At 47.6% G+C, this 288358-nt stretch overlaps 1 protein-coding gene and 1 pseudogene across 1 annotated transcript; both read right to left on the bottom strand.

Moving 5' to 3' along the window:
• Positions 1 to 4126: 4126 nt before the first annotated feature.
• LOC116951873 (uncharacterized) lies at positions 4127 to 10353 on the bottom strand. The gene has a single exon (XM_076073988.1). The coding sequence runs from the start codon at positions 10322 to 10324 to the stop codon at positions 7034 to 7036; it is 3291 nt and encodes a 1096-aa protein (XP_075930103.1). The 5' UTR covers positions 10325 to 10353; the 3' UTR covers positions 4127 to 7033.
• A 272971-nt stretch (positions 10354 to 283324) lies between these two features.
• On the bottom strand, positions 283325 to 283417 carry LOC116952013 (U6 spliceosomal RNA; annotated as a pseudogene).
• Between the last annotated feature and the right edge of the window lie 4941 nt (positions 283418 to 288358).

The raw sequence follows: 288358 nt of genomic DNA on the forward strand, positions 1-288358 counted from the left end.
GGAGTGAGTGGAGTGAGTGAGTGGAGAGAAATGAGCAGCTCTGAAAGTTTGGGATACCACTTCTTGAAAAAATGTACTGTACCATTGAAATTAATTTAATGTTTGGTTTGATTTAGAACATCTTTCCAATGATTGCTTAATTTGAAACCATCCTCTCGGTTGAAATTGTGTTTGTAAATCTGAATTGCCTCTTGGACAAATCTCTGATAAAAAAACCCGTGGGTTTGCAGAGAATCTTGGTATCAGAGAAAACTATTTCGTGATCACCCACAGCGTTGTAACAGTGGTCAGCTACGGCAGAAGAATTCGTTCTGCCGTGTTTCAAATCTGATTTGTGCTCGCGAATTCGGTCAGAGACATGTTGCTTCGTCTCCCCGATATAGCAATCACCACAAGTGCAGCTCAATTTGTAAACCCCGGGGTACTGTAAGTCAGGAACGACATCCTTCACGGATGGGATCAGGTCACGGATTTTGTGTACTGTATTGAACCGGACCAGGATCTTGTATTTGTTTAAAATTTTGGAGATCTTTTTAGTAACGCCTGCTATATATGGTAGTGTGATGGTTTTGACCGGAGTATCAAGTGGTTGTTTCTGTATGGAGGGAGAAACAGCTTGGCGGATGGTACGGTTAGAGTATCCGTTTCTCTTCAGGGCCAGGTGTACATGTTTTAATTCACTGGTCAGGTGGTGTTGGTCCGAAATGCAATGTGCCCTGTGGTATAACGTTTTGATGAGATCATTCTTTTGAGCTGGGTGGTGGTGGGAATCATGTTTCAAGTAGGAATCTGTGTGGGTGGGTTTCCTGTAGACAGAATGCCCCAGTGAGCCATCAGGTCTCTTCTCAAACAGAACATCCAAGAATGGTAGCTTGCCATCTTTCTCCACTTCCATGGTGAATTTGATGGCGGGATGTCTAGAATTGATGTGGTGTAGGAAAAGGTTCAAAGCTGGGAGGCCATGTGGCCAAATGACGAAAGTGTCATCCACATATCTCTTCCACAGGGAAGGTCTGAGGGTGGAAGTCTGGATGGCGTCTGATTCAAATTTCTCCATGAAAACATTGGCTATCACTGGTGATAAGGGAGAACCCATGGGGGTACCCTCATTTTGTTTGTAAAAGGTGCCATTCCAAGTAAAGTAGGTATTGGTGAGGCAGTGTCTAATCAGCACAGGTGTATCGGGGTCTAGTCCATGTTGTACCAAATTGTCAATTATTTCAATGGTAACAGGTACCGGGACCTTGGTGAACAGGGAGACCACATCGAAGCTGACAAGGGTATCGTCAGGGGATGGTACAACGTCTTTGACCATAGAGACCAAATGAGCTGAGTTAAGTACTGCTGAGGAGGTCTTGCCAATGAAAGGTAGCAAGGTATCTGACAGAAAACGTGATAGCTTATAGGTAGGGGAGTTGATCGTGGATACGATGGGTCGTAGTGGAGTGCCTTCTTTATGAATCTTGGGGAGACCATAAAATCTAGGGGGTCTTGCAGCAGAAGGTTTTAAGGAGGGACGTTTAGTTGGTTCGATTAGATGAGATAATTCTTTTGAGCTGAGTGGTGGTGGGAATCAGGTTTCAAGTAGGAATCTGTGTGGGTGGGTTTCCTGTAGACAGAATGCCCCAGTGAGCCATCAGGTCTCCTCTCAAACAGAACATCCAAGAATGGTAGCTTGCCATCTTTCTCCACTTCCATGGTGAATTTGATGGCGGGATGTCTAGAATTGATGTGGTGTAGGAAAAGGTTCAAAATCCAGAACCTACTCAACGATGGAAGTTACTCAAAAATTAAAAATGACCCTAAAATAGCCTAACTATAAAAACCAACAAGATCACACAAGTTCAACCTCCCTAATCGAACCAGCTAAACGTCCCTCCTTAAAACCGTTTGCTGCAAGACCCCCTAGATTCTATGGTCTCCCCAAGATTCATAAAGAAGGTACTCCACTACGACCCATCGTATCCACGATCAACTCACCTACCTATAAGCTAGCACGTTTTCTGTCAGATACCTTGCTACCTTTCATTGGCAAGACCTCCTCAGCAGTACTTAACTCTGCTCATTTGGTCTCTATGGTCAAAGACGTTGTACTGTCCCCTGACGATATCCTTGTCAGCTTCGATGTGGTCTCCCTGTTCACCAAGATCCCGGTACCTGATACCATTGAAATAATTGAAAATTTGGTACAACATGGACTAGACCCCGATACACCTGCGCTGAATAGACACTGCCTCACCAATACCTACTTTACTTGGAATGGCACCTTCTACAAACAAAATGAGGGTACCCCCATGGGTTCTCCCTTATCACCAGTGATAGCCAATGTTTTCATGGAGAAATTTGAATCAGACGCTATCCAGACTTCCACCCTCACACATTCCCTGTGGAAGAGATATGTGGATGACACTTTCGTCATTTGGCCACATGGCCTCCCAGCTTTGAACCTTTTCCTACACCACATCAATTCTAGACATCCCACCATCAAATTCACCATGGAAGTGGAGAAAGATGGCAAGCTACCATTCTTGGATGTTCTGTTTGAGAGGAGACCTGATGGCTCACTGGGGCATTCTGTCTACAGGAAACCCACCCACAAAGATTCATACTTGAAACCTGATTCCCACCACCACCCAGCTCAAAAGAATGATCTCATCAAAACGTTATACCACAGGGCACATTGCATTTCGGACCAACACCACCTGACCAGTGAATTAAAACATGTATACCTGGCCCTCAAGAGAAACGGATACTCTGACCATACCATCCGCCAAGCTGTTTCTCCCTCCATACAGAAACAACCACTTGATACTGCGGTCAAAACCATCACACTACCATATATAGCAGGCGTTACTAAAAAGATCTCCAAAAGTCTAAACAAACACAAGATCCTGGTCCGGTGCAATACAGTACACAAAATCCGTGACCTGATCCCATCCGTGAAGGATGTCGTTCCTGACATACCGTACCCTGGGGTTTACAAATTGAGCTGCACTTGTGGTGATTGCTATATCGGGGAGACGAAGCGACATGTCTCTGACCGAATTCGCGAGCACAAATCAGATTTGAAACACGGCAGAACGAATTCTTCTGCCGTAGCTGACCACTGTTACAACGCTGTGGGTGATCACGAAATAGTTTTCTCTGATACCAAGGTTCTCTGCAAACCCACGGGTTTTTTTTATCAAAGATTTGTCCACGAGGCAATTCAGATTTACAAACACAGACACAATTTCAACCGAGAGGATGGTTTCAAATTAAGCAATCATTGGAAAGATGTTCTAAATCAAACCAAACATTAAATAAATTTCAATGGTACAGTAATTTTTTTCAAGTAGTGGTATCCCAAACTTTCACAGCTGCTTATTTCTCTACACCCACTCACTCCACTCATTCACTCTACTCACTCCACTCACTCACTCCACTCACTCACTCCACTCACTCACTCCACTCACTCACTCACTCCACTCACTCACTCACTCCACTCACTCACTCCACTCACTCACTCACTCCACTCACTCACTCACTCCACTCACTCACTCACTCCACTCACTCCACCTACTCACTCCACTCACTTACTCCACTCACTCACTCCACTTACTCCACTCACTCACTCCACTCACTCACTCCACTCACTCACTCCACTCACTCCACTCACTCACTCCACTTACTAACTCTACTCCCCCCCCCCCCCCGCTGGTCCGTCATGGTCCCCACCCGCTCCTGGTCCATCATGGCCCATGCACCTCCTACGTACATCATGCTCATTTTTATGCTAATTCCTTTGTCAAAGCGTTTTGCTTCCTCCCACACAGCTTACAGGACGCGACCTGGGCTTGGCTGTTTTCACTCCAACGCTGTCCTCATGACAGCACGGTCCCTTCACCTGATGAAGGCCACTTGTGTTGTGGCCGAAACGTCGTGATTTTTGTTGTTTTATTTTTTACCTACGTGACTTTACCGAATAGAACCAAACAGTATAGAACGTGTTTATATTTAAAGTTGCGAATTTTGATGTCACGTCGCATTTCTCAACCCCCCCCCCCTCGTCACACAACGTCACAAATGTCTGACCCCCCCCCCCCAGGTACGTGACGTCATTTATGGACGGCCCCTTATCGACCTAGCCACAAATAATAGTCCAGTGAAGTGGCTTCTCATATGGAAATGTATAGCAGCCAAATATTATAAATGAATGTTTCTAAATGTGGAGCGAAAAATCGGAGGACCCGGGGGAAAATCCACGCAACCACGGGGAGATAGAGACACGCAGACTCCAAATATAGAGCAGGCGTCAGGGTCGGGATCAAACCCACAAACTCCTGTATACAAGGCGAGGTATTTAACATCTCCTAGCCACCAAGGCACCCTTTTTTATTAGTTGTCTTCATGAAATGTTTACCGCCTGCATTATTAGAGCTATTACCGATACCCCAACGAAGCCCTCATATTGCTTGTAGGAAATAAATTACTCGGTGGTTAACGCATCCCCATATATACAATGGTTATAATGACCCCTTTTTGCCCCGATTCGATTAGCGCCGCTCGCTTAACACACCTTGAGCGCTAAGCATGGTTATGCCTGTATTGCGGTCACTTGTGAAGAAGCCTATAGCTCTTACTGGCCGACAGCGTGGCCAGTGGTCTCTCTCACCGTTACGTGCCGACGTTTGACAACATAGTCATTAGGTGGCAATGTTCAGCCGATGGTTTTTGTTGTTGCAGAAAACAACTTAGAAATGTATGCAAATTTCACAAAGGGCTTGCCAAACTCTCAAATGACCCGATGGGGAAGACGTTCGGCTGGAGACGGAGCGATGAGACCGATGACCGACCTTTGCACAAACGCGAACATGGGAGAGAAAATTGGGGGGCCGATATGTCAGTGGGTAAAACAATGAAATCCACGCTCGGGTCATAAAATCGTATTATTTAAGAAATGTGGTGGTCCATGATACACAACACATTTACAAAGCGTTTCATTGCCCTGTGGTCTGCAATGCAATACGGTACAGCACTGTGGCGGTCGTGGTGACACTCCTGCCCCGCAGCAAGAAGGGCCTGGGAGCGATTCCTGACTCGGCCCCATTTCTGCGTGCAGTTTGCATGTTTTCTTCCTGTTCTGCAGAGTGTGAGTGTGTGAGAGCGAGTGTGTGTGGAGTCTATGTTTTCTGGGTTCTTCGGTTTTCTGGCGCTGATGTTGGCGACGCGCGTTGCCCGAGCGTCTTCAGAGCACGCGCCGATCGAGCAGTGCCCATCGTCCCAGCAAGCGTCTCGTCCGCTGTGAGTCGCGGTGGCTAGGAGATGTTAACTCCCTCGACAGGTACGCAGGAGGTCGTGCGTTTTTATCCCGACCCTGACGCCTGCTGTATATTTGGAGTTTGCGTCTCTCTCTCTCTCCCTACCCACTGTCGCGTGGATTTTTTCCTCCGGATCCTCCGGTTACTCCCTCCCACATTTTACAATCAGCATCACGCGTTTCAGAGTATTTGGCTGCTCGAAATGTCCTCGTGATGACGCGAGGACATGGCCAGGTCACTTCTTCCAAAAAAGAGCTACATAGCTCAGTGGGGCCTTTACCTGGTAAAATAAGTACAAAAATGAAAACAGTCTCGGCCACCGTGATGGTGATCACTTGCTCATCATTTCACCGGCTCGATGGCCTCGCTTCCTGCCATCTCCCCGCTCGCTCTTCGACAGCGTGCGGCCGAAGAAAGGGCGGCGATCTGAGATTCGGGTTCTCCATAGAGCAATAATGATGATGACGATGACAATGACGACCATGCAAATGATACCTAACGCGCGCACGTTTTTTGCTAACGGAAATCGAGAACTCGGGGAGGCGCGAGGCAGTTGAGAGCCACTCAATTGCTCTGTCCGGGAGTTGGTGAAAATTGCAGGTACACCACACTCACTCATCCACTTACTCATCCACTTACTCGCTCACTCATCCATGCCCATTTATTCGCTCACCCGTCCACTCACTCGCCTTACTCACGCACCCACATATTCACTCATCTACCCACTAACTCACCGACCCATTTATTCACCTACTCGTTCACTCGTCCACTCACTCACCGACCCATTTATTCACCTACTCGTTCACTCGTCCACTCACTCACCGACCCATTTATTCACCTACTCGTTCACTCGTCCACTCACTCACCGACCCATTTATTCACCTACTCGTTCACTCGTCCACTCACTCACCGACCCATTTATTCACCTACTCGCTCACTCATCCACTAACTCACCGACCCATTTATTCACCTACTCGTTCGCTCATCCACTCACTCACCGACCCATTTATTCACCTACTCGCTCACTCATCCACTAACTCACCGACCCATTTATTCACCTACTCGTTCACTCGTCCACTCACTCACCGACCCATTTATTCACCTATTTGTTCACTCATCCACTCACTCACCGACCCATTTATTCACCTACTCGTTCACTCGTCCACTCACTCACCGACCCATTTATTCACCTACCCGTTCACTCGTCCACTCACTCACCGACCCATTTATTCACCTACCCGTTCACTCATCCACTCACTCACCGACCCATTTATTCACCTACTCGTTCACTCATCCACTCACTCACCGACCCATTTATTCACCTACTCGTTCGCTCATCCACTCACTCACCGACCCATTTATTCACCTACTCGCTCACTCATCCACTAACTCACCGACCCATTTATTCACCTACTCGTTCGCTCATCCACTCACTCACCGACCCATTTATTCACCTACTCGCTCACTCATCCACTAACTCACCGACCCATTTATTCACCTACTCGTTCACTCGTCCACTCACTCACCGACCCATTTATTCACCTATTTGTTCACTCATCCACTCACTCACCGACCCATTTATTCACCTACTCGTTCACTCATCCACTCACTCACCGACCCATTTATTCACCTACCCGTTCGCTCATCCACTCACTCACCGACCCATTTATTCACCTACCCGTTCGCTCATCCACTCACTCACCGCCCACCCATCCCCCCCTCCCCGTACGTCCTCACGCCACGCTCGCGCTCCCCCGCCACGGCCCGGCGGCGGGGGAGCTGGCTCCCGCGCCGCCCATGGGGCTCATCGAGTCGCTGTACGATCGGCTGTACATGGCTCCGGACTGCCGCCCCCTCGGCCCGCGTCCCCCGTCGTCGCCGGCGCTGCTGCCGCCGACGCCGTCTCCGCCGGCCGCGGCGCCTCCGGCCCCTCCGCCGCCTTCGTCCTCGCCGCCGTCGTCCCGGCAGCGGCACCGCCGCCGCCACCAGCGCCGCCGCCAGCAGCGCCGCCACCGGCGCCAGCAGCGATGCCGCCGGCGCCGGCCGAGCAGCGGCGTCGCCTCGAGCAGCCGCAGCAGGGCCCGCCGCAGCTCGCGGCTGCCCAGGGCGCACACCGCGGGGTTGAGCGCCGACTGCAGCAGCGCCGGCAGCAGGAACCAGCGCTCCTTGAGCAGCAGCGGGCAGCGCTGGGCGCTCCCGCACGCCGCGTCCATCACGAAGAGCACGAAGAGCGGCGCCCAGCACGCCGTGAAGACGCACAGCACCGCCGAGACGGTGCGCAGCAGGGACAGCGAGCGCAGGCCCGACGAGCGTCGGTGCCGCTGCTGCTGCTGCTGCAGGTGCTGCTGCTGCTGCTGGTGCTGCTGGTGCTGCTGCTGGTGCTGTTGCTGCTGGTGCTGCTGCTGGTGCTGCTGGTGCTGCTGCAGGTGCTGCTGCTGCTGGTGCTGTTGCTGCTGGTGCTGCTGGTGCTGGTGCTGCTGTTGCTGCTGCTGGTGCTGCTGCTGCTGTTGCTGCTGTTGGTGCTGTTGCTGCTGCTGCTGCTGGTGCTGCAGCTGTTGCTGCAGGTGCTGCTGCAGGTGCTGCTCGTGCTGCTGCTGGCGCTGCTGGTGCTGCTTAAGGCGCTGCTGGTGCCGCTGCTGCTGCAGGTGTTGATGGTGCTGAGGAGCGGGAGGAGATGGCGGTGAAGGTGGAGGAATGGTGGAGAAGTCGCCAGCCGCTGGTTGAGGAGGTGGCGATGGTTGTGGTGTCGTCGTCCGGACTGTGAGTGCACGCGGTGTATCCTCAGCATATCGCAGAAGTTTTGTGGTGCCCTCCCGTGCTGTCCTAGAACGTCTGGAGCCACGACCACCACCACCAGCGGCACCATCCCCAACACGACCATCACCACCACCAGCGCCACAACCACCAGCACGACCACCACCACCACCAGCGCTACAACCACCAGCACGACCACCACCAGCATCAGCGCCACAACCACCAGCACGACCACCACCAGCATCAGCATCAGCATAACAACCACCACGACTTGCCCAACCTCCAGCACGGCCAACACCAGCAGTAGCGGCATAGCGACCACCAGCGCGACCACAACCGCCACCGCCAGCACCACCAACACGACCACCACCACCACCACTATCACCACCAACACGACCACCACCAACACCACCACTATCACTAGCAGCACGACCAGTAACACCACTATCACTAGCAGCACGACCACCACCAACACCACCACGACCACCACCACTATCACCACCAGCACGACCACCACCGCCAGCACCACCAATACGACCCCCACCAACACCACCACCACTATCACCACCAGCACGACCAGTACCACCACTATCACTAGCAGCCCGACCACCACCAACACCAGCACGACCACCACCAACACCACCACCACAACCACCACCACTATCACTAGCAGCACGACCACCACCACTATCACTAGCAGCACGACCACCACCAATACCAGCACGACCACCACCAACACCATCACGACCACCACCACTATCACTATCAGCACGACCACCACCAACACCACAACCACAACCACCACCACTATCACTAGCAGCACGACCACCACCGCTATCACTACCAGCACGACCACCACCAATACCATCACGACCACCACTGCTATCACTATCAGCACGACCACCACCAACACCAGCACGACCACCACCGACACCACCGCTATCACTAGCAGCACGACCACCACCAACACCAGCACGACCACCACCAACACCAGCACGACCACCACCGCTATCACTAGCAGCACGACCACCACCAGCACGACCACCACCGACACCACCGCTATCACTAGCAGCATGATCATCAGCAGCAGCAGCGGCGGCAGAATTGGCTGCAGCAGGAGTCGTAGACGATGACGCGGCAACGTCGCTGCATTTCCGCCAGCGCCTGAGCTCAGGCTGCTCCTTCAGCGAGGCGTTCCGGACGCGGTGGAGCAGCGGAGGAAGAGGAGCAGCAGCAGCAGTAGCAGCAGCCAGTGCCGGCACAGGAGCTTGGTGGTGGTGTCCCCTCGGGGAAGGAGTCCCTGGCCCGCTCACCCCGTTGGCGGCGCCCCAGCGAGCCGCCGCGCGCCTCCCAGAGGACCTCTCGGCATCGCAGCTCCTGGTGGAGGCGCGGGCGCTGCCCTCCCTCATCAACATCCCCCGCCAGCGCTCCACGCCCCCTCCGCCTACCTCCCTCACCGCCGCGGCCACCGCCGCTGCTGCCGTTCCTCCGATACCGCCTCGTCCACCGCCGCCGCCGCCGCCTCGTCCGTCACTTCCCAGTCCTGACCTGGGGTGGACCTCTCTCCTGGTGGCCCGCCGCGTCAGCCGGGCCCTCACCCTGCAGTAGATGCGCGCGTACAGCCCCGCGATGGCCACGAGCGCCACGGTGAGCAGCGAGCCGCAGAACAGCAGGTAGGAGCGCGCGTGCAGGGGCAGCACGGCGGAGCACGAGGGCAGCGCTCCCAGGCAGTTCCACCCCATCGAGGGCAGCGCGCCGAGCAGCAGCGCCAGGGTCCAGCACGCGGCCGGGGCCACGAGCGACGCGGGCCTGCCGGTGGCCTTGCCGCCGGAGGCCGCGGGCAGGGCGGACGAGGGCCTGAGGCGCACCATGGTCACGTGCCTCTCGAGCGCGATGGCGAGCAGCGTGAAGACGGAGGCGGCCAGCGCCACGAGGACGCTGCCCTCGCGCACGAACCACAGCGCCGGCGTGAGGCCCCGGGGCGTCGCGCCCCCCGACAGGAGCACGTTGGCGCAGAAGGTGGCGCCGGCGAGCAGGTCGCAGAGGGCGAGGTTGGCGAGGAGGGCAAAGGCCGGCGTGTGGAGGCGGCGGCGCGACGCGATCGACGCCAGCACCAGCGAGTTGGCGGCGACCACGAGGCCGCAGACGGTGAGCAGCAGGGCCCCGGCCGCGCCGAGGCCCCGCGAGGAGGCCGGCCGGCCCAGCTTGCCTGTGTAGTTGTAGTGCACGCGCACCAGGCCCGCATCCCAGTAGGGGCCCGCGTCCGTCATTTTTGTGAGTCTGCGCGGAATAAGGGTGGGGGAGGTGGGGGGGGGGGCAGTTTTGAGAAGTTTCGGTCACTGGTGTGATTTCACGGTGGCAGTGGTTGGTGGTGTCAGTGGTAGTGGTGTCAGTGGTGGTGGTGGTGTCAGTGTCTGGCAAAAAACAACCCCATATCTCCTCGGTGGTCCCGGACAGGAACGCTGTGGTGGATGTGAGCAATGCCATGGGAGGAAAGGCCAATTCGAATTGGCTATACCCCTCATGGTGCTTATAGCCACCGTAGTGGCCAAATGGCGGCTCTGGATGGGTGCGAGGGGCTGGTAACCCCTCCACCGTCAAGTTAACTACCTCTAAACTACGTGGACATAAATTTAAGTTTGTGCCGGTGGCACCGGGGTGACAGGCTTCTATGACGTCTCCTGGCCAAACCCCATTGGGCGAAGCCAGGAGACTGAATCCTTACCTTCGGGGCTCCTTCAGAAATGATAAAATGCCACTGTGAGTGGCCACGTGGAATGTTCGAATGCTTACTTCGGAGGAGAGGCTGCCACTCCTTTGTCGGGAGCTGGACTGGTACCGTTTGGATATCTGCTAGATCCAGGAGGTCTGGTGGACTGATGACGATTGGTGGTTGCTTATGGCCCCAGGAATACAGGCAAGGCCGATGAGTTAGATGCCTTCTATGACCTGTCACAGGTGCTAGCTAAAGTGGCCCCTCGGGATAGAGTTGTCCTGTTGGGTGACTTTAATTCTCGAGTGGGTTATGATGCTGGCACCTGGACTGGAGTGATTGGAAGGCATGGGGCAGATCAGCTCAATAACGGTAGGAGGCTGCTAGACTTATGTGCAACCTATGGGCTTGTAGTCACCAACACGCTATTCCATCATCGGCGCATCCACACAACATCATGAATGCACGCCGGGTCCAAGTAAGAACATCTGCTGGATTATATAGTGATGGATCAGCGGATGCGGGCCCATGTCTTTGACAGCAGAATCTACCATAGAGCTTATCTGCCCACTGACCATCGGCTTGTCATCTGTAAGATGTACCTGCCATTCTTTCACTTCGGTGGTGGGTGTCCATCTAGGACCCCAATTCAAATCCACAGTGGCATGGTCTCAGCTGATGAAAGTTTCAATCGAGAATTTAATTACCACTTGCAGCTGGTGTTGACATTGTACCTCCCTCCTCCTGATGCCAAAGAGAGATGGGCAAGGTTTAGGATTGTGGCTCATTCAGCTCCAATGGCTACTTTGGGTACACAGTCCAGACCTCCCCAGAGACCCTGGTTAATGGAGGAGGTGTTCAGGCTGGCTGAGAAAAAGCAACAGGCCCACTCTCATAGTTTACAGCACCCCACGTCAGAGAATGAGGAGGATTACCGCAGCCTTCGCTCGGAGGTTCGGAGAGCCTTGCAGCACTGCAAGAACAAGTGGTGGTCGGCTGAGGAGATGGAGACTTCCTCAGTAGCCCGCGATCGCAATTCACTCGTTAACTCCATCAAAAAGTAACTTGCAGGGCCACACATATCACCATCCTTAGTGGAATTAAAGGTGAGCCGATCTCCAACTCTCAGGAACAGATTTGTAAATTTGCTGAGCATTTCTGTGAGGTCTTGTAGGAGGGGAAATCCCTCAGCCTGGAAAACATCACGGGGCACAGTGGAGATGACCCTGCTGAGGCTGCCATGCCTCAAATATTTGAAAAAGTAGTCACCCTCCGTGAGTGGCTGGCTGAAGTACCATCTGTTGAGGAAGTACGGAAGGCGATCCAGTCTTAGACCAGGAAAAGCGCTGGACAGAGATGATCTCTAAACAAAATGCTGAGGGAGGGTGGCATTTGTGTGCAGAATGCCCTATACGACATCATAACTGTCTGGACCACTGGATGGAATTCGCAGAAGGGGGGGGGGGCATACAGACTGTAACAACTACAGGGCCATCTCCCTCCTCAGTGTGCCGGGAAAGGTCCTGGCAAGGATTATTCAGCATGGCCTTGCCAGGCATGCTGAGGAGAGGCTTGTGGAGCCCCAATGTGGTTTCGACCAGGGCAAATGGTGGTTGTTGTTGGTGTCAGTGGTGAGGATGTTGGTGGTGGTCATGTCGCAGCTGGTGGTGGTGGCGACGGTGGTGGTGCCATTGATGTTGAAGGTTGCAGTGGTGGTGTTGGTGGTTTCAGCTAATGGTGGGGGTGATTTTGACATTCGTGGTAATTTTGGTGGTATATTTGGAAGGGAACAAATTATTTGGCGATGCTTGCGTTGACAGTGGGGTCGTTTCCTGTAACCTGCTTATTATATATTTACATTTTTTTCCTTTTAAGGACACAATGCTGTTATCTAAATCTCTCATCTCACTACATCTCCATATAACTACATCTCAAACTCACTACACCTCTATCTCACTACATCTCACTACCTCTCTATCTCACTACATCTCACTACATCTCTATCTCACTACATCTCTAACTCACTACATCTCTATCTCACTACATCTCACTAAATCTCTATCTCACTACATCTCACTATATCTCTATCTCACTACATCTCTATCTCACTATATCTCCATCTCACTACATCTCTAACTCACTACATCTCTATCTCACTACATCTCCATCTCACCACATCGCTATCTCACTACATCTCTATCTCACTACATCTCTATATCACTACATCTCTATCTCACTACATCTCCATCTAACTACATCTCAAACTCACTACACCTCTATCTCACTACATCTCACTACCTCTCTATCTCACTACATCTCACTACATCTCTATCTCACTACATTTCCATCTCACTACATCTCTAACTCACTACATCTCTATCTCACTACATCTCACTAAATCTCTATCTCACTACATCTCACTATATCTCTATCTCACTACATCTCCATCTCACTACATCTCTAACTCACTACATCTCTATCTCACTACATCTCCATCTCACCACATCGCTATCTCACTACATCTCTATCTCACTACATCTCTATATCACTACATCTCTATCTCACTACATCTCTATCTCACTACATTTCTATCTCACTACATCTCTATCTCAATACATCTCTATCTCACTACATCTCCATCTCACTACATCTCTATCTCACTACATCTCTATCTCACTACATCTCTATCTCACTACATCTCCATCTCACTACATCTCTAAATCACTACATCTCTATCTTACTACATCTCTATCTCACTACATCTCTATCTCACTACATCTCTATCTCACTACATCTCTATCTCACTACATCTCTATCTCACTACATCTCCATCTCACTACATCTCTATCTCACTACATCTCTATCTCACTACATCTCACTACATCTCTATCTCACTACATCTCTATCTCACTACATCTCTATCTCACTACATCTCTATCTCACTACATCTCTATCTCACTACATCAATATCTCACTACATCTCTCATCTCACTCCATCTCACTACATCTCTATCTCACTACATCTCTATCTGACTACATCTATATCTCATTACATCTCCATCTCACTACATTTCTATCTCACATCTCTCATCTCACTACATCTGCATATCACTACATCTCCATCTCACTACATCTCACTACATCTCCATCTCACTACATCTCTATCTCACGACATCTCTATCTCACTACATATCTAACTAACTACATGTCACTACATCTCAGCACATCTCACTACATCTCAATACATCTCACTACATCTCTATCTCACTACATCTCTATCTCACTATATCTCTATCTCACTACATCTTTATCTCACTACATCTCCATCTCACTATATCCCTATGTCACTACATCTCTATCTCACTACATCTCACTACATTTCTATCTCACTACATCTCTATTTCACTACATCTCTATCTCACTACATATGTATCTCACTCTATCTCTATCTCACTACATCTCTATCTCACTACATCTCTATCTCACTACCTCTCTATCTCACTACATCTTTATCTCACTACATCTCCATCTCACTATATCTCTATCTCACTACATCTCTATCTCACTACATCTCTATCTCACTACATCTCTATCTCACTACATCTCCATCTCACTACATCTCACTACATCTCCATTTCACCACATCTTCATCTCACCACATCTCCATCTCACTACATCTCTATCTCACTACATCTCTATCTCACTACATCTCTATCTCACTACATCTCTATCTCACTACATCTCACTAAATCTCCATCTCACTACATCTCTATCTGACTACAGCTCACTACATCTCACTACATCTCTATCTCACTACATCTCCATCTCACTACATCTCACTACATCTCCATCTCACTAAATCTCCATCTCACTACATCTCTATCTCACTACATCTCACTACATCTCCATCTCACTACATCTCCATCTCACTAAATCTCCATCTCACTACATCTATATCTCACTACATCTCACTACATCTCCATCTCACTAATCTCCATCTCACTACATCTCTATCTCACTACATCTCACTACATCTCTACCTCACTACATCTCCATCTCACTACATCTCTTTCTCACTACATCTCTATCTCACTACATCTCCATCTCACTACATCTCCATCTCACTACATCTCTATCTCACTACATCTCTATCTCACTACATCTCACTGCATCTCTATCTCACTACATCTCTATCTCACCACATCTCCATCTCACTACATCTCCATCTCACTACATCTCTATCTCACTACATCTCTATCTCACTACATCTCTATCTCACTACATCTCCATCTCACTACATCTCCATCTCACTACATCTCTATCTCACTACATCTCCATCTCACTACATCTCCATCTCACTACATCTCTATCTCACTACATATCTAACTAACTACATTTCTATCTCACTACATCTCTATCTCACTACATCTCTATCTCACTACATCTCTTTCTCACTACATCTCCATCTCACTACATCTCCATCTCACTACATCTCTATCTCACTACATCTCTATCTCACTACATCTTTATCTCACCACATCTCTATCTCACTACATCTCTATCTCACCACATCTCTATCTCACTACATCTCCATCTCACTACATCTCTATCTCACTACATCTCCATCTCACTACATCTCCATCTCACTACATCTCCATCTCACTACATCTCCATCTCACTACATCTCTATCTCACTACATCTCCATCTCACTACATCTCTATCTCACTACATCTCTATCTCACTACATATCTAACTTACTACATCTCACTACATCTCTATCGCACTACATCTCTATCTCACCACATCTCTCTCACTACATCTCTATCTCACTACATCTCTATCTCACTACATCTCTTTCTCACTACATCTCCATCTCACTACATCTCCATCTCACTACATCTCTATCTCACTACATCTCTATCTCACTACATCTTTATCTCACTACATCTTCATCTCACTATATCTCTATCTCACTACATCTCTATCTCACTACATCTCTATCTCACTACATCTCCATCTCACTACATCTCACTACATCTCCATCTCACTAAATCTCCATCTCACTACATCTCTATCTCACTACATCTCACTACATCTCCATCTCACTACATCTCCATCTCACTAAATCTCCATCTCACTACATCTATATCTCACTACATCTCACTACATCTCCATCTCACTAATCTCCATCTCACTACATCTCTATCTCACTACATCTCACTACATCTCTACCTCACTACATCTCCATCTCACTACATCTCTTTCTCACTACATCTCTATCTCACTACATCTCCATCTCACTACATCTCCATCTCACTACATCTCTATCTCACTACATCTCTATCTCACTACATCTCACTGCATCTCTATCTCACTACATCTCTATCTCACCACATCTCCATCTCACTACATCTCCATCTCACTACATCTCTATCTCACTACATCTCTATCTCACTACATCTCTATCTCACTACATCTCCATCTCACTACATCTCCATCTCACTACATCTCTATCTCACTACATCTCCATCTCACTACATCTCTATCTCACTACATATCTAACTAACTACATTTCTATCTCACTACATCTCTATCTCACTACATCTCTATCTCACTACATCTCTTTCTCACTACATCTCCATCTCACTACATCTCCATCTCACTACATCTCTATCTCACTACATCTCTATCTCACTACATCTTTATCTCACCACATCTCTATCTCACTACATCTCTATCTCACCACATCTCTATCTCACTACATCTCCATCTCACTACATCTCTATCTCACTACATCTCCATCTCACTACATCTCCATCTCACTACATCTCCATCTCACTACATCTCCATCTCACTACATCTCTATCTCACTACATCTCCATCTCACTACATCTCTATCTCACTACATCTCTATCTCACTACATATCTAACTTACTACATCTCACTACATCTCTATCGCACTACATCTCTATCTCACCACATCTCTCTCACTACATCTCTATCTCACTACATCTCTATCTCACTACATCTCTTTCTCACTACATCTCCATCTCACTACATCTCCATCTCACTACATCTCTATCTCACTACATCTCTATCTCACTACATCTTTATCTCACTACATCTTCATCTCACTATATCTCTATCTCACTACATCTCTATCTCACTACATCTCTATCTCACTACATCTCTATCTCACTACATCTCTATCTCACTACATCTCACTACATCTCTATCTCACTACATCTCTCTCAGTACATTTCACTACATCTCTATCTCACTACATCTCTATCTCACTACATCTCTATCTCACTACATCTCCATCTCACTACATCTCACTACATCTCTATCTCACTACATCTCTATCTCACTACATCTCTATCTCACTACATCTCACTACATCTCCATCTCACTACATCTCACTACATCTCTAACTCACTACATCTCTATCTCACTACATCTCTATCTCACTACATCTCTATCTCACCACATCTCTATCTCACTACATCTCCATCTCACTACATCTCCATCTCACTACATCTCTATCTCACTACATCTCTATCTCACTACATCTCACTACATCTCTATCTCACTACATCTCCATCTCACTACATCTCCATCTCACTACATCTCACTACATCTCTATCTCACTACATCTCTATCTCACTACATCTCACTACATCTCTATCTCACTACATCTCTATCTTACTACATCTCCATCTCACTACATCTCCATCTCACTACATCTCACTACATCTCCATCTCACTACATCTCCATCTCACTACATCTCTATCTCACTACATCTCACTACATCTCCATCTCACTACATCTCTATCTCACTACATCTCTATCTCACTACATCTCACTACATCTCTATCTCACTACATCTCTATCTCACTACATCTCTATCTCACTACATCTCTATCTCACTACATCTCCATCTCACTACATCTCCATCTCACTACATCTCACTACATCTCCATCTCACTACATCTCCATCTCACTACATCTCTATCTCACTACATCTCACTACATCTCCATCTCACTACATCTCTATCTCACTACATCTCTATCTCACTACATCTCACTACATCTCTATCTCACTACATCTCTATCTCACTACATCTCTATCTCACTACATCTCTATCTCACTACATCTCCATCTCACTACATCTCCATCTCACTACATCTCACTACATCTCCATCTCACTACATCTCCATCTCACTACATCTCCATCTCACTACATCTCACTACATCTCCATCTCACTACATCTCCATCTCACTACATCTCTATCTCACTACATCTCACTACATCTCCATCTCCCTACATCTCTATCTCTTGTTTACATCTCTCAACTCACTACATCTTCTCTGCCCATCTCCTAGTAATTTCTACATTTAAAGTCTTCCCTGCTCCCTGTAAATAAAACTTCCGCTCACGCCCCCAGTGACCGACCCACCACCACTGGGCATAGGGGACCCGTACAAAGATAAAGACGCCCCGTATAGTCCACATATACTGTCGGGGCAAGTGCTCTTTGCGAGCACCTATTAAGTCTAGCACGGCGCCACACAACCACGCCCGGCCGCCTTTGTCTCCCCCAATTCTCACACACCGCACCCGGTGCTCGACCTCGGAAAGGCCCTCGAACCGGTTCGGATAATTGTCACGAACGTTGACCGTGTGCGGGAATCGAACTCGGGTCGCCGGGTTCGTAGCTCAGTGCCCCAACCACTGCACAACCACTCCCCGAGACCGTAGATTCCGCCCCGGATAGCCCTCGGACTGTTGGGGCAAGCGCTGTCAGCGAGCCACTCTGAAGGCCGGCAGAAAACACGAGAGGGTGGCTGGCCAGAACCATGCCCCGGCCGCCTTTGTCCCCTCGGTGGCGATGTTTCCGCACCGCAGCAGGAAATCAACGGCATCCTGAATTGACCTAAAGATGAGCGAGGCCCACGACCGCTTTTAGATAATCGTCGGTGGTGGTCGTTGGTGGTTGCCGTCGTGAGCAGGAATCGAACTCGGTCGACCGGGTGACTCTCGCTCGCAGATATCGTTGTCCGTGCAGAACCACGTTTCAGTTTCATTTGTTTGGTATAGCCCTGTGAGCCATTCGGCTCTTGAATCGGGCACAACCGCAACAAACACAAAAAACATGAACAAGAAAACATCTTAAAGTGACTACGCGCAAACAGAAAACTCCAGGAAAAAAACAGCAAAATATTCCTGAAAAAGCACCGTACACCAACGCTGTGTGCAAAAATCGCAGTGGGATGCAAGTCAAACAACAACAACAACAACCACAAGACAACTTAGATGAAGGCCATCAGTCTAACTCCGTGCTACAACAAACAAACATGGCCAAACCAAAAAACGTTTTCGACATCACCAAAATAAATCCATAAAAGCAATGTAACAGTGATCATAGGAACTGTGACCGAATTTTCACAATCAACGACATGAACAACACGTACCACCAAACCCTAGAGCTGCATGAGTCACTCCACAACAACGCTCGCAATGCGGTAAGTCCTTGTTTAACGCGGGAGTAGCATGGATGCGTTCCTGACAAAATACCGCGTGCAGAGAGAAGAAAAAAAAATACACGCATTAAGCGAAAACAATTTCGCCACGAATAACGTAACAATGAAGTTTTGGCGAGATACGACGTGGTGCTCCGACTACTACGCACGCACGCACACGCCGTGAGAGTGCGAGACAAGTTACTGAGGGTAAGCCGACGCGTTACCGTATCATTCCGCGTTGCTGTACTCGTACTGCTCAGCGCGGCTCAAGAAAGTAGTTCCTTGACGACCGCTCAGACACCGCGTAGTGACGGGGCACGTGTTCCGCGTTGTTCCCCCGTCGGAGAACCGCGTTATAGCGAAAACGCATTGCAGCGTGAACACCGCCACGCGTTTTACAAGCGTGCCCTCGCCGTAACAACAGTCAAACTATATTCTTGGTTCTTTCGGAAAAGACACGTAGAAGGGAAACAATAAAATAATAAAAATGTAAAACGGTCAAATTCTCTCGACGTTTCGACGGCAACACAAGCAATCATCATCAGGTGTGAAAACCACAGCAAGAAATTTTGAAAAAAGTGGCGGTTATTTTTAACGTTAGCACCACGGAGAGCGATTTGGCAGTTTGTTCAGATGGACGAGTCCATCTATGTTCGGAAAATAGGAGGGGGGAGACGAAAATAATGGATGCGGTCTGAAAGCCACCGTAAGCGTGAACAATCATTTAAGAGCCGAAATGGTTTATCCAATCCTTCCAATGATTGCTAAGCCAGAATCCATCTTCTCGGTTGAAATTGTCTCTGTGTTTGTAAATGTGGATAGCCTCATGAACGAATCTCTCATGGTAGCCAGATGGCTTGCAAAGAACCTCTGTCTACGTGACTTTACCGAAAGAACCAAGAATATAAATCCCTGCAGTCACGAAAGCTTTAAATCGAAACAGTCAAACTGTCTATGGAACTGATCCGTGCATTGTTGAAGGATCCTTTCCGTTTGATCCTTTGTGAATGAAAACAAAAAAAAGGCCGCATCGTCTCCACCGGAGACGATGCGGAGTTTCGCCAAGACGATGTTTCCGACCGTTTCATTTTCTCAAGGATGTGAAATAATATACGGTAAATCCTTGGATTGCGAGTAACTTGGTCTGCGAGTAATAATAGCGGTTTTCCCCCTTTTTTCTGGCAACAAAACTGAAACCTTTTTTTACGAGGATTCATGTTTGCATTAACCACAATACCTGCAGTCAAAATTCAAACAAAAAACATACTATGATAATATATGCATTGTCCTTGAAACTGATTGGTCCACACCAAGGGACGGCTTTCTTTTGAGCCTCGACCCAATTGGTGCTGGACCAGATGACGCCAAAAGGCGTCACACAGCTCAAAGACAATGCACTATCAAAGTAATGAGGGCTCGGGGTGAGCATCTACATCATTAGACCCTTGGTGTAGACCAATCAGTTTCAAGGACAATGTATATATTATCATAGTATGTTTTTTTGTTTCCATTTTGACTGCAGGTATTGTGGTTAATGCATACATGAATCCTCGTTAAAAGGTTTCAGGTTTGTTGCCAGAAAAAAGGGGAAAAACCCTGTTATTACATTTTGGTACTGGCAAAGGAGGTCTAATGATGTAGTTGGTCTGCGAGTGTTTGCAAGACGAGCAAAAATGTTAAATAAATATTAATTTGATAAACGAGCGAGGATCTTGCAATACGAGTAGTGTACGTATACGCTTTGTCTGCCGAGCGTCATGTGATCACAACCGATATACTACGAGTGCTTTGATATACGAGTGCTTCGGATGACAAGCACGTTTCCGGAACGAATTATGCTCGCATTCCAAGGTTTTACTGTATATCTTTTTTTTTGCGGAGTCTCCCGATCCGGCGACCGGGTCACTGTGGCAGAGCAGAGCGAACAGAGCAGCCTCCAGGAAGCCCACCTTGGAGTCGGGAAAGAAGAAGAAGAAGATCAAGGACAGGGGGCTAGCGAATGACGATACCGCCGCTGCTGCCGCTGCTGCCGCCGCCGCTGCTGCCGTTAAAGCAGTGCGAACTGGGCGGCAAGGGCGTAGGATGAGAACAGCTGATGAGGGACGAGAGACGAAACTCACTGCGGACGTGGAGAACCCTGGGAGCAAGAGGGCAGGTGGAAGGCAGAGGGGGAGACAGCGAGAGAGAGAGAGGGCAGCAGCAGGATAGGGACGACATCGCAGAGGTCGGAGGCCGTGCCCGGATAGGAGCGGCTGGGGGAACGGAGGGAATGGAAGAAAATCCGGGAGGCTTTTGCCCAGCAGTGGGAAGTTGCAGCCTGTCAACAACAACGAGATATGGCCATCAGTGGGAGGATGCAGACTGTCAACAACAACAACGAGATCTGACCATCAGTGGGAAGATCCAGACTGTCAACAACAACGGGATCTGGGCATCAGTGGGAAGTTGCAGACTCTCAACAACAACAACGAGATCTGACCCTGAGAGAGTCTCCCGGTTGGGGAATTCATCATCACCGGCGGCCCTGAGCCAAGTGTGGAATTTCCACATTTCTATGGCAAGGGGTGGTGGTGGTGGGTGCTTACTTAGTTTCTCCATAGCACCACCACCGCCAACAACCTCAACACAACCAACCGACATTCGTCCGGACCGCGAGACGCAGCTTACCTGGGATCAAGGCGAGTTTCCGAGCGGGTCCCGAGGAAGGCCGATAATCTTCATGGGCAAAAGCGTGCTGCGTGATGCTGCTGCTGCGTTGGTGGTGAGTGGATGGTTGGTGATGGTGGTACAGAAGCGCGAACAGCAACAAATTCCCACACACGACACATTCGTCGTCAATGAAAAAAGGAAACAGGATTTTTAAGAGAGGCGACGTTTCGGGGCAAAATGGTCCCCGGTTCAGAATTTTGTTTAGCAAAGATGCCTTTGTAGTGACGGAGCGGACGGACACTTGATGCGTGCGTTAAAGGCTGCTGCTTAGAAGGGCGTTGGGAATGGTTGGCGGAGTTGCTTGGTGGCGAAAGTGTGTGTGTGTGACTCTGCGTGTGTCTGTGTGTGGGCGGTAAGGGAAGTGGGTGGAGAATGACAGAGCGAGAGAGCGGCAGTGTAGCGCTTAGCACGCGCTGCGCTGCGAACCCTTTCACCCGAGTTCGACATCCTGTTCACCGCCGCTAACATCGGTGACGACGATCTGAACCGGTCCTGGACATTCACCTAGGTCGACTCAGCCTTAAATGAGTACCTGGCGCGATGCGTAATCATGATCACTGGGGAGACAAAGGCGGCCGGGCGTGGTTCTGGCCACCCTCCCCGTGCATGCCTTCTTCATAGGTGCTCGCCAACAGACATTTGCCCCCAAAAGTCTGTGAAGGCTTCACGGAGGGGAGGGAGGGGGGAGAATCGTTGTGTTTATTTTTTCCCGGGAGGAGAAGGCGCGTCCCATGGCTTCACGCGGCAAAGTCACGTGTCTCGCAAATAAATACATCGAAACGCTTCGGGGATTTTTTCCCCTGGAGCCTCGAGCGATGTAAATTGCACACACACACACACGGCTTGGTAATTAAATTGCTTAGAAGTTATTTTCAAGGGGCGGGAGGGGCGAGTACTTACGTTTGAGTACGGTCACTACGTGATTAAAAATGAGAATTAATTCCATGCCCATTTTTGCCAGATCATATTAATTCAATCACCCCCCCCACCCACCACCATCACCACTAATGAACACTTTAACAACATGCATTACTGCTTCAGTGCACGCAGCGAGGAATATTGGTAGCATCTACAACCTACGTACATACTATCGAACAATTTTTTACATTTAATTTTACCAGGTAAAGCCCAATGAGCTATAAAGCTCTTCAAATTAAAGTTCAACGAAGTGGCTTGAGATCACATGGAATTGTTTACAGCAGGCAAATACTCTAAACACGCGTTTCTAAACGTGGAGGGAAAAAAAACCTGAGGACCTGGAGAAAAAAATCCACGCGACCACGTGGAGAGACACACGCAAACTCCAAATATCCAGCAGGCGTCAGGGTCAGGATCGAACCCACGACCTCCTGCATACCAGGCGAGGTAGTTAACATCTCCTAGCCACCGTGGCACCCATACGATGGGTTGCATGGTTAAAGGGGCAAACGCGAAGCCCCTGTAGTCGGTAAAAAAATATATATTCATCAGCATTTCTCACAATGGCACTTCAGGGATGAGTAATTTATCCAACGCCAAGTCATTTTTGTAGCCAAACGGAGATTCCACTGTCACAGTGTTGAAGAATGGTTAGACGACCGGCTTGGTGAAGTATGGTCAAAAACACACAGCTGCATTGAAGATGACGTGGTTCATTTTTCATTTCTGGCCTTCGTTCTGCGACCTCATAACGATGTTTTATTAACCTGAAATTGGTTGCATAATTTCACAAAAGCAATAAACTTGTGTTTTTTTTTATTAACGTGATTAAAAAATAAAAACCAATATAAATACAAACATACACTAATCCACGCTTGACATTCATAATAAAGTAATGAAGAATAATAATGTATACTAATTTACATTTGTAAGGCGCATTACATCCGTAGATCCAAATGCATCACTGTGTATGGTGACGTATGTTGAACTTCTTTCGCACCGTACGTAGCCGACAATGCCCGTCGGAGGTGTAGGGGGGAAAGGACAACACACGAAACGCAAACAGCAGTTCTAAACAAATGAGTTTTCAATCTAAGTAGGAAATGAACAGAACCTGCAGGGTGCACAGCCATGAAGGTCAGTTTAGAGAAGGCGAGTTTCTCAAGGCAGACTTCACCATAGCTAACGACTCCGCCTTATTACAAAAGTCGCAGAGCTTTCCAATGGCTTGGCTAATTCCCGATCAGCCCAGGAAATTAGCCTTGACCTCGGACTGCGTTTAGCACAAAGTGGTACGAATTTTATACACTCGTGGAATGATGGGCCGAGAGTCAAGCCCCCCCCCCCTACTGCGAAACCAGGGCTGGAATTCGCGACCTTTCGATTACGAGCAACTCGCGCGACGCCTTGACCCGGCAAAATGTGGGACGTTCCAACTACTCACTACCCGATCAACGTTGGCCCAAAGTTTGCGTGTTTACTGGAGAGCCACCTGGCATAGTTTAGAGACTGGGGGTTTACAGAAAGGCAAATAGACCGTGGCGTTGGAGACACAATGTGGTCTAATGGTGAGCGCATGTTCCTTTTTCTTTGCTGACTCTAAAACTATTTAAAACTAAACTATTTATTTTACCATTGTAAGGCCCACTGTGCTATATAGCGCTTTTTTTTTCAGAAGTGCCCTGGCCACAAATGATTGCTCGACGAAGCGGCTTATCATCACGTGGAAATTTATCGTAGCCAAATACTCTAAACAGCTGCCAAATACACGATTATTAATGTGGAGGGAAAAAAAAACCTGAATACCCAGATAAAAATCCACGCGGCCACAGGGAGAGAGGACACGCAAACCCCAAATATACAGCAGGCGTCAGGGTTGGGATGGAACCCACGACTCCAGGGGCAGAGCCAGGATTTTCAACCCCGGGTGACATTCAACAAATTTTAATTTCAAGAATGATTAGAGAGTCAGGCTGTTGAACCAGACGCCATCGGTTGGTGACACACTCTGACAACGCAGTTGCACGGAGTCCGCCAGACCGAGTGTCGTACACTTATACGCAGAATGTTTCAGATTTTCAATTTTTTATTTTTTTTTCGGGGGTGACAATTGCCTACCCTGCCACCCCCCTGGCTCCGCCCCTGCACGACTCCCTGTGTACCAGGCGAGGTCGTAAACATCTCGCCACCGTGGCGCCCAACGGAGCCAATGGACATTCTCAGGATGAGATTGGCATCGTAATTGCAGGAGGCACGTGACCGACCTCCCTTGGGATGATGTTCAGAGACTGGCCTCGAAGCCTCCCCTCCCTCCCTCCCACATTCTTAGCTCTGTTAACACACACTTTGGTTTGTGTGAGTGCGATTAAGTGGGGCAGCAGCGAAGTGCATGGTCAGTGGTGCGCCGTGCTACGAGACCGGCTACCTGGAGTTTAATTTCCAACTCGCAGCCAATGTCTTTCACGTTTCACGCGTCCCAATGGGTTTACTTAACTCCCCCCTAGTTAAACGAATAGGCCGTTGTTTTCCCTGCACCGCCGATTAGCACGGTTGGCTACATACGGAAGGAAATATGTTCAACATGCGTACGTCAAAGAAACCGACTCATTGACTTGTCGTGCTTGTCATCGAGGGTGCAGTCAGCTCGCTACACCTAGAAACCTGGGTGGAGATCATAGTGGTGCCGGCCCTGTGTCTGACAGAATCATTTGGGCCCCGCGATGGCGAGATATTATCTCTCTCGCCTGATACACAGGAGGTCGTGGGTCCGATCCAGACCCAGACGACTGTATATTTGGTGTTTGCATGTCTATTCCCCCCCTCCCCCCCCCCGTGATTGCGTGGATTTTTCTCTGGGTCCTCTGGTTTCCCCCTCCACGTTTAGAGTATTTGGCTGCTATGTATGTCCACGTGATGATAAGCCGCTTCGTTGAGCTGTCATGTGCGATAGCCAGGCGAGTTTCTGACAAAAGCAACTCACAGCTCAGTGGACCTTACCTGGTCAAATAAGAAAAAAAAATGTTCATAGTGGCCCTCTTAGTCAGCTGGCTCACCTCGTGCCAAAGTCGCAGGGTGGCGCAGTGGTCGTTAAAACTCGCGCCGCACCGCAAGAAATGGCATTGCTCTTCGATGTCCCCCCACTTGCGCGGCACCATTCTGCGTGGAGTGTTGGTGTCTCTCTCTCTCTCTCTCGTTCTGTGTGAGTTTCCCCCGAAGGTTCCACGGGTTTTCCTCCTCCCATAGCAAAGCTTTAAAGAAGAAAACAAAGTCGCACGGGCGTAACCGCCGATTGGACCGAAAGCCATCCCGATGCCCGCAAAAAATCCACGCGATTGGGGGACCACACGCAGCAAACAGCGGCAGCAGCAGCGGTAGTGACATCGCTCCCGACTGGGCAGGACCCTCCTGGAAAAAAAAAAGAGCATCAGCATCTCGGCCACACTCGTGCGTCCGGTGCGTGATTCGCACCGCCAGCCCGTCCGCCTGCCAACCCGCGGGAAGTCCTCGTGCGGGGTTTACGATCGCCGGCTGCCACCGCGGCGAGCAAAGCGCAAGAAGCTTGGAGGAGGGGAAAGGGGATCGTTACGAGACAACAGCCCTGTGCGCGAACTCGCCACTGCGGTGGCGTGGCCGCACGGGTGCAGACAATTACGAGCGGAGTTAAACAGCACGTAATGACGGGCTTGTATAAACACACACATATTCCACTCTACTAGAATATGACAATAATAAAAAAATTTTGTCGCAAATAATAATTTTTTTAAAGGCCTCTTGTCAAGCCACTGTTGGATGATGGCCTCCTCCTTTCCGATGCCAGGTCGGTCAAGGGGATCGTTCGATCATAACTCACCGTGCTGGTCAATGCAGGGTGTCGGAGGTTCGCAGCGCACTGCGCTAACCACTGCGCCACCACTCTACCCCAAATTAAACATCTTTTTCATGTATATCGTGCATGTTTATTTATTTACAATGCATTTTAAAGCAACAGTTGAGTGGGGCGGGGGGAGGGATGCATCTTAGAATCTAGATAATGCGTTGTGTCCTCCGGAAGAAGTGTTCTCATCTTAACGTATATTCACAGAGTGCCTGAGCTGTTGCTTAATCATCCTCAACACGTGAGTACGCAGGGCATAGGAGACAGCCTCTTGGGCCGGTCAGAAACACGTTCCGGAAGACATCTCTCTCTCCTCGCTCTACGTCTGCCTGCCCATGTTCAAACGGCGCGTGCACAATCATCGCGTGGAAGATGGCTGTCCGTAGCATCGTATTCACCCGATAACATTCGCTATGATCCGATCGGGAGTTTTTTGTTTGTTTGTTACGCGATGAGCTGCATTGGCTACCTACTAAATTACAGGATTTGCGTATAAACGATGCCTACTCATCTTCAAGAGGCTCCATCACTCTGCTGCGTCCCATCTCGCCGTATCGGTGCGTAGCAGCTTCGTTTAGACCCAAATCGACTCGCGGCTACCTGCTGCCGTGAACCCGCGTGTAAACCTCTTGCGCCGCGCTACGACCAGAGCAGTTTCGGGGTCTCCGGTCCAAAGAGCTTTGAACACGGCTCCCAGCTCACGTTCGGGATCCATCCACGAGTCTTGGGCCAGGTCCACGACGGACTCGAAACGGCGTCGTCGTTGTTGATCGATGCGCGTTCGTGATGGTCTGGACTCTTAAGAGTGCTCAGGAACAAATGTTCTTACTCTGAAAACAAACAGACACAGTCAAGATGCGCCTTAACGTTTTGGGTGCGTCTTAACTTTCTGGAGATACTCGTAATCCAGAGCAGTGTTGTTCACGAATTTTCAGAGTGGGGCGGGGTGGGCGCTATCACCGATCAGACATCATCACTGTGAAGACCGCCACACATTGGTGGGTTTGACAGCAGCACGATGATGATGGGGGGGGGGGGGGGTTGTTTTAACATTTGTGTCTTGTCGGGGGAGTGCACGTCAGGGGCCGCACGAAGGGCCACCAGTGGCCCGCGGGCCTTGCAATGGAGAACGCTGAACCAGACAATGCGATACATGCGGCATTTAAACTCGGTTGGAAGAGTCTGGAACGCCGTTATGCTGGCACGCGACATCCAACTGAACCTGCTTTTCGGCTTATAGGAATATAGCGTCCAATAATGCAGGATTATTATGGATGAACGTAGCTTGTACTCTCGTGGTAGTGCCTTACGCCGTTCATGGCTACTCAAAGGCAGCGTATAGCAGCGTTCTGGAAAACATTGAGTGAGGATGTAATGCCCGTGTGTGTGTGTAGCGGTAAGCGTGCTGCAATACGAACCTGGTGACGATCAACATCAGTGATGATTACGTCAACCTCAAATGAGTATCTGGTGTGATGTTTAAACATTGCCACTATGGAGACAAAGGCGGCCGGGCTAGGTGCTGGCCACTAAACGCCTCGTGCGCCATGCCGGTCTTAATAGGTGCTCGCTAACAGCACTTGCCCCAACAGTCTGTTCAATGCTACACGGGGGATCTTTGTCTTTGTATGTATTTCTTCATATATATACACATATGACTGATGGTGCTGTAGTAGCAGCTCGCTGGAACAGAAAGTACAAAGCCTTTCTTCTCTCCACTACAAACCGGAGGCTCTGCTCTTATCTTGGCGTGGCTCAGGAAGTGGACGCTTAGTCTGCTGGGTCCCTGTGATGTGGGAGGCTCTGGGACGCAAAGCCAAACAAGGGTCTTTCTGCAATAAGCGTTGGGTTTAACATATACACAGTGATGTATAAATATGCTGTAATTTTTACTTGTCCCAATATTTAACCTTTAGCTGCTATCGGCGCTGCGACGTCACGAGACAAGGAATCCCATAGATCTCTCGCCCTTCCCCATGCTCAGGAACGGCCCGCGGAAGTGTATGTCGCAGAGCTACCTCTGAGATGCCTTCAATTAAACTCTAATTTTATTTTTTATCAGATAAGGCCCCACTGAGCTATATGCTTTTGCAGAAGCGACATGGCCACAAATGAAAGCTCAACCAAGTGGCTTATTGTGTGGAAATCTAGAGCAGCCAAATACTCCAAAACGTACCTTTCTAAATGCGGAGGGAAAAAAACCGGAGAACCAGGAGAAAACTCCACGGTGAAATAGACAAGCAAACTCCAAATATACAGCAGGCGTCAGGGTCGGGATGGAACCCACAACCTCCTCCATACCTCGGCGAGGTATTTAACATCTCGCCACCGTGGGCTTTTGACCCCTTGGGTGCACGCGGTTTGAGAGCCCTGGCGAGAGCGTCGGCGCTTTTAAAGAGCACAGACGGACGCAGCGAGCGGGAGCTGTCACGGTTTTTTTTTTAAGTGACGTGAGACATATATGATGAGCTGGCGAGTTTGTGTCAAACAAGTGCAAACCTGCACTATGAACCCGGCCTACCTGAGTTCGATTCCCAGCCGCGGTGAAGTATCGGCAAGTGTGTGATATCTGAACAAGTCCCCATCGTCACCAGCCCCCGCCCCCACAGCCCCAAAGTCTGACACGGCATGGAGAGGCTTCCATCCAGCAGTGTATTGAGCTAGGCCTGTAGTAATAATTGTTATGAATGTGGTAAGATAACAAAGGTGAGAGTTGGCGAAAGAGGTTCGCACACTGGACTATGAAGCCAGCCATCAGTTCATTCCCAGCCAAGCATAATAAAGGCGGTGTGGGGAGGCCTTTATCCAACAGTGGACTGGACAACTTCCATAGTAAATTTTTACTCTTAATTTCAGACGGAAATGAACAATACAAAAATTAGAAGGTTGAATTATTATGATAATAATTTATCATTCCCTCTTCCCCGTGAGAAACAGAATTAGTATTAAGGCACTTTGCATGAAGTTCTTGCATATGAGAATGTTTGGCCAATTTTCATTTTGATTGTTTGGGGATCCAAAATTCCCCGGACAAAACCCAGAGTTCCTGGAAAAAACCCAGAATTCCCAGAGAAAACCCACAATTCACAGATACAAATTCAGAATTCCCAGAGAAAACCCAGAGGTCCCGGAGAAAGCCCAGAATTCCAGGAAAACCCCAGAATTCCCAGAGAAACCCCAGGGTTCCCGGAGAAAACCCATTCTCGGAGAAAATCCATAGTTCCAGAGAAAACTCAGAATTCACAGAGAAAACCCCAGAATTGCCAGATAAAACACAGAATTCCCCGAGAAAACCCAGAGATCCCTGATAAACCCCAGAATTCCTTGGATCAAACCTAAAATTCCCGGAGAATACCCAGAATTCCAGGAGAAAACCCAGAATTCCCAGAGAATCCCTACAGTTCATTGAGTTCCCGGAGAAAACCCATCATTTTCGGAGAAAATCAATAGTTCCTGGAGAAACCCCAGAGTTCCCGGAGAAAACCCAGAACTCACGGGGAATATACATAGTTCCCAAAGAAAGCCCATAATTCCCAGACAAAAAAACCCACAACTCCCGGAGAAAACGCTTGAGTTCCTGGAGAAAATCCAGAATTCTCGGAGAAAATCATAGTTTCCAGAGAAAATAATTCCCGGACACTCCCGAGTTCCTGCAGAAAAGCCAGAATTCCCAGAGAAGTCAGAGAGAGAGAGCAATCCCAGAGTTCCTGGAGAAACCCCAGAATTCCCAGAGAAAATCTAGAATTCAGAGACAAAACCCAGAATTCCCAGAGAAAATCTAGAATTCAGAGACAAAACCCAGAATTCCCAAAGAAAATCTAGAATTCAGAGACAAAACCCAGAGATTCCTGGAGAAAACCCAGAATTCCCAGACAAAAACCCCAGAATTCCTCGTGAAAACCCAGAGTTCATGGATTAAACCCAGAATTATGGGAAGAAATCCATAGTTCCCAGCGAAAACGCAGATTTCCCAGAGACACCCCAGAGTTCCAGGAGAAAACCCAGAATCCCCGGAAAAAACCCAGAATTCCTGGAGAAACCCCAGTGTTCACGGATTAAACCCTGCATTCCCGGAGACAACCCAGAATTCGCAGAGAAAAGCCGCAATTCCAAGAGAAATCCAGTTCCTGGAGAAAAAACAATAATTCCCAGAGAAAATCCGACATTCCCATAAAAAAAATCCAAGATTACCATAAAAAACCCATAATTCCCAGAGAAAGCCAAAAATTCGCAGAGAAAACCCAGAATTCCCAGATCAAACCCAAAGTTCCTGGAGAAAACCCAAAATTCTCATAGAAAACCCAGAATTCCCATAAAAAACTCAGAGTTCTCAGATAAAACCCAGAGTTCCTTTGGAAAACTTCACGGACGGGAGGAATAACACTCAAAACGGCCAGCAGCTCTACCCACCACACTGCTTACCCTGTCTCTCCACCTTTGCGCGATCCACCAACCATCGAGTATAACGACGATTTTGTTCGGGAGCAACCGTTGCATGACTCCGCTGCCGTGACCCTTCCAGAGGGCCGGGGGCGTTTTGAATTCTCGGCAATCTCAACCATTTCCTTGTTTGTTTATTAACATTTTCAAGCTGAGGTGGGAGGGGGGGAATGTACGTGGGCCAAATCGTTTGCAGTCCCCGTCGCGTGCAGTCTGTTCCACGGCCGTTTTGACAAAGCAAGGACAACAACGGGGCCCCCCCTTTGTTGGTCCACCATGAACTGTGTCAAGGCCAGCGGAGCGGTGGCGCAGTGGTCAGCGCACGAAGCCGTTAACTCGGCGGCAATCGAGTGAATTGGATTTTCCAACCGAGGCCAAAGTCAGTGACGATAAAAATCTCCGAATCTGTGCTGGGGACCCTCCACTTCACCAACCTCCCCCCACCCCTTCCCCACCTCACGTACTGACCAGAGTGAAGTATGGTCAAGCAACCCGCATTACCAACAATCCCAAGTTATATTTCCGAGAGCGGCTACCATCAGTGGGCGAGTAATAGCTGAACCGGTCCTCATTCGCCAACCCACACTCCGCTTTTGGCTGCCACTCAATCGTCAGTCGGCTTTGGTAGGACTTCATCCAGCAGTGGATTGACAAGAGCGTGGTCAATTTCATGGCGTTCCTTCAGGCACCATGGCCTTGCGGGCACAGTCAGCGATAGAACGTCAGATGTATCAACCTGTAAACATAAACTAGTTTTTATTTTATTATACCAGGAAAGGTCTGCTGAGCTATATAGCTACTTCTCAGAAGCCACCTGACCACACATGATAGCTCAACGAAGTGGCTTATCACGTGAAAATGTGGATTGAAAAACCAGAGGGCCTGGTGAAAAATCCAAGCGATCACGGGGAGAGGGAGAGAGGCACGCGAACTCCAAATATACAGCAGCAGCAGGCGTCAGGTTCGGGATCGAACCCACGAACTCCTTCATACCAGGCGAGGTAGTTAACATCTCGCCACCGTGGAACGCCCCAGGGCATCAATTATATCAGTACCCCTTGCGCATCTATGAGAGGCTAGGAAACTTAGAGGCCCAGGCACTCTGTATACACCCTGCAGTTGGTATGCGTGAACAAGCACAAAGACAAATTATCCCTCGTATAGCCTCAACAGACTGTAGGGGCAAGTGCTGTTAGCGAGCACCTTCCAAATGCCGGCATGGCATGCGAGGCGATGGTGTGGCCGGAATCACGGCCAATGCTGATGTGTACACACTGATGCGGAGTCGGAGAGCCCGGCACGAACAATTGTCCAACCTATGCAGTCTCCTATCTGTTGAGGTCACAGGCGGAGTTTGACTTCTATATTTGTGGGGGGTGGGCGGGGGGACGGAGGCTCGCTTTGTCCCTCAAATTAGGAATCGCGGGTGCATGAAATGAATGTAATCATTTTAAATCTAAATTCTAAACTACTGTAGGTAAATTAATGCAGGTGTCAAATGTGGCAGGGCGTTGCCCCCCCACCCCCATGCCCCCCCCCAAACTCCGCCCATGGTTAATGTGTAATCGGTCAATGAATGAGTGTTTATAAATGGGAGGAAACCGGAGTGCCCGGTGGAAACCCATGTGTGCGAGGGAGAAACGCTCTATTCCATACAGACGGAACAAAATGAGTCCACATTTTTTCTGTACCGCCGTTTCCTGACGAGCCAGGGCACGGCTTCTCGACGGCACGAGGGACTCACTGCGTCCGTGACGGTGTTCTTCACTCATTTTCAGTCAGAGGGGGCCACGTTCGCCGGTAAGACGCCATCAGTGTGAGGGCCGCCACGCATCTGAAACCTGTGGGGGTTTGACAGCAGCACGATGATGATGGGGGGGGGGGGGGTGTTTTCACTCTTTGTGTATTAAATTTTGATTTAAAGCTTTCGTGACTGCAGTAATTCATATTCTTAGCTCTTTCGGTAAAGTCACGTTGAAGGGAAACAATAAAATAATAAAATATATAAAACAATAAAAATTGTCACGACGTTTCGACCATAACACAAACCGTCAACATCAGGTGCGAAAAACCAACGGCAAGAATCAATTATATCTTGCCGTTGGTTTTTCACACCTGATGATGACCGTTTGTGTTATGGTCGAAACGTCGTGAGAATTTTTATTGTTTTATATATATTTTATTATTTTATTGTTTCCCTTCTTTGTGTATTGTCAGGGGCCGCACTAAAGGCCAACAGGGGCCGCCAGTGGCCCGCCGGACTTGCGATGTAGAACGCCGAACTGTGCTGCTGCTAAAACACCGATCTGTGCTGCTACAACACCGATCTGTGCTGCTAGAACACCGATCTGTGTTGCAATGCAAGCGGTGAAGACGAGACGGCGGTGTGACGTCACGAGACGGCGGTGTGACGTCACGAGACAGTGGTTATTATTATTATAAAATAATAATTTTGTTTTATTGTTTCCCTTCTACGTGACTTTACCGAAAGAACCAAGAATATGAATCCCTGCAGTCACGAAAGCTTTAAATCAAAAGTTCTTCATCAGTCGCACGTGGCTTCGGAGTCACAGGCTGCCGACCCCTGCCCATGGTGAACTGGACTTCCATGGTAAACTGGACTTCCATAGTGAACTGGACTTTCAAGGTGAACTGGACTTCCATGGTAAACTGGACTTCCATGGTAAACTGGACTTCCATGGTAAACTGGACTTCCATGGTAAACTGGACTTCCATAGTGAACTGGACTTTCAAGGTGAACTGGACTTCCATGGAAAACTGGACTTCCATCGATGAACTGGACTTCCATGGTAAACTGGACTTCCATAAAAAACTGGACTTCCATAGTGAACTTGACTTCCATGGTAAACTGGACTTCCATAGTGAACTGGACTTCCATGGTAAACTGGACTTCCATCGATGAACTGGACTTCCATGGTAAACTGGCTTTCCATGATCCAGCGGTCGGCAACCAAAATAACAAGAAAAGCCATTTTTTCTAATTTCAAGAGCCGCCACTGCAGTCCTTCTAGAGCCGCATGCGGCTTCGGAGCCGCAGGTTGCCGAGCCTAGGGGGACTCTAATCTCAGCTCTGATGCAGAGGCGAGTTGTGACCGGCAGGCGGCGATATGACCACGTCTGATGACGGAATAGGGTACACGCCCTGCCACGTCTCAAGCAAGACGAGCACACGTGTGTGTGTGTGAACAAACAAACCACACGGGCATTTGTGGCATATTCAACATTAATAAATCTACGAGTATTTCCTGAAGAAGTCCATTGTGGTCCCCTTGTTGTAGATCAACCATCGGGCACATTTGAGCGAATGCCACCGACCAACTGACAGCAGTGACTGACAATTGTGGACAGGTTTCATCTCCATTAGGACTTATTAGCACAGTATAGTCACCGATGCCCACTGCTGCTCAGAGTCTTCGTCTGAGAACCATATATGCTGCGTCGCCACATCCACCACTATAGGTGGGGCTCATATTCTATGGAACCTAGAACAAGCTCGGCTAATGTCAATGCAAATCAAATATGTAAATGATGAGAGTTATGGTTCAGGGTGGAAATCCGTGAGACTAGTTTGCATATGCACACAAATGGCTGTGTGATTATTACGTGGTTAAAAAAAACCCCGCAGTTGCGTGGATTTTTTTTCACAGGGTCCTCCGGTTTTTCATTGCACAATTAGAATACGTTTATTATAGCAGCGCACAACTTTATCGGTCTGTGATGAACGCTGAACTTTCCGTCGTTTTCATGCAGGAGGCGCTGCAAACCTACACGCATCCCCTGCATGAACGACGGAGGCGCAGGGAAAGACGTTCAAACACGTTGGAATCGATCTGCAGACGGCGGTCTTCTTGCACGGCCAACTCTGTGTCGCCTTATCTCGATCCCGCAATCACAAACAGGTGACAGTCCGCATAAAACCGAACCCCCAGAAATGCCATCTACTTAACAACGAGAGAAAATTCACACGAAATGTCCTTTTCAATTAAGTCTTCCAGGTGTACAATGATATAAGCTTTTAATGATAAAATACAATTATCTAATTATAAAACATAATGCAATTCAAAGATGTTTCATTTTAAAACTTCAAAGCGGAGCATCGGGTGCTTCCGTGAATGCGTCGTTCGTGACATTTATTTGAGTGACTTTCCTGTTCGAAGGCCGTAAATGGTTGTGAAGGGCAACACAGGCGCTCCCGAACAACCCCTAGTCAATCAATTCAGTATGCGTTTAGAGTATGTGGGTTGCTATAATGTATGTATGTTGAACTTATTTCGCACCGTACTTAGCCGACCGTGCTCATCGCAGGCGGAAATGTTAAATCACTACATCATGTTGTGATTCAAAATGTAAATCATGATATGATAAGCCATACTATAAATTTCCACATCGTGATAAGCCACTTCGTTGAGCTATCATTTGTGGCCAGGTCGCTTCTGAAAAAGAGCTTTATAGCTCAGTGTGCCTTTCCTGATCTAATAAAAATGTTGCGTTCTATTCCGTTGATGGAATTGTTTCATTATTTACAGATTTAATTTTTGCTATGTTTACCAATCTCCACTTCGTAATCTCACCCAAGTCCCGTGCTAAAATGTATTGTGGATCTACAGTGGCCACGTGTTGATTCAAATATATTGTTTTGTTCCTTATCCTCAGTACTCTAAGTGCTCTAATTCGAACATTCGACTTACCAACTTTCAGAGATACGAACAAACCTGTCCGTATGTCCAGTTGCCTCTTCGGACCGAGAGTCGTAAGTTCAACCACTGTGCAATAGATGGCGGTGGGGGCATCTACATCTGCAGAACGTGAAGAACCAGTGGCATCTACATCTACAGGAAATTATACAACTTTTAAAGCCATTCCCCGTGTTTAGTGTACATGCCGTACAACATGTTTGGGATAAACAGGAGTAAAGTTGGACTTATGAACAAATCGACTTATGAACAGATCTCAGGAACCGAACTTGTTCGTAAATAGAGGAGTCTTTGTACTCTCATTAGCTTGTGGCGTTCGTCTCGGCTGTGTTAATTGTCTCGTTTGTAAGTATGGCTTTTCCCAAACGCAAAAATACATAAACCGATCTCTCTGCCTAGCACAACGTAATTATTAGCGTCGTTCTTGAGAATATAGGTAACAAAACAAATATGCAGACAATCACTACGGCTCCTTCACATACAGTGAGGGAAAAAAAGTATGTGATCCCTGCTGATTTTGTACATTTGCCCACTGACAAAGAAATGATCAGTCTATAATTTTAATGGTAGGTTTATTTGAACAGTGAGAGACAGAATAACAACAAAAAATATCCAGAAAAACGCATGTCAAAAAATGTATAAATTGATTTGCATTTTAATGAGGGAAATAAGTATTTGACCCCTCTGCAAAACGTGACTTAGTACTTGGTGGCAAACCCCTTGTTGGCAATCACAGAGGTCAGACGTTTCTTGTAGTTGGCCACCAGGTTTGCACACATCTCAGGAGGGATTTTGTCCCACTCCTCTTTGCAGATCTTCTCCAAGTCATTAAGGTTTCGCGGCTGACGGTTTGGCAACTCGAACCTTCAGCTCCCTCCACAGATTTTCTATGGGATAAAGGTCTGGAGACTGGCTAGGCCACTCCAGGACCTTAATGTGCTTCTTCTTGAGCCACTCCTTTGTTGCCTTGGCCGTGTGTTTTGGGTCATTGTCATGCTGGAATACCCATCCACGACCCATTTTCAATGCCCTGGCTGAGGGAAGGAGGTTTTCACCCAAGATTTGACGGTACATGACTCCGTCCATCGTCCCTTTGATGCGGTGAAATTGTCCTGTCCCCTTAGCAGAAAAACACCCCCAAAGCATAATGTTTCCACCTCCATGTTTGACGGTGGTGATGGTGTTCTTGGGGTCATAGGCAGCATTCCTCCTCCTCCAAACACGGCGAGTTGAGTTGATGCCAAAGAGCTCCATTTTGGTCTCATCTGACCACAACACTTTCACCCAGTTGTCCTCTGAATCATTCAGATGTTCATTGGCAAACTTCAGACAGGCATGTATATGTGCTTTCTTGAGCAAGGGGACCTTGCGGGCGCTGCAGGATTTCAGTCCTTCACGGCGTAGTGTGTTACCAATTGTTTTTTTGGTGACTATGGTCTCAGCTGCCTTGAGATCATTGACAAGATCGTCCCGTGTAGTTCTGGGCTGATTCCTCACCGTTCTCATGATCATTGCAACTCCATGAGGTGAGATCTTGCATGGAGCCCTAGGCTGAGGGAGATTGACAGTTCTTTTATGTTTCTTCCATTTGCGAATAATCGCACCAACTGTTGTCACCTTCTCACCAAGCTGCTTGGCAATGGTCTTGGAGCCAATTCCAGCCTTGTGTAGGTCTACAATCTTGTCCCTGACATTTTTGGACAGCTCTTTGGTCTTGGCCATGGTGGAGAGTTTGGAATCTGATTGATTGATTGCTTCTGTGGACAGGTGTCTTTTATACAGGTAACAAGCTGAGATTAGGAGCACTCCCTTTAAAAGTGTGCTCCTAATCTCAGCTCGTTACCTGTATAAAAGACACCTGGGAGCCAAAAATCTTTCTGATTGAGAGGTGGTAAAATACTTATTTCCTTCATTAAAATGCAAATCAATTTCTAACATTTCTACATGCGTTTTTCTGGATGTTTTTGTTGTTATTCTGTCTCTCACTGTTCAAATAAACCTATCATTAAAATTATAGACTGATCATTTTTTTGTCAGTGGGCAAACGTACAAAATCAGCAGGGGATCAAATACTTTTTTCCCTCACTGTATCTATCTGTACCTCCACGTAAACAAATATTCAAAACTTTGAGTGAAACATCCTTTCAGCCACATAGTTTTGCTTCAAAGAGTGCAGCATTGATGCATTACAAACAAACTCTAGATCGGTTTCGACATTCAGTGTTTCATCAGCAGCGTTAGGCTCGCTTTTACATCTGTGTCGGTGATGAAATTCCACATTTCTATGGTGGGCAACAGCCCATCTATAGGACTACTGTTGGCTACGCCACAAAGTGGTACCTACTTTATTGACCCAAGAGCGACAACGATGATGATGATGAGCTGGGTCAACTGCCACAACCAGGATCTGAATACACAACCTTTGGATTTCGAGTCGCTCATTCTTCCGCTGAGCCATCGTATAAAGGGTTAAATTGATGGGGGGGGGTGGTAGGATGTGGGGGGGTGGATTGGGGGGGGGGCACAAACAGGTTGGGTGAGGGCGGAGGCGGTTAGCTGTCCGTGTAATGTTTTGCTCACATGGAGTTTGATGGGACAGAGTGGGTGGTGCATTTCATCAGAATGGACGGGGAGCAGAAATTCGGCCGTTTTCCCAAGTGATGGATCGCCAACGCCGGCAAGGCGTCCGTCACTAGCGCAGCGTCTACAGTTGCTGCACCGTCGGCGAATGTTCGTCCTTGTTGCAGGAGAATTAAAGGTGCCATCAATGAGGCGAGATGGTTTATGCTCCTTGACGAGATCAGGGTGTGTGTGTGTAGTCGTGGAGTGGGGAGCGCTCGGTGGAGCGGTTAGCGCGCTGCGCTACGAAACCTGGCAACCGGGTTTGATTCTCGCTCACGGCCAACATCAGTGGCGAATATATGAACCGGTCGTGGGCCTCCCCTAGGTGGACTCAGCCTCAACCGAGTACTTGGTGCGATGTGCAAACTTCGCCACTGGGGAGACAAAGGCGGTCGAGCGTGGTGCTGGCCACCCACGCCCTCGTGTACCGCGCCGGCCTTTATTAGTGCTAGCTAACAGCATTTGCCCCTACAGTCTGTTCAGGCTATACGGGGGATCTTTGTCTGTGTACCGGCACATCAGATTGGTATAGGCACTTACATTAGTGTCTATACCAATCTTCTTTCGCAAACGTACGTAGCCAATCGTGCTAATCAGAGTTGCAGGGGAAGGACAACGAACTAAAACACCAAAAGCAATGTGTTCATTCTTGATTTGAAGCTTTCGTGACTGCAGGAATCCATACTGTTTGGTTCTTTCGGTAAAGTCACGTAGGCATGAAATAAAATAAAATAAATCACAACGTTTCGGGCGCAACACAAGCGTCCGAAGCGTCGTGATTTATTTTATTTTATACCTACGTGACTTTACCGAAAGAGCCAAAGAGTAATGTGTTCATTGTCCGATATTGGCTGCGGCCGGGAATTCAACCCAGGTGACCGGGGAGAGGGGTGGAGGGGCACTCGGCACACCGCCTCGTGTCTGGTTACATGGGCAGGGGAAACAATGCGACTTTGTCACGTGAAGGGCAGTTCCACAATTTCGGAGGCATGCGGGTAATTATTTGTATAATCATGAAGTGTCATGGGGCTGATACCATCGCCTCACAGCCGTTTTGAACCCAGTTGAATCAAAGTCTGTGTCAGTCTGTGGGTCTGTGGGAGTGTAGTCGGTCTCTATGCGAGTCAATGGGTCTCTTGGCGAGTCACCGATGACCAAGGCCGAGACCATCGACTCACTGCATTTGAGAACTTAGTTTAACCACAGGCTGGATTGAAACCGAGTGATCATCAGCGGTGCCGGCGCTTAAACCTCGGCGCCAATTCCGATTAAGCGTCTAACGTTTGAATGACTTCTTTAGGATGTCCCCTTTCACAAAAGAAACCCCAATTTGTGTTTCACATCGTTAACACTGACGCAGAAAATCTCTCATTCCCTCTAGGTGCTCGATCCTTCGTTTAAACACTCGCAGACACGGCGCATTCAGAATAATATATTTTAAAGGCCATATATTACGTTGAACGTGGGAGTGATTACGATAAGATGTTTTAAATGTAGTCATGTAAAGGGGGGAGGTAATAATATAAATCTTGATCCTCATCCGCGCTTCTGCGGTGTTCCACTACATTTGACAATAATTCCCCACGGTGGCGAGGTGTTAACTGCCTCGCCTGGTACACAGGAGGTCGTGGCTTTGACCCAGACCCTAACGTCTGCTGTGTATTTGGAGTTTGCATGTCGCTCTCTCTCTCTCTCGCTCTCCATGGTCGCGTGGATTTTTCTCCGGGTCATCCGGTTGTTCACTCAACATTTAGAATCAACGGACGTTCAGAGTATTTGGCCGCTATAAATTTCCACGCGATAAGCCGCTTCATTGAGCTATCATTTGTGGCCAGGCCGCTTCTGAAAAAGAGCTATATAGCTCAGCAGGCCTTACCTGGTAAAAAAAGAGTTACTTGTTTCGTTTTTAAAAAAATATAGTTTATAATGTTTTCTTTTTGTCGGGAAACTAAGCTCGTCCCTAACGCTTGGGAGTTGTCAACCGCTTACGCCTCATGCCCTATCCCCAAGAGTAATCAAAGATTTAACTGCACACCCCCCACTCCCCCGTGAAAAATAAGGATAAAAAAAAGCTGAAAGATGTGTGTCATTTTAGGCACGAATATTCTCTAAGAATGAACATTCGGGCCAAGGTCATTTTAATGGCAGTAAATAAAAATAATTTGTGAATGCACACTCTAACGGTAAATTTATATATATAAAAAAAATCTCATTCAATAGCTGTCCTCCCAAAATGAATCTGTACAAATTGGCCGTGTTCTAATGGTATTTCAATGGCTAATTAGGCCATTTTTGATCAATGGGCTATGCCTTCCATTTGGCAGGATGAATGGCTTAAATTAATGGTACGAGTTGGTGACTCACAACCCCAGCCTTCTGGCTGCAGCCCCGTGTGCTTACAGGTACGGGGTTGGTGGGTCTCTTGCGGATCTCCAACACACGCTCACGGAAACAATGAGGGCCCTGTTCAAAGTCCGGAGCTCAGCTCTCTGGCATGGCCTCCAACGCGGTTTGGCCTATCTCAGGCTTGAGCCGCGTGGCTGGCACGTGAGCGGCTCATCCAAGGATCCGTGGCTTCTGTGCAAGTGCCAGAGCCAAACTTCAGGCCAGCCGCGACTGAGAACAACAACAACAACCACCACCGCACGGGCCCATGTGTGTTGTGCAACAACGCTTTGGGCCAATGGTTATAAGGGCAGGGACACAACCACACTTCGGAAACTGGGGTTGCCCGACTTAGTCGAAGGCTGCCCCGTGGTTCTCGGTTACATTTGGAGACGCACAGCGACCACTTGTATATTTGCGAATGCCATCGCTAACAGCTGATTGCCACACCGCGTGTCGTACGCTTCTGCTAATCCCTATTGAACGTGTCTGAAGGAAACTGAACTAATACTGCCGACAGTGACTATAGCACACGCAGGCCTCGCTTAGCGCTCAAGATGCGCTGCCGGAGAAGTGAGCGCTGATCGGATCAGCGCAAAAAGGGGTCGTTACACCGTTAACCACGGTGTAAGGGGTCGTCCATAAATGACGTCACGCGATTTGGGACGATTTTTGACCCCCGCCCCCCTTCGTCACACGGCGCCACAAAAAGTCAGCCCCCCCCTCAAATGTGACGTCACAAAGCTCTGCTCCCCCCCCCAAAAAATATAAAACATGCTTAAAATCGCTTTAAACTATTGTCATTGTAGTGCGTATTTAACGTGGCGCTGCACTCTGATGTTGTAGGAGAAAACATGAATGAAATAAAGTCTATTTAATTTAGTAGAACGTGTTGTCTATATTTATTTAAAGTTGCGCATTTTGATGTGACGTCACATTTCTCAAACCCCCCCCCCCCCCATCGTCACACATCGTCACAAATGTCTGACCGCCACCCCCCCCTAGGTGCGTGACGTCATTTATGGACGGCCCCTAATCACGTCACCACAATCACAGCCATCATCAAGCAACAATAGCAGCAGCAGGGGACTCGTCGTCTTGCAGGTGTGTATTTGACGAACAGGTATTCGCGTTTCCCATTCACGACGTTGACTCACGGGAGAATGATCTGTCCCTGACAGGATATGAAGGCAAAGGCAATTTAAGTGACGCTCCTCATTTGGCCCTGACACATAAAGACAAACACACACACACACGCGCGTGCATGCGCACATCAAGACAAAGATCCCCCGTGTAGCCTTAACAGACTGTTGGGGCAAGTGCTGTTAGCGAGCACCTATGAAGGCCGGCACGGCACACGAGGGGGTGGTTGGGCCAGCACCACGCCCGGCCGCCTTTGTCTCCCCAGTGGCGATGTATACGCACCGTACCGGGTACTCATTTGAGGCTGAGTCGACCTAGGGGAGGCCCAGGATCGGTTCAAATAGTCGTCACTGGTGTTGCGGTGGCCGTGAGCGGGAATCAAACTCGGGTCGCCGGGCATGTAGCGCACCGTGCTAACCACGACACTAACGCCGCCGCCCACTCAGCATATATACATACACACAACAAAGACAAAGATCTCCCGTATAGCATGAACATACTGCTGGGGAATGTGTTGTTAGCATGCACCTATGTAGGTCGGCACGGCACACGAGGGGGTGGGTGGCCAGCACAACGCCCAACCGCCTTTGTCTCCCTAGTGACGATATTTAGAACACACCGCACTAGGTACTCATTTGAGGCTGAGTCGACCTAGGGGAGGCCCCTTACCGCTTCAGATAATCGTCACTGGTGTTGGCCGTGATCGGGAATCGGACTCATGCCGCCGGGTTCATAGCGCAGCGCGCTAATCGTTTTACCACCGCTCCCCACACACACACACACATCAACACACACATCAACACACACACACATCGACACACACACACATCAACACACACACACATCGACACACATACACACATCGACACACATACAAATCAACACACACACCCATCGACACACACACACATCTACACACACACATCGACACACACACACATCTACACACACACATCGACACACACACACATCTACACACACATACATCGACACACACATACACATCGACACACACATCGACACACACACACATATACATCGACACACACACACATCAACACACACACATACACATCTACACACACACATATACATCGACACACACACACATCAACACACACACATACACATCTACACACACATATATACATCGACACACACACACATCAACACACACATACACATCTACACACACACATACACATCTACACACACACATCGACACACACACATCGAGACACACACACACACGTGCACAGTTACGATGTCACGACCCCGAGGACACAAGTCACGTGGCTCGCGCACCGTGACACGGGATTGTGTCGGACCGTTTTTCTTTCCCCCTTCGTTTTGATCATCGGTGCCGAGGGGTTAAGGGTTTCAAAACCCCGACGAACGGTCGACTCGAAGGTGACGACAGTCCTCGCCCGCAGGCACTCGCTTGGAAACACGACGTTATCATTACTGCTGATTATTTGGTGATGCTGCTGCTGCTGCTAATGCGTTTTGGCTGTTGTGCACCAAGCAGGATTAACACACACACACACAGCCACCACACTCGACACGCGTTCGTCAAAAAAGACACCTTGTCCCAGCACAAAATAATCACACACAACGGGTAACGTTTTGGGTCATGGCCCATCTTCACGGAGAAGGGCCATTGCCCGAAACGTCGCCGTTTGGGCATTTTTTTATTATTATTTAAGGGCCACAGTGTCATTGGCGAGAGTGTCGTGATTATTGCGCGCGGCCGGGTCGATGGGATAAATGAATGTTTAAATGTAACAAAAGAGAAGGGAAGTGAACAATAAGCGAATCGATTGGCGTGTCGATGTAATACAGAGGAGGGACAACGCTGCTCTGATGGTCTAACACACGGAGGTTTGCAGCACAGCCTCCTGGCCAACGTGGTGAAGTATGGTCAAACAAACGCCCACGCAGCCCCCCCCCGCACCCCCAGAGATAAAACTAAATTAAAACATTTTTTTTTTACCAGGTAAGGCTCCAACTGAGCCATGTAGCTCTTTTTTCAGAAGCGACCTGGCTATCACAAAGGCAAGCTCAACGAAGTTGCTCATCGCGTGGAGATATACAGCAGCGTAAATACTATCAACGCATGTTTCTAAAATGTGGCGAGAAAACAAATCGGGGGAACAGGAGAAAAATCCACGCGACCACGGGGAGAGAAACATGCAAACTCCAAATATACAGCAGCAGCAGCAGGCTTCAGGGTCGGGATCGAACCCACGACCTCCTGCATGCCAGGCGAGGTAGTTAACATCTCATAGCCACCGTGATGATGATGATGCGAGAGAGAGAGAGACACGCAAACTCCAAATATACAGCAGCAGCAGCAGGCGTCAGGGTCGGGATCGAGCCCACGTCCTCCTGTACACCAGGAGAAGAAGTTAACATCTCGTCACCGTGGTACCCTGGGGAGGCCCGCATCTAGCAGCGGATTGATAAAATGGGCTGTACATGCGCAAACTAATGAAGCGCTGTACAGGAAGTATAACCGAGCGCCATAACAGGAGACAAACAAAGCATGGAAAGGCACAACATCGTATCGTGCCCTGCCTTTGATTGTTCGTGCCCCGTACATTTTCATAAGCCGGGGCAATCTCTGCAACAGTGATTTTGTGAACGGTGGAAAAGTTGAACAAATGATAGACCGAACGGCCAAAAGTGCAGGATGACCTTCACTTTCATGTGTGTGTGTGTGTGTCCCTTTCCCCAGAAAGTTTATTTGCATAGCCGGTGTCAACTCAACAGCGGCGTTTGTGTGTTGCAATTACTTCGGTGCGAGACGCCGAGACGTTTTTCGGTAACGTGCCGTCTCTCAAGGCGTCGACTATACGAAGGTTGAATGACAACGTGCGCGTGTGTGTAGAGAAAGAGAGAGGAGGGGGAGAGAGCGGTGGTGTAGCGGTTAGCGCTACGCTGCGCTATGAACCTGGCGACCCGAGTTCGATTCCCGCTCACGGCCAACAGCAGTGACGATTATTTCAACCGGTCATGGGCCTCCCATATGTCGATTCAGCCACAAAAGAGTACCTGCTGTGGTGTGTAAACATCGCCGCTGGGGGAGACAAAGGCGGTCGGGCGTGGTGCTGGCCACCCACCCCCTCGTGTGCCGCTTCGGCCTTCATAAGTGCTTGCTGACAGCACTTGTCCCCACAGTCTGCTAAAGGTTATACGGGGGATCTTTGTCTTTGTCGAGAAAAAGGAGTGGATTGATCAAAGGGTCTGCAAGCACTGTGGGAAGGCAGGTGCGATGCTAAATGAGGACTGCGGAGTGGGCGCCGAGATGACTGCCCGGGCAGCATTGAGTGGAGAAAGACGAACAACAGCAGGACGGCTGACCCCACGTCAGTTGGGGAAGATGCCAAGGAGAGGAGGAGGAGGTGGTGTAGGGTTTTTTTTTGGTGAGCGCTGATGCAATTAGGGTAATGCTGTCTTGGTGTTTACATTTGGTGTGTGCATGATTAACGCACTTGATTTTTGCTTCATGCTCGATGCGTTCGCGCCGTCTTGTGTGCTTTTTCACCCGATTAATCAAAGCGTCAACAAATGCACGGCGTGTAATTATAATGACCAGGAGGTGACATTTTTAAGTAAAATGACAATTGCTGGCGCACATTTTTCTCACATTAATTTTGATAGTGATTGAAGACAAGGGCCCAGCCTTGGCACCTCTTCGTGGAACTGCAGATGTTTTTTTTTCTGTGCACATTATTGTTTGCATAATGCGCAGAGGCTTTGTGCTCTTTATACGGTTTTGCGTGGTTGTTTTAAACTTAAGATTCCAAACCAGGATCTCAACATCGCTGGCTCAGTGGTTTACCGCTGAAACACCCAGTCTAAAACGAAACTTTTATTCATTTATTTTACCAAGTAAGACCCACTGAGCTATATAGCTCTTTTTCAGAAGCGACCTGGCCACAAATGATAGCTCAACGAAGTGGCTTACCACATGTATATTTATAGCAGCCCAATACTCTAAACGCACGTCGATTCTAAATGTGGAGGGTAAAACACCGGAGGCCGCGGAGAAAAATCCACACGACTATGAGAAGAGAGAGAGAGAGACACGCAGACTCCAAATATACAGCAGGCGTCAGGGTCGGGAACGAACCCGCGGCCTCCTGTATACCAGGCGAGGTAGCTAACATCTCGCCAACGTGGCGCCAGTCACCACACATTCCCTTGCGTCATTAAAATACTTTTTCTTGGGGCATAGTAGATAAGTCCTTGGATTTCTCGTCGCATATTCACGGCCGGATTAAAGTTGATGAGGGCCCAGGGCGGTTATCATTGTGGAGAGGGGGTTGGAGGGTGGAGGGGGGGGATGGAGGGTGGAGGGGGGTGGATGGTGGGGGGTGGAGGGGGGAGGGTGGGCCCTCTTTGTATTTTCAGTACACTCTCCCTTGACTATTTCACGACCACCACCCTTTGCCGGACGACGCCAATACGCTCCATGGTTATTCACCTTGGTTTGTCAATTCACTTCTGGTTGTTATTTTCTTTTTATAACGTGATGTACGGATTTGCAAGATCGAGACGATTGCAATTGTGGCACGTAACTTGTGGTAACACGCACGCACCGCATGGCCATGCAATGGCTCTAATGACCACATTACACTCGAGGAACGATTATAGCGCTCCAGCACTGCATTTCAGCTGTTCTTTATTAATCTGTATATTATATATTATATTTTCAGACCCCCCCCCCACTAAATTCAAGGGTCCAGGGTTCGTCCAGCCCCCTGTCGGGCCCCGTGCTAATCTTGGCCTCCGTACACTCGTACGAGCAGCGACAGAGAGATCCACGGGCCCGGTTGACTTGGAAAATGTGTCGGGGGGAATGAGGCGGGGGGGTGGGGGACCTCGGGCTCAACGGCTCATCATCACCATCGGAAAGACGGATGGCGTGGGTGTGGGGGTGGGTGCTGAGGGCGAGAGGGATGAATGAAAAATAAGCAAATTAGCGGATGAAACTAACGGCGTTAATTTCGCTCAGCGGCTGTCGATGCGACAATATTCGGAAAAGTGCGTTACGAATGTGGGGGGGCGTGGGGTAGAGAGGGTTGTGGAGAAGTTTTCAGATCAGAGGTGCCCCTCGGGTACATGTATAAGTGTAGGCGCAGCTTTCCTGAACCAAAAAAATAAGCTACGCCTTAACTTGTGGGAGCAAAAAGCCTGACGCGTGTTTGAGAGTGTCTTAAATCAAACTGTTTCTTTATTTCTTAGTTGCACAAAAACGAGCGTTTTCTAAAGTTATATCATCGCCTGTTCACGTACTGTATCATCCCGTCGCACGGTCAAAAAAAATTACATCCACTCGCTCCCCGTCGGCTAATCTCGTAGCCCCCCGTTTATACTGTGAAAACCGGAAGTGACGTCATGGGTTCAACCAATGGAGCGTCTAACCACAGGGGGGGTTTCTACACAGTTGGGATATTCCAAATCAAATATAACCAGTCCGTCAACAAATGTATGACGGATGTACATCAAATCTATATACAGAAATAATACACTCACTTTCTGTCTTATGGCTCTTACAATAAGTAATAAATACATGTTCATTTTTATTCATATTTTTTTTCTGACTTTATGTGAACGAAAAGACACATTCGCCCGTTTTCTCATTGAAAATCGGTAAATTTCAAAATACCAATATCCTGGGCACAAAAGCAAAGTGTGTGTAGAATAATAGCCATTTTTAAAATATTTTTTAGGCATAACCAATTAGGAAATAACACGTACTGCTCAGGAACAAAAATTGTGTTACGTAGTGTTATCTGGCAATATGGTTTCAGTCCGATCTAAAACTTTGCTGTTGCCCACGTACAATCCCTGTCGATGAGATCATTGCTGACGTGGAATCAGCAGTTAGACATCTCCCCCATGATCAAGCTGAGATGACTAGACATGAGGTTGCCAAAATCATTGAGAACAGCAAATTGCCAAAAACAAATATTAACTTCAGTGAAGCAAACGCTTGAAGAGAATTCAGAGCAAATAAAGATAGTTTAACACTTTCACGACCAATATCATCCATAATAGAGGTTGTTTCGTGTTAGATCGCGTAAATATATAAATGTGTCGTTATTCCCGCCACCACCCGACACAGCCAATTAGTAAGGGTTGTCACGTAAACAGAACATGCCAATTCGTCACTAGTACAGCACACCGGTGTGTTGGAGAGCCAAGCCACAATATTTACAAACTGAGTACGACGTTTTGCCAGTTGTAATTACTGGCCGAACATTGCAGGAGTAACTGATAAACTAGCCAGATGTTTGGAAAAACAAAACATCTGAGTCAGATTTGGCATGGTACATGAAATACAGAAATTAATATCTGGTACGAAAGATGCATTACCGAAGCTATCAACAGAAGTTGTGTACCGGATTAACTGCACTTGTGGCAAATGCTATGTTGGGCAAACAGGACGAATGATCAGCACGAGACTAAAATAACAGCAAAGAAATATAAAATACTCCCAAATACAACTGTCAGCAGTAGCAGAACACGCGTGGCATCAAGGACACTCAATTGATTTTGATAATGTTGAAGTTCTGTGCAAATCTAGCTGCTAATTAGAGAATTTATCGAAATCAAAAGGAATCAAAATAATTGTAACCGTTCGGATAGCTAAAGAATTAGTGCTGCGTTGAAGCGAATCACCAAATAATACACTGTTTAAATACATTCCTATACAGGCCACCATACTTCAATAGGGGTTACCGTTGGTACGGTTATTTTAATACACACGATGGACAGGAAGGACAAGATCAATGGGCTCGCATAATTCACAAGCATCATGTTCGTTGACTCATTTATTCCCCCTCTCACACTTTGCACAAGAGTGCAAAAGTGTGGTCACCACATCTACGCCTCTATATAAGAAACGAAACTTCTCCACAAATCTGGCTGTCGCCTGATGAGGCTAGCTGTAATTACTGGCGAAACGTCGTACTCAGATTGTAAATGTTGTGGCATGGCTCTCCAACACAGAGGTTAGTGCTGTACTAGTGACGAATTGGCCACGTTCTGTTTACGTGACGAACCTTACTAGTTGGCTGTGTCGGGTGGTGGTGGGGTTTAACGACACATTTATATATTAACGATCTAACCCAAACAACCTCTATTATGGATGATATTGGTCGTGAAAGCCTACGTGTTAAACTAGTAAATGTTAGTTAAAAAAACGATTATTAATTAGTCAAAATTAGTTAAAAGCACGATCATCAACGAGTCAATTTGAGTAAAAACACGTTTATTATTCAGTAACATTTAGTTAAAACATGATTATTGATTAGTAAAATGAAGTTAGAAATACGATTACCAATCAGTAACAAATTAGTTAAAACGCAATTATTAGTTGGTAAAATGTAGTTAAAACACGAATATTAATTCGTAAAAATTTGTTAAAAACACGAATAGAACCACGATGGGCTGGACCTGGACCGTTTAAATGAAATTTTGAATTGTCACGCGAGATGAAAATTTCAGCTCGTTAGGCTTCGTAGATCCGGAGATATTAAGCCTCAAAGATTCCAAATAATAAAATCAGACGCCATGGCAAGTTCAACGACATTGTGTAATAAAAGTGTTTAATAATAATAACAAAAGTGTGTCATAATAAGTATGTACAAAAAACCAGTCTCACCACACAGGAATAGTCCCTCAATCAAATGGCACATTTGCATTGAACTATCTATATACAGGTGAGGATGAACGTTTTGATTACTATAATTATTATTGTATAGATAGATAAAGGTGCGTTTTTTCCTTCTACTGTATCGTTTAGCGAGCGGGTTTGGCACAATCAACTCACTACACCGGGGAACTTTGCTTTGTCATGAGCGGCTGCCTGGAGTCGAACCCAGGTCTTCAAACCTGCTGGCATCTAAAAGGGCTCTAACAGTAATTATAAGTCCCCAGAGCTGAAAGTCCAACTTGAGCCGATTTTCTCTGTAAGTGCCCCCATCATGTGATGTTACGTAAAAAAAGAAGTTTTTTTTTCTAAATAATCACCGGAAAGTACTTCAGTGCAAGGGCCTGGCAAATTAATTTAAATATTGTCATTAGTAAGAGAGGTAATTAAAGTCAGCACGGGGCCAAAGGCTTTTCAAATTTAGTTAAAGAAGAATCAAATTAACTTGGACACGCAGAAAGGGGCCTTGTCGGTTGGATAGAAGTAGATGAAGCAAGACTTGCAAAGCACACACAAAAAACAACACATTTGTCAAAAACACTGGGTCTTAAAAAAAAATAGGCGACGTTTCATGCAATGGCCCTTCTTCGGAGTACACAGAGAGGCGTTTCTGGCCTCTCTTGTGCAGATGAACGTTTAAAAAATTTATATTTATTTGTGCTTGCGCGCAAACTGGCAAACGCACCAGTATCACCAGATAATACTCTTTGGTTCTTTCGGTAAAGTCACGTAGAAAATAAAATATTAATCGAATACGACGTTTCGGTTGCAACACAAGCAACCATCATCAGGTAAGAATGAATGTTTTGGTTTGTTTCTCGCTCGACATGTCTTTGTGTGTGTGTCTCTCTCTCTGCATGTGTGTCTGCCTATGCTGTTCCCGTGTCTGTGTTTTATCATTCATTCTTACCTGATGATGGTTGCTTGTGTTGCAACCGAAGCGTCGTATTATATTATTATTTGATTTTATTTTCTACGTAACTTTACCGAAAGAACCAAGAGTAATTCCTGTAGTCACGAAAGCTTCGAATCTAGTTCATCACCAAAGACTTTATATTCTTGGTTCTTTCGGTAAAGTCACGTAGAAGGGAAACAATAAAAAAAATCAACACGTTAATAATCGTTTTATATTTTATCATTTTATTGTTTCCCTTCTACGTGACTTTACCGAAAGAACCACGAATATGAATGAATTTCTATTTAAAGCTTTCGTGACTGCAAGGATTCATCTTTTTTGGTTCTTTCGATAAAGTCACGTAGAATGAGAATAAAAGTGAGAATTTTATTGTGCAATTTTATTTTATTATTTTATTATTTTATTCTCATTCTACGTGACTTTACCGAAAGAACCAAAGAATATGAATGAATCCCTGCAGTCACAAAGCATTAAACCAGAGACTTTCTTTAATTTTGCCTGGCAACTCATAGGTCAGAGGGCTGATCTGGCACTGCGAAAGATCCTGGGTTTTTCTCTTCCAGATTTCAGCCGCTATACATTTTCCGCGTTCTCAAGTGTTTCGTGAGTTGATGGTATCGGCACTGTCACCTATGACAGCACAAAACCAATCGCGACTTGAAATTCGATTTTTAGGATTCATTTGGTTAAATTCCAGCTCCGAGAAGTCAAACATCAGTTTTGACCGTCATGCGCCGAACGTCACTCTCATTATATTGCAGAGCGGGTGGGGGGGCGGGGGGGATCGCTCTCCTCTCCTGCGTCGTCTCCCGGCGTCACTCCCCCTTTCGTACGGCTGCTGATGTAGACGCAGAGCAAGGACGACAATTTCACATCCAGGTGGTCGAGGCCAGACAACCGCATCGGGAGCAGCGGAATGCTATCGCTGTGATGTTGTCTCCTTCGTATCGGTGGATCGGTCATTACGTGGATGACCACAGTCGCACACCACTGGAGACTTTTAAATTTTCCATTTTGTTCATCAGGTATCCGCACCTGCCATGATTTGTGCGGATGCGGTTTAGGGTAGAACATGACCTTTGCGTAGATCTTAGGGTTAGGTTGGTTTAATCAGGGTGGTTTACCAGACTTCATTTATTTTAATTAAAATATCATGAATAAAACTAGTCATTAACGCCGGAAACAAGAGGTATAATAAACCTTGTCATTATTGTCTGGATCAACTCGCGTTTGCCTAACAGCCACGGCAGACCACCTGGAGAACCATCGCAGACCGCCTGGTGGTCGCGGGGACCAAACTCTGAGAACCACTGGACTAGAGAAGCACTGGAATAGAGAATCACTGGACTAGAGAACCACTGGACTAGAGAATCACTGAGTTAGAGAACCACTGGATTAGAGAACCACTGGGCTAGAGAATCACTGGACTAGAGAACCACTGGACTAGAGAATCACTGGACTAGAGAACCACTGGACTAGAGAATCACTGGACTAGAGAACCACTGGACTAGAGAACCACTGGACTAGAGAACCAATGGACTAGAAAACCACTGGACTAGAGAACCACTGGACTAGAGAATCACTGTACTAGAGAACTACTGGACTAGAGAACCACTGGACTCTCTCTCGAGAGATGTTTTTTGAGTTGCGACTTGAATGCAGAGCGATGGAGTCGATCCCTCTTGGTCTCTCCGTGTCCACCGCCGGGCGTCCGCCTTTTCGTGGACAGCGGCCAGGGCAGGCAACAATCCGTCGCGGTTTAACCTCCGCCTGTCTCAACTTCTCCGAAGGCTCAAATAAATGATGAGCGCGGAGCCGCGCTCTGAATGCGTAATGGAGTTAATTGACCTAACACGTGTTGGGCCCCCCGTGCTATGGCATTTCATGAAGCGCCACCAATTATTTTAATTATGACGGCAGGACGGCGGAAGGAACCTCACGGAAGCCCGGGCGACTTTGGACCTAACGAATGAATCACGCCACGCGGACGACGCTTCGATTGAACGGGCTGTAACATCATTCCTTGTCAATCCACTGCCGAATGAGCTCCCCCTACATACTGTTCCGGATCTTGGGGGGGGGATGTGGGGGGTTATTTCACCATACTTCACTACGATGGGCGGTGGTGGATTGGTGATGGTCGAGGAGCAGAGGCACAAGAGTGTAGAAGTACTGTACAACCATGGATTTTTTTTCTGCAATGCCCTCTCCACTGCCTACAGTGAGGGAAAAATGTATTTGATCCCCTGCTGATTTTGTACGTTTGCCCACTGACAAAGAAATGATCAGTCTAAAATTTTAATGGTAGGTTCATTTGAACAGTGAGAGACAGAATAACAACAAAAAAATCCAGAAAAACGCATGTCAAAAATGTTATAAATTGATTTGTATTTTAATGAGGGAAATAAGTATTTGACCCCTCTGCAATACATGACTTAGTACTTGGTGGCAAAACCCTTGTTGGCAATCACAGAGGTCAGACGTTTCTTGTAGTTAGCCACCAGGTTTGCACACATCTCAGTAAGCATTTTGTCCCACTCCTCTTTGCAGATCTTCTCCAAGTCATTAAGGTTTCGAGGCTGACGTTTGGCAACTCGAACCTTCAGCTACCTCCACAGATTTTCTATGGGATTAAGGTCTGGAGACTGGCTAGGCCACTCCAGGACCTTAATGTGCTTCTTCTTGAGCCACTCCTTTGTTGCCTTGGCCGTGTGTTTTGGGTCATTGTCATGCTGGAATACCCATCCACGACCCATTTTCAATGCCCTGGCTGAGGGAAGGAGGTTCTCACCCAAGATTTGACGGTACATGGCCCCGTCCATCGTCCCTTTGATGCGGTGAAGTTGTCTTGTCCCCTTAGCAGAAAAACACCCCCAAAGCATAATGTTTCCATCTCCATGTTTGACGATGGGGATGGTGTTCTTGGGGTCATAGGCAGCATTCCTCCTCCTCCAAACACGGCGAGTTGAGTTGATGCCAAAGAGCTCCATTTTGGTCTCATCTGACCACAACACTTTCACCCAGTTGTCCTCTGAATCATTCAGATGTTCATTGGCAAACTTCAGACGGGCATGTATATGTGCTTTCTTGAGCAGGGGGACCTTGCTGGCGCTGCAAGATTTCAGTCCTTCACGGCGTAGTGTGTTTCCAATTGTTTTCTTGGTGACTATGATCCCAGCTGCCTTGAGATCATTGACAAGATCCTCCCGTGTAGTTCTGGGCTGATTCCTCACCGTTCTCATGATCATTGCAACTCCACGAGGTGAGATCTTGAATGTAGCCCCAGGCCGAGGGAGATTGACTGTTCTTTTGTGTTTCTTCTATTTGCGAATAATCGCACCAACTGTTGTCACCTTCTTTGGTTCTTTCGCTAAAGTCACGTAGAATGAGAATAAAATGATAAAATAACACAATAAAATTCTCACGACGTTTCGGCCACAACGCAAGCGGCCGTCTTCAGGTGAAAGGTACAGACCTGTCGGGACGACAGATCTTCAATGAACGATGTTAAGATTCGTAGCGACTTTTAAGCTGGTTGGGAGAAGTGAGGCACCTTGACAAAGGGGTTTACATATCAAATAGCTGAGGGATTAGCTTGTGACTGGTCACAGGAATGGCTATGTTAAAGTCAAAATCTGCACATCCACAGAGGCAACTAGTAATTTAGCATTGAAATAGCTAAGGGATTAGCTTGTGCAAATAGCTAAGAGATTACCTTGTGACTGTTCACAGAAATGGCTATGTTAATGTCAAAACCTACACATCCACAGAGGCAACTAGTAATTTAGCATTGAAATAGCTAAGGGATTAGCTTGTGACTTGTCACAGAAATAGATGTTAAAGTAAAGGCCTACACATCCACAGAGCTTCAATGAACGCTGTTAAGATTCGTCGCGACTTTAAGCTGGTTGGGAGAAGTGAGGCCCTTGACAAAAGGGGGTTTGCATATCAAATAGCTGAGGGATTAGCTTGTGACTGGTCACGGAAATGGCTATGTTAAAGTCAAAACCTACACATCCACAGAGGCACCTCGTACATGGACACCAAAGGGGGCTGCAACAACTCAACTGTCATACAGTAAAGCAATGTGAAAAACCTAATTCTAAATTACATTAATATAATAAATGTACTCAATATATTCTTCAATAAGCTGAGCTATTAACATTAACTGGGTATACACTACACTATATAATGAATACCATATAGTAAACCAATAAAAACTAGAATATAAATAACCTCAATGTTATATCACAATGTTATATGGTGAAAAAACGGGTGGATTCTTACCTTCCACTTCAGTACCACGGACAGCTAAGAGCCCCGTTCAGACGGACGAGTCCATCCATGGTTGGAGCGGAGGAGGAAGGAGGGGAGAAACAGCTGCGAGGCGCTGTTATACTCCATGTTATAAACCATACCATTAACCGTGGTGTGAGAGGTATTAAGAATCAGTGCCAGCGAAAGAGCTGCGGTCTGAAGGTCCTCGTAAAATACAATTAATTAAGAACCGAAATGGTTTAAAACATCTTTCCAATGGTTACTAAGCCAGAATCCATTTTCTCGGTTGAAATTGTCTCTGTGTTTGTATATGTGGATGGTCTCATGAACGAATCTCTCATGGTAGCCGGTTGGTTTGCAAAGAACCTCTGTCTTGGAGAAGTCAATGTCATGTGAGCCCACTGAATTATAACAGTGATCTGCCACGGCAGAGGAGTTCGTTCTACCATGTTTCAAGTCTGCTTTATGTTCGCGGATGCAGTCCGAGATATGTCGTTTGGTTTCTCCAATGTAGCTACTGCCACAGAGGCACTTTAGTTTATAAACGCCCAGGTACTGTATGTCTGGAACAGCATCTTTTACAGATGGAACCAGATCACGGATTTTATGTACTGTGTTGAATCGGACCTGGATCTTGTGTTCATTTAGGATTTTGGAGATCTTTTTAGTGACCCCTGCAATGTAGAGTAAGGTGATGGTTTTGAGTGGCTCCACAAGACGATCCTTCTTCCTGACTGGAGTTATGGCTTTGCGGATTGTGTAGTCGGAGAAACCATTAGCTCTGAGAGCCTTAATAGCTTGGTGTACGTGCTTGAGTTCACTGGTAATGTGTTCCTGGTCGGAAATGCATTGGGCTCTATGGTATAGAGTCTTGATGAGGGAGTTCTTCTGGGATAGATGGTGGTGGGAATCCGGTTTCAAGTAAGCATCTGTATGGGTAGCTTTCCTGTAGACAGAGTGGCTCATTGAACCATCAGGTCTCCTTTAAATTAAGACATCCAAAAAGGGTAGTTTGCCATCTTTTTCGACCTCCATGGTAAACCTGATGGCTGGGTGTATGGAATTGATGTGGTCGCGGAATTGGTCTAGAGCAGGCTGGCCATGTGGCCAGATGACAAAAGTGTCATCCACGTACCTCTTCCATAAGGTCGGGCGGAGAGTGGCAGTCTGGATGGCGTCAGTTTCAAATTTTTCCATGAATAGGTTGGCTACAACCGGAGATAGAGGGGAGCCCATTTGGGTGCCCTCAGTTTTTTTGTAGAAAGTTCCATTCCAGGTGAAGTATGTGTTGTATAAGCAATGTCTCACTAGGGGGGGGTGGGGAACATCAGTGTGCAGTCCTTGATGAACCAGGTCTTCAATGATAGCGATGGTGTCAGGTACCGGAACTTTGGTGAACAAGAACACCACATCAAAACTGACAAGCAGGTCGTCTGGGGACATGGAAATGCCTTTGATTGTCGATACCAGGTGAGTGGAATTTAGTACCGCAGAGGTGTTTTTTCAGTGAAAGGTCGTAGTATATCAGCAAGAAAACGTGCCAGTTTATAGGTGGGGGAGTTGATAGTAGAGACGATGGGACGAAGGGGTGTATCTTCTTTGTGTATCTTTGGGAGGCCATATAATCTTGGTGGTCTGGCAGCAGAGGGTTTCAACGAGAACTGTTTGGTCTGATCAATTAATGCTGTTGAATCAGAGATGATTTTGTTCGTTTTGGTAACCAGGCTGTTGGTGGGATCACCTTCTCACCAAGCTGCTTGGCAATGGTCTTGTAGCCCATTCAGGCCTTGTGTAGGTCTACAATCTTGTCCCTGATATCCTTGGAGAGCTCTTTGGTCTTGGGCATGGTGGAGAGTTTGGAATCTGATTGATTGATTGCTTCTGTGGACAGGTGTCTTTTATACAGGTAACAAGCTGAGATTAGGAGCACTCCGTTTAAGAGTGTGCTCCGAATCTCAGCTCATTACCTGTATAAAAGACACCTGGGAGCCAGAAATCTTTCTGATTGAGAGGGGGTTAAATACTTATTTCCCTCATTAAAATGCAAATCAATTTATAACATTTTTGACATGCGTTTTTCTGGATTTTGTTGTTGTTATTATGTCTCTCACTGTTCAAATAAACCTACCGTTAAAATTATAGACTGATCATTTCTTTGTCAGTGCGCAAACGTATAAAATCAGCAGGGGATCAAATACTTTTTTCCCTCACTGTACCATATAAGCCCTACAGCAGCAGCCTACAACACCTGTCGTGTGCCAGGTTCCTTATTACGAATTATAGCGCATTCACGATAGCCATCACAATTTTGGCCACTTTATTAAACGCTGTCATGCGTATTGCCTTTGATGCTGTCCATTTAATACACACGTGCGGATTATTATTTTGATCACCGGGCGTAAAGTGGCGTTGCTTTATAAAGACCCAGTCCAGTGGTTGTGCGACTTGGTCAATTACTGTCTAGAATAGAGGATTTTAAGGAATAGACGCGTCAAAAAAATACGGCATGCAAAAAATGCCTACTTTTCCTCCACTCTCCTGGAATCACATGGAAATGCCAGGATTTTTTCGGAAAACAATCAAATGTATCGAAAAGGCATCCAAAACAGATAATCTGACCGTTGAGCTTAACCGAAATAGGGAATATTTTTCAGATCGCAAAAAAATTGTTCACAATTTTAACCATCACTTTTCTGAAGCTGGTGACCTTTTTGATAATGTATTGGGAGTCACCTCTGCTCATGCAATTTCCTACACCCCTGTCCAAACATTAAACGAATGTAGTTTCCAGCCTATTCACGAAAGTAATGTTCTGAAACAATTGTGCTACCTCAAAGAGTCGTCCTCTACCGGAGCAGATAGTATTCCGGTCTTTGCTCTACTAACTGTAGGTCACCTAATATACAAACCTATAGCCCATATTTTCAACCTGTCCATCAAAGAAGCATCAGTTCCTCTAGAATGGAAATATTCCTATGTCCGCCCACTTCACAAAGGGGGCCCTAAAGATGATCCAAATAACTACCGACCTATCTCAATTTTGTCACCGTTGATGAAAATTTTTGAAAAATTATTGAACTACCAAATTATCAGTTTCCTGTCCGCCAACAATCTACTAAAACTAAAACAATCTGGGTTCCGAAAAAAATACAGCACCACATCTGCTGCATTAGACTCTCTGAATCACATTTAAAGTAGCCTTGATAATAAGCAGTATTGTGCCTGTCTTTTTCTTGACTTGTCCAAAGCCTTTGATACAGTAGACCACAACACCCTGCTTAGTAAACTAAGTTGCCTCGGTTTTTCCGAAAACGCAGTAAAATGGTTAAAAAATTACCTCTTTTCTCGCACCCAAACTGTATTCACAGATGGTTGGAGGTCAAACAGTGTTAAGATAACAAAATGGGTTCCACAGGGTTCCATCCTCGGCCCCCTCTTGTTATCTCTTCATGTCAATGACTTGGGCACTGACCTGGATCATTCCAGGGTAAATCTGTTTGCAGATGACACGATACTTATTAATGTTGGCCACTCTCCGGATGACGTGATTGCTAAGCCTCCAGGGTGATTTCAACAAACTAAAACATCAGCTAGTTGCTCCAAAACCAAGGTGCTATGCTTCTCACCAGGACTAAAGCAGGAAGTTATTTTTCCCCAATTACATTCCTTAAATAATGATCAAATACAGCAAGTCAAGATCTATAAGTATCTTGGGGTCATCCTGGATTCAAAACTTAATTTTGAAGATCACATTGATTATATTGGTAAAAATAAAAAAATAAAAATTGGTTTTCTGTACCGACACAAGCACTGCTTCCCCCCTATGTTCCGTTTGGAATTGATAAAAGCTACCGTACTGCCACTACTTGATTACTGTGACATCGTGTATAAATCAGCCCCAAGTACTGTACTGAAGAAGCTTGATTCCATTTATAACTCGGCCTTTAGATTTGCATTGAACTGCCCATATAGAACTCACCACTGTGATCTCTACATTGGGTCAAACGTAACATCTCTTAATGTTAGACGGCTTGTGCACCAGATCTCATATATTCACGATGTACTTACAAAAATATCCGCAGACTACCTGCTGGATCTCCTCTCTGTTTCAAAGAACAAATTTGGCCTCAGGTCTTCGCTCATCTACCAGCTTCACATTCCCTATTGCCGTACAAAAACTGGAGGAAGGGCCTTTGCTATTGATGCCCCCAGGGTCTGGAATGCTATTGCCAATAAACTGCAACTTGAATCACTACTTATGAGATATTCACTCAAAACTGCTCTAGTGGAGTTGTTCATCCCTAGCTGCCACTGCTATTCAGTGGTCTTAAATAAAATAAAATGTTTCGCTCCGGATGACCGCTGCAAAGTATTATCTGTATTTTGATTTAGTGTGCTGATCTTAAAGGTGCATTGAAACATTTGATACTCCGACTGATACTCCTGCTGTTGTGGAGTGACTCATGCAGCCAGCTATGGCTCAGGGTTTGGTGTTACATGTTGTTTATGTCGTTTATTGTGAAAATTCGGTCACAGTTCCTATGATCACTGTTACATTGGTTTTATGGCTTCATTTTGGTGATTTCGAAAAGTTTTTTGGTTTGGCCATGTTTGTTTGTTGTAGTACGGAGTTAGTTTGATGGCCTTAATCTGAGTTGTCTTGTGGTTGTTGTTTGACCTGCATCCCACTGGGATTTTTGCACACAGCCTTGGCGTACGGTGCTTTTCTGGAATATTTTGTTGTTTTTTTCCTGGATTTTCTGTTTGCGCAGTCACATAGTCACTTTAAGATGTTTTTCTTGTTCATGTTTTTGTTTTTTGTTTGTTGCGGTTGCACCCGATTCAAGAGCCGAATGGCTCACAGGGCTATACCAAATAAATAAAGCTGAAACTGAAGTTCAGCCACGCGACCACATGAACGAACGCCCACTTAAACCTCTAAACTGTTTTTATTTTACCAGGTAAGGCCCCACCGAGCTATGTAGCTCTTATTTCAGCAGCGACCTGGCTTTCACAAATGGTAGCTCACCGAAGTGGCTTATCACGTGGAAATGTATAGCAGGAGCCGAATACTCCAAACGCGTGTTGAGTCTAAATTTGGAGGGGAAAACCCACCCGGAGAAAGAATGGACGCGACTATGGGGAGAGAGAGAGGGCGAGATACATGGACACTCCAAATACAGAGCAGGCGGCAGGGTCTGGATCGAACCCACGACCACCTGTATACCTGGCGAGGTAGTTAACATCTCACCACTCTGGCTTGCTGTACGGCACTCCGACGGCTTGTTGGGAATTGTGTCTCCGCGGGTGGGTCCGCATATCATAAATAAATTAATTAATTGATTGGCAGGGGGGGGGGGCTAAGGGGGGGGGGCGCATCAAGGTTAAGCTCGTGGTAAATGAACGTGGAGGTGCAATCACGGGGGCGCCCGCGTGCTCTTCATCTCGTAACAAAACACACGCCGAGCTGCGGGTCAGCTCCTCGGCAATCAGTCATCTGCCTTTAATTGAACTGCCTGGGTAATTAATTACTTCTGAGCGGCCGCATGTGGGTCGAGCGGGGGAGACTGGGAGGGTTAGGGGGGGAGGGGTTGGAGTGGGGGGGGGGGACGGTCGAGGATGGTGGGTGGGGGGGCACGTGTAGTTTGTCTTCGTGGAGCCTATTGGTATTCTTTGGTTCTTTTCGGTAAAGTCACGGAGATAGAAAAAAATAATCATAAAAAAATATAGGTGAGCCTATTGGTGTACACCTTATCCTTGCCCCGCCCGCACCCATAGCCACAACGTTGCGGTCACGTGAGTGAACGTGCAACGCGTAAATGTCCACGCTCTACGCGCTCGAGGAGATCCACCGCCAGGATCGACGTCACTCGCGTTGAGGCTTTGCGGCAAACAAAGACTTAGAGGCGTCCCTCCACGCCGGCATGCCAAACCAATGGGCCCCCACTCTGCTCACCCGGGGCTCGAGACGAGATGTTCTCACTCTGGACTATTCCTTTTTTTGTAACGTCCTACTTAAATTGTTATTTTTTTTAACCAGGTAAAGACCCACCGAGTTATATAGCGACTTGGTCACCACAAATTATTGCTCGACCAAAGTGGCGTATCATCACGTTGAAATGGATAGCAGACAGATATTCCAAACGCACGTTGATTGTACATGTGCAGGGGGAAAAAAATAAACCCGAGGAGCCGGATAAAAATCCAAGCGGCCACGGGGAAAACAGGCAAATTACAAATATGCAGGAGTCAGGGTCAGGATCGAACCCACGACTGCCTGCATATGTTTTAACCAGGTAAAGACCCACCGAGTTATATAGCGACTTGGTCACCACAAATTATTGCTCGACCAAAGTGGCGTATCATCACGTTGAAATGGATAGCAGACAGATATTCCAAACGCACGTTGATTGTACATGTGCAGGGGGAAAAAAATAAACCCGAGGAGCCGGATAAAAATCCAAGCGGCCACGGGGAAAACAGGCAAATTACAAATATGCAGGCGTCAGGGTCAGGATCGAACCCACGACTGCCTGCATACCAGGCGAGGTAGTTAACAGCTCGCACCGTTGCACCCATACAATGGGTTAAAGGGGCAAACACGAAGCCGCTACAGTGGTATACATTTTTGTATTAATCAGCATTTCTCACAATGGCACTTCAGGGATGAGTAATGTATCCAACGCAAAGTCATTTTTGTAACCAAACGGAGATTTCCACACAGTGCCGCGGTGATAGAGCATGGTCAGACGACCGTCCTGGTGAAGTATGGTCAAAGGATCATCACGACCGATATGTGAATCTAACAACTACCGGCTTTTGCGACCAATACTGTACCATGATTCATAATCGATTTTTTGGGGCTTTTTCGGGGTCAGATCCAGGCGAGGCACTTTCCGTCTCGCCTCCGTGGCGTTGACGATAACGGGAAGTGAATAGCCATGGGCAGCATGCGACGCTGGCGTGCGGATGACGTACGCACGTTGAACTTCTTTCACACCGTACGCAGCCAACCGTGCTTGAGTATCTGCAGAGGGCCCAGGTGAAGATTCGATGCCAGACGGACGGAGATTGATGATGGGAGTGGCAGCCAAAAGGGGAGAACGCGTCCGGAAGGACGGTCGCAATGGACAGGGAGCAATGAAATCAGTTGATGTGCAGCAGCAGCAGCAGGAGTGAGTGACAAGGAGGGGTAGCTAGCCCTGGGACTGTGAAGGATGGTGAAGGTGTCAGTCACTATACTCTCTGGGTTCTTTCAGTAAAGTCACGTAGCTATAAAATAAAATAAAAATAAATCACGACGTTTCGATTGCAACATAAGCAATTATCATCAAGTGGGAAAACCACAACAATATTTTTTTGCTGAAGTGGGAGAGAGATGCCTTGGCAAGAGGTTATATAGGTCAGAGAGGGGGGAGGGGCAAGGGGGGTTAGGGGGAGGGGAGCGTTGCGTGGACGCTAGGAGAGGGACGTGAAGCTGGAGGGGGGGAGTGGACGGAGCTGAAAGTGGGAAGCTGAGAGAACTGGGGATGCGCGGGGGGAAGATGCAACAACAACAAAGCCACTGCAGCAACAACAAAGCCACTGCAGCAACAACAAAGCCACTGCAGCAACAACGCCGATGAAGCAACAATGCTGCGGTTTTCCCACCAGATGATGATTGCTTGTATTGCAATCGAAACGTCGTGACTTATTATTTTTTTATTTATATCTACGCGACTTGACCGAAAGAACCAGAGAGCATGGATTCATGCAGTCACTAAAGCTTCAAATCTAGAGTGTCATTCACGATGTCGCCAAAAACCTCATGCAACCAAAATAAAGAACACTTCCTTGGTCTTGTATTGTAATAGGTTTCACCCTTTTAACTGGCACAAAAAACTGACACCTTTATTCAAGGCATCATGTTTGCTCATCGTGGTCCAGCGTATTCAGAGGGCTTTACAGTTTGGGCCATTAACATGCGGGGGGACGCTCTTTGCCCAGCTCGAAGTGCCTCTCAAAGCGTCGGGTTCGAGGCCGGTCGTGCTTGAAGCCAAGATGCTGCTCGGTGGTGGTCATCATTCTGGCGCCCACTGCCTCTCACATTGAGGCAAAACAGCTCCGCCGGCTGGGAGGCTTCTCGCGAGCGAGAAGTCGTGCGTCTCATTATGCCACGCCGAGATCACAGTCTGTACAAAACGGGGCTGTGAGATATTATGCAACCGCAACATCCACGAACCCAACCCACGACCCCGCGTAAGTCTCCACAGACCTTTGCGGAAAGTTGCTGTTAGCAAGCACTTACTAAGGCCGGCACGGGTGCACGAGCGGGCTGGGTCTTGCACCAGCAACACGCCCGCTCCGCCTTTGTCTCCCCATTGCCGATGTTGCGGCTGACTCGCCCTAGAAAAGACCCAGGAACGGTGGGTCACTCAATTTTGGCTGTGAATAAACACTCAGAGGGCCTGGTTTGTGATAACCACTGTGCTAACAAAGACAAACGTCGCCTGTATATCCTTAAGAGACTGTTGGAGCACGTGCTTTGAGCGAGCACCTATAAAGGCTGGGCACGGCCTACGAGGGGGTAGGTGGACAGCACCACGCCCGGCCGCCTCTATCTCCCCAGTGAAAATGCTTAAACACATCACACCAGGTACTCATTTGAGGCTGCGTCGACCTAGGGGAGACCCAAGAACGGTTCATTAGATCGTCACTGGTGTCAGTGGCCAAGAGCTGGACTCAAACTTAGTTCAACGGGTTCGATCTGTAGCGCGCTAACCACTACAATACAAACACTGCGCTAAACACAAACACCCCCCCATACAGCCTTAACAGACTGTTGGGACAAGTGCTGTTAGTAGGCACCCATGAAGACCGGCATGGCACACGAGGGGGTGGGTGGCCAGCATCACGCCCGGCCGCCTTTGTCTCCGCAGTAGCGACGTTTCTTACGAAACAGACGCACGCATTGGGCGCAAACATGCCACAGCTTCCCAAAGCACCCTACAAACACAGCTAACCAATCCCACGAAACATCACCGGGGCAAAAGCAGTTAAATGACAGAGGTCGGGGGATGGGGGCGGAGGGGGTTGTGGGGGTGAACCACAAATATTAAAGATGTGGAGAGAGAAAGTGAGGGACGTCACAAACACAGGAGCGAGGTACAACGTTGGGCCCAAGCACGGGGGAGCCGCTACCAAACCTCAAAACCCGAGAGATGACAGAGAGTCCCGGGGGGAAGATCTGGCAACACGACGGAGGCTGGCTGGGCCGGCACAGATTTCATGCGATGGGTTTTTATTTGCCCATAATAGAGTTGTTGTTTTTTTGGAGCTAGTATGTGCCAATGTACAGTGAGGGAAAAAAAGTATTTGAGGCCCTGCTGATTTTGTACGCTTGCCCACTGACAAAGAAATGATCAGTCTATAATTTTAATGGTAGGTTTATTTGAACAGTGAGAGACAGAATAACAACAAAACATCCAGAAAAACGCACGTCAAAAATGTTATAAATTGATTTGCATTTTAATGAGGAAAATAAGCATTTAACCCCCGCTCAATCAGAAAGATTTCTGGCTCCCAGGTGTCTTTTATACAGGTAACGAACTGAGATTAGGAGCACACTCTTAAAGGGAGTGCTCCTCATCTAAGCTTGTTACCTGTATAAAAGGCACCTGTCCACAGAAGCAATCAATCAATCAGATTCCAAACTCTCCACCATGGCCAAGACCAAAGAGCTCTCCAAGGATGTCAGGGACAAGATTGTAGACCTAGACAAGGCTGGAATGGGCTACAAGACCATTGCCAAGCAGCTTGGTGAGAAGGTGACAACAGTTGGTGCGATTATTCGCAAATGGAAGAAACACAAAATAACTGTCAATCTCCCTCAGCCTGGGGCTCCATGCAAGATCTCACCGCATGGAGTTGCAATGATCATGAGAACGGTGAGGAATCAGCCCAGAACTACACGGGAGGATCTTGTCAATGATCTCAAAGCAGCTGGGACCATAGTCACCAAGAAAACAATTGGTAACACACTACGCCGTGAAGGACTGAAATCCTGCAGCGCCCGCAAGGTCCCCCAGCTCAAGAAAGCACATATACATGCCCTTCTGAAGTTTTCCAATGAACATCTGAATTATTCAGAGGACAACTGGGTGAAAGTGTTGTGGTCAGATGAGACCAAAATGGAGCTCTTTGGCATCATCTCAACTCGCCTTATTTGGAGGAGGAGGAATGCTGCCTATTACCCCAAGAACACCATCCCCACCGTCAAATATGGAGGTGGAAACATTTTGCTTTGGGGGTGTATTTCTGCTAAGGGGACAGGACAACTTCACCGCATCGAAGGGACGATGGACGGGGCCATGTACCGTCAAATCTTGGGTGAGAACCTCCTTCCCTCAGCCAGGGCATTGAAAATGGGTCGTGGATGGGTATTCCAGCATGACAATGACCCAAAACACACGGCCAAGGCAACAAAGGAGTGGCTCAAGAAGAAGCACATTAAGGTCCTGGAGTGGTCTTGCCAGTCTCCAGACCTTAATCCCATAAAAAATCTGTGAAGGTAACTGAAGGTTCGAGTTGCCAAACGTCAGCCTCGAAACCTTAATGACTTGGAGAAGATCTGCAAAGAGGAGTGGGACAAAATCCCTCCTGAGATGTGTGCAAACCTGGTGGCCAACTACAAGAAACGTCTGACCTGTGTGATTGCCACCAAGTACTAAGTCATGTTTTGCAGAGGGGTCAAATACTTATTTCCCTCGTTAAAATGCAAATCAATTTATAACATTTTTGACATGCGTTTTTCAGGATTTTGTTGTTGTTATTCTGTCTCTCACTGTTCAAATAAACCTACCATTAAAATTATAGACTGATCATTTCTTTGTCAGTAGGCAAACGTACACAATCAGCAGGGGATCAAATACATATTCCCCTCACTGTGAATGTTGCGTCGTTAAACCTGCCACCGCCTGACACAGCCAATTAGTGAGGTTTTGTCACGTCAACAAAACGTGCACATTCGTTACTTCTACAGCACATCAGTGTGTTGGAGAGTAAACCCACAGCGTTTACAATGCGAGTACGACGTTTTGCCGGCAATCACAACTAGCGTTATCAGGCAACAGCCAGATTTGTGGAGCATCATCAGCTCACTGCATTTAGACGACCCTGGTGGAGTAACGGGCCTCTGCTGAAACCTGGATTCGAACCCAGGTTCTCAGAGGTTGCCAGCTCAGCCTTTTCTGACCTCTGAGTCACCCGGAGGCGCTGTTTTCCTCCTGAAATATTTAATAACACAAAATAAACTCCCCTAATTTATTTTCCACGAAGCCATTACAAACACCGGAATCACTTTGCAAAGGGCTGACAAAGAGGGCATTATTTTTTTCCGTGGAGGTTGTTCGCCTAATTAAAAGGACACTGTGACGAATTACGGCACGAAAATATTGCCAGGTTGGCAAATTATTTCCCCTCTGTCCGTCTCTGGGATCAAGAAGCCTCCATCAACAACAACAACAGCAAGCCACTATTTGCCGCTAAGTGGCGGTTATGTCACCACGGCGCTTGTGCCAGGCTAGGGGCACTTTGAGGCCACGTGAAGTGTTGAAGCCTCCCAGGCTGAAGGTCACAAAACAGACCCAAGTGCCACGGGTTGACTGACTGAGATGACTTGCAAATGCACCAACTGTGCCCCCTACTGTGCCAACTTGCTGCATTTTACCCGCCCAGCGCTCCACTCGTTGTTGTGAGCGTCGCTCCTCTACCCTCTGTAGTTGTTGGAGGGCAACTTCCTCCAACTGACCAGTAGTAGCGTCCTTCACTGAGTCTCCTCCAGACCCAAGTGCCACGGGTTGACTGACTGAGATGACTGGCAGCTGCACTGCATGTGCTCCCCACTGTGCCTCTCAATCTGTCACCATCACTCATGATCCCTGCACCCTGATCCTGCTACTTGTGTAGTGGGTTCACTGAGAGACACACACTAACTCAGGAGGTAGCACGTTTATTCTATGGACCACAATGGGATAACTACATAAATCGGGTCAGGATAGTCGGCACACTGCCTGACCCACGATGCCGAGCACGAAGACCGAAGACCCAAGACGTAGCACGGAGGACTCCATTCCAGCAGATAGCCCCGACCCAGCCTCGGGACCTCCCTTTTATGCCCCCCAGCGTGGTCTGGCTCCGCCTTCGGCCACGCCCCCTTCTGAAACCTACCAAAAGGTTCTGGGCCATACCCCACGTGTCCCTTCTGTCACCTTTGGCCCACATCCTTACCCTGGCCTATCACGTGCCCTTGCCAGCCAACCGGTCTGCTACATCCTCAGATGCCCCCTCTCTGCCAGCCACCAGCACTACGCCCCCTAGGGACCCGTTCCATGACATTGCATGCCCTACTGGCAGAGAGGGCTACTACACTCCCAGTCCCCCTCTCTATCAGTAACTGGCGCTCGGCGCTGTAGTGACCCATTCTATGTCACTACACTTGCGTACCATTTGTGCCACTGAGCAGCAGATTTATCGTGCAATTAAATAGAGCAGTGCCTTGGCACACCTGCAAATTGGAAGGGCAGCAGACAAGCAATACCTCGTTTGGGTCCTCTAAATTAAATTCATATAATAGGTTGCAGATTGTTTCAAATATATATATATACTTTTAATAATAATAATTTGCATTTATAAAGTGCCCTCAAACAATAATTTTCAGGGTGCAAACAACAAAACACCCTCCTCACATCTCACGAAATGTCCTTGCAAAAAAAAAAAACATTTGTTTTTCACATTCGTAAAGTATTTACATGGATGAAGATGTGATGGCAGGTGCAGAACACTGCTACTGCTTGGAAGCACAGGAGATACAGAACGGGGTGGGGGAATCGGGAGGTACGATATATTTTTGCAGATCTATCTCTATCGGCCACGGGTTCCAAATTTCAGTCAGTGAAACTTCCGATCGACATAGCGGCTACGTGCAATAGCAAGTCCGCAAGAACCGTGGTCATGTTTCCTGGTGTCAGGAGTGGTCATGAGCCCATGCGAGGAGAGTTTAATGGATTTAGTTTGAACTTTAATCACCACAAAGCCTCGGCCCAAAATAATCTTTGCTCACTCCCACTGTTGGCGGAAGTGCCTCCTTGAGAATGAGCTCTCTCTCTCTACCAGAAGGTGGATGGCCTATTCTTCTGCACTCGCCTAACGTCTTGGAAGAGGTGGGAGTATCCACGATTTAACCCACCACACGCACTGGGGGTGGTTGGGCGAATTTAATAAACTTGCTCCATTGGTTCAGCTGCCGTACCGGGAGATCGAGTCGAAGGGCAGAAGATCATCTGGCATTGCGAAGAAAACTATTTTTTTATTTTTTCTATTTTACTAGGTTAGACCCCACCGAGCTCTATAGCTCTATTTCAGAAGCGACCTGGCATATTACAAATGATAGCTCAACAAGGCGGCTTATCGCGTGCAAAAAATTGGAAAGCAGCCAAATAGCTCCAAACGCGTGATGTTGATCTTAAATGTGGAGGGGAAAAACCGGAGAACCTGGAGAAAAATCCAGAGAGAGAGAGAGAGACATGCGAACTCCAAATATACAGGCGTCAGCGTCAGAATAAAAAATCCAGAGAGAGAGAGAGACATGCGAACTCCAAATATACAGGCGTCAGGGTCAGAATCAAAAATCCAGAGAGAGAGAGAGAGACATGCGAACTCCAAATATACAGGCGTCAGGGTCAGAATCGAAACGACGACCTCCTGCATATCAGGCGAGGGAGTTAACATCTCGCCACCGAGGCTTCGTGTACTGTAACCATTACGCAACATCATTAAGTGCAATACATTTGAAGATACCAACTTATTGACGTACAGTTAAACGAATATTTACAAAACGGATCATGTATCTTGCAAGTCCTGTAAAAGACAACTTACTGCCCGAATGCAATGTATTGCATACATTACGAAAAACTTAAATTTCTCCTTCATGTCCAACTTTCAGTATTCGTGATCCCTTCACATTCTCCCCGCAGGTATTTGTTGCTGGCTTTGATGAAACATATATAAATGTCTGTGTAAACACAACCCGAAATTAATAACTGATCGCCCTGTTCATCTTGTTAATAAGTGCTCACAGGAGCTTTGAAAAACTTCCTTAATCTGCCTCATCCCCCATCGAATCTTTCTCCTGAATTATCATAACCTTGCCAAGTTCAGCAAACGCATTAACTCTTATCTCCCATTACAACTTTAATATAGTGCCGCGTGATTCTGGTCTCTTGGCGTTTTACACTCCTTGTGTCTGAGTGCAGCTAACCACGATCTAAAACAAATAAAGAACAATGACAAGACCACCACTTGTTTCCACAGCCATGCCGATCATCACCCCAGCTCTTTCAAATTATCTGGTGCTGCTGCTGCTGCGGAGTTGGCAGGGGTGCACAAGCAGAATTTACCCGTTCCCGTTCCGATGACGTCTGCATGTTGCTGGGTGGGTGTCCCGTTCACCGCCGAATCTCGGAATGCGCAAGCGGGTTCAGCGATAATTTTGAAGACATTGTTACTCACCACAGAGAAGTGTAGCGACACGACCGCACTCTGCGATAGCTGGCACCAAACGGTACCGCACGCCCTCCTACATGGGTTTGTGGGAAACTCAGAACCGATAAAGGTATTTTATTTTTCTTCCGGTTCCATTCCGATAACGTACACATCCATCATCGGAACACGTACGTTGACGGAACGGAATCGGAAGAAAATTGGAATGGGAAAGGGTTAACAATACACTCGACACGTTCATAAATAACACTGTGTGGCCTTGAAAGGAGGCGTGTAAAATAGGTGACGTTTTTGACAATGGCCCTTCTTCATAGCACGTGGATAGAGAGGCCAGAGAGATATCGAGTGGGATAACCAGAGACTGCACTTAATTACACCATAGGGCCAGATGAGAATTACATTTTAAAACAACGTGCCCATTCAGCCCGATTTTTAAATAGACCAGCAATCATCATGCAGGTTGATATAACTGGTCCTTTTTATATCACCATCATCATTATCATCATCACCACCACCTATGATCTATCCACTGCTGGACGCAACGATTGCGTCGCTCCATCCCCATGGAGCGACGTCCTCTGGGGGAGCGTTCTCCGCTCTGGTCGCCGCTCCCGTCGCGATTCTCCACCACCGGCCGCCATCTCGTCCTGCGCAAGCCCACCGACAAGTCGGCAGGATGTTCCCGACGGCGCCGCGGTGGCTAGGAGATGTTAACTGCCTCGCCTGGTATACAGGAGGCCGTCGGATGCATCTCGATCCTCACGCTCGAGTTTGCGGTGTCTCTCTCCACCGTGGCTGCGTTCATTTCTCGTGGGGTCCTCCGGTTTCAACCCTCCGCATTTAGAATCAACATGCGTTCAGAGTATGTGGCTGGTAAAAACAAAGCTATATAGCACAGTGGGTCTTACTTGGTATTTGTTTTTTTATATACAGCGAGGGAAAAAAGTATTTGATCCCCTGCTGATTTTGTACATTTACTCACTGACAAAGAAATGATCAGTCTATCATTTTAATGGTAGGTTTATTTGAACAGTGAGAGACAGAATAACAACAACAAAATCCTGAAAAACACATGTGAAAATGTTATTAATTGATTTGCATTTTAATGAGGGAAATAAGTATTTGACCCCTCTGCAAAACATGACTTAGTACTTGGTGGCAAAACCCTTGTTGGCAATCACAGAGGTCAGACGTTTCTTGTAGTTGGCCACCAGGTTTGCACACATCTCAGGAGGGATTTTGTCCCACTCTTCTTTGCAGATCTTCTCCAAGTGATTAAGGTTTCGAGGCTGACGTTTGGCAACTCGAACCTTCAGCTCCCTCCACAGATTTTCTATGTGACTAAGGTCTGGAGACTGGCTAGGCCACTCCAGGACCTTAATGTGCTTCTTCTTGAGCCACTCCTTAGTTGCCTTGGCTGTGTGTTTTGGGTCATTTTTATGCTGGAATACCCATCCACGACCCATTTTCAATGCCCTGGCTGAGGGAAGGAGGTTCTCACCCAAGATTTGACGGTACATGGCCCCGTCCATCGTCCCTTTGATGCGGTGAAGTTGTCCTGTCCCCTTAGCAGAAAAACGCCCGCAAAGTATAATGTTTCCACCTCCATGTTTGACGGTGGGGATGGTGTTCAATTTTGGTCTCATCTGACCACAACACTTTCACCCAGTTGTCCTCTGAATCATTCAGATGTTCATTGGCAAACTTCAGATGGGCATGTATATGTGCTTTCTTGAGCAGGGGGACCTTGCTGGCGATGCAGGATTTCAGTCCTTTACGGCATAGTGTGTTACCACTTGTTTTCTTGGTGACTATGGTCCCAGCTGCCTTGAAATCATTGCCAAGATTCTCCCGTGCAGTTCTGGGCTGATTCCTCACCGTTCTTATGATCATTGCAACTCCACGAGGTGAGATCTTGCATGGAGCCCTAGACCGAGGGAGATTGACAGTTCCTTTGTGTTTTTTCCATTTGCGAATAATCGCACCAACTGTTGTCACCTTCTCATCAAGGTGCTTGGCAATGGTCTTGTAGCCCATTCAGGCCTTGTGTAGGTCTACAATCTTGTCCCTGACATCTTTGGAGAGCTCTTAGGTCTTGGCCATGGTGGAGAGTTTGGAATCTGATTGATTGATTGCTTCTGTGGACAGGTGCCTTTTATACAGGTAACAAGCTGAGATTAGGAGCACTCCCTTTAAGACTGTGCTCCTAATCTCAGCTCGTTACCTGTATAAAAGACATCTGGGAGCCATAAGTCTTTCTGATTGAGAGGGGGTCAAATACTTATTTCCCTCATTAAAATGCAAATCAATTTATAACATTTTTGACATGCGTTCTTCTGGATTTTGTTGTTGTTATTCTGTCTCTCACTGTTCAAATAAACCTACCTTTAAAATTATAGACTGATCATTTCTTCGTCAGTGAGCAAACGCACAAAATCAGCAGGGGATCAAATACTTTTTTCCCTCACTGTACGTTTAGTTGAACGAGCTGCCAACGTTGTCGACTCCACGCGTTCCTCTTCCTCTCTCTGAGTGTAATCCAGAGCATGCATCTCTTTGTGCTTCTCTATTTAGAGTTATCGATGGTCCTGTCCTGATGTTCCCTAAGCACTCTTCTCACGTTAACACACCACCACACAAAGACAAAGGTCCCCCAGTATAGCCTGTAACGGACTGTTGGGGCAAGTGCTGTTAGCGAGCACCTATAAACGTCAGCACGGCACACGAGGGGTTGGGTGTCCAACATCACGCCCGGCCGCCTTTGTCTCCCTAGTGGCGATGTGTAGGTACTCGCTTGAGGCTGAGTCGACCTAGCGGAGGCCCAGGACGAGTTCAGATAATCGTCACCGGTGTTGGCCGTGAGCGGGAATCGAACTCGAGTCGCCGAGTTCCCCGCAGAGCGTAGCGCTAACCGCTACACTACCGCGTCCCACACACACGCACACTACCACACACACACACACACTACCCCGCACACCACCGCAGTGCCTTGACATGGATGTGGCCGTGTGCCAAAATGATTCCCGAAACAGTATTAGTCCGGACTGGAATTAAACACTGCCCAAAAGCAAATTAAAGTCATCTCGAAGCAGGCAATCTCCCGTCCGTTGATTCTGCGCTTATCCCTGCAGCAGACTACGAGGACGTTTGAAGGAGCTTTGTTGAAGTCTCCTATTAATAGAAGACTTAACCTGCTGTCGCTGCTCTCGATCGATGTTACTTCGCCACTGAAATTAAAAAAGCACCCAATTGGGGTGCTTTGTCTTTGTTCCTGTTCCTCTTGTGTTACGTCGTCTTTTGCCGACAGTGACTTGGCGATGGGGTTGGTGGATCACGCAAAAGGTGGGACTCGCGCACAGCAGCACCGTTTGTCGCACTCGCCGCAAGACGGTCACAAACCATATTAGGAATTCTCAGCGCTGGATATTGTAGACAAAATAAATGCAAAATGAAATATATGAATACGTTTTAAAGATAAACTATGCGGCCGTTATTCGTGTAAATTGCATATTGCAATTGCTGAAGGTGGCCCAGACAGTGAGCTGGCGCTTACAAAATATGGCGAAGGTATGAAATCCCATGAATATTTAGATGTTTTCCGCCAATTAAAGAGTGTTCATGAATGTGGGAGGACACCAGAACACGAGCGTGCGACCGGGCAACACTGCAGTAAGCAGAGAAGGAACAGATGGAGATTAGTCCGCATTTCGTGCTGCACTGCTATCAAGTTTATGTGCTGTTTGTTGTTGCAACGCTTTTACCCACCCCTTAGTGGACATCTGTGAAAAAGAGATTTATAGCTCATCGGATTCCTCCAGTATAAATAAATATGCTGATTCTGATATTTGCGTTTTTACCACAATTTGTGAATTTAAATAGCGTGCTACCAGCGCTGCTAATAGAGAGGCGTCTATTGCCTAAAAATAAATGACCCGGTGACCTGTTCCGATGATGGTATTGCTCACGTCACTATTATTTTATGTGAGCGAAATTGCCACCGCATTTCATCGGCGAGTTGCTGCAATAAAAAAAAAACAAAAAGCATTTCTGCTTTTTGTAAATTCCAAACGCTGCTGAAAATTTATTTTCTATATTCTAAAGAGCAGCGCTTTATTGAATCCACTTAAAGCCATCATAATAATTACATCCCGCCCCCCTGCCTTGCCAGGCAAACGGTTCATTGACGTGCACAGGTGCATTAATTGCGTAGCCCGCGTGAAATTTTGCGGGAATAACGACGAACGATATTTTTCACATGATTATTTTTGTTCACTTATTTTCCGCAGGGGGGTGGGAAGTGTGGGGGGGGCAGCTGGTGGGGTATTGTGAGGGGGGGGGGGTGGAAGCCCGTTCGTGTTTCTCAGAGGCTGGCGAATGTGTTCACGCCTCGGAATCTGCACGCGGAGCAAAGGTGAAGTGACAAATGATGGCTTTTAATGGAAATGGAATTAATGAGAACTGCACGGCATGTGATGAACACTCGTTTAACAAGCAACGCCGAAAATATGTGTATATATGCCCTACAAAATATCGCAATCGTCTTCACGGGCATCCATCAAACATTTCCATGAAGCGCATTCTGGCTCTGAGAAATCACAGCCCAACAAAACCTCGAAGACAAAATTGAACTATTTAAAACGAAGCAATGTTTTACTTTTGCCAGGTAAGGCCCTACTTAGCTGCATCGCTCTTTTCAGAAGAAACCTGGACACAAAATGATAGCCCGATGAAGTGGCTCATCATCATGTGGAAATGTATAGCAGCCAAATACTATACACGCATGATTCTGAATGTGTAGGGAAAAACCGGAGGACCCGGAGAACAATCCAGGCGACCACGAGGAGAGAGACACGCAAGCTCCAAATATACAGGCGTCAGTCAGGCTTGAACACACGACCTCCTGTATACCAGGCGAGGTAGTTAACATCTTGCCACCGTGGCACCCTTAAAAAAAAACCCAGTGTACTGGATGCGCTGTCATTCAGTTCGATGTAAATTACAGCTGCGGCAAACACATTTTTTTTTTACAATTGTTTTGAGTGTGATCAGACTGCACTCTAATCGTCCAGTCAGACAGCGATGCTTTAACTCTGTTACCGTCGAGGAATATAAACCATCATCGCGCGAACTCCGGCGGCGGCTTTTGGCATTCAGATGCACTTCTGCGGCCGTCTGGAACGTTCTTCCTTCCGATATTAGCAAGCCACTGGAGCTATGCACTTTTAATTCAAGATTGAAAACTAATTTGTTTAGAACTGCTTTTTGTGTCTAGTTTGTCGTCCTTCTCCCGCACCTCCGATGAGCACGGTGGGTGGCGCACGACGCGAAAGAAGTTTAACATATGTACGTACAGGCACGTGGCCTGTAAGCCAGCACATTGTGTGGCGAGGGTTGGTGGATCGCGCACAGATCGTTCAAACTCCCTCCCTACCCACGGGCATCGAGTTTGTCATCTCCTGAGTACGGCAGTGCAGCAAGTGGGTCCATTTACATCTGTCAGGGGGATCGAGTGTTGCTCCCTCTCCCGCTCTCACGCGGGGCTATTTCCCAGGTTCTCCCGCTTTCCTCCCACAAATATAAGCACTCTCCTATGCAGTTGTCTTAAAATAGCAATACTAATGATGATTTGTTTTTTACCCTTTTATCTGGCAACAAAACTGACGCCTTTTGGCGTCATCTGGTCCAACACCATGTGAGACTAGGCTCTAAGTAAAGCTGTCTCGGGTGTGGACCAATCAATTTTAAGGACAGTGCTTACATTACATTATCAGAGTTTTGTTTTTTGTTTGCATTCCGACCGCAGGTATTGTGGTCAATGCAAACATGACTCCTTGTAAAAAAAGGTGTCAGTTTTGTTGCCAGATAAAAGGGTTTAAAAAACAATAATCATATTTTGCTACTGGCAAAGGAGGTTCCAATGGTGAAGTCAAAATTGCGATAGCGCGTGTTGTTTTCGTAACGAGCATTGGCTATAACGCCATGCATGTATTTATAGGGGACACATTTTTGTTTCATAACGCGGATGCCAATTGGATGTAACACGATCGAGTGAACGGAACTACGTGGGGCAATAGGAATAGGCGGTTGTACGGTTTGCCCCGGCGCGTAGCATCGCAACAACGCATCGGGATGCTGCTGGATGCTTCTAGACGCGACTCAGTGTTTGCTCAGCCTGCGTATGCATCTCACGTGTTATCGCGGACTGCGCTTCAGCCTACGTTACTTATTACAACGAAATTTTTCCACAGCGCGATGTTCTATTCAGGAACGCTTCCGAGAGCACCGCGGAAGGCTCCGAGCCGCGACGAAACCACGCACAAGTGGGAAGGCAGCCAAGCGGTGAACCGGCTCCAGCAATTGGCCAAGCTCCATGGTCCTCTGTATACGTGAAGGTGTGTATTGGCCAATTAACAAGCATTTACGTGCGGGAGGAAATCGGAACACCTGGAAAAAAACCCCCACGCGTGCGAGGGGGAAACACTCTATCCCCCCCCATACAGACGGGGCAGGCGGAGTCCACATTACTGCTGTGTACCGCCACTCTCCCGGCGTGCCAAGGGCATGACTCCTCGACGGCCCGCCCACGGGAAGGGGAGTTTCGCGACATTTTGGTGTGCGATCCACCAATCTACGTGTGGGAGGGGGAAACACTCTCTACCATACAGACGGAACACGAGGAGTCCACATTACTGCTGTGTACAGCATTCTCTCAGCGTGGCAGGGGTTTGGCTCCTCCTCCTCCTCCTCGGCCCGCCCACGGACAGGGGAGTTTCACGACATTCCGTGCGGTGATGCACCAACTCTCGACGCTGTCTCCCCCCCCCCTTCCCCCACAGTGCTGGATTACAACAAGCGCGCACCATCACCACGCTAAACATCCCCAATATAGGACGACAGAGCTGAGGCAAATGTTGGCACTGCTTCTGTCCGCCTTCCCCACTTTGTCTGTTGGTTCCCACACCCCCGGGGAGTGATGAGTGTTATTATTATGATGATGGTTGGACGAGTGTTGTTAATATTATAATATCGGCACGATATTCATCACCAGTGGCAATTAAGCGATTGGAGTCGCACAGGTACACACAAGTCTTTCCTCGGGCACACGCAGATAACGGGGGGAGCCAGAGCAGGATGCACGACGGGCAAAGGTCGGATTGCACGGGCTGCTCGTTGGGCGTCGTGAATCCGAAGACGTTAACGGCAACGATTTGCACGAACACAAGCAGACAATGGGGCATGCCCGATGAAAGCGTGTGAACAATAAAAATTTCACGTGCGACGTTCCGACCGACGGCGTTTCTTCGCAGCGCGCTGCGGGGCAGCGTTCGCCACCGAGCTTGGAGAGAGACAGAGAGGCTCAGGCCGCAGGACGTCTATGCGCGTTCCGGCGTCTCGTTCACGAAAACTTCTGCTCACCTTCGGTGTGGACTCGGCACTCGAAGACCCAGGTGCGATAGAGATTGAAGCGCAGGAACCAATTTGCGACGGGCGTTATCTGCAGCCACCGAGTGACTCGGGATGTTAACCACCTCGCCTGGTATGCAGGAGGATCGTGCGTTCGATCGCGGTTGTAAATCATCGACACACAAATTAAGCACAGGCACGTAAGTACAGCTGCTTTGTTTAATCGAACCTATGTATTTATTGACATTATACTTTGTTTTACGATTGAGACTCAAAGCGTTGCAAGGCTGTGGTAAAGGTTAAGAACCACTTGCTTTAGAATATTGGCTGCTATTCATTTCCACGCTTACAAGCCACGTCACTGAGCAATCATTCGTGGCCAGGTCGCTTCTGAAAAAAAGAGCTATATAGCTCAGTGGGCCTTACCTGGTAAAATAAAAAAAAAAAACGTTTATGATTTTATAAACTGTGCTGATCCAGTCAAAGTCCCTGGACATGAGAATAGCCACCCCTCTCGCCTCTTTATCCCCTGAGCGACGGCCAGGGTGTGAACTCAGGTTCCTAACACAAGCCAGCTGTGTGCCACGATTTGGCCTAACCAGCCCTGTGGGACCAAAAAAAAAATATCGTGGATATATATTTTTTTGGGGTGATGTCACATCCACGTAAATGATCTGACCAAACGTACACAAACAAAATGTTGGGAGTGGCCCACACTTTACTCTGCGCACACACACGAGCGCGACCTTCCAATAAGTATCCTGCGTGTGTGTAATATATTATGCCAAATAGGGTCGTTTCGTAGTGAGACGCTGTGCAAGAAGTGCACTTTCCCGCTGAAGCATGAATCCAAATTTACCACGACATTGACCTTGACTAAAGTGGTATGCCCGCATTCCTTCGTGGGATTAAAATGGGTTCTTAAAGGTGGCATTGATGTCGTGTTTTAATGTTTTTTTTTAAGTCCTCTCGTTTTCTGCCGACGTTTTAATAGAGTGATTAAGAAGCCAGGATTTCACTGCCGCCCCAGATTGTGTGTATGAGAGAGAGAGGGAGGGAGAGAACTGCGGTAATTGGTAAACTTAAAAAGGCGACCGTAACAACGCAAACTTTCTCACGCCCCGGCGTCTGGCGGGCACAATGTGCAGTGTTTAAACAGAAACATATCCACTTTAAATAATCATCATACATGCTCATCAGCAACTTAGCAGTCAAAGCGAGCGCTGCACATTGAAATTAAATTTAGACCATTAAACGTTTTGCTAATATTTCATTAAAAAAAACTGTAATAAAAAAACATATTAATACAATGAAATTAAGTTGCCCTTTTAAGTCAGGGTTCTCACTATCATCAGCCATGATCAATCTACTGCTGGATGAAGGCTCTACTCTCCAAGCTGCCGCTGCTGTCTCTCCCTTATCCCGCTACGTAACAACCCATGCGAGTGCCTGCTCACGACCTAATTCCGTGGCTCCGTCTCCACAATTCAGGCGGACGTCCTCCGGAACGCGTTCCACCACCACCACCACCACCACCCGCTCACCCCCAACCGTTGCCTGCAACTTTGTTGTGGGCCTCGACCGCGGGCCATGGGCCCTGCCTGGCCACGGCACCGCCCGCGCATGGCCCACTTCACTCGTCTCTGTGAGTGCGACAAGCCGTGGTACGTCGCAATGACAATGATAGTCGTCAATGTTGCTGATGCGTTTCAGTAAACAACAACAATGACAATAAATGATGCTCGTCAATGTTGTTAGTGTGTTTCAGTAAACAACAACAACAACAACAAAGGATACTCGTCAATGTTACTCGTGTGTTTCAGTAAACAACAACAAATGATACTCGTCAATGTTGCTAGTGTGTTTCAGTAAACAATAACAACAAACGTTTAAAGAAAAATTGATTTGTGCTGTAAGGGTAGATTTTATGTTCCGTAAAATGTATTTCCTTTATACAGTGAGGGAAAAAAAGTATTTGATCCCCTGCTGATTTTGTACGTTTGCCCACTGACAAAGAAATGATCAGTCTATAATTTTAATGGTAGGTTTATTTGAACAGTGAGAGACAGAATAACAACAACAAACTCCTGAAAAACGCATGTCAAAAATGTTATAAATTGATTTGCATTTTAATGAGGAAAATAAGTATTTGACCCCTCTGCAAAACATGACTTAGCACTTGGTGGCAAAACCCTTGTTGGCAATCACAGAGGTCAGACGTTTCTTGTAGTTGGCCACCACGTTTGCACACATCTCAGGAGGGATTTTGTCCCACTCCTCTTTGCAGATCTTCTCCAAGTCATTAAGGTTTCGAGGCTGACGTTTGGCAACTCGAACCTTCAGCTCCCTCCACAGATTTTCTATGGGATTAAGGTCTAGAGACTGGCTAGGCCACTCCAGGACCTTAATGTGCTTCTTCTTGAGCCACTCCTTTGTTGCCTTGGCCGTGTGTTTTGGGTCATTGTCATGCTGGAATACCCATCCACGACCCATTTTCAATGCCATGGCTGAGGGAAGGAGGTTCTCACCCAAGATTTGACGGTACATGGCCCTGTCCATCGTCCCTTTGATGCGGTGAAATTGTCCTGTCCCCTTAGCAGAAAAACACCCCCAAAGCATAATGTTTCCATCTCCATGTTTGACGGTGGGGATGGTGTTCTTGGGGTCATAGGCAGCATTCCTCCTCCTCCAAACACGGCGAGTTGAGTTGATGCCAAAGAGCTCCATTTTGGTCTCATCTGACCACAATACTTTCACCCAGTTGTCCTCTGATTCATTCAGATGTTCATTGGCAAACTTCAGACAAGCATGTATATGTGCTTTCTTGAGCAGGGGGACCTTGCGGGCGCTGCAGGATTTCAGTCCTTCACGGCGTAGTGTGTTACCAATTGTTTTATTGGTGACTATGGCCCCAGCTGCCTTGAGATCATTGACAAGATCCTCCCGTGTAGTTCTGGGCTGATTTCTCACCGTTCTCATGATCATTGAAACTCCACGAAGTGAGATCTTGCATGGAGCCCCAGGCCGAGGGAGTTTGACAGTTCTTTTGTGTTTCTTCCATTTGCGAATAATCGCACCAACTGTTGTCACCTTTTCAACAAGCTGCTTGGCAATGGTCTTGTATCCCATTCCAGCCTTGTGCAGGTCTACAATCTCGTCCCTGACATCCTTGGAAAGGTCTTTGGTCTTGGCCATGGTGGAGATTTTGGTATCTGATTGATTTATTGCTTTTGTGGACAAGTGTCTTATACAGGTAACAAGCTGAGATTAGGAGCACTCCCTTTAAGAGTGTGCTCCTAATCTCAGCTCGTTACCTGTATAAAAGACACCTGGGAGCCAGAAATCTTTCTGATTGAGAGGGGGTCAACTACTTATTCCCCTCATTAAAATGCAAATCAATTCATAACATTTTTGACATGCGTTTTTTCTGGATTTTCTTGTTGTTATTCTGTCTCTCACTGTTCAAATAAACCTTCCATTAAAATTTTAGACTGATCATTTTTTGTCAGTGGGCAAACGTACAAAATCAGCAGGGGATCAAATACCTTTTCCCTCACTATATATATAAAAAAATAAAAATTGAAATGCAATCTGGGCGTTGAATTACGTGATAAATATCTTATAGTAAATGCTGCGGGTTTCGGTTGAACTTTTTGAACCGATAGATTTTAAAAGGGAATAAGTGGATAGATTAAAAGTTTTAAACTATAAACTGATTTCCCAAGTAATTGTTTTAATACTTTACTCATACCATCACATGCAAAATACACACGTAGCATTCTGAACCTTTTTGTCAAGATCTGAAAATGCATTTGCATTGCATATTCCATTAGGCAAAGTAATTGCACCAAATGGAAATCCACACTCCCACCTACGTACACACTTACCTCCCTTCCCATCCACTGACTGGCCTGACAACCTACTTGCTGACCTACCTTCTTGCCTACCCATTAACTCATCCACTGAACTACCCATCCACTGACTGGACTGCCCATCCACCCATCCAGTGACTGACCTGCCCATCCACCCATCCAGTGACAGAACTACCCATCCACTGCTGAACTACCCATCCACTGACCTGCCCATCCACTCATCCAGTGACTGAACTACCCATCCACTGACTGGCCTGCCCATCCACCCATCCACTGACTGACCTCCCCATCCACTGCTAAACTACCCATTCACTGACCTGCGCATCCACCCGTCCAATGATTTACCGACCCTCCCACCCACCTGTACATATATACATACACACCTGTACATATATACATACACACCTGCACATATATACACATCCACATGGATGCTTGCTGACCTTCCGACTTACCTAAACCAATTCCACAAAAGCTTGGGAGTTGTCTAAGAGGGCCCGTAGGTCCTCCAGGACGTGTGTGGACGAACAGTCAATTCCACCCCTGTTCCCCTCCACTTTGGCACCCGCTGACCCTGAAATGCACACAAAGGCCTCCCTTAAACTGGCACATTACTCCCTGTGATTGTGATGAACGATGCAGAACACGGCGGCATGGGTTGTGGGTTTTCGCAATTCCACGTGCGTGCCGCGTTAATATTCCACACGTGCCCGGTCTGTTTCTCTTACAAACTGGTAAAAGCGAGAGAGAGAGACACGGAAAAAAATGATGCCGCTCGAATACGAACAATGCTGGCTGGGCAAGCCGGTGCAATAAGTGAGGCTCCTTTGGGGTTTTGGTGTAAGAATAGAAATCGCACAGCATCTCTGACTGCGATTGAATTAATGTTTGGTAACCATCGCAATTAACTGGAAAACAACAGTGACAGCTCTATTGTTACGGTAAATGGTCAAGGTGCAGCCTCGCAGTTACTCACGACACTGCTGACAAGAAGCCCTCCACTGGGAGGGAGCTCTCGACAGCACCTCTCCAGACTGTTTAGGCCTACTCTTCTTGCTGACCCGGTGTTTCGGAAGAGGTGGCAGTAACCACAATACACACCACCACCACACACACACTTCCGATTGGCACCGTTGGCCACATACGGTGCGAAAGTCGTTCAACATACATACATGCTATCCTCACCCCCCCCACCCCCCCCAGAATGGATAAATTCATAAATAAATATTTCTCCACTCTGGAGCAAACAAAAACAAACCCCACCACCACCCCCCCCAGTTATTATTTCTAATTAAATGTTACTAATTGTGAACGATCCCAGGCACGGCAAAATGATTTACCTTATTCTCGCATTGTAATTAATTTGCAGTGATTGTTGCAATGACTGCCGAAGTAGGTGTTTCACGATGAGTGTTTTGCCCGGTGGGGAACGTGCCCTTGCGGCTACAGCTGTGTGCGAAACGAGGGGATATCCGCTGAGCACCTAGCGAGCAGCGCACTGGACTTACAATCCAGAGGTCACCCGTTCCAATCCATCTCCTGGCGCCGCTGTTGAAAGCGATTGGGAGAGTTTGTTGACTCCCTTAGCCCCCCTCCCCGTCGCCTCCGTCCACCCGAATGAGGACACCGCTGAAGATGCCCTGGGGTTTGAGCTCTCCCACGAAGCGCACGGTCTCACCCTGAGCCCGCGTCCACTGCGCAAACCATGGCAGTAGATGCGGACTCCTGACGCACTGTGGTTAGCCAGAACAGGACCGTTACAATGTAGACAGGACGCAAAATGCCCCCATCCACAAATACGACCGAGACATCACGGCGGCGGTGTTCCGCTCCGCTGCCCCTCACGCGGTTATCACGGCTTGACCACCTGAATGTGAATTCGTAGCTGTTGCCTCTGCATCTACATCAGCCGTAGGGGGGAGGGGGATGAATAAAAAGAAGGAACTGGGTCGATCCGATCTCGCGGCGCGGCAGTTGTGACACATTTTTGTTACACCCCCCCCCTCCATGGCTATCCCCAACCCCTGTGCCCAACCCCCGCCAACCTACTCCAGCAGTAGAAATTGTTCTGTCACAGTGAGTCGCTCGGTAGGTCGTGTGTGGTAGGGCACAGTGTGGGTCTTCCCACCTCTTCCCTCAAGACATCTTAGAGGGGGGCCCTCTTCAGAGCGAGTGGGGGAAGGGGGCGGGGGGCTCTTCCGCCAGAGGTGGCGTGAGAGTGAGAAATTGCAGGCCTGCGCCTTTAACCGTACAAGTCCCGTGCGCATCGGAGTATAAAAGGACAAATAGGGACGTGACAGATACTTTGAAAGAGCAAGATCGCAAATAAGCTTGCAGACGAATGTAATAGTCGAACGTGAATAATGTATATTCTAAAATTATATTGAGCATTATGTATGCCAGTCTTGACATTAAAGTGTTCGACTTTTTTAGCCTTTTACAAAAATAAAAAAACATTCGTAGAGATATTCAGAAGTCGAGTCAGATAGTCAAAGCACTTTGCCCATCACACACTCTTATAAACAACGGTCTGAAATTCCCCCCTATTGCAAGTAACCTTTTGAAATATTCATACGCTCATTTCAGTCGCATTTTAATGATCTTTTAAAGTGAGAGAGAGAAAAAAATGAAAATCTCAATACATTCGTCAATAACACCATCCTAGCAAGTAAAACGAATAAAAGTTAAAGCCACTTTTCTAATGGAGGGGGGGGGGTACGGGTGGGTCAGCCTCAGCTCATGATCCTCACTCGGGTGAACGCAACAGTGGATGATACCACGATGGTTGAACTCGCCCCCGGCCATATGAATGTGGAATTTCCACCACTGGCTCAGGGTTGTAAACCCGACGATGAACACCGCCGCAATGTTCACCTGAGCAGGAAATCACTTTGCATGCACTGCACGCTGAACTTCTTTCGTACCGTACGTAGCCAACCGTGCTAATCGGAGGTGCGGGATTGGCACGGTTGGATGAGCACGGTGAACTCGCTTGTCCACGTGACATTATGACGCGTTCTTTCAACAATACAAAAACAGTTGCTACCACGTTGCAGGGATCCAGCCACGTGCGCATGGGTTAGGGCAGTGGTTCTCAATATTTTATTGGCTACTGTGACCACCTCCACCCCCCTTTGTTGAATTGAGTTTCCCGCTTGCCGGACCCCAGCATGGTTCTGAGAAATAAATGTATGAAGAATGAACGTCAATGTTTGCATACATTTTCCATTTTTTGTGAGGTCATCCTAACTCGCTCGCAACTGCAAACGAATATAACAAACAAATGACGTCACGAATGCTCTGCATGCGTGACGTCATTTGTTCGGGCTCGCAAAGAGCACTTGGCTCCTATAGTCTGCTAAGGCTACACGGGGGATCTTTGTATTTGGGTTTGTGAGTGTGGTGGCTGTGTTTGTGAGTGTGGTGGCTGTGTTTGTGAGTGTGGTGGCTGTGTTTGTGAGTGTGGTGGCTGTGTTTGTGAGTGTGGTGGCTGTGTTTGTGAGTGTGGTGGCTGTGTTTGTGAGTGTGGTGGCTGTGTTTGTGAGTGTGGTGGCTGTGTTTGTGAGTGTGGTGGCTGTGTTTGTGAGTGTGGTGGCTGTGTTTGTGAGTGTGGTGACTGTGTTTGTGAGTGTGGTGGCTGTGTTTGTGATTGTGGGTGGCTGTGTTTGTGAGTGTGGTGGCTGTGTTTGTGAGTGTGGTGGCTGTGTTTGTGAGTGTGGTGGCTGTGTTTGTGATTGTAGGTGGCTGTGTTTGTGAGTGTGGTGGCTGAGTTTGTGAGTGTGGTGGCTGTGTTTGTGAGTGTGGTGGCTGTGTATGTGAGTGTGGTGGCTGTGTTTGTCAGTGTGGCGGCTGTGTATGTGAGTGTGGTGGCTGTGTATGTGAGTGTGGCGGCTGTGTTTTTGAGTGTGGGGGCTCGGCTGTTGACGGAGACGATGTTGCAAAAGTCCACGAGTCACTTAAACCACTCTCGTAAAATACGAATCTGTCCAACCACCAATGTGGACCCCCCGCACGCGCTTAAGGTTTTTGCGAAAATCACACGATCTTAATGTTCATGATGATCACAATATAATTGACAGCCCTTTGTCGATCCACTGCTGGCTGTAGGCCTTCCATCACGTTGTGTGAACCGTGGGAGCGTCGTTTCGCCACCATTGCTTCACCGTGTTGGTCAGCGCCAGTTTGGTCGAATTTTTGCGTGACTAGGCGCAGCTTCAGAGATCACTCGGCTCTGATGTTCGCAAGAAGCAGACCGATTCGCTGCCATCTCAGGAATGTGAGGGATGCAGGCGACGTGAAGTTATCTTCATCTAGCTGTGGATAGAGAGTGGATGATGATGATGATGGGATAATGCGGCTGGTCACTTGCTGGCAGGTCAAAAAGTTGAAGGTCACGGAAAGATAGGTTCGTGCTGAGGGAAGCTGCCTGGTTAGATATGTGTTATAGGCACATACTTTTAATATGTTAATGCTTTAATATAGTTCAGCTATTCAAGTGAATGCTTAAAACAGATTCCATGTATCCATAATGTGGGAAAAGATGATTAATAAGTGGTAATGACATTGCAATTGCAAGTTGAAAGAGGAAAAAAACCTAACAATTATTTGGTACATTACTTACAATAACTCTAATATTTCACGGATTATTTTTGTCACGTTTAAATAAATTTTGTTTTATACCCTCCCCCTATTTCCCTCATATCCTTTTTAGCTTAAACACTTTCCCTTTCACTAAAAAAAATATATCAGAAAAAAGATAACTGTGCATTCGCGAATTATTTTATCTTCTGGCAGATTAAGAAAGCGTGCGATTAATGAACACACTCTCTCTCTCTCTTTGGGTGGGAGAGAGAGCGAGAGAGAGAGAGAGAGCCGGAGCCGTGATTTAAATTACAGCGGGCTCACACGTTTTTGATTTCGCAAACTAATCCACCTCCGCTCACTTTTTCATTGACATCGGAGGACAAAAGGGAGTGAAGATTGAGCCACTTCGAAAGGATTCTACGGCGACGGCGCTGATTGTAAAATCGCAAAACTTACAACGGGCGGACATGTGTCGCCGCATTTTCCCACTTACCATTGCTTCTGCCTAATTTAATTGAATAACGCACACGTATATGCTGGAAATGAAGGCCAGTTATTGATTGGTAAGAATGTAAATGCGCCCTCAATTATCTCGTCTGCCGTTACATTTTTGTTTTATTTTTTTTGGACAACGTAATTGGCTTCATAAAAAAAAGTAACAAAAAAAAAACCGTGCAAATGCATTTCTATCGCAGCCAATGGGTTTAACTTTGCAAACACTTCAATTCATTTACTTTTAATTAAACATTATCACTTGATATACAAATTACTCTTCAATACTAAACCTCTGTCACGTGTAAAGCCCCCATTGTAATTCCACTGTTGGTTGTTGGAGTTGTTCAGGCATACTTCACCGTTCTGGTCAGCGCTGGTTGGTGGAGGGGTAAGTGGCCAACACCGGTTCAAATATAACCCGTCACTGCTGTCCAGGGATGAGGCTCAGGTCGCTGTTGTGCGCATATGCGGGGACGATACTCTTATGCGGCGACGGAAGCTCATTCCGTGCTAAGCTCTCTCTCTCCCTAATCTCTCTCTCCCTAATCTCCCCCATTAACACAACTGACGTGCCTGCGTCCGGGGATGGAATTCCTTTTCAGCTCAGACCCCGTCTGCTTGCGCTTCACCACATAAATAACCTCCTTGTTGTAACGGCGGTAGATTAACCATCGACATTATAATCAACAGCAGTGTTCATGGGAGATTGTTGTAACAGATCTCTCGCTGGTTCAGCGATTTCCACTGCTGGATTATTTTTTCCGCCTGAGGACGGCCGCTTGTGTTGCGATCGAAACGTCGTGATATATTTTTATTTTTTATTTTGTTAAATTTTTCTACCTACGTGACTTTACCGAAAGAACCAAAGAGTATGGATTCCTGCAGTCACGAAAGCTTCAAATCGAGAATTATTATATCTACGTACACTTTACAATCTGTGTTGGGTGGTGGAGGGGTTTATGGCAACAATTCTGGCAAAAAAACTACCACCATGTGGCCAAATCCAAAAGCCAAATATGGGTCAGGAAGAATGAAAAACAGCAGCCCAATATCCAAGCGTTCCATGAAGACGTAAATATACAGCGTGCTTCAAAATAATGTTAACACTTAAATGGGACTATCGTTTTTCATGGTGAAAGAACGAATAATACACTGCAACATGATAACAAATGTGATGTTCATTGTCAACACATCGCTGGAATCTTCTCAAGGTGGTCTCCAGCGCCCGGAGTCAGCACATTTCTCGTGGTATTGTTGCAAATTCTCCGAAGTGTTAACATTTTTTTGAAGCAACCCTTTATTACACCACTCACAGGCATGTTCAGAGCAAATACATCTTGCAAATGTGTGTGTGTGTAGAGGATGCGTGGTGAAGGAGATGACAGCCTGACGCCACGTACGTTTGACAGTACCCAGTTGTTCGTACAGTGACACTTTCGCGCACCGCAGAGGTGCGTATGTGTCAATGTGCGGTTCTTAGCAAGGGCTCAGCTTGCACGAATCAGTAGAATGCGCCTCGATTAGGCAGAGCCGCTTTGATCGACTCGTGTGCCGCGGCTGACAAAGAGGTTAAAAAGAAAATAAACTTGAAAAGGTGATCATTCCACGACGCACAATGACAAGTTCGTTTAAATCCCCTTATCGGCCTACCGCAGGCTTTGAGCCGTGAGAGAATGTATAATTAAATTTTGATTTAAAGCTTCTTTCAAATGTTCTTGCCGTTGGTTTTCACACCTGATGATGACTGTTTGTGTTGGAGTCGAAACGTCGTGAGAATTTTATTGCTTTATATATATATTTTATTTTTTTATTGTTTCCCTTCAACGTGACTTTACCGAAAGAACCAAGAATATAGAATGTATATTATTTTCGCCTCTCGCGTCGGGGATTTTTCAACATTGTTGCAGCACAATTGGCATCAGCGTTTAATCCCGCTCGCATAAAAAAAACTGTGTAAAATAAACGTGACACTTGGGAATGCGTAGTTCGCGGGGTTTTTCGTTTCAGGAGAATATTGAAAGGGGTTTAAATTTTTTGTCCGACCAAAGCTTTTGTGAAGTTGCAAAGAAACTCATGAATTATTTTCCCAGTCGAAGATAACAGAACGGCTCTTAGCATGTAACTGACATATCTTTAATTTATTTAAGAAGGAACGCAGCAATATGCGCTTTCATCAAGGATTCAGTGTTTGGCAGGAGGTCAGTCAACGATTTAAAATGTATGAAAATCTGTAACTTTTGAAAGCATCACGCAGAAGTGTATGACTCCCAAAAACCTGACAAGCTGAGATTGAGCTAAGGTAGCCAGAAGTTGGTGCCACGGTGGCTAGGAGATGTTAACTACCTTGCCTGATATGCAGGAGGTCGCGGGTTCGATCCCGACCCTGACGCCTGTTGTATATTTGGAGTTTGTGAGCCTCTCTCCCTGTGGCCGCGTGGATTTTTCTCTGGTTTTCCCCTCCACATTTTGGAATCGACGTGCCTACAGAGTATTTGGCTGCGATATATGCCCACGTGATAAGCCGCTTCATTGAGCTATCATTCGTGTTAGCCAGGTCGCTTCTTAAAAATGTCTATATAATTCGGTGGGCCGTTCCTGGTTGCAATAAAATGTTCAACTTTGTTTAAGTGAAGCTGTCCTTTTTCAACCTCATGAGTGCTATTCCCTCAAGTGCGTGGCTGTTTTTTTCTCAAAGTACACCGTTTTAACCCTACCTTTGTAAAAAAAAACCTCCTTAAAACTGAATTGTCACGAGTCAGTGCGGGTTTGTAAAGGGAGGCGGGCGGGTGTGAGTTTGGGGGGCGAGGCCAGGACCGGTTCCGATATATATCGCTCATCGCCACTGATGTTAGCCCGTGGCACCAGGGAATCCAAATCAAGATCGCTGTGTCCAGAGTGTGCTAACCTGAGCCACGCGCTCTTCACACGGCACTGCAATTATTACTTTTCTCCCCTTATCCCGCGAAATGTGCAATTTTATCGTTTTTTCTCTCTTTAATTTAAAAAAAAATTCCCCACGCAATTTATGATTGTGATTTCCTCCCTTCAGTCGCTGGTAATTGCTTTGCTGAGCAGCTCTTAGTTCTAATGAGAAGGAACTCCTTCCCTGCTGTGACACCCAACACTTCAGATAACAAGGCTATTTCTCAGCAGTCAACAAAGGGCCTATAAACAGACCATCTAATTAATTTACCAGAGAGGGCCTTGCTACGTCTGTCCTTAATTCCTGCGGCTATGTGATGTATACGTGCTAAGGCACAAGACATGCTGTTTTTGTGAAGATATCGAAGCGGCACCATATTTTTCCCCCCCGTGTTACATTTCTTAAAGTCAGGAAGTTTACAAGAAAATAAATCGAGGTAAACTCAGGTCACTCTTGCAAATGCAACTCATCATGGTTTCTCGAGTTCTCACCTGGTCAAACAAAATAAACTAAATATACTTGAAATTATATTATGGCGTGAAGTGGTGACAGAGTGGTTAGCGCACTGCACTATGAACCGGACAACCCAAGTTTGATTCCCGGCCACGGAAAATATCAATGGCCAAGGTGATATCTGAACTTATCCTGGGGAACCCCCCCCCCCCCACCCCCTTCACTATCCCGCAGTAACCTGCGGGGTGGTGAATTATGGTCAAACAACCACTGGGACCAACTTGGCATGGGAAGGCTTTTGTGTAGCATTGGATCGGCAAAGCGCTGTACATTATAAGTAACTGTTAAACAATTGTCCTATTTACTCTTCAGGTGCAAGAATAATAATTCTTATTGGCAGTATTTATGTTTAACTTTTTTAGAACCGTACGTAGCCAACCGTGCTAATCGGAGGTGCGGCAGTTTCAACAGTCCCAGCAATGTGTCATAACAAAGGCAGTCCTTGCAAAACCACTGAATAATAATTCACAAGCATCTGCAGTATTGGGCCTTTTTGACCCCTTGAGACAAATTTTTACCCCTTGGCACACCGCGGGAAGGGAAGTGGAGTCAGCTGTGCAAAAGGGCAGATGAAGGGCGGCGAGGTGACGGGGAAAAAACGGGAAAAGATGCCGGGACGGAAGCTCCCAAGAGGGCATGGCTCAAGATGAGCGGCAGGAAGAAGGAAGGAGCGGGAGCAGGAATGAGTGGGCCAAGATGTCCAGGGATGAGACGGTGAAGATAATGACGATGATGACGAGGGGAGCAAAGAGAGGGAGAAGAGAGAAGGAGCGAGTAGAAACTATTTATTTTACTATTTTTTTTATTTTACCAGGCAAGGCCCACTGAGCTGTATAGCGCTTTTTTTTCCAGATGCGACCTGGCCACAAATGATAGGCCCAACGAAGTTGGCTTATCAACGTGCAAAAGGGCATACGCATGGAGCGGCGTCTGTTTTCACAGGGGGCGGGGCGGCGGGTAGAGAGGAGGGGTTCAGAGTGGGGGTGGCCATACACACAGCACGTCATTGCCAGGTGGCTTGAGCTGAATTATTTAAAGATGGAATTAATCTTCGCACCCTCTACAGGTGATATTATGTCACTTAGCATTTCAAGAATGGATGCTTTGCTTTTAAACATTGTAGCCCTAAGAACTGAGGAAGATGGTTTAAATTGCGAAAGATGCACGCTTTTGGATAGTACATAGTAGTGAAACAAGTCAACTATACTTAGCCATGAGAAGTTCTAATTCCCAAGAGAGGCCTCCTCAAACCCATCCAGCCTCCCATGGTGGCCGCTGGCTCCATGAAATTATGGCAGCAGCAGTGATCCACTATTGGCGATCATCATCATCATGTCCTCAAGATGTTTGACAATGTTTATAACGAAAACGTCGAACCTAATTGCCACATTTGGTTTCGAGGATTGTGTAATGCTAGGCTGTGTCTGGTGGTGGGGGCCGCTCCACAATGCGGATTATCTCTTTGTTGCTTAACACAAAAGTAAAATACATTGTGACTCATATTTCATGTGTGGCTAATGTCACTCCTCTCTGTTCTCATGCATCTACCTCCACCACTCCACCACTCCATCGTTCTTCTCAATCGTCCTACAATGCCTGTTTCATTCTGCTAGCGTTGCTATTGATTTTGACGGATTGCTGTTTGGTGGTATTCAGTGCCTGTCCGCCAATGAGTTCCATGATTCCTCGTTCCAACTTTGCGTTCTTCCTGATTTCTTAATTTCGTTCCCTCTACAACTTTGTTATTCAAGTATGTTTTTTTATATATAAGTCTAGTGGGTTCCGGAGACACTTCGGATAGGTAACTTCTTTATTATATACAGCACTCCAACAGTTCTCCTCATACACCGTTCAGCCTAGGGACACAGCCGACTCCTAGCGTGCCGTGACACTGGCTACGCTCTGGGGTCCTCCGCTATAATTACCCTAGGGGAGGCTACCCCTGACCCCACCCAGCCAAGGTGCGGGTCTAGACTCTGGCTTCCTCGGACATCGCCCTCACAAAGGCGCGGGGCCGGGAGTCCCAGAGTCCCACCACTGGCCCAGAGTCTCACCACCGGCCCAGAGTCCCACCACTGGCCCAGAGTCCCACCACTGGCCCAGAGTCCCACCACTGGCCCAGAGTCTCACCACTGGCCCAGAGTCCCACCACTGACCCAGAGTCCCACCAACTGGCCCAGAATCCCACCACTGGCCCAGAGTCCCACCACTGGCCCAGAGTCCCACCACTGGCCCAGAGTCTCACCACTGGCCCAGAGTCCCACCACTGGCCCAGAGTCCCACCACTGGCCCAGAGTCTCACCACTGGCCCAGAGTCCCACCACCGGCCCAGAGTCCCACCACTGGCCCAGAGTCCCACCACCGGCCCAGAGTCCCACCACCGGCCCAGAGTCCTACCACTGGCCCAGAGTCCCACCACTGGCCCAGAGTCTCACCACTGGCCCAGAGTCCCACCACTGGCCCAGAGTCCCACCACTGGCCCAGAGTCTCACCACTGGCCCAGAGTCCCACCACTGGCCTAGAGTCCCACCACTGGCCCAGAGTCCCACCACTGGCCCAGAGTCCCACCACTGGCCCAGAGTCCCACCACTGGCCGAGAGTCCCACCACTGGCCCAGAGTCTCACCACTGGCCCAGAGTCCCACCACTGGCTCAGAGTCCCACCACTGGCCCAGAGTCCCACCACTGGCCCAGAGTCTCACCACTGGCCCAGAGTCTCACCACTGGCCCAGAGTCTCACCATTGGCCCAGAGTCTCACCACTGGCCTAGAGTCCCACCACTGGCCCAGAGTCCCACCACTGGCCCAGAGTCCCACCACTGGCCCAGAGTCCCACCACTGGCCGAGAGTCCCACCACTGGCCCAGAGTCCCACCACTGGCCGAGAGTCCCACCACTGGCTCAGAGTCCCACCACTGGCCCAGAGTCCCACCACTGGCCCAGAGTCTCACCACTGGCCCAGAGTCTCACCACTGGCCCAGAGTCTCACCATTGGCCCAGAGTCTCACCACTGGCCTAGAGTCCCACCACTGGCCCAGAGTCCCACCACTGGCCCAGAGTCCCACTACTGGCCCAGAGTCCCACCACTGGCCGAGAGTCCCACCACTGGCCCAGAGTCTCACCACTGGCCCAGAGTCCCACCACTGGCCTAGAGTCCCACCACTGGCCCAGAGTCCCACCACTGGCCCAGAGTCCCACCACTGGCCCAGAGTCCCACCACTGGCCCAGAGTTCCACCACTGGCCCAGAGTCCCACCAACTGGTCCAGAGTCCCACCACTGGCCCAGAGTCTCACCACTGGCCCAGAGTTCCACCACTGGCCCAGAGTCCCACCAACTGGTCCAGAGTCCCACCACTGGCCCAGAGTCCCACCACTGGCCCAGAGTCCCACCACTGGCCCAGAGTCCCACCACTGGCCCAGAGTCCCACCACTGGCCCAGAGTCCCACCACTGGCCCAGAGTCTCACCACTGGCCCAGAGTCCCACCACTGGCCCAGAGTCCCACCACCGGCCCAGAGTCCCACCACTGGCCCGCACAGCGTCCCAGCCCTGACAAGGACAGCGGGTCGAGGGGGTCCAGGGTCCTATCTAGCTGCTGGTCTTCGGCTTCGGTCTTCAACTGGTCCCAGATCGGCTGTGGAGGTCCCCTTTTATGCCCCTTGCCTATTGAGGGGTGTGGCTGCGAGGGATCGTAGACCCCCCCCCCCTCCGCAGCCCCCCCCCCCCCTTCGTTGGGGGCACCAAGGGGCTTAGCTGTCTGGGGATCCAGAGCCCCCAGCAGCCCCCAGCAGCCCCTCCCCTCTTGGGCTGGCGCAGCAGCCCCCTCCCCTGACGGTACGAGGTACCATTCCATCTATGGTGCTACACAAGCAACGTTGGGCAAACGTTGGTTCAATGCTGCTCCAGCGTTTGTATGCTTATTGCGATCTCATTTCCACAGCTAATTCACATGGGTGACCTGGATTAAATTGTAGGCTTGATAAACAATAAACCGTACAACGTTAAACAGAAGCATCAAAAACACAAATAATCTGAACGTACAAAAAATCCTCCTTGAAGCTCAGGTTAAATTACACATTAAATACTGGGTAAGTTCAAACCAAGAACAGGCACACGTGGTGTTGCCGTGGTGATGTATGTTTTTTAAGGTGGCGATGGTACAGATGGCAGAGGGAGCCTTCAGAATGTATTCCCCGGTGCAGGAGCGTGTGACCGACAGGTCCAATTTAGAGACACGAGGCAACCCTAATCACCTGCTGTTTACTTATTGGTGTTCTCGCCATTGAAATGCAATGGCGAAAATACCGTTCTGGCAGTTTGCATTCAAGCTTAGCTTAATCTGGTGTCACGTGTGTATGGTCAAAGTACATAAGCAGACAATGTGTCTCATTCATATATCTGTCTCCATGTTAAACATGCAAAGGTTCATTACACATCTCATTAGCTACATGGGCTTATGACAGCATTGGTTCAACGCAAGCAAATTATGAACTGGTTTTGACATCCAGTGTCTCATCAACAGTCAGGCTTGCTTGACCCAATGCTCGTGAACTGCCAGATGTTCATAGGCAACGACCCTTCCCTGATATGGCTCCAGGTTTGACGTAAACCAATATATTGTTAAACGCAAAATAACAAAAATAGCGTTAATTGGTAGAATATAAGTAACAATAACAAAGAAGGCAATACGTCTCCTTCACATCTCGGTTCCTCTGCAAATGAACATGTTCTTTACACGTCCCAGCAGCCACACAACCTTTTGGGTGTACATAATATATTCAGCAGGCTTCATTATTCACGGAAGGTCTTATTTCCTGGCTGTCCAACGAGTGACTTGTAAGTCAAAAACATTCAAACGAGCCAATTAAAATAGGTCATCTTGTCATCAGGGACATTCGGTTTTAATTACTCAAAATGGAAATTCTTTGTCCCAGTTGTATTTTATTTAAAACATACCTGACAGCAATGGTCAAGGCTGGTTATTTTGTTCATGAGCATATCCGGCAGAAAAACAAAAATCCGCGATCCAATAATCTGCGAATCCCTGTAATTGTTGAACTCTTGACGGTTCCCAACTGCTCCTGTGATCCGCGGAAAACACCACGGCGGATTGAGAATGCTTCTTCGGATCACAAACTGTGATTCAAAGAACTGAGTGCCCCTAATACAGAACTGCAGGAGTGGAGCTGTGGGGAAACATGGAGGTGAGGTTTTTTTTTTCGTAAAAAATGTTTGCATCTGCAAAGACTAGCTGTGCTGATGTGATTTGTTGAGTATAAAAGGATGTTTTAAATTAACTTGGATATCAAGTCTATCACGTCCAGTCAGGGGTCAGGGCGCTGAGTCCACCGTCTCAGAGTCCAGTCAGGGTCAGGGCCCTGAGTCCACCGTCTCAGAGTCCAGTCAGGGTCAGGGCCCTGAGTCCACCGTCTTAGAGTCCAGTCAGGGTTAGGGCCCTGAGTCCACCGTCTTAGAGTCCAGTCAGGGTCAGGGCCCTGAGTCCACCGTCTCAGAGTCCAGTCAGGGTTAGGGCCCTGAGTCCACCGTCTCAGAGTCTCATCAGGGTTAGGGCCCTGAGTTCACCGTCTCAGAGTCCAGTCAGGGTTAGGGCCCTGAGTCCACCGTCTCAGAGTCCAGTCAGGGTCAGGGCCCTGAGTCCACCGCCTCAGAGTCCAGTCAGGGTTAGGGCCATGAGTCCACTGTCTCAGAGTCCAGTCAGGGTCAGGGCCCTGAGTCCACCGTCTCAGAGTCCAGTCAGGGTCAGGGCCCTGAGTCCACCGTCTCAGAGTCCAGTCAGGGTTAGGGCCCTGAGTCCACCGTCTTAGAGTCTCATCAGGGTCAGGGCCCTGAGTCCACCGTCTCAGAGTCCAGTCAGGGTCAGGGCCCTGAGTCCACCGTCTTAGAGTCCAATCAGGGTCAGGGCCCTGAGTCCACCGTCTCAGAGTCCAGTCAGGGTCAGGGCCCTGAGTCCACCGTCTCAGAGTCCAGTCAGGGTCAGGGCCCTGAGTCCACCGTCTCAGAGTCCGGTCAGTGGCCACTCGCTGACAATGTGCCACACGATCTGTCGCCGTCCACGTCCACAGAGCGGGTTCTTGTGGTCACGCTGGCCTCGGGTGTGGAGATTTGGCTGCACGCGAACCGTGGCCGTTAAGGAACCTATTGAGCAAGGGCCTGTGACGGGACATGGCAGCTCGAAGCCAGGAGGACAAACGTTGGCCAAGATTGAGACTTCATTCAAATGCTGCTCCACTAAAAGCTGACTGGCGTATGTCAATACAGCTAATTATTCACTGGGAAGCGGTGAATAGAATTCGTTGTCATTCCCAGACGTGCTTTGATCGATGACACGTTTAACTTTCGCGATGTTTCAGCAATCGTTGTTGCCGTGGTAAGCGGTCGAGCGAATGAGCAACATTGGCGTCAGTACACGTGAACAACACAACGCGCAGAGATGTGCAAACAAAGAAACGCACCACAACACCTGTGCTTATGCAACACAAAGGAACAATCAGCATCGTCCCCCACCCCTCCCTCTCCGCCCCCTCCCCCCTCCTCTCACCACAACCCATATTATGTTCATTAAAATAAAAGGATTGGTCAACCCTGTCAAATTCCAACAATGAGTTCTGTGATGTTGAGCACTGTGTTTATTATTGGAACTGTGCCATGCTTTACCACGCTTGGCTACGTACGGTGCAAACGAAGTTCAACATACATACACACGAGTATTGGTGAAAAGAGATAAGAGAACAACATTTCTTTAGAACCGCTTTTTGTGTTTAGTTTATTGTCCTTTCCCCCGCACCTCCGATCAGCAACGGTTAGTTACGTACGGTCCGAAAGAAGTTCAACATACATACATCATATATATACACAAAATGGCATTTGCTGAAAAAGTGCTATGCAGTCCTTTCGTCTTCGGTGAGCATCAATAGAATTTTTTTTTAGCAAAACGTGACCTCAGACCGACGGCAACCATCGATGCAGTGATTCGGCGGCAGATTGACGGTAACGCTGCTCAAGCCGAATTGGCGGCAGGTGTTGAGGTTTACAAGAAAACACAAGCCCAATTATGTTGGACGTCGTCCCACACACATGAACTCTGCATCGCAAGCTTTCGAATGACCCCGTCATCCATCGGAATTAAAACTAAACTGTAAATATTTTTGTTTTGTTTTGTTTAACCAGGTAAGGTCAACTGAGCAGTGTAGCTCTTTTCCCGAAGCGACCTGACCATCACAAATGATAGCTCAACGAAGTGGCTGATCACGTGGACATTTATAGCCGAAAGCCAAATGCTCTAAACGCGTGGATGTTGATTCTAAAAGTAGAGGGAAAAACCGAAGGACCCGGAGAAAAATCCACACGACCACTCTAGGAGAGAGAGAGAGAGACAGAGAGAGAGAGACGCGTTAACTCCAAATATACCGCGGGCGTCAGGGTCGGGATCGAACCCATAACCCTCCCGTCAACCAGGCGAGGTAGTTAACATCTTCTAGTTACCGTGACACCCCTAATCACGGCGCAATGATTAGCGTCGCGGGAAAAATAAACCTCGAACTACCCCCCCCCCCCCGCGTTTATTGTCGGAGAGCTGCAAAAAAAATCACTCTGTAGTATTCAATTTAAAAGTGTGATTGTAAAACTCCCAAGATAAACACACGAAGGTTATATACAGTATCCTCATTAAATTCTAACATATTTCAGAAAAAAAAAACAGTATACATTTTTATACGCCGCTAAAATTGCACGTTTTATAGTTTCGTTTTTTTTGGGCGCTTTCGCAGTGGGCTAATGTAAAAAAAGCAGTATGAGACATCTTTTATTTTATAGTCGCAGTGCACATTGGCACTTTGAATGGGTACTTTGTGCGTGTGCTCACAGACTCCTTCCTGGCTTCTCTATGTGCTGTGAAGAATGACCATTGCCTGAAACGTCACCCTTTTGTACACGCGTGTTTATTTTGAAGACAGTTTTATTGACAACGGCGATGATTTCTGGTTGCCGAACGAATACATTAGAAGGTCGCCACTCGCTGCACGCAAAGTGCTTTCCATAAATGAACCACACAATACCTCGCTGATCTCGTCAAGGACAAGAAACCATCACGTGAACTCCAAGAAACCATCACGTGAACTTCGGTCATCCTCGCAGCAGCGGCTTTTGGCTGGCCGTTGGACAAAGACGGCGGTCACTGTATCGCGCGCTTTCGACCGCGCTTCTGCGGCCGTCTGGAACGCTCTTCCTTCCGATATTCGGAAGCCACTGGAGCTATGCACTTTTACATTATGAAAACGGATTTCTTTAGAACTGCTCTTTGTGTTTAGTTGGTTGTCCCTCCCACCACATCCGAGTAGCACAGTTGGCTACGTACGGTGCGAAAGAAGTTCAACGTACACACATACAAAGCAATGATACAATAACAGCGTGACTACATTCCTGCCCAGTGTTCATACAGTTTTTTTCACTTTCAGTTTAATTCATTTGGTATAGCCCTGTGAGCCATTCGGCTCTTGAATCGGGTGCAACCGCAACAAACAAAAAACTAAAATATGAACAAGAAAACATCTTAAAGTGACTATGTGACTGTGCAAACAGAAAATCTAGGAAAAAACAACAAAAAACAGCCAAAACTTCCAGAAAAAACACTGTATACCAACGCTGTGTGCAAAAATCCCAGTGGGATGCAAGTCAAACAACAACAACAACCACAAGACAACTTAGATTAAAGCCATCAGTCGAACTCCGTACTACAACAAACAAACATGGCCAAACCAAAAAACTTTTTGAAATCACCAAAATAAAGCCATAAAAGCAATGTAACAGTGATCATAGGAACTATGAGCGAAATTTCACAATAAACGACATAAACAACATGTACCACCAAACCCTGTAGCCATAGCTGGCTGCATAATTCACTCCACAACAGCAGGAGCATCATTCGGAGTATCAAAATTTTCAACGCACCTTTAAAGATCAGCACACTATAATAAAAACACAGATAATACTTTGCAGCGGTCATCCGGAGCGAAACATTCGATTTTTAGGCCACTGAATAGCAGTGGCAGCTAGGTGTGTACAACTCCTCTAGAGCAGTTTTGAGTGAAGATCTCACAAGTTGCAGTTTATTGGCAATAGCATTCCAGACCCTGGGGGCATCAATAGCAAAGGCCCTTCCTCCAGTATTTGTACGGCAATAAGGAATGTTGAAGCTGGTAAATGAGCGAAGACCTTAGGTCACATTTGTTCTTCGAAAAAGAGAGGAGGTCCAGCGGGTAGCCTGCAGATTTTTTTTTTGTACAGAGCCCTCTGTTATCACTCGACTTTCATTGCTGAGGCAGTGGCGTTCACACCGTTTGCCGCGACCAATTCCATGTTTCCTCCCTTCCAGTAAATCGCGCAGTGACTGGAATTGGTTGGAGGGAAACAACTTTGATTCATGTACAGTTAACGCACGTTGGGGTTTTTATTTATTTTATCGCCGCAACAGAGGTGGAAATTTGCGGCCTCACGTTTCACTCGTCCCAGTCCGCTGTGTTTGCGCTGTAAAGAAGTTCAACGTACATACCACCACCGTTTGACGCGTCAGAGAATCCTTTTTTTTTATTCTTTTCCAAAAGTCATTCCCTCGTTCCAATGGGCATGGAAGCGTGGCGCATCTCCTGTCGGCAGTCCTTAGTCGGTGTTTTCAAATTCACTCTTTCTATGCAGGGAGAAAGCCCATCCTTGGGGAGTTGATGGGGAGAGGTTCGTGGTTGGAATCCCACGGCAGCCCTGGTTAATACGGCCGCGCTTGCAAACCGTGAGCGTGCGTTGCGCCATCTGCTTTGCAGAGGAGCACAGTCTGTTGTTCGATAATGCGTGTCGTCATCGCAACGCGAATTGGACATAACGCGATCGTTGCATTGTCGGGAACACATTTTTTTTTACAACGCGGATGCGAATTGGATATAACGCGATCCGAGTAGGAGTAGGCGGTTGCACGGCTGCCTCGGCGTAGCATCGCACAAGGTGGGATGCTGCTGGATGCTTCTAGACACTACCCACGCGCCTCAGCCTTTGCTCGGCCTACGTACGCATCTCACGCGTTATCGCGACCTGGGCTCCATCCCAAATGTTGCGTAATTTATTTTATTATTATAACGTGTTTTATAACGTGCAAGAGCGCAATTAGCACCGCGTCATAGGGGAGCATTCTGTACCTGCACAGGCCGTGTGTGCTGTCCTCGCCGTGTCAAGCTGAATTGGAAAAAAATACTGCACTCGCAAATGAAAGGGGTGTTGGTGTTACTGTTGTTCGGAAGAATGGAAGGAACCGAAGAGAGAGGAAGACCGAACCGAGGATGGCTTGACTACGGCGACATGGGAGATTGGCCCCAGAAAGATGTTGAGAGAGAGAGAGAGAGTTTGGCGCTGTTACGTGCAGCGGCAGTGCGGCGCTCCGGCATGTGAACACAGACGCACTGTCAGCTTAAACACGTAGGCTTTCGCGACCAATATTGGGTGAGATCGCGTTATGTATGCATTGTGTTGCCTCTCCGTTATCTGTTTGTTGTTGTTGTTGCTGGATCCATCCCTGAAACAGACTCAAAAACGGCGTTGGTGTTTCAGAGAGCCGTCTTCGATGCGCGATGACTCTGCCACTCGTGGTGAACTGGACTCATGAGAGTGCCCGAGAACAAATGTTCTCACTGACGTTGCACTACTTGAGCATCTTGGTTGCCGGGTTAGAGGGAAGTGGAAACGAAGGACGAAATGTCCAATGGACACCGACGGAGCTCTCTGCCCCCATGGATCGTGATGATGATGATGATTCGCAAATTTCGAAATTTGGAAGAAGAAAAAAACGCAACGTCGGCCCCCTCTGGAGGGAAAAAAAACAAAAACCCCATACAAAATATCGAATCTTTGTGATAAGGGGCCGTCCATAAATGACGTCACGCGATTTTGGACGATTTTTGACCTCCCCCACCCTTCGTTACACGGCGTCACGAAAAGTCAGACCCCCCCCCCTCCTCAAATATGGCGTCACAAAGCTCTGCCCCCCCCCCCCAAAAAAATATAAAACATGCTTCAAATCGCTTTAAACTATTGTCATTGTAGTGCGTATTAAATGTGGCGCTGCACTCTGGTGTTGTAGGAGAAAACATTTATAAAAAAAAGTCTATCTAATTAAATTTTTTTTTTAAAGTTGCGCATTTTGATGTGACGTCACATTTCTCACCCCGCCGCCCTCGTCACACATCGTCACAAATGTCTGACCCCCCCCGCCGCCCCCCTAGGTGCGTGACGTCATTTACGGACGGCCCCTAATATTGCGCTGTGAAATAAATGTAAATATCGAAGGCAGTAATTGTTTGATTTCATGCTTATTGAATTCGTTTCAATCAAGGGGCCGCAAAGAGGGAAACAAAACTTTAACGACATCGAGAGCCGCCCCTCTCGCGATGCCACTCTGGCCTACTCTTTCACGCGGCGCAGTGAATTTATATAGAGAAAAAAACCTTTGAGACGTACATCAAAAGGGAGGTTTTAAATTCATTTTTTTATCTAGCAAGCCCACGAACGAAGATAACCACGAACACTGATCTATGGCCACACACAAAGAAATAACTTTTTTTAATAATAGGGGTTTTTCCCCCTTTTTTCTGGCAACAAAACTGAAACCTTTTTTTTACTAGGATTCATGTTACTGCATTAACCACAATACCTGCAGTCAAAATGCAACACAAAAAAAACATACTATGATAATATATAGTGCATTGTCCTTGAAACTGATTGGTCCACACCAAGGGACGGCTTTCTTTTGAGCCTCGACCCAATTGGTGCTCGACCAGATGACGCCAAAAGGCGTCACACAGCTCAGAGACAATGCACTATCAAAGTAATGAGGGCTCGGGGTGAGCATCTACATCATTAGACCTCCTTTGCCAGTACCAAAATGTAATAACACGGTTTTTCCCCTTTTTTCTGTCAACAAAACTCAAACCTTATTACAAGGATTCATGTATGCATTAACCACAATACCTGCAGTCAAAATGCAAACAAAAAATATACTATGATGATATATGCATTGTCCTTTGATGTATGTTTTTTTAAGTTTTCCAAGCTTTCGTTATGGCAATGAACTCAGTAAGAGATCGCAAAGATGTTAGAGCAACGAGCACAAATGAAGCCGATGTGCAGTGGCTATCTGAATAATTACAACTGATGGGTTTTTGTTCCCTTTTGTACTGAATTTTAAAGTGTGGGGTTTTCTTACCGTAATTAAAATCAGAACTGGACAACAAAGGGCCAACACACACAGCAGACACATATCCCCCGTATAGCCTTAACAGACTGTTGCATAAAGTGATATTAGTGAGCACCTATGAAGGCTGGCACGGCACACGAGGGTTGAATGGCTAGCACCACACCCGCCTGCCTTTATCTTCCTAATGGCGATGTTTACTCATCACACCAGGCACTCATTTGAGGCTGAGTCGATCTAAGGGAGGCCCAGGACTTGTTCAGATAATCGTCACTGGTGTTGTTGGCCGTGAGTGGAAATTGAACTTGGGTCGCCGGGTTCATAGCGCAGCGCTCAAATAATACGACACAGCTCACCACACACACATACACCCCAATTTTCCTTGGGTTAACAAGAAAATTCTTATTCTGAAGACGGAAAAAAATGTGAAGGTTAGGGTATCAAAATTGCTGTTTCATTCATTTAGATCTGGGACAATAAGTCGATTAAGTTGGATTAATTTGTAAAAAATATATAATATTTTTTGTGGTCGTTTACTCGGGCGACGAAGGTGGGAAACCCCTGACTACACGCCACGCCCAGGTTGATTATACCAATGACGTCACCAAGCCCTGCCCATAACCTCCCGTCCAGCGGCACGCATTGGAGCAAGTGAGATTTGTTTTTTTCTCATGTCAACTACGCTCGTGTTTCCAGATTAGTCGAGGGATCAAAGCGACAATCGGTAGAGTCATCGACTACTTAAGTAATCGAACAACCCACCTCTAACTTTATTGATACCTTCGTATAATTAATTATTTCGTGTATATTTAGCGTTTTACGTTCACGTACAGGAGCAAAAGTATATTGTTACATCCGAGGATTTGCAAGAGGTGGCGGCGGCAGCCTGTACAGGGCCTTCATCCAGCAGTAGGTTGATCATGGTAGATGACATATGACGATGATTTTAATATTTTGTAAAAAAAAAATTGCATTGTGTTAAAAAAAGGTTCAATTGACACAATTTCACCTCTACTTTTAAGAACAACAACAACAACAACAACCCACCTACTCCATAACAATCCAACTGAAAGAGCAAATTGGACAGAACCTCCTCCCCCGAAATGTTAGGGCACTGTGCGTGTGTGCGTGTGTGTGCGTGTGTGTGTGCGTGTGTGCGTGTTTGTGCGTGTGTGTGTGCGTGTGTGTGTGCGTGTGTGCGTGTGTGTGTGCGTGCGTGTGTGTGCGTGTGTGTGTGCGTGTGTGCGTGTGTGTGTGTGTGCGTGTGTGCGTGTGTGTGTGTGTGCGTGTGTGCGTGTGTGCACGCAGCTTATTGAAGACGTCGTTGCACTCCGCGACAATATCGATCATCTTCCGCCACCGTTTGCACGGCGCGACATCACAACATTGCCGCCTTACGTGGGTGGCACCGGGCGGAGGGGCGGGGGGGGGGGGCTCTCCCACCGGGCGGAGTCTCCGAATCCGATGGCACAAAAAGTTTGACAATTACGCACGAGAGGCCGCTGGAATTGTACCCGCCTGTTCAGTTCATTTATTAGGTAAAGCCCTGTGACGCATGCGGCTATTGAACCGGGTGCAACCGCAACAAACAAAAACATGAACAAGAAATATCTTAAAGTGACTACGCATAACAGAAAAATCGAGGGAAAAAACAGCAAAGTCTTCCAGAAAAAGCACCGTATATCAATGCTGTGTGCAAAAATCCCAGTGGGATGCAAGTCAAACAATAACCTGTCCCCCGCACCTCCGATTGGCGCAAGCGTTGACCATGAAGTTCAACAAGAATACATTGTATTTAAATATATATAAAGGAAACCATGTGATTAAACATAAACATCTGGTCACTGCAGTGTCAGCTCGTTTGTCTTCGTTTTGAATCTTTACTTTCATGCGCAATCTGTTAATCGTTATGATATCGTGTACACACGCAAACTTGCTCCAGTTTTACATGTTCCAAATTACGTTTTTGTTATTTGATCATTTACCGTTTTGGAAATAAAATAGCAGAAACACTCTGGACGATTTTAGTCTCAAACTAATCTACTGTCTTAAATATAATAACTATATATTATTCAAAAGTATTTATTGTTTATAGAAAAAAAATACGATCCAGGCATGGGGTGCATTTTAAGACGTATTAACTCGTACTAAAAAAAAATACAAATTCTGTTTTTACACTTTTAAAATACACTGTGGGGGCAGGGGGAGTTTAACTTTTGCCATTTTTGTTACATACACGTTGAATGTTTGGGCTCATTAACTTCAAACGCAAACGCCCATGCTGTTAATAACCAACTATATTAACTCAAATGTACAAATTCAAATCGCGCAGTTTGAAGCCATCACAGACATACATTAGAGGCAGTCGATGCCGCTTGCAATATCCCTCCTCCAGGCCCTCTCTTTGGCAGATTTCTTCTCAACAGGCTGACTTAGTTTGGCTAGGTCCTCTCACACTGGATACAAGTTGATTTAGTTTCAGTCAGATGGTTCGTGCTAGGGCTTGAACTTCTTTCGTACCGTACGTAGCCAACCGTGCTAATCGGCAGGCGAGGGGGGGGAAGTACAACAAACTAAACGCAAAAAAAGCAGCTCTAAAGAAATGAGCTTTCCAATCTAGGTGATTTAAAGGTGCACCAATCCGGTGGCTTCCTAACATCGGAAGGTAGAGCGTTCCAGACGGCTACAGATGTGCACCTGAAAGCGCGCGATGCGGTGGCCGTCTGATGGCCAGCAGCAAAAAAAAACCGCTGCGTGGATGCCTGGAGTTCACGTGACGGTGGTTTCTCCTCTTCGACGAGATCAGCGAGGTGTTGTGGTTCATTCATTACGATGATCGAGTCTGCTGAGAACAAAAGACGACTCTTTGGCAAGGCACACCTTTTCTATAAATGTCTGCGTTATACGAGTAAGTTATGTAACAGAGTTATGCTTATTGTTATACTCTGAAACACGCGATGCTGCCCACAATGGTGTAATATAATATTCAGCAAACGTGACTCACAATACAGAGGCTGCTGTTCGATTCAATCTCCCGTCTTCGCAGTTGAAACGATGATCCGTCCACACGGCAGCATAAATGGTTGCACAGCGATTAGTTGATCGGCACATCGATCGCCTGCGGCATGGGTAAATCGTGGACACTCTCACCCCTTGCAAGAGGTCTGGACCACTGTGGAAGAATAGGCCAACACGCTCTCTAAGAGGGGATCGCCGTAGCTACCTTCGGTCGATGCTCTTCTGCCAGCAGTGGCATGAGCAGGAAATTGCAGGGCTGTGCCCTTTTCCTGTTAGACACGTTTGTTGTTGTTTATGTATTATAATCTTAAATCATATTTATCACTTGCAAACTGCGAACACACTTACTGTATAGATGCACGCATCGCTTTATAAAATTGTCATTTCGGGAGTTAACAATCCTGACAGATAATGTGTGAGCTGTGGTTGCTGTGGTTAACTCACTTTTTACGAACGACCCGAGTTTAATGTTCGGCCACGGCTAACATCAGTGGCGCGTGATATCTCAACTGGCTCCTTTCACCAACCCACGGTGTCCAATGCAGTGAAGTGTGGTCAAACGAGCCCTTGCTGAAATGAAGTCGCCACGGCGGCGAGATGTTAACTACCTCGCCTGGTATGGAGGAGGTCGTGGGTTCAATGCCGACCCTGGCACCTGCTGCGTATTTGGAGTTTTCATTTCTCTCTGCCCGTGATTTTTCTCGAGGGCCTTCAGTTTTTCCTTCCACATTTAGAATGAATATGTATTTCGAGTTTTGATTTAAAGCTTTCATGACTGCAGGGATTCATATTCTTGGTTCTTTCGGTAAAGTCACGTAGAAGGGAAACAATAAAATAATACAAATATGAAACGATACAATTTTCACGACGTTTCGACTGCAACACAAGCAATCATCATCAGGTGTGAAAACCACAGCACCACAGAGAGCGATTTGGCAGTTATTAAGATGGACGAGTCCATCTATGTTCGGAAAAGAGGAGGGGGGAGACGAAAATAATGGATGCGGTCTGAAAGCCACCGTAAGCGTGAACAATCAATTAAGACCCGAAATGGTTTATCAAATCTTTCCAATGATTGCTAAGCCAGAATCCATCTTCTCGGTTGAAATTGTCTCTGTGTTTGTATATGTGGATAGCCTCATGAACGAATCTCTTATGGTAGCCAGATGGCTTGCAGAGAACCTCTGTCTTGGAGAAGTCAATGTCATGTGAGCCTACTAAATTATAATAGTGATCTGCCACGGCCGAGGTGTTGGTCCGACCGTGTTTCAGGTCTGCTTTGTGTTCACGAATGCGGTCCGAGACATGTTGTTTGGTTTCTCTAATGTAACTACTACCACAGAGGCAACTTAGTTTGTAGACGCCAGGGTACTGTATGTCCGGAATCACATTTTTTACAGACGGAACCAGATCACGGATTTTATGTAATGTGTTGAATGGGACCTGGATCTTGTGTTTATTCAAGATTTTGGAGATCTTTTTGTGATCCCCGCAATGTAGGGTAAAGTGATGGTTTTGAAAGGCTCCTCAAGAGGGTCCTTCTTCATGGTTGGAGTGATAGCTTTGCAGACTGTGTAGCCGGAGTAACCAATAGCCTTAAGAGCTTGGTGTACGTGCTTGAGTTCACTGGCTATGTGTTCCTGGTCGGATATGCATTGGGCTCTATGGTGCAGAGTCTTGATGAGGGAATTCTTCTGGGATGGATGGTGGTGGGAATCCGGTTTCAGGTAAGCATCCGTATGGGTAGCTTTCCTGTAGACAGAGTGGCTCATTGAACCATCAGGTCTCTTTTTTATTAGGTAGCTTGTCATCTTTTTAAACTTCCATGGTAAATCTGATGGCTGGGTGTATGGAATTGATGTGGTCGAGGAATTGGTCTAGAGCAGGCCGGCCATGTGGCCGGCCTGCTCTATCCACGTGCCTCTTCCATAAGGTTGGGCGCAGAGTAGCAGTCTGGATGGCGTCAGTCTCAAATTTCTCCATGAAAATGTTGGCTACAACCGGAGATAGGGGGAGCCCATTGGGGTGCCCTCAGTTTGTTTGTAGAAAATTCCATTCCAAGTGAAGTATGTATTGGTTAAGCAGTGTCTCACCAGGTGGGGTAGCTCAGTGTTTAGTCCTTGATGAACCAAGTCTTCAATGATTGCGATGGTGTCAGGTACAGGAACTTTGGTGAATAAGGAAACTACATCAAAACTGACAAGCAGGTCGTCTGGGGACAGTGAAATACCCGTGATTGTTGATGCCAGGTGAGTAGAATTTTGTACCGCAGAGGTGGTTTTTCCAGTGATAGGCCGCAGGATCTCAGACATAAAACGAACTAGTTTGTCGGTGGGAGAGTTGATAGTAGACGATGGGACGAAGGGGTGTATCTAGTTTATGTATTTTTGGTAAGCCGTATAATCTTCGTGGCCTGGCAGCAGAAGGTTTTAACGAGAACTGTTTTGTTTGATCAATTAATTTGGTTGAATTAGAAATGATTTTGTTGGTTTGTATGACGAGGCTGTTGGTGGTATCTCTTTATATTTTTGTATAGCTGCCATCGTTGATTAATTCTTGAATTTTTTTGTTATATTTTTATTCAAAACGCTCATCTTTGCTGAGGTTGCTAGCTGGCATCTTAGCGTTTTTGAGGGTTGCAGCGATTTCAGATTTTGCTACGTCTGCAGCGGTTTGACCCAGGCCCATGAGAACCACGTCTACTTGGGCAATGATATAATTGACTGGTATGTGTTTAGTTGTGACTGCAAAGTCTAGCCCTTTAGCTTAAACGGATTTCAGACCATCGGAAATAGACTGTTACTGCGATTAATTACGACTTTGTTACGTCTAGCTTTTTGGTGTGTGGGTCTGGTCTTTTGTTGGAGAGGAGGTTAAATTTGGAAATCAGGTTGTCCTTACATTTGGTCGACATAGTGGCAGCTGAAGAGGCAGTCATATTGTCTATATGTTCCCAATCCGATGTGGACATTTTTGCCGTCAATGATAAGTGTGATCTGAAGAGTGTCTTGTCTAACTGATATAGTTCGTTTAACACGTAGGCTTTCGCGACCAATATTATTCATATGAATGATATAGTTCGGTGCGTATAAGTCTGATTTTCTCTGAGATAAGAGCTATGCTAGTTCTGGAAAGAATTCGTTTCGCATTAGAAGAAGTTAAAGCAGCAGAGGTCAGTGTAAATGCGATTTGTATTACCCCAGAGTCGCAGCATCTCTTCAGAAAGGTGAGAGACTCGATCAGCTGAGCCTTCTTATCCCGGAGTTTGTTGAAGGATCTCAAAGTTAAGTGGAATCCCTCCCCGTAGAGGCGGTAAAATTTTGACTTAAAGCTTTCGTGACTGCAGGTATTCATATTCTTTACCGAAAGAACCCAGAATATGTGTTTCGAGTATTTGGCTGATATTAATGTACCTGCAATAAACCTCGTTGTTCAGTTATCATTTGTGGCCAGGTTGCTTCTGAAAATATATATATATACCTTAGTGGGCCTTACCTAGTAAAATACATTTATTTTTAAATAGTTGTAGTTTAAAGTGGGATTGGGAAGGACACTTCGAGATTATGGGGCGTGGTTGAGACTAACGGTGGAATGACAGCCAAACGTGTGAACACACCACGTGCTCATTCAAATTTCAACCAAAAATGAATTGCTAAAACCGTAAACGTCCCGTCTAGCCAGTTATGCAGTTCGTTTTCAAGGGAGATCCGTGGTGGTGTCAGCACAGAACAAGGACAACAGCGCCACCGGAGTGATTCGTACGGAGGGAACCGACAACAACAACAACAACAGCATTGGAACGGAACGCGTCAAAAGGTGCCGGCAAAGAATAATGAGCAGAGAGCGACAATTTACGATATTGACGAAATAAACAGTGGGCCCGTCGCACCAAAACACTAAGGACGTGGTAATGAATGGCTGTCGAGGAGACTAGGTCGAGGGTAGAATGCACACGGTCGAGCAAATTGTTGCTAATTGCATCGCGAGGCTGAGAGAGGTGGTGATGGGTGGAGGGGCAGACGGGGGAGGGGAGATGAGGGAGGAGACGTGGGGGGGGTGGGGGGTGCTTTCTCCAGCAGGGCATTGACGAAGCTCTGGCGTTCACGATTACGTCTAAGAAAGTGTTTCACGTCAATTTTAAAAGCTAACGCAATACGGCGAACGCCTCCTCGGTGTGTTTTAAAAGACAAAACGAAAAATGACAACGGTTTCATTTCCCCGAAGGTTAAACAGCAACATGTTGAACCCTCGGTTATTTGAGAACGGCCTTCAGCAGAGTGAGGGAGGAGGAGACAGAGCCTCGGAGGCACTGAACAATGAAGGTTGACAGGGGCTGGCCTTCATCCAGCAGGGGATTGGCAAAGCAGCGCGAAAGGGCAAAGAGACGGCGGCTTGTTGTCAAGTAGGACAGGGGTCCCCAACCCCCGGGCCGCGGACCGGTACCGGTCCGTGGCCTGTTAGGAACCGGGCCGCACAGCAGGAGGTGAGAGCGGTGAGTCCGGGCATGGCCCGCCCATTATTTTATTATTTACCACTCGTGTCCGCGCCTCTTTCCCGCACTGCGCACTTGTCTCAGTCACAGTGTTGGTAAGCCCACAAGCTCTAACCCCTAGTAGCCACAAGGAGTAAGCCCACAAGGTAACCCCTAGTAGCCACAAAGAGTAAGCCCACAAGCTGACAACCCCTAGTAGCCACAAGGAGTAAGCCCACAAGCTAACCCCCTAGTAGCCACAAGGAGTAAGCCCACAAACTGACCCCTAGCAGCCACAAGGAGTAAGCCCACAAGCTGACCCCTAGTAGCCACAAGGAGTAAGCCCACAAGCTAACCCCTAGCAGCCACAAGGAGTAAGCCCACAAGCTAACCCCCTAGTAGCCACAAGGAGTAAGCCCACAAGCTAACCCCTAGTAGCCACAAGGAGTAAGCCCACAAACTCTAACCCCTAGTAGCCACAAGGAGTAAGCCCACAAGCTAACCCCTAGTAGCCACAAGGAGTAAGCCCACAAGCTCTAACCCCTAGTAGCCACAAGGAGTAAGCCCACAAGCTAACCCCTAGTAGCCACAAAGAGTAAGCCCACAAGCTGACAACCCCTAGTAGCCACAAGGAGTATGGCCACAAGCTAACCCCCTAGTAGCCACAAGGAGTATGCCCACAAACTGACCCCTAGCAGCCACAAGGAGTAAGCCCACAAGCTGACCCCTAGTAGCCACAAGGAGTAAGCCCACAAGCTAACCCCTAGCAGCCACAAGGAGTAAGCCCACAAGCTAACCCCCTAGTAGCCACAAGGAGTAAGCCCACAAGCTGACCCCTAGCAGCCACAAGGAGTAAGCCCACAAGCTAACCCCTAGTAGCCACAAGGAGTAAGCCCAAAAGCTGACCCCTAGTAGCCAAAATTAGTTAAAAACAAACGTCGCTGGAGAGCTACTTTGAAAAGGGGGAAAGACCCAATGATGACCACCCCCCCCCCCGGTCCGTAAAAAAATTGTCTTCCATGAAACCGGTCCCTGGTGCCAAAAAGGTTGGGGACCGCTCAAGTAGGGGACGACGGAGAGTTTTAGTTCACGACACGCGGGACACTTAGCGATCGCTACGGTGGAAACAACACCGAGTGAAGTGCCGGGGGGGGGGGGGGGGGGGTGTGGGGAGTTGTGCGGATTTATAGACACATTTCCCCATTTGTTGTTGTTTATATTTATTTAACGGTGCCATGATCGCCAACGTGTAAAACAAAAACCTGAGCGGACTTTTTTTTAACCAAGTGCCGTTCCCTCCGCCCCCCCCCCAATCCCACGCTTCTCAATAAGTCTTCCCACGCGCCAGCGGCCGTCCTTTGGTTTGGGGGTGGTTGGGGATTGGAGTGGCGGGGGGGGGGGGCGGTCGGAGCTGTGCGGCGATCAAAGGCGAAGCCTGAGACCGGAGCGGATTTTCAGTCGGCCTCCTCCCTCACGAAATTCAGCCTGTGGGAGGGCCAGGTGGCATTAGGGCACCGTGAATGATGCCCTCTGAAACGGTGCCAGCAGTGGCCAGGCGACGTTCGGCTTTCGTCCCGGTCCCCTGAGCAGCCGTTTTGCTTTCAAGTCTGCCAGAAGGCAGTCAAGGTTGCACGGTGTGGCGGCGAGGTGAGAGCGCTGAGCTGACCGATGCGAAGATCCTTTGGGTTCGATTCCGGGCAGCAGCAGCAGCAGTAGCCGTCGCCCGCGATAGAACCGAATCCTCAAGTGGATTCTTGCCTGCGTTACCATTGACTACGAAAGGGGATGGGGGGAAAAAAAAAACACCCCATCACTTTAAACTAGTTTCTGCACTTAATTTGGCTTAAGGTCATTTCTGAAAAGTAATAATGTCGTGCAATGAATGTCAGCGAGTGTGAAAGTGCTGCCCTCTAATGGGTAGAGCAGACGTCACTTGCATGAATGTCAGATCGCAGTTCTGCGATATCCACTTCTCCTCACGTGATGAAGGGCCGTGAGTTGCCATGCGAGAGATCCCAGTGGTGGATGCTTCGTCTTGTGACGCGATGGTCGATGGCACAATCGAGATAAAATTGTGGGGATTCTTTTAACAATAATAATAAATAATCCTACCATGTGGTGCAGTGCTGGCTGGTGAAAAAAAAAACATCCAAACAAAGCCCAGCGGAAATTAAACTTATTTTTATTTTGTCTCTTCCACTCCAACAGCCGGTACAATGAACTGTTGGCGCATGTGTCTTTTAAAGGTGTTATAAAATTCTACGGTAAAAAAAGAAATATATATACAGCTGGTATATAAAGATAAGGGTGATGAGATGAGATTTTTTTATTGGATCCCCTTTATGGGTTAAAAAAAAGAAGAATACAATTATTGTTACCACAGCGCGATGTTAAAGAACTCCCGCAGATTGTGAGGACGAGGCTTTTTCACGTTGAAAAAGTATTTCGAGGCTGGGCAAAAATAAGGAGATAACGAAACAATTAAGAGTAAATGTCAGGGAAGGGGAAAAAAATCACACTATGGTATTATTTTTTTGGGCAAATCCCATTAAGTCTATATCACTGGTTACATTTGTATTTTGAATTTCAAAGACCGTCTTTATCCTAAAAGTGCATGTGTTTTTTACGCTGTCATTATTTATTGGAGTGTCATAGTTCTGAACTATACCTCTTTCCCAACTGATCAAGTCTCCTACCCTATCATCTCTCCTATTGATGCTTTTTTTTCCCATTCCCCAGGAATGCATCCTGGGGAATGGGGAAAAACATACTAAAATATAACCCACGAAATCTCAATGTACAAAGTTAATAATAATCGTAAAACAATTCATAATGCAGACAAATTTCGCGAAATGGACAAATCGTTGTTGGATCGTGGGGCGCCGCTGTGGTGAGATGTTAATTACCTCGCCAGGTACGCTGGAGGTCGTGGGTTCGATCCCGACTCTGACTCCTGCTGTATATTTTGAGTTTGCATGTGTCTCTCTCCCCGTGGTCGCGTCGATATTTCTCAGGGTCCTTCGGTTTTACCCTCCATATTTAGAATCAACATGCTTTTTGAATGTTTGGCTACTATACATTTTCACGTGATAAGCCGCTTCGTTGAGCTATCATTTGTTGCCAGGTCGCTTCTGAAAAGGAGCCGTATAGCTCAGTGAGCCTTACCTGGCAAATAAATAAATAAATGTTTCAATAATTTTAGCTGAATCCTGAAGGTAGAGGGACTTTGAATGCTTCGTATGTGGAGCTGGAGAGAGTTCCAGATGACAGAAGCAGCCAAATCACTATATAACAGCGGTGGCTAGCGATATCTGAGCCAGCCCTGGGCCCAATCTCCCGCTTTCACCGTCACACACTGAGAAGATTGGGGGGTGTGGGAGAGCGGTGGGTAGATGGGGGGGGGGGTCTATCAGAATTGTTTTTTTTTATGCTGGAGGAATCCGATGAGCTGTAAAGTTATTTTTCACAGATGTCCAATACAGGGTCGGGGCAGAACGCCACAACAACAAACACTACGAAAACACGATAAGGAGTGCAAAGTATAGGGAAGGTAAACTAATCACTTAAAAAAAATACAAGAATAAAACTAAATGTATATACTGTATATATTATCTTACCAGGTAAAGCCCACGAAGCTATTAGCTTATTTTTCAGCAGCGACCTGCCCACCAATGGTAGCCCCAACAAATGGCTATTTAACGGGGGCATTTGCAGCAGCCAAAATAATCTAAATAACACGTGTGGATTCTACATGTGGAGAGGCCAGCCGATGTTGCGATGTCGCCGTTCGAACGTGCTCGCTCGCTCATCCAAGCGCTCGCTCATCCAAGGGATCGCTCATCCAAGGGATTGCTCATCCAAGGGATCGCTCATCCAAGGGATCGCTCAGCCTTCCTGGAAGCAGGTTGCCGTCCGTCTCTTCCGTGCCGTCCTCAAACGCCCGGAGGAGGCGATTTTTTCCTCTCTTCAGTTTTGCCTCCCATCATCATCATCGCGGACGACTCTCTGATGGATCGCATGAGCACGTGTCGCTTCCCGCGTATCTCGCGGTGTGTTTTTTTTGTATTCGTTATTTGTTTCACCTAGGGCTACGAGATGGGTGACGGGTGGCACTCAGCCGTCTCGTGGGGATAAATGAAAAAAAAAATCAAACAACAAATCAACGAACAATTTACCCCGTTCGTCAAGAGCCGCCGCGCAAAGCAGGGGCGCCTCTGGCGAGGCGCTCCCAACAAACGCAACCTTTCCACCCCCCGCACATTTTTCGAGCCCTTTCATCGTACCGTGTTATAAATGAACGATGAATAAATACCGCGCGCAACGTTCCGGTACGCGTTGCGGCGCCACCACCCCCACCCCCCCGCGCGCCCTCTCGAACCCGCCCATCCCAACGCGGCACTCTGCTTCTCGCCATTGAAACGGAATTCATCTTTCCCAACCCGACCCTAACATGAAGCCTCCTCCTCCTCCTCCTCATCCGTTGTCTCCCCCCGTAATTACAACCAGCGTCCTCTCCCAGCCCGTCTGCGCGTGGCAGCGCTATTACGTTCCCATTTGGGCTCTGCCTCCCTTCATCTTCTGACCCTTGTGAGACACACAGACAAAGCTCCCCTGTGCAGCCTACACGGGTTGCTGGTGGGGGGGGGGGGGGAGGCAAGTGGTGAGAGAAAAAAAATCATCGACAAAGACTCCCTTAATGTGGCCTAACACAGAGTGTTGGGGCGAGGTGTTGCTGTTTGGCGAACACCTGTGAATGCCGGCACGTAGGCCTCGGCAAGGTAAGGTAATTTACCCTTTTAACCGGGTTAAAGGGTAAAGGTAAAGATGTCGACATGCCAAGGGATACGGTAAAGGGTAGGGTAAAGGTAGCGCGAAGTATTACCCGGTAAATATCTTGTTCACCGCTCGCTAAAAGCTCCGTGGCGTAGTCCGTGGCCTCCATTTAAAATTGAAATCACCGAGAGTATTCTACGTGAGCAAAGCGCTCTACCTAGCATTTACCTGTTAGAAACCTTTTTCACGTGTAGCAGTACCCCAGCAATTGCCCTGTAATCGGGTCATTTGTATGGGGTAAGGGTAAAAGGTATGGTAAAGGTTGGCTCGTTGTTTTGACCTTTTACCTTACCTTGGCGAGGCGTACCGGCACGGCGCGCGAGGGGGTGGGTGTTGCTGGCGGTTGTGCTTGCTGCACGTGGCCCGTATTCGAGCACTGTGGAGGCAGCAGCGGTGGCCGCATCGCGCTGCGCTTTTCAGATGCGCTGTCTGCGGCCGTCTGGAACGCTCCTCCTTCCGATGCGAGGAAGCCACTGGAGCCACGTAAGTTTAAATCTCAATTGGAAAACTCATTTCTTTACGTGTCTAGGTTTGTTGTCCCATCCGCCCGGCAACCTCACGATGAGCACGGTTGGCTACGTACGGCGTGAAAGAAGTTCAACGTACACACGTGCCAAATGTTGCGAAACTCCCTTTTCTGGTTTGGGTTTCAATGAGGTGGCACACCCTGACGTGCCAGCAGAGGGCGGTATCGTGAACCGATGCCATATGTCCCATCTGCATGGTGATATAGAGCATTGCACCCTCGCACGCATGGGGTTTTTCCGGCTGCTCCGGATTCACCCCGGCTTCACCCCACGTGCGTGAACACTCAATAATTGACTGAAAATATCTTCATGTGAAAACCAACATAGGACCTTCCTGATATGCCTCCAAAGTCAACCGAGGGGACGTCCAGGACCTATTCGGATATTCGTCATTGATGTTGGACGTGAGCGGGAATCAAACTCAGGTCGGAGTAAGACAGTGCACTAACCACTGTGGGTAGGTTGCGCATGTGCTCCCCACGGGAAGACAAAAGGCACCAAGGTCATAGCCTGAACGGACTGTTGGGGCAATTGCTGTTAGCGAGCACCTATGAAGGCCTGCATGGCACACGAGGGGATGGGTGGCCAGCACCATGCCCGGCCACCTTTGTCTCCCCACACACACGCACACGCACCATCCCAATATAACCAGAGCACCGTTTAAAAAAAGATGAAAAGTGCTGTGTGGCAATGATTATAGAAACCAATTTTAAGGGGTTCAGTCAGCCTTACGTGAGTCATCAGAACCAAATGGCAGCCGAAAGTTTTCCACATTTTTCTTTCATTTCCAGGAATGAGGCAACCTTCTGCCTCAGACCGGTGGCAGCCTTTGATGTTGACCGTCCATTTCATCCTTACAATTTTCCAACAATCAACTTCACCTCTCGTAATTTCCTTTTGTAGACTCTGAGCCTCCCTCGCCGCAAACAAGTCCCAACTATCTCGGCGCAGTGGTTAACACTCGTGCTCTCGCAAATGGAGGAGCGCCTGGGTTCGAACCCTGACCTTGGTGAACTTTCCGTGTTGACTTTGCACGTTCAGTCTCCCACTGTTCCCCGTGAGTTTCCTCCAGGTTATCAGGTTTTCCTACTGTAGATAAAAAACACACACACACACACTCCATGCACTGTAACGCATGTTGGTCACAAACATCCAAATGCGAACAAAATAAAAAATACCAGCAAGTCATTCATTTGGGATTCGACGTCTTGCAACGTCACCCACTACTGCGAAAACTTGGCTGGACCCTCCTGAGCCGGGGTCTTGAGGCTCTTTCTATCCTAAGTAAAGGGAGCATAAGAATTATAATAAGTTGTGTTTTTGTAGGTTAAGCCATCCATTCACGAGCCCCGTATCTTAGCTTCCGTTGCTGTTAATTGGTCACCGGTTCCCCTTTTAATGTCTGTGCCCCAAGAGGTGATAACAAGCTTGAGCAACATTTGAAATGAAAGAAACCTTTATTATTTTACAATAAGATTACAGTAGTATGATCGTGATAATTTTACTTCATGGTGAATCGGTGGTCGAGTGTGTGGTGCCACCACAGCAGAGCTGCTCGGCTGGCGCTACCCTCTCCTCTCACCCCCCCCCCCCCCCACGAACGCACGCACGCCCCACTCAACACTCGCATGCACCCCCCGTAGGGTCTCGAGGAGGGATCACGTGGTACGATGGGTTTTCACCCGAGGACCCCGCTAGCAGGGACGTTCCACGGTTTCCCCGGACCAGGAAATTGGCTGAGCCCCCCAGACCGGATTACATGGCGGCCCCCCCCCAAAAAGGGGGCGTAGAGCTTTCCAGGCCGGCCGCGATGAAGCACACACAACACGGGGGGGTGGGACCTTCAGCCAGCACCCAGCAGCAGGGTAAACAGTGGGGTATGAGGGAAAAGCCCCTAGGCAGATAAGAGTTGATTTAAGTTGGAGGGAGCGAGGGGATTATCGGTGAGTCAACAGCGAGGAACGCAGGTACAGAGACAATGGGAAGGGGGGGGGGATGACGCGACCCCCACCCCCCCCAACGGCCAGAGCGCTCAAAACGGCCGCGAAGAGGATTCGATTGGATGCGCAGGATGACGTCACATGACCCGGGGGTTAAGGGGCTTTGAGGACATAAGGGGGCCGGAGGGGCGCATTGAATCAGAGTTCTTCTGGAGCGGTGGAAGAGACCAGCCGTCCTCAGCGTCCGTTCGACGCATGCAGGGTGGAGCTGGAAACGATCGGCCAGAAAAAGTCCCCAAGGCGAGCATCTTCCCCAGCCCCCATCGGGCAGCTGAAGAGGTGAGTAGGTACGGGAAGGGGGGGGCAATTCAGTCAGCTCGAGCTTGGAGGATAGACGCACTCTGCGACGGCTAGGTGATAGGAGGTTAGGCGCTGTCCAAAGGGTGCTGGCTGGAGGGGGCCATAAACAGGGGTTCACTATTCGCTCCGGGAAATAAATCTTAGCACAGACTAACGTTGTGACGCGTGGTGCAGGTGTGCGTGTGCAGAGCGGTGGGACAGCGATCGGCGTACGACGGTGTGTGGGTGACTATAAATCAGTGTTTTATGTGACGCGCACGCATATTAAAATATCAACGGTGGCCCGTGCCGGCACGTGTCTGTGCGTGCACCGCAGTGTTAACGGTGAGACACACGCGAGTGTCACGTGTGTCTGTGTGTGCCTCACCACAGTGTTAACGGTGAGACACACGTGAGTGTCACTAGTGTCTATGTGTGCACCACAGTGTTAACGGTGAGACACACGCTAGTGTCACTAGTGTCTGTGTGTGCACCACAGTGTTAACGGTGAGACACGCGCGAGTGTCACTGGTGTCTGTGCGTGTCTCACCGCAGTGTTAACGGTGAGACACACGCGAGTGTCACGTGTGTCTGTGTGTGCACCACAGTGTTCACGGTGAGACACACGTGAGTGTCACTAGTGTCTGTGCGTGTCTCACCGCAGTGTTAACGGTGAGACACACGCGAGTGTCACGTGTGTCTGTGCGTGCACCGCAGTGTTAACTGTGAGACACACGTGTCACTAGTGTCTGTGCGTGCACCACAGTGTTAACGGTGAGACACACGTGTCACTAGTGTCTGTGTGTGCACCGCGGTGTTAACGGTGAGACACACGCGAGTGTCACGTGAGTGTCACGTGTGTCTGTGTGTGCACCGCAGTGTTAACTGTGAGACACACGTGTCACTAGTGTCTGTGCGTGCACCACAGTGTTAACGGTGAGACACACGTGTCACTAGTGTCTGTGTGTGCACCGCGGTGTTAACGGTGAGACACACGCGAGTGTCACGTGAGTGTCACGTGTGTCTGTGTGTGCACCACAGTGTTCACGGTGAGACACACGTTGGTGGATGGGGGGGCCGCGTGAACGCCGATTAATTTATTAATATCCGGACCGCGTGGGAGCGGTCGCCTTGTTGACACAACGGCTTAGTGGAAATTATTAATTAAACCCCACACAACGGCGAGTTAAACAATTATGTAATCCGCGCAATTAGGACGCATCAGTGGGGGGAAGGGCACGCGCTTAATCAACCCCTAGGCGGGGTCGGCCAGCGGTGCGGGGGGGGGGGTCACCCGATCGATGGGGCGGGGGGGGCACGAGCGACACAAACGCGGAGGGGACGGGGGGGCAAACGCCACCCCCCCCCGCGCGAGGAGGGGGAGGAGGTGAGTGACCCCCCCCCCCCCATGGCAGGTGGGTGGAGGGCATCAGCCCCCACCAATTAGAAGTGGCGCCCCTCCCACCCGTGGTGGGTGAGGGGGAGGTCGGCCCCCACCTAATGGGGAGTAAAGGGGGGGGCATCAGCCCCCACCAAGTAGACGTGGCGCCCCCCCCCCCGCTCGTGGGGAGGGATGGAGGGGGGGATCGGCCCTCACATAGTGGGGAGTGGGGGGGGCATTAGCCCCCACCAGTGGTTGTACTTTTTGTAACGTTCTGGCAACGTGCCCCGACTGAAGGTCTGTGAAAAAAGCGTTCTATCTAAGATTGGATTCCTCCTCCAGTATAAATAATCAAGATTGTGATCCTGATTATTCATAGCCACGACTAACATCATTGGAGGGTGACATATGAATCGGTCCTGAGCCCCCCTCCCCATCCAATGACCTGCGAATAGCCACAATTTCCACTCTTCACTTGTTGGCCTACTCCGACCAATTAGTCTATGTGCGTTAAGCAAGGTATTATCTGTATTTTGATTTAGCGTGCTGATCTTAAAGGTGCATTGAAAAATTTGATACTCCGACTGATGCTTCTGTTGTTGTGGAGTAACTCATGCAGCCAGCTGTGGCTCTAGGATTTGGTGTTACATATTATTCATGTAGTTTATTGTAAAAATTCGGTCACAGTCCCTGTGATCGAAAAGTTTTTTTGGTTTGGACATGTTTGTTTTGTTGTAGTACGGAGTTAGGCTGATGGCCTTAATCTAAGTTTTATTGTAGTGGTTGTTGTTTGACTTGCATCCCACTGGGATTTTTTGCTCACAGCGTTGGTGTACGCGGTGCTTTTTTCAGGAATATTTTTGCTGTTTTTTTTTGTCATGGATTTTCTGTTTGCACAGTCACACACAGTCACTTTAAGATATTTTTTCTTGTTCGTGATTTTTTTGTTTGTTGTGGTTGCACCCGATTCAAGAGCCGAATGTCTCACAGGGCTATACCAAAAATAAATAAACTGGAACTAAAAGCACACGCAGTGCTGCGACGTCACGTGACATGCAAGGCGTGATGGGAGAATCAATGCTACGGTCGCAACATATTGAAGCAGATAACGCGTCTCCTCCACAGATCGACGTCTCTCCGCCTAAATGAAAGTGGACGTAGTTTAAAAAAAATGTTTGAGACACAATCCGCCTCGGCCACGCGGCCGTCTATCGACGTGCGTCGTTTCAGCAGTACTGGTTCAGCGCGAGCAAAAAAACCTCTGGACACGGTTTAGCCGCTCACGCCGAGCTACGAATGCGCTTCTGATACGTGAATTGTCTTCGTGCTGTTCGCCTTTTGGCGTTGTTCTTCTGGTCTGACACTGGTGAGACCAGGTCCGAAAGACGGCTGGCTGTCTCTGGTGTAGGCCACTCAGTCTCAAAGACAATGACGTATATCATCAGAGGATGTTTGTTTGCATGTCCACCGCAGGCACGTGTGTTTAATGCACAATTGATTCCATGCAAAAGGTATCCATTTGGTATTTGAACACCTGTTTTATTGCCACAAAGGGTAAAACCTATTGTTATTTATCATGCAGAGCATCTCATCAGCAGTCCGGTTTGTCAGTGCTGGTGAACCAGCTGTTATAGGCAACCGCCCTCCCAATTGTCATTATGCATTTATGTTCAATTTCTTTCGCACCGTGATAATCATAATCGCGCCTTGCGCTGTCTAGAAATCACCGCGTTCATTACGAGCATATATATACCAGACTGCAAACACTTTCTATAAATGATACGTTTCCTTATTTATAGACAGTGCCAGAATATAGCACTGCAATACCGCGCGGCAGTGCTGCTGTACCGCGTGCTGTTCGACACGATGTCCGACGTTTCTCTCCACGTGCCGGGAGCTTCTTGGGGAACTGAATTGCATTTAATAATAGGGGTTTTCCCCTTTTTTTCTGGCAACAAATCTGAAACCTTTTTACAAGGATTCATGTCTGCATTAACCACAATATCTGCAGTCAAAATGCAAACAAAAAAACATACTATGGTAATATATGCATTGTCCTTGAAACTGATTGGTCCACACCAAAAAAAAGGGGAAAAACCCTATTATTACATTTTGGTACTGACAAAGGAGGTCTAACGATGAATTGCATTTGTGATGATATCGTGCCGAAAGACGCGCACACACATCCCGAAAAAAAAAAACCAAACAAATAATTTCGGGCAGATATACGATTGTTTGAATACGATCGTTTGCGCCTTATATTTTTGCTATTCTTACCAAGAAGAGGCGAGGGGGCGGGGGCACTGCCTCGGACTTTCGGCCCAGCCGTGCGTAACGGGGCGAGTTGCGGAGAGCGAAGCGGAAGCAGTCGCGCGCGTTCAAAGCGGGCGAAGCGAGGTCGCCGTTTATTTATAGACAACGTAGCGAAGGGGCGCTATATACGTGAAAGGTTCTAATCGTTGTTTACACCTGACGCATCCCTCGCAGCACTAAATGTAATCTGCTGATAATCATCTGACGCCACAGGGGCGGTGTTTTTAGCTGTCGTTATTTTTCATCCGTCGCTCACTGAGATGGCTTTTAGACCGCGCTCTCTCTCTCTCTCCTCCTCCTCACTCCATAATAGTGGTTTATTTTTTTTAATCGGGGTAAATATAAATGCGTCGTAAAATCCTCCACCACCCGACACAGCCAATTAGTAAGGTTTGTCATGGAACATTAAACATGCGAATTAGTTACGAGTTCAGCACACCTGTGTGTTAGTTAGCACACCTGTGTGTTAGTTAGCACACCTGTGTGTTAGCACACCTGTGTGTTAGTTAGCACACCTGTGTGTTCAAGAGTAAACTCACAACATTTTCAACACACCGGTGTGCTAACTAATTGGCACATTTAGTTTTCGTGACAACACCTGACTAATTGGCTGTGTCGGGTGGTGGCGGGTTTAACGACACATTTATATTTACGTGATCTAACCCTTTAAAAAAAACACCCTGCATTATGGATAATATGGATCGCGAAAGCCTGCTACGTCTTAAACTCCTCCTCACTCACTCACTCGAGCCTCTGTGAACCGATGAGTTTTCAACCACCCCTAGCCCCTAACCCCTCACATGGGTTTGCCACATGTGCTGGTGTTTTTCTTCTTCTTTTTTACCAGTGTAGAGCAGGTCGCTGGGAAATGTGTAAGTCTTCTCGGGGGCATCACAATCAGAATATTTATTTTATACTGGAGAAATACGATGAGCTGTGAAGCTGTTTTTTTTTCTCACACAGATGTCCAGTAGGGGTGAGTCAGAACGTTACAACAACAACAAACAATAATTAATACAGCAGGAGTGTAAAGTAAAAAAAGGTAAGCAAATCGACATTTTTTTTATTTCACCAGGTAAAGCCCACTGAGCTATTAACTTCTTTTTATCAGAAGCGAGCTGGCCACAGATGATAGCTTAACGAAAGTGGCTTATCACGTGGGGGTATTGTTGTTGTTGTTGTTGTCATTTTTGTTTCGTTGTGACACCATTGATAATACACCATACCACCTCAACGGAAGCTGTAACGGTCGGCACACTCAACTTGCGATCCCAAAGGTCACCGAGTCAATCCCATCTCCCGTTGCTGCAGTTGAAACATCTCTGTTTTGTACACCCCCCTCGCCCCCACTCCCTGCCCCCTCCCCACCCCCCTCGCCCCCCACTCACCTCGCCCCCCGCCCCCTCTCCACCCCCCTCGCCCCCCCCCCCCACTCACCGCCCACCCCCAGCCACCTTCCCAGCAGTATATATTTTTTTCCACCACAGTTGGTTGTTGGTAGGTCGTGTGCGGTGGGGGGTAAAGTGTGGGTTCTCCCTCCTCTTCTAAAATATCTCATCACCGTGTAAACAATAAGCCAATTATTGCCTTCTAAATGGTCTCTCCATAGCTCCCTCTAGCGGAGGGCTTTCTGACAGCGGTAGGGTGAGCGAGCAATAGCGGAGCTGCACCTGCACCTTTTAAAATAAACTCGATGTAACACATTTGCATTTAATTCTCCCCTCCTCCGGTATTGTGAGATAGCCTTCCTCCTGTGTATGATTCGTTGGTGGATTTATCTTTTTTTCTTTTTGTATCAGAGACGGCGGCAAAACCAGCTCCGTCCACCGCCCACCCTCCACGCCCGCCCGCACGTCCCCCTCGCCGTGAGATGGGCAAAAGCCAGATGGGATAAGGCTTCAGTGCACACGCATCAGTCGTGACGCCAAGTGGCAGGAATTGACACGACCGAATTAAAGGGGTCAGCCTGGAGCGGAGCGGGAGAGAATCAGATTGATCAAAGCAATTTATTTTGGCTTTTCCCAAAATAAAATAAGAGACCAGAGACCATTTATCCACGCCACTGCAATACGGTCGCAGAGCGTGGTGACATTTTTACCCATAATTCCTTTTTTTTTACGCTGGAGAGAATTTAATCTGCTCTCCGCCCCCCCCCCCACCCCCCCCCCCCCCCAGCATAACGGATCTCCGTCGGTTCGGGATGCATTATGCTCCGGAGGAAGGAAATTGAGGGGCTTATAAAAAAAGAGAAACCAAACCAAAAAACTCGGAGTCGTTCCGTTCGATTAGAATCGACACGACCCCCCCGCCCCCCGTTTTAGTTTTGTTTCAAACTGGATTGCGCTTTCAGGAGGCGTGTTTACGTATCGTGGGGCTCTTTTAAAACAGCGCCTGCCAAGGTCAATAATGCGACCCATCGCTCTAGATTATTCTCCGTTTAATAGCGAATCTGCAGTCGTCGGTAGGGTTGGAAATCAATGTATAATTTGCTGCTTCAGCGGATTTGTACAATTTCGGAGGCAAATGTGGAGCCCTGCAATTGCTTGCTCGCTGCTGGCACTAGGAGCTCCACTGGAGAGAATTCAAGATAACCACTCTTCCACACTGACCAGAGAGATGTCTTGGAAGAGGTGGAGGAGGTAGCCACACTTTGACCCACCGCACGCATCCTACCAATGGACTAACTGTGATTTCAGTTTCAGTTTCATGTATTAGGTATGACCCTGTGAGCCATGCGGCTCTTGACTCGGCTCCAACCGCAACGAACAAAAACACGAACAAAGAAACATCTTAAAGTGACTACGCACAACAGAAAAATCCAGGAAAAAAACAGCAAAAGTCTTCCAGAAAAAACACCGCGTTTCAACGCTGTGTGCAAAAATCCCAGTGGGATGCAAGTCAAACAATAACAACCATAAGACAATTTAGATTAAAGTTATCAGGCTAACTCTGCACTACAACAAACAAACATTGCCAAACCAAAACGTTTTCAAAAATCACCAAAATAAAGCTATAAAAACAATGTAACAGTGATCATAGGAGCTGATTCAAATTTAACAATAAACGATATACATAACATGTACGGCCAAACTTTGCAGCAATAGCTGGCTGCATGAGTCATTCCATAACAGCAGGAGTATCAGTAGCAGTGTCATAAATTTTCAATACACCTTTTTCAATACACTCATTTAAACCGCCGTGTGGACGAAGGGCAGGTTCAAGAAAGGTGCCCTTTTTATTCCACTGCCTCGCCAGGAGATTGACCCGGTGACCTCGGGATTGCAAGTCCAGCGGTGCTAACCATTCATACCACAGAAACATTGTACAATTACAAACAGGTCAATTGGCCGTATGTACTGTATGTTGAACTTTTTTTTTCACCGTGTGTAGCAAAACCGTGGTAATCTGAGGTGCGGTATGTATGTAGAACTTCTTTCGCACCGTACCTAGCCAACCGTGCTAATCGGAGGTGCAGCATTTATTTTGTTGACCTTCTTCCTCACCGGACGTAGCCAACCGTGCTAACCTGAGGTGCGGGAAATTGAGCATGCCGTACATATCAACTGTTTGTGGCGCATGGATGAGAAATATGGACATTGCCAAATACAATGAAATACAATTTTAAGAAATTTCCCAACGAAAGCACGGGCGTTATGCACTCTTGCAATAAGTACATTGAAAGGGCAACACGTGGATTAGAGAGCATTGCGCAAGTTAAAGACATCGAGGTGACTGTTTAGAAAGGGAATGAGGCATGGACAGGACACATTGCTCGATGGGATGGTCGCCGGATTATTTGTGCAAAATGCTGGAAATGTAGTGATCTCACTCATGAAACTTCGGGAAACGAACAAGATCTGCCAGGCTTAAAATAGCAACTTTTAACGGAATGTATTTAGCAACCACTAATGACAAGCTTGGCGTTCGACTGCCCAAGCTATCGCTGGCAGCTAAATAAAACATGACCGCACATGCCTAATTTTTTTTTATTGCTCCGCCTTTTGTATTTAACAACCAGTCCGTACCAAAGTTTAGATTCGTTCAGCAGAATCAATTCGGCCTGGGGCCTACACCTCTAATTACCCGTGACAACTGTCATTACTTATCGCACAAAGAACACGTTGATGAATTTTACAAGCTGAAAAAATAATAAACGTTTGTTTGATGTTCGTAAACCATTGGCAAATGTAATGAATCAAACAAGAAATCGGTTAGCCAATTTTTTAAAATATATACTTATGTATATATTTACATTTTTTTTATCGGTCCTAGCTTACATGCAGCAATGCTAGCTAACGATGAAGAAGCCTGGAGAGAAGCTTAAGTTATAAAAATAGTGTTTTTCTAAGGGCGGAGCGGCAGACAAGGGATGGAGCACGTTCAATGGGACGTGATCTCAGGGGAGAGATGGAGCAGTGAAATCGGCGCCGTTTTCAAGGTGCATCGTGGGAGCGTGAGAGATGGCGGCTGATTTGGGGGGTGCCTTCATCCAGCAGCGGATTGATCGCGGTTGTGCTGTGTACGTGTTGAACTTCTTTTGCACCGTATGTAGTCAACCGTGCTAATCGGAGGTGCTGGGGGAAGGACAACAAACTAAGCAGACAAAGCAAGTTCTGAAGAAATGAGTTTCCAATCGAGATTTAAAAGGGCATAGCTCCAGTGGCTTCCTAATATCGGAAGAGCGTTCCAGACGGCCGCAGATGCGCATCTGAAAGCGCGCGATGCGGTGACCGTCTTGAGCTAATGTCACCGTCACGAAGAGAAAATAATTCTCCCAATTTGTTTTAATTTTTTGCCCAACTGGACGTCTTTACGGAAATTCCGATGTCTATTTTTAATGAATTCTACGTGGCGGCTCTTTCTGTCTCTCAGTGTAATTCCAACCATGCACCCACGTCTCCAGGCGTTCACATGTTCGGGTTTGATACATTAGGCTTGCGAATGGTTTTCTGGCATCGAAACAAAACATAGACATTGCAACTGGGTGAGCTCATCAGTTGCCTTGGTGTCATATTTAACGACGCTATTCACGGCCAATGAAGAGGGGGTAGGGGCCTGAGGCCCGACTTGATTCTGCTGAATGAATGCAAAACAAAGTGGGTGCGCATGGTTTGTTTAAGTAAAAAAAGGTACGGCGATGAAAATGCGAGAGAGAGGAAAGTGTGGGATGTATTATTTAGCTGGCAGCGATAGCTCGGTGAGTTTGACGCAGAGCCTGGCATTAGCGGTTGCTCAATAAATTGTGCATCAACTTGCTCTTTAAAGCCAGGCAGTGGCTTGTCCATTGCTCGAAGTGTAAAGGAGTGATTGCGCTACACTTTAGCGTGTCCCCGCCAACTTAATGTCTTAGCAGGCGCTATGATGTCTCTAACTTCCATGCGTGCCATAATCCTCGCATTCCTCTTTTCTGACAATGTCATTTCAAGTTTTGCACGCGTTGATGTTTCTTTGAGTATTTTAAAGAGTTTAATTCTATTCTTTATCAATGTCCTCCAACTCTGCTCCATTTGTCGCCAAATTCTGTTTCGAATATATTTTAAGCCAGCCGGAGCTAGAAGTTGAAAGCCGTGGATTCACCAAAATTCCCAGCACTGGAACCCTCCCCTAGGTCGACTCAGTCAACCTTAAATGAATACCGAGGTGCGGTGTGTAAAAAGAACATCACTCGGAAGGCAGCCTCACATGTTTAATCCCAGCATAATTCAAAGCGTTTCAGACATCTGAGTGTGCTGCTGCTGTAGAATAATAATTGCTTTTGTGTTTAGCCAAAAAAAAAGCCTCTCTGAGTCTCTAGACTCATTTCTAAGAGGCTTCCCCTGACTGTCACCATTCCTCACGGACCTGGGATGCAACAATCCATCACACACCTGCACACGAGGCGATTTCCTTACGATGGGAGGGAAGCTTTTCCTAAACCCACATCGCCTGCTCGTGTAGTTGGTGGGGTGAGCAAGTTAAAACACGCGTGATTTAGGATTAAACGGGTTCCCGATTCTTTAAGGGAGGTTTTTTTCCCCCCCAACATTTTGTTCAGAGAAGGATCATCGCAGCGTGTTTGAGATATTTCATTTTTTTACGTGTAAACATTTCATGAAGAGGTTAACATATCAAGGAGCAGGCCTCCAATTGCTTACTGCTGGCAGAAGAACCCTCACTGGAGAAAGCTAAGAGAAAGTCCCTGGAAGATAATGTTTTTATACTCTTCCACAACTACCCAAATGTTTTGGATGAGGTGGGGGGGGGGGGTACTCACATTTTACCCTACCACACGCCATCTGTCGAGATACGACCTGTGGTGAACCCATTGATGTTGCTGCTTGGACAGAGGTGATGGGGAACAGGGGGTGGGGGAGAGGCGATTTAAGAAACTCTCCCCGCCCGTCATTCCGAAAGCCGAGCCAGGATATTGAATCGATCCGGCAAACCTCTGGGTCGCAACTCGGGTATCGCCAATCGTCACGACACGGCAGCTTCCTGCTGTGCATATGCAGACGACGTATATCGAAACGACGTAAATCCAAGCCACTTATTAACAGGGTAGTCGTAGCAGCAGTGGGCGGTGGAGGCGAAGGCTGAGGGGCGATGGATAACGAGAAAGGGCGGACGACGACGCTGTCAGCGACGTGAGTCTGGGGTTGAGGGCAATGCACCTCGGGCACGTGTGGTGCGAGGAGACAAGCCCGACACACGTGCGTGCATGCAACGCAGTGACGAAGAAATTTGCGAAACGACGCAAAAAAAATTGGAAGGAGAGGTAAATCGGGGTATGGCTGTGGCACGTACGTATCTCGATCTTCGTTCGCGTCCGTACGTCGTCAACCGTGCGAATCGGAGGTGCGGGAGAAGGACAGCAAACTAAAACACGCGAAAATAAATTATTTTCAATCGAGGTTTAAAAGCGCACAGCTCTAGTGGCTTCCAGAAGGAAGAGCGTTCCAGACGGCCGCAGATACGTATCTTCTGCGGCCGTCTGTAGCTGGAAGGGTAAGCGATGTTTTCAAACGTTCATCGTGAACGCCAATGTAGGCAGTCATGCCCAAATCACCCCAATTAATTACAACACAGTTAGACTATATGAATGTTTACGCTTCAGGGATATTTTACATTTCGTACCGTTTAATTAGCAGTAACAAACTGTGTGGTTTTCTTTTTGTTTTTGTTTCACCGCCGTGCCTGAGGGTGATGAAAGATCAAGGTTGTTATTTTTTTTTCTTCCGCTACCTGAGCGGATTTGTCCGGAGAAATATCTAGAGCGCTCTAATCGGGAAACTTTGACAACACGACAAATGCTCAAATGGGAACGTCCGCACGTTTAGTTCGTCGGCGAGATAACCCCGGACAATTGCGGTACTATTTACCACTCCGTTGGTTTTGCTTTTACCTTCTCCGGCAACGATGACTGAAGTGGCATCGGTGTGACGTTGCCAAATTATTTGTTATAGCCACTCGAGGTAGAACAGTCGAAATGCCCCGAGCTAATAAAGCGTTTTTCATCCGTATCAGGATAATTACACGTAACTGCATTGCCTTGCGTGACTTTACGTTCCAACTTGCCCTGGCCTGCTACCTTGGCTGTAAACACGTGGTTCAGACCACGTTAACCTTTTACAGTACTTTCAACATCAGCCACTCGTTCGTGTCAATTAAACATCGCACTTCTCTTGAGGTGGTCCGGCGGCTTACAGGTCAGAGCTCTTGATATCACCGAGGGCCCTGGGTTATAAACCAGGGTTTTCAGGCGCTGTGATTTACCGGGTCCTCACATCTCGTGAGTTGTTGGTCTCAGTGAGGTCAGCAATGAATGCGTAACAAAGACCCACACCATTCTCTCTGATTTGGTGGTGAACTTCGCTAAACTCCAGCTCCCCCACCACCCTCCCGAGAATTTAACTATCCGCTTCGCTGTCGTGTGACGAACATCGCTCTCACATATGCAGAGTGGGTTGGAAAGTGCCGCCCTCAAATGTGGGGACCAGAGTGCCACTTGAGTGGATCTCGGATGTAGCTCTGTGCGGTCCGCTTCCGTGGGCCGATTCTCTGCTAGCGTGTAGGATCACGCCAATCTGCGAGGGATTCCGAGTCCGTCAAAGTGTTATTTTCATCCTCGCAGCAGCAGCAGCGGCTTCCGGCTGCTCGCCATGGAACAAAGAAGGCGGGCACCGCATCGCGCGGCGCTTTCAGACGCGATTCTGCGCCCGTCTGGAACGCTCTTCCTCCCGATATTAGGAAACCACCGGAGCCACGGACTTTTAAATCATCTAGGTTGAAAACTCATTTGTTAAGAACTGCTATTTTGTGTTAAGTTTATTGTCCTTCCCACCGCGCCTCTGATTAGCACGGTTGACTACGTACGGTGCGCTAGAAGTTCTACATACGGTGCACACATGCCGAGCAAACAACCAGGTTATACAATTTGGAGAAACATAATACATACTTTTTTTTTAAAGCAACAATTTCGCATCGCTCCATGTCATGAGCCCAGGCTGGGCAAGTAATGGCATTGAACCGCTAAAAAAAGACTCGGGTAACGAGCACTGTTTTATAAATCTCAAAAAAGTACAACAAAACACGATAACGACAACCCCATCGTGAAACAGCGGGATGAAGTTTACAGCGAACTTAAAGACACGTGCCAATTCAGGGCAGACATCGCTTGCCACGGCCATTAGGCAAAATGTCATCGCGGTGATCATGGATTTAATGAGCTCCGGCGCTAATGAGAGTAGGAACATTTTGATTTGTTAAATGCAGTTAACTCGTAAATCATTTTCCCCGGTTCCGCGTGGCTTATATGTCGCGTGGAGATTAAACCTGAATGGGAATTCAACTCCGGGGTGGATGGCTACAACCTGAACAATGTTGATGTTGTGATTGTTTTGCTGGAAAGGGCACACAAACTCTACATAGAATGGAGAGGAATGTGCGATGAATCAGAATCTTTACTTAGACTTCAGGAGGAATCCGATGAGCTACGAAGCTCAATTTAATCAGATGCGACATTGTCAAGGTTGGGGGCGCTCACCTGGTGTAACGGTGAGCATCTCCACTGCACTTGCAAATCCAGAGGTCGTCTGTTGATTCGATCTCTGGGCACGGCAGTTGAAACAAACCGCAAAAACACAGTCGACCGACAGGTGGGGTAAAGTGTGGGTGGATCCCCCACTTCTTCCCGGCACGCTGGTTGACGTTGGCCCAACGTTGGTCCAACGTTTCGCAGCTCCGATCAGCACGGTTGGCTATCGCGCGGTGCGAAAGAAGTTCAACGTTACGTGCATCCGCCAACGCTGCCTCCGACGTTACCTGTTGACTGGGTCGTTGATTGGCAGCTCGCAACCTTCGCGGGATAAAATGTGCGGGTATTCCCACCCCTTCCAAATTGTCTGGCCATCGTGGACGAGTAAACGTGGGCGAAAAGCACTCGAGAGAGCGGGGGTCTCCAAAGTTGCCTCGAGAGGCGAACTCCAAAGCCGTCCCCAGTGGGAGGCCCTTCCGCAAGCGGTGGCTTGAACGAAAACATTTTCAGGGCTGCGGCACCTTTAGCATTCATCCCCGCCGTTACCTGTCACGATGAGATTCGTGCCTGGATTACATTGAGAGAGAGAGAGAGGGAGAGGAGCACACGGATGAGAGAGATTTTTTTTGCACGCAGCGTTGGTGTACGTTGCTTTTTAATTTTTCCAGGAATATTTTTGCTGGTTTTTTTCATGGATTTTCTGTTTGTACGCTCACATAGTCACTTTAAGATCTTTTCTTGTTCGTGTTTTTTGTTTGTTTGCTGTGGTTGCACCCGATTCAAGAGCCGAATGGCTCACAGGGCTATGCCAAAATAAAGAAAACTGAAACAGGCAAAACATTCACATTCAGACAGCCCGGAGGGCCAAGTCGGCTTGGACGGAACACGTCGCTTGAAAAGTGAACGGAGGTTGGACATGCGGTGGTGGTCCACAATGATTGTAGAGACGCACCCGAGGGATGGGAAGGATATTGCAGCTCGGGCGCTCGCGTTTGCCTGGACTCTCACAGCACCTCCCGTTGGCTTCGTCCGGTGCGAAAGAAGTTCAGCATACAGTACATTAACATCCTTACATCGCAACATCGTGGTCATTTGGTAGTAGCCTGCGGAATGGAGGCCTTCATCTAGCAGCGGATTGAGCATGGCTGGTGAAGATGACGACGGTGATGGAAACGATGTATAATTGCTCGTGTTTTTTTTTAAATCAGCCCCAAGTTTCTAAGTTCCCCGTTTGCACAACATTCAAGGTGAACTTCAGCAGGCTCCCATTTAACCGCTATAAACGACACACGGCACAGCAATTCACTGACGGGACTGCTCGCAATGCAATCGTACAACGCGGCAAACGTCTCCATCCCTCTCTGCTTTACTTTCACTTTTAAGCACCGCAATTAAAAGTCTAAATGTGAACTGAGCCTGCCACAGATAACGTACACACACACACGTATATATATATAAACGATTACCGAGAAACACAGACGCATTTACCGCTCGATCAAATTAACCGTTAAGCTACTGAGAGAGAGGGAGGAGAGAGAAGGTGCACGTCTTGTAGCGACACTTAATTGCCGTGACGGCTCTTGCTGCAGAGCAACATTAAACCACAATGAAGCGACGATTATCTCCTAGCGCCGTGTTGGTGGGGACGTGGGGGGGTTTCGGTGGCTCGCTCGCTCGCAGCGGCAACAACGCGCGAACTGGGGACCAGCGTCAATATAGTCCAGTCCGGAGGGGGGGGGGGGGGTCTTCATTTCTCGTAGGGAATTCTCCAGCGTGTCAATAGACAAAGACACCCCCACCCCCCCACCCCTGTATAGCCTTGACACACTGTTGGGCCAAGTGCTACTAGCGAGCACCTATAAAGGCCGGCACGGCACACGAGGGGGTGGGTGGCCAACACATCCTGGCGATGTTGACACACAGCACCAGGGCACTCATTTGAGGATGAGTCAACCTAGGGCTGGCCCAGGACCGGTTCAGATAATCGGGTCGTCAGGTTCACCACCGACCCCACCCATTCCCCCCCCCCCCCCACCTCGACAGCGTAGAGATGAATTGAAATGTCGAAGATGAATTACAAGTTGGCAACTCGTAATTGACATATTTTCTGGAGCTCAGCCCTGGACAGCTCCAGCCGAAATGAAACCCTGGAACAACAGCAACAACAACAAAACCGCGCACGAGATCGGTGATTGGAATGCTCCGGGGATCTTCAGAGATGTTCTATTGTTTTGTTTCACGTGATGCTAATCAGCGACCGCCTGCGCATCAATCGCGGGCATTAGTAGCTTGCGGTGGTGGCGGTTTAGGCCACGTTTCGGGTGTGGGTTTATTTAATCCGTCACGCATCGGGGCTCAAACAGAGCTGCACAAATCTCAATTGCAGAGTGCGCGCGCGCGCGTGATTTTGGGGAGCGGTAGTGTAGTGGTTGGGCGCACTGAGCTAAGAAGCCCGGCGATCCGAGTTCGATTCCCGGTTGCAGCCACAAACACCAGTGACGAATTATCTGAACCGGTCCTGGGCATCCGCGAGGTCGACTCAGCCTCAAATGAGTACCTGGTGCGGTGTGTAGTAAACATCGCTACTGGTGCTGGCCACCCACCTCCTCGTGTGCCGTGTCGGCCTTCAGAGGTGCTACTCGCTGGCAGCGCTTGCTCCAACAGTCTGTGAAGGCTATACGGGGGATCTTTGTCTTTGTGCGTGTGTTTCTGGGGAGTGATAGTGTAGCGGTTAGCGCGTTGCGCTAGGAACCCGTGTTCGATTTCCGCTCGAGGCCAACACCAGTGACGCGATATCTGAACCGGTCCTGGGCCTCGCCTAGGTCGACTCAGCCTCAAACGAGTGTTTCCTCTAATGCTGCTGCAGCGCAGCCTAAATAATGCGTCGGCTCCCCTTGCATGTGTGCGTGTTGAACCTCTTTCGCACCGTACGTAGCCAACCGTGCTAATCGGAGGCGCAGCGCTTTGCACAATCCACTGCTGGATGAAGTCCTCCCCATGCGGTCACCGCATCGAGTTCCAGCAATCCATCCAGCCCTTGCACACAAGGCTCATCGCATCGGTCCATCTCCGTTGGGGTAGAAAGTCTTCATCGGCACATTCCCTCCTTTGGCTGCCCGCTCCGTTGTTTTAAAACTTCACCGCAAACCGCCGTCGCTTCCGGGCCGCGCGTGTCCCTTCCAGCGTCTATTTACGGGGCCTTTGTGAACAGGTCGACACGACGAGTCTCGAACGTGCGTATTGTTTTCTCATCAGACGAGAAAACAATACTTGAGAGCTTCAGCAGCCCAGGACCGTCGTCGGCAGTGACGGCAGTTACCCGGACATCATTTTGCAGAGTGGGAGCGTGCAGAGTAACGAGAGCAAAACAACAACAACAACAAATTATTTACACGAAACATACCAGGCTCACACTCACGTGTCCCCTCTTCCTGTCCGTGTAATCCCAAGCGTGCACCTCTCCACCCTTCTTTGCGCGCTTTGGAGCTTTGTTATTCCGCTTCGATTGTCGATGTCCGCGTGCGTTTAATTCTGATCCACGTCTTGCAGCACATACACCAACGCCTTAAATGTAAACGCACTTCAATTTATTGAGGGGCTACTGCTGTGCGGATGTTATGTTGGTGTGACCTGGGGCTGTTTTGGTGTTATTTTTTTTCCGCATTGTTCGATCTTGATAAATCGGACCAATAGAATTAAGTCATCATTGATTCAAATTTAGTGACTTCCTTGCCATCTTCTCTATTTTGCACTAATTTCGTGTTTAAAATTTGTGTTTGCTGACCCCGTGCCCCTACTGGACATCTGTGAAAAAGAGCTTCATAGCTCATCGGATTTATCCTGTAGTCTAAATCAATATTCTCATTGTGATATAATAGGCGACGTTTTGGGCAATGGACCTTCTTCATAGCACGTGCTTTTGAGTGCTATGAAGAAGAGCAATTTCCAACAATGTGCCTGAAAATGAACTCTATACGTAATATGTGAAGTTACATGCGGCATTACAGAGGATTGTCCCACTATCACCAATCATAATACGGGAAAGTTAATGACAGGTAAAGTTTTGCTGGCTGGTGCGCGGTGGTGACGTCACCGCGCGCATCCGTGCGACGACGTCACCCGCATCCCATACGTTGTTTCTCGTCTCTCCTTTTTTTTTCTTCGCTTCACAGCTAAAGTTCATTAACAAATAATGTTCCACTGGGGGTCCGACGGCTCGGTCCACCACGGTCGAAAGTCCGGGAGCAACTGAGGCAGCACCTTCTCCAGGTGTGCCACGTCCACCACGTCCATCGCCTCCTCGCTCTCTGCCTGCCTGCCCGCTCGCATGGCCGGCGACAAACAGGCGGAGGAGGCTGGTCATGAGCTTCAGTGCGTCCGCGTTCGCTTTGGTCTTTTCATCCCTGAAGTGCAGCGCCAGCAGCTTCCCAAGCGTTGCCCGCTACAAGTTGGCGCGCCATTGCTGATCAATGGCGTCTCTCTTAATGTTGGGTTAGTGGCATTTAGTCTTTGCTCCACAGTTGCCCGGGTGAAAAGTGGGCCGGCTTTTGAACATAATCATAATATTTAGAATATGTTTATACTGGAGGAATCCGATGAGCTATAAAGCTCTTTTTCACAGACGTCCAGTCGGGGCGGGTAAGAACGTCACAACAACAAACAGTACTAAAAAAACACGACAGGAGTGCAATGTACAGGAAAGGTAACCAAATCACCCAAACACAAACAGATACAACTAAACCATCCTCATCTTACCAGGGAAAGACCACGGAGGTATGAACTTATTTTTCAAAAGCCACGTGGCCACAACAAAGTGGCTTACCATTTAGACATTTATAAAAGCGAAATAATCTAAATTGAGAAAAACTGGAGAAATGAAATCCATGCGACCACGGGTAGAACACGCAAACTCCAAATATACAGCAGCAGGCATCAGGGTCGCGATCGAACCTCCGACCTCCTCCATACCAGGCGAGGTAGTTAACATCTCGCAACTATGTCGCCCCTTAAATACATAGATAAAGTGTATATGTTAAAATTGCATCATCAATTCCAAGACATTGGCTCAACAAACTTAATGAAGTTAGTTTTTTTGGGGGGGGTTATATCGCGTAAATATAAATGTGTCGTTAAAACCGCCACCACCCGACACAGCCAATTAGTAAAGTTTGTCACGTAAAAAGGACGTGCCAATTCCTTTCTAGTACAGCCTACCGGTGTGTTGGAGAGTAAACCCACGACATGTTTCATTCGAGTACGACGTTTCGCCAGTAATTACGACCAGCATCATCAGGCGACAGCCAGATTGGTGGAGAAATCCTCCTGTTTCGTTCTGAAAGAGGGATAAATGTGACGTAGTCACTTGTGAGCAAATCAGGTGCGAAGGCCGTGGAGGGGAGAGTTGGGGGTTATGATAAGAAAATAACATCTGTTATGGATAATATCGGTCGCGAAAGCCAACGTGTTCAACTTAAGGCAATGAAATTGGTTCATGCGTCATGCCCACGTCACGTCTCATCCCCCGCGGCCCCCCCCTACCCCCACCATGGCAATGAATCCCACGTGAAATGCGTGGGCTGCGCTTGGCGAGTATATTTAGAGACAGAGAGAGAGAGAGAAAAAATGTAAATATAACTCAGAATCTGCTTGACCTGTGGTACACTTTTCGTCGCGTGTACGTGATACATTTGCATTGTGCACGTTGTCTGCCAGCGGACAATGGGCCATGATAGTCGGAATCAATAAACTCAACTAATACCCGAGCTTCAACCGCGTGCCTTTCGGAAATTACCACGAGTACAAACTTTGAACCGTAACTCTTCAATGATTTCACTGCGACGAATTTGAAGCTGGCCCGTGAATGAGTGGCATTGTCCGGCGCAAACGTCTCGCAAAAAGGCCCGACGAAAATGACAAATCCCACGCTGTGTGGGCGCAATAAAGGATACACTTTTCTGAATGAAAACTTAACAAAAATTACTTGCCCATGTTGAACAAAAAGTTCGAGCCCCATCTGCCGTACAAAGCACGGATTTTTAATTTATTTTGCCTCAATACGCTGCACAAAGATCTTTGTGGAAGCCGCCCATCACCGCGATAATAAATAAAGAAAGGTGATTATTTATGACTTACTTCAAAGTCAGCTGCGAATGAAGACACGTTACAGACGGGAAACAGTCGGCGATAAGCAGATAAAAATGAGGAATTGAGAGCCTCCACATTTAGAATCAACGTGCGTTTGAAGAATTTGGCTGCTATAAATTTCCACATGATCATTGCCACTCCGTTGAGCCATCATCTGTGGCCAGGTCGCTTCTGAAAAGGAGCTACATAGCTCAGTGGACCTTACCTGGTCAGGTGAAAAGTTTCGTTTTCGTTCAGACTATTGGCAACATGGGCTGACACGTTGTCTGTGCCATCTGACCCAATGAGCTGGCATATGCGCTCGACGTCACATCTCGGAAGCCGCGCACGGTTGAGCTTGGACACCGCTTGGTCGATGGTCGGCCAACGTGTACACGAGGTTGCTATGGGCTGCTGCTGCTGCGAGGCTGCGCCGTGGGCAGCAGAGGGCCAGTGCAACGCGGCCCTTTGTTGACAATAGGGCGACTCCTCGTTGAACGCGGCGGAAGATGCGTCCCTGAAAGGTGCCGCGGTAAGCGAACAACCCACGGAGCAGAAATATTTCCCCCCCAAATGATGTAGCGACGATGAGGTTTGGCGAGATACGATGGACAGCGCTACGCACACCACGCAGTGAGATGGTGGGACAATTAACTCAGGGGACGCCGCTGCGTTACTGTAACATTGGGGCCGTCCATAAATGACGTCACGCGATTTTGGACGATTTTTGACCCCCCCCCCCTCCCGTTGTCACACGGTGTCACAAAGTTAAACCCCTCAAATATGACGTCACAAAGCTCTGCCCTCCCCCCCCACAAAAAAAAAACTATTTTCATTGTAGTGCGTATTTAATGTGGCGCTGCACTCTGATGTTGTAGGAGAAAACATTTATTAAAAAGTCTATTTAATTAAGTAGAACGTGTTGTCTATATTTATTTAAAGTTGCGCATTTTGATGTGACGTCACATTTCTCAAACCCCCCCTCCCCCCCACGTCACACATCGTCACAAATGTCTGACCCCCCCCCCCCTAGGTGAGTGACGTCATTTATGGACTGCCACATTCCGTGCACTGTCTCATTGCACCGCTGAGCCGTGCAGCTCAAGAAAGTAGTTCGTCATCTACCGCTCAGAAGCCGCGTTATTACGGGGGGTACGTTCCGCGTTATAACGGGGGGCACGTTCCGCGTTATAACGGGGGGCACGTTCCGCGTTATAACGGGGGGCACGTTCTGCGTTATAACGGGGGGCACGTTCTGCGTTATAACGGGGGGCACGTTCTGCGTTATAACGGGGGGCACGTTCCGCGTTATAACGGTGCGCGTTCCACGTTGTGCGAAAAGTGTCCCCGAATGGGAGAACCGCGTTAGAGTGAAAACGCGTTGCAGCGTGAACACCACGTGTTAAGCGAGGACTTGGGGAGGTCCTTCGCTCACCCATCTTACGTTTCACCAACTCGCAACTGACCAGCGTCGTGACAGACGCGGTTAAGTTAACCCCCCCCCCCCCATTCCCACTGTAATCCACACGGAGGATTAGAGGGAAGTCTTCATCCAAGCATCGGATTAAATCATGGGCTGTACGGTACAACGTCGCAATATCCAACTTGCTGGGCATTGACGAATTGGCGGATATGTGAACATCGAAAGAGAATGACCATTAGACCGTGCACAATTACCACAACTTGCGGTTATGTGACGGTAGGTTGTGCAACATTGTACTGCACGCTGACGCGCTGGCCTATATTTAGTATATGTAATAATAATAATACAAGTTCCGATAGTTTATATGGAGTGCACATGCAAATGCCTTACGGTAATTTTGAGGCAAACCTGACTACTGATGAGACTCAAAAGGTCAAAACCAGTGCGGACTTTGCTTGCTCAAAAAAAATAAATTGGTCTGGGAAGTTAATAGGCTGAAGGGCTAAAGACGAAAACAAAATTGTCTTTAACCATAACGTTCCACGGAAACACTTAATGAGCTGATGTGACACCGGAACTGCAGATGAAATCATCAAAGTGGCGGCATAAATGCTCTCTGACCAAGGCCACCGTGGGATTTGCTCTGCCCTCACGCGGACCTTGACTTAGATGTTAACGTCTAAAGGTATAGCAACAGCCCGGTTTACGTCGGGGATACAATCTAGATTTGAAGTTTTCGTGACTGCAAGGATCGATGCTCTCTGGTTCTTTCGGTAAAGTCAGGCAGGTAAAGAAAATTAAAAAAATAAATTAAATCACGACGTTTCGGACACAACACAAGCGTCCGTCATCAGGTGGGACAACCACAGCAAAAAAACAGTTGCTGAAGTAGGCAAAAGAGCCGCTAGTAACAGGGGGTTATATAGATGAGGCAGGTGGGGGCGGAGCCAAGGATAGAGAGGGTGGGGGTTGGGAAGAGAAAATATGGCATTGAGGGCATACTGTTCCAATTTTCGATGAATAATATCGAAATAGCGTAAAGCGAAGCGATTTTAGTACACACGCCGCGAGATCCCAACAAAGACAATGGAGGGTATGTGTGTCAACGAGCACGTCTTCATCCTAGGCGCCCCCACAACGTTACGTGAAATTACTAGAAACGCTGTGCTTAACACAAGTGCACAGCAGTAAACTTGAACACAAATGATAGAGGGCACAATAAGATGCAGTACGTTCATATTCTTGGTTCTTTCTGTAAAGCCACGTAGAAGGGAAACAATAAAATAATAAAAATCTAAAACAATAAAATTCTCACGATGTTTCGACTGCAACACAAGCAATCATCATCAGGTGTGAAAACCATAGCAAGAAAATTTGAAAAAAGTGGCGGTTTTTTTACGTTAGCACCACGGAGAGCGATTTGGCAGTTTGTTCAGATGGACGAGTCCATCTATGTTCGGAAAAGAGGAGGGGGGAGACGAAAATAATGGATGCGGTGAACAATCAATTAAGACCCAAAAAGGTTTATCAAATCCTTCCAATGATTGCTAAGCCAGAATCCATCTTCTCAGTTTAAATTGTCTGTGTTTGTATATGTGGATAGCCTCATGATCGAATCTCTCATGGTAGCCAGATGGCTTGCAAAGAACCTCTGTCTTGGAGAAGTCAATATCATGTGAGCCTACTGAATTATAACAGTGATCTGCCACGGCCGAGGTGTTCGTCCTACCATGTTTTAGGTCTGCTTTGTGTTCACGAATGCGGTTCGAGACATGTCGTTTGGTTTCTCCAATGTAACTACTACCACATAGGCAACTTAGTTTGTAGACACCATGGTACTGTATGTCCGGAATCACATCTTTTACAGACGGAACCAGATTTGTTTTCGATTTAAAGCTTTCGTGACTGCAGGGATTAATATTCTTGGGTCTGTCGGTAAAGTCACGTGGAATGGAAATGAAATAATAAAAATAAAACATAATAAAATAAGATTCTCACGACGTTTCGGCCACAACACAAGTAGCCTTCTTCAGTTGAATAATCAGGACTGTCCAGAAGACAGCGCTTGATTGAACACTGCCAAGCAAAGACCGCATCTTTTTAAGCTGTGTGGGCGGAATTAACATATTAATTAGCATGTTACCCAGCACCACCACCGGATCGGAGGAGGGTGGTGACCGAGCACACAGAAAAGGAAATCAGGGAACAGCCAAGGTGCGCTGCTTTTTCCTGTGTTGCGTTATAACTATGCTATAAACTGGACTACTATACAATACAATTATAACTTCCAATCTAAACTACATGGTATAATATCATATCCATAGACAAAATTCCACCTTTGAATTATACAATGCCCTACTATACACTACCCTATACTTTAGACTATAAAATATTAGACTTGTAACATTACACTGTCTTATTCTATCAACCCTACTATATACCACACTGCTGAATATTCACTATACAATTACGATGCTATATATTGCCTTATGAATTATGTTAAACATTACAATGTTATACTATTCATTATTATACAACATGCTATAAACCATACCATTGACCGTCGTGTGAAAGGTATTAAGAGGCTGTGCCTGCGAATGGACTGCGGTCTGAAAGTCACCGTAAAATAGAATCAATTAAGAACCGAAATGGTTTATAACATCTTTCCAGTGGTTACAAAGCCAGAATCCATCTTCTCGGTTGAAATTGTCTCTGTGTTTGTATATGTGGATGGCCTCATGAACGAATCTCTTATGGTAGCCGGATGGCTTGCAGAGAACCTCCGTCTTGGAGAAGTCAATGTCATGTGAGCCCACTGAATTATAGCAGTGATCTGCCACGGCTGAGGAGTTCGTCTTACCGTGTTTCAAGTCTGCTTTATGTTCACGGATGCGGTCCGAGATATGTCGTTTGGTTTCTCCAATGTAGCTGCTACCACAGAGGCAACTCAGTTTCCAACAAGAAATCGGACCCACACACCAAAAAGCTAGACGTTAACAAAGTCGTAATTAATCGCAGTAACAGTTCTATTTCTGATGGTCTGAAAGCCGTTTTAGCTAAAGGGTTAAACTTTGCAGTCACACCTAAACACATACCAGTTAATGATATAATTGCCCATGTCGACGTGGCACTCAAGGGCCTGGGTCACATTGCTGCAGACGTAGCAAGATCTGAAATCGCTGCAACCCTCAAAAACGCTAAGATGCCACCTAGCAACATCAGCAAAGATGAGCGCTTTGAATGATCTCAATTAAAAAAGAGAGATGACATTGTCATCCTCTCAGGCGACAAGGGCAATGCCACTGTCATCACGGATAAAAGATAATATAAAAACAAAATTCAGGAACTACTCAACGATGGCAGCTATACAAAAATAAGAAGAGACCCCACCAACAGCCTGGTTACTAAAACCAACAAAATCATTTCTGATTCAACAGCATTAATTGATCAAACCAAACATTTCTCGTTGAAACCTTCTGCAGCCAGACCACCAAGATTATATGGCCTTCCAAAGATACATAAAGAAGATACACCCCTTTGTCCCATCGTCTCCACTATCAACTCTCCCACCAACAAACTGGCTCGTTTTCTGTATGATATCTTGGAACCTTTCACTGGAAAAACCACCTCTGCGGTACTAAACTCTACTCACCTGGTATCGACAATCAAGGGTATTTCCCTGTCCCCAGATGATCTGCTTGTCAGTTTTGATGTGGTTTCCTTATTCACCAAAGTTCCGGTACCTGACACCATCGCAATCATTGAAGACTTGGTTCATCAAGGACTGCATACTGATTTACCCCCTCTGGTGAGACACTGCTTAACCAACACATGCTTCACCTGGAATGGAACTTTCTACAAACAAACTGAGGGCACCCCAATGGGCTCACCCTATCTCCGGTTGTAGCCAACGTGTTCATGGAAAAATTTGAAACTGACGCCATCCAGACTGTCACTCTACGCCCGACCTTATGGAAGAGGTACGTGGATGACACTTTTGTCATCTGGCCACATGGCCGGCCTGCTCTAGACCAATTCCTCGACCACATCAATTCCATACACCCAACCATCAAATTTACCATGGAAGTCGAAAAAGATGGCAAGCTACCTTTTTTGGATGTCCTAATACAAAAGAGACCTGATGGTTCAATGAGCCACTCTGTCTACAGGAAAGCTACCCATACGGATTCTTACCTGAAGCCGGATTCCCACCACCATCCATCCCAGAAGAATTCCCTCATCAAGACTCTGCACCATAGAGCCCAATGCATATCCGACCAGGAACACATAGCCAGTGAACTCAAGCATGTACACCAAGCTCTTAAGGCTAATGGTTACTCCGACTACACAATCCGCAAATCTATCACTCCAACCATGAAGAAGGACCCTCTTGAGAAGCCTTTCAAAACCATCACTTTACCCTACATTGCAGGGATCACGAAAAATATCTCAAAAATCTTGAATAAACACAAGATCCAGGTCCGATTCAACACATTACATAAAATCCGTGATCTGGTTCCGTCTGTAAAAGATATGATTCCGGACATACAGTACCCTGGCATCTACAAACTAAGTTGCCTCTGTGGTAGTAGTTTACATTGGAGAAACCAAACGACATGTCTTGGAGCGCATTTGTGAACACAAAGCAGACCTAAAACACTGTAGGACCAACACCTCGGCCATGGAAGATCACTGTTATAATTCAGTAGGCTTATATGACATTGACCTCTCCAAGACAGAGGATATTTGCAAGCCATCTGGCTACCATGAGAGATTCGTTCATGAGGCTATCCACATATACAAGCACGGAGACAATTTCAAACGAGAAGATGGATTCTGGCTTTGCAATCATTGGAAGGATTTGATAAACCATTTCGGGTCTTAATTGATTGTTCACGCTTACGGTGGCTTCCAGACCGCATCCATTATTTTCGTCTCCCCCCTCCTCTTTTCCGAACATAGATGGACTCGTCCATCTGAATAACTGCCAAATCGCTCTCGGTGGTGCTAAGGTAAAAAAATACCCGCCACTTTTTTCAAATTTTCTTTCTGTGGTTTGCACACCTAATGATGATTGCTTGTGTTGCAGTCGAAATGTCATGATAATTTTACTGTTTTATATTTTTATTATTTTATTGTTTCCCTTCTACGTGACTTTACCGAAATAACCAAGAATATGTATGATAATAGCTTCAAAAAGTCAAAGAGTCTCCACTTGTTCGCCAGCATCGTCAACGCGTGCCCGGAATCTTCTCTGGGCGGTCTCCTGAGCCCGGAGGCAGCAGCACATTTCTCGTGGTGTTGTTGCACATTCTCTTTGGTTCTATTATGTAAAGTCACGTAGGTGATGTAGGTGACTTTACCCAATAGAACCAAAGAGCATGGATCCTAGCAGTCACGAAAGCTTTAAATCTAGAATTGTTGCACATTCTCGGAAGTGTTAAAACATTTTTGAAGTACCCTGTACTCTGTAGAGGCCTCCTCTGGGAGATCAGCAATGCATGCAGTCTGCGCCGGTGTTTGAAACATTCCCCAATTTGGGAGGGCTTATGCCCGAATTGAAAAAAAAAATTAAACATAAGCCTCCGGGGATTATGAGCGCACGGTAACCTTGACTGGTACAGATTAACGCATTCAAGAGCGAGGCCGAGGAAGTCACACGGCGATAAGGGAAATGAGTTGACGTGCGGCTATTGTTCCGCATACGCAATCCCCGTGATGAAGTGTACCGCAATTAATATTGCATGCGACCGAATAATATTCTTTTTGCGTCAAACCAGGAATCCACGTGCGAAAGAGGGGGCCGTTGCTTACGATCTCTTGCGGCTCACCGGCATTGACTCGGGCAAAGCCTGATCTCTGCCGCTGATGAGCCACTGCTGATGAGACTCCGCGTGACGAAACCTGCTCGGAGTTTTTCGATTTGCATTGAATCAACGCCGCCGAGAGTAATGCACTCCCCAGAAGGCCGTGGAGAGAGGTAGAAATGGGATAGTCGGGGTTTCGATCCCGACCCTGACTCCTGCTGTATATTTGGAGTTTCCGTGTCTCATTCTCCCCATGGCCCCGTCGCTTTTTTTTTCTCTGGGTCCTCCGATTTTTCCCTCCACATTTAGAATCAACATCACCACGCGTTTAGATTGTTTTTTATTATTTAGATTATTCCACGTGATAAGCCACGTCGTTGAGCTATCATTTGTGGCCAGGTCGCTCATGAAAACGAATCCAATAGCTTAGTGGACTTCACCTGGTAAAATACAAATAGTTGAGTTTAATTGTTTCAGTGATTTGCTTACCTTTTCTACACTTTGCAGTGCTCTCGTGTTTTTGTTTGTTGTTGTTGTTGTAACGTTCTGACCTCGTGCCCCTAGTGGACATCTGTGAAAAAGAGCCTCATAGCCAATCGGATTCCTCACGCTCTATAAATACACATTCCGATTCTGAAATCCCCCACCGTCTCTGTCGATACGTGAAAAGAGGTCCAGGGGTCCCATCGGGGCTGTCTGCTGGAATGGAACCCGCCGTGCTGCGTCTTCTCCTCGGTCTCCGCTCTTCGTGCTCGGCATCGTGGGTCAGGAGGTGTGCCGACTGACCTGACCCGTTTATATAGTTACCCCGTGGTGGTTACCGGTTTTGTAGTTACCCCGTGGTGGTTACCGGTTACGTAGTTACCCCGTGGTGGTTACCGGTTTTGTAGTTACCCCGTGGTGGTTACCGGTTTTTTAGTTATCCCGTGGTGGTTACCGGTTATGTAGTTACCCCGTGGTGGTTACCGGTTATGTAGTTACCCCGTGGTGGTTACCGGTTATTTAGTTACCCCGTGGTGGTTACCGGTTATGTAGTTACCCCGTGGTGATTACTGGTTATGTAGTTACCCCGTGGTGGTTACCGGTTATTTAGTTACCCCGTGGTGGTTACCGGTTATTTAGTTACCCCGTGGTGGTTACCGGTTATTTAGTTACCCCGTGGTGGTTACCGGTTATTTAGTTATCCCGTGGTGGTTACCGGTTATGTAGTTACCCCGTGGTGATTACTGGTTATGTAGTTACCCCGTGGTGGTTACCGGTTATTTAGTTATCCCGTGGTGGTTACCGGTTATGTAGTTACCCCGTTTTGGTCGTGGAATAAACGTGTTGCCTCCTGAGTAAGTGTGTCTCTCAAGTGAACCCCTAACATATGTATGTTGAACTTCTTTCGCACCGTACGTAGCCTTGCGTGCTAATCGGAGGTGTGGCATGTATGTTGAACTTCTTTTGCACTGTATGCAGCCAACTTTGCTAATCTGAGGTGCCTGGAAATCGTCTGAATGCAATGTTGCCAGCCACAGCTGGTAACAGTAGCGAGTGATATCTGAACCAGTCTTGGATCAGCACGGTGAAGTATGGTTATTCTTTGGAGGAGGGTGGTCAGCCAGATGAGGTGTTGGTTGTTGCGTTGGCCGGCTCTTTGTGTTGTGTTGCATTACGTTTCTAAGTTTACTATGTTTGCTTTTTCTCATTGATTCTTACGTAATGATGGTTGCTTGTGTTGCAATTGAAACGTCGTATTCTATTATTATTTTATTTTCTACGTGACTTTACCAAAAGAACCAAATAGTAATTCCTGCAGTCACGAAAGCTTCGAATCTAGTTTGAACCACCTCTACGAGTAGGGTTTCCTCACAACTCACACTTAACTTCTAGTTTAGCAATCTTTGGAAAAACGTAATCGACCAGGATATGCGTTAATTGTGCGTTAACAGACTCTCTGTGTTGCATTGCATTACACTTCCTAATTTAATTCAGTTTGCTTTCTCAAACTTCCGATTTTCTTGCTCTAAATATTGCCGTGCTAGTTTGTTTTTAGTCCATTGTCTCTGCTCAGGCCGCTATGGTCCGGAATACCACACAACTCTCTCATTGTCCTCTACCCCAATCTCCCCCCCCCTATCTCTCTCTATGCCCCAACCCCTCCCCCTCTCTCTATTTAAGGCCTCGACACAGTGGCGTGGTCTTTCTGTTCTGGTTGTGTTGGCCGGCTCTCTGTGTTGCGTTGCATTGTGTTTCTAAGTTTACTATGTTTTTTTTCTCATTCATTCTTATCTGATGATGGTTGCTTGGGTTGCAATCGAAACGTCGCATTCTATTATTACTTGATTGTATTTTCTACGTGACTTTACCAAAATAACCAAAGGTACCAAATAACTTCAGCATACACACGTCCATACGACGGTGGGACGCCCTCACTGGGCTGCCACTACACAATTAATCTCGACCACCATCTATCCCGTACTTGGCCAAGCCCCATGTTTTTATTATTGAGGGTCAATTGTGTATTTAACCTGCGTATCTTTTCGAGCACGTCTGAATCTTCACACGATTCCGAGTGTGTGCTCTTTACTTACGCTCCTTTGCACGCTTCCTCTCAGATTTGTGTTCCATATTTTGTCGTCAACGTCAATTTGTTTCATTGGGACGAAAGCAGGTGGCCGTTATCGGTGGAAATGACACATTCCCATAGCGAGGGTGCACACTGTATATAGGTCAACCGCTGTTGTTGTCCCACAAATTGGTATTTGCTGTGTACTATAATGTAATTAATATACCGTCACATTTTGTTGCGTTCATAAATCTGCCTAGGCTTGTTTTTCACTCTTTGTGAACCCAAATACAAACCAACCGGTTTATTCCAACCGATAGTCGCGCCGCTTATCGTCAACGGCGAATAACATGTTCGCAAAAAAAAAACGCCGGGGAGAGAACATTTGCATAAGTTGGCGCTTTTATTTTGTGTTTGAAGCGACTGTTAAAAGCCGATAAGGCTGCCACTTGGGGTTAACATGCCCACGTGAACGCGCGCGAGGGAGCCGGCCCAGCGTTCATAAAAAAAACAAAGCCACGATTTTAAGCACCCCTCCCCCCCCATGCGAACTCAATTTGGAACTTGTCCTAGCACAACAAAAAAAACATTCACTTCTCTTCAATGGGCCAATCGAGAAAGTATCCCACGAGAAAAAAATATTGGCACGGAGGCTTCTCTTCATCTCGCAGCTCTCCTCCATCTCCCTCTCCGTCTCTCTGTCCCTGGGGTACGGAAAGGAGCTCTTCCTAATGGACCTGAGCCTGGTCGACTACACGAGGCTGCCAGGTTATCACCAGAGCCTCTTGGACGCGTGGCGGAGCTTCGAGTGGGGCAGAATGAGCGCGCCCTACGACCTCGCGCAGTACCTGAACGGGCCCTTGTTCTGCAATGGCCTCTTCCGGGGGATCAGAGGAGAGAGGACCCTGGCTCAACGCCTCACATCAGCAGGGCTGCGGACAGTCTCCGACCTCATGCAGGCCCACCAGCGCAAGTGGAAGACCGCAGCTGAGATCGCCAGCACTGCGGGACTCCACTCCAAGCTCGCTGGGGAGAAGCTGCTGCGGGATGTACTCAGCGCCATGAAGGAGCTGCGCCTGAAAGTGGAGGCCCCGTGGGATGGTGGCGGCCCTACCATCTCCTCCTCCTCCTTCCCAGATGTGTGCTTCTCCTGTGCACAGCCCCCTGGCCACAGCGACTCCAGCAAGCTACTGAAGATCCTAGGCTGCAGGAACGTGCCCCTGAAGAGCGCCCCGAATACAGCGCTCTACACGTGGCTGTGTCAAGGCGCTGCATTCCCGGGACCTGGCCGACCTACTGCACATAAAATGGAGAGACCATTTCTCTCCCCTCATTGCGGCCGCCGCCCAGTGGAAACAAACGTGCAAGTCTCCCATAGACAAACGGTGTGGTGACCTCCAGTGGAGATTGGCACACTGCACATTGCCATGGGCCGTGTGGCTCAGCCGAATATCGCCGGGGGTAACAGACTTGTGCATTTCCTGCGGTGCTAGGGAGGATCTGCCCCACCAGTACTTACGCTGCCAGCGGCTCAAAACAATGTTCCGCCTTTTGGGGGACATCTTCAGGAAACTGGGGGTGCCCTTCTACAACAGCAGCTTCGTATATGGGGTGGTGCCTTACCTGGCTAACAAGCGCTATGACCTCGCCAACTTCGCCTGTGCTCAGGCGAAGACGGCGGTGTACTGAACGAGGAAAAAGATGCTGGAAGGTGACACTGACGGCTGCTCTGTGCTTCCAGTGTTCATGGGCCTGCTTAAGGCGCGGCTCCGACTGGAGCACGCGAACCACATTCATGCCGGTGATGTGCAGCGCGTCTTCTTCGAACGCTGGAGGGCCGGAAAAGCCCCTCTCTGTACCAGCGTGGACGGCACCCCACGTGTTCACCTTCTGAAGCGCTCGCTCGTCAACGTGGCGTGCGCGATGACCACCACCACCACCGCCACGTGACTTTTCTTTTGTGTTGTGCGCGGCGAATTTAGCGCCACAACGCGTGGATTTATAGCGATTGTTATTTGTTTGCTGGTGACTGTATTTCGTATCGGAATCGCCTCCAAAGCTGTTGCTGCTGGCAGCAATAAAAGTTGTTTAAAAAGTCAAAAAGTCTCTCTCTATCTCTCTCTCTCGAAACAAATGTACAAGTCTCCCGTAGCCAAACGCTGCAGTGACCTCCAGTGGAGTTTGGCACACTTCACGTTTCCATCAGCCGTGTGGCTCAGCCGAATCTCGCAAGGGGTAACAGACTTGTGCATTTCCTGCGGTGCCAGGGAGGCTCTGCCCCACCAGTACTTACACTGCCAGCGGCTCAAACCAATGTTCCGCCTTTTGGGGGACATCTTCAGGAAACTGGGGGTGCCCTCCTACAACAGCAGCTTCGTATATGGGGTGCCTTACCTGGCTAACAAACGCCATGACCTCGCCAACTTCACCTGTGGTCAGGCGAAGATGGCGGTGTACAGAACGAGACAAAAGACGCTGCAAGGTGACACTGACGGCTGCTCTGTGGTGCTTCCAGTGTTCAGGGGCCTGCTTAAGGCGCGGCTCCGGCTGGAACACGCCACGTACCACACACACGTGTCGGTGATGTGCAGCGCGTCTTCTTCGAACGCTGGGGAGCCCGAAAAGCCCTCTGTACCAGCGTGGACGGCACCCTCCTCGTGTTCACCTTCTGAAGCGCTCGCTCGTCAATGTGGCGTGCGCGATGACCACCACAACCACGTGACTCTTCTTTTGTGTTGTGCGCGTTGCTTTTTAGCGCCACAGCGCGTGGATTTGTAGCGTTTATTTTCATTTTGTTTGCTGGTGACTTTGTGTGTTTCATATCAAAATCGCCTCCAGTGTTTTTGCTGCTGGCGGAAATAAAAGTTGTTTAAAAGTCCACTGTCTCTAAGTCTCTCTCTCTGTCTCTCTCTCCATCTCTCTCGCGCTCGCACAGATTCCACGTCTGTCTCAGAGAGCCGGTACGGACACATCGCCTACTTAAAAAAAGAATGCTGCTTAATCCAGCAAAAAAAAAATTGGAGGTTCGGATGCTTGGCGCTGACGGCTCAGGCGGAGCAAAAAATTGCGAGAGGATCAGGCGCGGCGGTCGCAGATTCCAGGATCCAGTTTTCCGCTCGCATCTTAAAGAGCCTCGGCACCACACTCGACGAGAATGTGTCGCTTTGATCACCGCTTGCAAACTGTAATCAGGCCCTGCAATTTTCACATCGGAGCTCTACGGCACATTCGACCACTGTTGAGTCGTGATGTCGCCAACACGGTGGTGTGTAGCATAGTATGTCGAAAAGTCTCAATGATTGCAAACCACTATTCTACGGGACTTCCGGCTAAAAAACAATACCAAGCTGTAGCGTGTATAGAGGTGTTAACTACGCGCTGTTGCGTAACCTGCATTGCCACCAGGGCAGTGCAGCATTACCCCTGGGTGCAACGGTTGGGGTCAGTTGAGGTGAAACGGATCGTAGCCAGGGTTTGGTACGAACCAATCAGACGGTTCCACGTGGGAATGTATAATTGGTTCTGCCTGGCCACGAAGGAGTATTAGACGGGTGACCCAACGGACCTCGGGGAGTTCTCTCCCTACACGAAGACAGAAGACTGGGCTGGAGCCTAGCTAGGACCCTGGACCAGCCTCCCAGCCCTTCTAAGGGCTAAGGCTCGGCATACCCAGCGGTCAGGACCCACCGTGCCAGCGGTGGGTCAGATAGCCTCCCCTAGGTCCTAGCCAGAGGACTCTAGGCTAGGATAGCGGTAGACGTGTGAGTCCCGCCAAGTCCGGAGGCTGTACCTCCCTAGGGTATCGGGTGAGGGGACCGTATATCCCTCTGTGTGTGTTAAGCGTTGTATAAGGAAATAATACAATGAACAGAGTGCGCCTCCTAAGAAGTCTGCTCGTCCTTACAACACTACACGTGTACAAAATTATCTGGCACGTGTCGTGACGGGTACTGATAGATCCGACCATGTCCGTCCATCGCTCGCCGAGTTGCATTAGCTCCCGGTTTCCGAACGAACAACATCGTGAGGTCGCACTCGTTACACACAAAGTGCTTGCCACAAATGAACCACACGCCACCCTTGCTGATCTCGCCAAGGAACATAAACCATCACGAAAACTCCGGTCATCTTCGCAGCAGCGGCTTTTCGGGCAGCCATAGAACAAAGACGGTCACCGCATCGTGCGCTTTCAGATGTGCTTTCTGTAGCCGTCTGGAACGCTCTTCTTTTTTCGATATTTGGAAGCCACTGGAGCAATGCACCTTTGAGTAATCTGTATTATTTAGTCGTGCCTTTTGTGCTTAGTTTGTTGTCCTTCCCCCGCACCTTCGATTGGTAGGAATGGCTACGTACGGTGCGAAAGAAGTTCAACATACGTACATACATACCCAGGTCGCTCATGCAAATGAGGCTCTCTCCAGGGTTTTTTAGTTCTCACCTGGTTAAACTAAATCAAACTGAAACCTGAACTTCTCTCTTGCCTATAATCGACTGTCTCTTATATATATATATCACACACACACATATATGTATATGCCCTCAGTCTTACGATCTACATCAATGATTCTCACTCTGTGGCCCGTGGACAACAGATGCTTTGCAAGGTCGTTGGCAGTGGTCCGTGTAACTGTTGTAGACGTTATCCTTTTTTTTTTTACTACGACACACCAAATTGCTTAGTGCTTTGTGGTCCGTGAATATATGTTAAACATTGACAACGGTCCGTGAGCTCTGAGAGATACGGAGCCAATGGCCTGGTTGGTGCTCATGTCACACGGTGACAGCGCAGCACGGCGAGATGTCACGGCAGATGCCTCCGCAATGCGACTCACGACCTCCTCGCGATACCGAGATTCAGGACGGTCACGGCTATGCGCCGCTTCTCAGTCTGGAACGCCATCGCCTCTGCACATTCGCAGCATCACCTCCATCGTCTCCTTCAAGAGACAGTTAAAAACTCACCTCTACAAACTGACATTCGAGTGACTCTGAGCTTCGCTCCGCGCCTCCGAGTTGCAGCCGTTCCGTCCACAAATTTGAGGGTGTTACAAATTGTATTATTATGATTATGTATTTGAGACGCAGGATACATCAAAATTGCATTGTGTGTTGCATAAAGACAACAGAGTCAAAAGTGGCCCTTGTATCGCCTTCACAGACTGTTGGGGCAAGTGCTGTTCCACGAGCAGCACCGATGAAGACCAGCATGGCACATGAGGCGGTGGGTGGCCAGCACCACGCCCGTCCGGCCGCCTTTGTCTCCCCAGTAGCAACGTATTTATACATCACACCAAGTACATATTTGAGGCTGAGTCGACCCAGGGGAGGCCCAGCCACGAGTCTTGAGACTCAGGCTTTCCTGGGTAAACAAGCGTAATATTATCATACTTACTGTAGGCTTTCATGGGCAATGCTACGATTCATAATTAAATGTGTTATTAATTTAACCGATTTGGTGGTGAAATGTTAAATACCTTTCCTGGTATACAGGAGGTCGTGCGTTCGATACCAACCCAGATGCCTGTATGTTTAGAGTTTGCGTGTTCTCTCTCCACGTGGTCGCGTGTATTTTTTATTCGGGTTCTCCGTTTTTTTCTCTCTCCACATTTAGAATCAACATCACGAATTTCGAGTATTTGGCTGCTATACATGTGCACACGATACACCACTTCATTGGGCTTTCCTTTATGGCCAGGTTGCTTTCGAAAAAAAACAGCGATTTGGCTCAGTGCGGCCTTCCCTGGTAAAATAAAACAAATAGTTTTGTTTGTAGGCTGCTTGTGATGTGGTACAGTAACCACTCAAACGTTTTCTTGAGACTCACCGAGGCTAATAATTGTAATAAAATTATAATATAGCGCAGATATTCTTTTTGCCATTCCTGGCAAGCGACAGCTGAGAGGCTGCACGTCTGATCTAAGGTCATCGGTGACAAGACTGGGCGGTGCATCCCGGCATGCATTTGTATACGTTGTCATCAATAATGCGCCCGAAGCTACCCGCAAACACGTGCACCGATCGTGACAGGTTTGATGGACCTATCACGCCGACATTTTATTGCAAAAAAAAAAATGAAAAATGTAACGGCGGTCAGCGGTCCGTAAATGGCGATTAACGCGGAACGTGGAGAGGCGCCCCCAGATTGACGTGCCACGTTGGGCCGACGTTGTTGGCCACGTGGTCGGAACTGTTGGGCCAACGTGGGCCCAACGTTGCGTGACGACTCCTTGGCCCAACGTTGCGTGATGACTCCTTGGCCCAACGCTGTCTGACGACTCATTGGCCCAACGTTGCGTGCTGACTCCTTGGCCCAACGTTGCATGAAGACTCCTTGGCCCAACGTTGCGTGAAGACTCCTTGGCCCAACGTTGCGTGAAGACTCCTTGGCCCAACGTTGCGTGAAGACTCCTTGGCCCAACGTTGCGTGAAGACTCCTTGGCCCAACGTTGCGTGAAGACTCCTTGGCCCAACGTTGCGTGATGACTCCTTGGCCCAACGTTGTCTGACGACTCCTTGGCCCAACGTTGCTTGATGACTCCTTGGCCCAACGTTGCGTGAAGACTCCTTGGCCCAACGTTGCGTGAAGACTCCTTGGCCCAACGTTGCGTGAAGACTCCTTGGCCCAACGTTGTCTGACGACTCCTTGGCCCAACGTTGTGTGATGACTCCTTGGCCCAACGTTGTGTGATGACTCCTTGGCCCAACGTTGCATGACGACTCCTTGGCCCAACGTTGTGTGATGACTCCTTGGCCCAACGTTGCGTGACGACTCCTTGGCCCAACGTTGTCTGACGACTCCTTGGCCCAACGTTGCGTGATGACTCCTTGGCCCAACGTTGCGTGATGACTCCTTGGCCCAACGTTCCCAATATGTACTGTGAGGCTGCCTGCATTCAACATGGAGAAACATTGAGGAGGGTTTGCGCGGATTGAGAGAACATTTACGTCCCGGTTAACAGACGACGCGTCAGCTGCTAAGGGCATTGAACACTGGGGAAGGGCCGGACACGTCGCGAGGTGGGATGTTGGCAGGATGATCAAAGGTCGGTGACGGAGTGGCGGGCGAGGAACGGAACGCCGAAGAGAGACGGAGCGACGAAGCCAGCTGGTCTCGTTGCATCGTGGAGCCACGAGAGAGGCGGCGGTGGCATTAGAAAGGCCCTTTCTCCGACCAGCAGTGGATCGACGAAGGCTCCTGAGTTATCGGAGGTCGACTTTTTTTGTTCACCTCCTGTTGGATGAGGGCCCTCCACACGCCTCGCGTGGCCACGAGGGATAGTTGCCCATACTTCACCACCCTGGTCGGTATGAGTCGAAGTTTGAGGGGGTGGTGAATGCAGACTAACAATGCATTTTGATGCACTGCCCTCGACTGTCCATAACACCTACAGCACCTGATGCATGCGCACTCTAGTGGTCATCCATCCAAGCAACTATCCAGGCTCAAACTCTGCTTAGCTTGAAAACTCATTTCTTTAGAGCCGCGTATTGTGTGTTTAGTTTGTTGTCCTTCCCCCGCACATCCGATTAACGCGGTTGCGTACGTATGGTGCAAAATAAATCAACATGCATTTCCCGTGAAATGGTCACTGGGGTAATGGTGATACTGATCATTATTATTACGACTGGTATTCACTATATGCTTGTCGGGCAGAGCAAACGGTGTAATATAAGCCACATCCTTACCTGCAGGGCATGATGAACAACACCAGAGACTCCAAAACCGTAATTACCAGGATATAATTATAATCACCGGAACGAGTGTTCTATATTAAGCAGTCCCTGTGTGTCCTTGACATTTCCACGCAAGTTTTATTTTATTTTAATGTCTGGCAGCTCTTCCCATGAATGTGTTTCTGCACATTAATGATCATGCCTGCCAATATGAGGTCTTTCATTAATTATAATTGCATATTTTTTAACCAATTTGCGCGTACATTCCTCGGGTTGTCAAAAGGTATGGCGCTTCCGTGCATTGCCACACCTCCGATTAGCATGGTTGGCTACGTACGGTGCGAAAGAAGTTCAACGCACATACCTAAAACCAGTAAAAACCGGTTTGTCGCACAATATCGAAATGATTAACAATAATAAAAAAACATGTTTTTTTAAAATCTTAGTTTGTTTCTAGTTTCAACTGGGAAACGACGGGAGCCTTCACGGTGGTGAAACGGTGAGCAGCACCACTGGACTTGCGATCCAGATCAGGGCATCAGTTTGATTCCATTGCCCGGCGTGGCGATTGAAGCGATGGGAGATTCGATAATGAAAAAAAAACCCTTTGCGTATGGTGAAGTGAATTGTGGGTACGCCACACCTCTTCCAAGACGTCTGGGGCGGGATGGATGGGGGTGACCCAGCCCATCATCCCTCAAGATGGATAAAATCAGTACCAATTTGTGGGCAAGTCAACACTGGTCGTTCTATCGAGGGCTAAAGTTCCTGCCATTGAAATGTGGAACGTTCCACCACTGGCTCAAGATCCTGCAAACAGGAGTTGAACACCGGCTGCGTTCGGCAAACTTCATTTGCGAAGGAAATCAATTTGACTCAACCTGGTCTAGAAATGCCTTCAACGTCTTACAGCCACCATATCTTGCCACTTTAGTATATGTCTCTGTGTCGACTTCTCGTCCCCTACGTTCTCAATCTTTGCTCTCTCTCTCTCCGATCCTCCACCTCACGCTCAATCCACGCTCTCTCTCTCTTCTCGGCCCCCTTCACAGGAACAAACTTCCCTCTCCACATCAAGCGGTCACCCTTGCTCACCAAGTTCCCGATCCTCACAGAAAACTCACTTCTTGTTACCCAGCTCACACCACGACTCCCCCGCCCCCCGTTCCGTTAATCTCCTTCTCATAACCGCCATCGTTACTATTCCCTCTTCATATTCAAATGACATGGCTTTCACTCATTAACCCCCATTCATGCATTCTATCCATCAACATTAACCGTCGTCAATTTCGCTTTCACCGAATTCACGCATCATCGCAGATTCGCCCCCATTGCTTCCTCTCATCCATTTCGTTCGCCTCGTCTCCACCGCCACATTCGCAGGCGGTGTTGTAGCGTTCTTCATTCTCCGTAGAGCGCCTCGGTTACGGCGCTATAGAAACGACGCTAAGGGGCCGTCCGTAAATGACGTCACGCGATTTTGGACGATTTTTTACCCACCCCCCCCTCCTCGTTACACGGCGTCACAAAAAGTCAGACCCCCCCCCCCTAAAATATGACGTCACAAAGCTCTGCCCCGCCCCCCCCAAAGTAAATAAATAAAACATGTTTCAAATAGCTTTAAACTATTGTCATTGTAGTGCGTATTTATTTAAGTAGAACGTATTGTCTATATTTATTTAAAGTTGCGCATTTTGATGTGACGTCACATTTCTCAACGCCCCCCCCCCACGTCACACATCGTCACAAATGTCTGACCCCCCCCCCTAGGTGCGTGACGTCATTTATGGACGGTCCCTAAGATACGACTTCTGAGAGGCATGCGATGCGAGCTTGTTTTGCTTACTTCATTCCCGCGGGTCTTGTTATCGGACAAATACAAAAACCACACCCTCGCTTGATTTGAAGCTTTCGTGACTGCAGGAATCCATACTCTTTGGCTCTTTCGGTAAAGTCACCAAGTTGCTAGAATAATTGGTGGCTGTCCCACCTGATGACGATTGCTTGCGTTGCGATCGAAACGTCGCGATCTGTTGTTATCTTTCTTTCTACCAACGTGACTTTACCGCAAGAACCAATGAGCGCGCGCGCTCGCTCGCTCGAAAGCAACTCTTCACCCAGCAGGGGATTGTGCAAGGCGGCTGCCGTAAGAGTTCGTCGCCGTAAGACGTCGACTTGGCGGACGCCGTGCCCTCCTGCCCGAAGAGTCGGAAGATTGATGGACAACAAAAGCAAGCGAAGACGGCACGCACAGCGTCGCGGGCGGGCGGGCGGGGAGGGAGGGATTCATATTTATATTGAAGGGGGAAAAAACAAAACCGGCGAGAGACACATTGACGCCCGGCCTATGTTCGCGAGCCGAGAGCTCTGCGTGCCGTAATTAGCGCAATAAATCAGCGCAAAGGCGGCGGCGGCGGTGGGCGGGCGGGCGGGCGTGATGAACGAGCGTCGTGCCGCGTTGCTGCAAGGGGAAGAGAGGCAGACGCGACCGAGGCTGCGTTCACGGCGCCGATGTGTTTGTTCATTTGCCGTGCAACGTCACCGCGACTTCAAGCTGTCCCCTTCTTCGCTCCCTTTAGCCCCTTGGCCCGCAACTACCTGCGCGTGTGTTCGTTGAACTTTTTTTCGCGCCGTACGTGGCCCATCGCGACACTCGGATGTGTGGCCTGTGCGCGTGTCGAACTTCTTTCGCGCCGTACGCCGACGACCACGGTAATCGGATTTGTGGCACGTTGAACTTCTTTCGCACCGTACCTAACCGACCTTGCCAATCGGAGGTGCGGTACGTATGCAGTGGATGTTGAACTTCTTTCGGCAATAGCCCCCGTGGGCAATAACCAGAGCGGCCGCCAAATCTGAAACGGTTGGGGGGTGGGGGAGGCGAATGCATTTCTGCTCGGTCAACTCAGGTGGTGTGCAAGCGGTGCAATTGCACCAGGATCGAGGTGCCGGCCTATGAAGATGTGGGGTGGCGGGGATAGACTGGGAGCCCCTCTCATTTTAATCCCGTTGCGTAATCGTCCACGCCAACCGTGCTACGCCAACCCGGAGACTCGCTTGAATGTGCGGTAAGTCCTTGCTTAACGAGTGGGCGTTCACACAACGCGCTTTTTGAGCGGTCGATGGCGAACTACTTTCTTTAGCTGCGCGGTCGAGCGGAGTGATACCAGTGCGTGGAATGCTACAGTGAAGCGGCTGCAACCCCTCGGTTATTTGTCCCGCCATCTCACTGCGCGTGTGTGCGTAGTTGTAGTAACACCGTATCTCGCCAACGTATTATCGTTGCAATTTATTTATGGGGAAATCGTCGTCGCTTGAGTCGGTACCTTTCAGGAACGCATCTACCGCGTAAAACGAGGACTCGCCGTATTGACATGCCAACGAGCGGGGTGGACGTGGCACACGCTGGGAATCTATGCTTCTTACCCATTTAAGGCTGAGTCAACCTCGTGGCGACCAAAACAGGTTGCCTCTCGACACCGCAGCAGCCATGAACGAACGAACGAGGGCTAATGCACACTGGCCGCATGGAATTAAAGCAGTCGCTCTGAACGGGCCGTCAATACCGATGCATTTTGACAACAGCAGCAACAACGTGTAAATAAAAAAAAACTAAATAAACACTCAGCCTTGGTGCATTACGTGAAATACAAAGTCATTAGATGTGCGTGCACTATGTCATTGAATTGCCGTGCCGGGAGATCGGATTAAGAACCGACAACCTCTTGAAAGCAAGGCCGAGTGTGTCACCCAATCTGCGGCAAGCAAGCATCCCAATGTAAACCTTCACAATGCGATTATACTGAATACATATATATTCACCAATAAATGTCTGTCCGTCCCGCGCGTGATGTCACTCCACATGAGGCCCCCCCGCGCGTGACGTCACTCCACATGAGGCCCCCCCGCGCGTGACGTCACTCCACATGAGGCCCACCCTCCCCTTCGTTAATATTCATGAGTGGGTGGATTTTTACACTAACGCAGAGGAAGGTCGGGCTGAATTAAATAATTTATTGCGCAAAGTGGCTTCAAATATGACGTTTCTTTACAGAAAGTGACGGTAAAAAACAAATCTTCGTAGCACTGTGCTACATCCGTGCGTGACGTCACTGCAAAATAGCCCCCCCCCTTCATTAATATTCATGCCCGCGTGGAAATTTACACTAACGCACAAGAAGGTCGCGCACTCCACATGCCACACCCTTCCCCTCATTAATTATCATAAGCGGGTGACGTCACTCCACATGCCGCACCTCTCCACAATAACCTTGAGAGGATGACGTCGCTCCACATGCCACACCCCTCCACAATAATCATGAGCGGGTGACGTCACTCCACATGCCGCACCCCTCCACAATAATCATGAACGGGTGACGTCACTCCACATGCCGCACCCCTCCACAATAACCATGAGGGGGTGACGTCACTCCACATGCCGCACCTCTCCACAATAACCATGAGCGGGTGACGTCACTCCACATGCCGCACCCCTCCACAATAATCATGAGCGGGTGACGTCACTCTACATGCCGCACCCCTCCACAATAATCATGAGCGGGTGACGTCACTCTACATGCCGCACCCCTCCACAATAACCATGAGGGGGTGACGTCACTCTACATGCCGCACCCCTCCACAATAACCATGAGGGGGTGACGTCACTCTACATGCCGCACCCCTCCACAATAACCATGAGAGGGTGACGTCACTCCACATGCCGCACCTCTCCACAATAACCATGAGGGGGTGACGTCACTCCACATGCCGCACCCCTCCACAATAATCATGAGCGGGTGACGTCACTCCACATGCCGCACCCCTCCACAATAATCATGAGCGGGTGACGTCACTACACATGCCGCACCCCTCCACAATAACCATGAGAGGGTGACGTCACTCCACACGGACAACCCCCCCCCCCCCCCTAATAAATAATCATGAGCTGAGCAATTTTTCGATTGAATATTTCAGATCTACTGCCATATACACCCATCCTTGGACGTGCAACAAAGTTAGTGCTGAATACTTTTCAAAACAGAATCAGCAGCTTTACTTCGCAGGCATGAAAGAGAGCTTACGTCAGTTTAACGCGTCGTCGGTTTTTTTCAGCGACCAATATTATTCGTGATAATCTTTTGGAGGTTAAATCTCGTCAATATAAACGTGTCGTTAGCCCACCGCGGCCACCCGACACGGCCAATTGGGAAGGTTTTGTCACGTAAACTAAACGTGCCAATTAGTTTACTACTTCAGCACGAACCGGCGTGCTGGGAGAGCAAACACACAACATTTGCTACTCGAGCATTTCGCTGGCGATTACACCAAGCAGCTTCTAACGGGCGATTCGCCAGCAACCTTGAATCAGCAGCCTTACATCGTAGGCATGTAAACCACGAGAGAGGTGCCTCGATTTTACTCCGACAGTGCGTTTAGAGTGAACGGGTTGAGCCGAAGTCTCCAAACAATCGATGGCGTCTTTAAGTCGCGTGGCCTCTTTACAACGGGGGGAGTGGATGGGTGGAGGAGCATGGGGTGATTGCTCCAGACAAGCGATGCAACGCTAACGCAAACTGGACGGACTCAACGACAGGGGAGAGACTTTAATCGACTGGGCTAGACTGAGCGCCCGCACGGGCGCACGGTGTCCAAAAGGCGCCGTCATTCAGAGGCGGGCGGCAACAACGACAACAAACAGTGAAAGCCCTCCGACACTTTGGGACCCGTCAGCAATACCCCCTCCCTCCCTCCCCTCCACTCACTCACTCCCCTCTACTCACTCACTCCCTCCCCTTCCCTTCCTCCCTCCCCTCTACTCCCTCCCCTCCACTCCCTCCCTCCCCTCCACTCCCTCCCTCCCCTCTACTCCCTCCCTCCCCTCCACTCCCTCCCTCCCTCCCCTCCCTCCACTCCCTCCCTCCCTCCCCTCCACTCACTCCCTCCCCTCCCCTCCACTCCCTCCCTCCCTCCTTCCCTCCTTCCCTCCCCTCCCTCCACTCCCTCCCTCCCCTCCACTCACTCCCTCCCCTCCCCTCCCCTCCACTCCCTCCCTCCCTCCCTCCCCTCCCTCCCTCCCCCCCACTCACTCCCTCCCTTCCCTTCCTCCCTCCCCTCTACTCCCTCCCCTCCCCTCCCTCCCTCTCCTCCACTCCCTCCCTCCCCTCTACTCCCTCCCTCCCCTTCTTCCCTCCCCTCCCCTCCCTTCCCTTCCTCCCTCCCTCCCCTCCAATCCCTCCCTCCCCTCCCCTACCTCCCCACCCCTCCCCCTCACCGTGTTTGCGAAAGCTTCGCAGTCAAAGTCACGGACAGAGTCAAACGCTGCCGCGACGTCGCAGGGGACCGGCCAGGCCGGACCGCCCTGTGCTGGCAAGGGGCGTTTTGCGCCGCGCTGAACGAGCAACGGTGGCGTTTTCGATGGGACGCTTCCTCGTACCTCGCCCGAGGCATTTGGCACCAGCAGATGGATGGGGGGGGGGGGGGTATTGTTTCTCTCTCTCTCTCCTCTTTGTCCTTTCAGCTGATATCACCAACACACAGGTGTTGTGATGACTCCGCCGAAGAAGAGGTCCAGAGACTGCAAACACCGGTCCGGAAATTGACAAATCCTTTGCTGGCAAGCGGTGTTTCTGAAGGCCCACAGATGGCTGTGGACTCAACTTATATACATAACGTATCGAGACAATCTCTTGGGGAATTAATGTTTATTAAATCACGAAACAATCGGTGGGAGCAGTGACAACGGTGGTGGAACGCACTCGACAGCGTGATGAACCTGGCGAATCCGAGTTGGATTCCCGGCCACGGCTAACATCAGTGGCGAGCGGTTGCGGAACCGGTCCCGTCCCCTCGACGCCATTCGCCACCAAGTGGCGTTGACGTCACCACTGCGTCCGTGCCAAGCACTTTGAGGCCACGTGAAGTGTCCAAGGCTCCCTGCTGACAGGAGGTCACGGGACGGACCCTGCATGTGCCATGGGTCCACTGATTGAGACGGCTGGCAGATGCACCAGCTGTGGCACTGACTGTGCCAACTTGCTATATTTTTATTCGCCCGGTGCTCCGCTCGTTGTTGTGAGCGTCGCTGCTTTGCCCTCCGTTGTTGTTGTTGGAGGGCGACTGCCTCCAAATGACCAATAGCGTCCTACACGAGCCTCCTCCACGCGTTTACCAAACCCGAACTGAACAGCAAGGTGACGTAGGATTGACGTGACGGTGGGAGGCCTTCGGCTATTGGTGGATTGAGAATGACTGGAATTAGCAAATTAGCTATTTATTTATTATCGTCCATTTGCACAAAGTATCCGGGCTAGAATCATGACCATTATTTAAGGGACAGACTCGTGATACCATTGTGAAGGATTTAACACATTACATAAGAGACAAACTCCTGATAATGACATTGAGATTTTAACACGTACCACAGAGAAACTGCTGATACTATGATGGAGGGTTTAACACGTGGTTTACGAGGCAGAATCGTGACACTAATAGAGGATTTAACACGTGACATACGAGACAGACTCGTGGTACTACACCGTAAGATTGCAAAACGAATTTTCTCAAGCAAAAAAAAAACAGTAATATAAGAATGCTGCAATTCCTGCGGGGAAACAAATCACGTTTCACAGCAGGTGGCATCTTCCCGCAATCACACGAGGGAGGAGTGACAACTTTCCCCTTCGCACTCCGCTCATCGTCAACGCGCGACCGCCCGTTCGGGACGCAATTAGCGGGGACCTGTTTCTGAGATATCTCGCACGGAGATGAAATCAGTCTTCGTCGGTGGAACGAATGACAGCATCAGTAGAATTCATCAATTCGAAGAATTACAAAACCCATTTAGCCACTTGTCTCGCGCGTATAAATCGCTCGCAGGTCACCGAACACTGCAATGAAATATTTAGAGTGAAACCAACCGTGAGAGCAATTTGGATTCCGGAATATTAATATGCGTATTTATTTATATCCCCCTGTGACAGTGACCGCACACGTACCGTCAATCAGAAAATGAAAATAAATATCAGGCACCATTAATGCCCGCCTTTCGTACGCCGTGAAAAAATAATACGAGCCGGCGGAACCCTACGAGGAAAAAAGGGGGATCGAGGCACTCGCAAAGCCATTGATGAAATGGACAAATAAATGACTTGGTGATGATGATGATGTTGATGCTGGTGTTGTTGTTGCATTGGCAGTGGTGCACGAACACAATACAAATAAACAACTACGTGCTTATCAATGCCACTATGGCCTTACAGGTGTTGCGTGTCTAATTAACTACACGGAGACGACTTCTGGAGGCAACGTGTTTATTTCAACAACTCTACGAACATTCGACTGTAACACGAATGGGTACGGCCCCTTGAACCCGATAGCCTAAGGGAGCTACAGCCTCCCTTCTAGTGTGTCCTACACAACCCGGGCTACTCTACACCCAGGTCCCTTGCCACGGCCGCTAAGGGAGGCTAGACCGACCCGACCCTGCCAGGGTATGGGTCCCGCCACCGGTCCGCTACAACCCGGCTCTGATCAGAGCCTCTGTTGAGGGTCCCCGGGTGCTGGTCCAGTCTTCAGGTCTTGGATGTCTTCAGGCTTGAGTTGGTGAACACTGCCGCACCCGTTCAGAGTGCCGTCTTTTTATCGCCAGGTCGGGGCTTACCTACCCCCCCCCCCCTCCAGAACCTTCTGAAAGGTCTTAAAGGGTCTAAAATCTTAAAGGGTCTTAAAATCGGTGGGCGGTCTCTATCCCCCCCAAGCCTCCAGCCCTTGGGGGTCTGGGGTGTCAACCATGTAAAGCGACCTACAGCGCTTGGTTATGGCGCAACACAAGGACAAACACATGCATTATAGGCAACGTTTCGGGAATTGGCCCTTCTTCAGAGCACACGAATGATGTGCGATGGAGGCACATTGCTCGAAACGTTGCCTATTGTATCTCTAATCTCTAATATGGACTGAAGGAGCTCTTTTTCACAGATGTCCAGGAGGGGCACGGGGTCAGCGAGTTACAACAACAAAGACTGCAACAATAACCGAGAGTACAAAATCGAGAAACAGGTAAGCAGGTCACTTTAAATAAATACATTTAGATGAAGTAGATATAAGCGAAAATCGCAATAGGACACATTCCTGCCGAGTTGTCAACTCCAAGTGCAAGCTTGGGCAAGAGCAGCAAAACAACAACAACAATAACAGTCACCAGACCACACCAAGACAACAGTGACGTGTTTACCTTTCAATACTTTGCACTCCTATCGTGTTTTTTTTATTTTGGATTGTTTGTTTGTGTAACGTTCTGGCCCGCCCCTAGATCGGACATCTGTGAAAATGAAGAGCTTCGGAGCTCATCGAATTTGTCAGGGATAAATGAGGAATCTGATTTTGAAGTACGTCTTATAATTCGGGAGAAATGGGTGTAATTTGCATTGAAATACGTCTCCTTTGCGAATGCCGTGCTGCTGGAAAGGTCTCACATGGCCATGGGGCAGTTATGCTGGGTATGTGAATTTGCATGGGGGGGGGGAGTAGCTTTTATAATTATTATCTCCAGTGGATGAGAATGATAAATATTTCCTGAGACACACGTGGGTGAGTGCGTCGCTCTCTCGCTCTCTCTCTCTCTCTCTCCCTTGCGGGCGAGTGCGGTGGCGAGATGTTAATTACCTCACCTGCTTTGGAGGAGGTTCGCTAGATCTGGAAGGCGGTGTGGGGTGGCTGGTGGAGTGGAGAAGGGTCTGGAAGGTTTGGGAAAGGGGATGGGGGTGGACGAGTAGGGCTGCCGGTAAGGGCTGGAGCGCCGACAGAAGGCTTGTCCAGGGCGTCGTGGTGGCGTAGATGCTAACTCGTTCGCCTGGTATTCCTAAAGGCCGTGGGCTCGACCCCAGCCCTGACGACGCCTGTATAGTTGGAGTTTGAGTGTATTTGTCGCTAACTCCACGGGCGCGTGGATTTTGCTCCGGGTCCTCCGTTTTTTTTTTCCCTCCGCATTTAGAATCAACGTGCGTTTCGAGTATGTGGCCGCCGTAAATGTCCATGCGTTGCTCATCCGCCCCTTCGTTGAGCTATCGTTCGTGATGGCCCAAGTCGCTTCTGAAAAAGAGCTGTATAGCAAAGTGGGCCCTTACCTGGTAAAATAAAAGTTGTTTAGTTTTAGTTTAGAGAAAGAGAGACAGGGGAGAGAGGCAGAGGGAGAGAGAGAGGGAGCATGGACGTGAGATGGAGACTATCTTTAAAAGCAAAACATTCATTTAAATTTTGATTTAAAGCTTTCGTGACTGCAGGGTTATTTTTAACGTTAAAAATAACCTCCACTTTTTTTACATTTTCTTGCTGTGGATTTAAGAGCTGATGATGATTGCTTGTGTTGCAGTCGAAACGTCGTGAGAATTGTATTGTTTTATATATTTTTTTAAATTATTGTATTGTTTCCCTTCTACGTGACTTTACCGAAAGAACCAAGAATATAAAACATCCATTGTTGAAATTCGAAGTGACATAATGCCACCTGTAGAGGGTGTGTAGATGAATTCCATCTCTGTCTAAACCAGCTCAAGCCACCTGTAAATCACGTGGCGTGTGTGTAGCCACCCCCACTCTGAACCACTCACCTCTCTCTGCCACCCCGCCCCCTTGCGAAAATAGACGCCGCTTCGTGCGTCTGGCCTTTTGCACAACTTGTTACGAGTTTTTGGTTGCTATACATTTCCACGTTGATAAGCCACCTTCGTTGGAGCTCTTCATTTGCGATAGCGAGGTCGCTTGAAAAAAAACGCTAAATCGCTCAAATGTTTCGTCGTTTTAGTTGTTGTGACATTCAGAAGCGTTCCCATCTCGGCCTGTAAGATGTTGCCATGCAAGTGCAGCCCAATGGGGAGCGTCGTGAAAATGATTATGTTGTTGTTTTCCTGTTTAAGTGATTAGGTACAAACTTGCCATTGATGTTCAATGCTATTTAATCACCGTTTTGGTTGTTGTATAAACACATGAGTAAATAATTGGTAAAATAACCTTCTGTCATTTTATACACGTTCGGTTGTATGTTGATGTTCAGCCTGTCCCAATGAAGCATCGTGCGATAAACACAAAAGAAGTGTCCCGTTTTCACTTCGTTACTGGATTGTAAGCGAGCGGTGGCGCATCAGTTAGCGTGCCGTGCTCTCAACCCGGCGACCCGAGTTCAGTTCCTAGCCACGGCTGACAATATCAGCGTGTTATATCTGAACGAATTATAGACACCCCCCCCCCCTCCCTTCACCAAACCCGCATTCACCAGCGTTCTGAAGTATGGTCAACCAACCCCCATGGCCATATGGATTAGAGAAATGTACGCAGTTGAAGTAGTGGGCGAGTTTCTGAAATTCACCCCGCTATCTGGGTCTACCCAGCGGCGAAAATTTGGTATACCGCATTTGGCCAATTAGCGGGTTCGCGCGTGGTGAGGTGAAGCGTAGGTGACTCCAACGTTGTTTAAAGATGCCCTTGAGGAGAGAGTCTCTCCAGAGCTGCCTTCTGCGGATGCCCTTCCCGCTAGCGTTGTCACGGGCAAGTAATTGGAGGTCTGCTCCTGCACCTTTGATGCCTTATTTAAATTAAATGTAATTATCGTGGACATCTAACAGATTACGGCGAAACGCCGCAATTACTGTAAACATCAAGAGGGAGCATATGGCAGTCACAGCGCGGTCAGCGACAGACAGCGCAATATGTATATACTCTACTGTACAAATACAAAGGTCCCCCGTATAGCCTTAACGGGATGTTGGGGCAAGTGCTGTTAGCGAGTAGCACCGACGAAGGCCGGCACGGCGCACACGGTGGGTGGGTGGCCAGCACCACGCCCGGCCGCCTTTGTCTCCCGAGTAGCGACGTTTACACACAGCACCAGGTAACTCACACTTCTGAGAATTTGCGACAATACCACATGACATGTGCTGCTGCCTCCGGGCTCTGGAGACCGCCTGGAGAAGATTCCAGGCCACGTGTTCACAATGATGGCGAGCAAGTGAAGACTCTTTGACGTGTTTACGCTATTAACATACATTCGTTATCATATTACAGTGTATTATCCGTTCTTTTTCAATAAACAAACATAGTTTCCATGTAAGTGTTAACATTTTTTTAACCACCCTTTATATATTATTTATTCTTTGGGTGTTTCGGTAAAGTCACGTAGATAGGTTCAAGGAAAATAACAAAAAAACCACGACGTTTCGATCGCAAAACAAGCGGTCGTTATCGGGAAAAGGGGGGGGGGGGGAGTGGGGCTGTATATATATTTATACATGGAGAGACGAGGGCGTGCGAGTGCGTGATTGGCCTGTTCGCCCATGGGCAGGATAAAAATGCCGGGTGGCGGGGGTGTGGAGGGCTGGAGGCGATCTGCTCGTTGGGTTGGTTGGCATTTTCACGAAGCGAGGGCGCGCGCGTGTTGCCCCAATGGACTCAAATGAATCACTGGGGGGGGGGAGGGGGGGGGTCTCCCGTTGAACCCAGCATGGCCCCAGCACAGGAATCTCTAGCACAGAATCACAACATGTATTCATACCGGAGGAATCAGATGAGCTATGAAGCTCTTTTTCACAGATGCCCACACTGGAACACAAAGCATACATGTAACACTAGAGGCGCACAAAACGTGTAATTCAGCACCTCGGACAGCATCATACAATGAAGCATTTACTTGTGCGGGTCATAATCATGCGATTGTTTTTTTTTTACAATGTCCACTACCGAATGATACACACATATATATTTATTTTATCCAGCGGAGAGCACGCGGGATGACCTGTGAACCCCGCTGGGGGAAAAAAAAACACAATTTATATTGTTGTGTTTTTTTGTTATTCCACTAGCGTTTGCGCCGTTCACTCGGATCCACCCCCCCCCCCCACCCCCTTGGGTGCTGTACATCCAGGACAACAGATAAACGCGAATCATCTCGCGGCCGCATCTGTATTTGTGCTGATAACCCTGGGGCGTGGGTGCACGCGCGTCACCCCAAATCTTTGCACCAGGCGCTCAACGCGCTGCCGCATTCTGATGGATGTATTCGTTTGCGCCGAGCTGATGGAGAGAGGTAATGGCTTTCCCTAAGCAAACGTTCAAGGTTCAGTGGCAGCCTTATCATCGCAAAGCAACCTCATTATATGTGCAGGTTTCGGATTAGGGTCATCTTGTGGCCGAAGATTTTTGGCCCATATCTTGTGTGCGTGACCTGCCACCACCGCCCCACTCCCCCCGCCCACCATCACTCGAAGCTACTAGCCCCAAGTCTGAGCACCTTGCGAGGGGCACCGATAGGTGCGAGAGGAAGCTGCGCAATTTTGCGATCCACCAACCCTTGCCTTCAAAGTGCTCGATTACACGCATGCAGCGCTGCAACCCGTATTCATTCAAACGTCACTGCATTGTTAAACACGTTATTTGGCCATGATACCGCTGCTGCTGCGTTGGCTGTGGTGCACAGGCACAATCAAGAACTCAACATTATTATTATTATTTTACTATCTTTTTTTGCCCGTTCAAGGACGGGTGCAAATTGCAGTAAATCTGAAATATTCAATCGAAAAATTGTTCAGCTCATGATTATTAATGAGGGGGGTTGCCCCATGTGCAGTGACGTCATCCGCTAATGGTTATTGTGGAGGTGTGCGGCATGTGGAGTGACGTCACCTCCTCATGGTTATTGTGGAGGGGTGTGCCATGTGGAGTGACGTCACCCGCTCATGATTATTAATGAGGGGAGTGGTGCGGCATGTGGAGTGCGTGACCTTGTGCGTTAGTGTAAATTTCCACGCGGGCATGAATATTAATGAAGGGGGGTTGGGCCTCATATGGAGTGACGTCACGCGCGGGACACAAACACATTCTTGGCTAATAATAATTATTAGGACACTACCTTGAGACAGCGGAAGGTGTCCGAATGAGGCTTGCAGTTCGGAGGAGTGATGCTGGACAGGGGCTCTGACACCAGTCAGCTACAGTACCTCGACGTGTGGTGGAAAAGATCTTCATAGTTCATCGGATTCCTTAACCATGAATACAGATTCTGATTCTCAATCAGCGACAGGCGAGACAGCATGTGTTCCGTGTTCGGAACACATCTCAGGAGACAACCACGGTATAGAGATGAGGCGATGAGGACCAACTCGCGTGCACAAGCTGGGAGGATGGTCCCATCACAATACTAAGTTGCGGCCTTCATCCAGCAGTTGAAAGCACATGGCTAAGTACAATTATGTTGATGATGGCGGTGGTGGTGATGGTGAACCTAATGGATAAAGACGGCTTTAATAGGTGTTTATTTAAATGATGATGACAAAACATTTGATATTGAGGTCACAGTGGTGTGGATGTGGAGTGCACAGGAAGTGCATATCTGCCGCCAGGGGACCACGTTGCTTGACTGCGAAGAAGGTGGAGGGGGATTTGGGATAGATGGACAGCCCCCACCCACCGCCCTTCTCCCCATTGAATTCCATGCACCAGAGCCCGTGCCAACCACGGCTAGGCCACCGGGTAGCTATCGTCGGTAAATTAGTAACGCTTCAATAATTTCACCCACCAATGCGCACATTTTGTAAATTATTCATGAGAATGTTTCCCCTACTGAGCTTACAGTTGGAGCTTAATAAAATATATCTCTGGTACTTGTCGTCAGCAAGATGGCTCGGCAGCTGAACCAGCAGCTCGCCACCAAAAGGTTGCGGGTTCTAATCCTGTTCGGGGTGGTTGACTCAGGCCATCATCCCTCCGGAGTCGACAAAACACGTACCACACGGCAGGGAAGTTAAACAGTGATTGTCCTTAAGATAGACTGGCCCCCGCCGTAGGAATGTGGCTTTGTCCCCGCTGGTTCAGGGCTGTAAGCAGGAGATGACCGTTTCCGCAATGCCCATTTGAGTGAGAAATTATTTTAACTTTGACCGTGCAAGCAGCATGCTAAATATGTATACCATAAGCAACAATTAGGCAAGCTTAAAAAAAATGATTTTGCTTCATGTGACATTAGTTTACATCTCTAAACTCTTTCGGAATGAGATGAATGTCACAACAATGCACATAATTGCATCAATCTCTGCCTAATTGCCTTCCTACTTCGGTGGCGGTTTCCTGGGCTAATTAAAACACAATTTTGCAACAAATTAATTCTTTTAGAGCGTACGAGACAGTAATTGGCCTAATTAAATAAATTATCGCGCCAGCGTTAACAATTGCATCAGCAAAGGCAAACAAACAAAAACTGCAGCGGGTGGGATGATATTAATATTGTTAGTCATTCAGCAGTGTACCATTCATCCTGACACGCGAGAGAGCAGGTTGACTGATGCATCTTTTGCACGGCAGACCTCGGAGACGCGGAAGGCAAAAGACGCGGGTACAGGTAAATATATACGGAGGATTTCAGCAGCGCATTGCAAACAAATAATAGTGAAGATAATAATCGCATTCATGGGTGATGGAAACTGTTGTGGATTCATTATATAGCAGAATGCATGACTGCCTCGCTTCACCTGCTAAGGCCCAGCGTCTTTAGCAAGACGTCCGCGTCACTGCTGCAGCTGTTGCCAGTCGGTGACATCTCCTCACACTTATTTGGATGGTGACCTAAGACAAGAAGAGGCCACAATACAGTTCTTCAGGAACGGCTACCAATGTGTTTTTTTTCGTCGTTGCATGAATGGATGTGCGCTCTTAACGCATCCCAGTGTTGTTGTTGTTGTTTGAGGCGCATGTTTATTTGTTACATCCTTCAGCTAGTGTCCTCTTATGATTGTGGGGCGTGGGTTTCTTGTCAATTTATAGATTTTATTATACTGTGTAACACATTTCTTTTTGCTCCTGGGAAGTTAGTGTTAGTTCCTAATTGCTTATGCCTCAAAAGTACAGAGAATGGCTATTATTCCGCATAAACTTTGTTTTTGTGACCAGGACAGTGATATTTTGAAATGTTCCTATTTTCCAGAACATTCCAGATAGATTCGGTGCTGAGTAAACTTGGAGTGATTTCTAGAACATTTTTTTTTACTTTCCAGTAATATAAATAGTAGTATAAATACAGGGGCCTTAAGCCTTCCAGTTCAGTTTATTTCCAGCTGCCTGAGTGGATACATATCTGCATTTTTCAGAGATGGCATCAAGAGGCTGCACGCATCCGGCAGACGCATTTTGCGATGTCTGCGGCCAATTTATCAAGACAATAGCGAAAAAGTTCTCTGTGGAGGCATCTGCTGAGATGTGTGAGGCCTACAAGGCATATTTGGGCATGCCTGTCGGGGATCAAGACAAACCCTGGGCACCTCATTTCACCTGCGAGCAATGCAAAAAAGCTCTGGAAGGTAAGATGGACAATTGTTGCTCGGAATTTAATGTGATAAAATTTGTTTTAAAAAAATAATTGTAAAAGTTTAATTTTTTTTACCATTTTCAATGTTATTGGAAAAAAAAATATCATATATAAAAAATGTTGGGAGAATCTCTTACACATTAGTCATGGGTGAAATAAATGTATTTTTGTAGGATGGTACAGCGGGGAAAAGAGAGCCATGAAGTTCGCAATCCCAAGGATTTTGCGGGAACCCACTGACCACTCAAGCAACTGCTACTTCTGAATGGTGGACCCTTCCAAACATCGGACTGGCAAGAATGCACCTGCTTTATTAATCCATCGCCCCGGTGCCACAATGCCTTGAGCTCCCCGTACCCACTTCTCCGGAGAGAGAGAAGCCGTTTTCAGAAGAGAGCAGCAACTCAGAGAGCGAGGAAGACGTCGATCCAGATGACAATTTCAGAGGTGAAGCTGAGGAGAGAAACCCATACTACCCCAACTAAAAAGACCTCAACGACTTGATCAAAGACCTTGGTCTCACCAAGTCCAATGCCGAGCTTTTGACATTTAGGCTCAAGCAGCGGAACTTGCTGGATAAAAGTGTGCAAGTCGCAGATCAGAGGAAGCGTCACCAATCTTTTTGCAGCTTCTTCACCCGTCACGATGGGGCTCTGCTTCTGCCACAATGTGACCAGTCTGTTGAAGGCAATCGGAATCGCCTGTAACCAGAATGAGTGGCGCCTTTTCAATGACAGCTCATCCAGGTGCCTGAAAGCCGTGCTGCTCCATAATGGTAACAAGTTCCTGTCTCTTCCCCTGGCTCACTCGGTGCACCTCAAAGAGGATTACAACAGCTTCTACACCTTGCTAGACACCTTGAAGTATGATGAGTATGGCTGGGAGGTCATCGGAGACTTCAAAATGGTGGCATTCCTGATGGGTTTCCAAGGCGGTTTTACCAAGTTTCCCTGCTATCTTTGCCTTTGGGACAGCAGGGACACCAAGGCGCACTACCACAGGTGGGACTGGCCACAGCGGACCGAGTTCTCTGTGGGTAGAAATAACGTCAAGTGGGAGCCACTGGTGGACCCCGGGAAGGTGCCGATGCCACCACTGCACATCGAATTGGGCCTTATGAAACAATTTGTCAGAGCTGTAGATAAGGAGTGGGCAGCCTTCAAGTACCATCAAGACTTATTCCCTAAGCTGTCTGAGGAAAAGGTCAAAACTGGTGTCTTTGTCGGACCACAGAAAAATAAGATCTTGGAGTGCAATGAATTCCCCAAGAAGCTCACTAGTAAGGATAAAGCGGCTTGGAACAGCTTTGTCGCAGTGGTTCGTGGCTACCTGGGCAATCACAAGGTCGAGAGCTATGTGGAGCTGGTTGATACTCTGGTGTAGAACTACGAAACAATGGGCTGTAGGATGTCCCTCAAAGTCCATGTCCTTGATGCTCATCTTGATAAATTCAAGGAGAACATGGGAGCGTACTTGGAGGAGCAAGGTGAGCGCTTCCACCAGGATACACTGGACTTTGAACGCCGCTACCAAGGACAGTATAACGAGAACATGATGGGAGACTACATTTGGGTACTGATTCGTGAAAGTGATTTACAGTATAATCTTAAATCTCGAAAAACTACTCACTTCTAAATATTTTGTAGTATTTTTTGTATTACTTTAGTATAAATACATGTTAATTTTGATTCACATGTTGTTTTTTTCTGACTTTATGTGAACGAAAAGAAACAAATTCGCCCGTTTTCTCATTGAAAATAGGTACATTTCAAAATATCACTGTCTTGGTCACAAAGTAAAAGTTTGTAGGGAATAATGGCTATTTTCTATACTTTTTAGGCATAAGCAATTACGAGATAACACTTACTACCCAGGAACAAAAATTGTGTTTATAGTGTTATTTGTTGGCTTTCACGCTGCTTCAGACGTCTTGAAACAGGTGGCCAAGTACCGCTATTTGTTATTATTATAGTCCAGCGAGTTAACCATTACATCAGTGTCAGACCCACCTGCAAAGAGGCTTACGATTCAATTAGATTTGCATGGATAAACATTATTATAATCATTTCTGAAGCCACGTGGGGCTGTAGACTGCTTGTTTCACAGGTGGGAAGGTTACAAATTCAATTTTTGGTTGGAAGCAGGTGGCCAGGTGGCTCAGAGGTTAGAGAGAACGGAGCCAGCACAGTAGACAACATGGGTTCGAATCCAGGCCTTTCGCCTGCGACTAAACTGGTCGTGAAGTTTGCTGAGTTTATGGTCTTAGCTCGATCACCAATGCATAATTAAAGTAAACGCCATTATAATTTATTTGGCTTTGCACTTCATTTGGCTAACTTCTAGCTCCGAGAATTAAACAAAAGGAAGAATGGTTTGGCTGCGGAGCTGATGTAGCGTAATGTTTCGTGCGCTGGACCATGAATGAAGCACAATGGAAGGATTGTTTCTCATCTCAATGTTAGTGCATGTAGTAGGCATTCAAAAAAAGGACACATTTCATACTTTAGAGGACAAGGGCGTGTTGGGAAAATGTTAAATAATCCATGGCTTTGCGTTTCACCTCTTAAATTTTTAGTCCAAAAGAGTGGTTCTTAACTTGGGGTGCATGCACCCCCTGGGAGTGCGAGATGCCCTTTCTGGGGGTGCGAGACATGGACAGATTTCTGGCACAAATTACGAACCTATGTAAGAACCACTGGTCTAAAAGTACAAGCTCAATCAACATTCAGATACGAAGCCAAGTTATTGTTTGTTTATTTAAACGATCCACATTCGCCAAGAAAGCGTACCGGCATTTTTTAGCACGCACACACACACAATCGCAATTAAACACGCGCGAATTGATGAGAGTCGCCGCCGATGTTTTCTGCATTTATCATTGCAACGACTGCCATTGCGTAATTAAATTATGCAAGTGAGTGGAGCGTTGTGCATTGATGAAGGCACCGCAGCTGTGTGGTGGGCCCGTGTCTGCTCGCGCGGGCCCCTTAATAATGAAGTGATTCGTTTATCCAGGGGTTAGGGGTACAAACGCGGCATTGGCAAATAAAATCCATTTCCCACCCAGCACTCAGGACCCCGAAAGCGCGTTAAATGACACGCTCAAAAAGCTCTGCCCCATCCGTATTATTATTAGTGTTGTTGTTGAGGGATCAGAGGTTAAAAAGTGACGCTTCTGTTGTGCAACGGTTAGAGGGCACCCTGGGCCTACGATCCGGATAAAGTCGCCGGTTCAATTCCATCTCCGGGCGCGGTAGTCGATGCTGTGGGCAAGCTGCTGGTTTATTCAACCCCCCTTCGTCGCCAAATTAAAAGTTTGACCTGCACAGGAAACAAGTTAGTTTTCGCACACGAGCAGATGAATTAAACAACGTTTTACTGAGGTCATCGTTAAATGGTTGATAACGTTCTCTCGCAACCCGTCAAAATACTTCATCCGAAATAGCTGTCTTCTGTGGGAAGGAATGGAGAAAAGGGATGGATAAAAAAAACATAGATAAGAAAAAAAAACAACGATCCTTTGGCCAATTGAACGGCGCTAAATGACTTATGTGATTGCGCTCTCTTTAACTCCAACTCGCCTGTGCTCTGTTCGCGCGGCGCGTGCCTTTGAATATTTTTTGGCGGTTAATTTACACGCCGTACGTGATGTCATTCGTAGCGGGTGTTGAGTGGGTGGTGGTGAGTGGGTGGTGGTGAGTTGGTGGTGGTGAGTGGGTGGTGGTGGGGGAGCGGTTATTACCTCGCGCTACAAACCTGGCAACCCGGGGTTCGAGTCCCGCTCACACCCACCAACACCAGTGACCATTATCTGACCTGGTCCTCAGCCTCTTCCCACTAGGTAGACTTTGCCTCAAATGAGTACCTGGTGCGGTGCACATATATCGCTACTAAGGAGACAAAGGCGGCCGGGCGTGGTGTTGGTGCCCCCCCCCCCATCTTGTGCCGTGCTGGCCTTCATAGGTGCTACTCACTAACAGCACTTGCCCCAACAGTCTGCTAATACTATACGGGTGAAGAAGAGTCGGGGACTGGTTACGCACTTGTTATTCTTCAACCCACAGCCACACTCATTCCCAAAACCAACCCCGAACACGCGTCTCGCATCCCCTTTTAAACCCTCCATCTCCACCCTCGTTCCCAATACACATCTCTGTCTCGAACGCCGAGTCCTTGTGACGTCAATGCCCTTTAACCCTTGACCCCGTCTAGTGTATGACCCGTGCGTGTGATTGGTGTGTGCTATGCTGAGTGCGGAGATTTCATGTCTGCGTGGTGCAAGTGCGTGAGGAAGGCTCGCAGATCCCCTATATCACAACTCCCCCTTCCTTGAGACAGAGCCGTCCTCGGCTTAACAACTGTGCAGCTCGGCCAGGCAAAGTCAACCGTGGCCGGGCACATATAATTTCAACAAACAACAACAACAACAAGTGCAATGAAGGCAAAAGTAACACAACGTAAATGTGCAATAAAGACAAAGTAACACAACAACACAATTCCACCCTCATCCCCTTGCCAACAAGTGCGCCGCCTCTGTCGCAGACTATTCCCACGTTCCAACCCCTCGACTGAACATAACAGGGTTGCAGGGATGTCCGTGTCCACAGCTGGGACAAGGCGGCGTGAGCGTGAGCGGGTTAAGGGTCCCCGTCCTGTGGCCAAGTCCTCAGCCGATGCTGCGCCTGTGTCTTCAGCCACGAACACCGATGGATCCGTTGCTGGCATCCCGGTCACCTGTAGTCCTGAAGGATGGAAAATGGCAGCATTTTCAGTCAGACGCATAGCAGGCCGCGAGTGTGACAACCTCCTCCTACCCGGTCTAAGTGACGATAAAGGTCGTGAAGGCGACAATGCTTGTAGGGGTAGCTCGGCCGCGATGTAACATTTTACCCTAGAGGGGTGAACGTACCACCTACGTTTTCCCAACTGAATGCGAACACATTGAGGTCAGAATACCTGCACCACTGTGACCAGGCCCTGCCAGGGCCGGTGCAATTTCGCTGACGTACGTAAGGGTACTTGCGGGCAGTGCAGCCAAGCCAGGTTATTCACTGCAAAGGGATCCACGACCGGCGGCTTAGCCCGCAAGCACTCATTCGTAGCTTGCGCAGACGCGGATGCTGCCAAGGCCGCCTCTCGAGCCTCGCGCAAATACTTGAGCGAGTGGCGGAACGTGGCTGGCCAATCTCCTGAACGCGATGGGACAGGGTGCAACTGTGCCTCAATCGGAGGGCTCGGCTCACGTCCATACATCAATAAAAAGGGTAAATATCCCATTGATGCATGCGGCGCCAAGCTATCGGCCGTCAAAACCCCAGGGATGTGCAGATCCCAGTCTGTCTGCTGGACATTGACCAAGTGACACAGTATCCCCAAGATGGTGCGGTTAAAGCGTTCTACCATCCCGTCCATTTGTGGGTGGTAAGGGGATGTCCGCACCTTCATGACACCTAGCATGTCACACACCTCCTGCAAAAGCTTGGAGGAAAAGTTTCTGCCCTGGTCCGTCAGCAGCCGCTCAAGAGCCCCCTTGTCAGCGACATACCCATTTACAAAGGCGTCCGCTATGGATGCCGCAGTCTGGTCGGCCAACAGGCAGGCAAAGGGCCAGCGTGTAAAGTACTCCATCCCTATCAGTAGGTATCTATTTCCTGCAGTCTGGTCAGCCAACGGGCAGGCAAAGGGCCAGCGTGTAAAGTACTCCATCCCCACCAGTAGGTATCTACTTCCTCGAGGAGTGGCGGGGAAGGAGCCCAAAATATCGAGGGCCATGAGCTCGTTTACCCGGGAAACTTTAATGGACTGCAGAGGAGTGCTTCGCACGACCGGCGGGGGCTTCCTGCGCGCACAGTCCGTGCATGCCGATACCCCACGGCGGCTATCGGCGGACATGCCCGGGCAAAAATTGCGAAGGTGTAGCGCAGCCTCGGTCTTACGGCTACCTAGATGGAGCAACTGACGGGCGTGAACATCGGAGCATAGCTGACTCCGCAGGGAAGAGGGCACCACCGGGACTTTACGGTTCATGGCGGTCGCATCCCAGTGCATCAACAAGCCTTCCCATATAAGGAAAAACTTCCCTGATGAGGGGAGATCGTCAGCGCGTGCCGTCTCTGCCAGCCAGCAAAGAGATGCCAAAGCCATGCCTGCCTGCTGCCGGACCCTCAATTCCCCCAGGGTGAGCCCCAAGTCGCTATCAAGCGATACCGACGGCCCCGCCCGGTCCGTGTCCCCGGCGGAAACCGGTGCCACAATCTCAGGTTGCGCTGCGGCTGGCGGTCTACAGTGCGCGAATCCATCGCCGTAGGCGCACTTAACGGGGGCTGACAGTCTGGACAATGCATTGGCATTCGAATGCCTGATTCCTTTGCGATGCACCACTCGAAACGTGTACTCTTGCAGTCGCTCCGACCATCGGGTCATCTCACCGGTTGCTTGGTCAATGCGGAGTGAGTACTGCCGCATGATCCGTCCGAACTGTGAAGTCGCGGCCATACAGATATGGCTGAAACTGCTGAACAAAGTGGACGATGGCAAGCAGCTAGTGGTGTGTAACGCAATACCGCTGCTCGGCCTGTGACAAGACACGACGTCTGTAGGCAATGACAAACTTTCTCCCATACTGAATCTGGGAGAGAACGGCCCCGATGCCCACGTCGCTCGCATCCGTATCCAGCAGGAAGGGACTCGAAAAATCAGACGCTGGCGCAGTGTCAAGACCGTGTCGGTCTCTGCCTGGCCCCAATGGAACGACTGTCCCTTCGCCGTTAGCGCATGCAAGGGCTTAGCGATGGTATCAAAGTTCTCGACAAAATGGCGGTAATAGGATACAAACCCCACGGATTTGTGGATTTCAGGCACGGATGTGGGTGTTGGCCAATCACGGACGAACGCTGTTTTGTCGGGATCTGTCGTGACCCCCGACGCATTAACGACATGATCCAAGTATTTTTCATAGGAGCGAACCAGATGGCACTTGGAGGTATCTCACTTGAGGTTCGCGTCACAAATTTTCGAAAACACCTGTCGCAACCAGGTCAAGTGCTCCTTGAATGTGCGAGCGAATACGATTACATTGTCCAGATAGATGAGACACAACTCCCACTGCAACCCAACAAGTGCCAGATCCATCAATCGTTGGAAAGTGGTGGGAGCCGTATGTAAACCCATCGGCAAACAGTTGAAATGAAAGAGACCTTGAGGCATTGTGAAAGCCGTTTTTGTTCTGGATTCGGCATCTAGTGGTAGCTGCCAGATTGCTCCTGCGAGTGCATCCAATAAATTATCTATGCGAGGGAGCGGGTAGGTGTCCGCCAAGGTAACTTTGTTAAGCCACCTGAAGTCTACGCACAACCATAAGGATCCATCTGATTTCTTAAGCAATACAACCGGTGCCCCCCACGGACTCGTAGATTGCGATATGATGTCGTACTCCATCATCTCCTGCACAGCCATCCGCACATCCTCCTTCTTGCTAGGACCCATCCTATAGGCGTTCTGCCAAATGGGTGGCGCATCGCCTGTATCAATGTGGTGCTCCATCAGCGTCGTGCGATCAACATCATAGGGACCCTTACTGAACACGTCTGCGAAGTCACACAACAAAGTCCTGAGCTCCCCCGATTCCTTTGCCAACAGATCGGTGTTCTGTGCCAGGAGCGCGTCTATCCATGACATATCCTCTGCGCCGACCGACGAACCATCCAAATGCACATTGTTGACGGTCTGCGCCTCAGGGTCCAAGTACATGGGACTGAAATTTCCAAACAAGGTCCCTTCTTGAACTATAGTGGGTGTGTCAGCTGTGTTAAGGACCTGCAGGAACAATGGCTGATTCCTGCGCACGAGCATGTTAGCTGCTGGTAGGCAATGGTGACCAACCACCGACGGCACCGCAGAGACGATGAGCGGCGCATTCGACCAGGAAGTGACGAGCGGGGTGCGATATCGAAGCGGCACCTAGGCCTACACACCAGGCGGGATCGAGACCGTAGTCCCGACCAGTGCCTGAACTTGCGGAAGCTTGACGGGGAATACAAGTGACCCCCTGACCGGGTTTTGACGTAGCCTTCGTCTGTCAGAATGCGAAGAGGCATGTGACTCAACAGGTCCATGCCCAGCAAGCAGGGAACCGTGAGCACACTGGAGACCAGTACCGTAGCCCGTACCTCCAGCTCCCCGTTGTCAACCGGCACTACCACTTGGCCTATTATCCCCATACTTGCCACAGTTGCGGCTATGTACCTTGCCTGAACCAGTGCGAGACGACGCTGTCCCTCTGGTAACAAGTCAAAGATGCACAGGGATGTGATGCTGGCCGACGCACCCATCTCAATCAACATGCGGACGCTAACCCCTGCCACCGAGGCTACCAACATGGACGTCCCAGCTATGGCCACCACCATCAGCAGGACCATCAGCAGGAATCCTAGCCGTCGCCCCCGAGGATGGTTCTGGTCGGGTGTTCGAGGTGTCAGCACTCGCCTGAGTCGGAACGGCTGCGGACCGAGGCTGACGATCCCAGCTGGTAGTCCCCGGTGCACTCATCCTGCTGCGGCATCCGCGGGTGATATGTCCCTCACAACCGCAGCGATGGCAGATGACATCTTCCGTGACTCGAGTATGCTCTCCTGCCTCACGAGGTGCCCAGCGCTGAGGTCGGTGCTCTGCTTCCCGCAGGATCCTCGGATACTGCTGCAGGGCTGCCACAATCTCTCCCTCTTTCTCTTCCACTGGCGGCGCGTGTCTGGTTGGGGGCCATTACCGCGATTCCATGCGACGTGTACCACACTTTGCGCGGGTCCCGCCATCTCTCCGTAAGTACTGAGATGTCATGCAACCCATAGCGAGGTGCGGGCTTCCTCCTCCATCACTGGCAGCATCACTCCCGGCTTCTGTGCCATGGCAAGGAGCCGCTCCGCTACCGGAGAGTCCAGGCCTGGCTTCCTGAGCCGCGGGAATGCGGTTTCTGCCAGCATCAACAATTCCATCCTGAAGACCAGGAGCGATTCGGATGCTTCCCGTTGGCGGTTTTTAATCTTCTGGCGTGCCCTGGACGGAGGGTTGACACCTCCGCCCATCTCCTTGTAGACGCCCTGCAGGGATCCTCTTTTTTCAGGCGGAATCCGGTAGAACACTGCCAGTGCGGCGTCGTTCAACACAGTGGGCAGCATTGTCAGGGCTTGTTCCTCCGTCCACTTTGTTGCCCAGGCGGCCGGCTCGAACCAACGGATGAAGGCGCGCCATTCTCCCGGTCTGTATCACACCCAGCTGGCAGCTCCATCCTGGTCCTCCCTCCGCGGGCTGCCTTGGCTGAGTTTCGGGCTGAATCTCGCTCCCGACCTGTGCCCTTGCCCCTTGCCCGGCCAGCTGCTCTCCGCTGCTCTCCAGTCATTCATGTCGCCTGGTTGCCGCTGCTGTCGGCGGATATCGAGAGGACAGGCCAGGGTTTTCTCCCAGATCCCGCACGGGACACATGGTCGGCGGAGTCGCTGGTGCTTCTCCATCCCCTGATAGCTGCTACAGAGTGTCTGGTCGGGAAGGCTGACAGTGGCTCCCGTCCCCTCGCTGGGGAGGCGATGCGGCTGAAGTTCCCCCCACTCATTCGACCTCAGGACTCAGCTGGCGAAGCAGCACGGTTACTACCTCCAGCAACTGATCCCTCCTCCGATCCCTAGAGGATGATCTGCGGCGGCAGAGACGGGTCTGCACTGCCGGGTTGGTGGAGGAAAGTGCCCACACGGGACGAGCAGCTGCCACAGATCCCGCCGTTGAGCTGGAGGACGAATCCTGACTCGTCGGTTCCGTTTCCGAGCTGAGTCTCCCCCCTTGGAATCTTGCATTGGCTGAGGTGAGACATCCCACCGCTGCCACCAGATGAAGAGGAGTCGGAGACTGGTTACACACTTGTTTGTTCTTCAACCCGCAGCCACACTCATTCCTAAATCCAACCCCGAACACGCGTCTCGCAGTTCCTTTTAAATCCACTATCTCCGCCTTCGTTCCTAATACACTTCTCTGTCTTGCACGCCGAGTCCGTGTGACGTCAGTGCCCTTTAACCCTTGACCCCCGTCTAGTGCATTACCCGTGCGTGTGATTGGTCTGTGCTATGCTGAGTGTGGATATTTCATGTCTGCGAAGTGCGAGTGTGTGAGAATGGCTCGCAGATCCCCTACACGGGTGATCTTTATCTTTGGTGGTGGAGGTGGAGTGGGTGGATTTATTCACCCCATCGCCCCCCCCCCATCAACCCCCCCCACACCCCCCCCCCCGTTCACCCTCCCCGCCCGTTTGTTCAGAGCACCTGCTCTTGTTTGCCGTGCCTCAATTGACAGCGGTGAAATTAAACTTGGTTGGGGTGCCGTTGCGCGTGCGCCTGGTCTTCCTCTCCGCATCAATCACGCGAGAGTTGAACCACGCCGCGCGCATGACAGGGCCCCGTCAATTACGTGTCTATCCAATAAGCAGCTGCTACGTATGCAAGAAAAAAAAGTTCGTAGGTTTTCACAAGCGAGGTTGTTGTCAGCTCTCCGCGTGTAAACACGTAAAATTTGAACAACAAAGGCGACAACGTCAGCAACGCCGATCTAATCCCGTTATTTGCACCAGCGCCCGTTGATACGCCACTTCTGTCAATCAAGTTCCTGACCGAAATTGCAATATTTTGGAAAACTCCACAATAATATTGATAATTCCATTCATAGAGCTCTGTTCATCAAGGATCCCAACGCGCTGTCACTGGGCCTAAATCGCCCGTGGGTGGAAATAAACGTTTGAGCCACAATTTGGAACCACGCAGACAAGCTGGAGGTGGTAAGCCAGAACTACCAACAATTGCCCAAGCTCTGATGTCTCGTTCCCCCACCCCCCCTCCCCCTATATATATGAAGATCTTTTCACCAATTGGTGAGTCTTCATGTGTCGGAGGATACCGGAGCACCCGAAGAAAAAGCTCACACGTGCAAGGGGGAAACACTCTATCCCATGAAGATGGAGCGGATGGAGTCCACATAGTACTGTACCGACGTCTCGTGGCCTGCCAGGGTTATGGCACCCTGACGCCCGCACCTCCGATGAGCACGGTTGGCTACGTACGGCGCGAAAGAAGTTCAACATTACATACATACTATCTACGTGAAGGGAAGTTTCATCACATTTGTGCAATCCACCGACCCTTGCCGTCTCCACGGCGCTGGATTTACAGGCCACGTGCCTAGCCAGCAGCATCCGTCCTATCGACGACCTAAAAGCCTCAGGAAGGCAGACTGCAGGGACTTGGAGCATGGTCCGTTGCGTTGTGTGATCCTGCCCGGCGTTATGCTGCCCGCGTTGTTTGTGTGTGTGTTTTTTTAAGATGAACTGGTGCGGGATTCCAAAAATATAAAAAGTCACGTTGCATTTGGGTCACGTCGACGCAATCTTAAATAATTGCACAGAGGTGAATGTAGAAATGTTGTCTCATGTTGTTAATGTTGTTATTATTATCTTTGGATTACCGTGCTGGGCACACACGTGATTATTTTTTCGTTTGTTGCTTGACACTCTAAACAGCTATTCATATTCAAACCTGCGAACTCCGCAATGCTCCCCGGACAGTTGGTGTCCGCGCGTAAAAAGGTTACGCGAGCCGTAAATCGCCGGTAACCTGTCGAGACGTGACATTCATTTTTCAGCTCTTATATATGTGAAGAGCGACCCTTTAATTCCACCGCCGGAGATTAATGCTCGGGGGACCGTCGCGTTTCCAAGCATTCCCAATGGGTGTATTCTTTGTTCGCGACGCGCTGGACCGGCAGGGAAGGTTTCTCAAATGTCCCCCGTCGCCGTTGTCCAATCAGCAGGAGCGGTGGGTACAGCCTAGTGCAACGTTCTTCACTAATTTTCAGAAGGGGTGGGGGGGGGGTGGTGGCACTAACTCCGATAAGACATCATCAGTGCTGCGTGTGAGGGTCGCCACACATTGGAAACCATTGTTGAGGTTTGACAGCAGCACGATGATGATGATGGGGGGAGATGTTTTCACTCTTTGTGTATTACCGGGGGCTGCACGTCAAGGGCCGCACTAAAGGCTACCGGGAGTCGTCAGTGGCCCGCGGGCCTTGCAACACTGGCGTAGTTAGTCCATCGGCAGGTTGGGCGCAATGGGGTAAAGTGTGGGTATCCCTACCTCTTCCAAGACGTCTGGCTGCTGTGAAAAGTAGGGCTGTCTTGGGGTTATTCTAGCGGTGGAGAATTTTCACCTGCAGTGAGATGAGCAAAATGTATCAGTCCTGCGCCTTTACCTTTGTATCGATTTTGAGGCAGGGTTTTTTTCTTTACTCGACCCGACGAATCTTTGCTCTTAAACAAATGGACACTTTATCTTCGGCACACGTACAAAACCAAAGTTAGGCCGACGCGGCACATATTAGTTACAAACAGCAACAAAATCCGTAATTGGGCTGATGTTACGATGCAATGCAAGGACACGACTCTGCATTTATTCTGATGGCCGCAGAACGCTGTGGCTGTAAAAATCAAATCAACCCATTTTTTGATGAAAAGTTTGTCGCGATGCCCAATAATTTTCGAGCAGGCCCGGTGCATCGTCGGCACATGCCCGGTCATTTTCCAATCTAATTTTATTTTCAACTAAGCACAATGCATGCCCCATGTATGCAAGGACATCTTTGCATTATTTGAGACTTGGAATGTATATATATATTTTTGGCTGTTACACACTGACCGTGTTACTAGCCCTTGGGATTAAGCAGCACATACTTACATTCTGTCAGTCTCCTTCAGACAAATGAGATCCTTTCTTGTTTATCTATTTGGGTCCCAGATTTTTTTTATCCTGATCGTATGCTTACTGGCGTCATCGTATGCAAAGGCGACTCATTCTATTCAGAACTCTTGCATTCCAGTGAATCACCTGCCCCACCCCACCACCGAATCAGAGAAGTGTCCGCTGAAGGCGATATCACGGAACTACTTTAAAAAAAAAAAACCTCTCTTCGAATGATCTCTCATTAACACTGGTAGGGGGCAGCACTTTCACATGTGCTCTGCTAGGAGATAAAAAAAAAATATATATACTTTTAATTTTACCAGGTAAGGCACACTGAGTTAAATAGATGTTTTTCAGAAACGACCTGGCCACAAATAATAGCCCAACGAAGTGGCTTGTCATGGGGAAATGCATGGAAGTCAAATACTCTAAACGCGTGATGTAGAGGAAAAATCCACGCGACCACGGGAAGAACATGCAATCTCCAAAAACACAGCAGGCGTCAGGGTTGGGTTCGAACCTACAACCTCCTGCACACAAGGCGAGGGAGTTAACATCTCGCCACCGCGGCACCCCATAGACACGCAAATATATATTTTTTTTTTGCAGAGCTACAATTCAAACAAATTTAGCGGAGCTCTTTTAAGCGAGATTCTTTTGTGCGCATTGATTTCTGACCGGCGTGAGACCATCAAGCTCACCGTAAAATTTCTTTCTTACTGAATTCTGGCAAGCCTGACAAGCCCTTCAAGTGTACTTTTTTTTTGGGGAGGGGGGTGTGTTGAGTAATGAAAAAGAAAGTTGACTTCATCACCAAATCGTCCCAAGCTCAGGCTCAAAACAATCAAGTGTAATTTATGGTCTTTAATAATACGTGTCCCAGAGATAGAGTAAATGATTCTGGAAGGTTCGACGGGGAAATAAAATAAAGTTAAGGCAAAGGCGCAGCCCTGCAATGTCTCGCTGATGTCACTGCTGGTGGAATAGTCTCCATTAGACGGAGCTGTACAGAGAGCCCCACTTGAGGGTATTTTGCTCCGAGCCTCGTTCACGCTGGCCAGGGATAATGGGAGTGGGTGGAATACCCACACTTAAGCCCAGCACACGCACACTGCCAACCGACCACCAAGTCAAGGTGCAACGTTGGGCCAACTTCGGGTGGATGTCGCACCAACGTCGGCCCGTCGTCAAAACAACGTTCGCCCAAAGTTTCACGTTTACTGCGTAATTGTGGTGTACCCAGTGATGCCCGCTGGGTGAAATTAATTAGGCTGATAAAGCCGGGTGGATTTACATGTTTCATTTCTTGTTCAATAACCGTCGGCGAGGGAAACACAGGCCACGAACGCGTCGCATTTCTGGGCGCAAACCCCCCTCAAAAAGTGGACCTGCTGAAAGCACTTGGTGGGCACAGCCCCACCAAGGGCCGGCGGATTTAAGAAATGTAGCCCGTTGCTTCAACCGCTACTCCGTGAGATTTAACTGAATTGGCAAATCTCTGGATTACAAGTGTGGTGCGGTGCGCTGCCCAGCATCGCAACAGCTGTGGCAGCATACCAATCGGATATAAGTTGACGTAAATGTCCTATTCTGTATTTTTTTAAATCATTTTTCAAATATCATTTTGGTTTATGTAATTGTTCTAGCAGTGGCAATAAGCAGAAAAAAAATCGTACAAAAATTATGAAAAGAGAAAATAAAACTCACTCCAATAACCGCTGGGTTCGTCGTAAGTGATTTTAATAGCTAAAGACTATAATTGTTATACTTGTCCTGGGGAATAAGACTTTTGGAATGTGCATCTAAGTTATTATTTTTATAGGATAAAAATGTATATGTCTCGTTGTTGACTGTGAATAATAGTCGCTCTTGGGGCTCACAATCTCTGGGAGCACGATATTTCTGTTGGCATCTCCATGGTACATATTGCGTGAAAATAAAGTAAAAGTTAGACTATCTTGGGAGTCGCGTGTGCGTGCAATAAGTAATTTATCTTGTCATGCATTATAAACCAGCGCCGTGTTTATGTGTGTTTCTCTGCGAAATGCATCTGGACCAGGGTGAAGTAAATCATTTCTGGCTTGTGCTGTGACCCTAATGACTGCATCAGTCGAACACTGAAAATTAAATTTTGCTTCTTCCTGATTGCATGCTGTTTTTTTGGCCAAAGTTTATTGTTAAAAGTAAGATTGTGCAGCCCCACCAGTCGGTTAGAAAAAAAAAATCAATTACCGTACATACATATATTTACACATATACACGGTTATATATATACACATGGTATCCTCCCCTCCCAACCCCCCACTTCCTCACTTCCAAAAGCTACACATTTCAATAGAGCTATTATTATCAGAGCGAGATGAGAATGTGTGCTGGAAATACGCATAAAAATGTATATATATTTATTAAGCGTGCGAGTATAAAGCGTTTACATGTATGAGGAAATTAGATTTACACACTCTATTTGGCTGCACTGACAGATTTAGATTGAGAATTGAAATTTGGTTGTTGCTGTTGTTGTTATGTGTTGTTGTTTTTGTATGCGCGTGCATCCTGAAACGCTTTCCAACCGATGTTGAAAGCGTTTGTATGGCATCTCTCGCGGTGTCTGTGTCTGTCTGTATCGTGGGCTTCAAGATGCTCCTCGTAACGTTCATCCAATACGAATGAAATTTTAGTGTTTGAAATTACTTTGCCGTTGGGATTTACCCTGCAGTAAATCCGACAATTTTGATTCAATGGTTTACACAAAACCTTGGTGATACAAAAACCCAGTGCTGAATGGATAAGCCTCTTCAGCCAAGGCGGTGACATTATGCACCACGTGCGCACCCGTCTCCCCATCATCATCGTCATAGCTATATTCTTGGTTCTTTCGGTAAATTCACGTAGAAGGGAAAAAATAAAATAATAAAAATATAAAACAATAAAATTCTCACAACGTTTCGACTGCAACACAAGCAATCATCATCAGGTGTGAAAACCGCAGCAAGAAAATTTGAAAAAAGTGGCGGTTATTTTTAACGTTAGCACCACGGAGAGCGATTTGGCAGTTATTCAGATGGACGAGTCCATCTATGTTCGGAAAAAGAGGAGGGGGGAGACGAAAATAATGGATGCGGTCTGAAAGTCACCATAAGCGTGAACAATCAATTAAGACCTGAAATGGTTTATCAAATCCTTCCAATGATTGCTAAGCCAGAATCCATCTTCTTGGCTGAAATTGTCTCTGTGTTTGTATGTGGATAGCCTCATGAACGAATCTCTCATGGTAGCCAGATGGCTTGCGAAGAACCTCTGTCTTGGAGAAGTCAATGTTATGTGAGCCTACTGAATTATAACAGTGATCTGCCATGGCCGAGGTGTTGGTCCTGTCGTGTTTTAGGTCTGCTTTGTGTTCACGAATGCGGTCCGAGACATGTCGTCTGGTTTCTCCAATGTAACTAATACCACAGAGGCAACTTAGTTTGTAGACGCCAAGGTACTGTATGTCTGGAATCACATCTTTTACAGATGGAACCAGATCACGGATTTTATGTAATGTGTTGAATCGGACCTGGATCTTGTGTTTATTCAAGATTTTGGAGATATTTTTTGTGATCCCCGCAATGTAGGGTAAAGTGATGGTTTTGAAAGGCTCCTCAAGAGGGTCCTTCTTCATGGTTGGAGTGATAGCTTTGCGGATTGTGTAGTCGGAGTAACCATTAGCCTTAAGAGCTTGGTGTACGTGCTTGAGTTCATTGGCTATGTGTTCCTGGTCGGATATGCATTGGGCTCTATGGTGCAGAGTCTTGATGAGGGAATTCTTCTGGGATGGATGGTGGTGGAAATCCGGTTTCAGCAAGCATCCGTATTGGTAGCTTTCCTGTAAACAGAGTGGCTCATTGAACCATCAGGTCTCTTTTTTATTAGGACATCCAAAAAAGGTAGCTTGCCATTTTTTTCGACTTCAATGGTAAATCTGATGGCTTGGTGTATGGAATTGATGTGGTCGAGGAATTGGTCTAGAGCAGGCCGGCCATGTGGCCAGATGTCAAAAGTGTCATCCACGTACCTCTTCCATAAGGTTGGGCGCAGTGTGGCAGTCTGGATGGCGTCAGTCTCAAATTTCTCCATGAAAATGTTGGCTACAACCGGAGATAGCCAGGAGCCCATTGGGGTGCCCTCAGTTTGTTTGTAGAAAGTTCCATTCCAAGTGAAGTATCTATTGGTAAAGCAGTGTCTCACCAGGGGGGGTACCTCAGTGTTTAGTTCTTGATGAACCAAGTCTTCAATGATTGTGATGGTGTCAGGTACAGGAACTTTGGTGAATAAGGAAACTACATCAAAACTGACAAGCAGGTCGTCTGGGGACAGGTAAATACTCGTGATTGTCGATACCAGGTGAGTATAATTTTGTACCGCAGAGGTGGTTTTTCCAGTGAAAGGCCGCAGGATTACAGATAGAAAATGAGCCAGTTTGTAGGTGGGGAAGTTGATAGAAGAGATGATGGGACGAAGAGGTGTATCTACTTTATGTATTTTTGGTAAGCCATATAATCTTGGTGGCCTGGCAGCAGCAGGTTTCAACGAGAACTGTTTGGTTTGATCAATTAATGCGGTTGAATCAGAAATGATTTTGTTGGTTTGTATGACGAGGCTGTTGGTGGGATCTCTTTTTATTTTTGTATAGCTGCCATCGTTGAGTGATTCTTTAATTTTGTTGTTATATTCTATTTTATCCATGATGACAGTGGCATTGCCCTTGTTGGCTGAGAGGATGACAATATCATCCCTCTTTTTTAATTTATATAATTCAAAACGCTCATCTTTGCTGAGGTTGCTAGCTGGCATCTTAGCGTTTTTGAAGTTTGCAGCGAAACCTCGTGAGAATTTTATTGTTTTATCTTTTTATTATTTTATTTTTTCCCTTCTACGTGACCTTACCGAAAGAACCAAGAATATGAATCCCTGCAGTCACGAAAACTTCAAATCAAAATCATCATAGTTATTATCATTATGCTCGCTCTGACCCAGGAACACCTCGCCGAGTCTCGTGACTCCGTTTGAGGAGGGTCCTGCACGCGTCTTCACAAGCAGCGGGTGCGACGATTGCCACGCGTATCCCCCGTTGACTCATAAGCCGCGTCACTTTTTTCACCCGGGCCGCGCAAATTTGAACCACGATGCCGGCGCAAGAGAAACGAGGCGGCGACGTCCAACGTGAACGGATGTCATGCGCGAAAAGGCTCGTGGTTTCGATGACGTACGTGCACCCCATGAGCTTTATTTTTTTCTCTTCCAAACGGAATCAGAAGCAAAAGGCCGTGCGGGAGGGCGCGTCGCACGGTTTGACGCCGGCTCCCATGGAGTGCGGCGGCCGTGTCGCTGCGGTTCTCTGCAGTGATTGCAGTACAATGTCGTCAAAAAAACAGCGGCGCTACGACCCTCTGAATAAAGTTGACGCCGAATCCGCTCGCGTGAGAGTCAGCGGTGAAAGGAAACACCCGCCACTCCGCGACTTGCAGACGTCACGGAATGGGGACGGGTTGATATTCGCGGGTGTAGGAACCCTACAGAATACAAAGTACCTGCGCGCCGTCTAATTCATAGCGGACGTTGTGAAGGTCCCGTGATGTCAGTCGCAAGATTAGGCCTTTCGTGTGCCGGCATCGTGGTCCAAATTTGTCACAATATTGATGGGGAGACAGGGGCACGCGTGGCGCGTCACGTCACAACCTTTGCCGAAGACGTTTATCCATTCAGCATTGTTTTTCCATCAACAAGTTTTTGTGTAACCCCCGCGATTCACATAATCCGGGCTCTCCTCCTATAGGGTGAATCCCAAATAGCATAAAGGCAAGTTACACTAAAATATCATGCATATTGGATCAACGTTACGAGAGGTATCGTAACCCCATGTTACAGACAGACAAACAGACCAACGAAAGCTACTGGACAAACGCTTTTAACCTTGGTTACAAACCCGAGTCGCGCGGTCGTTTTAGCTGGACCGTGTACAATGACCCTACCGAGAACCATTTCATTTCCCAAATTTAGCCTTTTACATCTCTTACCATCCTCGTGTGGCATTGTTCAGAAGTTTCCGAACGGCGTCCGCGCGTGCAAGTCTTAAGATTGTTTCTTTTTTTATTACCGCTCACGTCCCAGCTGTGCGATGAGTCAAGTCGAGAGGTTAAATATCCTTTGGCAAATCCTCAAGGCAGAACATTAGAGGGGAAACACACCCGAGAGGTCATCCCACGGAAATATTTATACAGCCACTTTACTCAATGGTCATTTAACAGCGGCCCTTGCTAGTCATTGAAGATCAAACAATAGCTTACAGTCCTCTGTATAATCCACTGCTGGATGAAGGCCTACCCACACTGTGTTGGTTCAGTTTAAGTAAAAGTTGTTTAATTTACCGGCTTCAAAGCCAAAAAGATTGCGGCAAATCTCACGTGCAAGAGTGACATGGGCCACCAATTTAGCAGAAGGAATAAAATAACATAAAGCGGTGAAGCAAAGAGAAATCAACGCAAATACAACAGCAGTAAAGGAGAAATTGAAAACATCACGGGGCATGAATTAAAAAAAATAATTCCAGAAGCGTCAGTTGGCTCAGACAAATTTTATGTAAACTCTTCATAGTGTCATTAATTCACAGACACATTAATCAGACTCGGGGGGATTATCGCACTAACGGGGTGGGGGTTGTTTGAACACACTCGCCCGTACTCATCAATGTGGCTCGGTGAAATGGGCTTGCCGAGCACCGGTCCAGATAATCGCTCGCCACTGACGTTAGCCGTGGCCGGAACTCGGAACTCGGATCGCCGGGTTCACAGCGGAGTGAATTGCGGCCGGGTCAACCGTCGCGGAGTTACAGCATAAACGATCGGCGCATTGTCAGGAGAGAGCTGGACCGTGGAGTGTTGCGATGACTTGGAGAGAGGGGGGCATCAATCCAGCAGTGAATAGATCAGAATATGTATTTATCTTGGAGGAATCCGATGAGCTAGTAGGGACCGGTCAGAACGTTACAACAGCAAAAAAACCCCGAAAACACGATAGGAGTGTAAAGTATAGGAAAGCTAAAGAAATCATAGAACATGACTGATGGTAATGTGTGTATGTTGAACTTCTTTCGGTGGGGGGGGGGGGGGAGAACTGCAAAAAAAACTGTCTCAAGAAATTAGTTTTCAATTTGGTTGATTTAAAAATCCATAGCTCCAGTGGCTTCCGAATATCGGAGGGAAGAGCATTCCAGACGGCCGCAGAAGCACATCCATCGAACAAACGATGATGCGTGGAGAAGTGCAATGCAAGTCAAGCAAACCAATCTCTCTATCTAGCACACTTACCACTTATCTCTAACGAGTCATTTTCAGGGATGTGAAGTTTACCATTTTGCGTGAATGATGAAAAAACCCAGCGTGTAATTAAAACGTGTGAAACAAGCGGAAGCACAAAGCGTATGCCTCCTGCGTCTATTTTAGGGCCTGCGGTAATAATGCCAATTCTCAACAATGAGTCACACTATTGCAGGGAACCAATTGGATTACAATCAGAGTAACATTGGCTTTGTTAAACATTACATATTAAACATTGTGTTATTGTTTTTTTTTCAAGACCGCAGGCTCTGAATATGTACACTTGTTGGTTGTTGTTGTTTTTTCACGGTGATACAAATATTGAGGTGGAGCGGTAGTACAGTGGTTAGCGCACTGCACGATCAATCTGGGAAACAGCTGGTTGAGATGTGACAAGTTTTAAAATGACGATTAATGAACAAGCATACGGTTAGGTCTTAGAACTGTACAATCTTGCATGATTGTTTTTATTACTTATAAAACCGAATAAAAGCTAAATTGGTGGAATGGTGGCACAATGGGTTAGCGCCACTGCACTCTGAACCAGAGTATAATAAAGTAACTCGAGATTATTACTAAACAAAGGAACTTTAGATTATTACTAAACAAGTGCTTTTGTGACAATGATGCACAAGCACAAATTGCAAAACTCAACACGCTCATCAATACAGTAACACTTAGGTATTCAAAAGAAAAGTATATGATAGGTGACGTTTCAGACTATGGTTCTCCTTCATGATGAAGTGGCATTGCCCGAATCGTCACCTAATATATATTTTTGTCTCTTTCAGGCCAGAGTGTTTTGGATGAATATGATAGGTTTATACTCATTATTGTTGTTACATTTTTGAAACCCAGGAGATAGCAGTAGAGGACATAGGTGAATGAACCTGTGTGTGTGGACCCTCCAGTGTTACCGTCTCACACGAGTGGAGGCTTCTCTGTTTGCCTTTTACAAGAAAATAAAAAAACGCGTTCCTTGTTTAAAATCAAAGTGCCGAAAATATTCCAAATGCAGAACCTTCCAGGACAAGTGTCTCAAGACTCACCGGACACTTTTGTTGACGAACGCAATTCTTAACATCATGTATCATTTCGATTTAAAGCTTTCGTGACTGCAATGATTCATCTTCTTTGGTTCTTTCGGTAAAGTCACGTAGAATGAGAATAAAATAATAAATTGATAAAATAAAATAACACAATAATATTCTCACGACGTTTCGGCCACAACACAAGCGGCCTTCATCAGGTGAAGGGGGCGAGACTGTCTGGTAGGACAGCGCTGGACAGACAGTCTCGCCCCCTTCACCTGATGAAGGCCGCTTGTGTTGTGGCCGAAACGTCGTGAGAATATTATTGTGTTATTTTATTTTATCAATTTATTATTTTATTATCATTTTACGTGACTTTACCGAAAGAACCAAAGAAGATGAATCATGTATCATCTCCCGCTCGCATTAAGCATTTGCTATTTTACACGCTATTTTTTTTATCTTCCATTGCCACCGTTTCCTCGATCCGATATGAAAAAAAAAACATATTTACAACAGAACAAAAAAATCACAGCGGCCGCTCGGTTTACTCGAAGCGGAATACATTTTCCGCTGAGCAAAAATTGACGAATGTCTCTGGGCGGACAGACGGATTTCGTTGCGCGGCTGAATTGCGCGCACGGACATCTAGCGTGAGCCCTCGACTTTGCCGACACGGGCCACATGCGATCGCCTTGCCAAGCGGGTCGACGGGACATTCTGTGCACGGCACGGGAACATTCCCATGGTATATTCTGGCGTTTTCTTTTCTAACTTACCAACAGATAAGGCCCCGCGCACTGAGCTACGTAGCTATTTTTCAGCAGCGACCAGGCCATCACAGATGATAGCTCAACAAAGTGGCTTATTATGATCGTCACAGTGGAAATTTAAGGCAGCCGAATATTCGAAACGGGCGATGCCGATTTTCAACGTGGAGGGAAAAACCGTACGACCCGGAGAAAAATCCACACGACCGCGGGGCAAGAGAGAGAGAGACACGCAAATTCAAAATATACAGCAGGCGTCAGAGTCAGGATCAAATCCACAACCTCCTGGATACCAGGTGAGGGATTAACACCTCGCCACCATAGCACCCAATATATATTATACATTAGGCTAATATATACGTTTGTCTTCGCCCCAGCTGAATCGCCTTCGCTACCCTTCTCCCTCCACCCACATCTCACACCTCAAGACCCCCCCCCCCCCACACGTCCATGTCGATCCACCCCCCCCCCCCGGTCACCCACACCTATAAAACAGCTCCGTGAAGGCTGAAATTTACCGCGCTTTTAAATTCACCTACAAAAGTCCCGCGTTACAACGTTTCAGAAGGTCGCTTTGAGATGAGCTCATCGTGAGCGAGCGCCTCCTCCTCCTCCCCAAGTTAGACTCAGGCACCCACAAACACGACGAACACCTTCGCCCCGGTGTGGCGGCCTCTGGCACACACACACACACACAAAAAGATTAAAGGTGCAGCCCTGCAATTGCATGCCAACACACCACTGCTGACGAAAGGTCTAGCCATCCACTGAAAGGAGCCGATACGATCACCGTCTTTGCGGGTAATATTTTTCGCCATCTCCTTCCAGGCTGGCCGGACGTCTTCGTTGAGAAGGTGTGTGTGTGTGTGTGTGGCGTACCCATTTCTACTGCCGGGGTTTGATTAAAGTCGGAGAGGGATGGACTAAACTTGCCCCACCATTGTTTAGAATCGTCGCCACCAGGAGACCGAACCGAGCCAGTGAGCAGTGGCTTGCGACGTCAAATGTGCTGGCAGCGAACGAGATTGCTAGCAGCGTTTTCGAAAGCTGTCCCTCCATGCCAAATCTTGGGGCAGGACGTGTTGTCGTCGGCGCTACCCTTTCGAGTGCGGACGAGGCAGCCAATTGAGTTTGAACAAAGCCATCTCTTTAACAGGCCAAATTTGGTGACGTATAGGACGGGTAAATGGTTTAGATTCGGAGCGAGAGAAGTGGAGGCCCAGGTGGTGGCTCAGGGAACAGGTAACGCAACGTAACGTCCGTGTCGGAGCGGCGAGACGGCACTTGACGAGAAGTGTGGTTCGAATGCGGTCAGCGAGATGTTAACTACCGCGCCTGGTATACAGGAGGTTATGGGTTCGATCCCGATCCTGACCCTGATGCCTGCATATTTGGAGTTTGCATGTTCTCCCCGTGGTCGCGTGGATTTTTCTCTGGGTCCTCCGGTTTTTTCCTCCAACGTGCGTTTAAAGTAATGGGTTGCTATACATTTCCATGTGATGATAAGCCACTTCCTTGAGCTATCATACAAAAAAAAGAGCTATACAGCTTGGTGAGCCGTAGCGGTTAAAATAATAAAAGCAATTGTTTGAATAGTTTAGTCTTAGCTTGCCCACGATTAAGCCAGATTCTCTAGGTGTGGGGGTGAGCTGGTGGCAACCCCGTGGGGTGATGTTTAACGGAAAAAGGGGGGGGGCATATAAAAACACCTGAGTCAAATGTTAAACACACCTTTAGTCGAATGTTAAACGCTGAACAGAACGAGATAACGGTACGGTCTGGTCTTGCCTCTCGCTTACTCCGCTCTGGCTTTTCATCCACAAACATTTTTTGCGAGTAAATGCTCCCTCCTACGCCCAATCGCTTCATCGGTACTGACGTGCGTGCCAACGTTATTTGACTTCACCCTAATAATTTATAAGCTGTGGCTGAGCCTTCAGCAAAGGGGTGGAGGGGGGGGGGCTCGGTCCCCATCAGACCCCCCCCCCCGCATCCCCCAGCCACCCTGCTCCCCCAACGTTATGGGCTGGTAAGAGTCTTAGCCCGCCGACAAAAACGACCGAACAAAAGGGATATTCTTTTTCATTGTATTAATTTCGCTCAGCTGACTACTGAAGGCCAACGTCAGTGCTTTCTCTTGGCCGAGTGCTATGCCGATAACCTCTGGGAAGAGTAACAGCAAGGTATTTAGTCCCGGGCGGGCTATTGCAGTCCAGTACTCTGCTTTAATTACAAGGTCGCCAAGTTCAAAACAACACACGTGTTCAAAGCCAGCGACACAAACATCAATGGCGCTGACATACGTTTCGTGGAATTCTTCTTCTAAACATTGCACTCTGCCGAAAGAGAAACTTAACCCTGACGCGGGGAAGTCAAGTGATTGCCACAGTGCCAAGGAGATGTTCTCTCCGTCGCATGGGGGGCCGTCCATAAATGACGTCACGCACCTGGGTTGGGGGGGTTCAGACATTTGTGACGATGTGTGACGAGCGGGGGGGGGGGGGGGGGTTGAGAAATGTGACGTCACATCAAAATGCGCAACTTTAAATAAATATAGACAACACGTTCTACTTAATTAAATAGACTTTTTAATAAATGTTTTCTCCTTCAACATCAGAGTCCAGCGGCACATTAAATACGCACTACAATGACAATAGTTTAAAGCTATTTGAAGCATATTCTTGGTTCTTTCGATAAAGTCACGTAGAAGGGAAACAAGAAAAAAATTAAAATATAAAATAGTGAGAATTGTATTGTTTTATATATTTTCATTATTTTATTGTTTCCCTTCTACGTGGTGACTTTACCGAAAGAACCAAGAATATGAATCCCTGCAGTCACGAAAGCTTTAAATCTATTTCAAGCATGTTGTATGGGGGGGGGGCAGAGCTTTGTGACGTCATATTTGAGGGGGGGTCTGACTTTTTGTGACGCCGTGTGACGAGGGAGGGGGGGGCGCAAAAATCGTCCAAAATCGCGTGACGTCATTTATGGACGGCCCCTTAAACCCTGACGCGGGGAAGTCAAGTGATTGCCACAGTGCCAAGGAGATGTCCTCCCCGTCGCATGGTACGCAGGGGAAGTCTGCCGATGATTGTTGGATATTTCGAGACTGTGTGTTCTGCCTCTCCCCGTGGTGGTCGTGGGGTATTGTTGTCCGGGGGTTCCTCTGGTTTTTTTTTTCCCCTATCCACATTAAGAAACAACACGCGTTCATGTATCCATGCCGAACTTCGTTCGCACCATACGTAGCCAACCGTGCTAATCGGAGGTGCGTGGGAAGGAAATCAGAGGTGCAGGGGAAGGAGCAATATTGATATAATTTTGCTGCTATAAATTGCAACAGATTGATAATATAAGCCACTTCGATGAGCTATAATATCATCGCGTGTGGCAAGGACAAATATCTCAGTGGGCTCTTCCTGGTACAACGCATATATGTACATGTGTATGTATATATGTGTTGAGGAGTAGAGTGGTGACGGAATGTCACACTCGCCTCGGGAGGAGTGACGTCATGTCCCCTCGGAGTATTTGAGGGGGGACCCGTGACGTGGTGGGGGGCTTCGCCAGGAGCCGGGTTCGTGAGCGGTAGGGAAGTGGGGACCCAGGGTTGGGGGATAAATAGCACCAGGCTAGCGGGGGCTACTTTACCCGGCTGGCTGAGTTGGTCAGCGCTGTGGGGAGAGCCCGTTAGCCTGGGGGGCGTAGGGATTCCCAGGACCCTTCCCCTGGGGAGATTTAGCTTATCCAAGTCCTGTGTTAGCCCTTCCCCAAAAGCTAGGCGACAGCCCTTAATAAACTGTCGGCGTCAGCCCCGACAACGTCTGCCTTCGTGTCGTCATTTACTCTACAACATATGTATGTTAAACTTCTTTCACACCGTACGTAGCCAACCGTGCTTTATCGGAGGTGCGGGGGAAGGACAACAAACTGAACAAAAAATAAAATATTTTCGCTACAGCGAGCGTCGTGACCCCTGCACATTCCTCGAAGAGCACGGTCACATGAACCCCGACGAGCCCCAAATATTGGGCACCCCTTCCGAAATTAGTTTCCTCTTTCTTGTTTTCACAAATAAATTCTATCCATCTCCCTTCCAACATTAGGAGCTATGCACTTTCATATCTAGATTGAAAACTCACTTCTTCATAAATGCTTTTTGTATTGAGTGTGATGTCCCTCTCCCACACACCTCCAATTCATTATCACGGTTGTCTACGAAATAAATTCAACATGCATCCACTACGTACACAAGATGGCTTAGTGCCTGGCCAATAAGTGGGCATTAGTCTACCAGCAAGGGACAATGATCGCTATGTATAATCACGATCAAGTAAACAGCGGTGTAACTTTTTTTGCAATTTTGGCGAAATTGGACGATGACGCCGGCGCGCGTTGGCCGGCCCGTTTCATTTTCACGACTAACACACTCGAAGCGTTAACCGGGGCGGCCTACTGGACTCGAACTGCAAACCCCTGCAACAAAGAAGTGAACGCGCAACCGCTGGGTCGTGAGAGGGATGGCGGGAGTGGAACTATGGCGGCGCATTCGAATCCTTAAAATAAAGAGATGAGAGGACAGAGGCTGGGGTGGTTTAATTTCGCTGAGAAAGAATGGCGAGCAAGGTGCATGCTGGGACGATGGTGCGGATATTGGAATAAGGATGGTATGTATTATTTATATTGAACTTCCTTCGCACCGTACGTAGCCTACCACGCTAAACGGAGGTGCGCTACGTATGTATGTCGAACCTCTTTCGCACCATACATCGCCTGCCGTGCAAATCGGAGGTGTGGGAATGGTGGCAGAGAGCGAGGTTGACCCACACGGAGATCGATGACTCCACAGAGGAGGACGTCGAGGAGTAAGAAGCGATGGTGATCCTCCCTAAAATCTCACGAAGAGGCCAAGAGAGGCAGACCCCAAGCACAGTGGCAGGAAAGGGAAAAGTACGTGATGAATGTGCTCTGTTTTTGCGACATGATTTGCAATATTACATGCTATGTAGAAGGGCCATTGTCTGAAATGTTGCCCGTTATATATTAGTTTCATTTGAAGGCCACAGTCTTATTCAAGTTTCAAGTTTCATTTATTAAGTATAGCCCTGTGAGCCATGCGGCTCTGAAGTCGGTGCAACCGCAACAAACAAAATATGAATACAGAACATCCCAAAGCGACGACGTGCAACAGAAACATCCTGGAATTCAAACAGCAAATATTCCACGCAAAAAAAAAACATTAAAACGCTGTGTGCAAAAATCACAATGTGGTGCAAGCCAACAACAACAACCATAAGACAATTTAGATTAACCATATGTTTTCGAATTACCAAAATAAAGCTACAAAAAAATGTAACAACAGTAATCATAGGAACTGTGATTTTAAATTTAACAATAAAAGATATACATAACACGTACGACAAAACCTGCAGCCATAGCTGGCAGCACGACACTCCCAGTGTATGATGTGTGAGTGAGTGTATGATGTGTGAGTGAGTGTATGATGTGTGAGTGAGTCAGCGTATGATGTGTGAGTGAGTCAGCAGCAGCGTGAGCGAGTGTATGATGTGTGAGTGAGTGTATGATGTGTGAGTGAGTGTATGATGAGTGAGTCAGTGTATGATGTGTGAGTGAGTGTATGATGTGTGAGTGAGTGTATGATGTGTGAGTGAGTGTATGATGAGTGAGTGAGTCAGCAGCAGCGTGAGTGAGTGTATGATGTGTGAGTCAGTGTATGATGTGTGAGTGAGTCAGCAGCAGTGTGAGTGAGAGTATGATGTGTGAGTGAGTGTATGATGTGTGAGTGAGTCAGCAGCAGCGTGAGTGCGTGTATGATGTGTGAGTGAGTGTATGATGTGTGAGTGAGTGTATGATGTGTGAGTGAGTCAGCAGCAGCGTGAGTGAGTGTATGATGTGTGAGTGAGTGTATTATGTGCGAGTGAGTCAGCAGCAGCGTGAGTGAGTGTATGATGTGAGTCAGTGTATGATGTGTGAGTGAGTGTATTATGTGCGAGTCAGCGTATGATGATTGAGTCAGTATTAGATTGAGTGAGTGTATGATGAGTGAGTCAGTGTATGATGTGTGAGCAAATCAGCGGCAGTGTGAGTGAGTGTATGATGTGAGTCAGTGTATGATGTGTGAGTGAGTGTATTATGTGCGAGTCAGCGTATGATGATTGAGTCAGTATTAGATTGAGTGAGTGTATGATGAGTGAGTCAGTGTATGATGTGTGAGCAAATCAGCGGCAGTGTGAGTGAGTGTATGATGTGCGAGTGGGCCAGCACACGATGAGTGAACCCCCCCGGCTCCGTCGCCCCCCCCCCCACATCTGTCGGCCCCTCCCCAACTCCGTCGGCCCCCTCCTGGCTCCGTTGACCCCCCCTGGCTCCGTCGCCCCCCCCCCCCGGCTCCGTCGCCCCCCCCCGCACCCCGGCTCCATCGCCCGGCCCCGACGACCCCCCCCGGCCCCGACGACCCGCCCCGGCTCCGTTGGCCCTCCCCCGGCTCCGTCGCCCCCCCACCCGGCCCCGTCGGCCCCCCCCCCAGCCCCGTCGGCCCCCCCGGCTCCCTCCGTCAGCTCCCCCGGCCCCCTCACAAACGGCCCCCGCCAGCCACCGCTGTGAGCGCACCCCGGGAGCGCCCCGGGAGCGCCCACGCCCCAGGCGGCCATCTTGACGAGCGCCTTGCGTGTTTTTGTACTTTCAGAAATATTTGCACTGTGTCGTACATCACGGGCCGTGATCACTCCACTGTTGAATCATGAAGGATTTCCCGGTTCCGTGCCGGGCGATGGGATTTAAGTGACTGTACACGGCGTGGGTTTGTGAAGGGGGAAGCTCAGGACCAGTTCACAAAACTCGGACCAGTGCTGACGTTGGCTCTGCCTGGTAATTGAACGGTGGTTAGTAGCGCAGTCCGTCAGACACTGCGACATCGTTACACCCCACAGTACAGTATTATACTATGCATGCAGTGTACGCTACTGTAGTATCTATGCATGTACATTGAACTTCTTTAGCACCGTACCTGTACCGCATCCCACATGCAGTGGATGTCAAGCGGGCCACAACAAAGTAGCGTTTCAGATGATTAGTCGGCAAGAAGTGATCGCAGACCAAATGCAATGTTCAATAATTAAAGTGGAGACTATATAGGGGATACTGACAACCAATGGGAATAAACAAAACTGAAGATCCAAACTGTGCCTTAGACGACTCTGCTTTCGACCACTCGAGTTATCTGGAAGCTATGTCACAAAACAGCGTCTCGAATTAATGGTGAATCCGCGACGTGTGATTATGCTCTGCAGGATTTGCTGCTTAAAACACCAAATATCAATCTCTCGCGCCCTTCCCGTGACCAATAATATCCTCCACCGGGAGGCTACGGCTGGACCATGTCACATGTGAAATGCCACAATTTAAATGTGACCCTTAAAAATATATATACAACAATTGGTGATGGAAGATGTATGGGTACAATTGCAAAGGGTCACGACCCAGTCTCGCATGCATATGTGATTCCAACGCTCCACCGTCGTTGAGATGCACGCACACACAGTGCTGCATTGCATCTCAACCGCTAATGCCGTTGCTCTAGAATGCCTTATCGGTACTCCCTGGGGTGGAGAATGCTTTCACAGATTTTCTTGAGCATTGATACATCCCCATCAAATATGTGCATGATAGCCAAGTCACGGCAGTAGCTTTATTAAGAGAAAGCATCGTGAAAGATGGCACAGCATGTACTGTGTGGCGCTGTGGTACGTTTCATGCGAAACATAATTTCATGGAAAGGAAAGGGCGTGACTTGAATCGCCTACTGAAATCAAATGCGAACCTAAAGAGGAAATGCATTAAAAAAAAGCAGACAGCACGTAACGCTTTAGCTTACTACTCGCGGTGGACACCGCCGGTTGGTGCACACCGATCACGTCTGACACGCCCAAAGTGGTACCGACCAACGCTCTGAGCCCCATGGGCAAAGCTGGCCACTTCGCTGGCTACTTCGCTGGCTACTTCAAATGAGAAGAAAATCACAACCCTATGGGCAGTGTCGTAACTCGCTGTCGCCGGCTGACCGCGTCATTGTTGGCGAGGGTCGACGGCACAGCCGAGCGGCAGCGTTGTGTTCGTCGTGGACGAAAAGAGCAAATGGCGCTCTGCTCGGCTTTCCATGCCGGTTGAAGATTCCCACGTCGACGTTGCCCGTCGCGTCGACGTGGCGAGTAACATCGGCGTCGCTCGTCGCGCAGACGTGTGACGAGTCACATCGATGTGACGAGCAACATCGGCGTTGCCCGTCGCATCGAAGTTGCCCGTCGTGTCGATGTCGCCCGTCGCGTCGACGTGACGAGTGAGAGGGCCAACATGTTTTTTTTTATTTTGTTTTGTCACGTGTGCGGTACTCATGTTATTACCTACCACACAGCCCGCAGGGCTTTGACTCAGATGGTCCATGTTGGTGAGGGAGCTCGACACAAAGTCGAAGCGACAAACATTGTCGCGACGTGGCCATGAACATCTTGAGCCAACGGTGAGGAGGAGCCTTCCTTGACCATAATCCGATCGACACATCGGCGCGGTATGGACAATATCTCTGTAAAACAATCTCGTTAGGCGGTGGAAGTATAATGATTTGAATTACTGGCATAAAATTACTGCGACGTGGGGTGTAATGTGCGGCAATCGATATCAATAAATGTATTGGCCGACGCACACCTCCAGGACAGCTTCTCTACTCATTGCAATGAGGCAGTCGTGCGGATGATATACACTCAATTCAAATGGGGGAGTGGAGCGGTGGCACAGTGGTTAGCGCACCGTGCTATGAACCTGGCAAAACCAGCAAAGGGCCACTCTCGTGTCTCGCTTTTGTAGCTCTGATCATTTAACAAAAATAACCACACAGGGCCAGTTCAGAAATCACCCGCCACTGATGTTTTGCCGCACCTCTGATTAGCACGGTTGGTTACGTATGTACATACGTAGTTCAGCACACATACACACATACATATATATATTATCTGTGGCTGCGAATTGAACTCGGGGCAACAGGTTCAGGGCGCAGTTTGCTAACCGTGCGCCACTGCTCCATAGCAATTTACATTTCTTCACTGGCACACTAACGTTTTAATTAAGGCGTTATGTGCAACCTGCCAGACCGTTTAAAACAATACTTTTCTTAACTGTTTTTATGATGTATTTTTTGAATGACCTTCTCCGTGCTTTTTATTATTGGAGGAGGGGGGTGGGGCGGGGGAACGGTGGTGCAGTGCTTCGTGTCCTGCGCTATGAAGGCAGCGATCCACTTTTTGTTCCTGGCCACGGCTAACATCAGTGGCGAGTGCTATCGGAACCACGCTTGCTGACCAGCATCGTGAAGTATATTTCGCTTACCTAATTGAGATGATGCACTGCGCTAATCATCGCATCGCCATCGCCTGCCAGACAGATGCCCCAGGTGAATCTTGCAAATGAGAGTCTATCCTGGTTTCGTGCATTTTTCCACCTGGCTACACATTACAAACTAACTTCAACAGGAGGAAATGAATCCACTTGCAGTGCCACCGTCATACTCCGGCAAGCCAGGACAAGGGAGCTTCGGTGGCGATATGTTAATTACCTCGCCTTGTCTACAGGAGGTCGTGGGGTTTATCCTGACCCTGACGCCTCTATATTTGGAGTTGCGGTGTCTCCCTCCACATTGGTCGCGTGGGTTTTTTCTCCGGGTCCTCCAGTTGTTCACTCCCACATTCAGAATCAACATCACGCGTTTAGAGTAGTCGGCTGATACAAATTTCCACGTGACGAAAAGTCACTTCGTTGGGCTCTCATTTCTGATGGCCTGGTCGCTTATGAAAAAGAGCTACAGTGCTCAGTGGGGCCTTACCTGGTAAAAAAAAAATGGGTTATAGTTGAAATTCCTGGCTCCCCGCTTTACCACCTGCCATCGTATATTCTACCAGCCACCATCTAAGTCCAATAGAAGTGGAAATTCCCAGCCGCTAGCTTCAGCTGTCCATCCCGAGACACGTTTCAGCTGAGGCGAGATGTTGCAAGGAAGGGAACAAAAAAATAATACAATTCTGTCCCGTCCAGGAAACGGAATTTAGTTTAGACCGCGACACGCCACGGATAGGCAGGGCGGAGGGCGTTTCATGAATGTGCGTGATTCGCCAACCCCTCGCTGCCACCGGTAGTGCTGGATCGCGGGGCGACGTGCAGCGCAGCTACCCACCAGCAGTGCCGAGCTCTGGCCGGGTGCTGGAGAAGGGAGGGAGGGCCACGTGGTGACGCATGACCACCCCAACCGTGCGGGCGTGCAGGCAAAGAGCCTCTCTCTCTCTCTCTCGCTTTGCCGTGCCAGCCGGGAGATAATTACAAATTTGGAGCAATAACAGCGGCACAGTTGATGAGCTGGAATGGACCTGTGGGGTGCGTATTTTCCCTGCGATTGCCAGTTATCCGTGAAAATGAATGCGCTCGCTGACAGCTGAATAGCCCTCCTGTTAGTTACTGAGCTTTATAGACTGCTCTATTCTGTGGGTATGCAGTGATAGTGGTGGTGCCAGTGTGGTACCTTATCCTGACAATATTGTTTTTGCTTCACGGAGATCTTCACCGTTGCTACTCGTGGAGATACATACGGGCATTAGGACTATATGTGCACAATCAATCTGCTCAGCTGAGTTTGATTCCCGGCCCTGGCTAGCACCGGCGGTGAGTGATGTCCAGGGCTTAATTTCGCAAGCTGATATTTTACAGAACGCTGCGAGGCTGGCTTTGGGTAGCGATTATCGACATAATGCACTACCACTGGGGTAAAAGGTACACCCTATAAATAATAATGATCCTATATCGTTCTATTTATATTCCTGTAGTTTTATGAACAGGTTTATAAAAGAACAATTTCATCAACATGAAAAGGATAGACGGATTGTGAGTGGGTGCCAAAATAATTCCCCAAACAGCGTTCTGGGCTGTTCAGGCTGAAGTTACCCGCTCGGTTTTGTATGACCTCCAGGCAAGAGCTAAACGGCTGGAACGGTGGCACATTGCACTGTGGACCTGGCTCGCCTGAGTTCAATCCGAGCCATGGTGAGCGCCAGCGGTGCGTGAAATCTGAACCGGGTACAACTTCACAGCCATATACATCGTAGCGTGGTGATGTATGGTCAAACAAACCCAACGACTGACAAGGCATGTCGAGGGTTGAATTCTTATTATTGAAATATTAGACGCAAGTATATGCAATGTGCTTCGCGTAAAGTATTCTCAGATGCTTCGATTGATGAGCAGTGGAGTACGTGAATGAATATTGATTTACGTAAATATATTATACATTTCGATTTAAAGCTTTCGTGACTGCGTGGATTCATCTTTTGGGTTCTTTCGGTAAAGTCACGTAGAATGGAGATAACATCATAAAAATAATAATAACAGAATAAAATTCTCACGACTTTTCGGCCACAACACAAATAGCCTTCCTCAGGTGAAGAATGTATAGTAGAAGAATGTATAGTAGTCTATAGAAGTCTAGTTTAGTAGTCTGTATAGTAGTCTAGTTTATAGCATAGTTATAACGCAACACAGGACAGAGCAGCGCATCGTGGCTGTTTCCTTCCCCCCCCCCCCTCCGTTCCGAACATAGATGGACTCGTCCGTCTGAACAAAGCTCGTCGCTCTCTGTGTTGTTAATCCCTCATACTAACATAATGCTAATCCCCCAGTTACATGCTAATTTACTGTTGATATGTAAACTCCTCTCCCCCCTCCTCCGTTCCGAACATAGATGGACTCGTCCGTCTGAACAAAGCTCGTCGCTCTCCGTGGTGCTAATCCCTCACACCAACATCATGCTAATCCCCCAGTTACATGCTAATGTATATGTAAACTCATCTCCCCCCTCCTCCGTTCCCACACCAACATCATGCTAGTCCCCCAGTTACATGCTAATGTATATGTAAACTCCTTTGTCAAGGCGCTCTGTTCCTCCCACACAGCTTAAAAGACGCTGCCATGCTTGGCAGGGTTCACTCAAGCGCTGTCTTCCGGACAGTCCTGTTTCTTCACCTGAGGAAGGCTACTTGTGTTGTGGCCGAAACGTCGTGAGAATTTTATTCTGTTATTATTATTTTTATTATTTTATCTCCATTCTACGTGACTTTACCGAGAGAACCCAGAAGATATATTATACATTTTATTTTTAAACCAGATCAATTAATAGGAAGCAGACATCTGGACAATGCAGCGTCCGCTCGTTTAGCTCACTTGCGCGTCTTCATCACGATTGCTCTCTCGTTGTTTACAAGTTGGTGGTGATGAACTTCGCGCTAAGATTGGTAGCGCGTCTGAATGGTGGGGAACAGAAATTGGCCAATGAGGTCAAACTAATCCATTGCGCACGGGAGCCAGAGGTCAATATAAATATATATTACACGTTTGAGCTGCCACAATTGGCACTGGTAATGCATTTGATCTCTGTTCACAGCCGAGAAATAAACTTATGGCTAACACAAAACTGATTCAAGCTCAATGCTGCACGAAGACCACTCTCGATGCCGTGTTGATCACAGGGGGTTGTTATTTCACCGTACCTTCACTGTGTTGCCCTGAGTGTGCGTTGGTAAAGGTGTTGCCCAGGACTGGCTTCAAATATCGTTCGGCAATCATGTTGAAAAACGGAATGGGAATCGAACTCTGGGTTTCACGTTTATGTCCAGCATGCTTACCACTGCACCACCGTTCCACCCACAAATAATCATCGAATATATAATTTGAATTACTTTAAATATTTTTTTATGAATATCAATAATATTAATAGTAGTACCGTACCTTCTATATATGTGTGAAGTGGGATTACATTGAGAGGCAAAAAGGGGAGCACGTGGATTAGAGAACATACATAGGATGTATGTTGACATTCTTTCGCACTGCACCTAGCCAATCGTGCTAATTGGAGGTGTGGGAGGACAACGAATTAGAGAACCATACGCAGATTTCGATTTCAAGCTTTCGTGACCGCAGGGATTAATCTTCTTGGTTCTTTCGGTAAAGTCACGTAGAATAGAAATAAAATAATAAAAAATTAAACGTAATAAAATACAATTCTCACGACGTTTCGGGCCACAACACAAGTAGCCTTCTTCAGGTGTAGAAACAGGACTGTCCAGAAGACAGCGCTTGAGTGAACACTGCCAAGCATGGACAGCATCTTTTAAGCTGTGTGGGCGGGGTAACATGCTAATTCATATGTTAATTCTGCCCACACAGTTTAAAAGACGCTGTCCATGCTTGACAGTGTTCACTCAAGCACTGTCTTCTGGACAGTCCTGTTTCTACACCTGAAGAAGGCTACTTGTGTTGTGGCCGAAACGTCGTGAGAATTTTATTTTATTACGTTTTATTTTTTATTATTTTATTTCCATCCTATGTGACTTTACCGAAAGAACCAAGAAGCTGAACCATACGCAGGTTAACGACATCGTTCAAACTGCCAAGAAAAGAAAAGGGACTAATTTACTTACGAACATTCGACTTACGAACTTTCAGAGATATCAACAAACCTGTCCGTATGTCCAGTTGCCTGTTCAGTACCGAGAGTCATAAGTTCAACCGCCGTGCAATAGATGGCAGTGGTGGTATCTACATCTGCAGAACGTGAAGAACCAGTTCCATCCACATCTACAGGAGATTATACAACTTTTAAAGCAATTCCCTGTGTTTAGTGTACATGCCGTACAACATGTTTGGACTTACGAATCAATCGAATTACGAACAGACCTCTGGAACCTAACTCGTTCGTGAGTAGAGGAGTCCCTGTAAAGTGGTGTTTGGGCAGAACGAGCCATGGCTAGACGGAATGACGGTCAACTGGTCGAGAAAAGTAACAGGGGTTGCAGCCAGGTATTAGAACGCGCCCGCTAGGATGTCCACTGAAGAGATGGAGCAATGAGGTCGGTTCATGTGGGCAGGCGCTGTGCGAATTAGGGTGGCAGACTTGAGAAAGCCTTCATCCAGCAGTGGATCGATCGTGGCTGCTGATGATTATAAATAAATTGGGCTCAGAGTTGCTAGAGTATAGTAATGTTGGAGAATAACATAAAGCCAAAAAAAAACCCAAAGGGACACAAATATGAAGTTTAAATAAATAACAGCATCGTTATAAGGTATTTATTTATTTAGTCGTGGCAGCATTACCGAGTCTACAAACTCCTTTTTTAAGTGGGTGCAGCCTGGAATCATTATTTTTCGATACTTTTTTTGTCGCGTGCAAGTAGAAAACAACAACAGCTGCTGTTCGCCACCGTGTGACGGTGGTGTCGCCGTCATGCTTGTGCCAGGTTAGGTGCACTTTGAGGCCACGTGAAGTATTGAACGAAAGCTGACAGGAGATCACGGGATAGACCCATGTGCCATGGGTTGACCGACCGTGGCACCGCCCATGCTTCTCACTGTGCACTCTCGCTGCGTATTTACCGCCCGGCTCTTCGCTCGTTGTCGCGAGCGTCGCTCCTCCGATCTGCGCCGTTGTTGGAGGGCGACTGCTTCCAACTGCGTCCTTCACGAGCCGCATCCACGGAGGCCGATCTTGACTCCACCGGTATCTCGTCATCGGCAAAAGTCTACTCAGCTCCACATCCTCCTGTACATTCCTGCAGACAACACACACACACACACACCGGGGAATAGAGCACTTACACTCACACATGCATTACTCCCGGGTGTTGGGACCTAGTCCTAAATTGAGGTCAATAATAACCTGGGAATGCACATATCCTCCCTGCCTTGATTATGCTTTATTTACTTTTTCCCATCCCAATTTAAAATAAGGCCGCTTACACACCTGTAAAGCAAGATTAATGCGGCTCGGCTCATCATCGTGAGCGCGTATAATTTACGAACGATTCGCAACACACTGGGGGGGGGGGGGTGGCGATGGGGGGGGGGTTGCGTTTGCGGGGTGCGGGGGCGGGGGGGGGCATTGGTGGGTAATTTGAGCGAGCGTCGTGGTTATGGGAAATTAAGAGCCACCAATTACTCTCCCATTCGAAACGTCGCCCATCACCCCCACCATCCCCAGCGGCCCCCACCCCTCGCCCGGTTGCCACGTACGCCGGTGCTGGGTCACCTCGCGACGAGTAGGTCAAAAATAGAACCCGCAGGTTTGTTAGAACTTCGTGCTGCCCGCAGCGGACATCGCAGCTGCCGCGATTTTCACCTGAAGACGGGCCGCTGGTGCTGCGTTCGAAACGTCGCGATTTATTTTACTTTATTTCTACCCACTTGGTGACTTTACCGAAAGAACCAAAGAGTGTGGATCCCTGCAGTCACGAAAGCTTCAAATCAAGATCAGGTCGTTAGAACATTCCATTGGCTCGAATCGACTGCCCTAATGACGGCAAAATGAGGGAATGTTTTCAACACCAGGCGCCTCATTTCTCTTGCTGCGGCGGAGCGAGCCCCTCTGGTTTGGATGTTGACGAGAGGCGCCCATTTTTATTTTTTCATGACCGTCAAGCTGGCAAAAAATGGTTTTGTTTAATGCAAATATACATTGAATGAATACTAATTATATGAATTGTACAAATACAAATTGTATAAATAATGATTATAACCGTGCGGCGATGTCGATAGCGCTGAAGGCATTTCGTAAGTAATCGGCGGTGAGCGTTTTGAAGCATTAACCGCAGCATCGTACATGGAAATATGATGGCATTGGCGTCAACACATTTCTCATCCAACAGCGAGCAGAGAATGAACGGAATCATTTGGCTCCTGATAAAGGCAGCAATGTATGTCGACTCATGCAACAAAGGAGGGGAAGGGAAAAAACAACTACTTTAAAATATACATTATAAAATTTTGTCAACGTGAAAGACTATATATTATGGCATAAGAATAGTAAATATAAATTAACTTAAATTTTCTTTTTATTTTAGCAGGTGAGGCCCACTGAGCGATGCCTCTTTCAGAAGTCATGGCCATCACAAATGATAGCCCAACGAAGTGGTGGCTTATCACGTGGACATTTATCGCTTATCACGTGGAAATGTATTTATATTCCCAACGTACGTCGATTCTAAATGTGGACGGAAAAAACCGGGGGACTCGGAGAAAAATACACGTGACCACGGAATGAGAGAGAAACACGCAAACTACAAAAAATACAGCAGGTGTCAGGGTCGGGATCAAACCCACGACCTCCTCTGTATACCAGGCGAGGTAGTTAATATCTCTACTCTTTGGTTCTATTCGGTAAAGTCACGTAGGTAAAAAATAAAACAACAAAAATCACGACGTTTCGGCCACAACACAAGCGGCCTTCATCAGGTGAAGGGACCAGGCTGTCTCGAGGACAGCGCTGTAGTGAAACACAGCCACGCTCAGACCTCGACCTTTAAGCTGTGTGCGAGGAAACAAGGTGCCCTGACAAAGGAATTAGCATGATTTACAGTACCCCGGGGTTTACAAATTGAGTTGTACCTGCGGTGATTGCTATATCGGGGAGACAAAGCGACATGTCTCTGACCGAATTCGCGAGCACAAATCAGATTTTAAACACGGCAGAACGAATTCTTCTGCCGTAGCTGATCACTGTTACAACGCTGTGGGTGATCACGATATAATTTTCTCCGATACCAAGGTTCTTTGCAAACCCACGGGTTTTTATCAGAGATTTGTTCTCGAGGCAATTCAGATCTACAAACACAGACACAATTTCAACCGAGAAGATGGTTTCAAATTAAGCAACCATTGGAAAGATGTTCTAAATCGAACCAAACATTAAACTAATTTTCAATGGTACAGTATATTTTTCAAGTAGTGGTACCCTAAACTTTCGCAGCTCTTCAAAATTCCCTTTTCACACCATCAATAGGTAAACTCCCCCTCCCCCCCTCGCCAACCGGCATGTTCACCCGCATGTACACCACCTCTACACCGTTCATCATGCTAAGTCGGCCAATCAAATGCTAATTTTTATGCTAATTCCTTTGTCAGTGCACCTTGTTTCCTCGCACACAGCTTAAAGGTCGCGGTCTGAGCGTGGCTGTGTTTCACTCCAGCGCTGTCCTCGAGACAGCCTGGTCCCTTCACCTGATGAAAGCCGCTTGTGTTGTGGCCAAAACGTCGTGATTTTTGTTGTTTTATTTTTTACCTACGTGACTTTACCGAATAGAACCAAAGAGTATGGATCCTTGCAGTCACGAAAGCTTCAAATCTAGAATAGTTAATATCTCGCCACTGCGGCGACCACATTGACCGTAGCAGTGGATCGAGCACGGTCAGGTTAATGATGGAGCCATTATTGTACGTTAGCAAGGAAAATGGAGGACCGCAAACACGTGCTTGTTGTTGTAGCGCTCAGCCTTTCGGGAAAATGTGACGTGACGGTGGCTGCCAAACGGGCTTTGCAGAATTAGGCGCGTTTGTTTCAAACGGGCGTAACGCAATGATCATCAACACCATAGGCTGGGTTCAAGCACGTCTTCAAATTTTGTTTTTATTGAAAGCTTTTGTTCATCCAGCCAACGTGGCATGCTCCCAAAATAGCTTCAGATTCCGGATCACAGCAGGTTACTTATACTCTGCACGGTTGTACATCAAAATGTGAAATTCAAAAGAAGTCAACACTGACAAATATTACCTTCTAATGTACTGACAACAGAATTTCTACAGCCTTCATCTAAAGCAGGCAATTTATTTCAAATACGAGCCATATACAGTATTATTATTATTATTATTGTTAACATGAATCTTGGATGATATTCCATCAGTGGGGAGGTGGGGGGGTGGGGTCTTTAACACAGCATGTGACTCAATGCCATGAAATTATCAAAGTAAAATTGGGCTCCTGGCACACTGCACCTAAGTCAGTTAACTTGACTTTTTCATCTCATCCACACTTGTTCCACCAGTCCTCTGGCAGGTCACAGTAACACACTCACTCACACATTCGTGCCACCCACACACTCACTCATGGACTCACACGCTCACACAAAAAGCAAAGACAAAGACCCCCCATCTAGCCTTGGACAGACTGTTGGGGCAAGTGCTGTTTGCGAGTAGCACCTACAAAGACCGGCATGGCATCCGAGGACATGGGTGGCCAGCACCACGCCCGACCGCCTTTATCTCCCCAGTGGCGATGTTCACGCATCGCACCAGGCACTCATTTAATGCCGAGTCGACCTAGGGGAGGCCCAGGACCGGTTCAGATAATCGCCAACCGGTGTTGGCCGTGAGCGGGAATCGAGTTCGTGTCACCGGGGTTCACAGCGCAATGCGCTAACCACCCACACGCTCACCCATCCACTCACTCACCACCCTGCAGGTTACACCACTTGTCATTTTTATGCTTCTATCCTCGTACTGCCTCCTCCTCCTCCCCCCCCCTCCCCACCTCCTATGTAATTCAACATCCGTGTTAACTCGATATCTAACTCAAACTTTGATCGAGCCGTTTGTTGCTGGCCGCATGTCGCTTTGAGCCTCTGAGCATGCGCTCAGCAGCCGTGATATATTTGTTCTATTTAAACAACATTTTAATTCCGCATGTGTAAGGAAGGCTGTTTTCAATTAGCGAGTGATAAAACGTAAACACGTTCACATCTCATGCAATTTTGTGGTGTGAATCAACGTGCAGAATCGTACAAGACTAATGATTTTCTGTTCATAATTAAACAAGCAGCTAATGTCGTGTGAAACTAAATATACATCAGTGCACCGTACACACGAAGGTTAAAGGCGCAGCCCTGCAATTTCTTGCTCGCGAAAAACTGCCCGGGGAAGGAGCCTCCGCCCGGAGGGAGCTCCAGAATCGACGAATCAATGAATCGGTGCCGATGTATGGCACGGAGAGTCCGATTTAGCCAGTTGCCCAGCTAGCTTGCGCGTGACATTCGTGTCGCTATGATAACAGCACCGAGAATAACAACGACGACGACAACGACCACCACCACCACAACAACAACAACAACGCCCATCACGTGAAGGCGAGGAGTTGAAGCACGTGGCGTGTGACGCAGGGGGTGTGGTCCCGAGTGGGCCGCGATCACCGCGCGCCCCGGAGTTGATGTGGAACGGTGGAGCGAGGCGAGCGAACCGAGCCCGAGCTGAGATGCAAGGGCCCATCATCCCATCAACAAAGAGAGGGCATCTGGCGTGCGTGTGCCTGTGTTGAATGAACTGCAATCGCCCTCTAACGCTACCTTGCGCTCTTCACATTAAACCCCGCCCCCCCCCCACTCATTCATAATAGAGCTTTTTTTTTGGCGAACTCGATTTAACCCAAAAAAATAACACCCCCCTCTATTATGGATGATATTGGTCGCGAAAGCCTACGTGTTAAACTGACCCCACTAATTCTCTATTGTCCGCCCTTCCTGTCTCCCCTCGTTGTCCTCTGCCACTCGCACGAACGCCTTCCCCGTCCCCGACTCGCCACGGTCACCCATCATCAATCCACTCATCTCATTTCCCCATCTTTATTGCACGCATCGTCGTCACCACCACCTCATTTACACAACCCCGGTTCCACTCGTCTCGTTTCATATCGCCAACCATCTTGCACCATAGTTCATTCATCAGTGTACAGCGCCTTGATTAATGCGCTATATTAAGGTTATGCTAAGATGAGACTATTTCGCACCGTACGTAGCCAACGGTGTTAATAAGGGGTGCCACGGTGGCTAGGAGATGTTAACTACCTCGCCTGGTGTGCAGGAGATCGTTGGTTCAATCCTGACCCTGACGCCTACTGCTGTATATTTGTAGTTTGCATGTATCTCTCTCTCATCATCATCATCACGGTGACTAGGAGATATTAACTACCTCACCTGGTCTACAGGAGCTCGTGGGTTCAATCCTGACCCTGACGCATGCTGTAAATTTTGAGTTTGCATGTATCTCTCAGCATCATCATCACGGTGACTAGATGTTAACTATCTCGCCTGGTGTGCAGGAGATCGTTGGTTCGATCCCGACCCTGACGCCTACTGCTGTATATTTGGAGTTTGCGCGTCTCTCTTCGGTTTTTCGCTCCACATTTATAAACATGGCGTTCAGAGTATTTGGCTGCTAAACAATTCCACGCGATAAGCCACTTCGCTGAGCGATCACTTGTGGCCAGGTCGCTGAGCGATCAAAAAGAAAGATGCAGCTCAATGGGGCTTTTAGATAAAATAAATTAAAGTAAAAAAACAATAGTCGAAACACAAAGAGCAGTTCTAAGGCGATGAGTTTCCATTCTAAATAATATGAACTTGCATAGGCTCCGTTGGCTTCCTCATATCGAAAGGAAGAAGAGCGTTCCAGACGGCCGCAGAAGCGCATCCGAATTGCGCGCGCCGCTGTTGCTGGCCGTTGCTGCTGCGAGGATGACCTCGTCGCTGCTCGTTGACGTTGGCCAGACGTCTCAAGAAGCCACGCTTCACTCCACCACACGCTCAACCTGCCGATCACAAGACTGCGGTGGAACTCATTCACACACACACACAACAATAATTATAAAGGTTTAATCTAGATTTGAAGTTTTCGTGACTGCAGTGATCCATACTCGTTGGTTCTTTCGGGAAAGTCACGTAGGTATAAAATAAAATAAATGTATAATGAAGGTTGTTTTGGGTTAGATCGCATGCATATAAATGCGTCGTTAAACCGGCCACCATCCGATACAACAAGGCGTGCCAATTAGTTATGACTTCAGCACGCCGGTTGTCTGTTAGAGAGCAAACCCACGACACTTATTAGCCGAGTGCAGTGACGGCTCGCACGGTGATTACAATAACTACAACAACGAGCTTCAGCAGATGCGATCAGCCAGAATAGCCATTCTCCAGTCTAAAATACAATTTCTCATACCAATTCTGACGACGCTGCCGGGTGGAACAGAGGGCGAGAGGGCTAAGCGACTTTTGCGCAGACGGTTTCACTGACGCTCCGGGAGATGATCTTAAAGGTGCATTGGAAAATGTGATACTCCGACTGATGCTCCTGTTGTTTGTGGAGTGACTCATGCAGCCAGCTGTGGCTCTAGGGTTTGGTGTTACATGTTTTTTTTTAATGTAGTTTATTGTAAAAAATTCGGTCACAGTTCCTATGATCACTGTTACATTGCATTTATGGCTTTATTTTGGTGATTTCTAAAAGTTTTTTGGTTTGGCCATGTTTTTGTTTATTGTAGTACGGAGTTAGACTGATGGCCTTAATCTAAGTTTTCTTGTTGTTGTTGTTGTTTGACTTGCATCCCACTGGGATTTTTGCACACAGCGTTGGTGTACGGTGCTATTTCAGGAATATTTTGATGTTTTTTCATGATTTTCTGTTTGCACATGCACAAAGTCACTTTAAGATGTTTTCTTGTTCATGTTTTTGTTTTTTTGTTTGGTGCGGTTGCACCCGATTCAAGAGCGGAATGGCTCACAGGGCTAGACCAAATAAATAAAACTATGAAACTATGTTCTCTGGTTCTTTCGGTAAAGTCACGTAAAAGAGATCCCACCAACAGCCTGGTTACCAAAACGAACAAAATCATCTCTGATTCAACAGCATTAATTGATCAGACCAAACAGTACTCGTTGAAACCCTCTGCTGCCAGACCACCAAGATTATATGGCCTTCTAAAGATACACAAAGAAGATACACCCCATTCGTCCCATCGTCTCCACTATCAACTCCCCCACCTATAAACTGGCACGTTTTCTTGCTGATATACTGCGACCTTTCACTGGAAAAAAACACCTCTGTGGTACTAAATTCTACTCACCTGGTATCGACAATCAAAGCCATTTCCCTGTCCCCAGACGACCTGCTTGTCAGTTTTGATGTGGTGTCCTTGTTCACCAAAGTTCCGGCACCTGACACCATCGCTATCATTGAAGACCTGGTTCATCAAGGACTGCATACTGATGTACCCCCCCTGGTGAGACATTGCTTAACCAACACATACTTCACCTGGAATGGAACTTTCTACAAACAAACTGAGGGCACCCCAATGGGCTCCCCCCTATCTCCGGTTGTAGCCAACGTATTCATGGAAAAATTTGAAACTGACGCCATCCAGACTAACACTCTACGCCCGACCTTATGGAAGAGGTACGTGGATGACACTTTTGTCATCTGTCCACATGGCCAGCCAGTTCTAGACCAATTCCGCAACCACATCAATTCCATACACCCAGCCATCAGATTACTATGGAGGTCGAAAAAGATGGCAAACTACCCTTTTTGGATGTCTTAATTAAAAGGAGACCTGATGGTTCAATGAGCCACTCTGTCTACAGGAAAGCTACCCATACAGATGCTTTTCCGACCAGGAACACATAAGCAGTGAACTCAAGCACGTACACCAAGCTCTTAGGGCTAATGGTTACTCCGACTATACAATCCGCAAAGCTATCACTCAAACCATGAAGAAGAACCCTCTTGAGGAGCCTTTCAAAACCATCACTTTACCCTACATTGCTGGGATCACAAAAAAGATCTCCAAAATCTTGAATAAACACAAGATCCAGGTCCGTTTCAACACATTACATAAAATCCGTGATCTGGTTCCGTCTGTAAAAGATGTGATTCCGGACATACAATACCCTGGTGTCTACAAACTAAGTTGCCTCTGTGGTAGTAGTTACATTGGAGAAACCAAACGCCATGTCTCGGACCGCATTCGTGAACACAAAGCAGACCTTAAACACGGTAGGACCAACACCTCGGCCGTAGCAGATCATTGTTCTAATTCAGTAGGCTCACATGCCATTGACTTTTCCAAGACAGAAGTTCTTTGTAAGCCATCTGGCTTCCATGAGAGATTCGTTCATGAGGCTATCCACATATACAAGCACAGAGACAATTTCAACCGAGAAGATGGATTCTATCTTAGCAATCATTGGAAAGATTTGATAAACCATTTCAGTTCTTAATTGATTGTTCACGCTTACAGTGGCTTTTAGACAGCATACATTATAAAAAAAATTCGTCTCCCCCCTCCTCTTTTCAAAATATAGATGGACTAGTCCTGGGTAAACTGCCAAATCGCTGCGCGTGACGCTAACGTTTTTTATAAATAAAAAAATGCGCCATTTAAAAATAAATTTATGCAAACCAACACACCTGAAGATGACCATTTGAGTTATGGTCGAAACGTCGTGAGAATTTTTTATTGTTATATATATTTTATTATTTTGTTGTTTCTCTTCAACGTGACTTTACCGAAAAAACTAAGAATATAACATTGAGGTAGTTTATATATTTTTTTATTGGTTTACTATATGGTATTCATTATATAGTGTAGTGTATACCCAGTTACTGTTAATAGCTCTGCTTATTGAAGAATATATTGAGTACATTTATTATATTGATGTAATTTAGACTTAGGTTTTTTCACATCGGTTTACTGTATGATAGTCGAGTTGTTGCAGCCCCTTTGGTGTCCATGTACTAGGTGCCTCTGTAGATGTGTAGGCTTTGACTTTAACATAGCTATTTCTGTGACCAGTCACAAGCTAATCCCTCAGTTATTTCAATGCTAAATTCTCCTGTTTGATTTGTACTAGGTGCCTCTGTAGATGTGTAGGCTTTGACTTTAACACAGCTATTTCTGTGACCAGTCACAAGCTAATCCCTCAGTTATTTCAATGCTAAATTCTCCTGTTTGATTTGTACTAGGTGCCTCTGTATATGTGTAGGCTTTGACTTTAACACAGCTATTTCTATGACCAGTCACAAGCTAATCCCTCAGTTATTTCAATGCTAAATTCTCCTGTTTGATATGTAAACCCCTTTGTCAAGGAGCCTCACTTCTCTAAACCAGCTTAAAAGACGCTACGAATCTTAACAACGTTCATTGAAGCTCTGTCGTCCCGACAGGTTTGTTCCTTTCACCTGAAGAAGGCCACTTGTGTTGTGGCCGAAACGTCGTGAGAATTTTATTGTGTTATTTTATTTTATTATTTTATTATTTTATTCTCATTCTACATGACTTTACCGAAAGAACCAAAGAAGATGAATCCTTGCAGTCACGAAAGCTTTAAATCGAAATATGAAACTATGATGTGAAACCGGTGACGTCCGACAACAGATCGGGGGGAGGGAGGGAGGGAGGGGAGGGAGGGAGGAAGGGGAGGGAGGGAGGGAGGGGAGGAAGGGGAGGGAGGAAGGGGAGGGAGGGACAATCGCCTTCAGAGCGGAGGAGCCTGTGAGTGTCCCAAAACAACCGCTGGAATAAGCATCCTCCTATACGTTGCAATTATTCCGCGAGATGTAAGGTGATTGGGGGGGGGGGGGGCGAAATCTCCCGCCGTACCCCGGGGTAATTTATTTGAAATGCTTTGGGGAAATAACCGCGTGTTTTACCGCCAGAGCTCTCCGTGAGTTTACGATCCTTATTTTTTTGTACTTAATCATTCCTGCGTTTTTGTCTGTGTGTGTCGTTATTGCTACGACAGCGCAGCGCAGCGTTTATTGACGTTTGCTCTCGTTCATTTGTTTTGTGCAGAAGTACTAGATAAGCGCTTTTTAAAGAGCAAATAAAAAAAACATCAATTGCCAGCCGTTCTCAATAAGCCAATTAATTAAAAAGCCTTTACCACGCCGTGTCGGTCGTGCGGGTTCTTTGACCATACTTCACCAGGATGGGCAGTGCGAGTCGGTGAAGCAGAGGAGATTCCCATAACCGGTTCATATTCCACTCGCCACTGACGTTAGCCGTCCGTGGCCAGGTAATCGAACTCAGATCTCCAGGTTCATGGGGCAGTGCGCTAAAGCACTTGCACCACCAACTCCCTCCCACTTATAATGATGGTCACGTGGAATTGCTTGGTCGCCATCAACCTCATTTGTTAAGAGTTAATTATAACAACAACAAAAATGTAACAAAGTGCATCGTGAATTTGCTGAACGACTTAAAGGAGTCAGCTGAGTGAAATGAATCAAAACGCTCGAGGGCGGACAACGTGGAGTGAGGTTGAGCCACGGTTGAAAGTCCGGTCACTCACACCGTATTCATTGTGTCGATTGTTAACCATACTTTACTAGAATCTGTCTATATATATAGCAAAGACAAAGGTCCCCCGTATAGACTTACCATACTGTTGGGGCAAGTGGGTGGCCAGCGCCACGCTCGACCGCCTTTGTCTCCCTTGTGACGATATTTACACACCGCACTGGGTACTATTTTGAGGCTGAGCCGACTGGGTACTAATTTGAGGCTGAGCCGACTTAGGGGAGGCCCAGGACCGGTTCAGATAGTCGTCGCTGATTTTGGCCGTGAGCGGAAATCGAACTTGGGTCGCCCCGAACGCAGCGTGCTAACCGCTACACTACCGCTCCCCACATATACACATGTATATATATAGCTCACCACTGTGGTATGAGCCAGGGCCAGGATTTGAACTCTGTTGTTTGTGGTCCATGGCGCGAGTGAGCTAACCACGCAGTGGCTGCAAATGCCGTGGTACTTTTGAAGGCGCTGTCACGAGGTATTGGCACAGGCGCACCATGGGGGTAAGCGGACGAGTCTTTAGACTCCTGTGTGAGCTGAGATATATGTTGTACCTTGCCTGGTAAAATAAAAAATAAAACCGTTTAGTTCATGTATTTTAAGCGGAGAGACGGTCACACGCAGATTAGAACAAGAGTATCTCTTTACCAGCGAACCCAGTGACCCGAGATAGGTTCCAAAACCGTGGCTATCATCAAAGGCAGTTCTCCTAATTCCACCATAATACGCATTACCGACCCCACCCCCTATTTACCAGCGCGGTGAAGTATGGTAAAATAAAAAAAACATGACCGACATGGCGTGCGTTAGTGGCTTGATAAGGGCTGGGACGTGCTCCGCTCTCTGGTGGTTTATGACAACAAAAATATACAGCGATATGATTGTGAATGTCACCTGTCAAATTGCCACATTGACTTGAAGACACTTTAATTACCGTGCATCTTTAGCTCTAAATGACTACTCTTGTTTCACACGTGAAGCTCTCCATAATGGTTTTCACGGTTTTTTTTTTCCGGAGAATGGGAGGTGGGGGGGTGGATTTTGATGAAGTCAAAAATGTTATGGGCCTGAGGTGTTTTTTATTTTTAAAGCCAGGACATTGGGGTGACACTCCCTCGTGAAAATATAAATAATTACACGAGCCTGCCGACAGAATTAAAACACCAAAGCTCCCCGTGTATTCCACAGCTGTCACGTGATGTTGACCGCTTGACATATATTTAAGACATCTTCAAAAAAACATATACAGCGAGGGAAAAAGTATTTGAGCCCCTGCTGATTTTGTACGTTTGCCCATTGACAAAGAAATGATCAGTCTATTTTTTTAATGGTAGGTTTATTTGAACAATGAGAGACAGAATAACAACAAAATAATCAAGAAAAACGCATGTCAAAAATGTTATAAATTGATTTGCATTTTAATGAGGGAAATAAGTATTTGACCCCCTCTCAATCAGAAAGATTTCTGGCTCCCAGGTGTCTTTTATACAGGTAACGAGCTGAGATTAGGAGCACACTCTTAAAGGGAGTGTTCCTAATCTCAGCTTGTTACCTGTATAAAATACACCTGTCCACAGAAGCAATCAATCAATCAGATTGCAAACTCTTCACCATGGCCAAGACCAAAGAGCTCTCCAAGAATGTCAGGGACAAGATTGTATGGGCTACAAGACCATTGCCAAGCAGTTTGGTTAGAAGGTGACAACAGTTGGTGCGATTATTTGCAAATTGAAGAAACACAAAAGAACTGTCAATCACCCTCGGCCTGGGGCTCCATGCAAGATCTCACCTCGTGGAGTTGCAATGATTATGAAAACGGTGAGGAATCAGCCCAGAACTACACGGGAGGATCTTGTCAATGATCTCAAGGCAGCTGGGACCATAGTTACCAAGAAAACAATTGGTAACACACTACGCCGTGAAGGACTGAAATCCTGCAGCGCTCGCAAGGTCCCCCCACTCAAGAAAGCACATATACATGCCCGTATGAAGTTTGCCAATGAACATCTGAATGATTCAGAGGGCAACTGGGTGAAAGTGTTGTGGCCATTGAGGCCAAAATGGAACTCTTTGGCATCAACTCAACTCGCCGTTTTTGGAGGAGGAATGCTGCCTATGACCCCAAGAACACCATCCCCAACGTCAAACATGGAGGTGGAAACATTATGCTTTGGGGGTGTTTTTCTGCTAAAGGGACAGGACAACTTCACCGCATCAAAGGGACGATGGACGGGGCCATGTACCGTCAAATCTTGAGTGAGAACCTCCTTCCCTCAGCCAGGGCATTGAAAATGGGTCGTGGATGGGTATTCCAGCATGACAATGGCCCAAAAGACACGACCAAGGCCACAAAGGAGTGGCTCAAGAAGAAGCACATTAAGGTCCTGGAGTGGCCTAGCCAGTCTCCAGACCTTAATCCCATAGAAAATCTGTGGAGGGAGCTGAAGGTTCGAGTTGCCCAACGTCAGCCTCGAAACCCTAATGACTTGGAGAAGATCTGCAAAGAGTAGGACAAAATCCCTCCTGCGATGTGTGCAAACCTGGTGGCCAACTACAAGAAACGTCTGACCTCTGTGATTGGCAACAAGAGTTTTGCCACCAAGTACTAAGTCATGTTTTGCAGAGGGGTCAAATACTTATTTCCCTCATTAAAATGCAAATCAATTTATAAAATGTTTGACATGCGTTTTTCTGGATTTTGTTGTTATTCTGTCTCTCACTGTTCAAATAAACCTACCGTTAAAATTATAGACTGATCATTTCTTTGTCAGTGGGCAAACGTACAAAATCAACAGGGGATCAAATACTTTTTTCCCTCACTGTACATACAGATGAGGGTTCTAACTTTTTATACGGTTCATTTTAAATTGAAGTGCCCTAATCATCGGATCCTGACCCGGGTGGGCATCTTTAGCGCTTGTTCTCGAGCTCAGGGCCCATTGCAGCTAGCTGCTGCTGCTGCTCATAATACCAGGGCACTCAGTGGCGTTAGTCAGACAGGGCTACACACTGCCGATGAAGTTCAGTGAATTGAAACCCACTATACGGTTGCCCCGTAAAATAATTTGTCACGAACGATGCTGCCCTGTGATGAAGTCAGCTGTGGGTATGCCCGCCTCGTTGCGAACGTCTGACCAGTGGCCAAAATTGAAGAGGAAACCACCGACTCGATACGGAGGCTCTCTCTACAGCTACCTTATTGTGAAGGCCCTTTCGATTGCAAGGGGTTTGAGCAAGCAATTGCAGGGCTGCACCTTTCCCGAAATATTTTTTCGTAACTTTCAAAAGACATTCAGTTAGGGTGCGTGTCCAGAGAGCAATTGGGATTTAATCGTCTTGTAAAAGGACGAGTCAACTAATCTGCAGGCACTTCTCCGCACGCGTTCCATTTTTTGTTGTTGCAATAAGAGCAGATTACGTGAAACTTAAATGCTCAAAATCAAGAGAAACGAGCTGACGTTGCGGTGACCAGATGTTTATTTTTCATCATGCGGCCTCCTATAAATGTTAAAAACATATATTTAGGCGTATGTATATATGTTGAACTTCATGGTGAATGATTGTATGTACGTTCAACTTCTTTTTTGCCACCGTACCTAGCCAATCGTGGCTAATCGGAGGTGCGGGGAAAGGACATCAATCGACACACACAAAGCAACTCAGGTCGCTGGTGTAGCCTCTGCTTCTCCAGCACGAGGCATGTAAGACTCAACACCCCGGCGTGCGGTTCGCTGGCTTGTCGGGGGGAGGGGGGGCGGGGAGTTGAGAGTGGGCTTGATTTTGTTTCGTGATTGTTTTAGTCGCGTGTTGGATATCGACGTTTTGTTGGTAAAAGTCCGTAGGTTCTTTCGGTAAAGTCACGCAGAATGAGAATAAAATAATAAAATAAAACGATAAAATTCTCACGACGTTTTGGCCACAACACAAGTGGCCTTCTTCAGGTGAAAGGAACAAACCTGTCAGGACGACAGAGCTACATTTAAAAAGTCCGTAGGTTTTGTTGTTTCGGTTGACCTGTACGTACGTATGCACGTCACGTTGAAGTTCTTTCAACACCGTAAGTAGCCAAATCGGAGACGCTGGGGGAAGGACACCAAACTTAGCCCTGAGAAGTCACCTCTTTAAAACGGCCTCGCCCCCCCCCCCCTACGCTACTGGCTCTGTCTAATTTCCCTGCTTCCCATACACACGGGATGCATCGGGATCATTGGATGAAGTGCGCCTTACAAATGTAAACTATTATCGCGATCATGACAAAGGAGTGGCTGTGCGCGAAGACCTCGGGTGGACTTTGAGGGCTTCGAGCCGAGAGGTCGCGGCGGACCCAGACCGACCCTCACAGCCGGGTCCAGAGCTCTGGGTGTGGGGTGTGGGGTGTGGGGTGTGGGGTGCTGAAGTGGTGTGAATGCGATGCCAGAGGTCGCTGGTTCGCGATTCGATCTGCGGGCGCACCGTCGTCGGTTGAGACGGCGGCGCTGCGTTGCTTGTTTTTGTCCTCGAGTTTGCCGCGCGGCTCCTCCGCGACGCGATTTATATATTTATATATTTTATATTTTATTCATTTCCCCCGGTTTGGGACAGCCGGCGTTCGGCGCCGTGAACGACGTTTCGCTCCGCGTTGCCTCCTCGGGGCGTCGTATCGGACCGGCGCACGGCTCCAGACGACGGATGCGTCCGTGCACTCGTTGAGTGGTAAATTCGTAACGATCACGAAATAGAACTCAAAAGGTCATTCAAATGAATGAATGCATTATTTTGTCGATGGGTAATGTTCGTATATGGGCAATATAAGGCTCTGGGAAATGTAAGGCTACAGGTAATGTAAGGCTATGGGAAATGTAAGGCTACGGGCAATGTAAGCCTCTGGGCAATGTAAGCCTCTGGGCAATGTAAGGCTCTGGGCAATGTAAGGCTACGGGTAATGTAAGGCTACGGGCAATGTAAGCCTCTGGGCAATGTAAGCCTCTGGGCAATGTAAGGCTACGGGCAATGTAAGGTTATGGGCAATGCAAGGCTATGGGCAATGCAAGGCTATGGACAATGCAAGGCTATGGGCAATGTAAGGTTATGGGCAATGCAAGGCTACGGGCATTGTAAGGCTACGGGCAATGTAAGGCTATGGAAAATGTAAGGCTACGGGTAATGTAAGGCGACGGGTAATGTAGGGCTATGGGAAATGTAAGGTTATGGGCAATGCAAGGTCATGGGCAATGTAAGGCTCTGGGCAATGTAAGGTTATGGGAAATGTAAGGTTATGGGCAATGCAAGGTTATGGGCAATGTAAGGCTATGGGAAATGTAAGGCTATGGGAAATATAAGGTTCTGGGCAATGCAAGGCTATGGGAAATGTAAGGTTATGGGCAATGTAAGGCTATGGGAAATATAAGGTTCTGGGCAACGTAAGGTTATGGGCAATGTAAAGCTATGGTCAATGTAAGATTATGGTCAATGTCTGGTTATGGGCAATGTAAGGTTATGGGCAATGTAAGTTTATGGGCAATGTAAGGCTATGGGCAATGACAATAAGAAAGACAATGATGACTGATATGGATATTAATGGTGATGGTCTCAATCGACCCCAGCGAGGATTTGAACTCGTGTCTTCAACGTTTTGTGTCCCCGGCCAACAAGGGAACTTACCGCCGAGCGCAGGAGGAGCAGCGTTGGGCCTCCCACGAACTTACGAAATGAATTCCAGTCCCCTCTCTATCCGACCAATCGGCGTCAAAGTCAAGGCAACTTTGCCTCAAGGATACAGGGTTTCCATTCCGGGCGTGCGCACAGCCGTCAAATTGACCCCCGTTAAAAAAGAAGTGGTCAAATTTGAGCACGGTCTCACAATGTGGCTATTAATCGCCCCCCCCCCCCCAAGCCCGTAGATATATATGTAATAAAATAGTGGGCCCGCTTCACATAACCAGTCGCTCTGAATTTTTTTTTAATTTAAGTGCTTTTTAAAACACTCAATCTCGGCGCCTAATTTGTCTTATCGTCAGCAAAAGTGGACCCCTTAAGAGTCGTTCTGTGCGCAATTTGTAGGCCATTAAAAATACGGCGAGCGGGGAAATGAATCTGAAAGGCCCATTTTCACATCGATCTGCTCTATTGACGTCACGTTGCGCCCGAGCCGGTGCGAGCGCGACTCTTGGAAGGTTATTTATCCCTCCGAAATGTGTGCAAATGTGTATGGCCGCTAAACACCTCGTCAATATACAAGCGTATTGAGATTCCCAAAATCAGTTTTTTTTTTTCTCTCGAATGGTAAATTAAATAAATCGAGCTCTGAAATGGGCCCTCCTTCATCTCACAGGGGCAGAGCGCGGAAACCGGCACCAGCGCGGTATCCAGATTACTGGGTTCGAGTCTGAGTTTCAGACGCACGTGATCAAACTGGTTTCTCAATGTCTCAACGGGAGCTGTTGACGCTTTGATAGTTGCATTTGCTCTTGTACTGGTCGCCTTTTGCCGTTCTTCTCTGGACTAACACTGGCGGTGAGACAAGGCCATGAAGGAGGCTGTCTCTGGTGTCGGCTAATACAATCAAAGGACAATTCAAACATTACAAAACCATGTTTGCATGCTTTTCTTTTTTTTACCACGAGCAAGATGTGTGATTAATGCAGACTTGATGCCTTGCAATAGGTGTGTCTAATTGGCGTTTGAACATCTTAACACCTCCTGTATTAATACAGGATTGGTTAAAGCCGAAACTGTATGGATTAAATTTTGATTTAAAGCTTTCGTGACTGCAGGGATTCATATTCTTGGTTCTTTCGGTAAAGTCACGTAGAAGGGAAACAATAAAATAATCAAAAATATAAAACAATACAATTATTACTACGTTTCGACTGCAAAATAAGCAATCATCATCAGGTGTGAAAACCACAGCAAGAAAATTTGAAAAAGGTGGGTTTTTTTATTTAACGGTAGCACCACAGAGAGCGATTTAAGCAGTTATTCAGATGGACGAGTCCAACTATGTTCGGAAAAGAGGAGGAGGAAGACCAAAATAATGGATGCGGTCTGAAAGCCACCGTAAGCGTGAACAATCAATTAAGACCCGAAATGGTTTATCAACTCCTTCCAATGATTGCTAAGCCATAATCCATCTTCTCGGCTGAAATTGTCTCTGTGTTTGTATGTGTGGATAGCCTCATGAACGAATCTCTCATGGTAGCCAGATGGCTTGCAGATAACCTCTGTCTTGGAGAAGTCAATGTCATGTGATTCTACTGAATTATAACAGTGATCTGCCACGGCCGAGGTGTTGGTCCTACCGTGTTTTAGGTCTGCTTTGTGTTCACGGACGCGGTCCGAGACATGTGGTTTGGTTTCTCCAATGTAGCTACTACCACAGAGGCAACTTAGTTTGTAGACGCCAGGGTACTGTATGTCCAAAATCACATATTTTACAGACGGAACCAGATCACGGATTTTACGTAATGTGTTGAATCGGACCTGGATCTTTTGTTTATTCAATATTTTGGAGATATTTTTCGTGATCCCCGAAATGTAGGGTAAAGTGATGGTTTGAAAGGCGGAGTGTGTAGTCGGAGTAACCATTAGCCTTAAGAGCTTGGTGTACGTGCTTGAGTTCCTGGTCGGATATACATTGGGCTCTATGGTGCAGAGTCTTGATGAGGGAATTCTTCTGGGATGGATGGTGGTGGGAATCCGGTTTCAGGTAAGCATCCTTATGGGTAGCTTTCCTGTAGACAGAGTGGCTCATTGAACAATCAGGTCTCTTTTTCATTAGGACATCCAAAAAAGGTAGCTTGCCATCTTTTTCGACTTCCATGGTAAATCTGATGGCTGGGTGTATGGAATTGATGTGGTCGAGGATTTGGTCTAGAGCAGGCCGGCCATGTGGCCAGATGACAAAAGTGTCATCCACGTACCTCTTCCGTAAGGTTGGGCGCAGAGTGGCAGTCTGGATGACGTCAGTCTCAAATTCCTCCATAAAAATGTTGGCTACAACTGGAGATAGGGGGGAGCCCATTGGGGTGCCCTCAGTTTGTTTGTAGAAAATTCCATTCCAAGTGAAGTATGTATTGGTTAAGCAGTCTCACCAGGGGGGTACCTCAGTGTTTAGTCCATGATGAACCAAGTCTTCAATGATTGCGATGGTGTCAGGTACAGGAACTTTGGTGAATAAGGAAACTACATCAAAACTGACAAGCAGGTCGTCTGGGGACCGGGAAATATCCGTGAATGTCGATACCAGGTGAGTAGAATTTTGTACCGCAGAGGTGGTTTTTCCAGTGAAAGGCTGCAGGATTTCAGACAGAAAACGAGCCAGTTTGTAGGTGGGGGAGTTGATAGTAGAGACGATGGGACGAAGGGGTGTATCTACTTTATGTATTTTTGGTAAGCCATATAATCTTGGTGGTCTGGCAGCAGAAGGTTTCAACGAGAACTGGTTGGTTTGATCAATGAATGCAGTTGAATCATAAATTATTTTGTTGGTTTGTATGACGAGGCTGTTGGTGGGATCTCTTTTTTATTTTTGTATAGCTGCCATAGCAATCATTGGAAGGATTTAATAAACCATTTCGGGTCTTAATTGATTGTTCACGCTTACGGTGGCTTTCAGACCACATCCATTATTTTCGTCTCCCTCCTCCTCCTTTCCGAACATAGTTGGACTCGTCCATCTGAATAACTGCCAAATCGCTCTCCGTGGTGCTAACGTTAAATAAAACCAATAAAAAAACGCCACTTTTTTCAAATTTTCTTGCTGTGGTTTCCACACCTGATGATGATTGCTTGTGTTGCAGTCGAAACGTCGTGATAATTGTATTGTTTTATATTTTTATTATTTTATTGTTTCCATTCTACGTGACTTTACCGAAAGAACCATGAATATGTATATATATTGTTTTTTTATCAAGGTGTAGTGAGTTCATCAGAAATCATCGAACATCGGCGAGGTTACTAACGAGACTTGATGCCTTGCACTCGCTAGGGCAGGAAAAACACAAACGTGCTCTCTCGGTAAGGTGGAGCGATGCTCGCTGTGCACAATCCCTTTTCAGTGACGTTTGGTGCAAACTTTCAACTTTGGAGTGCGACGCCTGCACATAATTGGCCTCCTTATTTTGCCGAAGACGTCACGTGACCCTTCATACGTCCACTGTGAAGTGGACAGTCGACGTATTTTCTCCGTGGCCAAACGCACGACGCGGTATTAATCGGGGTGGCCTGCCGGATTCGAACCGGGGAACCTCTGCAGCGATTTATTGTGGGTTTTCATTTTTATTTTTGAGTGGTTGTACGAACATGGAATGCTATCAAAGCGGTTAGCAGCCCACTGTACATGCAATCCAGAGATTGCCCGTTCGAGTCATTCTCCCGGTGCGGCAGTTTAAACAATGGGGCAAGTTTCTTAAATTCCACCACCACACTGCCTTTGGGGCCGTCCATAAATGACGTCACGCGATTTTGGACGATTTTTGACCTCCCCCCACCTCGTCACACGGCGTCACAAAAAGTCAGACCACCTCCCTCAAATATGACGTCACAAAGCTCTGCACACCTCCCCCCTCCAAATAAAAATATAAAACATGCTTCAAATCGCTTCAAACTATTGTCATTGCAGTGCGTATTTAATGTGGCGCTGCACTCTGATGTTGTAGGAGAAAACATTTATTAAAAAGTCTATTTTATTAAGTAGAACGTGTTGTCCATATTTATTTAAAGTTGCGCATTTTTATGTGACGTCACATTTCTCAACCCCCACCTCCCCCCCCCCTCGTCACACATCGTCACAAATGTCTGACACACCCCCCCCTCTCCTCCTAGGTGCGTGACGTCATTTATGGACAGGCCCCTCTGGCGACGCAGGAGTAGAAGTAGTTTGAGCACAAGAAATTGACTGGCAGAAATTGTCTGGTGGGGTAAAGTGTGGGTACTTGAACCTCTTCCAAGGCGTCTGGCCTAGCGATGGTTTTTACACGCTGTCTCAAGGCCACGATTCTCGCGGATCGGATAGGATTGAGCGAGTTTGAGCCAAAGAAGACTAAACACGTAGATTACTCTTTGGTTCTTTCGGTGAAGTCACGTAGAAAGAAAATGAAATGAATAATAGAATACGACGTTTCGATTGCAGCACAAGCAACCGTCATCAGGTATGAATGAATGAGAAAACCAACCAAGTGAACTTAGAAATGTAATGCAATGCAACACAGAGAGTCGGCTAACACGACAGTTAACACGTTACCTGGTTGATTACGTTCTTTCAAATATTGCAAAATTCGAGAGAGAGAGAGACAAATACAGACACGGAGACACATAGAGAGACACACAAACAGAGAGAGACACACAGAGACACACAGAGAGAGACACACACAGAGACACACAGAGAAACAACGACTCTGTGTCGAGGCATTATATAGAGAGTTAGGGGGGGACAGATAAATTAGCTGTCAATGAGAGCAGCCGGAGAAGAAAAAGTGGAACTTGACAAAACATTTTAGCGGCCGGAGGAGAAAAATTCGAACTTGACAAAATTGATAATTTTTTTACAGAGAAATAGAATGTCATCAATCAAGTTTAAACACAGATCATTGGTGTTATTCACGTGCAAAATTAAGCCACTGCACACACCGCATATGCCTGATGGTTGGTAAATGTAAGCAAATAAACCCAAATGCAATTATTTATCTATCTGTTACGTATCTTATTGTTTTATGAATGATACAATTTCTATGTAAATTTATATAACTTTCCTCTATTATGCAGTATTAATTAAATTGTATGTTTTGTTATTTCTTAAGACTTTACATGTGGATGGATTGCGAGAACGTATCTCCTGCATTTTTTGTTAATACTCATGGGAAATGGCCGATCAGTTAACGTAGTCAAGTCATGTTTTCCAGGAACGTAACCCCGACTTAAACGGACCATTCCCCACCTCCCATTAGCACGCTTGGCGACGTGCAGTGTGAAAGAAGTTCAACATACATGCCTACGATCACGGGTAAAGCCAACCAGGGTTGAATTTACAATAAGATTATAAAGGTTCTTAAACATAAAAGCGAGGGACATTAATCACTGTTTTCCCCAGCCTGGTCACAATTCCACCCACGTGCATAATTTGTAAAATAATTTGTTCCCTTGCGTGGGTCCGACAGGCCTGTAAATGAGACGTTAGCATCCCACCGGCTCCATCTGGCATAAAATACATTTCAAAATGAATAAGATTAAGGTCAGAGCGTGGCGCTTCGGTGCACTGTTTTAAATATTTTAGCCGGCATGCTCGGCCTTACCGAATTCTTCTGATTATCAGAGGCACGTCTCCCCACCCCCCACCGCCACACACACCCCGCCCCGGCAGTGTTTTAAAGACAAACGTTGGGCGGGTGTTGTGTTTTATATTCCGGTTGGTGTGAGCGAGCGAGTGTGTGTCTGTGTCTGTGCGTGTCGCTGTGTCTGTCTTTTGTGTGTCTGTGTGTGTGGGGAGCGGTGGTGTAGCGGTTAGCGCTACGCTGCGCTGCAAACCCGGCGACCCGAGTTCGATTACCCGCTCACGGCCAACACCGGCGACGATTATCTGGACCGGTCCTGGGCCTCCCCTAGATCGACTCAGCCTCAAATGAGTAGCTGGTGCGATGTGTAAACATCGCCGCTTGGGAGATAAAGGCGGCCGGGCGTGGTGCTGGCCACCCACCGTTTATTGTGCCTTCACAGGTGCTACACGCTAACAGCACTTGCCCCAACAGTCTGTTGAAGGCTATTACGGGAGATCTCTTTAGAAAAGGGAATATATTCCGCTGTTGACTATGCCACAGCGACCGCAATGTGAAGCGTGCGCCTCTAAAATCTAAATAGCGTATACTGCTCATTATGATTGTTATTATTTTAAAACAGGACCTTTCATTGAATGGCAACTAAAGCGCTGTACAGGTGCAAATGTAAACACTCCTTACATTCGAAGAATGTATAGGGAGAGCCTAGACTAGATATTATTATTTCGATATCATTATCTAGTATAGCCCTCCATATATATTGCATTCAAAGACTATACGGGGGATCTTTGCCTTGTCTTTTGTGTGCGAGACACAGGCCTGTATAACTGTACTGACACTGCCCAAATGTGTTGGGGTTGCGTCTTACTTTCCGGAGCATTTAGCAACACCCGAGAATGCAGCACACACGACTCATTTAACGTCTACACGTGATCGATGTCCCTCGATTTACGCGCGGTATTGAATTGAAGGTCTATCATAATAAAAAAAAACGCATTAAAAAAACACGCATTAAAAAAAAAACCTCGTGGCATAGTATCGTGCATTGGAGTGGTGAAATAAAATAAAAACATTATTATACGAGACGTCACATCAATTTACATTCAGCCTAATTAACTCTTCGTTTTTAGCATGCTCTTTTGTACATCACAGCACCACTGCCTCGGAACAATGTTGCGAATTAAAATGAATATCATTGTTTGTTTGTCAAAGTGCGTATAGAAACCCGGGAAATAAAATGCATTGGGGGGCAATTAACGAGAAGGACACAGAGAAAAGGAGAGAGGCATGGGCGAGCGGGGGCCCAACAAAGGGATACAGCCTGGGGGTAAATCATTGTTGATTTGGGTGGGCCAGAGGTTGCAATTAAAAAATATGTGGAGCAGGATGAGTGGATTTGGGGAATTAATACCATGTCCAGGTCAGTGCACTGAGCCAGGACGACTAAGATACCGGGGTTCATATTCAGGTCAGCCATCCGAGATGAATACCCCATTCTCATGCGCGGTGAGTTTGATGATATTTGCCCACTTGTTAACGTGGAACACCGAGTTATTTGTTTGCACACAAATGTGGACTTTGGCGGAGCCTCATATTGGAGGTGCGGTCGAACGACAAGTAAGTAGTGACTGTTGTGCTTTTATTCCTGCTCCAATAACGTCCGGGAGCTGAATTCCAACGTCGAAGTCTGCCAGCCACGAGACCCCGCCCCATTGTGGTGATGAGGGAATTGCTTAACGTCCCCAGGGCACCATTACAAACATATCGGAGCCCGTGCCTTTGGTTTAACACGGCTGTTAACCCCCCCCCCTCACCGCCGTGGAATACTGTGCCTTGTCTAATAAGGGGACTGCTTGACAGTCCAAAAGTCAAAACTTAATGATGTTAAACGTCCAAACTAGATTCCAAGCTTTTTTAAACGTTACCTGTTTAGCCCGGAATTTACAGATGAAAACTTAGTGTTCAAATTGCACGGTTGTAGATGACTCTAATTATGATTGTAATTTCATGCTTTGTAAAGTTTTATTGGAGAATAATAATTGTATGTACAGGGGCTTTGGTTAAAGAAAGACACCTTCAAGGAAATAAAGTGTGATTGATTGAGTGGCAATGGTGATAGTGTTACCTTGCCTACCATTCTTATGATGACGGAGATGCTTAGATCTTTTAAGAAATAAAACAATGAAAATTTTATTTAAAGTTGCCCGAGTGTGATGGGAGGGATCGGTAGTGCGGTGGTTTTGCACACTGTGCTATGAACCTTGATTACCTGACCATAGCTAATATCGGTGGCGATTGATACCTAAACCTGTTCCTTGGTGTCCACTATTTCACCAACTTGACAAAGGTCTGTAAATAATCATACTTGGGTTTGCATAAGAAAATATAAAATTATTCAAACATAATAATGTACACAGAACGATAAACGTTTTTTGTACAAGGTAAAGGTTCAGCCCTGCAATTACTTGCTCACGCCACTGACCTTGCTTGTATCCACTGAAGCGAGAGAGAGAGAGAGAGTTCTTGAGAGGCGATCAAAGAGAGCATTTGGCCAATTCTTCAACGCTTGGCTCGACGTCTTGGAAGAGGTGAGAGTAACCACACTTTACCCCACCAAACAATATCTGCCAATCAAATGATTGTGCTCAACATACTTCTGCTCATGCGCCGCAAGAGGCAGTAGGTGGTGAGATTTAAGAAACTTGCCCCATTGTTTAAAACGCCGCGCTGGGAGATGGAATTGAACTGGCGACTTCTGGACTGCAAGCCCAGTGCACTGCGAACCATTTCACCGATTTGATAGCATTCCATATTTGTACAACCGCTCAAAAAAGTTTAATCACAATACATGACTAAATATGATATATATTAAAATTATATTATTCATGAGTAAATGTGTGTTTAAGTCTGGTAAGCAATATTTAAAATGGTCAGCTAAGTAAATGGACCTACGTATTGTAGTAATTCTCCGATTTACGTCTGCCCCTTTCACGTCGTTTCGTGAAAACGTCGTCACTTTATTAACGCCGTTACACAATTTGTGGGTGTTAATAAAGGCGCTGACAGCATCATCGCCCGTCCTTTCTCGTTATCTGTCGCCTCTCAGCCTTCGCCTCCATCACCCACTGCCATGCACATCGCTCCTTCGGTTACTGTACTTGTACATATATTGTTCACTCCATTCTTTCGCGTGTGCTATCGCGGAGATGTTTGGGGTATTGCTGTATGCAGGAAGGACGAGAGCTAACGCCGCCGTGTCTCATAGACGCTGCAAACAATTATTACGAAACGTATGGCTAGATCAGCGGGTCGGGAACCAAAACAATAATGAGAACGATATTTTTTTTTATATTCGGTGGAAGAAAAAAAACCCTGTAACATTTCAAGAGCTGCAATGCACTGTGGTGAATATTTCACGGCAGTCCTTTAAAAAATAACATCACGAGGCAGCCCTTAATGAGCCACATGTGGCTCGGGAGCCGCAGTTTTTCGAATCCTCTGCGCATGGTGAACTGGACTTCCATGGTGAACTGGACTTCCATGGTGAACTGGACTTCCATGGTGAACTGGACTTCCATGGTGAACTGGATTTCCATGGTGAACTGGACTTCCATGGTGAACTGGACTTCCATGGTGAACTAGACTTCCATGGTGAACTGGACTTCCATTGTGAACTGGACTTCAATGGTAAACTGGACTTCCATGGTGAACTGGATTTCCATGGTGAACTGGACTTCCATGGTGAACTGGACTTCCATGGTGAACTGGATTTCCATGGTGAACTGGACTTCCATGGTGAACTGGACTTCCATTGTGAACTGGACTTCAATGGTAAACTGGACTTCCATGGTGAACTGGACTTCCATGGTGAACTGGACTTCCATGGTGAACTAGACTTCCATGGTGAACTGGACTTCCATGGTGAACTGGACTTCGATGGTGAACTAGACTTCCATGGTGAACTGGACTTCCATTGTGAACTGGACTTCAATGGTAAACTGGACTTCCATGGTGAACTGGACTTCCATGGTGAACTGGACTTCCATTGTGAACTGGACTTCCATGGTGAACTGGATTTCCATGGTGAACTGGACTTCCATGGTGAACAGGACTTCCATGGTGAACTAGACTTCCATGGTGAACTAGACTTCAGTGGTAAACTGGACTTCCATGGTGAACTAGACTTCAATGGTAAACTGGACTTCCATGGTGAACTGGACTTCCATGGTTTTCAGTTTTCAGTTTCATTAATTAGGTATAGCCCTGTGAGCCATGAGGCTCTTGACTCGGGTCAAACCGCAATGAACAAATCATGAACAAAGAACATCTTAAAGTGACTACGCGCAACAGAAACATCCAGGAAAAAAACCAGTAAAAATCTTCCAGAAAAAAATCACCGTATATCAACGCTGTGTGAAAAAAATCCCAATGGGATGCAAGTCGAACAATAACAACCATAAGGCAATTTAGATAAAATTATCAGGCTAACTCCGTACTTCAACAACCAAACATGGCTTTTCGAATATCACCAACATAAAGCTATAAAACAATGTAACAGTGATTATAGGAACTGTGATTAAAATTTAACAATAAACGAAATACGTAACATGTACGACCAAACTTTGCCGCCATAGCTGGCAGCATGAGTCACTCCATAACAGCAGGAGTATCAGCAGGAGTTTCAAAAATTGTCAATGCACCTTTAAAGATCAGCACACATTAATCGAGACTCCATACTTTGCAGCAGACATCCAGAGCGGTGCATTTGATTTCAGGCCACTGAATAGCAGTGGCAGCGTTTTTAGTGCTGATCTCACAGGTAGTGTTCCTAGTTGCAGTTTATTGGCGAAAGCATTCCAGACCCTGGGGCATCAACAGCAAACGACCTTCCTCCAGTATTTGTACGGCAATAAGGAATGTGAAGCTGGTAAATGAGCGAAGAACCTTAGGTCACATTTGTTCTTCGAAAGAGTGAGGAGATCCAGCAGGTAGTCTGCTGTTATTTTTGTAAGTACATCGTGAATAATTAAGATCTGATGCACAAGCCGTCGATCATTAAGAGATGTTAAGTTTGGCCCAATGTAGAGATCGCAGTGGTGGTCCCATATGGGCAGTTCAATGCAAATCTTAAGGCCGAGTGATAAATTGAGTCAAGCTTCTTCAGTAAAGTAATGGGGGTTGATTCATATACGATGTCACAGTAATCAAGTAGAGGAAGTATGGTAGCTTTCATCAATTCCAAACGGAACATAGGGGGGAAGCAATGCTTTTGTCGATACAGAAAACCAATTTTTTATTTGATCTTTTTGCCAATATAATCAATGTGATCTTGAAAATTCAGTTTTGAATCCAAGAAGACTCCAATACACTTATACATATTTACTTGCTCTATTTGATAATTTTTTAAGGAATGTATTTGGGGAAAAATAAGTTCCTGCTTTAGTCCTGGTGAGAAGCATAGCACCTTTGTTTTGGAGGTATTCAGGACTAGTTTTAGAGCAACTAGCTGATGTTGTAGTTTGTTGATATCACCCTGGAGCTTAGCAATCACATCGTCTGGAGAGCGGCCAACATTAATCAGTATCGTATCATCTGCAAACAGATTTAACTTGGAATGATCCAGGTCAATGCCCAAGTCATTGACATAAAGAGAGAATAAGAGGGGGCCGAGAATGGAACCCTGTGGAAGCCCTTTTGTTATCTTAACAATGTTTGACCTCCAACCATCTATGAATAGAGTTTGGGTGCGAGAATAGAGGTAAATTTTTAACCATTCCACTGCGTGTTTGGAGAAACGGACGCAACTTAGTTTACTAAGCAGGATGTTGTGGTCGACTATATCGAAGGCTTTGGCCAAGTCAGGAAAAAGATTGGCGCAGTACTGCTTATTATCAATGCTACTGAAAATGTGATTTAGAGAGTCTAATGCAGCAGATGTGGTGCTGTATTTTTTTTGGAATCCAGATTGGTTTCGATGTAAGAGATTGTTGTCGGACAGGAAGCTGCTAACTTGGGAGTTCAATTATTTTTCAAAATTTTTCATCAACGGGGACAAAATTAAGATTGGTCGGTAGTTATTTGAATCATCTTTAGGGCCCCCTTTGTGAAGTGGACGAACATAGGAATGTTTCCATTCTAGAGGTACTGATGCTGCTTTGATGGACAGGTTAAAAATATGGGCTATAGGTTTGTATATTAGGTAACCAACAGTTAGTAGAGCAAAGACGGGAATACGATCCGCTCCAGTAGAGGAGGACCCTTTGAGGTAGCACAATTGTTTCAGAACATTACTTTCGTGAATAGGCTGGAAACTAAATTCGTTTAATGTTTGGACAGGGGTGTAGCAAATTGCATGAGCAGGGGTGACTCCCAATACATTATCAAAAAGGTCACCAGCTTCATAAAAATGAAGGTTAAAATTGTCGACTATTTTTTGGGGCTCTGAAAAATAGTCCCCATTTCGGTTAAGCGCAATGGGCAGATTATCTGTGTTGGATGCCTTTTCAATACATTTTACTGTTTTACAGAAGACCTTGGCGTTGCCATGTGATTTCAGGAGAGTGGAGGAAAAGTAATATATTTTTTTAATGCCGTATTTTTTTGACACATCTATTCCTTAAAATCCTGTAGTCTAGCCAGTCACTGACCAAATTACTTTCGTGAGCACATGCCCAAGCCTTGTCCCTAGTTTTCATGAGCTTAGTAATCAAAGGATCAAACCATGGTGGGCGGTTGCCTTTAATTTTAAATCTAAACAACGGAGCATGCTTGTCAAGAATTTGGAGATACGTGTACCTGAAGGACTCCCAAGCCGTAGTCAGGTTGGGGATATTGCAAACCTTGTCAATATCAAAGTGAAGCACGTCATTTGTAAAGGCCTGTATGCTCAAGTGTCTCATGGAGTGCTTATCAACCAATTTAGGGGGGGCTTTGGGTCTGGCTGACGATCTCACCCCAAATATGAAGGAGTGATCACTAAGGTTATTACCCAGAACACCAGTAAGTGTGACATTGTGAGGGGCATTAGTCAACAGGATGTCAAGCAGAGATGACTGTACTGGCTTTTTTTGATTGGGTCTCGTGGAGACATTTATTAATTGAAATAGGTTAAATTTATTTGCAAAATTTGTGGCCACGGCCGGCGGGTTTAGCCAATTCCAATTCAGATCACCCACTAAAACTATTTCACCTTTAGGGAGGACCCAGGAAGCTCTCTCAGTGCCGATGCAGCTTCAACATCCTTCCCACTAGGCGGTTGACAGCAGCACACTACCAATATCTGTTGGTTATTTGGGAGAGTTATTCTGGGAGCCAGACCTTCAAAGCAACATTTTTTTTAACAAGGAGTGAGCTGGTGAACATGCAATAGCACTACGAACACTAATGGCAATTCCACCTCCGAAAAAGGTTGTAGTTGTCAATCGTAATCTGCAAGTCATTGACGGCAGGAGTGAGCAATGTTTCTGTAAGGCAACAAATGTCCGGGTCAAGATTTGCCACTTCTAGTTTCAGTTGACTTAATTGAATCACAAGCCCTCTGATGTTGACGTGTAGAACACCAACACCTTTTCTGCCAGAACAATCTACAGAATTATATGAGTTCTTTACATTTGGGCCAGGATGAAGCTCAATATCTCCCACAAATAAGTAAAGTAGAAGTAATAGTTTGCACAGGTATTTTCTGTGAAAGGATGAAGAGCGGCGAACCTTGGACGAATAGCAGCAGCTCGCAGATGGCGACATTTTTAAGAGCAGAATGAAGTTTGGAAGGAGTGCTGGTGAAGTAACGGGACAGAGCTAGGGTTTAAAAGGATACAATGATGGAGTGTAGAAGTGTCTATAAGCTGTTTCACTAGCAGGTGTAGCGGCAAATGGAGCAACAAGTATGGACGGGAAATAACGAGGGTTGCCGGGGGTGGAGTTGAGTGTGGCACTAGATCTAGCCGGGAGGGACAGCAGTAGTATGCACAGTAGGAGAAGTTCCATCTTTAAAATATCAAGGGTACACACAGTTTAACACATGAGAGAAAATACTTGTTTGGCCGAGCGCGAGAAACGTCTTGCCGCACTCCTTGCACATGCACGGCTTCTCGCCGGTGTGCTTGAGTTTTTGGAGATAAGGTGCCGCCCTCAATGTGTCATCGGAGCAAGAGATCACTATTGATCATAGCATTGGAGGTGAAGCGGAAGAGGGTGGCGCGTTCATTGACGGCCTTTAGCTTCTCGCTGCACTCGGGCGGCAGCTTAAGGGATTCCAGGTCGCTGAGCGAGCGCTGGAGGGCGGTCGTTGGACGTGCTCAGATCCTCGAGCTCGAAGGGCAGCGAGCGGAGCGTGGTCCGCAGTTCCATCCTGTCGGCCTCTGCACCTGACTTCTCGTCGCCCGAGTCACATGCTTGCAGCGCGCTTGAGGAGCCAGCCCTCCTTCGCCACCGTCACCTCCACCATGGCGTCGTAGTCCTCCTGGCGTGGCTCTCTCAGCCTGCTCAAGCACTCCGCCACAGGCTCTCCGTGCACGTCACACGAGCATGAGCGACGCATCACTCCTCACCACCACGACCACGGCGGTCCGCAGGGCCCTGGGTGCTGCTCCCTGTGACTTCGGGAGACAAAGGCGGCCGGGCCTGGTGCTACCCACACACCTCCTCTCGTGCCGTGCCGGTGCCCATTTATGCTGCTCGGGAACAGCACTTGCCCCAAAAGCACGTTAAGGCTAAATGAGGGTCTTTGTCTGAGTGTTTCTGTGTGTCCGTTGACCCGTGGCACATGGGTCGTGCACATAGCCTGGCACAAGCATCGTGCACATAGTGTGGCACAAGCGTCGTGGTGACGTCACTGCCACTTAGTGGCAAATTGCGGTTGTTGTCACTGTTTGGTGTGTGGGTGTTTGTGAGTGTTGAGTTGAATATCTGCGCCGGTTTTAAACGTCCCGGGAGGCCTGCCTACGACTCGTCCTGTGTGTCACCAGGCCGCCTCGTGTGAGCAGCTCACAGACCTATGCTGAACTTTTTTTCGCACCGTACACAGCCCACTGCAATAATGGTGAACTGGACTTCCATAGTGAACTCGACTTCCATGGTAAATTTGGCTTCCATGGTGAACTGGACTTCCATGGTGAACTGGACTTCCACGGTAAACTGGACTTCCATGGTAAACTGGACTTCCATGGTGAACTGGACTTCCATGGTAAATTGAACTTCCATGGTAAATTTGACTTCCATGGCGAACTGGACTTCCATGGTGAACTGGACTTCCATGGTGAACTGGACTTCCACGGTAAATGTGACTTCCATGGTAAATTTAACTTCCATGGTGAACTGGACTTCTATGGTAAATTTAACTTCCATGGTGAACTGGACTTCCATGGTGAACTGGACTTCCACGGTAAACTGGACTTCCATGGTAAACTGGACTTCCATGGTGAACTGGACTTCTATGGTAAATTGGATTTCCATGGCTGAACTTGACTTCCTTTTTGAACTGGACTTCCATGATAAATTGGACTTCCATGGTTAACTGGACTTCTATGGCAAAGTGGACTTCCATGGTGAACTGGACTTCCATGGTGAACTGGACTTTCATGGTGAACTAGACTTCCATGGTGAACTGGACTCTCATGTTAAACTAGGCTTTCATGGTGAACTGGACTTCCATGGTCAGGGATCGGCAGACCAAAATAACAAGAAGAGACAGCCACTCTTTCGAATTTCAAGAGCCGCAACTGCAGTCTTTAAAGAGCCAACGCATGCGGCTCTGGAGCCCCAGGTTGCCGACCCCTGGGCTAGATCATCCCCCACACACGTTGGGACACTGGCAAACAACAATCCTGTAACCCACCCCACGTCCATCCCCGCGTCTCCACACATCTCAAGTGTGGGAAACCCGAGCGAGCATCTCATTTGGCAATTAAAGAACGAGCGCACGTTCATTAGCCGTGCCGCCTTAAGTGAAGCTCGCGCATTTAAAATTAAGTATCGCCGTTTTTGTTGTTGTCTGCTCTTACTTCTCGATCTTGCCACTGCAAAGTTCACGATGCTACAGCAGGGTACGGGCGCAGCCCTGCAACTGATTTGCTGAAACCACCTCTGGTAGAAAGGCCTCCCAAGTAGAGCGTATTTGACCAACTATTTCACGCGGGCCACTACCACTAATGTTCAAAAATCCGAAAGCGATTCGAAAGCCACTAAATAAAGAATGACTGCTGCTGCTAACATTGCCCGCATTTATACCTGAACGGAGCAGTAAATTCAATCCCAAATTTGGGCCGTGAAAATGGGGCATCTGATAAGATTGAATTTGAAACTCACATCTTAACGTCAGCCGATATGTAAATTTAAATATAACGCTTTATGCAAAGTGAGTTTATCTGCCGGCTGACCGGAGGGCTTTTCTGCCAGCAGTAGCAACCACTGCACCGTTCACGATGGTGCAAGAGCGCTTATTGGGGCGCCATGGCGGTGAGATGTTAACTACCTCGCCGGGTATACGGGAGGTTGTGGGTTTTAACCTGACCCTGACGCCTGCATATTTGGAGTTTGCATGTATTTGGCTGCTATACGTTCCCACATGATAAGCCACGTCGTTGAGCGATCATTTGTGGCAAGGTCGCTTTTGAAAAAAAAAATAGGTATATAGCTCAGTCGTACCTTACTTGATAAAATAAAAACATTTATTTCGTGTATAGATTATTGGCAAGCCTGCGAGAATCAGCTACTTAGGAAGGTGATCAACCGCATAATGCGATATATGGCCATCAACAGGGAGATAACAGCAGGAGCACATCCAGAAAATCTAAGACGACCCAACAATTGTCACGTGTTGTCCAGATTCGAGTAGGTTTTTTTTGCTCCAGAAAAAAAAACCATATATATTCTCAACGCGCAATGAAAACACGTTAGTATTCCTCTCTGCTTATATAAGATGGATTGCCATTCAACCCCGTGCGTAATACATGTCCACCCGGCGCGGTCTCTTTAGGGATTCTTTCTACATCTGTTCTTTATATATGTCCATATACCGCCTTAATGAACGCCGTTCACCCTTCCATCTAATAGCTTGCCTCGATTACGATGCATCCTTGGAGGAATGCCGTTTTTTTTTCTCTCTAGGCGGCGGTGGCTGAGGTGGGGTTTTTTTGTTGTTGTTTGTTTTGAAACGCGTTTCAGAATGCACAATCAGCCGTTAAACACAAATATATATTTAACAAACAAAAAAAACACCTTCACACAGGAAAGGGGGGCGAGCGGTCGGGCGGCGAAGGTGGGGACGGCCGGGGGAATATCTTCCCTTCCTGCCCCATCCTCCAGTTTTTCTCCCCCCCCCCCCGCCGCATCTTTCAGCGGAGCATCTTCAGAGATTGTGATGCTGTTGGCGGAGCCAGCCCTGCAATGTCTTGACTTACGCCCACTGCTGGCGGACGGCCCTCCACTAATAGAGGGCTCTGGAGATACCCTCTAGACCAGGGGGTCGGCAGCCTGTGGCTTCAAGAATCGCATGCGGCTCTTGAAGGACTTGCTTCCTGACGTTATGTATTAAGGACCACCGGTCTCGTATTCACCACAAGGATCGCGGCTCTTGAAATATTGAGGGAGTTTTTTTTTTATATACTGAATTCGTAAACATTTTTTTTGTCTCTTCTTGTTATTTCGGTTGCCGATCCCCTGCTCTAAGCTCTAGAGGGTATTTTTGGCCTACTCTTCCATGCTTACCAGACATCCTGGTGTAAAGTGGGAGGACCCACTCTTTACCCCACCACACACGACTTTATGATTTGCTCTGCTTTACATGTTCGCACTCCTGGGTGGACATATGTGGAGGGGGGGGGGGGTTATAAACTTGCCCCCTTATTTCGACTGCCACTCCGGGAGTTCAAACCGATGGCCTGAGTGGTTTAACATTACATCCCCTATCACATTTTTAATATTCGAGCAACTGTGCAGATTTTTTTATTTTCACCGAATTTTCCGAAAATGATTATTCACTTTGCCCAAGAAAGGCCCTACTGAGTCCCAGCGCTCGTTTTCGGGAGGGTGCTGCTACATCGGGATGTTTGGCCGATTTTAGGAATGAGAGTTTAGTTGTCATGTGGGACTAACATATACAACTTAAGTGCCAAGAACAAACAAAAAACCATTCAAACAAGTGGGAAAAATTCAAAATTCTGCACAGGTATATGAAACAATCAATTTATATTGCTACATATATCCGGGACACCTCACCGGACAAGCCTACAACACCTGGTATTCACAAAATAGTCGCCCATCTCAGTACTAACCCGGCACAATTCCTGCTTAACTTCCGGGATCTGGAATGAACAGGCGCATTCACGATGATTTCCGTCGTAGGCTGTTAACATTTCAACATTTACATGTAATAATAATGTCAGCAAAAGTCTGAGTGAACCTCAAGACTTTTTCAGAACAATCCTGTTCCGAACACTGGAACAATTGCTAGTTGAGGTAGGTAAGATGCATGTGGAAGCCAAATGCGGAACAAGAATTCGGGTAAATTTTGATTTAAAGCGTTCGTGACTGCAGTAATTCATATTCTTAGCTCTTTCGGTAAAGTCACGTTGAAGGGAAACAATAAAATAATAAAATATATATATAAAAAAAATTCTCACGACATTTTGACTAAGAATATGAATAAGAATTCGGGTGTGGAATTTATATTGAGGGTGGCCCAAAAAGTCAGGTAACACGGGTTTTTATTTATTTTGACAAAACGCAGAGGGTTATTTCAATTACTTTAAACAAATTTTCAAACTGATTTCGATTCGGACGTTTTTATTATTTTCCAAAGATTACAGAGCTGTAATCTGTGAACATCAATCACTTATGCTTTTGTCTCAATCACTGGCGGAGACAGTGCGGGGGGGGGGGGGGTGGCACGTGCCCTCCCCCAGTGATCCGATCGAAATCCCGAATTTCGATCGGATCATTTTTGGTTTATTAGTAATAAATCGACATTTTGCAACCCCCACTGCCACTGTGTAGCATATTATTATGTGCCAGGGACTCTATGAGATGATAGGACAATAGTCTGAGTCCATACTTGGCAATAAGTAACGGCAAAGCGGTTATAAGTGACTCAGAATTGTGCACAGTTGTGTCTACAGTCCACGACTTCCCTGAAGGCATTCACCTTCAGCGAGCGCGATGCCGATCACACAACGCGGTTCCAATTCGACCCCTCGATCGATGGCTGCACCATCGCCGCACATGCGTCGAATAAAAAGCAAGGGACAACTCCTTACTTACTAACAACTCCTTACTTACTAACAACTCCTTACTTACTAACAACTCCTTACTTACTAACAACTCCTTACTTACTAACAACTCCTTACTTACTAACAACTCCTTACTTTCTAACAACTCCTCTATCATTTGTCATTGCTGGAGGGGTTGCCCCCTCCCACTACCTGAAAATCATGGCTCCGCCACTGGTCTCAATTCATTAATTCAGGGTTCTTAGTCGAGTTTTGCAAACGAAGGATTTTCGGTGACCATACAGGAAGAAGAATAAAAAAAAACCTGATATGAACAATGATACGAGATGAAATATAAAGTTAACGAATAAACAAAATGTTTTAAAGGTAGTGTTTTAATACTAATAACCTCTGCTTTATAAAGCGCCTTTCATATTGAAGTGTCTCAAAGCGCTGTAAAAACAAAAACTACACTCGCAAATATAGATAAAATCTAAGCGAAATCTAAAACTGATAGTAACAACATCAACTACTCTCGAAATTGCAATAAATGAAGAACTATGATAAAAGCGAATAATAATAATGATTACAGAGTAATCAAATCAGACAACATGTATTTTCAAATATTAAGTGACGGGGGAATCCTGAGTTTTCAGATGTGAATAAAAAGTGAAACAATATCCCGAATGGAAATCGGGATCTGTTAACCCACAGAGTTGCTCTTTTCTTTAAATAACTAAAATAACCAGATGTGTCCTGGCTTTTGGGTCACCCAAGAACACGTCCACCGTGGAGATGGAGCAATAACAATTACAACTTGAGAAGGCCTTCATCCAGCAGTGGATTGATCACGGATGATGCTGCCACACAGTATTTGTTCAATATATTACAAATAATACCATCGGTACAATTAAAAGCCCTTCACCAATCCACTGCTGTATAACAGCCCCAGTATGCCATGTTGGTTGTGGGGTCTGTTTGACCATACTTCACAACGCTAGTCAGTGCGCGTTGGTGTAGGTGGTCGGGGTGAAGGAATCGGTTCCGATGTCCCTTGCCACTGATTGTTAGCTACGGCCGGGAATCGAACTCAGGACACCGGGTTCATAGTGCAGTGCTTCTCACAACTGTGCAGCACGCCTCCCGCTCAAGGATGACATCCGGCTTACAGAGCTCATCGTGATCGCGACAATGCAGTTGACGGCGTTTTGATGACAGCTAATTCCTGGCACGGCGATTTTTCAACGCGTGTTGCTATATTGAACCGCATTAGCAGTTTATAAAAAAAAAACAATTACATGAAATCTAATAAATTAAATTCCATCCTGACAGAAGACATAATAAATGACTCAGAGGTGCAATTTCATTTCGGGTAACCGAGAGACACTGCCACCTCATTTGCTCGAATCTTTGACTCACGTGGTGGGCTGTTTTTTTTCCCTCTCCTCCCGGTGTCATCGCAACACTGCGACGTCTCTGCGATGCCACGAGATGAAGCGATTTCCACGTCGCAGGCAGCAGTGGCCATGACCCGGCGTAGGAATGAAATGGCTTTGCAAGATTACGTCGCGGAAGTACTTCTCAAAGTCTTCTCAATCGATGATATTATTTCTCACTCACCCGAGGGCACCGTTTTGCTATTTACCCAGAAAATAGTTTTCGCTTCCTTCTCCTGGCACGCCATCAAACTTACATGTTTGAATTTGGCAAAGTAAAGTAGAAAACGTGAAATGCAATGCCACTCGCTGCAATCTCACCCGAGAACCGAGTTGAATCGCGGGCGGATGAAACCCAGATTCATGACCCAGGATATCTCAGCGTTTGCCGCCTCAGCACTCTGACCTGAGAGTCACCCAGACATCCATGCATCATCATTTACAATGGTGGCCCAGTGGAGTTTAAAGGTCTTTCACTAAGGCATTATGAATAATTCACACGTTGTAATATTTTTGCCGTTTTACACCCAGACGAAGTGCATGCAGAGCAGCCGCATGGTGGTTAGTGCACATTGAAATATTCTCAGCGACCTGAGTGTCCTTCCTGGCTAAAGCAAACATCAGCGGCGAGTTATATCCGAACCGGTCCCGACCTCCTCACTTTACTTACCAGAGGAAGCGGCGATCAAACGGAACTGGCGGACATCTGGATTGCAGCGTGCCAACCATCTACACCAATTGTACTCGTAACCTTTCGCTGCTCAATATTATTCACAACTGAGCTCTTTGGGTTAAAATCGCGTAAATATATTTCTCCACAACTCTGTCTGTCGCCTAATGAGGCTGCTGGTAATTACCCGCAAAACGTCGTACTCCCAATTGCAAATGTTGTGGGTTTACTCTCCAACACAGCGGTGTGCTGAACTAGTAACGAATTGGCATGCTTTGTTTACGTGACAAAGATTACTAATTGGCTGTGTCGGGTGGTGGCGGGTTTAACAACACTATTTTTGTGTACTCTTTACACGAAATCAATATTTTGCTGGGGGTTTCTTTGTTTGTCATGTTTATGGTGTTGCGCAACCATTTGGAGACCAAAACAGACACCGTTAAGCTCACGACACTTTGAGAACCGCCCTTTAATCCGCACTTTCGGCCGCTTCGGGTGTGAACCTTGCGGCTTGCAAGTCCGGGCGTGCCGACCGTTTACGCCGGAGTGAAACGAGACCGTGCCCGCCCCATGGGGACGAATAGAAGGCGCGCTTCTAATGTGCCGTTAATGGATGCAAATCGATTGGCATCGCGCGGCCAAAGGGACGTGCGCCGCTATCTTGACACGGGGCGGGGGGGGGCAAAGCGCCAATGGCGAGATTTTAAGCGCACCCTTTGTCGCTGCCGTCGCAAATGAGCCGCACGTTAAAGCAGCTGACGACGGCGGAACAAAGTAAATAAGGTAAACACGTGGAAATGGGCCGAGAGCGAAATCACCGCGGGCGGTGTCAGCGACGAGCGTTGGCGAATGGGTCACGCGTGCGAAATCATAAGCGTCGCGTTTGATCACCGGTGGAATAACACCCGGGGTGGGCTGCACACGTTTTGTAATCGCGATTCCGCAAATACGTTACCCATCGCGAAAAAGCACGGCGCTGCGTGGCACAGCAAATCGGCCACCCGCAATCCCAGGCGGCAGCCTCCGGCTGCGGAAATGGTAATCAAATATAATGGGCCTCTTCTTCTTCACCGCCGCTGCCTGAAAAGAAAATTATTGCTATTCTCTTTTTTGTGTCTCACTCATTGTAGCCAGAGCCCCTTCCCTTGCAAAAGAGATAATGAATCTCGGTGGGCTCCATCAACGTCTGACTGGCAGACGGACGGGCGGGATTATAATACTTATCTGACTACTACACTTACGAAGGGTGTCGTCTGGATTAAAAAAAAAAAACTATAAAAAAAACCTGCTGTCTATTCCGAACGGCGTTTAGCCACCGACTCGGTTGAATCCTGCGTCTGCGGTGGGTGTGCTCACAGCAATTAAGCTTCGGTTGGAGGCTGTGCACCTTTCTCCTGGTGATCCGCTAACCCAGCATCGCTGAGAAGTGTCATTACTGTCGAGGAAACTGCCTGCAAGTGTTAAGCACGATGTACGCCTCACAAGGATTAGAGGGGATTATCCGGTATGCAGATGTCAAGAGTGAGTGACTGCTGTAAATGATAATGCCTTTATCCATGGGCGAGAAAACAGAAATTTGGGCAAAACACAGGGTGTTTGGGTGTTTAAAAAGATGGACCCAATTTCAAAGCAAAATTTTTCACGATGGCAACATGTTACAATTACACAAAAAAGGTACAAACGGTTTAATGACTTGACAAGTTTTACTAACCTTTTTATAAATGCTCTATGTGCCCTCCACCTGCTGAACGGACAGCATCGAGAAGATAGTTTAATTTTTCCCAAACGCCTCTCAAAGTGTCTTCTTCCACTGAAGTCACCGCTGCCGTGATTCTGTTTTTGAGGTCATCCAGATTAGTCGCTAATGGTGGCACAAAACACCACGGTCTTTTGTGCCACCATGCTCTTTGGCATTGGCGGATCGATGCCAAAACGCCGTTGAAACGCACGCTGCACCGCAATTACGGATTCAGTCTTGCTGAACTGCAGAACGCAAAACGCCCCTTGTGTTGTGGGGTCGCCATCTTGCGAATGACTAAGGCTAGGGGCTGTTTGTGCGCTGGGAGAGGCGTCTAACGTTAATCATTTGAAACTCTATGCCCGGCCCTTTCAAGTGGTAAGAGTTTCATTCATGGGCGGTTCGTGGTTGCAGAGATATAGCGATTTCAAATGGGATCAATCTTTTTCAAACACCCTGTAAACTAGAACAGTTTGCCGGCCTGCTTACCTACCCACCTACCTAACCACCTATATACCTGGCCACCTACCTACCCATCTAGATACCAATCTACCTACCTAACCACTTACCTACTCACTTAACTGCCCACCTACCAAACTACCTACCTAGCCATCTATATACCAACATACCTACCCACCTACCTATCAACCTACGTAGCCAACTTCCTACCCACCTACCTACCCGTATACCTACCCACCTACCTACCTACCAACCTACCTATCCACCTACCGACCCACCGACTTGCATAAAAAAGCATCTCTCATCCACACTCTTCGTCTGCGCGAATCACCAAATTGGCGGTGCCTCCGTGATCTGGCAGAATTATCAACATCCAAGGGAAAAAATGCACAATTTTCTCTTAGATTTGAGGAGCCGTGTGGTAAAAACACAAAAACTCCTTCCCTCTGTAATTTTTCCAACAAATTAATTTTGTGGGTATCCATTTACCTACCTTTTATCTGTCTATCGATCTACCCACTTATTTACCTACCGATTTACTTATCTGTCCGCCTATATATCCATGTAACTAGCTACCTCGTGCCTGCCTGCCAACGTACCTACCTACTTACACACAAAGTCAACTATGCACCAATCCATGCTTGTGCTCTTCGCTAAAGCCTCAGACCTATTGCCTATTCAAACGACTGTTAATTCCGCGAGTAATGAGTTTGTATCCTCAACGAGACGACCCGTCGCAAGTCGACAGTCAACGCAACCCGCTCACTGTGGCGACTAAACGAGCCTCTCGCTTGCGCGCAATGGTCATCGCCATCTGCAGCCGTGATCAATCCACTGCTGGATGAAGATCTGCCCCCCCCCCACCCCCACCCCACCCCACACCGCAGTGAAAATATCTCTCGATCTCTTGATGCGACAATCCACCGAGCTCCAGGCACACGGACCGATTCCGTCGCTCCATCTCCGCAGGGCACGTCTCCTCGGGCGTGTTCCCTCCCCTTAGTCATGTACAGTATGTGAATTCACCACCGCCGAGTTCACGTTCCACATCCAATGAGGGGTTGACAGCCCATCATCCCCCCAGAGTTGATCAAATACGTACCACTTTGTGAGGAAAGTCACGAGCCGTTGTCCTATATATGAAGACTCACCCCCGCCATAGGAATGTAGAGTTTCCGCTGATGGCTCAGAGCTGTACATAGAAGACGAGCAATGCCTCAATCCTCATGTGTATGAACTTCTTTCGCACCGTACGTAGCCAAACCGTGCTAATGGGAGGTGCTAGTAGGAATATCGATGAACATGATGCTGGGTCAGAAGCCACACATCTGTCACTTGGTTTCCTTAACGCTTCACATTTCGCGTGCCATATTGAAGGGATGCTACCAGCTTAGTCCCATGGTAATGCGGAGGTGTGGGAAAGCGGGGGGGGGTGGTTTAGGAAATTCGGTGGCCACTGTTTCGGTTCCGGATCGTACCTGGATGATGATTATTATTATTATTTGCTTCCCTCCCCCGGGCGACAAACGGAGGAGAGACTGCGGCGCGCAACCATCGATCTCCGTCGCCGCGGTAATTCATCACGCCGGCTTCAATCTGCCGCCGGCCACTGACGCCACTGACGCTACCGCCACCGCCGCCGCGACTTCTCCTGGATAGCGGCCAGAACAGCAGCGCCAGCACGGTAATTGAGGTCTCTTTGCCGTGCCGCTGCAGGGTTGGCAGAGGTGCGGTGCCGGGGTGGCAGGGGGGGGGGGGGTAATGCGCGCGTAATCTATGGACGGTAGCGCGAGTTCCGTCCGGCCGCTGAGTCGGAGCCGTGGTCGTCACAATGACTTTAACACAGTTGTTCGCGGAAAAAAACCATGGAAGTCCAGTTTACCGTGGAAGTCCAGTTCACCGTGGAAGTCCAGTTCACCGTGGAAGCCCAGTTTACCATGGAAGTCCAGTTTACCATGGAAGTCCAGTTTACCGTGGAAGTGCAGTTCACAATGAAAGTCCAATTCACCATGGGGAGCCGCATGTGGCTCATTAAGGGCCGCTTCGTGACAGTTATTTATCAAGGACTACCGTGTCGTATTCACCTGCATTGATCACTGCTCTTGAAATATAGATTTTTTTTCCTGAATTCGAAATAAACAGCTTCGCCTTGTTGTTTCGGTTCCCGACCCCCTGCTCTTGCGTAAGTAAAGTATAGAATTCCGACGTACAATTCCTATGCGACTGATCGTGTAAAATGTCGCCTTATTGTATTGCCACCAATTACTTATGATATTGTAATTTTTGTGCCCATTGAACATATAATGGAAGACATCCATCAACAGTAAACTGTTGGACGTGAAAAACAGATTAAGGAAGTTGTTGTTATGCCCAACAATCGCTTGGAAAATTAATCTTAATTGTTCTCTCAACAAATTAATTAAATGTACGCAGATGCAGAACCCACACCCGTAGTTGTTTTGGTATATATATACGCACAGCGTATATATTTATATACACGTGTGCATTGTTTATCGTTTAAACATTGAGTGTGCGTGGAAAAAAAGGCCGACAGTAAAATCTAGAAAATGTATATCTTTTCAAATTGAGTGAGAAGGGTGTTAACTTTAACGGAATTTAAGTCGAATTAAATGAACATTTGCATATTTAATCGAAAAATTACGCCAATGCACTTATTATAATTTTGATAATTGGGTAATGGGCAAATTTAGCCACTGTGCGCGGTGCTTTAAGATATACTTATCGATTGTGGAATTAATATCGCATCAGGTTTCATTTGCGTTATTTCTCCAAATTTGCCCCCTCTCCCCCCCGCCCCCCCCCCCCCCGCTCAAATAAATATTTTAAAAAATAATAATCAATTTTAAACAAACACGTGCTCGTGCTTTGCATGGTTCGGGACTGTGGGGGGAGTGTTTCCGTAACATCGATTCGGTGATCCACCAACCCTTCCTGCTGCCACCACGGCGCTGTGTCGCAGGTCACGTGCAGTAGCGATCCACAACCACCTCGGTACAGCCGCATTTTTGCGAACGTGATTTGTAACGTTTGATCCTTACCCGCTAATCGATAGTTCAATTTTAATGTGCGATGTTATCGAGGGACCTTTTTTTGCGTTGTATTGGTGTGGTCTCGAACTGCTTTAGTTGAAGGTAAACAAGGCACTGTTGTCCTTGTGTCATTCGGAACTGTTGTTGTTGTTGTTGTTTTTCTGCCGTGCATTTGGTGTTGACACATCGGCAGGAATTTTTGCACTCATGCAATTTGTACTCATAAATATACTTTCTTTATATTAATACATTTTCAGTGTCCGTGCTTACCGTTTGTCTATTTTGCGCTGCTATTGTTTGTTGTTGTAACTCGCTGACCCCGTGCCCCGACTGGACGTCTCTGAAAAAAAAAAGATCTTCATAGCTCATCGGATTCCTGCTTCCTCCTGCAGTCTAAATAAAGATTTCCCGAATTACCGAGGTGAAGATCCGAATATTGGCAGGTTCCCAGATTTTACATTCGGAATCCGGCGTCAGTTCGCTCTGCGCAATACTCGGTGAATTGTTGAGTGATATTCGTTGGTGGCTTTGTAAGGGGAACGCTTTCGTAATGCACTAGTGAGGGGGCACACTGGACTTGCGATCCTGCTCGATTCGACTCTACGGCACAGCAGCTCCACTTTCACGAATCCCCACCGCCGCCGCCTCTGTCGGCACGTGGTGTGTGATGGTGGGTGGGGGGTAAAGTGTGGGTAACTCTCATTTCTTCCGAGAACACTGAATATTGTGGAAGAGAAGGCCAAAAAAAATACCGCACAGTACTCTCTTAGAGCTTCTTCTGGAGGAGATCCTTCCACCAGCAGTGTCGCGAGCTTGTAAATTACAGGGCTGCCACCTCTACTTAAAGGCAACAAATCTATCTCGTGGCATTCTGGTGAATGTTTGGGGCAGTTATGCGCCACTGCGGTAGCACATTGACCACTTGTTGCAGAGGTTTGTGATCTGAACCGGGCACTCATAATTCTTTCCGAGAACACCGAACATCGATGAAGAAGGCAAAAACAAACAAAAAAAACCCAGTACAGTATTCTCGAGAAGAGCGCGTTCCAGACGGCCCGCAGAAGCGCACCTGAAAGCACGCGATGCTGTGACCGTCTTTGTTCGACGGTTGAGCCAAAAGCCGCCGCGTGCGTCTTTGTTTCACGAAACCCTTCCGAATAGTGCAGCATTCCAGATGCCTCTCTGCGTGTTTTTTTTTCTCCTCCCCAACACCATCATTTGTTTATAAACCCCGTCCGGAGCGACAGTGTACTCACGTTGTCATGTTTATTCAAATTCACACAAGTGCAGCACCACACGTGCTTGAGCATCGCCTAGAGGGGCACGCGGCACCAACCCCCCCCCGCGCCCCTCCACGACTAGTGAGACGGGACATCAACGGATTTTCCGTTAATTTATACGGAACGCGCTGCACGTGTGAAGCCGTAATTTCAGCGAGCGAGCGACCTTAACCGTACGCGTCACCATTTGCGCACGCGCGCACACCCCGGGCTCGAGAGACAAACGGCAGGAGAGTCACTTGACGCCAACGTGGAAGCAGAGCCCCCCCGTGGTCCCTCCCCCCGCCCCCCTCGTCCCTCCCAGCCGCCCCCCCCGCCCCCCCCCCCAATAGGATATTGAAGCGATCCACCGGCCTTAAATGGAGCAAGATGACGTGTCGGGAGGCCTCACACCGTGTGGTTTGCCTCGCCCCCCCCACCACCACCACCGCGATTTTCAGTGTTCTCAGAAGAAATGGGATTAGCAACACCTCCACTGGGTAATTGGTGACGTTTCTTGAGAACTGTTTTGTGTGTTTAGTTCTCCTTCCCCCGCACCTCCGATGAGCACGGTTGGCTACGTACCGTGCGAAAGAAGTCCAACATACATACAACAAACATACAACAGACATACGACATTGATACTGGCCGCTTGCAGATCGCGGCATCCCTTGGAAATTGAGTTCAAATCAGAGGCCGACTTTACCATGGAAGTCCAGTTTACCATGAAAGTCTAGTTTACCACGGGAGTCCAGTTTACTGGAAGTCTAGTTTGATTAAAGTGGGTTTCCATGCGTATCGAGTTGATGCTCTCAATGACTGCACAATCTGAGTGGTAAAATCTGTACACGTAAGAAGTTGTGTTTATAATTATTACTCTTTGGTTCTTTCAGCAGCATGCTTTCCCACCTGATGACGGACGCTTGTGTTGCGCCCGAAACGTCGTGATTTACTTTATTTCATTCCTACGTGACTTTACCGAAAGAACCAAAGAGTATGGATTCCTGTAGTCACACGAAAGCTTCGAATCAAGATTTATAATTATTATTATTAACGTCTCGCTGAAGAACAACTCGCAATTGAATTGTCTTGAGTGGTGTCTCATCATTGTCACACAACTGACAAACACCAGGACTTGCAACGTGGCCTTCAAGATTTAGAAATGTATCAGGACAACAAGAGTACATTCTGGGAAAACCAGGGCAGGTGGCAGCACGCTTCTCAGAAGAACCTAGGCTCATCTCGCTTTTAGGTAGGATCGCCACGGTGGCGAGATGATGACTACCTCGCCTGGTATACAGGAGGTCGTAGGTTCGATCCCGACCCTAACTACCCGTATATTTAGAGTTCGTGTGTGTGTGTCTCTCTCTCCCCGTGGTCACGTGGATTTTCCCCGGGTCCTCCGCTTTTCCCCTCGACGTTTAGAATAAACGTGCGTCCAGAGTATTTGGCCACGATAAATGTCCACGTGATAAGCCACTTCGTTGAGCTATCATTTGTGGCCAGGTCGTTTAGTAACAGGATGACGACAGGGCCGCAGCAGCTGGCTGCAGTCCCGTGTCGCTCCCACTGTTTACCGACTGTTACCACACCTCGTACCTTACCCACGTGCTTCTTCACTATCCCCTGCTCTTCTTACTTTCATCTTTCACTACGTCTTTCTTATTATTTATTTTGGTTTTTTTAAATGATTTTTCTCATTATTACTTTGGCGGCGCCCGAGTTTTGGGCCGTGGCAGAACCCTGCCTCCAACCCCGGCTGCCTCCGCGCCTACTGCACACGCCCCGCGGGCGCTGCAACAGCTGACAACAAATGCCGGCTGCGGTGTCACACGGCCCGGCTTACCTGCCGCCTCGCACAGCTGATGGGCTGTGCAGGTGAACGAGGCTGGCTGCTCACACGCACGAGGCTGGAGGACGCCAGCTGCACTCTTCACGCAGTGCGGCTTAACAGACGTCCCGGGTCCGTTTCCTGCCAGCGACGTCCTCACTAGGCACCTCTTCCGCCTCTATCAGTGAGTGGGAGCTTGGCGTGCCCCAGCATCGCCAGCAAGTGGGAGCTCGCCGTGTTCCATTCACTGCTCAACACCACCAGCGAGTGGGAACGTGACGCAGACTGTCCACCGCACAACACGAGAGAGTGGGTTCGCCTGCTGCCCAGCACCACCAGTGAATGGGAGCTCGGCGAGGGTTTGTCCACCCTGCTGCATCACCTGCGAGCTGGAGCACAGCACGTGGTCAGCTACTCCACCGGAACTCTTCTTCTTCTGGCCGCTACATTGTACGCGCCGCGTGCGTGGTCGTGTCCGCCCGCGTGCGTGCTCAATTGTTTACGTAGGCGTGTATGCACCTGCCACGTGCGTGGAAGCGCGTGCTGACGGTGTGTATCTTGGACACCACAGCCGCTGATCGGAGTCCACCCGTATCCACCGCCGGTGCAGCGTGAGCAGATATAACAGGGCTTCGACATGCACCATCTCTTCATCACCTGCACCTGGAATCCACGCTCCTGTAGATGTTCCCTGGCCTTGGGCTCTTTCGCGGTCAACGTCAGAGGCTGCATCGGCACCGTGGTTGCAGAGGCGGTAGGGGCCGCTGTTCACAGGTCAACCTTCAACCAGCCATTTCCTCTGACCTCTCGACGCCACGCCTCTTCGGATCTTCACATCCAGGTTTAGCCATCCGCCTCGGCCTACTCAACTCACGCTCCATTACCAACAAATCAGCCCTCATTCACGATACCATCTCAGACCACCACATCAACCTTTTGCTTATTACCGAGACCTGGTGCAGGCCAAACTCCCCGCCAGCCATCTCTATGGAAGTCACGCCCCCGGGATACAAGGTTCTTCACAAACCTCGCGCAACTAACCAGCGGGGTGGTGGCTTAGCGGTTGTCTACAATGCTCACTTGAAAATTAAAGAGCTCGATCTACCGATGGCTACCGCCACCTTTGAGGTCCAGTTCGTGTCCCTCACTACTAACACCGAGTTATTTTCCCTCATTTCCATCTATTGCCCTCCAGATGGCAGCATCACTACCTTCTTAAATGAGCTTTCCGAATGCCTTTACCTCATTCCTAACCCATCTCACAGGCTCGTGCTTACTGGAGACTTTAACTGCCCCAGCAATACCCCAGCCTCTATTGATGGCCACCTCGAGTCAAACTTGGCCTGTCATAACCTGGTCATCACCAACTCAGGCCCCACCAGAGCTTCCTCAACAAATGTTGAGAGTATGCTCGACCTGGTTTTGGAACCTGACCAGGATCGACGCATCTCTGCACTGGGAGTTTTCCAAACTGGTTACTCTGAGCACCACCTCATACTATTTTCCCTTCAAATTCCCAAGCCAATCACCATCAAAATCACCCGCCACTCCCATAATTTCAAGGGTATCAAGTTTTCCACTCTACAGCACCCCCTTGAAAATTCGCCGTCAATGTTATCCCCATCATCCGATCCAACTGTCTGCTCTCTTCAACTAGAAGCTGACCTGAGGGCAGCGCTGGACAAGCTGGCTCCATTAAAACCACGAACCACGTGGCAGCCTTCCCACGACGCTCGCTGGCTCTCAAGAGACGTCATCCTTGCTAAGCGAATCAGGAGGCGCCTTGAGAGGATCGAGTTCCACAGTGGTCTTCCTGCTGATCGAGTTGCCTACAGAGCTGCCTGCAGGAAAACCAACGAGCTTATCCTTGCCCCACTTTCCTCCTACATTGAAGAACGCATCAAAACAGCTCCCGGAAAACCACGCATCCTTTGGAAAACCCTCCAGGATCTTCTACATCCTGGTAGCAACATCGTCCCTCACCTTAGCGATCCCCTGGCCTCACTTAAACTTGCCACCTCTTTCAAAGCTTACTTCACTAACAAGCTGACGACCATCGCAAACTCCTGCACGTCTTCCCTCACATTGCACCATCATACCCCGCTCCCGTTTTCTGAAATTGTAAGTGCTCAACCAGATACGTTTCTAACCACGTTCAAGCTGGTGTCTTCAAAATACGTTTTCTCTTTGATTCAATCACTTCATATGAAGTCATCTCCACTCGACGTCCTTCCAGGTTCCTTGTTCAAGCAATGTGCTCCGGAACTTGCCATTATGATCAGGAACATCGCAAATGCCTCATTCTCTATGGGGTGTTTTCCATCCAACCCCAAATATGGCCTGGTTTCCCCCCTGTTAAAGAAACCAAGTCTCGACCCTGATGACCCGTCTAGCTATCGTTCCATCACTAATCTCTCGAACCTCTATAAACTCCTCCAAAGCCTTGCCCTCGTCCAGCTAAAACCCCACATCACCTCCTCCCCAAAATACTGCTACTTCCAGTCAACTTACCATGAAAACTACTCCACAGCACACACCAGAGTACTCTGACATTTAATGATTATTGACTGGCTCAATCGTTGCTCTTGTAAGTCTGGGCATTTCATCAGCCTTTGACACCGTCAACCCACTCGCTCCTTACTTCCGTCCTGAAATCCGACTTTGGTATATGTGGCTCGGCATTCAAGTGGATACTGTTGTACCTTTCTGATCGGCAATCCTCAGTCAGGGTGGGCTCGTCCACATCTCCCGAAACAAAAGCATTATGTGGTGTCCCCCAGGGCTCCGTCCTCTATCCCCTTCTGTTCACAGCCGAGACTTCCCCGATCGGCTGCGTCATCGCAAGCTTCGGTGTCAAGCACCACTCATATGCGACGAGACTATTCTGTTCACCGCCATCAATTCTACCAATGCGTCTGGATTTGAGAGGCTCTCGGAATGCAACATTGCCCTGCAACAGTGGTTCTCCGCACACAACCTTGCCCTTAATCCGTCAAAGTCAGTGGCCATCATGTTACAGTGAGGGAAAAAAGTGTTTGATCCCCTGCTGATTTTGTACGTTTGCCCGCTGACAAAGAAATGATCAGTCTATAATTTTAAAGGTAGGTTTATTTGAACAGTGAGAGGCAGAATAACAACAACAAAAATCCAGAAAACGCATGTGAAAAATGTCATATATTGAGTTTATTGATAACATTGATGGAGTTTATGTAGTTTATGTAGTTTATATTTTAGTTTTTTATTAGTTTACTATATGGTATTCATTATATAGTGTAGTGTATACCCAGTTACTTTATGTTTATAGCTCAACTTGTTGAAGAATATATTTAGTACATTTATTATATTGATGTAGTTTATACTTAATTTTTTCACATCGGTTTATTGTATGATAGTTGGGTAGATGCAGTCCTTTAGCGTCCATATACTAAATACCTCTGTTGATATGTAAACTTTGACTTGAACATAGCTATTTCCGTTACCAGTAACATGCTAATCCCTCACATTAACATCATGCTAATCTTCCAGTTACATGCTAATTTATGACTTTAGCACCCTACTGATCCACCACTTTAACACAGCTATTTCAATGCTAAATTCTCCTCTTTGATATGTAGACTCCTTAGTCAATGTGCTTTACTTCTCACACCTAGCTTAAAAGACACTGCGAATCCTAGCAGCGTTCTTTGAAGCGCTGTCGTCCCGACAGTTCTGTTCCTTCACTTGAAGAAGGCTACTTGTGTTGTGGCCGAAACGTCGTGAGAATTTTATTGTCTTATTTTGTTTTATTGTTTTATTCTCATTCTACGTGACTTTACTGTAAGAACCAAGAAGAAGTATTTACCCCCTCTCAATCAGAAAGATTTCTGGCTCCCAGGTTTCTTTATACAGGTAACGAGCTGAGATTAGAAGCACACTCTTAAAGGGAATGCACCTAATCTCAGCTTGTTACCTGTATAAAAGACACCTGTCCACAGAAGCAATCAATCAATCCGATTCCAAACTCTCCACCATGGCAAAGACTAAAGAGCTCTCCAAGGATGTCAGGGACAAGAATTTATACCTACACAAGGCTGGAATGGGCTACAAGACCATTGCCAAGCAGCCTGGTGAGAAGGTGACAACAGTTGGTGCGATTATTCACAAATGGAAGAAACACAAAAGAACGTCAATCTCCCTCGGCCTGGGGCTCCAGGCAAGATCTCACCTCGTGGAGTTGCAATGATCATGAGAACGGTGAGAAATTAGCCCAGAACTACACGGGAGGATCTTGTCAATGATCTCAAGGCAGCTGGGACCATAGTCACCAAGAAAACAATTGGTAACACACTACGCCGTGAAGGACTGAAATCCTGCAGCGCCCGCAAGGTCCCCCTGCTCAAGAAAGCACATATACATGCCTGTCTGAAATTTGCCAATGAACATCTGAATGATTCAGAGGACAACTGATTGAAAGTGTTGTGGTCAGATGAGACCAAAATGGAGCTCTTTGGCATCAACTCAACTCGCCGTGTTTGGAGGACGAGGAGGAATGCTGCCTATGACCCCAAGAACACCATCCCCACCATCAAACATGGAGGTGGAAACATTATGCTTTGGGGGTGTTTTTCTGCTAAGGGGACAGGACAGCTTCACAGAATCAAAGGGACGATGGACGGGGCCATCTACCCTAAAATCTTGGGTGAGAACCTCCTTCCCTCAGCCAGGGCATTGAAAATGGGTCGGGGATGGGTATTCCAGCATGACAATGACCCAAAACACACGGCCAAGGCAACAAAGGAGGGGCTCAAGAAGAAGCACATTAAGGTCCTGGTGTGGCCTAGCCAGTCTCCAGACCTTAATCCCATAGAAAATCTGTGGAGGGAGCTGAAGGTTCGAGTTGCCAAACGTTAGCCTCGAAACTTTAATGACTTGGAGAAGATCTGCAAAGAGGAGTGGGACAAAATCCCTCCTGAGATGTGTGCAAACCTGGTGGCCAACTACATGAAACGTCTGACCTCTGTGATTGCCAACAAGGGTTTTGCCACCAAGTACTAAGTCATGTTTTGCAGAGGGGTCAAATACTTATTTCCCTCATTAAAATGCAAATAAATTTATAACATTTTTGACACGCGTTTTCTGGATTTTGTTGTTGTTATTCTGTCTCTCACTGTTCAAATCAACCTACCATTAAAATTATAGACTGATCATTTCATTGTCAGTGGGCAAACGAACAAAATCAGCAGGGGATCAAATACTTTTTTCCCTCACTGTAGGTACCAGGCAACGTCTCAACTCATCAGCTCTCCCAACACATATCTTTGGTCACAGCATCAGGTTCACCGATCACTTCAGCTACCTCGGTGTCATCCTAGATTCAACTTTATCCTTCCACCATCAAACGAATCATATCATCAGTTCATGTAACTTTCACCTGAAGGCCCTCAGACACCTACGTCCTCTCATCTCCACTGAAACTGCCAACACATTGGCATGTTGCATAGTTGGGTCTCGCCTCGACTATTGCAACTCCGTTCTCGTCCGGTCATCCTCTGGCAACCGCAAAACAACTTAAAAGACTACAAAACGACCTGGCACGCGTCGTCATTGGCCGCACTCATCCCCGTCTCGACTCGTTTGCCTGTCTCCGTGCCCTCCACCTGCTACCTATTGCCAGCAGGGTCACATACAAGATCGCCTGCCTGTGCCACCATGCCTTCACATCTGCCTGCCACCCGTACCTCTCTTCACTATTGACGACTTGCAACACAGCACACGGCAGATGCCTTCGCAGTGTGACTCACGACCACCTCTCGATACCAAGATCCAGGACGGTCACATCTATGCGCCGCTTCTCGGTGGCTGCCCCTACAGTCTTGAACGCAGTCCCCTCTGCACATTCGCATCATCACCTCGATCGTCTCCTTCAAGAGACACTTTAAAAACTCACCTCTACAACCACGCTTTCGAGTGACGACTCTGAGCTTGGCTCCTCGCCTCTGAGTTGTGGCCGTTAGGTCCGCAAATTTGCGCGCGTCATTAAAATTGCATTATTATATTTCTGAAAAAGAGCTACAGTGAGGGAAAAAGTATTTGATCCCCTGCTGATTTTGTACGTTTGCCCACTGACAAATAAATGATCAGTCTATAATTTTAACGGTAGGTTTATTTGAACAGTGAGAGACAATAACAACAACAAAAATCCAGAAAAACGCATGTCAAAAATGTTATAATTTGATTTGCATTTTAATGAGGGAAATAAATAAAAATAAATACCGTTGGTCGAGGAGCACTAGACAAATGGCTCGGTTATATCTGTTTTCCAAAATTCTATCTAGTATAGCCCTCCATATATATTGGATTTATTTAAGGAATGTTTACATTTTCCCCCTGTACAGCACTTGCATTACATTTCAATGAAAGGCCCTGTATATAAATAATAATAATAAGTATTATAGAAAATGTTGATGCCATCGTCAACATCAGAATATATTCACCTTTCTAACGACAAAACAAATCTCCCCTGTATAGCCTTAAACATACTGATGGGGCAAGTGCTGTTAGCGAGCACCTCTGAAGACCGGCACGGCGTACGAGGGGGTGGTTGGCCAACAACACGCCCGGCCGCATTTGTCTCCGCAGTGGCAATATTTGAGCCTGAGTCGACGTAGGGGAGGCCCAGGACCGGTTGAGATAATCGTCGCTGGTGTTGGTCGTTGAGGGACGAACCGAATTCGGGTCGCCGGCGCCATAGTATTGAGCGCTAACGGCTACACCACCGCTCGCCATGACGCCCAACAGCATCAGACACACAGATTTGTCCACTGCTCCAAATACCGCACACGTGACACCAGCCCCCCCCCCCCCCCCCACTGGGTTGGTACCTTCGTAAGTGACAATCTGAGGAAGCCACCCTGAAGGGCATTTTTTTGTTATTAAAATGTAAAGAAAATGGCAACACTGACAAATGAAGAAAACAATCCCCTGTGTCATAGGGTCACACAGCTGGGTGACCCCTTGACTCTGTTAGGGAGAATGCAGTTTGGCATGATAAATTGCTGCATTTAGGCGCTAAAGGGGTTTGTTTTGAGCTGACGCAATGAAGTGTGGGAGCTTGAGGAGGAGGAGGAGGAGGAGGGGGGCGAGTTTAGTTGAATAATTCCAACTGGTGAAGCGCCGCTGCCACCGCCGCACGACATCCGCTCACTCTCGAGTTAGAGGTAGGCAGAGGAGGGGACGACTCAGAGGTGCCAGGTGGAGGAGGAGGTTGAGTAAACCACAGATAAGCGGGAAGGCAGCAGCAGCAGCAGCAGGCAACGCGATGCGAAGCCGGTGCCAGATAGAACAGGTGGAGTCCACGTTTTGTTGGACAATATTGTACAGGGTGGTCCAGACGTCTTATGGCCCCCAATTAATTATCTGCATGATGAACGTCTTTCGCATCGTACGTAGCCAAAAGAGAAAAAAATATATATAATTTTTCAAATTTCACTTAAATGGCAATGGTGCAGCCCAGCGATTAACATGTTCACACCACTGTAAAACTACTGGACATCTGTGAAAAAAGAGCTTCATAGCTCATCGGATTTCTCCAGGATAAATAAAGATTTCGATGGAACTGCCTCCACGTTGGCCAGAGATATGGAGAGGGTGGGAGTACCCACACTTTACCCCACCATAAACGACCGACCTGCTGATCAACTCGCCGTGATACGATCCATTTATGCTGCTGGGTGGACACAGTTGGACTTCACAAGCTCGTCTCATCGTTTCCACCGCCGTGCTAGGAGACCAAATTTGACCCAAGTGGTGACCTCTCAATTGAAGTTCACTTTTTTTGCACTCACCCCTTTTCCAACTACAGGGCGGTATTATTACCTTCACGCAATCCGTGGTTTTTTAAAATCTAGATTTGAAGTTTTTGTGACTGCAGGGATCCATACTCTTTGGTTCTTTCGGTAGTCACGTAGGTATAATATAAAATTAATTAAATCACGACGTTTCGATTGCAACACAAGCAACCATCATCAGGTGGGAAAACCACAGCAAGAATTTTTTTTCTTGCTGAACCACAACAAAAAATGTTCTTACTGTGGTTTTCACACCTGATGATGGTTGCTTATGTTGCAATCCAAACCTCGTGATTGCATTTATTTAATTTTATACCTACGTGACTTTACCGAAAGAACCAAAGAGTATTGTGTTTTTTTTTGTTTTACATTTCGCAAATATCCCCTGGTGCAGCAGCAACAGTTTTGATACTCAGATGCACCTGTAAGCTATTGCCAAAATATGTGAATGCTCACGCAACTTGGCACGAATGCTCAGATGACGACCACAATACTTTCCGACCCACCGGCTCCCCAATCCCCTCCCCGCCACCTCCCCTTCAGTCCGGATCCCGCTCAACTTTTTTGCACACAGCCTATGCCGAGAAACTGTCTCCCGCAATAGCATCCCCCTCCGTCTCCTTCGAGATAAAAAGAGTGCCAATTAAAAAGCATCAGCATTGAGCTATCTCAGAGCGGATCGCATTTAACAAATGACTTTCTCCTTTTTTGTCATTTGTTTTTCAAGGGCACAGCCCGGAAACGTTACAACCGAGCCCCCACCACCACCACACCACAGCCAACGTTCCCCCTACCCCTCCTTTTTGATTCATGTCATATTTAACTCGTCTGAAAGGGCCCTTTGTATTGTCACGACGGAAATGCAGCCACGGAGAGCACGCGGCGTTGAGACTACGGCCCATGCATCACTGCGGGGGGAAACCGCATTAAAGTGCTCGCAAATGTTGGACTCCGCCCCCCGGTTTTAATTGATCGAGCGGCTCTCCCGGGCGAATTTGCATTCCGGGGCGCGTTAGGGCCCCAGATTTATGGGCCGGCCACTGATGGATACTGCTCGGCGGGAATGAGTGTACACGAGGGGCCGCGGCCTTAATCGGCAGTCGGCGTGTCTGGCCGACGTGAAACGCGGACGGGCTTTGCAAGGGGCCGCCGTCGCGTATTCCACACAGCGGTGGTGGCTGTGGTGGTGGGAGCGGTGGTAAAGGCGGTGGTGGCGGTGATGGCGGTGACAGCTGTGACAGCGGTGGAAGCGATGACAGGCGGCGGTGGTGGTGGTGGCGGCGTTGGTTGTGGTGGGGGCGGTGGTGGTTGTGGGAGGAACCTTACTGTGGAGGGCTTTAATCAGACCGGTGGTTTAGTGATCCGGGTTGTTTTATTTTGGTGGGGTCAATTTGTGATTGATTAGGTAGCCTTGATCAATGAATGTGAATGGATGGTGGAGTATCACCGTCGTCATTGTCGTGGATGAAGGCCCCCGAAAGCTGCTGCTACCCTCCTAGAGTCCTGCAATTTAAACAATCCACTGCCTGCATACGATACGATTTAGTTGCTCCATCTCCGCATTGTGCATCTGCTCAGGGAGGTTCTCTTCTTTGGCCACTGCTCCACTGTCAAGTTTTTACTCCCCACCATAATATCTTTCTAGCAACGTTTTCTGCCCCTAACACAGCGGGCTTTTTTTCTCATTATGGAAGGCTTATGCAGAGCAACTGTTTTGTCCGGGGGATAGTTAGCATTAATGTGGTTGTCTATTTAACCCTTTTTGGTAATCGCCGACGTTTGAGTAAAGTTTTAGGGCGCGCTCACACACACTCATGGGGCTTCTAAGCGCAACACAATTGGACATTTACGTGAAATGTTACGAATCTTCGGCGTGTTACTCGTATCTCGGTTGGCCCTCTAACGTCATTGTGGACTTCCGTTACTAATGTATACATGGTGGCTACGAGATGTTAACAACCTCGTCTGGTATGCATGAGGTCGTGGGTTCGATCCTGACCCTGACGCCTGTTTGTTTGGAGTTTGCAAGTCTCTCTCCCCGTGGTCGCGTGGATTTGTTTTTCTCCGGATCTTCCAGTTGTTCCCTCTACATTTATAATCGACATGCGTTTCGAGTATATGCCAGCTATGAAGCCGCCACTTTGTTGAGCTATCATTTGTGGCCAGGTCGCTTGTGAAAAAGAGCTATACAGCTGAGTTGGCCTTAGCTGGTAAAAAAAAAAGAATGGTTTATAGTTTAAATTCCTGGCTGCTCAATTTACCACCAGCCATAATCTATTCCACCCACCACCATCTACGTGCAACAGAAGTGGAACTTCCCAGCCGCCAACTTTAGCTGTCTCAGCCCGACACGTTTCAGCTAAGGCTGCTTCCACGCTAGATTGTGAGGGCGGGAACAAAAAAATAATACCGTCCACTCCTGATTTGTTATAAAATTCCGTCCCCTCCTGAGATTGACAAAACTGTATTCCACCGTGTCGTCCCGTGCCATCATAAACGCTCACCATCTCTTCCCTGTCCCGTGACCTTCACAAAATGTGAATTCCTGCCTCGTATCGTTCCGAAACGTTCGCATCGCAATCTCGTTCCGTGCGCTTGATAAAAAAAGTAATATGTATACATTAGAAATGTTTTGCAGTATGTAATACATGCTTAGTCCCTTCCCTCCTAATTAGCATTAGACCCCTCATAACCTGAATCCAGCCATGTTCACAGCAAGAAGATTCTGGGTTAAACCATAAACTCTTTTTATTTTACCAGGTAAGGCCCACTGAGCTATGTACCTCTTTTTTCAGAAACGACCTGGCCACAAATGATAGCTCAACGAAGTGGCTTATCACGCGGACACGTATTGCAGCCAAATACTCTAAGCGCGCGTCGATTGTAAATGTGAAAGGAAAAACCGGAGGACCCGGAGAAAAATCCACGTGACCACAGGGAGAGAGACACACACACGAACTCCAAATATACAGCAGCAGGCATCAGGGTTGGGCTCAAACCCACGACCGCCTGCATACGAGGCGAGGGAGATAACATCTCGCCACCGTGGCGCCCACGGGGGTGGTTTAATTCCGGACTCGTGCACATTTCTGTGTGGATTTTTTATGTTCTCTTCTGCATGGGGTTTCTCCGGGTTCTCCGGTTTTCCCCATAGCTTAAACAGTCACACGTTGCCGATGGTACTGGCCAAGACATCTGCATACGAAAGGGACACCTGCAACTTTCTCAATTGGGATTGCGTTTGTTCTGTGCGTACGTTGAACTTCTTTTGCACCGTACGTAGACAACCGTGCTCATCGGAGGTTCTGCATTGTAGGGAGAAAGTGGTGGCGCGGTGGTTTAGCAGCGCTCAGTTAAATTCCAAGCCGTGACCAACATCAGTAGCGAGCGTTGTCTGAGCCACTTCTAGGTGCTGCTCCCCGCGCCAACCCCACAATGGCTGGCGTGGTGATGGAGACTCAAACAGCAGCCAATGACGTACATGGCACAGTCGGGAGGCGTTCATCCAACAATGGATTTACAATACCCTGGGAGTTGGAAGCGGCCGGGTGGCCCAGAGGTCAGGGCGCTGAGCTGGTACTGCTTAACATGCCGGGTTCGAATTGCGGGCAAAAAGCCCAACAGGCATCCCCCTATAAATTAAAATAAAACTAATTGCGTGACTTTTCGCCACATACATATCTCTCGCGTGTTTTCGGGTCGTACCGCCGCATGTTGTTCGGCACGATGGTGTCCGACGTTTCGCTCCAACGTGCCGGGAGCTTCTCCGCCCAAACACCACATTGGCAAGCGCATCGTCTACCCGTACCGTTGGAGTGTGGCCGCGCGTGGTGAGCGGCGTGACACACGGGATGGACGGTGAGGAGTTAAAAACCATAATAACCCCCCCCAAATACACGGGCCGACGCTGTAAATGCAAGCGAGGGGTTTTGCTATTAATGCGCCGAACGCCGCGTTTAATCTATCGCTCGACTCGGTGCCGGGATAGAGATTTCACGGCGTCTGTCGCCGGGAACCGAACGGCACTAAAACATTTAAACCCCTTTCTCGTCGCAAGCCCCCAGGCCTCCCCCCCCCGTCCCTCCCCCGCGCGGTCTCCACACGTTGATGGATCATCGTAAACGGAGCCGCAGAGGGACAAATTGATGTCCCCCCCTCCACAATCCGTTATCGCAAACCTCTCGCTCCACCTGCACCTTGGACGGAGGTGCAGGGCGCTTCGGCGTTCGGCATAAATCAAACGCGAGAGGGAGGAGGGCGATCGGTGGTCCGAACCGGGCGTGGTGAGGGAGGGTTTCCCACGCCTTGGCCGCTGAAAGTGCCCGGGGGATCAGAGTGGCAATCGAGTAGCTCCAAGAAAATTCTCAAATCGCCGTGAGGGTGTTTTTTTGTTGTTGTTGTTGTTGTTGGTTTGTTAATGGCCGGGGGGGGGGGGGGGGTGGCTCAGGCATGTGAGGAAATTTCAGAAGCTGGCGTGAACGCGGCGTATTCCTTCCCGCGAATGTGTCTTCCTGGGGATGTAATTACCTTACATTTAAAAGGTTGCCGTGGGGCTAATGGTGAGCAGCAGCGGACCGGACTTCGCGATCCACAGCTCGCCGGTTCGATTCCCCCCGCCGCCTCTGTCGAGCCTCGCCGTTTAAATGGCTACAACCACAGCAGTCAGTCGATTGGCAGATCGTGCGAGGAGGGCTATGTATGAATGTAAGCGCCCACGTACGTTGAACTCCTTCCGCACCGTACGTAGCCAACCGCGCCAGTCGAAGGCGGGGTAGATTGTGTGGGAGCTCACATTTATTTTAAGACGTCTGGTTCAACATTGAAGAGTAGGCCCACATTCCCTATAGAGCTGCCTCGAGCGGGGAAGCCCCATCTTTTCAGCAGTACCGTGAGCAAGCTATTGCAAGGCTGCACCTATATATTTTCTATTTGTGTATGATTATTTATATCCATCAGCAAATACTTGTCACCCCCCCCCCCCCCGCCTACTTATCTTTACATTCTGGGGAATGAATATTTGCGAGGGTTAGTGTTAAAAACGGTGCATTGGTGAGGACAAAGTTAGGACCAAAGCAGATGTCATGAAAGAGGGCAACTCAGAATAAGAATATTTATTTATACTGGAGCAAATCCGTTGAGGCATGGAGCTATTTTTCACAGACCTCCGGTAGTTTTCACAGCAACTGTACTGAAGGTAAATTGAGGAAAGTAGTACTTTTTTTAAAATCAACTCTGGAGTGATGATGGGCGGAGTCAACGCCCCAATGAAGAGCCGTGCGGCTGGCTGGCTGGAGCCGTGCGGCTGGCTGGCTGGAGCCGTGCGGCTGGCTGGCTGGAGCCGTGCGGCTGGCTGGCTGGAGCCGTGCGGCTGGCTGGCTGGAGCCGTGCGGCTGGCTGGCTGGAGCCGTGCGGCTGTTCGTGGGCACTGAGGCTGCTGGCGCTGGGGTCTGAAGGCACAAGCGGCAACAAACGACACGAGTTTTGGAAGTTCGCCAAATGGGTGCCCCCGACGTGGGAGATTTTTTTTTCACCGTATCAAAGTTTTTGAAAAATAATCATAATAAATGTTACCCTTTCTGGCAATAAAACATGCGTTAAGACATGCTTGGTTCTTTCGGTAAAGTCACGTAGAAGGGAAACAATAAAAATAAAAAACCCCACCTTTTTTCAAATTTTCTTGCTGTGGTTTTCACACCTGATGATGATTGCTTGTGTTGCAGTCGAAACGTCGTGAGAATTGTATTGTTTTATATTTGTATTATTTTATTGTTTCCCTTCTACGTGACTTTACCGAAAGAACCAAGAATATGAATCCCTGCAGTCACGAAAGCTTTAAATCAAAATGCGTCAAGATGTTCAAACCCACAAATAAATGATACCTTTTGGAAGGAATCAAGTCTGCATTGACCGAACATATATTTTGGGCGCCTCCAATAGGATCTCACATCACTGCAGGGAGCGGAGACGGTTGGGGTGGGTGGATGATTTTGTGCACTTGGCTTGTGATGTCCATAATGCAAGGGGGCTGTGACGAGGAGGAGGTCAAGAGGTCTATTGCTGTAGCAGGGCAGGCTTTTGATGGGCTATGGAAACCACTTTGGACGAGAAGAGAGATAAGTCGGAGTGCAAAGAAGAGATATGCCTATTTTGGTTTTCGGCGGGACAGCTGCATCCCACACTACTGTGTGCATCATAGATGTGACACGTAAACTCAGCGGCTCATCGGATAGCTTTTGATGGCATTTGAGTCAAGGTGTCCGAGAGAGATTTTAGGAAATTTGGCAGTGAGACACGATAAGCAGAGCAGAAGTCCGGGAGCGAACATGGCGGTTGTGTGTTAGAGTTATGATTTCGGGAAACATCGGTTCTTGTTTTTAGACGTGTGCATGGTGGGTGACAGTCGATATGCAGAGACTGGCATTGGAGTGGTCTCCATAATGCCATTGGCCAAGGGGAAACCCTAAGACCCGTTTGTGGGACACTGTTAGGGCAGATCTGGTCCAGGGTATTGGTAAGATGTGGTGACATCAACGGCGTTGGCCAAGATGCCACCTTGATCCCGATGTGAAAACCGGTATCGCTAAAATATTGTCCACCATCCGTGGAAGCAAAAAACTTTGCTCTGGTCCAAGAACGAATAGACTCGGAGAGAGAGAGAGAGAGACGCCGACAAAGAGAAACCCTGTGATACAAGGACATGGAGAGACGCAGATCAAATCGAGAGACGTCAAGTAAATGTTTTATCGCTTAAACACGTGCTGCCTCTCCGGCACAAATCTGCCACCCAAAACGCCATCATCACATTCATACCACCATAAACGCAGCAATAGACAATTATATATGAATACGGAGATGCAGAGAAAAAAAATCAAGAACCAGAGACACATTCACAATCATGTATGTATGTCGAACTTCTTTCACACCGTACGTGGCCAACCATGCTCAGCGGAGGTGTGGGGGATGGACAGCAAATTAAACACAAAAATAAATTCTCAAGATGACAGGGAGACGCAGAAAACAATACGACGAGACAAAGAGAGAGAGAGAGAGAGACACGTCTAAAAAGGCAAATAGAGAGACACATAAATACATGTTTTTGAACTCATAGTGACCAAAGAGGCACCTACACATCCTGTTGATATCTGTAAGAGATTATTTTATTATTTGAATGCAATTGTGTTTAATTGCCGTTCTACTTCACTTGCATTGCACACTTTGTCTATGCAAGTTATTGTATCGATAATCTTTTTTTATATGGTTGTAACATTTTTTATATGTATTGCATGAGTCAAAGGAATTACTGTTTTGTTGTACTATCTCTGTATGTCAGGCCTCTATCACACTGCGCTGCTAACAGCCGTGGCCCCAGATATGCATTGCTAAGGATATTTGATGTCTCTGTGCGTTCTCACCCTGGTGGAAAAAAACCCAACCTTATGATGATGATTCTGATTATTAGTATTCGTATTACAATATCTTCCAGAAACCAAATCATGCTGCTCTCGGCAATATATGTGTATACCCTTCGTGTTTATGTTATTACCATTGTTAACAATCATGATCTATCCACCGCTGGATGGAGGCCTCCCCGACCCATCACCAATTTCTCACGGTCTCCTTCGATTAGTGCTGTTGGCTACGTATGGTGTGACAAAAGTTCAATGTATATACACTACATACCACCCCTCCGATTAGCGTGGTTGCCTACATACGGGGCGAAATACTGTAGCTTCAACGTACATACACACTGCACCTCCGATTAGCACAGTTGGCTATGTACGGTGCAACAGAAGTTCAACATAGATGCGAACATACATGATGGTGGTGATAGTGAAGTACCTGCATGGTGAGGAAGTTGGGGATGTTGACGTTGATGGTGGTGATGATTGTGATGATGATAATGATGTTGATGTTGCGGCCTTCTGGAAACGCTCTTCCTTCCGATATTAGGAAGCCACTGGAGCTATCCACCTTGAAATAATCTCGATTGAAGACTAATTTATTTGGAACTGATTCATGTATGTAGTGTGTTGTCCTTGCCCCTCGCACCTCCGATTCGCATGGCTGGCAACGTACGGTGTGAAAGAAGTTCAACGTACATACGTACAACAAAGCATCTGGCTCCTTCGCGGGAGACGATTTCATTGCTCTATCTCCGCGCATCCTGTCGGGCGCGAAACCGCTCCTTTGGCTGCCACCCCTTCGTGCTGTCTCGAGCTCCTAGCCGCGACGCGTCCCAAACGATGAGCCCATTTGAGAATCAGAATCTTGATTTTTTTTTCATACTGCAGGAATCCGGTGAGCTTTGAAGGCTTTTTTTCCACAGATGTCCTAAACCCTAAACTAAACAAAGGCCCACTGAGCTACATAACTCTTTTTTCAGAAGTGACCCGGTCACAAATAATAGCTCAGCAAAGTGTCCAGTAAGGGACACGAGGTCAGCAAGTTACAACAACAAAAAAAAACAATACAAAACACGGTAGGAGTGCATATTATAGGAAAGGTAAGCAAAGTAACATTGATTTTTATTTTTACTTTACCAGGAAAGGCCCGCTGATCTACAGAGCTCTTTCCCAGAAGCGACCTGGCCACAACTCATAGCTCAACAAAGTGGCTTATCACGTGGACATTTAGGGCAACCAAACACTCGATATTAGCTTTTTTGTCACGGTCAAAAATCACCTCTTTAACTCGCGCCCTCTCCCACAAACCCACCGCTTCCCCTCGCCGTCTCTAAGCGTAGCGGGGGAAAAAAATATTCACCTGAGAAGCTGGGATTCAATCTGTGAACCTTGAACTCCGTGGAAAACGCAAATGCCCCTTGCGACATCATGCAGCTGAAGGTTAAATTTACGTGAACACACACCATGATACGCAACGGTGTACACAATAAATACGTGTATACGCATCGCTACATAAATATGACCTCTCCCGACATTATGAATTGGAATCTTGCGTTAATGGAATTGGCTTTGGATGCACGTGTCAATATATATGCAAACGTTATTTTGCTTCCATTGGCAGTGTTGCACTGCGTTTTCAAGTTTCATTTATTAGGTAGAGCCCTGTGAGCCATGCGGCTCTTAAGTCGGGTGCAACCGCAACAAACAAAATATGCATCTACATTGCAGAAAACTATTGCACCACAACCAGACCAAAATAAAGCTACAAAAAACAATGTAACAACAGCAATCATAGGAACTGTGATTTTAAATTTAACAATAAAAGATATACATAACACGTATGACAAAACCTGCAGCCATGGCTGGCAGCACGACACTCCCAGTGTATGATGTGTGAGCGAGTCAGCGTATGATGTGTGAGTCAGTGTATGATGTGCGAGTCAGCGTATGATGATTGAGTCAGTATTAGATTGAGTGAGTGTGTGATGTGTGAGCAAATCAGCGGCAGTGTGAGTGAGTGTATGATGTGTGTGGGCCAGCACACGATGAGTGAACCTGTGTATGATGAGTGAATGGGTCAGTGGTCGTGCGAGTGTATGATGTGTGAGTAAGTAAGCGCATGATGAGCGAGTCAGTGCATGATGTGTGAGTGAGTAAGCGCATGATGAGCGAGTCAGTGCATGATGTGTAAGTGAGTCAGTGCATGGTGTGAGTGAGTCAGTGCATGATGTGTGAGTCAGTGCATGATGTGTGAGTGAGTCAGTGCATGGTGTGTGAGTGAGTCAGTGTATGATGTGAGTGAGTCAGTGCATGGTGTGAGTGAGTCAGTGTATGATGTGCGAGTGTATGATGTGTGAGTGAGTAAGCGCATGATGAGCGAGTCAGTGCATGATATGTGAGTGAGTCAGTGCATGGTGTGTGAGTGAGTCAGTGCATGATGTGTGAGTCAGTGCATGATGTGTGAGTGAGTCAGTGCATGGTGTGTGACTGAGTCAGTGTATGATGTGAGTGAGTCAGTGCATGGTGTGAGTGAGTCAGTGTATGATGTGTGAGTCAGTGCATGATGTGTGAGTGAGTCAGTGTATGATGTGTGAGTGAGTCAGTGCATGATGTGTGAGTGAGTCAGTCTATGATGTGTGAGGAAGTCAGTGTCGGTTCCCTCTGCTCGCGCCGTCGCCCCCCCCCCCCGACTCTGTCGCCCCCCCCCCGGCTCCGTCGCCCCCCCCACCCCACTTCCTTGCGAGAATGCACGAGTGAGGCTGAGACGTCTCCTTTTTGCCCTGCTTTATAATCAGCGCACGTGGCTCTGAATGATGGATTCATGTTTCTCATTCCCCACTACTTGTATCGCTGCATGTACATATGCGTGTATGTGTGGTGTGTGTGTATGTATGCATGAATGCTTGCATGTATCTTTGCATGTGTATGTGTGTGCATGTGATGGTGGGGGAGTGGGGAGCGGCAGTGTATTGGTCCGCGCACTACGCTCTGAACCCGGTGTCCCGAGTTCAATTCCCGCTTAAGACCAATAACAGTATCGAGTATTTGAACTAGTCCCAGGTTTCCCCTTAGGTCGATGCAGCCTTAATTTAGTAACTGGTGCGATGCGTAAATATCTACACTTAAGAGACAAAGGCAGCCGGGCATAGTGTTGGGCACCCACTCACTTGTGCATCGTGCTTGTCCTTTAATGATAATCACTAACAGCACTTCCCCCAACACCATGTTTAGGTTATACGGGGCATCTTTGTCAACATGGCCGTGTGGTGCAGCGGGGAGTGCAGAGGGTAGCATGCAACGTTATGGTGGCCACATGAACGTTTGGAGGAATGAAAATCATAGGATAAGATCGTCATACCACCAAGTGTGAGTGTAGTTTTATTGACCTAATTCAACCAGCTGCATATGGATAATTATAATTACTCCATAATGGATAATGAGGTGGCTGAGTGGCTCAATAGTGAGAGAGTTGAACTGTCAACACCGAAATCCTGGGTTGGGATCCGGGTTTCACCGGCTTGTGGTTAGAAGCAATTCGCCAAAGCAGCGCTTTGATGGTATGTGCTTGGTCAACAGTGACAGCACACACAAAAAAACATTGTCTTAAAATTGCTTTTCAGCTTTGATTTTTCTAAATTCCAAATCCCAAAGTTCTTATCTAATTATATTTATAGAGCGCCTCAGCTCAAGGAGCTTTACACAGTTTAAAAAAGCGGTAACAACAATCAAGTGATTTAGATGGCAAGGGCAGTGCAAGGGCTGAGGAATGCGTGACCTTAACAGAGGACACACATGGGGGGGGGGGAGGGGTCACTGAACTGCAGGGGAGGGTCGGGACGGAGTGGAGGGGCGACGGGAGGGAAGAGGAAGGGAACGCTCTCAGATGCGGTCCATTCCAGGTGGATAATTTAGCCGTGACCCCAGTAAGCCCGACACGAGACCTCTGCACGGAGATGGAGGCTGGGCAAATTCTGATGGTGAGGCCCATACTGTTCTCCGTACCTGGTCCATCTCACCACACATTGCATTTTTTGGAGTCGTTGGTCATAGAATAAACACTGCTGGATGTACTATTACTAAGATTTAATTTTTACCAGGTAAGGCTCACTCAGCTATATAGCTCTTTTTCAGAAGCGACCTAGGCCATAAATGATGGCTCAGCGAAGTGGCTTATCACGTGGAAATGTATAGCAGCCAAATACTCTAAACGCGTGTTTTTAAATGTGGAGGGAAAAACCGGAAGACCCGCAGAAAAATCCACGCGACCACGGGGAGAGACAGACACATGCGACGTCCAAATACATACAGCATGCGTCAGGGTTGGGATTGAACCTACGACCTCCTCTGTACACCAGGGGGTTTTCGTGGCCGTCACAGAGGGCACATGTGGGAGTCAAGCTATCGGGGAGGGATGGGGCGGAGTGGAGGGGCGAGGGGACGGAAGAGGAAGGGAATGCTTTCTGATGCGGTCCATTCCTTCAAAATTAGAATGTTTACTCATACTGGAGGAATCTGATGAGCTATAAAGCTCTGATGTCCAGTAGGGGCAGGTCAGAACATCACAACAAATTGTACAAAACACACGATACGAATGCAAAGTATAGGAAAGGCTCGGCTGCCACTCTCCTCAGTCTCAGCCACCGTCCCTTCTATTAAACGAAACTATTTTTATTTTACCAAGTAAAGCCAACTAAGCTATACAACTTTTTTTTTCATCCGAAGCGACCTGGCCACAAATTATAGCTGAACCAAGTGGCTTATCACGTGGAAACTGATTGCAGCCAAATACTCAAAACGGTCGTTGATTCTAAATGTGGAGGGAAAACCCGCAGGACCAGGAGAAAAAAATATCCACGTGACCATGAGGAGGTAGACACACAAACTCCAAATTTACAGCAGGCATCAGGGTCGGGATCGAACCCACAATCGCCTGTATACCAGGCGAGGCAGTTAAGATCTCGTCACCGTAGCCATGTCATGGTCTGACCCAAGCCCAATTACTTTTCATAACGGTTTGAATGATGGCTTTAACCCTGCGTGTGTTCTATCATTGACGCGTCTCTCTTTCTGTCTCAGTGCAATTCCAACCTTGCATCTCTCAGTGCTCTCTTTATGCATTTGTTTGCAATATTCATTAAACATAAAATTATCGTAAATGACCATGTTCATGCACCATGTCACAGCAGGTTTGGTTCAGACACATGGTCAATGATCTAAACAGAAATGGACCTGAAATGTTTTATTTTCTTTTAAATGTGTCTCACTTCGCATTTGATTGCAAGGCCAATATATTGGTTGGCAGGAAACGCACAACTTTCCCTGTGTGCGAGAGAGGGTAAAACACAGTCATAAACAAACTCGTCGTTTAAATTGGCCGCCTGCCCATCAATGGATAATGGTCCATGTCAAACATGCCTGGAAGTTAAAATGAGAAAACGAATAAACAAGGGATTGAATTGAATTAAAAACTAAATTCCAACAATAAACGTGGTCAATTTGAGTGAGGGATTGTTTGCACACTCTCTGTCAAACTGCCAAACTGTCGAGCAAAACAAATAAATTACATTGCACTGGTGAGCCTCATTATCAACACAAATGCCCGTGCTCAACACACAATCTTTGTCACTTGTTATCTCTGCAGAATGAAGTAGAACTGTACGTATACATAGAACATTTTTTCAACGAAGTGGGACCCATATATTAATGGTGGATAATTGCCTATAACTGCGTGCACTTCACCAGCATTGACTCAAGTCAGCCTGACTGCTGATGAGACATTGTATGTCGAAGCCAGTCCAGGGTTTTCCTTGAACTAAATTTAATTTCGACTGAAATTTTACCAGAAGACCATCGGGTCAATGGGTTGGATAATAAATACATTGATTTGTGTAAGTGGAGAGACAGATTTGCGAAGGAGACTTATTTTATGCTTATCTATTTTGTCATGTATATATCTATACGTAGCGGACACTCTATTCACTAACACAGCGAGTCAGGTGGTAAGGGTTCCATTCCATCCTTCATACACGGTTTTCTCATCTTCATCCACAGCTCTCCCCCCCACTGCTCCGACGTCCCCTCTTATCCCCAATGTCCCCTCTTCCATTCCCTCCCCATCCCCGTCTCCTCATCTCCAGCCACCAATCACAGATCGTCACACCTCGGACAGTGTCTCCTCATCTCCAGCCACCAATCACAACATCGTCAGATCACGGGACCACGTCTCCTCATCTCCAGCCACCAATCACAACATCGTCACATCGTCACATCACGGGGTTACTCCAGGTCAACTCAGTGCTTGGATTGACGTCAGCGTGTATGGGGTGAGGAATGCTGATATTGTCGTGACCGTTATGGAGAACCGTTACATATATAAGAACACACACACATATACATCGAGTTGGCTGGGTGGAGCAGATATCTATTACGCTACCATGTCGGAGCACTGAACCAGCAACACTGACCTCCTGGATCTGAACGTGGCCAGCCACTCGTGATAAAGTTCTCAAAGCCAGCGGTTTGAGATGAAGATTTTGGAATACTTACCTACATTGTGCGACTACCCATATGACAAATCAAGTTTGATGAATGAGTGTGCGGCGCTTTTCAGAAGCAATTTGAGCAAAAGTTCAGGGCCCAAAGTAGCTCGATGAGCCCTGGATTCATATATATAAACTAATTTTAATCTAAATCCAGAACCTAAAGAACACAAAAAAAGATGATAATTATAAGAAGTCACAGCTCATCGAGACGCTAACCTTCCTCAAAAGATGCCTCCCCCCCCTTAACCTGTACATAATCTCGTGTGTCCCAGAGCTGTTCACTTGATACAACTAATTTTGCTGTGTCTGTTCCACCTGAAGACGGAAGCTTGCGTTGCCTCCGAAACGTCGTAATTGAATTTAGTTGCTTTCATTTATTTGATTTTACCTACGTGACTTTAGCGAACAAACCAAAGAGTATGAGTCTTTCATGTAATGTTTCACACAACTGTGATATAATTGAGTTATGTAGCCTGTGCAGCGTGTAATATTTCCAGTCACGTGAAATAACCAGAAATAATTGCTGCTCATGGCCCCAGTGGGCTGCATCACTCCTGCAACTCGTGCTCATCGCTTGGAGATCCCGTTTTGCGAACAGATTGTTTGTTGACAACTTGATTGCAACGTCGGGCTCGCGGTTTTGTTATCGTTTTAATTGGTGTCATTCACTGATGGGTGGAGTTCTCCACGTGCATTTGTAGTTATGGGGGTTTCTTGAGCATATTTGAGCATGCTGATTAGTGCGGGTTGGTGAATTTGCGGTGGGGGGGGGATGGGGGGCGGAGGCGAGGGGGTCCAGAACCGGTTCAGATATCACTCATAGCTGATGTGAGCCAAAGCTGGGAATTAAACTCAGGTCACCGGGGTTTATCGCGCAATGCGCTAATCACCGTACCACTGCTCCACCCCAGTGTAAAGGTATATGAGATTGTCATTTTTGAAAGACAATACATTTAGTTGTGGATTCACAACTAGGTATCGGTATCGTGAGTGTAAGGATTTATTTTAATCGACGGATTGATGAATCATTAAAAGCTTATATTATAAACCGCTGCCTCTCCTGTCACAAACAATTAAACTTGAATACATTCCGATTTGAAGCTTTCGTGACTGCAAGGATTCATCTTCTTGTTCTTTCTCATTCTACGTGACTTTACCGAAAGAACCAAGAAGTTGAATACAATCGTCAAAATCATTGCTTGCCACACCTGGGGAGAACGTGACCACAACAACCTTCTCTGTGGATGTGGCCAGCGACAGACCGTGTGGCACATTGTTGACAAGTGGCCCTTGACTGGACTCTGAGGCGGTGGACTCAGGGCCCTAACCCTGACTGGACTCTGAGACGGTGGACTCAGGGCCCTGACCCTGACTGGACTCTGAGACGGTGGACTCAGGGCCCTGACCCTGACTGGACTCTGAGATGGTGGACTCAGGGCCCTAACCCTGACTGGACTCTAAGACGGTGGACACAGGGCCCTGACCCTGACTGGACTCTGAGACAGTGGACTCAGGGCCCTGACCCTGACTGGACTCTGAGACGGTGGACTCAGGGCCCTGACCCTTGACTGGACTCTGAGACGGTGGACTCAGGGCCCTGACCTTGACTGGACTCTGAGACAGTGGACTCAGGGTCCTAACCCTGACTGGACTCTAAGACGGTGGACTCAGGGCCCTGACCCTGACTGGACTCTGAGACGGTGGACTCAGGGCCCTGACCCTGACTGGACTCTAAGACGGTGGACTCAGGGCCCTAACCTTGACTGGACTCTGAGACGGTGGACTCAGGGCCCTGACCCTGATGAGACTCTGAGACGGTGGACTCAGGGCCCTAACCCTGACTGGACTCTGAGACGGTGGACTCAGGGCCCTAACCCTGACTGGACTCTGAGACAGTGGACTCAGGGCCTTAACCCTGACTGGACTCTGAGACGGTGGACTCAGGGCCCTGACCCTGACTGGACTTTAAGACGGTGGACTCAGCGCCCTAACCCTGACTGGACTCTAAGACGGTGGACTCAGGGTCCTAAACCTGACTGGACTCTGAGACGGTGGACTCAGGGCCCTGACCCTGACCAGACTCTGAGACGGTGGACTCAGGGCCCTAACCCTTACTGGACTCTGAGACAGTGGACTCAGGGCCCTAACCCTGACTGGACTCTAAGACGGTGGACTCAGGGCCCTGACCCTGACTGGACTCTAAGACGGTGGACTCAGGGCCCTAACCCTGACTGGACTCTAAGACGGTGGACTCAGGGCCCTAACCCTGACTGGACTCTAAGACGTTGGACTCAGGGCCCTAACCCTTACTGGACTCTGAGACAGTGGACTCAGGGTCCTAACCCTGACCGGACTCTAAGACGGTGGACTCAGGGCCCTGACCCTGACTGGACTCTGAGACGGTGGACTCAGGGCCCTAACCCTTGACTGGACTCTGAGACGGTGGACTCAGGGCCCTGACCCTGATGAGACTCTGAGATGGTGGACTCAGGGCCCTGACCCTGACTGGACTCTAAGACGGTGGACTCAGGGCCCTAACCCTGACTGGACTCTGAGACGGTGGACTCAGGGCCCTAACCCTGACTGGACTCTGAGATGGTGGACTCAGGGCCCTAACCCTGACTGGACTCTGAGATGGTGGACTCAGGGCCCTGACCCTGACTGGACTCTGAGACGGTGGACTCAGGGCCCTGACCCTTACTGGACTCTGAGATGGTGGACTCAGGGCCCTAACCCTGACTGGACTCTAAGACGGTGGACTCAGGGCCCTAACCCTGACTGGACTCTGAGACAGTGGACTCAGGGCCCTAATCCTGACTGGACTCTAAGACGGTGGACTCAGGGCCCTAACCCTGACTGGACTCTAAGACGGTGGACTCAGGGCCCTGACCCTGACTGGACTCTGAGACGGTGGACTCAGGGCCCTGACCCTGACTGGACTCTGAGACGGTGGACTCAGGGCCCTAACCCTGACTGGACTCTGAGACGGTGGACTCAGGGCCCTAACCCTGACTGGACTCTAAGACGGTGGACTCAGGGCCCTAACCCTGACCGGACTCTGAGACGGTGGACTCAGGGCACTAACCCTTACTGGACTCTGAGACGGTGGACTCAGGGCCCTGACTGGACTCTGAGACGGTGGACTCAGGGCCCTGACCCTGACCAGACTCTGAGACGGTGGACTCAGGGCCCTAACCCTGACTGGACTCTAAGACGGTGGACTCAGGGCCCTGACCCTGACTGGACTCTGAGACAGTGGACTCAGGGTCCTGACCCTGACTGGACTCTGAGACGGTGGACTCAGGGCCCTAACCCTGACTGGACTCTGAGGCGGTGGACTCAGGGCCCTGACCCTGACTGGACTCTGAGACGGTGGACTCAGGGCCCTGACCCTGACTAGACTCTGAGGCGGTGGACTCTGGGCACTACCTCCATGCTGTAGCCTGGTTCTCTAAGACGAGCAGACGATGATAATAAAAAATACAAAAATGTCCTGAAGATGAACATTTATATAATGGGTGACTTTTTGATCATGGACAAAATCTGGAGAATTTCTGAAATTTCGCCTACTACATATGTTGTACTTATGAGGGCAGTGTAATTGGGGAAAGTGAGGTTTTTTTGTAAATTGTTGCTGTGCACCAATGCAAACGCAGCATTACAAAAAGTGTAAACTTTACTTGAAGTTCACTGTTTACAAATAAATATATGTATGACCATAACACAATTATCTGAAGTAGTTATATATGTCACGTATTACAAAACAAGTATTTTGTTTGGTGAGGTTATTATTTTCTTCTAACTTATGAATTGGAAAGCCCATGTGGAAAGCAGGCACAGGCAATACTGCCTGAAGGTAAAGCTACGCCACATTATAAAGTAATCATTGCCCACACAGTTCAGAATGCCAAAAGCAAAACCGACAAGAGCAGAACAATATTTAAATGAACGAAGAAACCAACACCCACTTTGAACCTTGGCTGAATCTGAAGATCGAGATGTCTATGCAAGAACATCCTATTGTTCTGTTTATCGGCCGCCGCGATGGCGATATGTTAACTCCCTCTCTTGGTATGCAGGAGGTCGTAGTTTCGCTCTCGACCCTGACGCTTGTATATTTAGAATTTGCATGTCTCTGTCCCCGTGGTCACGTGGAGTTTTCTCCATGTCCTCTGGTTTTTCCTTTCATATTTAGAAACATGCGTTTAGCGTATTTGGCTGCTACAAATGTCCACATGATGAGCCACTTCGTTGAGCTACCATTTGTGGCTAGGTCAGCTCAGAAAAAGAAGCGAATAGCTGAGTGGGCCTTAACTAGTTACGTAAAATAAAATACATGCATATTATTACTCTTCTTACCCTAAATTCCAGATGCTCAAGACTCTTTTTAAAGGAGGGTCCTGCCATGTTTTCGTGGTCAGGGACAATGGATTATTGGTCTGATTCTTACAGCCACGGTAAATTTCTGACCCTCGGTTTAATACTAGAGAAAACATATATATATATTCGTCTATTGACCGGTGGAAACATTTCTCGAAAACTGGTCTCTGTCATATGCAGACTTGTGTATAACCCAGGCTGCATGGGGCCAACCTCACTCACAGAGAGGCTTGAGCACAGCTTGCCACAAGTGAATAAATAAAGACGGAATGACCCGCGCGCACACACGAGCATGAGCGACCGAAAGCACCATAAATCTGTCGCGAATTCCAAGGCAGCCTCTCTACAGCGCAACATAGTCGGCGTGCAGAATATTAACTAAATGCTGAAAAACACATCCCGCACGCACACATGCACGCGCTCCTGAAATTTACCGAATATGCACCTGCCGGGGGGCCGGCCATGCACGATGTAATTTAATCTGCCGCTACACGCGTTCAGCATAGAGGTGACTAAGTACTGCCGTGAGGCAACATTTCACCATCGTCGCGATCGCCATCGGCCATGGTCAATCCACTGTTGGATGAGGGCCTCTGCCAACCAGTTCCGCTGCACCTCCGCTTAGCAGGGTTGGCTAACGTACTGTCTGAAAGAAGTTCAATATACAGCACGTACTTACATCGCTCTAGATCCATCGAGGTCATAATCGACCTGGTATCTGCACGTGGAATTATTTTTTTCCGCTAAAATTATTTAATGGCTCCATCTTCTGAGTGGTTCCCCCCCTCCTCGTTCTCAGAAGCAGCTCCATCCATTTACAACTGCGCCAGCCCTTACACTTGACCAGTGATTCTCTAGTCCACCAGTTCCCTAAGGCCACTGGTTCTTTAGTCCACCAGTTCTCTAGGCCAATGGTTCTCTAGTCCAGTAGTTCTCTAGTCCAGTGATTCTCTAGTCCATTGGTTCTCTAGTCCAGTGGTTCTCTAGTCCAGTGGTTCTCTAGTCCAGTGATTCTCTAGTCCAGTGGTTCTCTAGTCCAGTGGTTCTCTAGTCCAGTGGTTCTCTAGTCCAGTGGTTCTCTAGTCCATTGGTTTTCTAGTCCAGTGTTTCTCTAGTCCAGTGGTTCTCTAGTCCAGTGGTTCTCTAGTCCAGTGGTTCTCTAGTCCAGTGGTTCTCTAGTCCAGTGGTTCTCTAGTCCATTGGTTTTCTAGTCCTGTGGTTCTCTAGTCCAGTGGTTCTCTAACCCAGTGGTTCTCTGGTCCAGTGGTTCTCTAGTCCAGTGGTTCTCTAGTCCAGTGGTTCTCTAGTCCAGTGGTTCTCTAGTCCAGTGATTCTCTAGTCCAGTGGGTCTCTAGTACAGGGGTTCTCTAGTCCAGTGGTTCTCTAGCCAAGTGGTTCTCAGATTGTAGTCCCCGGTACCACCAGGTGGTCTGCAGTGGCTGTGATGCAAATGCGGGTTGTTCCGGAAATGACGACAACGTGTATTATTCCTCTTGTTTCAGGCGTTAGGTTATAATTTACTCATGATATAATTATAACAAAAAACTAATGTGAGGTAAACTGCCTTCCTTAAACTACTCTAAAGTTAACATCTAAATGCCCCCTTACTCCCGCTCACCTCCCCCCCCCCCCCCCAATAACAAAAACCCTTAATAGCAGCATAAAAAAAAGTTTTTTAATGTTCCAGTAATATGAATAATTTTGCAAGATTGTTATTCAGAGAGAAAGAGAGAGGCGAATTCGTTTCGTCACCAGCGGTGGCGTGGTCCGCCGAAACGTTTGCATTGGCTGAGTGGTGCACAAGCCAAACAAACTTTGAGAACCACTGAATGAGGCCATCGGCCTTCATTTCCTGCGAAGAGTGCATCTTGCCCAAGGGCCAATTGCCGCATTTATTGTATTGAATTTACAGTTGGGAACGACGCCATCAACCCTGCGTATGTACCCGTAGACAGATGTTCCACTCGCTGTCTCTCAGCAGGTGTAATACGTTGAAGAAAAAACATATTTAGCCCGTGAACAAAAGTAACGCGATCATCTGCCGCAAACTCTTGCCATGATTACATTTCTTCCCTGCAACCGCTTACTCCCAGCTCAGAGCCGTCGTTATAAAAGATAGGAGAGAGTGACTCTTTGTTTTTTTCGGTAAAGTCACGTAGAAATAAGAAATAATAAAAAAAATTACATAATATTTATTATTTCTTATTTCTACGTGACTTTACAAAAAAAAAACAAAGAGCAATTCCTGCAGTCACGAAAGCGCCAAATCAAGGAGAGAGTGAGTTGAAATGAACGAAGAATTTACGATTTAATGATGAAAGCACGTGGCAAGAGCCACACCTAGGTTCGCTCATCTTGAGAATATCGCTTGGTGCTTGCAGGCGCAGCTGTGGGGGCATTCGCGATGGTGTGTGGTGTGCCTTGCCCACAAACGCGTAGCGCAAGCTACAGATATTCGCGTCCAGTACATTGCATAATCTTGATTTGAAGCTTTCGTGACTGCAGGAATTCATAATCTTTGGTTCTCTCGGTAAAGTCACGTAGGTAGAAAAATAAGAGATCACGACGTTCCGATCGCAACACAAGCAATCGTCATCAGGTGGGACAACCACAGCGAGAAAAAAATGCTGAAGTAGGCAGTGGTTGTGCTGTGGTTGTTCCACCTGATGACGATTGCTTGCGTTGCGATCGAAACGTCGTGACCTATTATTTTTCTACCCACGTGACTTTACATTGCATAATGTTGCGTGCATTGCATCATTTTACGTACATTGTACAATGCGTATAATTAAACCGAGGTTTTAGAGATGCATAGACTCATAGACATAGAGACCCGCAGACTTACACAGAGACTGGATTGTGATTCAAACGGGTTGCCAAGTGTTGTGTGTTCATGGTCTAATTCCAATCACCAATGACTGCACAAAACAGACGATTGGATACACATTTCCTTGCGCTCAGCTTGGTAAAAGTCCTAGCTCTGAATTACAAACATTTTAATTTGATTGACATGTCATGAATACTCGTAGCAGGGCATGTGAAATGTGTGCCTCTCGTGTGAATGAAGAGGTTTTTTTTATTAAGTGACATCGGAAGTACTTCTATATCATCATCTTCCAAGTGTTATTCTGCACCACATGACGATGCTTCTGCTGCTAGCTCGCATAGTTGTAGAGCAAAAATGTCATAATCTCATCCACCCTTAATTATTTATTTGCTGGCCCTTTGGCAGTCTGGGTATCTGGGTCTACCCTCAGCAAACTGCGATTTAGTGGCAGTGTGGGGGGGGGGGGGGGGTGAATAATTAACAAAAACATTTTGAAGATAAAAAAATATTTAACGAACAGAGAAGACAAAAATCGATGGCTTTGAGTCACGTCGTACATTTTAAAAATTCATACGAGTTAACTTAAAGAAAAAAATTATATAAAGTATTCCACAGCACTACGGCATCCCAAGGTACCCCACTTAGCAATTCAAGTTGCATGCACAGTCAATTTTACCAATATGACTTTTCTCATTCTCAATGACGCCTGACAATTTGCCCCATCTTCGTGAAGGCCCGGGGAGTGAATTATTGACGTTGTTTTGTTCGCCTTCAGTGTCCTCGGGGGTAAAAGTTACTTGCCGATTTCCATAGACCCTCGCGAAATAAATGGAAAACAGATCTCGATTAAACGCAAACTCAACGCGGTCGCCAATAGCGCTCCCCGAAAAAGATAAATAAATATATAACAGGCACCATTTTGGGCACAGACTCCCTTAAGGCATAGATGAAGAGATATGTCGGTGAGTAAGCCCGAGTGCGTTGTAGTTGGAGACTGCCACTATGCACCATACACAGGCCACATTAGTGCCAGATAACAGCCACGTTCGCGACTGTGGTCTGAAGCCATGAACCCTACCCATGGTAGAATCGGTAGTTCAATTTTACAACCGGACGACCTGGAGGAAAATACTCGCGACCACCAGAGAGAGAGAGAGAGACATGCAAACTCCAAATATACAGGCGCCGGGATCTAATCCACGACCTCCTGCACACAGAGAGGCTACTTCGTCAGTAGCCTATCTGTGGAAAATGTCCAGCTCCACCGTTTCATGAGTGGTGGGGCAATTGCGGGAGAGTGGGGACTGAGGGGGGGATTGGAGGGGGGTATGGTGGAGCATGAGGGTGGGAGAAGGGGAGTGATGGGGCCCCGTAGCATCGTGGGCGTCTAGGGGCGGGCTTACTCAGCCGCCCCCCCCCTCCCTTCTAAATGCCTAAAGTGAAGTAAAAAAATCGGTGCAATATGTCCTCACACACGTACGGGGGAGGTGAGAGCTAGGGCAGAATGCATGATAGACGCGAGCACATTATATCGTTTCAAATATTTAGCTTTTAGCAAAGTGGTTAAAATTGTGGTTTGTTTAACATTGACTGCGTCACATCCCCTGCCCCTAAAGGTCAGAGTTGTCAGTGAACGGAGCGTAGATGACTTGCGTTTCTCGATGAACGTAGCCAACCGTGCTAATCCCTGGGTCTATGTAGTTCTCTATGGGTCTGAGTGTCTGTGGATCTCTGTGGTTGTATGTATGTTGAACTCATTTCACCCCGTACGTAGTCAACCGTCCTAATCTGTGGGTCTTTGTGGGTCTCTATGGGTTTGCGTGTCTGTGAATCTCTGTGGTTGTATGTATGTTGAACTCATTTCACCCCGTACGTAGTCAACCGTCCTAATCTGTGGGTCTTTGTGGGTCTCTATGGGTCTGCGTGTCTGTGAATCTCTGTGGTTGTATGTATGTTGAACTTATTTCACACTGTACGTAGTCAACCGTGCTAATCTGTGGGTCTATATTGGTCTCTATGGGTCTGAGTGTCTGTGGATCTCTGTGGTTGTATGTATGTTGAACTTATTTCACACTGTACGTAGTCAACCGTGCTAATCTGTGGGTCTATATGGGTCTCTATGGGTCTGAGTGTCTGTGGATCTCTGTGGTTGTATGTATGTTGAACTTATTTCACTCCGTCCAAAGCCAACCGTCCTAATCTGTGGGTCTTTGTGGGTCTCTATGGGTCTGCGTGTCTGTGGATCTCTGTGGTTGTATGTATGTTGAACTTATTTCACCCCGTACGTAGTCAACCGTGCTAATCTGTGGGTCTATATGGGTCTCTATGGGTCTGAGTGTCTGTGGATATCTGTGGTTGTATGTATGTTGAACTAATTTCACTCCGTCCAAAGCCAACCGTCCTAATCTGTGGGTCTTTGTGGGTCTCTATGGGTCTGCGTGTCTGTGGAACTCTGTGGTTGTATGTATGTTGAACTCATTTCACACCCTACGTAGTCAACCGTGCTAATCTGTGGGTCTATATGGGTCTCTATGGGTCTGAGTGTCTGTGGATATCTGTGGTTGTATGTATGTTGAACTAATTTCACTCCGTCCAAAGCCAACCGTCCTAATCTGTGGGTCTTTGTGGGTCTCTATGGGTCTGCGTGTCTGTGGAACTCTGTGGTTGTATGTATGTTGAACTCATTTCACTCCCTATATAGTCAACCGTCCTAATCTGTGGGTCTATATGGGTCTCTATGGGTCTGAGTGTCTGTGGATATCTGTGGTTGTATGTATGTTGAACTAATTTCACTCCGTCCAAAGCCAACCGTCCTAATCTGTGGGTCTTTGTGGGTCTCTATGGGTCTGCGTGTCTGTGGATCTCTGTGGTTGTATGTATGTTGAACTTATTTCACCCCGTACGTAGTCAACCGTGCTAATCTGTGGGTCTATATGGGTCTCTATGGGTCTGAGTGTCTGTGGATCTTTGTCGTTGTATGTTTGTTGAACTTATTTCACTCCGTCCAAAGCCAACCGTCCTAATCTCTGGGTCTTTGTGGGTCTCTATGGGTCTGCGTGTCTGTGAATCTCTGTGGTTGTATGTATGTTTAACCTATTTCACACCGTACATAACCAACTATGCTAATCGGAGGTGCAGAGGAAGGACATCAAACTTAAAACAAAAATCAGTTAAAACATGAAATGCATCACGAATCCTCACACAGGGGCCATGCTAATTGTCTCTGTATCGTTCCACTTTTAATATCTGTACTACCGTATGTACTGTGCCTATATAAGGTGTAATTATAACCAGATTCACTCCTTTAATACTCAGCAATCATTAATGTAGAGACCGTGTATTTTTTTTTACTTGATGTTAGGTAACAAGGCAACCACGTAGACCGGCTTGGGACGTTTCTCCCTCCCCACTTGCTGGAACTCCCGTGCGTTGCTTGGGGCTTTTGACAATGACACAAAATGGTAAGACTCTTCAGCGCGTTACTCGCATCTGGGCTGATCCTCTCACCCCATTGTGGACTTTTGTTGCTCAGCTAGGAGCGCCGCGGTGGCGAGATGTTAACTACCTCGCCGTGTATACAGGAGGTCGTGGGTTCGATCACCAACCCCGATGCCTGTATATTTGGAGTCTGCATGTCTCTCTCCCCGTGGTCGCGTGGATTCTTTTCCATGTCCGCCGGTTTGTCCATCCACATTGAGAAACAGGCGTTTAGATTATTTGGTTGCTATACATTTCCACGCGATAAGCCACTTCGTTGAGCTATCATTTGTGGCCAGATCGCCTCTGAAAAAGAGCCGTATAGCTCAGTGGACCCTGCCTAGCAAAACAACATTAACAAACACTTTTGATTTAACTCCTCTCCTTTCTCTTGTCTGTCTCCACCTTTTCTGTCCTTCCTATGTGGTCCATTTCCCTTGTCTCTCCTGGTTCACAACCAGGGGAACCTACTTACAGCGGTCGATCGAACCTCTTGTGCCCTGGTTCTGTGCTCTCCGGAATTTTCCATGTTAGAAAATGATTAAAAAAACAATTTGGTAAAAAAAAATATCTTAAACACGGTCTGGTCTCGCTGAATCAGAATCTTTACTTATCCTGGAGAAATCCGATGATCTACAAAGCTCTTTATCACACACCTCCAGTCGGGGCAGGTCGGCAAGTTACAACAACAAACAATACCAAACAAACTATAGGCGTGCAAAGTATAGGAAAGGTGAGCAATACCCAGAAAATAAATAGACAAACATAAATAAAGTTTTAAAGTTTCAATTGCACAAGAAACACCAATTCCCAAGCATGGGCAAGGCAGCGAACCAACGGCTCTGAGGACCGTCTCTGGCACCAAGGGCTGCTGCACTGCTCTCTGCGAGAATGCTGATTCGTCGTCTCTCTCGACGCCGGCAGAGCAATCGGGAACCTTGGAGGGGTGCGAAGATCTTCCGATCGACTCCTCCGCCCCCCCACCCACCCCTCTCCAACCATTCATTGCGGCCAAGTAGGGCCATCACCTCTTTTTTTCTCCCTACAGACCAAGCATGTTTCTCAGTCAGCCCTGGTCATTCTTTATATCACTGGGCTACTTTACCCAGTAACATATCACGGAGTGTTGAGACTCTTTGACAGGCCCGTCCTACCGAGAGCTGATTTCGAAGTAGAGAGGTGATGTCGTTGCTGCTGCTGCTGCGTGATTCCAATTGGGACATTTTTATCAGCTACATTTTCAGTGTTTTGGGAGTGGATGGTCAATAACCGGTCACTTTGTGGGTTGGCATTTTTGCAATGAAAGGAAACGCGAGAATTCGGAGGAAACCAATGCCGAACAGGGGTCAGAATATAACGCAGACGCCAAACATAAATAAAAAAAAGAGTATGAATCCTTGCAGTCACGAAAGCTTCAAATCTAGAAAGCCAAACAGAAAGCCGCCCGAGTCGGGAAATCGAACCCAGGGATTTTCTCTGCGGCCTGTCAAAACTGTGCAGTCGACTGTGATAAAGTTCGACACAATAGCATCAGATATCGGTACAAATCGATTCCTGCCACCCGAACACGGATGCCATTTGCCACCACTCATTCAGGTGAAACCCGGACAGACTGCCGGAATGGTCCCTGCATCGCTGCCTAACATTGTGGAGGTCAACAGCGGGTTGCTTTTAGTATGCAGCGCCTTCAGGTGCTTAGATTCCAATTTTAAATCATCGCACGGTGGATTATATTCACAAAATCGCGTTATACGCACGGTTATCATGCTCATTAAAAAACGAAAATCGTCAAGGTGTTAACGTGCATGGGCGGCTCAGGCAGACCTCGCCTGCACCCACACCAGAGCTCCCACGTTCGGCCCAGCCTGACGAGCTCGTCCACAGACAGTTCACAAGCGCGAATAAGAAACATACAACAACTAAAAATCAACACATTCGTTGTTTGGTATTAGGAGGCCACTTGGAGCTATGCACTTTGAATGTAGATTGAAAACTCATTTCTTTAGAACTTCCTCTTGCGTTTAGCGTGCTGTCCTTCCCACGCACCTCCGACGAGCACGGTTGGCCACGTACGGTGCGAAAGAAGTTCAGCGTACGTACGTTTGACCATACTTCACCACGTTTTGTCAGTGCGGTGTTGGTGAAGAAGGAATGCCCAGGACCAATTCAGTCACTCTCCACCGTGGGAAGCCGTGGGCCAGCTATCGAACTCAGGTGGTCAGGGTCCATAGGGCAGTGATCTAGCCAGCCGTGGCCACCGATTGCTCCACTAACGAGCACCGTTTTTATCGAAATGCTGCCGATGAGGTCTACGATGTTGGTGATGATGCTGATGATCTTCTTTGGTTCTTTCGGTAAAGTCACGTAGAATGAGAATAAAATAATAAATTGATAAAATAAAATAACACAATAAAATTCTCACGACGTTTCGGCCACAACACAAGCGGCCTTCATCAGGTGAAGGGACGAGACTGTCTGGAGGACAGGTGAAGGGACGAGACTGTCTGGAGGACAGCGCTGTCCTCCAGACAGTCTCGTCCCTTCACCTGATGAAGGCCGTTTCTGTTGTGGCCGAAACGTCGTGAGAATTTTATTGTGTTATTTTATTTTATCAATTTATTATTTTATTCCCATTCTACGTGACTTCACCGAAAGAACCAAAGAAGATGAATCCTTGCAGTCACGAAAGCTTTAAATCGAGATGCTGATGATGGCGGCGACGAAGACGAGGGATATAACGATGAGGATGTAAGTGGTGATGGCACTAACGATCGTGATTGTATTTGCACAGTTCCAGCGCACAGATTTCCACTAACAAGTAAAAAAAAACCCTGCATATTAATCAATAACATTGTGGCTTTAAAAGGGAAAATATATATAATCGATGACGTTTTGGGCAACGGACTTTTTTTTTTATAGCATACGTACAACTTGCACGTGTCATGTGAAGGCTGACAAATTACCTGTTGTATTCTTGGTTCTTTCGGTAAAGTCACGTAGAAGAGAAATAATAAAATAATAAAAATTAAACAATGACACAAGCTTGTGTTGCAATCGAAACGTCGTGAGAATTGTATTGTTTTATTTTTATTATTTTATTATTTCCCTTCTACGTGACTTTACCGAAAGAACCAAGAATATGAATCCCTGCAGTCACGAAAGCTTTTAAACGAAATATTACCTGTTGTGTTTTGTTTGTTCATTTTCTTTTGAAGGCTCCCAGTGTTAGTGATGAATGTGTTGGGTTCTCCTGATAGGTTAGGAGGCAGGATGAGATGACCCCCCCGAATGTCACGCACACTTTGCCCCAACGCGTTTGGTAGTTTCATTAAAAAAAAAACTTTCCAAAGAAAATACCCGGTTACATTATTTTTGCGTAAATCACCGTTTCAAGCTGGACTGGTCCGTCCGCATCAGCGACCCGCGAAATATGTTCACACCCGGCACACAACATCCTCCATATAAATCTAGACACCTCTCCCTCTCTCTCGTCTGTGCCACCTACGACTCACATGCACGGCGCGAAAGAAGTTCAACATAAGTGCCACCTTACTTCGGTGGTGGGAAATTAAGGCGCGGTGCATTTTGTGTGGAGCGGACAACTTAATAGCTTGAGGCTGTTCCAAGCAAACAAATTTTCCCTTATTACCATCTGCCGCATCACTGCCTCGGAACGCATTCGGCATTACACCGGGCTCCTTTGCATCGTCAACGAACACGGACTTCCAAATCCCCCGAAGTCAATTTGAACACCGCGGAATGCCCGCGGTGATAAAGCTACTACAATTAAAGGAGACAAGACCTCTCCACTAATCCACGTTGACTCTATCTTCCTGGGTAAAATGCGCAGAGCGGAAATGTTTTATTTTCTTCTTCCCGTTGTTATCTGATTTGTCCGTCAATTGTGCTTGTGCCAAACCATTTAACATGATTAAGTACGCACCGATATAACTATTTTTTTTATAAACAATTTGTTTTCTCTGCGGTGGTTATCTATTGCAATGCATCAAATGCAATAAACAAAAAAAATTCTGCCTGCAGTGCTGTGATAATTGGATTTGCTTGGACCTGATAAATATCCCCCAAACATGCTCAAGGAAAAAGAAATCCCTCGGAGGCGAAAGGTTACCGCGTATAAATACTGTATACATACACTCCTGTATTTATAAATTGTTTATTCACACACACACACAGATACACGTGTGTGTGTGTGTGCGCGTCGATTGGAAAGTGCTGTAAGTGAAAACCCCGTCGGAAGAAGGCCAGGCACGGGCGCGTACGTGGGGGTGGCTGTGTTGGCCAGCAACCACACCCGACATGCCTTTGTCTCCCCGCATGTTGAGCACGGTTGGCTACGTACGGTACAAAAGACGTTCAACGTAGATACATACATAGGGGAGGCCCAGGACCGTATATGGTGGGGGGCACCGACGGGTGGGGGGCACCGAGGGGGGGGGCAAGACCCCCTTAAAACTGGGCACCTATTTATTAATTCATTTCCAGTCGTTTATAATAAAGGTTTTTTTTCCTGAGTTAATTGATCGTATGCGCCTGCGATTCTTAATATGGGGGACAATGCGAACCCAACTCCAACTGCGCTTTCCCGTTCCGCGGTATTTGCATATGGAGAAGCGATGCAAAGTATGCAAACCGAAATGATTGTTGAAGTTGGACAAGTCGCCCCCCTCGCCCACCCCCCGAAGTATAGAAGTTAAACTCCGCCTATAG

The sequence above is a fragment of the Petromyzon marinus genome, chromosome 44, assembly GCF_048934315.1.
Source record: "Petromyzon marinus isolate PM22_M1 ecotype Great Lakes invasive population chromosome 44, UKy_Petmar_22M1.pri1.0, whole genome shotgun sequence".
NCBI lineage: Eukaryota > Metazoa > Chordata > Hyperoartia > Petromyzontiformes > Petromyzontidae > Petromyzon > Petromyzon marinus.

Coding starts and splice junctions, on each gene's coding strand:
- LOC116951873 (XM_076073988.1), bottom strand. CDS start 10,324: ATGACGGACGCGGGCCCCTACTGGGATGCGGGCCTGGTGCGCGTGCAC.